Source organism: Hyperolius riggenbachi, chromosome 8 (assembly GCF_040937935.1).
Source record: "Hyperolius riggenbachi isolate aHypRig1 chromosome 8, aHypRig1.pri, whole genome shotgun sequence".
Lineage (NCBI taxonomy): Eukaryota > Metazoa > Chordata > Amphibia > Anura > Hyperoliidae > Hyperolius > Hyperolius riggenbachi.
In genome coordinates this window covers 258,958,898-259,247,255 of record NC_090653.1, presented here as the reverse complement: position 1 = coordinate 259,247,255, position 288,358 = coordinate 258,958,898, and the positions used below count along the sequence as shown (strand labels likewise).

The 288,358-nt window shown below is 46.5% G+C and overlaps 5 protein-coding genes across 12 annotated transcripts in view; 3 read left to right on the top strand and 2 right to left on the bottom strand.

Annotated features, from left to right (window-relative positions):
* Window positions 1-7,626, bottom strand: part of TUBB4B (tubulin beta 4B class IVb) — a 10,461-nt gene extending 2,835 nt beyond the window's left edge. Inside the window, exons 1-3 of the mRNA XM_068248712.1 lie at window positions 7,493-7,626; window positions 3,647-3,755; window positions 3,447-3,557 (exon numbers count right to left, since the gene is read on the bottom strand). Coding sequence (XP_068104813.1) covers window positions 3,447-3,557; window positions 3,647-3,755; window positions 7,493-7,549 — 277 coding nt within the window. The 5' untranslated portion in view covers window positions 7,550-7,626. The remainder of the gene's footprint in view (window positions 1-3,446; window positions 3,558-3,646; window positions 3,756-7,492) is intronic.
* Window positions 7,627-133,436: 125,810 nt separating this feature from the next.
* On the bottom strand, window positions 133,437-180,204 carry C8H9orf43 (chromosome 8 C9orf43 homolog). 5 transcript variants are annotated; one of them, XM_068248701.1, is made up of 14 exons: window positions 180,112-180,204; window positions 173,415-173,524; window positions 168,765-168,974; window positions 163,640-163,790; window positions 162,427-162,526; window positions 157,577-157,677; window positions 156,132-156,219; window positions 151,504-151,616; window positions 149,834-150,038; window positions 142,474-142,585; window positions 138,060-138,194; window positions 136,477-136,589; window positions 134,229-134,340; window positions 133,437-133,677 (listed from the first exon to the last, which is right to left on the bottom strand). In XM_068248701.1, exons 1-14 carry the CDS (start codon window positions 180,153-180,155, stop codon window positions 133,481-133,483), a joined length of 1,791 nt encoding a protein of 596 aa, XP_068104802.1. In that variant the 5' UTR covers window positions 180,156-180,204; the 3' UTR covers window positions 133,437-133,480. The 5 variants fall into 5 exon arrangements, with proteins under 5 accessions (XP_068104802.1, XP_068104805.1, XP_068104806.1 ...); XM_068248704.1 differs by lacking the exon at window positions 180,112-180,204 and adding an exon at window positions 179,676-180,092; XM_068248705.1 differs by lacking the exon at window positions 180,112-180,204 and adding an exon at window positions 179,676-180,092 and having other exon boundaries at window positions 173,432-173,524.
* Window positions 155,116-261,843, top strand: ALAD (aminolevulinate dehydratase). 2 transcript variants are annotated; one of them, XM_068248708.1, is made up of 12 exons: window positions 155,116-155,122; window positions 229,441-229,569; window positions 229,648-229,698; window positions 239,369-239,465; window positions 240,153-240,288; window positions 240,398-240,481; window positions 245,960-246,048; window positions 247,749-247,804; window positions 254,667-254,754; window positions 257,368-257,454; window positions 259,341-259,470; window positions 260,833-261,843. In XM_068248708.1, the coding sequence occupies exons 2-12, from the start codon at window positions 229,457-229,459 to the stop codon at window positions 260,892-260,894; spliced, it is 993 nt and encodes a 330-aa protein (XP_068104809.1). In that variant the 5' UTR covers window positions 155,116-155,122; window positions 229,441-229,456; the 3' UTR covers window positions 260,895-261,843. The 2 variants fall into 2 exon arrangements, with proteins under 2 accessions (XP_068104809.1, XP_068104808.1); XM_068248707.1 differs by lacking the exon at window positions 155,116-155,122 and adding an exon at window positions 210,857-210,955.
* Window positions 180,251-193,870, top strand: POLE3 (DNA polymerase epsilon 3, accessory subunit). Of its 2 annotated transcripts, none has more exons than XM_068248710.1 (5): window positions 180,251-180,388; window positions 183,091-183,171; window positions 187,882-187,967; window positions 190,120-190,238; window positions 193,035-193,870. In XM_068248710.1, the coding sequence occupies exons 2-5, from the start codon at window positions 183,106-183,108 to the stop codon at window positions 193,217-193,219; spliced, it is 456 nt and encodes a 151-aa protein (XP_068104811.1). In that variant the 5' UTR covers window positions 180,251-180,388; window positions 183,091-183,105; the 3' UTR covers window positions 193,220-193,870. The 2 variants fall into 2 exon arrangements, with proteins under 2 accessions (XP_068104811.1, XP_068104812.1); XM_068248711.1 differs by lacking the exon at window positions 180,251-180,388 and adding an exon at window positions 180,397-181,278.
* An 11,761-nt stretch (window positions 261,844-273,604) lies between the features above and the next one.
* Window positions 273,605-283,832, top strand: HDHD3 (haloacid dehalogenase like hydrolase domain containing 3). 2 transcript variants are annotated; one of them, XM_068249865.1, is made up of 2 exons: window positions 273,605-273,871; window positions 282,149-283,832. In XM_068249865.1, exons 1-2 carry the CDS (start codon window positions 273,826-273,828, stop codon window positions 282,874-282,876), a joined length of 774 nt encoding a protein of 257 aa, XP_068105966.1. In that variant the 5' UTR covers window positions 273,605-273,825; the 3' UTR covers window positions 282,877-283,832. The 2 variants fall into 2 exon arrangements, with proteins under 2 accessions (XP_068105966.1, XP_068105967.1); XM_068249866.1 differs by lacking the exon at window positions 273,605-273,871 and adding an exon at window positions 277,795-277,874.
* The last annotated feature ends 4,526 nt before the right edge of the window (window positions 283,833-288,358 follow it).

Genomic DNA, 288,358 nt, shown 5'->3' with positions numbered 1-288,358 from the left:
TAATTTGCATATTACAATTTTGTTGATTAAAAGTATGTAACATGAAATTCGTCTCTTAACTGCCAACGCTTAGGAATTTTACAAGACAACTGAAGTGAGAAGGATATGTAGACTACTATATTTATTCCCTTTAGACTAAAACTAGTCCTTGGTAAGAGTACTTGTAAAAGGTACAAACCAGAACAAAGAACATCTATCAGGCCCTAGGCAATGTAAGTCTGGGTACATGTAAGAATGATGTGCAGGTACTCTGCAGGGGAATGAGGAGATTGTAAACAGACAACACCTCTGTGTTCAATGTGCACAGCATTCTCAGTGGATTCCCTGCAGCTCTGTGGGGAGTGCATATGTAGAGTATAGTACTACTGTGTAACAAAGTAAACCTGAGACAGATGAAATTAAAGTTTTATACATACCTGGTGCTTCCTCCAGCCGCCTTCAGGATAATCAGTCCCTCGTTATCCTCCTCCGCCACCTGGATCTTCTGCTATGAGTCCTGGTACTTGAGCCAGTCGGGCGTAGCGCGTATGCACACACTCCGCCACCAGGAGCATACTACACCTGTGCAGCACTATTGCGCAGGTGCAGAATGTTCCTGGCTGTGGGAGCGGCATGCGGCCGGACAGCGCTGACTGGCTGAAGTACCAGGACTCATAGCAGAAGATCCGGGTGGTGGAGGACAGCGAGGGACTGATTAGCCTGAAGGGGGCTGGAGGAAGCCCCAGGTATGTATAAAACTACTTTTCATCCGTCTCAGTTACCCTTTAATTTGTAGTCACCAAACCAAATTTTAACATCTCAAATTATTTGATTTCATCAGCAAAGGGAGTGCATACATTTGCATAAATCAGCATCAATGCAGAATTATTTCCATCTCGTTGACCATCTCTATTAGTGACACGGCTACACATCAGGCTTTATTCTTACAGCATAGATGTGTGTGTGTGTGTGTGTGTGTGTGTGTGTGTGTGTGTGTGTGTGTGTGTGTGTGTGTGTGTGTGTGTGTGTGTGTGTGTGTGTGTGTGTGTGTGTGTGTGTGTGTGTGTGTGTGTGTGTGTGTGTGTGTGTGTGTGTGTGTGTGTGTGTGTGTGTGTGTGTGTGTGTGTGTGTGTGTGTGTGTGTGTGTGTGTGTGTGTGTGTGTGTGTGTGTGTATGAGATTCCTGTGTACACATCATATATACAGTCACAATCAGATGTGTATATCTGACCTTAAAAACACAGGGACTGCTTTATTGAAGCAGCACAAGTAACTAATTTTGATTGGTTTATTTCATTTTTGTGGACTAAGCACAGCTATTACTGTATATATACATTATTTTTAATGACTATTATCTGAGAAATAGAACATTTTATCATATTTTCTATTTTAATTACAGTTACAAATTCATTAGGAGTCGGTGCATTTTTTCCCGACTCCGAGCACCCAAAATTGCCCGACTCCGACTCCACAGCCCTGGTAATAGTGCAGGGAGGAGAGGGGATGCCAAAGGGGGCATGCAGGGAAGACAGATGCAGCAGGAGCGCAGAGAAGGGGAGGACATAGCACACTACAGGATGGGGCTGAGGACAGCTTCTGGCCCCCCTTCCTGCACCCTAGCAGCTGCCAGAATTAATTGGCCAATCAGAGGTGTGGGAGGGGAAACAGACAGATACTTCAGCCAATCAAGGCTAAATTAGTATGCGATGCAACTTCTGCGTCTGTACCAGATGAGAGCCAGAGGGCATGAGGAATAAAAAAAAAACTAAAAAAAAAAAAACTAGTTAGAGACTCTGAAGCGAGAATAAATCTCGCTTCAGAGCTCATAGTTAGCAGGGGCATGTGTGCCCCTGCTAAACCGCCACTACAGCGCCGCTAAACGGGGGTCCCTTCACCCCCAAACCCTCCACTGCGACACTTGGTCGCAGACTTGGTCGTTCCTGGAGGCAGGGCTAACTGCTGCAGCCCTGCCTCCAGTCGCGTCTGTCAGCGGCGCATCGCCGTCTCTCCCCCGCCCCTCTCAGTGAAGGAAGACTGAGAGGGGCGGGGAGAGGCAGAGATACGCGCTGACAGATGCACGTTGGGCAGGGCTGCGGCGGTTAGCCCTGCCCTAACCAGGAAGCGTTCCCCGCATTACGGAGAGGATTTGGGGGTGAAGGGACCCCCGTTAAGCCACGGGATAGCGGCGGTTTAGCAGGGGCACACATGCCCCTGCTATCTATGAGGTCTGAAGCAAGATTTATTCTCGCTTCAGACTAATTACGTTATTTTCACTGGAGTTCCTATTAAGTATGCGTTGAGGGAAAAAGTCTGGATGCTGCAGTCTACTTCCATTAGTCATTTCAGCTCTTGCAGAGATTGGAAGCAAATATTTGTGCATTGCCATTTATAACTGAGGGGCTGATCTGGAACATTGCCGACTTGTGACCATTTACATTAGGGAATGACATGGCCTATTCGCATTGTAAGCTGCAGCACCAACAAAAGCTGCAGAGATAAAAGTGAAGTGGAAGCTCAGGAACATGAGCCAAGTCTACAGCACACATTTCCTCTCATCAGTAAATGCAGAGTAGTGGCTATACAAACTGGAGGCGATATGCAAGTATTCTAAAAAAAAAGGAGCTAAAAACCAGTAAAGAAAGTGTTCTTTTCAGGATCCCATTTTAAAATATTTTGAACTACAGTAGAATCTTGTTCTAGTAAACCAATCTATCAATCCTCTGGATACAGTAAACTCAGGCCTCAGCAAATGTGTCTGTATAAATATACAACGTACGAAAAATTCTGATATAGTAAACTGCTCATCCTGGTCCCTTGGAGTTTATTATAGAGGGATTGTACTGTATAGCAGTCGTATTCCATAGCATGCAGTCGGAGCAGTTTGTATTGCCAAGTCCTGGGAATGGCTGTAAAGTAAAGCGCTGCAGAAGATTTGTCAGCACTAGGGATGATCAATGAGATGAATATTTCAGAGGTCATGCACATTTTTATGCATATCTATGCACATTGAAAGTGGACCAATCAAGTCCCACCAAGGTTAAATGGATTAGTCTATTTTTTCAAGTTGCATGTATTTGCATAAAAAAAATTTACCTAATCCTGCATGAAATTGGGAAATATTTGCATATGATTGATTGTCCCTAGTCAGCACTATACACATGCTAATACTAACAATGGCACATTCATAAAAACACAGAAAACCACCACTTATAAATATCAGCATGTAATTACACATTACCATGACAATGCTGGCATTTACAAGGGCTCAAGCATCTCAAGTCTTACTAGATGCGGTAAAAGCCATTATAAACAAGGCCAAAGGCTTTTCATTATTTTATATTTCTAATGAGTGCTTCCCACCTATGCAAATTAAGGTCACACTGCCTACCACTGACCTTGTTGCTCTGCAGGTCTCAAATACTATTGGCACCCCACCCAACATTAGTAAAATCTATAAGCTCCAATTACCAAAAACAAAGTTGTCTGGTCTGAAGATTTGTCCGAAAGGGCCGGACCGCACAGAGTCCATTGTGCCGGGCTCCAAATCCACCAGGACCGCCCGAGGGACATATTTGCCACCTGAAAGTAGAAGGACAATGTAAGCCATGTCCAAGGCAACAAACAGTACTGATTACTGACCTACTACTACTAGGAAGTGTACTACTGACCTGTTGCTTCATTGTAATACACGTTTATCCTTTCCAGCTGGAGGTCACTGTCACCGTGGTAGGTACCAGTCGGGTCAATGCCATGCTCATCACTGATCACTTCCCAGAACTAGGAAAAAAAAGATGAATACATTAATGCAAAACTCCCACAGTAACAGACACCATTATCCTAGGTTTTATTTTGAATCCTAAAAACCCAAGATCACTTTATGAACAACTGTACTTAAAACCAATCTGCAAATAGATGGGTCCTCTCCGGTATACCCAGGAGGTGGAAGGTAGAGGGGCTGGGCTCCTGATAACAGGAGGGATAATAGTCCAAGACTGATGTTGAAGCTCCTTCCCAACGAAGAACCCCCATCACCCATCTCAGAGTTAGAGGTAGAAAGGAGATACCACACACAAAAAAAAAAAAAAAAAAAAAGCAGATTGGCTGTCTTGCTGAACCTCTCTACCTTTGATACTTTTAGCCATAGACCCCCAAACAAACATGCAGACCAGAGGTTTCTGACTGAAGTCAGAAAAAAAGCCGCTCAGAGACTGCATGTACAGCGCTGCGATTGGCAGTAGCGCTGTACTGGGGACAGCAGTGTGACACTGGGGAGTGATCGGCTGTCATAGGCTGAAGCCTATGACAGCTGCTCACCCTGATTGGCTGGCAGAGGGAGGGAGCAGGGGAATATAAATAAAAGAAACATTAAAAATTAAACACACAGGAGAAAAGGGGGGGGGGGATCCCTTGTGTGCTGTGCGGCCTTGCAGCTTTGCCTTAAAGCTGCAGTGGCCAACAATAAAGAGGCCAGGTCTTTAGGGGGGGGGGGGGGTTAACACTGCAGTTCTCAAATGGTTAACACACTGGGCTCTATAAGTGTACCTGTATCGTATTTGAAATGAAACAGATACTTCCTTAAGGTGGGAGAAGGCTCTGGGTCATAGAGCCTTCCTTCCCACTCCTCTGTCCCCTTGTTCCAGTGCTGGTTCCCCCGTTAGTCTGACCAATGGATTGGAAACTGCCCTTTGCCCACTCGAGACTTCGCAATCCTGAGTGCTCCCGAAGACGGGTGGCTCCATAGTGCACATGTGCAAGCAAGCTCTTTCGCATGTGCACTACAAAGCCGCCCATTTTTGGCAGCACTCACGGTGGGGGATACAAATGTGGCGACAGCGCTGCAACGAGTGGATCAGGAGAGGAACAGGAATGCTCTAGGACCAAGAGCCTCCCCTCTATCAGTTTTTACTTTAAATATACTTCAGGTTTGCTTTGACAACCCTCCCAGAGGCACAGCTAGGGTTTTCAGCACCCGGGGACAAAGAAAGTTTTGTGCCCCCCCCTGGACAAAATGGGCATGGCAACACATCAAAATGACAACAAGTGGTTTTACTACTGTATATAGTTGCACCACCAGTTGCAAGGTGCAATATCACCACCATTGATTAGTGTACGCCAGCTGAGGTGGTCTGTACAGCCAGACAGCTGAAACACTACCTGGGTCATTCACCTTCATAACAAAACAAAACAAAAAAGTCACAAAACAGACTTGCATGGGATTTGGGAGATTATGAACACCTTGAATTCACTACACTGGCTCAGTGCAGGGCAATCAGCTACTTACTAACAGGTTCTGTTTTGGGAGGCGGTTTTATAAGTTGTGTGTAATTCTAATGTGTTACATAGTGACAAGCAGATAAATTACTTCCTTGGACAACCTTGTTAGCTTCACTATGGTTTTAAAATACTTACAGTAAATTATAAATGTTACTGTACATTTTGTACAGGTAGACAACTATGTATGAACACTAAAGCAGCCCATACACTCAGCCGATTTTCTGGCCGACCGATAGATTGCAAATCGGTTGGCCAATCGACCGATCGATGGCCGATTTCGATGGATTTCCATCGAACTTGCAGGGTGGAAAATAATAGGTCGATCTGAAGAGATTGCTTATCAGTTTGCATTGGCCTTAATGGAAATCTGATGGCAAAAAAATGCCATCAGATCGAATTTCAATAGATTTCAAACTGAAATCTGTTGGAATTCTATCCTGGTAAAAAATGTTCTAAAAACGCATCAGATAGACCATCAGATGCATTTCTTATCTATCTGCTGCCAATCTGACGAGTGTATGGGCACCTTTACTCATCTGTAAGAAAGGGGGGGCTGTCTATACTGCCATACCCAAAATAGCACTTGGTTCTGATACAAGGTTCAGACAAACAGTGAGCAGCTTTGCCCCATCACCAGCCTTTCCCCAAGCTTGCGATACCCAAACACTGCCATCTGCATCATTAAAACAGAGGCATTTTCAGCAGCAGGTATTGAAGAAACACACAAGCTAATTGCAAATAAAAAATTTCATATGCAGCACAGTACATTAGACCTGTTGGAAATCACCAATACGACCCATCTGACAGGAAGTTGCATGGTGCGCAGGCGGCATTAGAAAGCAGCATTCAATTCCCATCACATAGGAAATTGAATTGTGTGCACCCAGCATTGCAGTCACACCAAAAAGTGACAGGTCTGACTTTTTTTTAAAATACAAAAGTACAATGAAAGCCTCGTGAGTGATGAACTAGCAGAGGGACAGCAGATCAAACTTTTCACTAAGGGGTAGCCTTTAAAGAGGAACTCCAGTGAAAATGTACAAAAAAAAAGTGCTTCATTTTTTCAATAATTATGTATAAATAATTTAGTCAGTGTTTGCCCATTGTAAAATCTTTCCTCTCCCTGATTTACATGCTGGCAGGTGATGCCAGTGGAAGGAGATGTTGCTTGCTTTTTTTTGGGCAGTTGGACCCAGCTGTTATTTCCCACAATACAACGAGGTTCACAGACAGGAAACTGCCAGGACCATGGTCCTAACATCACACTGTGAGCGGGGTATCACCACAATATCAAGCCATACAGACCCCCTGATATATTAGAGAAAAGGAATAGATTTCTCATGTAAAAAGAGGGTATCAGCTACTGATTGGGATTTAAGCTGGCCACAAACGGTCCAATTTCTAGCAAAAACAAACAAAAAAAAACAAAAAACCAAGTGATCAGAAATTCTGATCAGACGAAAAAAATCGTTCACTACACCATCAACTAACCAATCATTGCTTCCTATCACAACCACCAAGAAAATCCAAATTTTCATTCAACAAAAATTCATTCGGGCAACATTTTTTTCACTCATTCATAATCAATTGTGTCCACCAATGAAGATTATTTACAACCAATCCAATCAGAATTTCTGATCGCTCAAACAATTTTTCACTAGAAATTGGACCGTTAGTGGCCAGCTTAAAGGGAACCTTAACTGGCGAGGAAAAATAAATTCACTTACCTGGGGGCTTTCCCAAGCCTCCTGCAGCTGTCCGGTGCCCGCGCCGGTCCTTCGGTGCCCTCCAGTCTCCCTCCGCCACTAAGTTTCGTTTTCGGACAACTGCCAGTCGTCCTCGGGCCACTTCCGCATTCCTAGTCGTAAACTGCAGTAAAGCGCGTCCGCATGACGCGTTTGGCGTCATGCACATGACACGTTTGGCGTCATGCGGACACGCTTTACTGCAGTTTACGACAAGGAATGCGGAAGAGGCCCAAGGACAACTGGCAGTCGTCCAAAAACAAAACTTAGCGGCGGAGGGAGACCGGAGGGCACCGAAGGACCGGCGCGGGCACCGGACGGCTGCAGGAGGCTTGGGAAAGCCCCCAGGTAAGTGATTTTTTTTTTCCCCCGCCGGTTAAGGTTCCCTTTAAGTTCAATTCTGTTCTCTCTCATCTCCCATTTCTAGTGTATGCCTATAGGATGGGGACATGCAGAGATCGAACGACCAGCTCTGAAGACAGCCTGAAGTCTCACCTTGGCCCCGATCTGGTTGCCGCACTGTCCAGCCTGCAGATGTACGATTTCTCTCATGTTGCCGGATTAGGTGTCTCTGTACGGCTTCTGTTACACACCAGCCTTCTGCCTGCGAGAAAAACTGTCCCAACCGCCGTGCTCCACCGCTTATATAGAAGCCGAAGCCAATAGCAACGGATGGCTCGCTCCTATTGGTCAGCAGGGAGGAGGCGGGTGGAAAGGCAGAGCCGCTATTGTTCCAATGACCTGCCTGTCAAACGTACGCAGTTGCCGATTGGCTGCCTGTCCCCAGGCAGGACCGCGAGAGGACTGGTTCCTTTCAAATGATTGACTGCTCTCCTGATTGGCCTCTGACAGGGGCGGGATTCCTCATAGCGTCCGAGTAACCGCCGCAGCGTTCGCCAGGCGCCAAGTCAACCGAAGGCCGCAGCTATTCACAGACGTTTTTACGCTGCTGTCAGAGCGCAAAGCTGTAGCAGCCAGGAGAAGTTACGTTAAGGTCGGTTGTCAAGGCGCATTCCAGAGCTATACACAGACGTCTTTGCGCTAGTAGCGGAGAGCATTGATATGTAATACGCGCGGGGCTACGCTGAGGCCGGTTGGCTGGTATGCCTATCTATGACCTATGACTATTCACAGACATGTTTACGTTAGTGACTGGACGCAGTGATGTACTAGAGATTCGAGGCTACGTAGAGGGCGCTAGTCGGGGTCCTCTGGCCTTTCCCTCAGAGCTATACACAGACGTCTTTACGCTAGTAACTGTGCGCAGTGATATACAAGACACAGGGTTACGCCAGGCCTAGCCATGTTGTGTGTATCCTGGTTACGTTCTGTTATAACCCATAAACAAGCTGTGGCCATGGTTTCCTCTGCTCTGGTTATAGGCCATAGCCTTTCCAATAAAGATTTGTGGTACATTAACCATTTTTAGGTCATTCAATTATAAATATGTACATTTTTCTATTTCAACCCTGTTATTAGTATTATTTCCATAGCTCCCAACTGTCCCTCTTTCGGAGGGACAGTCCCTCTTTCCTCCTCGTTTGTCCCTCTTTCAGGACTTTGGCTATCCTTCATAAAGGTGCAGTTGGTAGTGCGGGAAAACACCGTTCTTCTCCGCAACCGGTACTTAAGACTTCTGGGTGGTCATTCATAAAGAAGTTGCCTGTTGCGGTAGAAGTGCGGAGGTTTTCTGGAGGAAGCTGGCGGCAGCGTGGCGGAAGACATGCGAAAAGATAAAAGCTGCCCGATTCCCTCCGTGCGCTCCTCTGTCTGATGCTGCTTGGGAGGTCCGTCCCATTAATTTACACGTAATCCGCCCGCCTAGCGCTACTTTTGAGCAAGCGGTATTTTCCTTCTGCATACCGCTTGCTCTAATCTTTATGAATGGACGTGTTTGTAACTTTTTCTAGATAAATCTAGAAAAACTCCGCACAAGGCGGAAATGTATCGCTCTGTCAGCTTTTCATGCGGAAAGAGCCTTTATGAATGGGGATTTTGCAGAGTGTTCGGTAAAGTCACCGGTATTAAGCATTTCCGCATGCGGAAATGCTTTATGAATGATAGCCTTTGTCCCTCCTTCTATGTAAATATATATATTTCTCTACTAAAAATGTGTTTGGTTGACTCTGAACTTTATTCCCATCCTTTAAATTGATATATTTCTAATTTTAAAATGTTAATATGAAGGAAAATAAACCAGGATAAAAAGGACCAGTGTCGTTAGAGTTATAAAACAACACATTTTTCTTATGAAATCTTTATGGTCCTCATGACTAGGGGTGTGGCAGGGGCGTGGCTGAAGGGTCCCTCTTTCTCATCTCAAAAAATTGGGAGGTATGTATTTCTACTACTATCTACTAATTTATATAAGGCTGGCGTTTTTTCTGTGGCACCTTATTCACACTATGTGCATTGTATAATGTAAGTTAGAATCGCACAGCAATACACTGCAATGAGCCCATTCACATCGGATCATTGACAACCCGCACATTACACAGGAATGTTGATGAGGTACCGTGTGCTGCCACTAATTTTGAAATCTGTTGCATGCATATCGCAACTGATACAATGGAAACCGAGGCCCACTACGAGCAGTGGATTTCTGAATCGTGAAGTACCACAATTTTAAATGCGATTCCTGGAGCGATTGCGCTGTGGCACTGCAGCCATTGAATGAGATCACTCCGGGATCGCTCCAAAAATGCTGCATACAGCGCTCTGTAATCACTCCGCGATTGCGAGGAGGCAGTGGAACCACTCTCATAAGGTTTCACAGTTGCATCGCTTTGCCAATCTCCGCCGCCAGTGATTCAGTGAAAGCACTGGTGGGCCTCCGGCCCTAACACTGGGACCACATTTGTGTCCGCCAAAACCATTGGTGGTGTTTTCTGAACGGCTCTCTGCATTTGGTGATTTTTTTTATGAACACCTCACCCACCATAGACTATCAACAGCTGCCAACAGTCTATGAGAATCACACGGGGGGGGGGGGGGGGGGTTTGTGGTACAAATCTAGTTAAAGAGCCCAGTCAAATAGTGCCAACCACTTAACATGCCCATACATCTATCGACTTGGCGGCCAATCAACCATCGATAGAAATCGGTGCACATGCCCAATCAATGATGCGATCAATTTCGTCCGAGCATGTGGAGCGGACATGCTGCAAGATGTCGGGCCGACGTGGTCAATCAGGTGCGCGACGGTAACGCTGAGCAATATCAGGTCGAGCAACAAACGTAACAAAACCCCCAACATTGTCCCCCTAATGTTCAATGTGCCCCCCGCCCCAGAGCCCAGTGCAGTATACATTACCTGTCTGTGTACACGGTTGGCTCCATCCTCCGTCCATACATGCGCCCCACGTTGTTGCCGGGGTAACGTGGGTGCGAGTGTGATGTCACACCAACAGATAGTTATACAATAAATATTTTCAAAAAGTTAGGAAGCTACCTATACACTTTTCAGTCTTGCCCTAGAAAATAACAACGCACAGCTTTACATAATAGAAATAATAACACAATGTAATTCCTAAAAATAACTCATTGCTGACATATTGCAGCATATGTCTATTTTCTGCATTCCTGCTTCTATGTTTTCCACCTCAGACATTTCTGTAGACATCACAGCCAGCTAGTAATCCCCTTGCCAGCTCTCTGCGGCCTTCACATTTTTGTTAGGATTACTATGGTTACCCCCTGAAGAGAATGAAGCCTTTCAGGGCACATTGTATACAATAATACAGTTATTTTCATACCCCTGACCATGAAATGCTGATGATCAGTATGACATTCCCCGCCCCCTACATGTTATTGAGATGCATTCATTCTGGATACCTTGATATTGTTGCATTGGTTATTATTGCATCCTTTAGTTGCAGTTCATGAAAGAATTTCATACAACAAGATTAAATTATCTTTATTTTACACAGGGCTGTGGAGTCGGTCCAAAAATCCTCCGACTCCTCAGTTTAGGATTCCACCGACTCCTCGACTCCGATTCCTCTAATTTGCATATTACAATTTTGTTGATTAAAAGTATGTGACATGAAATTCGTCTCTTAGCTACCAACGCTTAGGAATTTTACAAGACAACTGAAGTGAGAAGGATATGTAGACTACTATATTTATTCCCTTTAGACTAAAGCTAGTCCTTGGTAAGAGTACTTGTAAAAGGTACAAACCGGAACAAAGAACATCTATCAGGCCCTAGGCGATGTAAGTGTGGGTACATGTAAGAATGATGTGCAGGTACTCTGCAGGGGAATGAGGAGATTGTAAACAGACAACACCTCTGTGTTCAATGTGCACAGCATTCTCAGTGGATTCCCTGCAGCTCTGTGGGGAGTGCATATGTAGAGTATAGTACTACTGTGTAACAAAGTAAACCTGAGACAGATGAAATTAAAGTTTTATACATACCTGGGGCTTCCTCCAGCCGCCTTCAGGATAATCAGTCCCTCGTTGTCCTCCTCCACCACCTGGATCTTCTGCTATGAGTCCAGGTACTTGAGCCAGTCGGGCGTAGTGCGCATGCACACACTCCGCCGCCAGGAGCATACTACACCTGTGCAGCACTATTGCGCAGGTGCAGAATGTTCCTGGCTGTGGGAGCGGCATGCGGCCGGACAGCGCTGACTGGCTGAATTACCAGGACTCCTAGCAGAAGATCCGGGTGGTGGAGGACAGCGAGGGACTGATTAGCCTGAAGGGAGCTGGAGGAAGCCCCAGGTATGTATAAAACTTTACTTTTCATCCGTCTCAGTTACCCTTTAATTTGTAGTCACCAAACCAAATTTTAACAACATATCAAATTATTTGATTTCATCAGCAAAGGGAGTGCATACATTTGCATAAATCAGCATCAATGCAGAATTATTTCCATCTCGTTGACCATCTCTATTAGTGACACAGCTACACATCAGGCTTTATTCTTACAGCATAGATGTTATTTAGTATATATAAGAGATTCCTGTGTACACATCATATATACAGTCACAATCAGATATGTATATCTGACCTTAAAAATACGGGGACTGCTTTATTGAAGCAGCACAAGTAACTAATTTTGATTGGTTTATTTCATTTTTGTGGACTGAGCACAGCTATTACTGTATATATACATTATTTTTAATGACTTTTATCTGAGAAAAAGAACATTTTATCATATGTTTTATTTTAATTACAGTTACAAATTCATTAGGAGTCGGAGTCGGTGCATTTTTTCCCGACTCCGACTCCAGGCACCCAAAATTGCACGACTCCAACTCCACAGCCCTGGTATATATAAGAGATTCCTGTGTACACATCATATATACAGTCACAATCAGATATGTATATCTGACCTTAAAAATATGGGGACTGCTTTATTGAAGCAGCACAAGTAACTAATTTTGATTGGTTTATTTCATTCTTGTGGACTAAGCACAGCTATTACTGTATATATACATTATTTTTAATGACTAATATCTGAGAAATAGAACATTTTATCATATTTTCTATTTTAATTACAGTTACAAATTCATTAGGAGTCGGAGTCGGTGCATTTTTTTCCGACTCCGACTCCAGGCACCCAAAATTGCCCGACTCTCCGACTCCGACTCCACAGCCCTGTTTTTTACCATGCTCTTTTTCTCCCACTACATCAGAAATCGCAAACGCAATTATGTTGTGACACCCTTCCGAACGCACGTTAATCGCGTCGTAATGCGTGCACAATTGCAATTTTAAATGTACAAGGGCTCTAAGTAGGGTATAAGGTTGGGAACACACCTTGGGCTCGATTCACAAAGCGGTGCTAACCCAGTTAGAGACTTTAGACATGATAACCATTGCACCACGCTGGTGAAAAGCTAGTTTAGGCGTGATAAGTTTAGGCATGATAAGTTTAGATCGCGTGCAAAGTCCCTTACGCAAAGCAGCGCCATTAAACTCTATGCGAAGTAAGTGCACCAGACGTTGCTAGTGCAAAACTTTTGATCAGCTGTGCACTGCGGTGCTAACCCAGTTGGTGCTATAGTTATCACGCCTAAACTTATCACGCCTAAACTTATCACACCTAAATTTATCACACCTAAACTTATCACACCTAAACTGAGTTTAGGCGTGATAAAGGGCTTTTCACCAGCGTGCTAACTGTTAGCACCACTTTGTGAATCAGGCCCCATGAGTTGTTTTGGCAGATAGATGGCTCAAAAGATAATTTCCGGCAGGTCCGATCTGATTCCGATTGTTTTTCTGATGGATTTTCTCATAGAAGTGAATGGAAATGGATCAGAAAAAGGATCGGAAAATCTATTGGCCAGTAAATCTGCCGAAAAAACTCATCGTGTATTCCCAGCATAGTATTTTCTCCAGCCAGATAAATGCATAAAAAAGGCATAGTAACCTCCATAAGAAAGCATTTATTCCTACGTACTTGTGGTTGTTTATTACAAATTATTTGCATACTTCTGCTAGTAGAAAGGGCTTATCAGATGCCTTTAGTGTGATATTGGCACAGGTCTGCATTATTTGACACCAAGCAGTTATTTTGTTAAACAAACCCCGTTAGCAACAAAACAATTGGTTTGTGTCTGGCTGGTCAGTGGTCACTACTGAACTCCTCTCCTAGCAACAGTGTGTGTTCCCATCTGCCAAGGCCTATTAAGTAGCATTGAATAGCACTTTGTCAGTAGGCAACAGTATTCAAAGCAGCAGCGTTCCAGCAGCTTCCATCCACTGCCAGCAAGGCTCGCAGGACGGATAGGCCGTGCATAGACTTCAAGAGGACCTGTAGTGAAAATAACACCTTGAATAAAATTGCTTATTTTTTTTTTATTACAATATTAATTTTTACATTACAGGTAGTCCCCGGTTTACGAACGCTCGACCCGCCGATACGAACGCCCGCCGACCCACCGCGATGACGTCAAGCCGCCGGGGACTACCTCTTCTGCGCCGTTTTTAATGCAGAGTAAGCACAGTGGAAGGTAGATAGGGGACATCTCATCTGATCCTCGGCGGTAGAAGGTGCCATCGTGCTGCCCAGAAGCTGCGCGGCCCGTCCTCTTGCTCCGTCCACTGTCCTCCCGGCGGCTTCACATGCGTCGCATAATGACGCAATCAGGAAAAGCCCCCTAGTGACGGCGCCTCCTGATGCGTCATTATGCGACGCATTTGAAGCCGCCGAGAGGACAGTGGACGGAGCGAGAGGACGGGCCGTGCAGCTTCCGGGCAGCACGATGGCACCTTCTACCGCCAAAGATCAGGTGAGATGTCCTCTATCTACCTACCGCTGCGCTTACTCTGCAATAAAAACCGGGGGCAAAGGTGGCTGTCCCGACTTAAGGACAGATTCAGGTTAAGAACGAGCCGACAGTCCCTATCTCGTTCGTTAACCGAGGACTACCTGTATTTAGTCAGTGTTTTACCATTGTAAAATCTTTTCTCTCCCTGATGTACATTCTGAAATTTATCACTGGTGGGGACATCTTTTAGTCCTGTTAGGTGCATTGCTGCGAAATGTTCGTTTACTGAGAGTTTCAAAGCCAGGGCAAAATATGGCTGGTCTCCCAGAATGCTTTGGGAGTAGAAGTCTGCATAGCTAAACAGCCTAGGCTGTGACATCACTGGTAGGGTGGGGCTACATAAATACATACATGAATATATAGATATAGGAAGTGTTCCTGATGCTGAAACCAGTCTAATTACTGTAAAAGTGGGTATCATGCATAATTAATTGGATTCTACTATATGTCACTACAGGGGCTCTTCTGACTCCTATTTAATAAGTCTCAATATTAAAAAAAAACTATAATAAGAATAACAGTGTTAGCAAAGATTTGTGTTTTGTAGCTGATTGTGAGCCTTATCACCATACTAGTGCTAGAGAGCATCGGAAATGGAAATTGATGTTACCACATGCAACTGGAAAGTTGGGGTATGATTCATAAAATCGTGCTAAGTGTTAGCACGCCAGTGAAAAGCCGATTAGCACGTGCAAACTGCTCTGCATGCGCTAATAAGCGCATAAGAATTTACACGCGTAAAGTTACGTTTTACGTGCAGCGCTTCGTGTGCAAAATCAGCCGCTTTGTGTGCTAAGTAGCGTGATAGCACGCAAAGTCACGGCTTATCACGCTAACGGAGCGTAGCGCAAAACACCATACGTGCGTACCGTGTAACGGTGTACGCGCGCTAAAATAGCACGCGAACAGCAACAGCTTTGCACCTGCTAACTAATTTGCACCCTAGTTTGCACGTGCACAGCCTTAACACGTGCTAACTGAGTTAGCACTGGTTAGTGAATCAAGCCCTTAGTGTGGTAATAGTTATGTCTGGTAACTACAGTGGGTTGCAAAAGTATTCGGCCCCCTTGAAGTCTTCCACATTTTTTCACATTACTGCCACAAACATGAATCAATTTTATTGGAATTCCACATGAAAGACCAACACAAAGTGGTGTACACGTGAGAAGTAGAACGAAAATCATACATGATTCCAAACATTTTTTACAAATAAATAACTGTAAAGTGGTGTGTGCATAATTATTCGACCCCCTTTGATCTGAGTGCAGTCAGTTGCCTATAGACATTGCCTGATGAGTGCTAATGACTAAATAGAGTGCACCTGTGTGTAATCTAATGTCAGTACAAATACAACTGCAAAACCAATAACTCTAGGTAAGGGGCTGAGGTCAATTGGGACAAAGGTAATTATACAATTTCGTATAACAAAGATAATCCTCATGCACTATGCCAACATAAATGTATTTGAAAAAACAAGAAAGAGAATTGGCTCTTTGGTGCATGAAGATGTAAAAAATACACTTTATTAAACAATCTAGTAAACATAATAAGTGAATACAACTGCTCTGTGACGGCCTCAGAGGTTGTCTAAGAGAATATTGGGAGCAACAACACTGTGAAGTCCAAAGAACACACAAGACAGGTCAGGGATCAAGTTATTGAGAAATTTAAAGCAGGCTTAGGCTACAAAAAGATTTCTAAAGCCTTGAACGTTTGACGGAGCACTGTTCAAGCGATCATTCAGAAATGGAAGGAGTATGGCACAACTGTAAACCTACCAAGGCAAGGCCTTCCACCTAAACTTACAGGCCGAACAAGGAGAGCACTGATCAGAAATGCAGTCTAGAGGCCCATGGTGACTCTGGATGAGCTGCAGAGATCTACAGCTCAGGTGGGAGACTCTGTCCATAGGACAACTATTAGTCATGCACTGTACAAAGTTGGCCTTTTTGGAAGAGTGGCAAGAAGAAAGGCGTTGTTAACAGAAAGCAAAAGAAGTCCCGTTTGCAGTTTGCCACAAGCCATGTGGGGGACACAGCAACCATGTGGAAGAAGGTGCTCTGGTCAGATGAAACCAAAATGGAACTTTTTGGCCAAAATGCAAAACGCTATGGGCCTGATTCACAAAGCGGTGCTAACAGTAAGCACGCTGGTGAAAAGCCCTTTATCACGCCTAAACTCAGTTTAGGCATGATAAGTTTAGGTGTGATAAGTTTAGGCATGATAAGTTTAGGCGTGATAAGTTTAAGCACCAACTGGGTTAGCACCGCAGTGCACAGCTGATCAAAAGTTTTGCGCTAGCAAAGTCTGGTGCACTTCGCATAGAGTTTAATGGGGCTGCTTTGCGTGTGGGTCTTTGCGCGCGATCTAAACTTATCACGCCTAAACTTATCACGCCTAAACTGGCTTTTCACCAGCGTGGTGCAATGGTTATCATGTCTAAAGTCTCTAACTGGGTTAGCGCCGTTTTGTGAATCAAGCCCCATGTGTGGTGGAAAACTAACACTGCACATCACTCTCAACACACCATCTCCACTGTCAAATATGGTGGTGGAAGCATCATGCTCGGGGGTGCTTCTCTTCAGCAGGGACAGGGAAGCTGGTCAGAGTTGATGGGAAGATGGATGGAGCCAAATACAGGGCAAACTTAGAAGAAAACCTCTTGGAGACTGCAAAAGACTTGAGACTGGGGCGGAGGTTCACCTTGCAGCAGGACAACGACCCTAAACATAAAGCCAGGGCAACAATGGAATGGTTTAAAACAAAACATATCCATGTGTTAGAATGGCCCAGTCAAAGTCCAGATCTAAATCCAATCGAGAATCTGTGGCAAGATCTGAAAACTGCTGTTCACAAACGCTGTCCATCTAATCTGACTGAGCTGGAGCTGTTTTGCAAAGAAGAATGGGCAAGGATTTCAGTCTCTAGATGTGCAAAGCTGGTAGAGACATACCCTAAAAGACTGGCAGCTATAATTGCAGTAAAAGGTGGTTCTACAAAGTATTGACTCAAGGGGCTGAATAATTACGCACACTCCACTTTGCAGTTATTTATTTGTAAAAAAATGTTTGGAATCATGTATGATTTCCGTTCCACTTCTCATGTGTACACCACTTTGTATTGGTCTTTCACGTGGAATTCCAATAAAATTGATGCATGTTTGTGGCAGTAATGTGACAAAACGTGGAAAACTTCAAGGGGGCCGAATACTTTTGCAACCCACTGTATATTTGTTTCCCATTATTTGTTTGTACTATGTACAGCGCTACGGAAGATGTTGGCGCTATATAAATAAAACATAATAATAATAATAAAAAAGCGTGGCCCGAGGTGAGGGAGGGGGAGTAGGGCCACCCTCCCCGCAGCTGTGTGTGTCTACTGCTCCCCACTCCTAATCTGCACCCCAGTCGACAGTCCTGGCTATTGCAGGGTTAACCAGAGGGGACAGTGTAAGCCCCATCCGGAACACGGGCCCAATAGCAATTGCGACCGCTGCAACCACAGGCCCTATGCCAGCCGTCATGCCACTGCCACACTTCCAGTCATGGACCCACCACACGCCTAGTCATGCATACACAGAAGAATTAATGAGCAAAAGATGGAGTTTTATCATTCGAATAACACTGGTCCTCTATCCTCCCCAGTTTTCATCCAAATAAACATTTTACAAACAAGAAATACTGTATACCAATTTAGAGGAAGGGAATAAAGTTGGGCGGCCCAAGACTGCGTGGTGTCTCAACTTCTACTATAGGTGGGGGGATTCATGCAGGCTGCTCTGTAATGGGAGGGGTCTATAACATCCACACTTGACCCGGGCTAGACACGACCCCCCCCCCCGACCACAGGAATGTGAATATTGAAGCCCCTATCAAAGTTTTGATGGGGGGGGGGGGGGGGGTCTGTTGTATGATTTGCAGTTTTGCTGCTGATTGGCTCAGGTTTTTATGTGGGAGATGGAAGTTGTAGTTGAACTTTCTTGGGGATCTCCAAGGCTGATGGACGGATAATTGCATACCGGAGGCTAGTACAGGTTTCTGTACACATAGAGACACAACATACACTCCAAGGTGTGCATACAATATTTACCTGCTATGGAAACGGCACATTCACCATTACAGTTTATCAATTAAACAAAGGGAACGCAGACTGCTATGGCTGCAGATCCTTTCCTCTGCCTGAGATTAGGTGACATCTGATGGCATCACTTCTTGGGCAGATCTCTATAGGGCTTTAAAGTGGACCTGAACTCTTGCACAGGACAGAAGGAAAACATAGAGAAATGCACCCTGTATGTATTTAGAGAGTTCAGCCTGTCTAATACCCCCTCGTCTGTGACTAATCACCACTGTAATTTGAACTCTCAGCTGTGTCAGCTGACAGCCATGGCAGATAAGCTCATTTGTAAACACAGAATGTTACCCCTATGTCAGCTTCATTGAAAGCAGGAGGTAGACACACTGCAGATGTATTGCAGGATTTGTATCAGCTGTAACAAAGACATGTTTTTCTTTCAGGGTATTATGCTGTTCTGTATCTTTTTAGAGCAAAGAGGAAAGTCTGAATTCAGGTCCGCTTTCACATATATTTTATTGGCCTGTTGGTTTTAGCTGCTTCAGTTTCATATAGCAGCAAAGCTTCACCAAAAGCAGTCATCGGGATCATCCACCCAAAAAAATAACTATGGCTCGTGTCAGCGGTTGGAGGGGTCAAGGCAGGTTTGGGTTACCAGAAGAGAGTGTCATACACTATGAGAAATTGCTTGGCAGATTTGATCGCTGCGATTGGATCTGCCAAACATGATTGCCCCTAACATGCTGCATGATTGTAATTTTAATCAATTTGCAGCAAAAATTTTCAAAAATTACCAATCGAACAGGACGGTTCTTTGCTGGTCGAGGACTTGGGGTGGGAGTGCAGCTTTATCCATGTGGAGGGGGGGGTGAACTAGACCCATCCCTCATGGTAATATTGCTCTAGAATTCTGAAGTCAGGAGAAATAATACCTGGTCTCCCACAATGCTCTGGAAAAGTTCCACATAGCTAAACAGCCTAGGCTAAGCATCACTGGGAGGGCGGGGCTATATACCAATATACAGCAATATATACGGTAGATATAGGAAGCGTTTCTAAAGCTGAAACCAGGAAAACTACTGTCAGGCCTCATTCACACCTAAAATTGAAAACGCAAGCATTTTGCGTTTTTGTGCGATTCCCCCCCTCTCGGCGCTCCACTGCACACTGCGTTTCTGGTAAAAGCGCTTTTCCAGAGCGGTTTTGTCATTCACTCCCTGACGCAAGTCAGGAAGTGAACTCTGACCCGGAGAAGAATAAATACAATGTATTTATTTAAAAAAAAAAACGTGAATGCAATCGCCGCATAAAGCTGTTTTGTGAGCGTTTAGCGCTCTTCCTATACTTTCCACTATAACAAAAACGCCCCAAAAATGGTCCAGGCGCCGCTTTGCTGAGCGCACAGCGCACGAACCGCGCTGATATGAACCTTTTCATAGAGATTTATTGCACAAGTATTTTCTGGGCGATTTAAAAAATCTCCTGCGCTTGAAAAAAGGCTGAAAACGCCCCTAGTGTGAACGGGCCCTCAAAATGAGTATCCTGAATAATTGACTGCATTCTGCTATATGTCATTACAGGGCCTCTTTACTGCATTCTGCTATATGTCACTACAGGGCCTCTTTAAGATTAGGTGCTGAATTTAAGAGCATGCACGGGCCTGGAGCAGTGCGGAACTGCAGCGTGGGCACTGATAGACTTCTAGTGGCTGGAAGAAATCCCAGCTGAGTAACGTTTATTTTTATCTTCTCATCTCGTGTATCCTTTAAATTGGTGATTTAAATATATTTCACAAACAGAAAACAAAGAATATCCTGCAGCGTTGTCTATTGTTTAGACAGAGTTGTGTATTTACCTTTTGTATTTAATTTTGCCTCTTGAATCTCACAACAGAAATGTTTTTGCTTAGATTTGAACACCATTTATTCAGTTAGATAATGTATATTCTCCGACGAGACTCCTGCACACATTGCAGGAATGCAGAGCGCAGGGGTACAAGCTATGGCGTGTCAGCTATAATGCTGATAATACACGCTTTATTACTGTGCTGCGGGGTACTGTCTGTACTTATAAACCACCCTCAGGCCTACACAGATGAACTCCTAATCTGATGGGGGGGGGGGGAGGGTTAGATATGGATTCAGAAATATGTTTGTGGAATGGATTTATGTGAATGGATGATAGATGATGTTGGGGGGAAGGAAGGTGCCTATGTTGCCAATGGGTGGATCTATACAGTATGTGCTCGAGTATAACCATTTCTGATATAGTAAAGCGCTTTTCCCGGTCCCTTGGAGTTTACTATAAAGGCACTCAACTGTATTGGACATTGTCTGACATAGGACAATTGGCTGCCGCTAGATGGCGCTGTTGCCGGATAAAAGCATCATCCTGATCACCGATGGCACCGCCCCCGCCATCGCGCCATGTAATATAAATATTACACGGGCGCAGTTGGGCTGATCACTAGGGGTGCCGCTGTTGGGTCTAGTCCATCACTTTGATCCTCTACAGCACCACACAGCTCCGCATAATCATGAAATGACTCTAGCGCACAAAAGGGCAGAGCTACAGCATAGAGCCAGTGCTGGCTCAGTCATCTCCTTGCTTATTCCCCATTAGTCATTTCCTTGCTCTAGTGCGAGTGCGCAACTGCAAATCCAGATCACCCGTTCTCTTTTTCCAGCACACTGGGAAAAAAATTAAGGGTGATATGGGTGATTGGGAAAAAGCATTAGAAAGGGTTAAAGGAAAGTAAAAGTGTTATACATACCTGGATACCCCATCTGCAAAGAGCACTCCCACGCTGCCGTCCTTAGCAGGGCCGGATTTGTACTTTTTACCGCCCAAGACCACTATCACCAGCTGTCCCCTGATGAACAGCTAACGCGCACACACGGAACAGCTAACGCGCGCGCGCCCACACACACACACTCACACACACACTTTTATTGATTCCAGTAATCAATGTATTTAAATATGCTTATTAACGATGCAATTTTTTTGATTGATCAACCTTTCCGATTGATTGGGTTGAACAGTGTTGGTGGTGCCAATTGACTACAAACGACCATCTGTCAATTGTTTTATCGGTCTGTTTTGTGGATCAATTATATCTGCAAAGATTGGAATGGTTAATCATTTTTATTCCATTTATGGGCCAAATCGATGCTTTCTGCTGATAGGTTGGAGCTGGTGAAGGGCGGAGTTGGAATCGAAAAGCGATGAGTGACAGCTCAGGTCACAGGCAGTAAGCTGCCCCCGTTTGCTGCCCCTTCACTCCCTGAGTTCCAGACACTTGCCTGACTGATGCAGTTCATATGTTTGACAGCTGACTGCATGAGTGTGCCAGCCTGCAGCCCGCCCCTTGCTTCCTGGTGCCCTAGGCCATGGCCTATGTGGCCTTGCCTGAAATCCGACCATGGTCCTTAATCTTCTCCAGCTCCGGGACCGGCCCTGTAACCTTCTCCAGTCGCAGCCAGTCTGCACAAGAGAAGAGCGCACTCTACGTATCTCTCCGACGGCTGCTGGAGAGAAACGTAAAGAGCGCACTTCCCTTGCGTCAGACTGGCGACTGGAGAAGGTTACGGGACCGGTACCAGCGCAGGAGAAGACTAAGGACGGCGGCGTGGGAGCGATCTGTGCAGATGGGGCTGGAGGAAGCCCCAAGTAAGTATAACACTTTTATTTTTACTCAGCTCTGGTACACTTTAATTGGCCTCCCCCTGAATAGCCCCATGAATATGGTAGAGATTAGATTGTGAGCTCCTCCTCTGAGGACAGTCAGTGAGAAGACTATATAGTATACTCTGCAGCGCTGCAGAAGATGATAGCGCTGTTTACTATATAATAATATTATTATTGGCCAGCCTGAATACTTGCAACACACTATTCTGGCAGTTTGACTGTGCTACTGAAGGTTACTGAGTGCTTTAAAAATAAAATCTTGAGAATCCCTCATGAGGAGATCCTGTTGGTAAGAGGACAGAGGCAGAGCCTTACCTCCTGTGAGTGACGGCTACATGGAGAAATATAGACTACAATGCATTTTTCTCTGGGACAAATGTACCTCTGATATGGAAATGTACCCATTTAGTTTACATTTTACAGTTTTATTGTAATTCTGTTTTTTTAACCCCACAGCGAGCAAACAGAGAAAAGGAACACAGACTACTTCTATGTAGGATTGGGATTGTACAAAGACGTTTATCTCATCGTGTTCGTGTTACATGTTCCTTCAGGGTCCCTGTAAATCAGGGGTGCCCAAACATTTTGGACCAAGGGCCATTCCACTGTTTTTAAGATATCTAGGGGGTGAACTAGCGAAATTAAACACATTTTCGTCTTATTGCCCACGAGAGGTATAAATAAAAGGTCAAATAAAACATTTCCACAGGAAATAAACCATATACCATGTGTGTTGTCAGCTTGTCCCCTTCAGTGTGCAGTGGCAGGTTTTAATGAGTGGCTGCTGCTGACATAGTCATACCTCCCAACTTTTTGAGATGAGAAAGAGGGACACTTAAGCCACACCCCTAATCACACCACCGTCACACCCTAGTCCTGCATACCATAAAGATTTCATGAGAAATATATGTTGTTCTATAATTCAAATCACTCTGGTCCTTTCTATCCTGGTGCATTTTCCTTCATATTAACATTTTAAAATTAGTAATATATCAATTCAAAGGATGGGAATAAAGTTTAGAGCCAAACACATTTTTTAATAGAGAAATATATATATTTACATTGAAATAGGGACAAAGTCCTGAAGGAGGGACAAATGAGGAGGAAAGGGAGACAGGGCTCCCAAAGAGGGACAATTGGGACCTATGACATAGTGGTGGCTAGTGCTGGAATAAGTGGCTACCCATCACTCATCTAGTCCAGGCCCGTGGCTCTGTTCTTCTTCCCCCTCTGCTGTTCCTCCTCCTTGATGGGGGCTTCTGTGGCCATTTTCCGGAATACCATAATAATCACTATAGAACTACAAAAATGGCTGATATATTTTCCAGTGTATACAGGGAGTGCAGAATTATTAGGCAAATGAGTATTTTGACCACATCATCCTCTTTATGCATGTTGTCTTACTCCAAGCTGTATAGGCTCGAAAGCCTACTACCAATTAAGCATATTAGGCGATGTGCATCTCTGTAATGAGAAGGGGTGTGGTCTAATGACATCAACACCCTATATCAGGTGTGCATAATTATTAGGCAACTTCCTTTCCTTTGGCAAAATGGGTCAAAAGAAGGACTTGACAGGCTCAGAAAAGTCAAAAATAGTGAGATATCTTGCAAAGGGATGCAGCACTCTTAAAATTGCAAAGCTTCTGAAGTGTGATCATCGAACAATCAAGCGTTTCATTCAAAATAGTCAACAGGGTCACAAGAAGCGTGTGGAAAAACCAAGGCGCAAAATAACTGCCCATGAACTGAGAAAAGTCAAGCGTGCAGCTGCCAAGATGCCACTCAGAGACATGGCCAAGGTAAGAAAGGCTGAAAGATGACCACCACTGAACAAGACACACAAGCTGAAACGTCAAGACTGGGCCAAGAAATATCTCAAGACTGTTTTTTCTAAGGTTTTATGGACTGATGAAATGAGAGTGAGTCTTGATGGGCCAGATGGATGGGGCGTGGCTGGATTGGTAGAGGGCAGAGAGCTCCAGTCCGACTCAGACGCCAGCAAGGTGGAGGTGGAGTACTGGTTTGGGCTGGTATCATCAAGGATGAGCTTGTGGGGCCTTTTTGGGTTGAGGATGGAGTCAAGCTCAACTCTCAGTCCTACTGCCAGTTTCTGGAAGACACCTTCTTCAAGCAGTGGTACAGGAAGAAGTCTGCAGCCTTCAAGAAAAACATGATTTTCATGCAGGACAATTCTCCATCACACACGTCCAAGTACTCCACAGCGTGGCTGGCAAGAAAGGGTATAAAAGAAGAAAAACTAATGACATGGCCTCCTTGTTCACCTGATCTGAACCCCATTGAGAACCTGTGGTCCAGCATAAAATGTGAGATTTACAAGGAGGGAAAACAGTACACCTCTCTGAACAGTGTCTGGGAGGCTGTGGTTGCTGCTGCACGCAATGTTGATGGTGAACAGATCAAAACACTGACAGAATCCATGGATGGCAGGCTTTTGAGTGTCCTTGCAAAGAAAGGTGGCTATATTGGTCACTGATGTGTTTTTGTTTTGTTTTTGAATGTCAGAAATGTATATTTGTGAATGTTGAGATGTTATATTGGTTTCACTGGTAAAAATAAATAATTGAAATGGGTATATATTTGTTTTTTGTTAAGTTGCCTAATAATTATGCACAGTAATAGTCACCTGCACACACAGATGTCCCCCTAAAATAGCCAAAACTAAAAACAAACTAAAAACTACTTTCAAAAATATTCAGCTTTGATATTAATGAGTTTTTTGGGTTCATTGAGAACATGGTTGTTGTTCAATAATAAAATTATTCCTCAAAAATAACACTTGCCTAATAATTCTGCACTCCCTGTACTGTGAATACAATCCAGCAGCCATTTCTTTGTAGTCCTATAGTAATTTCTATGTGACTACAGGAGAGGTGGAGGCAGAGCATACCTCCCAACTTTTTGAGATAAAAAATAGGGATACTTAAAGTGGAACTGTAGATACTTTTTAAAAACACTGTTTCACTTAGCTGGGGCATCTGCAAGCCCCCAGCAGCCGTCCTGTCCCGCGCCGCTCATCCACGAGTCTCCGTTCTCCCGCCACCGCTCCATTCCTCCATTCCTCGACTAAGTCGAGGCCTGTGCAGTCCTGCCAAGCGTATCTTTTCTTCGCATTCCCCTTTGCAATAGCAGGGAACGTGAAGAAAGGATACGCCAGTGGCCCGGCGGCGAAACCGAAAGTAGCTGGCGGCGGGAGAGTGGAGGATCGTGGAGGACCGGCGCAGGACAGGACGACTGCTGGGGGCTTGCAGAAGCCTCATGTAAGTGAAACAGTGTGTTGAAAAAGTATTTACAGTTCTGCTTTAAGCCTCACCTCTAATCACGCCCCTGCCACACCCCGAATCACGCCCCTGCCACACCCCTAGTCACGCATACCAATAAAGATTTCATAAGAAGCACGGTGGCGTAGAGGTTAGCTCACTCGCCTTGCAGCGCTGGGTCCCCGGTTCGAATCCCAGCCAGGGCACTATCTGCAAAGAGTTTGTATGTTCTCTCCGTGTCTGCGTGGGTTTCCTCCGGGCACTCCGGTTTCCTCCCACATTCCAAAAACATACAGATAAGTTAATTGGCTCCCTCTAAAAAAAAAAATTGGCCCTAGACTACAGTACTTACACTACATAATATTGACATATGGCAATGGTAGGGATTAGATTGTGAGTTCCTTTGAGGGACAGTTAGTGACAAGATATATATATACACTGTACAGCGCTGCGTAATATGTCGGCGCTATATAAATACTAAATAATAATAATAAAAATAATAATAAGAAGAAGAATATGTTTTATAATTAAATCCAGATTAGTGCTTTCTATGCTGGTTCATCTTCCTTCATATTATTGCATGAAAATAATAAATATATCAATTTAAAGGATGTGTGAATAAAGTTTAGAGTCAATCAAACACATTTTCAGTAAAAAAAATACATATATTTACTCAGATCTGTACATCAGTCCTGAAAGAGGGACAAATGAGGAGGAAAGAGGGACAGAGGGACAGGGCTCCCAAAGAGGGACAGTTGGGAGCTATGGGCAGAGTGGTGACACAGGTTGGCTCTAAAAATAGATGCAAGTGGCACCACTGCAGGGACCATGACCCGCATGCAATTAACCACTTAAGGACCGCCCCCAGCCGATGGGCGGCGGCAAAGACCGGGCCTAAACGACCGCAATACGCCCATCGGCGGGGGCAGCTGCGGGCTTGGTTATGCGGCGATCGCGTCATTCGTGATGCGATCAGCCGCCGGTGACTGGCTCCGCCCCCCTCGTGCTGTAACCCGCCGGCTGTTCGGAAGCGACGGCGGGTTACTAGCACCCGGATCGCCGCTCACAATGCGTATAATAGGCTTTGTAATGTATACAAAGCCTATTATACAGGCTGCCTCCTGCCCTGGTGGTCCCAGTGTCCGAGGGACCACCAGGGCAGGCTGCAGCCACCCTAGTCTGCACCCAAGCACACTGATTTCCCCCCCCCTGCCCCCTGATCGCCCACAGCACCCCTCAGACCCCCCCTGCCCACCCCCCAGACCACTGTTAGCACCCAATCACCCCCCTAATCACACATCAATCACTCCCTGTCACTTTCTGTCAACGCTATTTTTTTTTTAACCCTAAACTTCCCCCTGCTCCCTCCTGATCACCCCCCCCACCCCTCAGATTCTCCCCAGACCCCCCCTGTGTACTGTATGCTTCTATCCCCCCCTGTAATAACAAATCAGCCCCTAACCTGCCCCTTGCGGGCAATCTGATCACCCACCCACATCAATAGATCGCCCGCAGATCTGACATCAGATCACCTCCCAAGTACAGTGTTTACATCTGTCCTCTCCTCTAAACACCCACTAATTACCCATCAATCACCCCCTATCACCACCTGTCACTGTTACCCATCAGATTAGACCCCTATCTGCCCCTAGGGCACCCAATTACCCGCCCACACCCTCAGAACGCCCTTAGATCCCAGCCCTGATCACCTCGCCAGTGCATTGCTTGCATCTATTTCCCCCCTCTAATCACACCTTGAGACACCCATCAATCACCTCCTGTCACCCCCTAGCACACCTACCCATCAGATCAGGCCCTAATTTGCCCCGTGTGGGCTCTTGATCACTCGGCCAAACCCTCAGATCCCCCTCAGACCCCCTTCCGATCACCTCCCCAGTGCATTGATTGCATCTATTTTCCCCTCTAACCACCCCCTGAGACACCCATCAATCACCTTCTGTCACCCCCCGAGCACTCCTATCCATCAGATCAGGCCCAATACAACCTGTCATCTAAGAGGCCACCCTGCTTATGACCGGTTCCACAAAATTTGCCCCCTCATAGACCACCTGTCATCAAAATTTGCAGATGCTTATACCCCTGAACAGTCATTTTGAGAAATTTGGTTTCCAGACTACTCACGGTTTTGGGCCCGTAAAATGCCAGGGCAGTATAGGAACCCCACAAGTGACCCCATTTTAGAAAAAAGACACCCCAAGATATTCTGTTAGGTGTATGACGAGTTCATAGAAGATTTTATTTTTTGTCAAAAGTTAGCGGAAATTGATTTTTATTGTTTTTTTCACAAAGTGTCATTTTTCACTAACTTGTGACAAAAAATAAAATCTCCTATGAACTCACCATACACCTAACGGAATACCTTGGGGTGTCTTCTTTCTAAAATGGGGTCACTTGTGGGGTTCCTATACTGCCCTGGCATTTTAGGGGCACTAAACCGTGAGGAGTAGTCTAGAAAACAAATGCCTCAAAATGACCTGTGAATAGGACGTTGGGCCCCTTAGCGCACCTAGGCTGCAAAAAAGTGTCACACATGTGGTATCGCCGTACTCAGGAGAAGTAGTATAATGTGTTTTGTGGTGTATTTTTACACATACCCATGCTGAGTGGGAGAAATCTCTCTGTAAATGGACAATTGTGTGTAAAAAAAAATCAAAAATGTGTCATTTACAGAGATATTTCTCCCACCCAGCATGGTTATATGTAAAAATACACCACAAAACACATTATACTCCTTCTCCTGAGTACGGCGATACCACATGTGTGACACTTTTTTGCAGCCTAACTGTGCTAAGGGGCCCAAAGTCCAATGAGTACCTTTAGGATTTCACAGGTCATTTTGAGACATTTGGGTTCAAGACTACTCCTCACGGTTTAGGGCCCCTAAAATGCCAGGGCAGTATAGGAACCCCAGAAATGACCCCACCAACGGTATTCCGTTAGGAGTATGGTGAATTCATAGAAGATTTAATTTTTTGTCACAAGTTAGCGGAAAATGACACTTTGTGAAAAAAAACAATTAAAATCAATTTCCGCTAACTTGTGACAAAAAATAAAATCTTCTATGAACTCACCATACTCCTAACGGAATACCTTGGGGTGTCTTCTTTCTAAAATGGGGTCATTTGTGGGGTTCCTATACTGCCCTGGCATTTTATGGGCCCTAAGCCGCGAGGAGTAGTCTTGAAACCAAATGTCGCAAAATGACCTGTGAAATCCTAAAGGTACTCATTGGACTTTGGGCCCCTTAGCGCAGTTAGGGTGCAAAAAAGTGCCACACATGTGGTATCGCCGTACTCAGGAGAAGTAGTATAATGTGTTTTGGGGTGTATTTTTACACATACCCATGCTGAGTGGGAGAAATATCTCTGTAAATAGACAATTGTGTGTAAAAAAATAAATCAAAAAATTGTCATTTACGGAGATATTTCTCCCACCCAGCATGGGTATGTGTAAAAATACACCCCAAAACACATTATACTACGTCTCCTGAGTACGACAATACCACATGTGTGGCACTTTTTTGCAGCCTAACTGCGCTAAGGGGTCCCAAGTCCAATGAGCACCTTTAGGCTTTACAGGGGTGCTTACAATTAGGCACCCCCCAAAATGCCAGGACAGTGAACACACCCCACAAATGACCCTATTTTGGAAAGTAGACACTTCAAGGTATTCAGAGTGGAGCATATTAAGTCCGTGGCAGATTTCATTTTTTTTTTGTCGCAAGTTAGAAGAAATGGAAACTTTTTTTTTTCTTTGTCACAAAGTGTCATTTTCTGCTAACTTGTGACAAAAAATAAAATCTTCTATGAACTCACCATGCCTCTCACTGAGTACTTTGGGATGTCTTCTTTCCAAAATGGGGTCATTTGGGGGGTATTTATACTATCCTGGAATTCTAGCCCCTCATGAAACATGACAAGTGCTCAGAAAAGTCAGAGATGCTTTAAAATGGGAAAATTCACTTTTGGCACCATAGTTTGTAAACGCTACAACTTTTACCCAATCCAATAAATATACACTTAATGTTTTTTTTTTATCAAAGACATGTAGCAGAATAACTTTTGCGCTCAAATGTACAGGAAATTTTACTTTATTTGAAAAATGTCAGCACAGAAAGTTAAAAAAGTCATTTTTTGACAAAATTCATGTCTTTTTTGATGAATATAATAAAAACTAAAACTCGCAGCAGCAATCAAATAGCACCAAAAGAAAGCTGTATTAGTGACAAGAAAAGGAGGTAAAATTCATTTAGGTGGTAGGTTGTATGACCGAGCAATAAACCGTGAAAGCTGCAGTGGTCTGAATGGAGAAAAAGGCTCTGGTCCTTAAGGGGCGAAAAGACTGTGGTCCTCAAGTGGTTAAAGTCTCACAAGAGCTTTGAGGGCCACTGAAAAAGGCTTGAGGGGCCCTAGCTGGCCCTCGGGCCGGACATTGGACACTCCTGCTTTAAATCATAGCATCAGATGGAATTGTGATTGTGGCCTATCCTTTAATATCTGGATATTTGGCCCTGGCTCTACTATCTGAGCCTATGAGTGTCAATATTTGTTGTGGAGTAACGACTGTAGTCACACCTGCAAGCCATTCACACTCAGTACAGGGACTGTTTGCAAACAAACACAATTGTCCAGCAACGTAATTACACAACTTGACAATGCTTGCGTTACCTCCTCGGCCAGCCCATCACTCATAGATACGGAGCCACACAGGCCGCCAGCTTCTGAAATGCTTTATCAGGTCATGACTTACAGTAACAAGGAAACAGGTAGATTAGGCTTAAAGGACATCCGAGGTGAAAATAAACTAATGAGAAAAACAATTGTATCTTCTCCTGAAAATGACTTTTTTAGATATCCCACAGTTTTATTTTATATTTAAATCTAGTTTTTACTGTTTAATTGCCTCTGCTCAATGACACCTTCATTGAAGTGTGCTAGAGCTAAAATTCTATGAATTATTGACCCTTTTTATCTCTTTCTTGCTCTCAGAAGCGATTTACTGACAGGAAAGTGTTTTATGGCTGTAATTACTTATCAGTGAGGGTCATACTGTAGTCTGACCCGGTCCCGACCCGGATAGAAACTGTCACTTGCATACCTGATGTTTAACTCTTTCAGGCAGAGAAAGAAAAGAAGGAACATGTGAGGCTTGGTGGTGTATTCTCCACAGTCAGCATGCAACGCATGAGCTGACGTGGAGGAGGTACACACACTAGCACAAGGAAACAGGCTATCCCTAGTATAGTGGAGGGGAGGACTGACTCCAATAGGAGATTGTGACGCACAGAGCCGGTGCAGATCCGACAGCCACAAACAATGCTTTCGCTATAACGTCTCAGCGCAAAGTAGCGCTGAGCGCACAAACCAGAACTGAGGAGATCAGGACAAGTAGACAGAATGAACGCTTGCTTAACCACCCTGGCGTTCTGATTAAATCGCCAGGGTGGCTGCGGGAGGGTTTTTTTTAAATAAAAAAAAAACTATTTCATGCAGCCAACTGAAAGTTGGCTGCATGAAAGCCCACTAGAGGGCGCTCCGGAGGCGATCTTCCGATCGCCTCCGGCGCCCAGAATAAACAAGGAAGGCCGCAATGAGCGGCCTTCCTTGTTTTGCTTATATCGTCGCCATAGCGACGAGCGGAGTGACGTCATCGACGTCAGCCGACGTCCTGACGTCAGCCGCCTCCGATCCAGCCCTTAGCGCTGGCCGGAACTTTTTGTTCCGGCTGCGCAGGGCTCAGGCGGCTAGGGGGGCCCTCTTTCGCCGCTGCTCGCGGCGAATCGCCGCAGAGCGGCGGCGATCAGGCAGCACACGCGGCTGGCAAAGTGCCGGCTGCGTGTGCTGCTTTTTATTTCATCAAAATCGGCCCAGCAGGGCCTGAGCGGCAGCCGCTGGCGGTGTTGGACGAGCTGAGCTCGTCCAGACCGCTCAGCTGGTTAACTAGCCACTACTTAGTGACAGCAAGCGTCCACAATAACACAGACTGGAATGAGGCAGCCAATGCGATGCGGCGATGGCGTGCCTCACAAAGACAGGACAGGATAGTCAGGAAATAGCAGGATTAAGATAGATGAACGTAACACAGATAAATATACAATAAGTATGTTTTCCTAGCGTATTACAATTACAGCTATCAATGAAACTATTTGTAACGTCTGACTAACATATGTATATATCGGCAATGAACCGATATATGACATAAGCAGAAACGCTGACTAGGACTGGAGTAATACAGGGGACAGGACTCAGAAGGATTCGCTATCTCTTCGCAGAGATGAACGCAATCCACAAACGGTAACAGGACAGGATTCAGAAGGATTCGTTATCTCTTCGCAGAGATGAACGCAATCCACAAACAGTAACAGAACAGGATTCAGAAGGATTCGTTATCTCTTCGCAGAGATGAACGCAATCCACAAACGGTAACAGGACAGGATACAGAAGGATTCGTTATCTCCTCGCAGAGATGAACGCAATCCACGAACAGGAGCAGGATACTAGCTCAGCACGGGTGCTCACGGTACGCGCAAACTACCAAAACGTGCTGGAAAGCTGACTAACTGCACACAGGATATAAACAGTTCGTGTACGTATACATCAGCGACACTGATGTATCAACGTAACACGAATACAAGGAAAATAATAAACGTGCTGGTATGCATATATATGGGCAATGAACCAATGTATGATGCAAAACCAGCAAAGTATCTTTTAGAACAAGAAACACGATCGGGGGCTGAAGCGACAGCAAGACAAGCTTAAACTGAAGCTATGAAAACCCAAGGAAACCCTGCAGGAAGCAGATCTTTATACTGAGGTCATCCAATGGGAGCAGACATGCAGATTCCCACACAGGTGAATGATAATCAGTCACAAGCTGACAGCAGGGAAAGGCAGACAAAGCTATGCAGCTTGCATGTAAAGAGATGAGAACTACCTGAGCTGCAGCACTACTACTTCCAGCAATGCCTGCTGCAGCAGCGATCATTACAGTACCCCCGCCCTTAAAAGCGGATTCCAGACGCTTTTCAAAACTGAAATTCCCAACAAAACAGTCTGACTGATAATTCATGATGACCGGGACAGCCCGGCAAGACCGAATTCCAGAATCAGTCCCCACAAGACTGGACCCATCAGAACCAGAACCTACAGAACCATGCCCATCAGTACTACAAGCCCCAGTGTGACACCCATCAGAACCATGATTTCCAGAAGAAAGCCCTCCGAAACTCCCTGAGCGAAACCCACCGCCTTCCAGGAACCGTTCAAAAACGCCAAAGCCTTTGCAATGCCCACCGGGACTGTCTTTACCAACACAAAACCCACTGTTGAACCAGTCCAAGGCACCAGGAAAAGTTTTCTCAGAGACCTCCCAGAACACCTTGAAGCTCCAAAGAGATCCCCATAGGTCAGAACGCCCCTTAGGCTCACATGGAGAACTATCAAGAACCCCTATGGAACCTAGGGCAATTCCCGAGTCAGGGCCACAAGGACAAACATCAATATCAGGGCTTTCAGGGACCAGAACCATCTCTGGGCATGCAGGCAGACTGGCAACATCAGAACATGTTCCTACTAAGGAAGCATCAGAGCACGCTAACACCTTAGACACACTTGGGCATTCTGGCACACAAAGAACATCTGGGCACACTGGCACAAGAGAAACCTCTGGGCATGTCAAGGAACTGTGAGCCTCAGGGTCAGCCAAGACAGGACCAAAACCAGGACTGGCCAAAAAAAAATCATCATGACTAGACTTCGCAACTACTGGACTTTTACACGAGAATGCAGGATCAGACTTAGATGTCGCTGATTCCAGCAAAGTCAGTAACAAATCAGATTCAGGGACACTAACAAGACAGGACAAATCTTCTGATGTATGCACTGAACCAGATAGGGACTCCACAACTACCTCTGGACTGGACTGAGACTCATCTAATACACTGGATTGGAGCTCATGAGGCGCTGCAGAACAAGTCAGTATTGCAGCAGCCCCCACCGGACTAGGCAAAACTGAGGAATTCCCTGGACAGGAAGGGGACTCTGGAACCTCTGCCACAGCGGCCAGAGAACCAGAATCTTTCAGGATACAGGGCTGGGTTTCAGGAACACTCATCAGACCGGACTGAAATTCTGAGATTTCTATTATTTTGACCAGAGAATCAGAATTATCCATGTTACAGGGCAAGACTTCTGAAACATTCAGAGGACAGGGCTGGAGTTCCTCGGCTGTTACAACACTGGAGAGGGACTCAACAACATTGGTTAAATCAGACTGTGTACAGGGCAAGGTATCTAACACACTTGCTGACGAGGACAATATTTCAATGGCTTCTGCTTTGCTGGGCAGAAATTCATCAAGTTTTATTAGAGCAGACTGTAATTCCAAAACAGCTGCTAGACAAGTGAATATTACTGCAACACCAACTGAGGTAAGCAGTGCCTCAGACTCCTCTGCTAGAGGGTCTGAAGTATCCAAAGTACTGGGTGAAGCATAAGACTCTGCGACCACAGCTTCACTGGACAGGATCACTGAACAGTCCATATTGCAGGGCAAAACCATGGAAGCACCTGCTGGACAGCATAATGATTCTGTGACCTGAGTTTCATTGGAGAGATCTACTGCACAATTCATGGTACAGGGCAAATTTATTGGAACATTTTCTGAACAAGGTAATAATTCTGCAATTTCAGGTTCACATAGCAGATGCTCTGAGCTATTCACGAAACTAGAGCGAGGTGTAGAAACAGATAGATGAACGTAACACAGATAAATATACAATAAGTATGTTTTCCTAGCGTATTACAATTACAGCTATCAATGAAACTATTTGTAACGTCTGACTAACATATGTATATATCGGCAATGAACCGATATATGACATAAGCAGGAACGCTGACTAGGACTGGAGTAATACAGGGGACAGGACTCAGAAGGATTCGCTATCTCTTCGCAGAGATGAACGCAATCCACAAACGGTAACAGGACAGGATTCAGAAGGATTCGTTATCTCTTCGCAGAGATGAACGCAATCCACAAACAGTAACAGAACAGGATTCAGAAGGATTCGTTATCTCTTCGCAGAGATGAACGCAATCCACAAACGGTAACAGGACAGGATACAGAAGGATTCGTTATCTCCTCGCAGAGATGAACGCAATCCACGAACAGGACCAGGAGCAGGATACTAGCTCAGCACGGGTGCTCACGGTACGCGCAAACTACCAAAACGTGCTGGAAAGCTGACTAACTGCACACAGGATATAAACAGTTCGTGTACGTATACATCAGCGACACTGATGTATCAACGTAACACGAATACAAGGAAAATAATAAACGTGCTGGTATGCATATATATGGGCAATGAACCAATGTATGATGCAAAACCAGCAAAGTATCTTTTAGAACAAGAAACACGATCGGGGGCTGAAGCGACAGCAAGACAAGCTTAAACTGAAGCTATGAAAACCCAAGGAAACCCTGCAGGAAGCAGATCTTTATACTGAGGTCATCCAATGGGAGCAGACATGCAGATTCCCACACAGGTGAATGATAATCAGTCACAAGCTGACAGCAGGGAAAGGCAGACAAATGTGATGATCGCTGCTGCAGCAGCTGTTGCTGGAAGTAGTAGTGCTGCAGCTCAGGCAGTTCTGATCTATTTCCATGCAAACTGCATAGCTTTGTCTGTCTTTCCCTGCTGTCAGCTTGTGACTGATTATCATTCACCTGTGTGGGAATCTGCATGTCTGCTCCCATTGGATGACCTCAGTATAAAGATCTGCTTCCTGCAGGGTTTCCTTGGGTTTTCATAGCTTCAGTGTAAGCCAGTCTTGCTGTCGCTTCAGCCCCGATCGTGTTTCTTGTTCTAAAGATACTTTGCTGGTTTTGCATCATATATTGGTTCATTGCCCATATATATGCATACCAGCACGTTTATTATTTTCCTTGTATTTGTGTTACGTTGATACATCAGTGTCGCTGATGTATACGTACACGAACTGTTTATATCCTGTGTGCAGTTAGTCAGCTTTCCAGCACGTTTTGGTAGGTTGCGCGTACCGTGACCACCCGTGCTGAGGTAGTTACCCTGCTCCTGGTTACCGTTTGTGGATTGCGTTCATCTCTGCGAAGAGATAACGAATCCTTCTGAATCCTGTTCTGTTACTGTTTGTGGATTGCGTTCATCTCTGCGAAGAGATAACGAATCCTTCTGAATCCTGTTCTGTTACTGTTTGTGGATTGCGTTCATCTCTGCGAAGAGATAACGAATCCTTCTGAATCCTGTCCTGTTACCGTTTGTGGATTGCGTTCATCTCTGCGAAGAGATAGCGAATCCTTCTGAGTCCTGTCCCCTGTATTACTCCAGTCTTAGTCAGCGTTCCTGCTTATGTCGTATATCGGTTCATTGCCGATATATACATATGTTAGTCAGACGTTACAAATAGTTTCATTGATAGCTGTAATTGTAATACGCTAGGAAAACATACTTATTGTATATTTATCTGTGTTACGTTCATCTATCTTAATCCTGCTATTTTATGACTATCCTGTCCTGTCTTTGTGAGGCACGCCATCGCCGCAGCGCATTGGCTGCCTCATTCCAGTCTGTCTGGTTTTGGACGCTTGCTGTCGCTAAGTAGCCGCTAGCTAGCAAGCGTTCATTCTGTCTACCTGTCCTGATCTCCTCAGTTCTGGTTTATGCGCTCAGCGCTACTTTGCGCTGAGACGTTATAACGAAAGCATTGTTTGTGGCTGTCAGATCTGCACCGGCTCTGTGCGCCACAATCTCCTGTTGGAGTCAGTCCTCCCCTCCACTATACTAGGGATAGCCTGTTTCCTGGTGCTAGTGTGTGTACCTCCTCCACGCCAGCTCATGCGTTGCATGCTGACTGTGGAGAATACACCACCAAGCCTTACAACAAAGCTATGCAGCTTGCATGTAAAGAGATGAGAACTGCCTGAGCTGCAGCACTACTACTTCCAGCAATGCCTGCTGCAGCAGTGATCATTACAGAACACAGCCTAGTTATTAGTGTGCTAGGCACTGTACATACCCATGTCTGTCTCATCATGTCGCATGTGACATGTCACCTCGGGTATCCTTTAACTACAAATCATAGGGTCTCCAGCAAAACTTTGATGGGGCTCTCACAATGGTCGCCTCCCCCTGGTGACTCTCATGGCCTTGGGGCCCATCTTACAAGGGTCATAAAATAAGCGTGGCCATCACGACCTTCCCACCCATAACAAGTGTAGCCACAAAACCACCTGATCTGGAGTATAAGAGAAAGGGAAAGTTGGTAGTTGGGGCCCTTCCACACTTCTGCGCCCCCCCCCCCCCACCACCCGCAGTCGCAGGGGCTGCTCCACTCTAGTTACACCCCTGGATTAACCCTTTCCAAAACTATTTTGCAGTCACCCATGCCAGACCCTTGTACGCCCTCCAGGCCCTAGGCATTTGGCTAGCGTTCCGTATGATTGGTTCAGCACTCAGGAGCTTCACCTTCTCAGATTTCCTCAGAGGCGCAGAATTAATAGCGTATTGTCATCACATTATAAGAAGACATTTTTGCCTGATTTAATCCATGTATTTTATATTTAAGTTTCCTCTTCGCCCTGCGCACAGACCCCCAAAATAAATCTGACCAGAGCTTGTTGTATTTCTTATGGTGCTGCGCAAGTATAGCCACGCCTGTGCAGTAAGCCGGGGCTGCTACTGCACGTGTGACTCTGTGCAGCACAGCCACACAGTGCATGAAGAGGAGAGAGGTCATCATCTTCAGAAGGGTCTTGGGCAGCCTCAGTGGTTTCCAGCAGAACAGTAGGAGGAACTCCCCCATCCCACCTCCAATCCACATTGACGGGTCTGAAGCCCAAAGAGTGTCCAATGTCTGCCTCCTGAGCACAAACATCTCTGAGGACCTGAGCTGGAAGGCCAACACCACCTCTACCCAGAAGAAAGCTCAGCAAAGGCTATTCTTCCTCCACCAACTAAAGAAATTGAGTATGGCTCAGGAACTTCTGAGGTCCTACTACTCCGCCACCATTGAATCTGTCCTCTGGTCTTCCATCTTGGTCTGGTTCGCCGGCTCCTCTTCTAGCAGTAGCAACAGATGCAAGATCCAGAGGGTCATCAGATCAGCGGAGAGAATCATCAGGAAACCCCTTCCTCCACTGGACCTCCTCCACGACACCAGACTGTGGTCTAGACTCTAGAGCAATGAAGATAGCCACTGACCCATCCCACCCGGGCTTCCACTTCGACTCCCATCAGGCCGGAGGTTCTGGGCCATTGCCACCCGGACCTCTAGGCATAAAACTATTTTTTTCTATCTGCCATCAGACTTCTGAACTCCCTCCACCGCCCCGCTCCCCATCCAACGAACACCACCCCCTCCCCCATAGGCTATTTTCAGTCTGCATTGTCTTCCTGGTACTCTTAGTATGGTCATCTGAGGAACTTTCTGCTGTGTCTGTGTACTGTCTCACCTCCTACTTTAAGTTTTGTATATTATTGCCAGGGGTGTCGCTAGCCTTATTTTCGGGGACCCGTGCCCCCAACATGTCTGGGGTGCCTCCAATCTATTTCTAGGGGTGCCCCGCTGTCTCTCCCCCCCCCCGCCCATTGCCAGACAGCCAGCAGCGTCAGATCTCGATCAGCTAGCGACCACTAGTGAAGGGCGTTTGGACCTAGAGAACACCGCACTGATATTCGGAAGTTACATCACTTCCGCATATACAGCGTGGGGCGCCCGCTCTAACTGGTCGGGTCGCCCGCTGATTGAGGTCTGACGTTGCTGCTGGCTGTCAGGTGAGGGGGGCGCCTGTCACTCACTACCTAACTGTGGGTCCCTGTCACTACCTAACCTGGGGGGTGCCTGTCACTCACTACCTAACCTGTGGTTCCCTGTCACTCAATGCCTAACCTGGGGGTCCCTGTCACTCACTACCTAACCTGGGGGTCCCTGTCACTCACTACCTAACCTGGGGGGCGTCTGCTACTACCTAAACTGGGGGGCTCTTGTCTCTACCTAAACTGGGGGCTCCTGTCACTACATACACTGGGGGGTCCCTGTCACTACCTGAACTGGGGGGCACCTGTCACTACATACACTGGGGGCTCCTGTCACTAAATGAGCTGGGGGCTCCTGTCACTACCTGAACTGGGGGGCTCCTGACACTACCTAAACTGGGGGACTCCTGGTGCTACCTTAACTAGGGGGCACCTGTCACTACCTAAACTATCTAGGCCAGGCAGCCCAGCATCACCACCAGCCAACCAGCCCAGAATCACTGTCACAGCATCACCATCAGTCAGACCAGCATTTACTTCAACCAGCCAAGCACAGCCCAGCATTATCGCCAGCCAGATCACAGCATCACCGCCAGCCAACCCAGCCGCAGCATCACCGCCAGCCAACCCAGCCACAGCATCACTGCCAGGCCTTTCAGCCCACACATCATCCCCAATCCAGCCAAAAACAGTATTGCCAGGCACAGCAGCCAGTAGAGGAGAATTCAGAAGCCAGGTGAGAGGTGTCTACCATATTAAGGGGGCATTCTGCCTATTTATGTGAAATGCTGTCTATTTATGTGCCTCATGACTGCTGAATTTGTCTAGTTGGGGGCCTCAAGATTGCTGAATTTGTCTTGTTGGGGGCCTCATGATTTGTTGGGGGCCTCATGATTGCTGAATTTGTCTTGTTGGGGGCCTCACAATTGCTGAATTTGTCATGTTGGGGGCCTCATGACTGCTGAATTTGTCTTGATGGGGGCCTCATGATTGCTGAATTTGTCTTGATGGGGGCCTCATGATTGCTGAATTTGTCTTGATGGGGGCCTCATGATTGCTGAATTTGTCTTGTTGGGAGTCACATGATTGCTAACTGCGAGACTATGGGAAAAGCTGAATCATCATCATATGAGACAATAGCATTAAAACTTTTTTAGCTTTTTAAAACAGAAAATAAAACTGGGAGGTTCTAAAAAAAATGAATACATTTTTTCAGGTGTAGGATGGATGAAATTGTTTATCTTCACAGTTTATTTTCAACCTGGATTTTCCATAATGTTCATGTATGAGTTAAAACGTTTGTACAGTATTTAGTTTAAATTGCTGTTGCCACTTTGTGATAGATAAGTGACTTTTGGGTTGCAGTTTGGGCACTCGGCCTCCAAAAGGTTTGCCACCACTGTCCTAATCTAAAGGTGCGTACACACGCACTACGGCCACCAACGACGGGTCCTTCAGACTCTCCCACTGGGCGGACTTTCAGGCGACAGTAGCACGTGTGTACGCACTGTCGGCGGACTGATAAGGCTGTTTCTGAGTGATCCGCTGAGCTTATATGTACAGTATAAGCTGTTCTCTAGTGCCTGCACTGTGTGCTGATCTACCTCTAGTGTGTACTGTGCCTTTACTGATTGTAAACCAGCTGTATTGTATGCTGATCCCTGCTACTTTCAGTATGTACAGTATTAGCTGTAAAGCCTGGTACACACATACAATTTTGATTAGCCACTTTTAGCTCTGTTCATCAAATTCATTGTCTGTTGGCCCACTTACTGCACGGGGGTGGTAAAGATGGTCAGTGATTGACAAATCAAAATTGTATGTGTGTATATATCTTTGATCTATGCCTATACTGATTGTAAATTATCTAAATAAAGGACAGGGGGCTCCATCCAATATTTCCATGGGCAGGCCTGTTATCTGTAGCTTACACCGCTGCTAAGTTCATGTACATTTGGCTCCACCCATGGCCCCACCCACTCACTGCATGGTCACGCCCATTTTTGCCGCACTGCACATATCCCCCACCTAGTGCCCACAGGTGCCTCCGATCTCCAAGGACCCTAGGAACGCCCCTGATTATCGCTGTATGTGCCATAACCAATTCCAAGTACAACCGTACTAGGCAGATAGATCTGATTCTGAGGAGAGGCTTCCCTGATCTTTTAGGTAAGTATCTCATTTTTTCACCTTATTAGCTCCCCATCCGCTTTAGGATCAATTTCAAAATTCTGTGCTTGGTCTACAAATCGGTGCACAAGACCTGCTCTACCTACATCTCCAATCTTGTCCACAGGCACATACCGGAACACTACTCCGGTCCTCCAATGACCTGCGCCTGGTAGCACCACGCATATCTCATTCCCATGCAGAATTGCAGGACTTCACTAGGGCTGCCCCCACTCTCTGGAACTCGCTTTCACCAGCCATCAGACTCACCCCCACCTTTAATACCTGCAAACAAGTCCTCCAGACTCACCTTTTCATGCTCGCGTACCCCCCTACATCAGCATCATAATAAGTTCTGCTGGTCCGCCTCTCAACAGACACACCTATTGTCTCCACCCTCACCCTTTAGATTGTAAGCCTCTGGCAGGGCCCTCCTCCCTAGTGTTTTCAGCTTGATTATGCAATCTTACTGTCTGACACCCCTCTTGTGGACTAGAACAGTCTCTATTTTGACCAAGGACACTGAACTACTGTTATCAAATCATTTGCATGATCTTGTTTTGTTGTGAGTTCTTTGTATGTCCAACCTTGTATGTTAGCCCATTTATCTATTGTGCAGCGTTGCGTAATATGTTGGCGCTTTATAAATACAATAAATAATAATAATAATCAGGGTTGTTTCGGGAGCAAAATTCTGGGAAGCAGAATGGCGTAAGGGGTTAAATGAAGGGTTATCCTATTGGCCTATAAATAGAGTGACCCAGCACATTGTATCTGAACCTGCGGAGGGTCCGGGTCACACATCATCACATTCAGTGTCGCGCTCACAGGCATCCAATACCCGGTGGATACAATGTTTGCAAACAACCAGCGGCTGTGTCCTCATCTCCAGGAGGGCCCAGTGTCAGCAGTGACTGAGGAGATCGCGTAACACAATGCATTGTGTCAGCACGGGAACATGAGCCATGCTGTCACATTGTGCTACAGACACAATTCAGGTTCCATTTACAGATTAGCTCTGACTACCTCGGGCCAAAAGTCTCCTGGCCTTCTAAGCCAGGTAGATAAAATGGATTAAACTTGGCCGAGGTGGCCATTAAGGACCATCTAATTAGAGAATCTGGTGTGTGTACCGTATTCCCCCAACGTCGCCTAAAGATCTGGTCAGGGATAGCGCTTTCATAGGGATGAACTGGGCAATACACCAGGGTCATGGAGTCAGCTGCCAGGGTCCCATGTCCTCCCTCCCCCACGAGGTACAGTGGTCCCCAGGGACCTTGCAGAGAATTCGGCAGCAGAGTGGCTTACCTGTCCAGCCAGCCTCCTCAGAAAAGTATTAATAGTCTCCTGGCTTTTTTAAGCCCCTCTTTCCCACTCCCATAAATACATGCCAGATGTGCCCCCCTTTCCCCTCCCCCGAACCAGTACATTTACGGTAGCCTCCCCTCACCTGTGTCAGTAAGTCTTTTCATATTCGATCCGTTCGCACTCTGCAGAGGGAGTTAGGCATTAAACGGTCTGCAAAAAGTTAATTTCAGTTTTCATCTATGTGAGATGCACACCTGTGACATGTTTTATTATTAGTGCTGATGTGTTCGGGGTCTTTGAACTTAGAATTTTTCAAAACAAAACCCGCATGCAGACAGTGGCAAGATGTGTTAACTCACTTTTGACGTCGCCTCTGGCCGCTGCCCTCTACATCTCATTTCACGTCATGCCAATACTTCCACCTTCTGGCTTTGATGGAGGAAGTATCAGTGAGCTGGAACGCAGTGACCAGAGGCGGTGACAAGGGTTAGCTAACACCCTCTGCCGCTGTCTGCCTGCGGGTTCTAGTTGAAAGAATTTAGAACAAGGTTCCGAATTTGAAGAACCTGGACACCTCAACACTATTTATTTATTCCAGATGATAAGATTAAAGAGGAACTTTGGTGAAAAGGGGAAAAAAAGAAATCGATACATTGCAATGTGAGAAGTTAAAAAATAGAAAAGAGAACAGGAAATGATTGAAATTCACTATGTAACCCATTCATAATGTTTGAGCCATTAACCACACCCCCTAACAATGCAATGTGTGTTTCTTTTTTATAGATATACATACTGACAGAGGGAGATACTGGTTTATTGGCAGTTGGAAACCGCTGTTATTTCCTACAACACAACGAGGTTCACAGACAGGAAACTGTCAGGACCGTGGTCCTGACATCACACTGTGGGAGGGGTTTCACCACAATATCAGCCATACAGACCCCTCTGATGATCTATTGGATAAAAGGTAAAGATTTCTTGTGGGAAAGGGGGTTTCAGCTACTGATTGGAATGGAGAGTTCAATCATTGGTTTCAGTTCTTAAAGGGACTCTGAGTGCAGGCTAAAATAGCAATTTGAACTTACCTTGGGCTTCCTCCAGCGTGATCAGCATGATGACGCGTAGCGTGCACGGCGGGGGTGTGCACGGGCAACATCAGGCCGAAGTTGCCAGTTAACGGAGCTGCTAGCGGGACCGGGAGAGGAGCCAGCAGGACGCTGGGCAACCTCACGGGCAAGGCAAGTCCAAATTGCGATTTTAGCCTGAGCTCAGGGTCCCTTTAAGTACGACCCCTTTATGCCGTGCTGAAGCTGTATGGCTGTAATGATCGCTGCTGCAGCAGCTATTACTGGAAGTAGTAGTGCTGCAGCTCAGGCAGTTCTGATCTATTTCCATGCAAGTTGCATAGCTTTGTCTGTCTTTCCCTGCTGTCAGCTTGTGACTGATTATCATTCACCTGTGTGGGAATCTGCATGTCTGCTCCCATTGGATGACCTCAGTATAAAGATCTGCTTCCTGCAGGGTTTCCTTGGGTTTTCATAGCTTCAGCTTAAGCCTGCCTTGCTGTCGCTTTAGCCCCCGATCGTGTTTCTTGTTATAAGATACTTGGCTGGTCTTTGCATCATATATTGGTTCATTGCCAATATATATGCATACCAGCACGTTTATTATTTTCCTTGTATTTGTGTTACGTAGATATATTAGTGTTGCTGATATATACGTACACGAACTGTTTATTTCCTGTGTTCAGTTAGTCAGTTTTCCAGCACGTTTTGGTAGTTTGCGCGTACCGTGAACACCCGTGCTGAGCTAGTTATCCTGTTCCTGGTCCTGTTTGTGGATTGCGTTCATCTCTGCGAAGAGATAACGAATCCTTCTGAATCCTGTTCTGTTCCTGTTTGTGGATTGCGTTCATCTCTGCGAAGAGATAACGAATCCTTCTGAATCCTGTTCTGTTACTGTTTGTGGATTGCGTTCATCTCTGCGAAGAGATAGCGAATCCTTCTGAGTCCTGTTCCCTGTATTACTCCAGTCCTAGTCAGCGTTCCTGCTTATGTCATATATCGGTTCATTGCCGATATATACATATGTTAGTCAGACGTTACAAATAGTTTCATTGATAGCTGTAATTGTAATACGCTAGGAAAACATACTTATTGTATATTTATCTGTGTTACGTTCATCTATCTTAATCCTGCTATTTTCTGACTATCCTGTCCTGTCTTTGTGAGGCACGCCATCGCCGCATCGCATTGGCTGCCTCATTCCAGTCTGTCTGGTTTTGGACGCTTGCTGTCGCTAAGTAGCCGCTAGCTAGCAAGCGTTCATTCTGTCTACCTGTCCTGATCTCCTCAGTTCTGGTTTATGCGCTCAGCGCTACTTTGCGCTGAGACGTTATAACGAAAGCATTGTTTGTGGCTGTCAGATCTGCACCGGCTCTGTGCGCCACAATCTCCTATTGCAGTCAGTCCTCCCCTCCACTATACTAGGGATAGCCTGTTTCCTGGTGCTAGTGTGTGTACCTCCTCCACGCCAGCTCATGCGTTGCATGCTGACTGTGGAGAATACACCACCAAGCCTTACATTATGAAAACCCCATTACCAATCCCCATTGTGGGGGGGATTCCCAGAAAGTATGACACTGTTAATTATGGTTCCTGTTCCTTTAAGAAATTTGAAGAACTTAGCTCTGAAACAGAAAATGAGTTTTTCTCTGAATGTGCCAGGTTCCTGACCAATCCTGATCTCCAAGCGACTCCTGTTTCAACCTGGGCACTCCAACTAAGTTATATTTTGTTTAAAGGGGAATTATTCCAGTGGGCATTTGATGTTCTCAATCATTCCGATTTGAAAGATAGACCGCTGGAATTTCTAGCGTTTGTGATCCATAACTGGTTGCGCATAGATCCATTGCCTTTTCCTCTTAATGAACTCCTGGCAGCAGGCCAATCAGCTGCTCCTTCAATTGCTTGCAAGAATGAGCAGCAAGCAGAAAGTGTTACTGATAATTTTCCTGCAGCCTTGAATAAATCACCAAAAACCGCAAGGTCAAAGGCAAAACGCAAACGTTCTAAGAAACGTGTCCAATCTGCAGAATCGTTATCCTTAGCGACTGAGACCTATAATGAGATTCTGCCATTAACAGATAATGAAATGCAATTGTCTTTCAGGGGAGTTAAATGGACTTATGAAACTACTAATGAACTTTCCTCCCTGGCTAGGGAAAATAAAGATTTTTGTTTAAAAGAATTATCTGAGTATGATTATGATGAGATATTACAGAGTATTGAACAAATCAACTTATTTGTGAACCAAGGGAAGTTTGCATACACTACAGTTCAACACTTGCTACAGGTATTGGAGATTCTTAAGAATAAGGAATCTGCCAATCACCTGCTAATTAACCCTATACATGTGCCTGCCACAATCATATCTGCAGACTGTGATCAGCCTAAATGTTTCGCTGTTAAGTATGCATGGGATCCTCCATTCGAGAGGGGAGAGATGGAAGCCCTGGTCTGTGAATGGAAGAATGATTCAAGTTCATTTTGTCAATTTTACAGTGCAAAAAGTGAAATGGTATTGAACGCATGCATTAAGTCAGCCTATAACCTAATAGAGGCTGGTGTGTGTAGGTATGACTGTGTGGCTCCCTTGATTGATGTGTGGGAACTGATTTTGGATGATTTTTATGTGACTCCGAATTCGCAAATTTGGCGTTCTGACCCGCCTGCTTCAGCACCTTTGGCTGATTCAGCAGGTGATTCGGAGCTCTTTTTGTGTGAAATTGAAGTTCCTGCAATTCCACCCTGTACCATGGATAACTCAGTGTTACTTCCCAGTAAAACAGAAGCCACTGATACATTCTTAACCTTGCCCTGCGCAAATTTCTCAGCAGAGAATCCAGAGGTCCTGCTGACTTCCGAGTCCAGCCTAGCCAGTACTCATGACTCTTTGTTTAGTGAAACAGACACCAGAAAAATCTTGCCTGTCTCTGCAAACACTTCTGCAGAAATTACCTGTGTTAATAAAGTTCAACTCCTGTCTGATCCAGCAGATACCAATAGATGCACTACATCAGTTTCCGAGTCCCAGCAATCCTGTCTAGTAAACTCAGAACCCCAGCATCTGAATTTTCCAATTTTCCAAATGAATGGTGATTCAGATGCGCAAACATTGTGTCTTGATCTTCCTGTTTCTACACCTCGCTCTAGTTTTGTGAATAGCTCAGAGCATCTGCTATGTGAACCTGAAATCGCAGAATTATTACCTTGTTCAGAAAATTTTCCAATAAATTTGCCCTGTACCATGAATTGTGCAGTAGATCTCTCCAATGAAACTCAGGTCACAGAATCATTATGCTGTCCAGCAGGTGCTTCCATGGTTTTGCCCTGCAATATGGACTGTTCAGTGATCCTGTCCAGTGAAGCTGTGGTCGCAGAGTCTTATGCTTCACCCAGTACTTTGGATACTTTAAACCCTCTAGCAGAGGAGGCTGAAGCACTGCTTACCTCAGTTGGTGTTGCAGTAATATTCACTTGTCTAGCAGCTGTTTTGGAATTACAGTCTGCTCTAATAAAACTTGATGAATTTCTGCCCAGCAAAGCAGAAGCCATTGAAATATTGTCCTCGTCAGCAATTGTGTCAGATACCTTGCCCTGTACACAGTCTGATTTAATCAATGTTGAGTCCCTCTCCAGTGTTGTAACAGCCGAGGAACTCCAGCCCTGTCCTCTGAATGTTTCAGAAGTCTTGCCCTGTAACATGGATAATTCTGATTCTCTGGTCAAAATAATAGAAATCTCAGAATTTCAGTCCGGTCTGATGTTTGTTCCTGAAACCCAGCCCTGTATCCTGAAAGATTCTGGTTCTCTGGCCGCTGTGGCAGAGGTTCCAGAGTCCCCTTCCTGTCCAGGGAATTCCTCAGTTTTGCCTAGTCCAGTGGTGGCTGCTGCAATGCTGACTTGTTCTGCAGCGCCTCATGAGCTCCAATCCAGTGTATTAGATGAGTCTCTGTCCAGTCCAGAGGTAGTTGTGGAGTCCCTATCTGGTTCAGTGCATACATCAGAAGATTTGTCCTGTCTTGTTAGTGCCCCTGAATCTGATTTGTTACTGACGTTGCTGGAATCAGCGACATCTAAGTCTGATCCTGCATTCTCGTGTAAAAATCCAGTAGTTGCGAAGTCTAGTCATGATGATTTTTTTTTGGTCAGTCCTGGTTTTGGTCCTGTCTTGGCTGACCCTGAGGCTCACAGTTCCTTGACATGCCCAGAGGTTTCTCTTGTGCCAGTGTGCCCAGATGTTCTTTGTGTGCCAGAATGCCCAAGTGTGTTTAAGGTGTTAGCGTGCTCTGATGCTTCCTTAGTGGGAACATGTTCTGATGTTGCCAGTCTGCCTGCATGCCCAGAGATGGTTCTGGTCCCTGAAAGCCCTGATATTGATGTTTGTCCTTGTGGCCCTGACTCGGGAATTGCCCTAGGTTCCATAGGGGTTCTTGATAGTTCTCCATGTGAGCCTAAAGGGCATTCTGACCTATGGGGATCTCTTTGGAGCTTCAAGGTGTTCTGGGAGGTCTCTGAGAAAACTTGTCCTGGTGCCTTGGACTGGTTCAACAGTGGGTTTTGTGTTGGTAAAGACAGTACCGGTGGGCATTGCAAAGGCTTTGGCGTTTCTGAACGGTTCCTGGAAGGCGGTGGGTATCGCTCAGGGAGTTTCGGAGGGCTTTCTTCTGGAAATCATGGTTCTGATGGGTGTCACACTGGGGCTTGTAGTACTGATGGGCATGGTTCTGTAGGTTCTGGTTCTGATGGGTCCAGTCTTGTGGGGACTGATTCTGGAATTCGGTCTTGCCGGGCTGTCCCGGTCATCATGAATTATCAGTCAGACTGTTTTGTTGGGAATTTCAGTTTTGAAAAGCGTCTGGAATCCGCTTTTAAAGGCGGGGGTACTGTAATGATCGCTGCTGCAGCAGCTATTACTGGAAGTAGTAGTGCTGCAGCTCAGGCAGTTCTGATCTATTTCCATGCAAGTTGCATAGCTTTGTCTGTCTTTCCCTGCTGTCAGCTTGTGACTGATTATCATTCACCTGTGTGGGAATCTGCATGTCTGCTCCCATTGGATGACCTCAGTATAAAGATCTGCTTCCTGCAGGGTTTCCTTGGGTTTTCATAGCTTCAGCTTAAGCCTGCCTTGCTGTCGCTTTAGCCCCCGATCGTGTTTCTTGTTATAAGATACTTTGCTGGTCTTTGCATCATATATTGGTTCATTGCCAATATATATGCATACCAGCACGTTTATTATTTTCCTTGTATTTGTGTTACGTTGATATATCAGTGTTGCTGATATATACGTACACGAACTGTTTATTTCCTGTGTTCAGTTAGTCAGTTTTCCAGCACGTTTTGGTAGTTTGCGCGTACCGTGAACACCCGTGCTGAGCTAGTTATCCTGTTCCTGGTCCTGTTTGTGGATTGCGTTCATCTCTGCAAAGAGATAACGAATCCTTCTGAATCCTGTTCTGTTCCTGTTTGTGGATTGCGTTCATCTCTGCGAAGAGATAACGAATCCTTCTGAATCCTGTTCTGTTACTGTTTGTGGATTGCGTTCATCTCTGCGAAGAGATAGCGAATCCTTCTGAGTCCTGTTCCCTGTATTACTCCAGTCCTAGTCAGCGTTCCTGCTTATGTCATATATCGGTTCATTGCCGATATATACATATGTTAGTCAGACGTTACAAATAGTTTCATTGATAGCTGTAATTGTAATACGCTAGGAAAACATACTTATTGTATATTTATCTGTGTTACGTTCATCTATCTTAATCCTGCTATTTTCTGACTATCCTGTCCTGTCTTTGTGAGGCACGCCATCGCCGCATCGCATTGGCTGCCTCATTCCAGTCTGTCTGGTTTTGGACGCTTGCTGTCGCTAAGTAGCCGCTAGCTAGCAAGCGTTCATTCTGTCTACCTGTCCTGATCTCCTCAGTTCTGGTTTATGCGCTCAGCGCTACTTTGCGCTGAGACGTTATAACGAAAACATTGTTTGTGGCTGTCAGATCTGCACCGGCTCTGTGCGCCACAATCTCCTATTGGAGTCAGTCCTCCCCTCCACTATACTAGGGATAGCCTGTTTCCTGGTGCTAGTGTGTGTACCTCCTCCACGCCAGCTCATGCGTTGCATGCTGACTGTGGAGAATACACCACCAAGCCTTACAATGGCACTCTTTAGGCTACAGTGTTATTCAGGAACGCGAGGAAGAGCCCGTATGCCTGAGCTGAATGTATCGGCCAGGAGCGTGTCTCAGAGAAGTGCCTTTGTTCCCTGTAATCAAGGCCTTGAGTGTATTATAGCGGCTCATGTGTGCAGAGGGGGCAGATGGGCCTCACTCTGCCTCCTGCTCTGCTTCTGGTCTGACATCTTGTTTTTCTTACTCACTATTTTCCATAGGTAATAGCTGCAGAACCGAATATAATAACACACAGTGCTTTTGCACATACCTGCAGCATCGTTGGAATGACAGGGGCCGAACAATTAGGTAGGTCACACATGGGCCTGTGGCAATCTCCACTAGTTAGGTGTGTGAGGAAAACTAGAATTAGTAATGGTTATGCGCATATAGCAGAACGCAATGGACGTTAAGGTAAGTGCCTGTTTTTAATCTTGGGAGGTGTGTGCGGGCGGCTCTTCCCGGCGCTGGCCACGCTGGGGAGATCGCCTGCACCCCCCAGCCTCCACCTCCGGGGTGCCGCTGTGTGGGTTCCAGGCGGTGAGAGTGCCTGGGACCCCCGCAGCCCCCCGGTTGTATGGGGGCAATGGGAAGCCTCCTCGTGGCGCCCCTGGATAGTGCTATACAGCATGAACTAATTCCCGCAGGGCGATTGTTTTGCGGTTTTTGGTTTTTGACCCTGCATATTTAGGCATGCGAAAGCAAATGCTTATTTGCATGAGCAATGTCTCGTGATTAGCCAATAGGCCAAATTTGCAAAGCCAGATTTGTCAGGTTCACTTGGTTGATGCACACATGTTCTCTCTCTGTGGTAAGTTAGAAAACTAGAATTAGGCCTGTCAGGAGGTTTCCTCAACATCCAGCTCAAGATTCCCTCTCTGAGGTGAGCTGGATGTTGATTGGTTGAGTGAGCTCTGCATTGCAGGGGAACGGTGGGAGGCTCTGATTGGTCGGCAGGGCAGGTAGATATGCTTAGCCAGGTGTTGCTATGCTCTGTGGAAGATTAGGCTGACCAATCAGGGAGAGGTTAAGTGTATAAAAAAGAGGTCCGTTCCACATGTAGCTGCCTGTCACCCCTGTCGTCGTGGTCAAGTTTATTTGGAGAATTTCGAGTGCAAGTATTGGGGTCGTATTTCTTGGTGATAAAAAAGAGCATATCTGAACTGTGGTAGTTAGATATGAATAAAGAGTGGTTATACAATGTTCTTTTTTTATTAAAGTTGGTTTATCAACCTCAATTTATTTATTTCACTTTATCATATTTATAGTTACCAAATAAAATTGGCCACGGCCTTTAAAATGCCAGCTCTGGAGTCTTATTTGTTTGTCATTTATGTTTAGTTCAAGTTAAATGGGGTTGGGGGTGTATTGTCTACGGGCCCATGATTTGAGGGAAAAACTGCCAGCCAGAAATGTTGTCATTGCCACAGGCCCGCTTCCAGACTTTCTGCTGCCTGAAGCCAAATTTAGAGGATGCGCCACGCCCTTCTCCCACCCAGATAGCAGTGACCTATCAGATGTCACTGCTACTGATCGAGTGCAGGGATTGGTCCAATGTCAGTGCTGTGGTCCCGCCCGCAAGACCATCGGGACCAGTTAGCAATAGGAGCAATGGGCAGGTGTGATTGGCCGGTCTGGTGCGAGCACCCCTGCCTGATTGGACATGTGCCAAACTTTACCCTCTGACTGGCCATGGTGATCTCTCGCAGCTGATGGGGTATTACTGTAGCATGCCTCGATAAGAGGCAACACCTCACCTGCCTATGATGTCATAGGGAACAGCGGCAGGTGGCACCTGTTGAATGAGGACAGAGATGCGCGGATGAGGAGGGTAGTGTGTGTGCCAGGAAGGGGGACGGGTGAGCAGAGAGGAGGCAGGTGCCAGGTGGCCCAAGCTGTTTGTCCAAATACCGCCCCCTAGATTTTGCCGCCTGAATCACGTGATTCAGGAGGCTTCATGGTAGGTCCGCCCCTAAATTGCCTATTTTATTCCTACAATTCTTCAGGTTCACAATAAAGGCCAAATTGGACGATTTTCCATAACGGACATCTCAATGGATCCTATCGATGGGATTTGGTAAAACTTACTTTATGCTTGGTGCAGAGGAACTTTAACCCAGGATTGTACTTCATCACAATCAGTAGCGGATACCCCTTTTATCACGTGAAATCTCACCTTTTCTCATATAGATCATCAGGGACACCTGTGTGACTGATATTGTGGTAAAACCCCTCCCACAGTGTGATGTCAAGGCCATGGCCCTGACAGTTTCCTGTCTGTGAGCCTCATTGCATTGTGGGAAATAACTGCCAAGCCAGCAATATTTCCCTCTGTACAAAGAACTCTCAGTAAACGAACTAAAGATGTCGCCACTAGTGTTGGGCGAACAGTGTTCGCCACTGTTCGGGTTCGCCCGGATTTCGGGCTGTTCGAGTTCGACTTCGGGCTTCGCCGGACACCTCGTGGTGTTCGGCCATGTGTTCGGCCATGCGGTAGAACGTATGTTCGGCCTGACAGCGCATGGCCGAACGTTCCCCAAACATTTGGTTCACGCTGTGATTGGCCGAGCGGGTCATGTGGTTCGGGCACGAACACGCGGCTCGCGCTGCGATTGGCCGAGCGGGTCACGTGGTTCGGGTAAATAAATACCCGAACCGCGTCATTTCTCCGCCACTTGCGTTTGGGTTTAGCTTTGGGTAGGCAGGCAGGTTAGACTCTCTCTCACCAGCTAGGCTAGCCAGACCCCCCAGCCTCCTATACTATATTTGCCACTGCACTGTAGTGCCAGTCAGCTCAGCGTGCGTTTACTGCTGGGATCAGTAGTACTTCCGTCCATCACCAGTATATAGCATAGTATATAGCATTGTCTTCTATTGCCACTGTACTGCCGGTCAGCGTGTACTGCTGGGATCAGTAGTACATCCGTCCATCACCAGTGTATAACATAGTATATAGCACTGTCTTCTATTGCCACTGTACTGCTGGGATCAGTAGTACTTCCGTCCATCACCAGTGTATAACAGTATATATCATTGTCTTCTATTGCCACTGTACTGCCAGTCAGCTTGTACTGCTGGGATCAGTAGTACTTCCGTCCATCACCAGTGTATAATATAGTATATAGCATTGTCTTCTATTGCCACTGTACTGCTGGGATCAGTAGTACGTCCGTCCATCACTAGTGTATAACATAGTATATAGCATTGTCTTCTATTGCCACTGTACTGCTGGGATCAGTAGTACTTCCATCCATCACCAGTTTATAACATACTATATAGCATTGTCTATTGCCACTGTACTGCCAGTCAGTGTGCGTGTACTGCTGGGATCAGTACAACCATAATGAAGAAATCCAGTGAAAGAGGGAGGGGCAAGGGAAGAGGTGTTTCCCCTGACGGTTCACGTAGAGGCCACAGTGGAGCACCTAAAGGTGGCCACTAATGGTCCAATTTCTAGGGAAAAATCGTTAGAGCGATCAGAAATTCTGATTGGACGAAAAATCGTTCACTACACCATCAACTAATCAATCATTGCTTCCTATCTATCATGACCACCAAGAAAAGCCAAATTTTGGTTAGACGAAAATTGATTCGGGCGACATTTTTTTCACTCGTTCATAATTGATTGTGTTCACCAATGGAGATTATTTACAACCAATCCGATCAGAATTTCTGATCGCTCGAACGATTTTTCGCTAGAAATTGGACCGTTAGTGGCCAGCTTTAGAAAACCCACTCAATACCACCCATGTGTGCCAGAGAAACAACCCTCACTGATCCACAAGAGCAGGAACGGATAATGAATTGGATGACCTCTCAAGTGTCCAGCAGCGGGTTAAGCAGCAGCAGCACCAGCACATCCTTGTTGTCACGCACGAGGTCCTCTGCCAGTTACAAGGAGCCAGTGGGCACAACGGTGACACAACCAGCAGCTACACCATGCACACAATGGCCGAATAACCAGTCCGAACAATTATTTCCGGACACAATGGCCTCTTCGGAGGAGCTATTCCCACTCCTACCCCCACAAACAATGGAACAGCCAGAAATGTTGTGCCCCGATTCACAACTATTGTGCGAGGTAAATGCACCACGCACTGAAATGCAAGGCGAGGACGAAGACACCCAAATCCCTGAGCAATGTGCGCAGGAATTTGAATTGCAGGAGGTCCACCAAGAACATCTTGAAGACATGGGAGTGAGGTGCGCAGAGGGTGTTCTGGGGAGCTCTAGTCCACTGCACACACACAGTCACAGATCAGGAGATGGAAGAGGAGGTTTTGGACGATGTGGACACAGACCCGGATTATCGAGTACAACCTCGCTGTCGGGATAGCAGCAGTACAGATGAGTCTGCTGCAGAACCCACTGCTGCAAGAGTTCGCCGTGTGCCACAAAGTAGGCAGGGGCGGGGTATTTCGGACACAACAGGCATAGCCGTAGAAGTGAGACGCCAAAGAGGCACGAAAGAAACTCGCCAGCAAAGCAGGAGCTCAAAAGTATGGGCTTTCTTCGACGACTGCAGGGAGGATGTTACCATGGTGATTTGCAAGGTGTGCAGGACCCGACTGAGCAGGGGGAAAAATATCAACAACCTCTCCACCACCAGCATGCGCCGCCACATGGTAGCCAAACATAGCACACTGTGGTCAAACACGCAAGGCCAGGGTAGCGGCTAGCTTCCAGCCCCCAGCAACACTGCCTCCGTTATCACCAGACCCTCCTCAGCAGCAGCCCAGCCATTACGTGGTACACAAACATCCGTAGTAGACGACGATGTCAGTTTCCGCAACAGTCCTCCCTTTTTACGGAACCTCTTATCTGTATTACATTTATGACTGCATGGCGGCAAAATGCATTGCTATCCGCACGCTTCTTGTCCTCATGCAAGGCCTGGGTTGTTGTGTCTCAAAGCGTGGCCTTCTCCTCCTGCGCCTCCTCCTGTTCCATCACGTGTGCTGCTGCTGGGTTAGCGTTTCCGGTCCCTTTTTACGGAACCTCTTATCTGTATTACATTTATGACTGCATGGCGGCAAAATGCATTGCTATCCGCACGCTTCTTGTCCTCATGCAAGGCCTGGGTTGTTGTGTCTCAAAGCGTGGCCTTCTCCTCCTGCACCTCCTCCTGTTCCATCACGTGTGCTGCTGCTGGGTTAGCGTTGCCGGTCCCTTTTTACGGAACCTCTTATCTGTATTACATTTATGACTGCATGGCGGCAAAATGCATTGCTATCCGCACGCTTCTTGTCCTCATGCAAGGCCTGGGTTGTTGTGTCTCAAAGCATGGCCTTCTCCTCCTGCGCCGCCCTCCTCCTGTTCCATCACGTGTGCTGCTGCTGGGTTAGCGTTACCGGTCCCTTTTCCTGGAACCTCTTATCTGTATTACATTTATGACTGCATGGCGACAAAAAGCATGTTACCTGTGCAAAGAAAAATTACATTTTCCGCATTTAAAAGACAGTTTTACCTTTGAAACTTTACAATCAATTTTCTCAAAAACTATAAGCTCTTTTTCAAATATTTTTTTTCCTCTTGTACCCACTCCCAAGGTGCACATACCCTGCAAATTTGGGGTATGTAGCATGTAAGGAAGCTTTACAAAGCACGAAAGTTCGGGTCCCCATTGACTTCCATTATGTTTGGAGTTCGGCGCGAACACCCGAACATCGCGGCCATGTTCGGCGAACGTTTGCGAACCCGAACATCCAGGTGTTCGCCCAACACTAGTCGCCACCTGTGATAAATTTTAGCATGTAAATAAGAGAGAAAAGATTTTACAATGAATATTGAAAAATAAATAGGATATATCTTTAAATACATTATTTTCACTGCAGTTCCTCTTTAAGAAAAACGTGACAACCAGAGAATGGAGTTGATCACTGCTCTCCAGCTCCGATGTCTGATGTGGTCCGACAAGAACCGTCACGGCTACTGCTAGGGGTGCAGTTATTGGAAATAATTCATCATGGCATCAACCCCATTCAGACTAAGGGCCTGTTCACACTGAACCATATGAAAAACCGATCCCGTAAAAAGCAATCTGTTTTCCGTTTAGGGCTCTTTCCCACTAAGACGTTGCGTTAGATGCGACGTTAAGGTCGCATAACGTGCCCCTAACACAACGCATGTGAGCTTTAAAGTTGGACGTTATATAGAGCCGCGTTATGCGTCTGTGATGCGCACTTTTTGAGGCATACTATCAGACGGAAACGGCGCATGCGGCAAAAGATTGTGGAGACCACGTGATCGGAACACTCCGCATCACATGGTCCTGCCAGCCAATCGTAGCACAAAGCGGCCGCTCCAGGAAGTAAACACCATAGTGCAGTGAATATTAATTAGCCATGTGGCAAAAAAAACAGACATTACTGAGCATGTGCAAACAGTCTAACGCAGCAACATAAGAGTATAACACACAGCATGCTGCACTTTCATTTACCGTGCTGCGTTATACTCCAACACAACGTGGGCACTGTGAACAGCCCATTGATTTTTCAGTGCTGTGAGTTGGGCTGCGTTACAGGCTGCTCTGTAACGTCCCACTGTGAAAGCAGCCTTAAAGCAGGGCCGGGCCGAGGCATAGGCTGGAGAGGCTCCAGCCTCAGGGCGCAGTGTAGGAGGGGGCGCACAATTCATTCAGCTGTCATTCCTAATTGTGTTTGAAGCAGAAAGAAATAAGAAAAGGGGATACATAGCAGTGACTGCAAGCCAGATAACTAGATATTAAGGTGTTGGGGAGGTTGTGGACCCTGTGGCCCTCTTAGTGTAATAGCAATCAGTGTGTGACAGCTGGGGTGGGAGGGATGGAGGGGCGCACTTTGGTGTCTCAGCCTTGGGTGCTGGAGGACCTTGTCCCGGCTCTGCCTTAAAGTGTACCTGAGATGACTAATATGGGGGTATTTATACTTACCTGGGGATTCCACCAGCCCCATGAGTTGCGTGGGCTCTCTCGACGCCCTCTCCGGTAACTCTGTTGTGTTGTATCTATATCTTTAAAGCAATATCTGCACTCCATAATATAATATGAGGGTGTGCAAATACAGGCCAATAAAATTAGTAACCAACAAAGAAAAGCAACCCGTATATAAACACTGCACCGCCATGTAGAAATATACAAATGATAATTTATTTATTGAATAGCAGCAAAAACACGAATAAGATCAATTAAAAACTGGACAATGTTGTTTAAACACAAGATAATGTCAAAACAGGATTCAAAAAACGTCACCCACACCCAACAATGAATGATTGACCTGCGCTACCTATGTACTCTGCTTGGGGTTCAAATGAGCCCTAAGCATGAGATGGAGACCCGGGTCTGGATTGTGATAACTAAAGCCTGATCATCATGAGGTGCAATGCACACAGAAAAAGTGAAGTATAGACCGTAGTGATAAGGAAGCAAAGAACATATGCTCACAATAAGATCAGTGCTGATAAAGTGCATAAATCTGAAGTATGACAGGCATACAAATAGATAGGTCACAGTAGGTAAATGCTAAACCGGTAAGCGTCTCCAAGTGTGAGGGAGTGAGGTAGCGACAGATCCAGGTGCTGGGGGCGTGCAGGAACGCTCCACACGTGGCCTGGTCCTTGTGACCACTTCGTCAGAAGCTAAGGATTATGGGAAGTTTCCTCTATTATATACGAGCAAGAAGCGATGGGATAGGTTGGGCCTGAAAGGGGAGGGTATATGCGTGTCCAGGATCTAAGGGCGCATGCAAATATGCGCTTCCTGTATAGTGGCACGCATAAGTCCCCGTGAGGATGACCAGCAGCGTGAAGGAGTGGAAGTGCTTAATAGTCAGCGCGGAAAACCACGCTGGGACGCATATCGGCATCCGGGTCCTCATTAGAGAGTGGAAGTGCGTCACCGCTGGTAATACAACCACGTCGGGACGCATTGCATTATGAATACGGTGACCCAATTGGTCCCAAATACTGCAATTCAAATACATATATCTAATTCATAAAAATGAGAGCATGATTCATCAGGAAAATACAATTTAAACAATGCACACATAAGGAAACAAATTAGTTGAGTTGTAATTACTCCCCTACACACTAATCACGCCGCGCTTCCCTTTGGCACCTGCGCAGTACTACTGCATTTAAGAATTTAGGGACTATGCTGGGCATACACTGATGCATTTATGTGCCGGATCGAGCCGCTGGCTCGATTCCGGCGCGTCCCCGCGGGTGCCCGGATCGATTCCCGCTCATCCCCGTGGGCGCTTCTTATCTTCTGCTCGTTTTTTCCCATTGTCCGCCCACGGGTATCGAGCGCAGAATCGATCCGGCGGGGTATCGGACACGTCGGAAATTATCAATCGAGCCATCAGCGGCTCGATTGATAAAAAAAAAAGTACCGTGTATGTCCAGCAATAGAAACAAAAGAACAAAACTGAGCCAAACAATAATGCCAAATAATGCCATGGATGATTTAGATAAACTAACCACAGTAAGAGAAAGCCATCCATCTAGCAATAATTTAATACTCATAACAAATAAAGTCCATGTAGTATAAACAATTTTATTAGGGACATATCCCTTCTAAAAACAATTAAAACATAACAAGGGGTGTGGCTAGATAGCAAAATGACACATACAATAATGGTTATAAATAACACATACAAAATCAGTGCAAATAATTACATGATGGGTATAATGGAGGTATAAATAGTGATAACTGCTGCTATAGACTACACTGATCTAGCTAAACTGCTAATGCCTGGTCTAGTAAGAAAGCTGAAAAACAGCACCTATTGACAGAAAGCTAGAAAAAGGAAAGATCAATACCACCAAAGACACCACCATAGATATGCTAGCCAACACCCCTCTGACACACAATTTTTTCACCTTTGATTCCAAATACTATCTACAGGTAAGGGGCATTGCGATGGGGGCCAAATGTGCCCCCTCCATCGCCAACCTCTACCTTGGATGGTGGGAAAGAGAGATCGTCTGGGCAGAGAGATATAGCCGATACCACCCATATATATTAGGGTGGTACAGATTTATCGACGATCTCTTAATACTTTGGCAAGGATCACACGATCTCTGTGTAGAATTCCTTACAGGACTTACGAGGCCAAATTAGTCAAAAAAGTTAATTACCTGTATAATCTTTTACTGCACGGAGGACGCCGTATTATCAGCTGGCCGGATCAGCTGGTTGGTACACGGTACAGAAACGTACTGTGTACCGTGTATCCCCAGCACCAGATTTTTCTGTTACATTTTCTGTTAGAATGTATAATTAGATTATTTTCTGTAGAGACTGGTCATTCTCTCTGGTGCATTGTCTTCTGGTCATCTCCTGCTGAGTAGAACAATGATGCCTAATTGCTCGGCAGATAGATGGTAAGATAGATACATTTCCAACATGTTGAATTTAGAGAATCTAATGCCGGGCATACACGGCTCGACTGCAGGCTTATGAGCCGCTGATGGCTTAATTGATAATATCCGACAGGTCCGATGACCTGCTGGATAGATTCCCCGCTCGATCGGGATTCGATCCGCACGGACGAGCCAGGACATGGCGGGAGTCGATCCGGCGGCTAATCGGCTGCCGGATCGACCCGTGTATGCCCAGCATAAAAGAAAAATCGAACAGAAAATTGTATGGTGTAATCCCAGCATAAGTTGTTTGAAGACGTCTGTGATTTCCCTCCATCAGTGGTGTACCTAGGGAATTTACACCCAGTGCTGATTATCTTACAGACACTGCAATCCGGGGTGGAGCTACAGTACGTGAGCTAGAGACGGCAACGCGTGGCCTGGTCCACGTGACCACTTCGTCAGGAGCTAAGGATCATGGGAAGTTTCCTCTATATATGACCCGCCCCCCATGCTCATGGATGGGTTGACCCCTCCTGAACCCACTACAGTAGCACAGGCAAATCACACATGTACCCCTGTTCCCAGGCACGTGCAGAGGGGGGTGCTCTGGGTGCCCAGGCACCCCCCTTTTTAAAACCTTCAAAAAAGGCCCCTCTTGCTGCGCAAAATAAGCCACGTCCCCGACCGTGATAAGCCACGGGAAGCTCCGCCCCACCTGGGACACTTTCAAACGAAGAGGCCCAGGCAGGAATCCTAGTGTGGCATATTGAATTCTGTCTCCACCTAGGACCATACTGACCTCTACCTCCCCAGCACCCATAGTGACCTCTCCCTCCACCTAGTACCCACAGTGACCACTCCCTTCCCTAGCACCCACAGTGACCTCTCCATCCACCTAGCACCCACAGTGACTTCTCCCTCCACCTATGACCCATACTGACCTCTCCCTCCCTCAGCACCCACAGTGACCTCTCCCTCCCCAGCTCTAGCAGTGATCCTGCCTACCCCAGCACCCACACTGACCTATGCCTCCCCCAGCACCCACAGTGATCTTTCCCTCCCCCAGCGACTACCCTCCTGTCCCCTGCAGCACCCACAGGGACCTCCCATCCCAAAAGCAGCACCTACAGTGACCTCTCCCATTGCCAGCACCCACGGTGGCCTCTCCCAACACCCAGCATCCACTCCCTCCTCCAGTAACCACACTGACTTCTCCCTGCACCCACAGTGACCTCCCCTTCCTCCAGCACCCATACTGATCTCTTCCTTCCACAGCGCCCACACTGACCTCTACCTCCCTTAGCAGCAACTATGCCATTCATAGCAGCACCCATAGTGACCTCCTCTTCCTCCAGCACCCACAATGACCTCTACCTCCCCCAAGACCCACAGTGACCTCCCCCAAAGGACCCACAGTGACCTCCCTTTCCTCCAGCACCCATACTGACCTCTACCTTCCACAGCACCCACAGTTATTTCTCCCTCCCCCAGCACCCACAGTGGCCTACCCTTCCCCCAGCACCCACAGTGGCTTACCCTTCCCCCAGCAACCAAACTGACCTCTACCTCCCATGGCAGCAACTATGCCATTCATAGCAGTACCCACAGTGATCTCCCACCCCCTCACCAATATTCAGCACCCACATTACACTCAACCAGTAACCCCCACTATAGCAAGCACCCAGTACTTGCACCAAGCACCCTGCACCCAATACTCACATCCGGCCTCAATATGGCACTTAGTACTTACATCAAAGAGCCACATGACACCCTGTATCTGCACCCCTTCACCCTATAGCTGGCACCCAATACTCACACCTACATGGCACAGTACTTGCACCCAGCCCCAACATGGCACTCACTACTTACACCTGCACACTGCCTTCACATGGCACCCACTATCTGCACTCACATAACTAGTACTACGGTAGCACCCAAAGTACCTGCACTCAGAACCCACATAACACACAATGCAAACCCATAGCTAGCACCCAGTGCAGGCATGGCACCAAATATTTGCACCTATGTGATACCCAGCACCTGCGCCCAACACCCACATGCTTCATCTGCAGTAGTTCCAGTTGCACTAAGCCTCCACTTAGTGCCCAGTACAAACACCAAGCACTCACATATGACATCCAGTACTTGCACCCAGAACTCACAAGGGATTGAGTAACTGCAATCAATTCCTACATGATGGTTGATACACACCCATACAGCCAGAATCCACATGACACCCTGTGCCAGCACCCAGTACCCACATGGCACCCAGCATCTGCCTTTAGCACCCACATGATAACAAATACCCCACTAGCCATCACCCATATTTCACCATATACTCACTCCCAGTACCCACTTGGCACTCAGTATTTGCACCTAAGACCCACATACCCCCATAATCAACACCCACATGGCACAGTACTCACACATCACCAAGTTCCAAAGCCATTATATGCACCTAGTACCAGTCCATGACCAGTACCCAAATAGCACCTAGTACCCATCCTTGGTCGAACCCATATAAGACTCAGTACTCTCCCATGGCACACAACCAGACCACACATGGCACTCCCTACTCACTCATGTACAACACTCACATGTCTCCCTGTACCAATTAGCACTCACATGGCACCCACTATTGTTTATCACCATCTGCTACTCATTCAGCACCCAATACTGCATAGCACCCACTGTAAATAAACACCCAATACAAACTGGACCTTGGTACCCAAAGCAGCTTGACACAGACTGTACTTTGGCATCTCGGCACCCACTGCAACTTAGCACAAAGTGAACCTTTGCATCTTACCATCTACTGCATCTTGGCACCCACTGCATCTTGGCACTTACTGCAGTTTTGCATCTACTAATGCTTAGCAACCACTGCATATTGGTAACCACTTCTTCTTTGCCTGAAAAGAAGCTTGGGTGCTGATCAAGAGGGACAGAGGTCCCAGTAATGAAAGGTGAGTCTGTGCCTCCACTGTGCTCACTCTAACCCACCTATCACTGCTGATTTGAGGGTGGTGTCACCAAAAGAGTTGGTTGAAAGGAGACACAAAGCCTGCCTGATGCTGCTATAAAGGTGTGAGTGTGTGTGTTTGGAAGGGGGGGGGGGGGGGGGGGTTAAGACTAGAGATGAGCGTAATGACCTAATTACGATTTTGCGAAATTTCGCGTAATTAGTGTAATTACGATTATGGCCGTAAGTACATAATCGTAATGAAGAAGGATTTCGCGAAATTTCGCGTAAGCGTAATTTTCGCATTACAGTCGTATCATGCCATAATTTCGCATTAAACGCTACCGTAATTTCGCGTTAAACCGTAACGCTCCGTATAATATAAAAAAGCCGCCGACTTTAAGGGTTAATAGCAAAGCCCCCTTAAATGCTAAGAGCCTCAAATTTGGAGAATATATTAAGGAGATCAGGAGGAATAAGAGGAAAAATTTTTTTTTCAAAAAGACCTTATAGTTTTTGAGAAAATCGATGTTAAAGTTTCAAAGGAAAAATGTAAACATTTAAAAACCCGCCGACTTTAACGGTTAATAGCAAAGCCTGCTTAAAGTTTAGGAACACCAAATTCCCAGGGTATATTAAGGGAATCAGTGGGAATAAGAGGAAAATTTTTTTTTTCAAAAAGACCTTATAGTTTTTGAGAAAATCGATTTTTAAGTTTCAAGGGCGAAAATGTCTTTTAAATGCGGAAAATGTCAGTTTTTTTTGCACAGGTAACAATAGTGTATTATTTTCATAGATTCCCCCAAGTGGGAAGAGTTTTACTTACTTCGTTCTGAGTGTGGGAAATATAAAAAAAAAACGACGTGGGGTCCCCCCTCCCAGACCTCTTTAACCCCTTGTCCCCCATGCAGGCTGGGATAGCCAGAATGCGGAGCACCGGCCGCGTGGGGCTCCGCACCCTGACTATACCAGCCCGCATGGTCCATGGATTGGGGGGTCTCGGAAGGGGAGGGGCAGCCAAGCTTTCCCCTCCCCCTCCGAGCCCTTGTCCAATCCAAGGACAAGGGGCTCTTCTCCACCTCCGATGGGCGGTGGAGGTGGAGGCCGCGATTTCCTGGGTGGGGGGTTCATGGTGGAATCTGGGAGTCCCCTTTAAAAAGGGGTCCCCCAGATGCCCACCCCCCTCCCAGGAGAAATGAGTATAGAGGTACTTGTAGTACCCCTTACCCATTTCCTTTAAGAGTTAAAAGTAAATAAACACACAAACACATAGAAAAAGTATTTTAATTGAACAAAAAACATAACCACGAAAAAAGTCCTTTAATATTCTTAATTAACCATTAATACTTACCTGTCCCTTTAAATAAATGATCCCACGCAATATCCTCGGAAATGTTCTATCAGTTACAATGTAACAAAGTTATTATGTAACAACTTTGTTACATTGTAACTACGCCGCACCCGACGCCACTCGCCGCTCAGCCGCCGCATACGCGTCCGTGCAGGACGCTAAGTCCCCGCAGCTCCCGCTGTCCACCCCGCCCACATCTGTCACCCACATGTCACCCACATGTGGGTGACATGTGGGTGACATGTGGGAGAGGCGGGGAGGGCAGCGGAGCCGGCGGGGACTTAGCGTCCTGCACGGACCCGACAGAGCTCTGAGCTATATAGCTCAGAGCTCTGAGAAGCATCTTTGTATTTGGGCTCCAAGGAGCCCCATTGGTCCTTAGCAGACCAATGGGGTTCCTTCAAATCAGAAGGAACCCCATTGGTCTGCTAAGGACCAATGGGGCTCCTTGGAGCCCAAATACAAAGATGCTTTTGAGAGCTCTGAGCTATATAGCTCAGAGCTCTGTCGGGTCCTGCAGCGCAGACGCGGTGGCGGCGGCGGCGGTGAGTGACGTCGGGTGCGGCGTAGTTACAATGTAACAAAGTTGTTATATTGTAATAACTTTGTTACATTGTAACTGATAGAACATTTCCGAGGATATTGCGTGGGATCATTTATTTAAAGGGACAGGTAAGTATTAATGGTTAATTAAGAATATTAAAGGACTTTTTTCGTGGTTATGTTTTTTGTTCAATTAAAATACTTTTTCTATGTGTTTGTGTGTTTATTTACTTTTAACTCTTAAAGGAAATGGGTAAGGGGTACTACAAGTACCTCTATACTCATTTCTCCTGGGAGGGGGGTGGGCATCTGGGGGACCCCTTTTTAAAGGGGACTCCCAGATTCCACCATGAACCCCCCACCCAGGAAATCGCGGCCTCCACCTCCACCGCCCATCGGAGGTGGAGAAGAGCCCCTTGTCCTTGGATTGGACAAGGGCTCGGAGGGGGAGGGGAAAGCTTGGCTGCCCCTCCCCTTCCGAGACCCCCCAATCCATGGACCATGCGGGCTGGTATAGTCAGGGTGCGGAGCCCCACGCGGCCGGTGCTCCGCATTCTGGCTATCCCAGCCTGCATGGGGGACAAGGGGTTAAAGAGGTCTGGGAGGGGGGACCCCACGTCGTTTTTTTTTTATATTTCCCACACTCAGAACGAAGTAAGTAAAACTCTTCCCACTTGGGGGAATCTATGAAAATAATACACTATTGTTACCTGTGCAAAAAAAACTGACATTTTCCGCATTTAAAAGACATTTTTGCCCTTGAAACTTAAAAATCGATTTTCTCAAAAACTATAAGGTCTTTTTGAAAAAAATTTTTTTCCTCTTATTCCCACTGATCCCCTTAATATACCCTAGGAATTTGGTGTTCCTAAACTTTAAGCAGGCTTTGCTATTAACCGTTAAAATCGGCGGGTTTTTAAATGTATACATTTTTACTTTGAAACTTTAACATCGATTTTCTCAAAAACTATAAGGTGTTTTTGAAAAAAAAAATTTTCCTCTTATTCCTCCTGATCTCCTTAATATATTCTCCAAATTTGAGGCTCTTAGCATTTAAGGGGGCTTTGCTATTAACCCTTAAAGTCGGCGGCTTTTTTATATTATACGGAGCGTTACGGTTTAACGCGAAATTACGGTAGCGTTTAATGCGAAATTACGGCATGAACGAAACGCTAAATTTCGCGTTGAAAATTACGCTTACGGTATTTTCAATTACGATTTTAATGGCAATTTCGCTACGCTAATTTCGCATCGTAATCGCAAATTTCGCATGCGTAATTATAGTAATGCGAAATTACGAAAATTTCAGCTCAACTCTAGTTAAGACTGCCTTATGCTTTCTGGAGAGAGATTATTACATACACAATTTAGCAAGATTTATCGATGTCAAATTTGAGCTTCACCCCCTTGAGGATCCTCTGAACGGCCCTGCCCCTTCCTGCAGCATCCACACTGACCTCTATTTTTCCTCGAATTCACCCCTTCCCCTCATAGCTGGCACCTAGTACTCACACTCACATGACACCAAGTATCTGCACCCAGGCCTAAAATTGCACCCAGTACTCACACCTGCACACAGCTTTCACATGGCTCCCACTATCTGCACCAAGCACCTACTTAACCCGTACCCGCACCCAAAGTAGCTGCATTCAAAACCCATGTGATGCCCAAAGCCCACCCATAGCCAGCACCCAGTACAGGCATGGCGCCAAGTATTCGCACCCATGTCACACCCAGTACCTGCACCCAGCACCCACATGACATCCAGTACATGCACCCAGATCTTACATGGCACTAAGTACTTGCAATCAACACCCGCATGACACTCGATACCCAACCATAGCCAGAACCCACATGACACTCAGTACTTACACCCAGAACCCACATGGCACCCAGCATCTGCATTCAGCACCCACATGACAACCAATACCCCCCCTAGGCAGAAACGAGGAGGGGGGGGGGTATGCAGGGTAAGGCGTTTGGCAGGCCCCTTTTTTAAATTTGAGCACCCCCCCACTTAAGGATCCTCTGCACGGCCCTGCCTGTTCTCCCACAAAGCAGATGAAAAATTAAGTGCTGGAGGCGTGGGTGATATGCACTTTGGAATAGAATGAGTTAAGCAGCAAGCCATGAACTGTTGCCATGGTTTCCTGCAAGTTTCCTAAAACAAAAATTCTAGTAGTGCAGACTGAGGTTGGAAGATATTATTTAGTGGCCTTCAATCACAAAACAACTTGTAAAGTGATGTTACATACTCGCACCTATTTTTGTTCTAAAGCAGAGTCACCCTTTAAATTGGAAGGGTAGGTGTCAGGGGAGAGTTGATAAACTAATCAGGAGGTGTTCTGCTGCTGATCTGCACAGACATAGAAGGTTGTGTAGGCAGAACACAGCCACATTCCAGGACAAGTGCTCCTGTGTCTGGGCAGGAGGTGATGATCAGGCCCCCTGCAGAGCCTCCTGGTGATACTGTGTGAACACTTGTCCTTCTATAGAGAACACAGGAATGTCACCACAGGGGAATAGTCTGTCTGACACACACTGAGGCCTGTGTGCGTGACACACTCTGAGACCTTTGTGTGTGTGTCACACACACTGACGGCGTGTGTGTGTGTGTGCGCGCGTGTGCGTCAGACACACTGAGGCGTGTGTGTGTGTGTGAGAGAGACACACTCTAAGATGTGTGTGTCAGATACACTGAGGTGTGTGTGTCTATCTGACACACTGAGGCGTGTGTGTGTGTGTGCGTGCTTGCGTGCGTGTGTCAAACACACTGAGTCCTGTGTGTTCGTCTATCTGAAACTGAGACCTGTAAGTGTATCTGCCTCTGCGTGTGTCTATCTGACACATTGAGGCGTGTGTGTGTGTGTCAGACACACTGAGACCTGTGTGTGTGTGTCTATCTGACACACTGAGGCCTGTGTGTGTGTGTCTATCTGACACACTGAGGCCTGTGTGTGTGTGTCTATCTGAAACACTGAGGCCTGTATGTGTGAGTGTGTGTGTACTTGTGTATGTCTATCTGACACACTGAGGCCTGTATGTGTGTGTCTGTGTGTGTGTGCGTCAGACACGCTGAAGCCTGTGTGTGTGTGTATCTAACACACTGAGGCCTGTATGTGTGAGTGTGTGTGTATCAGACACACTGAGGCCTGTGTGTGTGTATATCTGACACACTGAGTAGAGTGACCAGACGCCCCGGATTGCCCGGGACGCGTCCCGGATTCGGGGTCCGCTATCCCAGGCTGCATGAGGTCCCGGGAAACGTCCCGCTTTCAGGAGCGGGACGTCCCGGCATCGGGACTCTGGCCACTCTATCCTCATGAACTGGCAGCGGCGTCTATAGACGCCTTGCCAGTTCATTGCCCGCAGCCCTGCTCCAGCCTCCTTCTTCCGGTGTCTGTTCCGACGCCGGCAGGCGAGCAGGGCTATGGCAAGATGGCTGCCGAAGCCCTGTACTGGAGACTATTTGTGTCTCCAGTACAGGGCTTCGGGCGCCATCTTGCCGTAGCCCTGTCAGCGCGGGAGACAAGCAGGAGCCAGGAGGAAGGTGGTCCCGGGAGCAGCACGGCAGAGGCCAGAGACTTCTGCCAGGTGAGTAAATGCTTTCTTTTCCAGGTGAAATGTTTGCCCGCATTGCGTTTCTTTTCTGGTGAAATGTTTGCCCGCATTGCGTTTTTTTTTCCAGGTGAAATGTTTGCCCGCATTGCGTTTCTTTTTCCAGGTGAAATGTTTGCCCGCATTGCGTTTCTTTTTTGATGAAATGTTTGTCCGCATTGCGTTTATTTTCTGGTGAAATGTTTGCTTGCATTGCGTTTCTTTTCTGGTGAAATGTTTGCCCGCATTGCGTTTCTTTTCTGGTGAAATGTTTGCCCGCATTGCATTAATTTTCTGGTGAAATGTTTGCCCGCATTGCGTTTATTTTGTACTGACATGTTTGCCCGCATTGCGTTTATTTTGTACTGACATGTTTGCCTGTATTGCGTTTATTTTGTACTGACATGTTTGCCCACATTGCGTTGATTTTGTACTGACATGTTTGCCCGCATTGCGTTTATTTTCTGGTGAAATGTTTGCCCGCATTGCGTTTATTTTCTGGTGAAATGTTTGCCCGCATTGCGTTTATTTTGTACTGACATGTTGCCCGCATTGCGTTTATTTTGTACTGACATGTTTGCCCGCATTGCGTTTATTTTGTACTGACATGTTTGTCCGCATTGCGTTTATTTTGTACTGACATGTTGCCCGCATTGCATTTATTTTATACTGACATATTGCCCGCATTGCGTTTATTTTGTGCTGACATGTTGCCCATTGCGGTTATTTTCTGGTGTCCGGGGTAACTGTTACTGCATTTATTATTTAATGGTCATAGATGGCTATGTTTGCTGCTTTGTGGTTACGGTATACTATTAGCATCACACAGTTTCTGCACACCCATGATGCAAAGTCTCGTTTGTCCACATCATGGTGTAAACACTGCTTTCTTATGCCTCGCTGTTACATCATTACGCGCGGACCGCCCCCCTCCCCCCACGCCCCCATATCCCCCCCCCTTCCCCCCCCCCCCGTCCCAGGTTGGACTCACAAAACTCTGGTCACTCTAACACTGAGGCGTGTGTCAGACACTCTGAGGCCCGTGTGTGTGTGTGTGTCTATCTGACACACTGAGGCCTGTATGTGTGCGAGTGAAGTGCTTGTGTGTGTCTATCTGACACACTGAGGCCTGTATGTGTGTGAGTGAAGTGTGTGTGTGTGTGTCTGTCTATCTGACACACTGAGGCCTGTATGTGTGCGAGTGAAGAGGAACTTGGCATCGTCAGGCGGCAGACCTCACCTAGCTCTCACATTGCTGAAGGGCACATAGTTTTGTGTGTAGGAAATGCTTGTTACATAGCACCATGACTGACTACTGAGATCAGCTCTCCGGAGAACAGAAGACAAACACTGACATTCCGGAATACGTACAGGGAAAGACACGGTCACCACCAATCACAAACCGGCACTAATGCCATCTACAATAACCATACAAAGCACAGGGCACCCTCAAAAATCAAACCTCAACCAAACTTCCCATAATTTCATCTCACCTCTGCAATGTTTAAAGCTATGCACATCACACATGCGATAATTGTCGCCAATCAGGGACCAGGTAACGATGCCTCGAGTGACAATTCAGGAAACAATGCTGTACAGACACATCCTTAGCCTAGAGGCTAGAAATGTGTTCTATTGCTATGGAGGGGGGTGGAAGGACAACGATCAGCGCATGATGGAGCGACTTCTACACAAAACAATTGACGGAGCGGCTGTACACAGAGAATGATTGGCAGCTGAAACGGTTGTTATCGGCTATCTTAGCTGAAGGTTATCGAATCTGTGTATGTAGCTTTACTTATACTAAAGCAGACATGTCGAAAGTCTGGCCCGCGGGCCAAAATGTGGCCCACTGACCATTTTCTGGTGGTCCCCAAAACTCTCTACACTTGTTTATTCCATCCGGCCCACAGGTCATAGCTGTGGTTCCGCCTACAGGAATAAAACAGGGCCTAACATTAAAGCAGGCCCTACATGGGTCTGTGGCAATCCTGTAAATTAAAAGTCAGTCACAGTATACTGTAATGCAGGTATCTTTTGCCATAGGCAGTGAAGTGAATTTCCCTCTGTGAGGTATACTCTTCCCTGATTGGTCAAAATTTGGTGCAGGATAGAAAAAAAGGTTAGTGGTGATGTCAAGGAAGGTTAGGATACTGTGATTGGCTAGGTATAGGGTTAGGTCATCTCTCCTCAGGTGTTGCTAGGGTCAAACAGGTCTACCCTGACAAATCAGGTGAGAGTTGGGCCTATATAAGAAGGGTCCCGTCCAGCTATCTAGCTGCCTGTCACCTCCGTGGCTATAAGTGAGCTCCCCCCCCCCCCCCCATACCTCTTTTGTTCAAAGACCTCGTGGTCAATCTTTACTCATTTTATGGCATGCCTGGAGGCATGGTCAGAGGTAATTGGGGTCTTGAGTTGTTTTCTGACTAAACATATCCGGACTGTGGTATAGAGTTGGGCCGAACCTCCAATTTTAGGTTCGCGAACCGGGTTCGCGAAATTCCGCGGAACGTTCGGTTCGCGGAAAAGTTCGCGAACCGCAATAGACTTCAATGGGGAGGCGAACTTTGGAAAAAAAAATTCTGCTGGCCACAAAAGTGATGGAAAAGATGTTTCAAGGGGTCTAACACCTGGAGGGGGGCATGGCGGAGTGGGATACACGCCAAAAGTCCCCGGGAAAAATCTGGATTTGACGCACAGCAGCGTTTTAAGGGCAGAAATCACATTGAATGCTAAATGACTGGCCTAAAGTGCTTTAAAACATCTTGCATGTGTATACATCAATCAGGTAGTGTAATTAAGGTACTGCTTCACACTGACACACCAAACTCACCGTGTAACGCACCGCAAACAGCTGTTTGTGTAGTGACGGCCGTGCTGGACTGGTGCGCACCATGGCGAGAGTGCAGTGGCGGGTTCACTGAACAGGAATACAGTGGCGGGTTCACTGAACAGAACAGGTATGCAGTGGCGGGTTCACAGAACAGATATGCAGTGGCAGGTTCACTGAACACAACAGGTATGCAGTGGCGGGTTCACTGAACAGGTATACAGTGGCGGGTCCACTGAACAAAACAGGTATGCAGTGGCAGGTTCACTGAACACAACAGGTATGCAGTGGCGGGTTCACTGAACACAACAGGTATGCAGTGGCGGGTTCACTGAACAGGTATACAGTGGCGGGTCCACTGAACAGAACAGGTATGCAGTGGCAGGTTCACTGAACACAACAGGTATGCAGTGGCGGGTTCACTGAACACAACAGGTATGCAGTGGTGGGTTCACAGAACAGGTATGCAGTGGTGGGTTCACAGAACAGGTATGCAGTGGTGGGTTCACAGAACAGGTATGCAGTGGTGGGTTCACAGAACAGGTATGCAGTGGTAGGTTCACAGAATAGGTATGCAGTGGCAGGTTCACTGAACAGGTATGCAGTGGTGGGTTCACTGAACAGGTATGCAGTGGTGGGTTCGCTGAACAGGTATGCAGTGGTGGGTTCGCTGAACAGGTATGCAGTGGTGGGTTCGCTGAACAGGTATGCAGTGGTGGGTTCACTGAACAGGTATGCAGTGGTGGGTTCACAGTACAGGTATGCAGTGGTGGGTTCACAGAACAGGTATGCAGTGGCAGGTTCACTGAACAGGTATGCAGTGGGCTCACTGAACAGAACAGGTATGCAGCCAGGAACAAGCTAAGCCTAACTAATCTTTCCCTATGAGAGACAGTCTGCAGCAGCTCGCCCTACTCTCACTAATGCAGGCACACGAGTGACCGTAATGGCCGCCGCTGCCTGCCTTATATAAGGGGGGTGGGGCTCCAGGGGCTAGTGTAGCCTAATTGGCTACACTGGGCCTGCTGACTGTGATGTAGAGGGTCAAAGTGGACCCTCCATGGTGCATTATGGGGCGAACCGAACTTCCGCAAACGTTCGCCTGCGGGACGCGAACGCGAACCACGGAAGTTCGCATGGAACCGTTCGCAGGCGAACCGTTCGGCCCAACTCTACTGTGGTAGTCGGATATGCACCTGATTTACACTAAGTTATACTTGTTGTTTAATAAAGTTGATTTAATTAGACCCAATTACTTATTTATTAAAGTTTCATTTAAATATGAATAAAGATGGCCACGGCCTTTAAATGCCAGCTCGAAGTGTCCAGTGTCCTTTATTTATTTTAGAGTTTATCTATTAGGTGGGATATTGTAACGATTGTGTAATTCTTTCCGTGGTCAGCGGACAGGATGCGCGCTGACACTGCGGAAATCCTCCACAAGCGTATAATCTGAGGGAACCCAGCAATGGTGCTATGCACCTGTAGAGGGGAATTCCTGCCGGCAGATGGAGCTGTGGAGTGCAGAGGAACAGATCCTCTGCACAGCCACAGATGTCAGTTAGGAATTGTACGAGGGGAAGCAATGCAGGGCAAGATAGCCCTTAAAGAGAGAGATCACAGAGACAGGGTGTATGTGTGTCCACCAATCTAGTCGCCCTCCAGTGACGATGAACACACAACCGTGAAGACCAGGTGGGAAAGCAATTGCAAGGGATGGCGATTGCTAACAGCGACAAAAGACTGAAGTACAGAGAAGGACTGTATGTATGTCCACCAATCTAGTCGCCAACCAGCGACGGTGAACACACAACAGTGGAAACCAAGTGAGAACGCAATCGCAAGAGATGTGATTGCCAATGAGAATGAGCACAGGGACAGAATGTATGTGTGTGCACAAGTATGAACGCAATCGCGAGAGAGGCGATCGCCAGAAGTGACACAAGACCGAGCAAGACAGAGCATGAGGGTAGCAAAGGCACAGCAAACAACAATGAGAAGATAACGAAAATAACAAACGCTAGCTAAACGCGAACACCGCACTCATTCGCAACAGCGAACGCGTTTACGGCGCAGTCTCCGCACGAAACAGTGCTTGTCTCTGTTGTGCTTTTCATGCGGAGACCGCGCCAGCCTAACTAGCCACAAGTAACACAAATGAACAAATAACAGAAACGCTTGCTAAACGGCTGCCTTATTGCAGACAACCGCAAGACAGACAGACAGACGAATGGAAAACAGAAATAGGTCAGATAAGATCCACCGCTCTTCCGCCAGAGCGAGTGCGATCCGGGTTCAGGGATAGGACAGGAAGGATCCACTGCTCTTTCCGCCAGAGCGAGTGTGAACCAAGTACAGAAACAGAGCTGGCAGGATCCACTGCTCTTTTCCACCAAAGCAAGTGTGATCCAAGTACAGAAACAGAACTAGCAGGATTAACTGCTCTTCTCCACCAGAGCAAGTGTGATCCGAGTACAGGAATAGGCCTAGCAGGATCCACTGCTCTTTCTGCCAGAGCGAGTGCGATCCACACGGCAAGACAGGCAGAAGGAGTAACCAGTAGCAACCGCAGCTACGGTAAAACTCCAAGACATAGACTAGAGAGATCCACTGCAACTACCGCTAGGGCAAGTGCGATCCAGGTAATGGACCAAACGATTCACCATCGCCAACCTATGGCGACAGTGCAATCGCAAGGACAAGACAGGCAATACAGATAATACAACCTGACTGCACTAGAAGGATTGCCTAGTGCAGTCCCCAGGAATACTCTAAAATATTCTTTAGCAAACAGTAGCAAGGCTGACACTCCAGGAGTGTATTAACAAACCATCATGACCATCAAAGGATTGTGGGGTCACATGGTATTTATGCTGCAAGCCTTCAAAGGAGGCGGCTAGGCAATGTGCATGACAAATGTATGCAAATTCCTCAGCAGCAGAGCATGTCTGAAACTTGCAAAGTGAAGACAGGTCTCTCTTCCAGAGACCTGCAGCCCACAGACTTGAGGAATGGTCAAACAGATGTCTGCCTGTGCAGCCAGCTGAGCGGATAATTACAGATATATACAGTGTTGCCTACAGTCCCATACAGGAGAGCGGCAGGGGAGGCACAAATAATTACAATCACAAGATCTTTGAGGGCCGCCAGAAAAGGTTCGGCAGGCCACGTTTGACGTTGGACACCCCTGATATAGATGGACCCTGAACTGTAACGGTGGGCTGTAGGAGGATCTTGGAGGCCTCTGGACAACCCAGAGACTTCCCATTACTTATTAAACTTTTTGTTTACGAGTTGAATCAGGTATCCTTTAACTCTCCATTATGTTTTTGGCATGGGGGTCGGGGGGTGAACTGGCGCTGTAGGCACCTTGCTTGTCTATTGTTGAAAAACCAGAACATTGTGTTATATAAGGATTTTGAAACATACAGTTGTTAATGTAAACCAATGTATGAGGTTCATATAGAACAAATGTGTCAGGCCTCTGACATTAGACACTGCGCAGCCCCCATTAGCACAGTGATAATAGAGTCATCATACATATTATGACACTGTCGCATACCAGCCATCAGCAGCAATGTAATGAGCTTGACGCTTGGCTGGAGTCAGGTCTCTGGAGAATCTAACAACTTGTTCTGATAATTACTGCACTGCACATTACTGTAACTCACTCCACTGCTTAAAGAGAACCTAAAGTGAAGTGAGAAAAAAGAGAGTATCACTAACCTGGGGCTTCTACCAGCCCCCTGCAGGACTCTCTGTACACCTGCATGGAAAGGAAAACAGGATAGCAATGCAAACAACCTGCTCCTCCCCTCTCCGGCATACATTTAAAAAGGGCACTGGGAAATTTGGTGGCAGGGTAAAGCCGAAAAACAGCTCACCCTGCTATTGAAAATTTCCCAGCAGCGTTTATTACTATTACCCCTCCAGGCCGCCATGGACTTGGGGGTAAGATGTAATTCAGCTGGCAGCTATTGCAGGTGGCCGAATTGCAGGGGGTTTTTTCCCCGTAATTTTGTCTTTTGCCAGCGCCCAAAATTACCCTCTAGGCACCGCTATAGCCGTAATTCATATTACAGCCTATGGCAGCTCCCCAATGACCGGCCCCCTTCTTGCCTGTCTCACCCTCTCTGTTCCTGAGAGTTGCTACTGTATTTAAAGTGGATCCGAGGTGAACTTTTCTCCTTTCCTATTGTTTATAGAGCATTCCTCAAGCCAAATACTTTTTTGTTTTTGTTTTAATACTCTAATTCCCTATAAACTACACAGGCCACGCCCACAGGTTTTCAGAGAGCCTTGGCAGTAGCAAGGGCTCATGGGAGCTCAGTCTGGGCAGGAGGAGGTGTTACTAGCTCTTGATTTCAGAGGCAGAGGGGAGGAGGGGGATTAGGTTTTTTTCACAGACTGAGTGCTCAAGAAGATACAAATAAGCCTGCCTCTGTGTAATGTTTACAAACAACATGGCTGCTGTCATTGTATCACAGTGAGGCCTGGAACCCACTGAAATCAGCAAACGCAAAACGCAACCGCTAGCGTTTTGTCTGAGCGGTTTGCAAGCGGATTCATGCGCATTTTTGGTCGTGTTTTGCAACATTGTATTTTTTTGCCCAGCGGGTGCGTAGCGTTTTGCGTTTTTATCCTGATTGGTCCTGTGAATTATTTTTAATTTTGTTACAGTGTGCTGCACCGCAAAACGCTAGCAAAACCGCTCAGTTTAGGTTTTGCTGAGCGTTTCTGCTAGCGTTTCAATACTTTACATTGAAGCGCTAACGCTCCCAAAATGCTGCAGGTCTTGCATTTGCGTTTCTGGGAAACGCAAACGCTCCTGTGGAAGTTGCCCCATCCATTAACATTAGCCCAGCATTTTAGCAAACTGCTAGCGTATCGCAGTGCTGCCAAAACGCTGCCAAAAGCGCTCCTGTGGGTTCCAGCCCGAAGAAATAATCATTTTCTATTAAAGCTGTTTGCAGCTAGATTTGCTGTGTAAACTATCTAAACTTTAGATAAGATATATAGACAAGTTACTTGTTATAGTTAGTTTTTCATCTCGGATCCGCTTTAAGAACTTGCAGGAAACTTACAACAGGGCACAATTTTTCCAGACACCTGACATAAATCAGACATGTCATAATAGCAATGCTATTAAAGAAAACCCGAGGTGAAAATAAATCGATTAGATAAACAATTGTAACTATCCTCCTATTCCCAAAAATGACTTTAAAAAAACAGAAAAAAAAACACAGTTTCAGTCTCTGTGTATCAGCTAAAAAAGTAGCATTGTCTCAATTTATATAGTCCTTCTCACAGTCTGAGAGTGCTAAACAACAATATATGAACAATTTGCTTTTTTTATCTATCCCCTGCACTCAGAAGATGTTCTCTGAAAGGAAAAAGTTTTATGGCTGTAATTCCTTATCAGTGAGGATTATGTCCGACTTGATAATGACTTGAGAGAAACTGTCACTTGCAAACCCGATTTTAAACTCTTTCAGGCAGAAAAAGATAAAGGAATACAGTATAGGTTTTTGTGTGTGTGTGTGTGTGCTTGGCACTTTACATACACGTCTATCTCATCACGTCACCTCCGGGCACCCTTTAAGAACATATGTAACATTCCGTGTACAGTGACACCGTCCACGGCACTGCACTGAGTAATTTGGACAAGCCTTATCATTATTATGTATTTATATAGCACTGCCATCTTCTGCAGCACATTACAGAGTACATAGTCCTGTCACTGACTGTCCTCAGAGAAGCTCAGTCTAATCCTACTATAGTCATAGTCTAATGTCTCCACCATATTATTATTATGTATTTATATAGCACTGCCATCTTCTGCAGCACATTACAGAGTACATAGTCATGTCACTGACTGTACTCAGAGAAGCTCACAATCTAATCCCACCATAGACATAGTCTAATGTCTCCACCATATTATTATTATATATTTTTATAGCACTGACATCTTCCGCAGCACATTACAGAGTACATAGTCCTGTCACTGACTGTCCTCAGAGGAGCTCACAATCTAATCCTACCATAGTCATAGTCTAATGTCCTACCATATTATTATTATGTATTTATATAGCACTGACATTTTCTGCAGCACAGTACAGAGTACATAGTCATGTCACTGACTGTCCTCAGAGGAGCTCACAATCTAATCCTACCATAGACATAGTCTAATCTGTCTCCACCATATTATTATTATGTATTTATATAGCACTGGCATCTTCTGCAGCAAGCTTCGCTCAGGACTGTGTTGCTGAGCGGGATTTGTGTTGTTTTTGTAGAGGGTGAGATTAGCAGTCGCTGCACACTCACCCCTCCCTTGGCTTTGAATGAAGCCTTTGAATGAGGAATGTAACTCCACCGGTAGTAGTGAGTGGGCAGATCCCTCCATACCTATGATTACTATGTGTGTATTATATTCCTCCCCTCCCTCCCTCCTTCCAAGACCTGGCAAACAGCTCCGGCCAGTCACTGCCAAGAAACTGTAGTTTGAAAATGCCCGGGATTTTTTTTCCCACTTTTTTTTGTTGTATCAAGTCTGAAAGAGTAACCTGTCTGTAGTATGAAATGTGCATATATTAGACAGGGTGGTGATTCTACAACTCAGGGACAAGGGATCCTCTCAACAACGGATTCTCTTTATCTGAGTGTGTCTCTCAATAACTGTCTGAACAAACATTGAGGCCTTGTTTACATTGCGTTCGGCTCGCGTGTCCATCCGCGTCGTTTGGGGTTTTTTTGAGGCGTCTTTTTTTTTCTGATTCCCGGCGCTTGAGTAGGCGATTTGTTTTTGTGCTTATCGGTTTTCTAAGCGTTTTTTCCAAGTGGTTTTGTAATTTACTCCCTGACGCAAGTCAGGAAGTGAACTCTTTGACCCGGAAAAGAATAAATACAATGGGCTTGATTCACAAAAGAGTGCTAACTGTTAGCATGGCTGTTTTCGCGCAAATTTTCGCATTTGCACGTGATCGCACATTTTTTACATTAAACGGCTTCAAGCGCAAACGCGATTTTTTTGTGCAAAAATGATAACGATTTTGCGCAAAAATTCGCATTTGCGCGCGAAACCGTTTAATTGCGCGCAAAAACTTTAAATGGCAAGTGAAAGTTCGCGATCGAGCGCAAACTTGAAAATTTGCACGAAAACTGCGGTGCTAAAAGTTAGCACTCTTTTGTGAATTAAGCCCGATGTATTTATTCTTAACAACGCGAGCGCAATCGCCTTAATGCGCGTTTTGTACGCGTTCACCTTTTTTTCCTATACCTTCCATTGAGGCGGAACCGCCCCAAAAATGGAACAAGCACTGCTTTCCTAGCCGCACTGCACACGACCCGCGCCGATAGGAACCTTCTCATAGACATGCATTGGCCACACGGTCGGGGGTTGTTTTGAAAAACCGAAGGTGGGTGAAAAAAAGCCGAAAACGCCTGCAGTGTGGACGAGCCCTAAAGCACACCTGAAGTGAGAGGGATATGGAGGCTGCCATAGGGCCATATGTCACCTGATGTATGTCCAGATCAGTGTCGTCTCCGGCTCATAGGCGTGGCAATCACCCCTGCGACCCCCACCATTGCAGGGGGGCCCAGAGCCTTTGGGAGCCCCCCCCCCCCTCATTCCCCTCCCCAACTGCCAGCCTGTTAACAAAAAAATCTTCCTGTTCACTCACAAAAATAACCATGTGCAGGAGCCTGCGTAATTTTTTCACTGCAGAACACTCCCTGCTGCCATTTGCCAGCTCCTGATTACGTGACAAGCATGGGGTTTGGGGACCAAGGGGGTTCCATGCTATCATTTTTGCAGGGGGCCCTATTAAGTCTAGTTACGCTGCTGCTCCAGCTTAACACTTCTGTGGGACACAAAGGGGACACAATGGCTGGCTAGTGGGGCGCATTTGAGTGATCAAAATCGATGTTTGTAAGACGAGCTTTAGAAATGTTTTGCCTGGTGATAAAATTAAAGGACTTCCGAGGCCAAAGAGATGAAAAATACACAATACCTTTTATATATATGGATCCACGGAGGACGTCCAGCGCGTCCTCCTCACCGTAGCGCCGTCATTGCTGCCTTTTCCTATCACCCCCGGCTCGGCCCGACCCCACTGAACGGGTCGCATAGGGTGCCACTACTAAGATGGCCGCCGCCTTGAGCCGCGGCTGCGCAGTACGCTTTGCCCTTAGTGCGACTGCGCAGCCTTCAGCCCGCCTCCCGCAGCGTACGGATTCCGCAATGCTGCCCCAGCGTATGTCGGGCGCGCTCACATCACTGCGAGCAGTGCATGTGAGGACGCGCCCCCTTCACAGTACAGTATACGGAGACACGCTGGGGGAGCGAGCATTGCATTATACTATTGCTAGCGTGGAGAAAGTAAGTTATTAGCCTTGTCAAAGTTTGATTTGTGGGGTCTGATTTTTATTTTACTTCCATAAAAATGCCTAAAATCATGTTTTTATTTTAAAAATGTAAAGGCAAAAATTTGAGAATATTTTTAAAGGGCCCATACCCAATTCACTGTAATCATACTGATAGCTGCCTTTCTATATATACATACACATATGTGTGTATATATATATATATATATATATATATATATATATATATATATATATATATATATACACACATACATACATATATATACATATATATATATACATATACATATATATACATATATACATATATATATATATATATATATATATATATATATATATATATATATATATATATATATATATATATATATATATATATACACACATATGTGTATGTATATATAGAAAGGCAGCTATCAGTATGATTACAGTGAATTGGGTATGGGCCCTTTAAAAATATTCTCAAATTTTTGCCTTTACATTTTTAAAATAAAAACATGATTTTAGGCATTTTTATGGAAGTAAAATAAAAATCAGACCCCACAAATCAAACTTTGACAAGGCTAATAACTTACTTTCTCCACGCTAGCAATAGTATAATGCAATGCTCGCTCCCCCAGCGTGTCTCCGTATACTGTACTGTGAAGGGGGCGCGTCCTCACATGCACTGCTCGCAGTGATGTGAGCGCGCCCGACATACGCTGGGGCAGCATTGCGGAATCCGTACGCTGCGGGAGGCGGGCTGAAGGCTGCGCAGTCGCACTAAGGGCAAAGCGTACTGCGCAGCCGCGGCTCAAGGCGGCGGCCATCTTAGTAGTGGCACCCTATGCGACCCGTTCAGTGGGGTCGGGCCGAGCCGGGGGTGATAGGAAAAGGCAGCAATGACGGCGCTACGGTGAGGAGGACGCGCTGGACGTCCTCCGTGGATCCATATATATAAAAGGTATTGTGTATTTTTCATCTCTTTGGCCTCGGAAGTCCTTTAAGGCTAACTAGTTCATTAATGATAGGAACCAAATGTAAATATCACAAACAGGACTCAGAGGATTTTGAGCAGAGCAGATTGTCCAAATGATGGTGCTATTATGGAAGAAATGTTACCTACATCGGTACTTCGCTAGTTGTCTGGCATGCTTAAATCCTTACTTGCTAGCATGCTGCTCCTGTGTGGACAGATCACAGACAAATCATTCCAGCCCCAGCCTACTGTATGCCTGATGACTCTACAAGCAAGGGGAGGGGGGAAGAGGCAGGGGGGAGAGAAGCACTGTGCGTATAATTCCTTATCTTAGTATCTAAGCATTGCTGGAGATAAGAGCTTGTATTTTACAGATGGGAAGTTTTGAATCAGGATAATACCATTTATTGGCTATTCCTTTTGACTGACAATGTTAGAACATACAATCAGAAGGAAGTAGAGAGATGTTTTTGCAAATATGTGTCATCCAGTTACATTCATTACAAGGGACCTTGCAAGAATTGTGAGGTATTTATGGCAAATAGATAAGACCCTTGCCTACATAGACTCAGACTGACATGGAGAGCTTTTTACAGATCCTATCCTGTTCAGTGTATGCTCCAGGAGCATGGGAACAGTTACCTGTATGTTACTGAGCAGGGGGGCACTCAAGGGCAAGATCCCTCTCTGATCAAATGCAGCTCACTCCCTTCCCGGAGTGCCTCCCTCTCTCCTTCCCTATGTAGAGTCCTGATGAGTTTGTAAATGAGAGGTTACTCATCCTGTTTTCAGAATTTGCACTGATGAGATCTCCCCAGTGGCGTAGCTAAGGAGTTGTGTGCCCCGATGCAAGTTTTACAATGGGGCCCCCCAAGCACTCTATACATAAAAATTGATACGGCGCACCAAAACCTGCCAATGGCAACTACAGTGTCAGAGGTGCAAGAGGGGGATGGGGAGCAGTTTGTTAAGGATTACCACTATTCAAAGTATCAATAGAAGTGATTATTATGAGCACAGGACCAATAGAGAGCTAATACTGTAGTTGAGGGAGGGCCCTTCGAGGCCCCCTCTGGCCCAAGGGCCCCCAATGCGGTCGCAACCTCTGCAACCCCAATTGCTACGCCCCTGGATCTCCCTTTAGACAGGGGTACTGAGATTCCTCGAGCTACCTAATACTCGGGGGCACCAATAACTACTTAATATTGACTTAATATTGAGGGTTCTTTATGCTACCTAATACTAAGAGGTACCTGTAACTACCTATGACAGGCAAGGGAAGTAAGAGAGAAGTGACAGTTGGGCCAGCCAGCACACTTGTGGTGCAGTTTGGCCGGGGTTTGTAGACTCATGGAGGGTGAAATCTAAGGTTCCAGACTTCCAGGACATTTGTGCCTATAGGCTCCTGTGAGGTAAATCCGGGTCTGGGAACAGGCTCTGCTATCCTAATACCGCTGTACTCCTGTCTACTGACTTCACATGTAGCAAGAACAATACAAAGGTAGATTTTACATATGCAAAAAGGAGAAACATCATCCGTTCCGCTTTTCCTTGTTTCAGACAATCGTGTGTTGTAAAACTATTGATGGTTCCAGCTGGGGTGTGAATACATGGATAGCAGAGAGGCTCCTCAGCCAGTGGGGTCGGTAAAGATTGCCCTGAATCGGTTTCACCACTCTTTAGCCGGTATCTTCAGCGCTGGAACTTTGTCTGCCTAATACCGTGTTTCCCCGAAAATAAGACAGTGTCTCGTATTAATTATTTCACCAAAACATGTGCTAGGATATATTTTCAGGGGATGTCTTATTTTTCCATGAGCAACAAACTGCATTTATTATTTAACAACAACAAAAATTCAGCAGTTATTGAAATATAGTCACATCATCACATTTTGGAACATCATGACTATCCTTTGTCTCATAATGTTGGAGTAGAACTTCTTTTTGGAGTATATTGGGCTTATATATGTTACAGCCAGAACCAGAAGTGGCCGTCACACTGCGGCTAGTACCCAGAATGAATTGATCCCTGGCGGCTCAGTTGTGCTGTTACTGCTCTGGCTCCTCCCCTTGGCTGCCTCCTATTGACATCTGACAGCCGGGAACATGCGCAATGCAGCCAGAGTTGTTCGTTGCGGCAGGGAAGCAGTGCGGGAAGGCTGCAGACATTGCGTCTGCCAGCACCCGCTCTGCAGGAATGAACGGCAGGAATTCATGTCACGACCAACGGCTCTGGGGGAATGAGTTTCCCCCGGCTGACAGATGTCATTAGGAGGTGGCCAAGGGGAGGAGCCAGAGCAGTAACAGCATTAACTGAGCCGCCAGGAATCAATTCGTTCCGGGTATTGGCTGCAATGTGACGGCCACTTCTAGATTTGACCGGCCAGATCCCAAAGTGGTCAGACTTCAGGTTCTGGTTGTAACATATATAAGGCTTGCGTGATGTAGCTCCATTGCATACATGAAAAAAGGGCTCGGGGGATTGCCGCTAGTAAAACATCCCTGTAATTACTAATCTACTGCTGGATTCCAATAGTAAGATATCAGTAATCTTTACCAATATTTTAACACGGCTAGACCTAGCCTTCTCACACCTTCTCACACAGAACCCTCCCTCTACGGATGCCTAACCCTCCCCCACCCCTCAACTACCCAGATAAACCAAACTTTTTCCACTATCCGAACTCGGATATCTGTATAAATCCGAATAGCACTATCCGAGTTGACTCGGATATCTATCTGAAATCCGGTCGAATACTTAGGTCAGATATCCGAGTCCAGATAGTGTAACCATGGAGATGACGCCAATGACGTCATTGAGCCAAGCAGAGGGCTCCCAGCCTAAGCCTGTATATTAAGGAGGGGTGCCATGATGTCATGATGAGAAATCTCGTCCTTGCTTGTGACTGCTCACTGAGAGACATGCTCCAGTGCTGCTGGCTTAGCAAGTGCTGTATACAGTGATAAACCTAACGTTTTGAGTGCTAAACACCTTCACTACACTATTGTTCTATTGATTTTTAGTTAGCTAGCTTGTGTAATTGTTTGATTTCATGATGGGGATGTCAGCTCTGACTCTGAGGAGGAGGATGCGTCGGTGGGTTTGGCACGGAGGATCAGCATTGCAGACAGTGGCAGAAGCAGCAATGGTTGTGGAATGCAGGACCCACAGCCTGCTGCTTCATCTTCTACCACTACCACCAGCCGCACCACTCAACCCCCAACCGCCACAGGGAGAAAAGCAGCAGCATCCCCATTCAGGCCGCATGACCGCTGTCTGGAACCTAGGCCTGATGTTAATTGACAGCCATTTTTTTTTGTATTTTTTTGTATTTTAACTCCCCACATACGACGAGTGTGATCTGGCCCTTACAGGCAGCTTCAGATAAGATTTTTACTGCAGGGAAGTTTAGAGGGTAATTAGTTTTGCTCGGTTTCAGGCCTCATTCCCATTGAATTATGCTCCCGTGTCCGTCCGCGATGGTCTTTTTTTCCCTCTCCCGGCGCTTGGGTGGGCGATGCAGTTTTGTTAAAAGCGCTTTTCTAAGCGCTTTTCCTGAGCGTTTTTTTCATTCACTCCCTGACGCAAGTCAGGAAATGAACTCTGTGACCCGGACAAGAATAAATACAATGTATTTAATCTTACAAACGCTCACGCAATCACTGCACAAGGCGATTTTGTGAGCCTTTTGTGTTTTCTTATACCTTCCATTGAGGCAAAATCGCCCCAAAAATGGCCCATGCAGCACTTATCTGAGCGGATCGGAAACGAACCGCTCAGATGTGAACTCTGTCATAGAGAATCATTGCACAAGCGCTTTCAGGGCGATTTTGAAAATCGCCAGCGCTTAAAAAAAATATCAAAAACGCCCCTAGTGTGAACGAGCCCTCATAGTTTAAAATACCATGTGGTTTGTAAATTGCAAATATGATAGAATGATGAAACTCTATATGTATAAAAAAAAAAAGCTATATACCTAAAAATAAAAACAAAAGACTCTTTTCTTTGCTACGAATGTTCTATTGATTATCCAAACTACACATACAATTCATTATATCATAAGTTTTTTTTCACTTCAGGTTCCCTTTAAATAACAGAGATACTGTGAGAGGGACTCTGGCTGCTGAATGTCACATGACAGCGATCGCTCCGCAGTGTGTATGATCTCCCAGGAGGCTCCAGTGCGGACGTCCCTTTGGAAGTACAGTAGATTTCTGCTGACCCAGATTAGCTGAGCGGAGTTGGTGCAGCAGCAGTGTGGGTGCTGCAGAGGGACACACCCTGCCAATCCCTGCCAGCCTGGGAAATGTGTGACCTCAGCTCTCTGGCAGCCAGCCCAGACTACACACAGCTCAATGCAGGTCTGCAGGAAACCTGACTGGCCCCCACTGCTGAGTGTCTATCCAGAGCTATGCAGCCTGCAGCCACTGGGGGAGCTGTCTGGCCATGCTGAGACTTGCAGTTCCCCAGGCAGCAATGCCTGCCTATCCAGAGCTATGCAGCCTGCAGCCACCGGGGGTGCTGCCTGCCATGCTGAGACTTGCAGTTCCCCAGGCAGCAATGCCTGCCTATCCAGAGCTATGCAGCCTGCAGCCACTGGGGGTGCTGCCTGGCCATGCTGAGACTTGCAGTTCCCCAGGAAGCCATGCCTTCCTATCCAGAGCTATGCAGCCTGCAGCCACTGGGGGAGCTGCCTTGCCATGCTGAGACTTGCAGTTCCCCAGACAGCCATGCCTGCTGCCTATCCAGAGCTATGCAGCCTGCAGCCACTGGGGGTGCTGCCTGCCATGCTGAGACTTGCAGTTCCCCAGACAGCCATGCCTGCCTATCCAGAGCTCTGCAGCCACCGGGGGAGCTGCCTGGCCATGCTGAGACTTGCAGTTCCCCAGGCACCAGTGTAATTTGATCTCGCAGCTGTGTCAGCTGACTGTCACAGCAGAGCAGCTAATATGTAAACACAGGATGTTAGCCCTATGCCTGCTTCCATGAAAGCAGGAAGTAGACACACTGCAGATTTATTGCAGGATTTGTGGCATCTGTAACAAAGAAATGTTTTTCTTTCTAGGTTATTATGCTGTTGCTTACCCTTTAGAGCATAGGACGTTCGGAGTTCAGGTCCGATTTATGTAAGTGAGAAAGTGCTTGGCGATTAGTAGGCAGGTCGGGCATGAGAGATTCGCCGGTGGTGCATGGCTGTGCTGACTCTTCAGGAATACAGCAAAGATTTGGGGGGTCCGGAGGAACTTGAGAGGAGTTCAGCAAAGAATATTTTACCAGTGGGCCAGTGAAAGCCAGAACAGAGCACAACAGAAATATGGAGGTTGGCATTTTTATTTCCATTTAAACAATACCAGTTGCCTGGCTCTCCTGCTGATCCTCTGCCTCTAATACTTTTAGCCATAGACCCAGAACAAGCATGCAGATCAGATGCATCTGAATGGATTAGCTGCCTGCTTGTTTCTGGTGTTAATCAGACATTACTGCAGCCAAAAAGACCAGTGGGGCTGCCAGGCAACTGGTATTGTTTAAAAGGAAATAAATATGGCAGCCACCATATCCCTCTCACTTCAGGTTCCCTTTAAGGTCAGGCTGACAAAAGATATACAGTATTAGGGATAGATGACGAGATGGTAGGATAAGGGGATAGGGTAAGGGTCATTTAGCCATTGATGTTAAGCCTTGGATACACATACAAGGACTGTCACGCATACAACTTGAAATTTGGACTGGGAGCAACTGGAGTCCTTAAAGAAGCAGGGACAGCCATACTATCCCAGGGGGAAAAAACACATATATAAGTAGATAAATACTTCTAGTTACATAACATATGTATTGCACTGTCCATGTTTTGATATCAGCAAATTTTATATAGTAAATAAAGAGAAAACTGTTCCAGGCATTTTCCATCTTCGCTGTCTCTGAAGCCAATCCTGATGTACTTTCCTCCCTTACTTTTTTTCCCCCTCCCCCTAAAATGGTGAATGTAGCCCTCCTGCCCACTGAGCTCTGTATTGTACTAAAACTGCACTGTCATATCTAGCTTGCTTAGTAAACACATGTGAGCACAGCATTATTCGTATTTCAGCAGCTTCTGCAGAGGATTGAGGTGTATTTCCCTTCTCAGCCTCCTGTCACACTGAACTGCCCTCAGCCACTCAGTGAGGAGAAGGAATGTGGGAGCGGAGATAACAAGCTTCTCTCTCCTCGGCAATGTACCAGAATAGAGCCAGGCTGACTGACATAAGATTCATTACAGCAGAAACATTTTTATTATATTGTAATGCTTGCAATGCATGGTCAGAATGCAGACTACATAATACACACAGAGCAGTGGGTAAATAGAATTTGATTTTACGGCTGACCATCCGACTTTAAGGAGAGTTACGCAGCCTGTCGGAGTGTCCTTATAAATTATGCCACTACAGTCCATATTTTGCAATGGTGTCAGAGTGAGTTTGTGTGCTCCCTTACGTAAGAACCCTAGTTGCTCCCAATCCAAATTTCAAGTAGCATGTATGAACTGTCTGCTTGCATGCTTGTCTACTTTCGTTTGATCTGCGGCCCCGGTGTGCACTCCTCCTGATCGCACTCCCACGGACGGGAGCGCTCTGCGCAGGCGTAGTACAAAAAAACCTCTACTGCACAGAACCCTCCCGGCGATGGGAACGTGATCGAGGATACGCACGGCCGCGCATACGCAGTGCCCCGTCCACTCGCCAGAGGGTCACTGCAGAGAACTGGAGGAACACTTAGTGACAGCACAGGCACAGAGTGGCTGAAGGGGGCTAGTAGATGCCCCTAGTAAGTTAAACTTGTTTTTTTTTATTATTACAGTTAAGGTTTCCTTTAAAGAACAATTGCAATGAAGTAGATATGAAGGCTACCATATTTATTTCCTTTTAAGTTATACAAGTTGCCTGGCTATCCTGCTGCTCCCCTGTCTCTGATAGTTTTAGCCATAGCCCCTGAACAAACATGCAACAGATGAGGTTTTTCTGACATTATTGTCAGATCTGGCAAGATTAGCTCCATGCTTGTTTCTGGTGTGATTCAGACACTACTGCAGCCAAATAGATCAGCAGGGCTGCCAGGCAACTGTTGTTATTTAAGAGGAAATACATATGGCAGCCTACATATTCTTCTCACTTCAGTTGTTCTTTAAACACCAATATAATTAAATGAGAGCTAAGACAAGAAATACAAATACATTCCATTGCTAATCAAAGCCTTGTTTTAAAACATTTTAACCACAATGAAATATACACTCTTTGAAATGACCATATTGCAAATTAATCACTTGCCTACAAGAGGTTACATTTCATATTTTCCTGCAATTGACATCACCCTTCCTTCTACCATATTCCTAAAAGAATGCCAGTCATTGTCATGTGACTTGGTGACATCACTGTGATTCAGGCCACCTCATTGGCTGTTCATTACATCATTAGAACTGGGTGATTCATCCTCTGATGATTAATAATAAGGATGAGGGAAACAGGTTTTTGCTATGAGGCAAAAAAGGGGGGGCGGCCTGACTGAAGATCATGTGACGCTGTGTGTTTTGTGTGACCGCATAACAAGTCAAATAACAGACACTTACACAAGGTTAAATTAATTCCAGCCTTCTTTAAAGGCAGATTCCTGTTTTACTTGTAAAATTGCAATAAACTTAGTCCTGCACTGCTCAAGTCATTTTGTGTTTTAAAAGTTATTACAAAAATATCTTTCTATTTTAGTGGGTATAAGTTTCCAAAACTGCAACTATGGCAACAAAGGACTGTTTGGAGTACAGATGGATGTAACTTGGATTACAGCAGAGGACATTACAGTAATAAATACCCTTTTTTGTCTTTTTATTTTTTTATAACAGGCTATTTTACCCACAGTTGGGGGTGGCTTAGTGAGGGCAGCTGATTACTGTGGGCTTAGTGCGGGTGGTGCATTTGTGGGTGGTGGCTTAGTGTGGGTGGCGCAGTTGTGGGTGGTGGGTTAGTGTGGGTGGCACAGTTGTGGGTGGTGGCTTAGTGTGGGAGGCACAGTTGTGGGTGGTGGCTTAGTGTGGGTGGTGGCTTAGTGTGGGTGGTGGTGCATTTGTGGGTGGTGGCTTAGTGTAGGTGGTGCAGTTGTGGGTGGTGGCTTAGTGTGGGTGGTGCAGTTGTGGGTGGTGGCTTAGTGTAGGTGGTGCAGTTGTGGGTGTTGGCTTAGTGTGGGTGGCGCAGTTGTGGGTGGTGGCTTAGTGAGGGCAGCAGCTTACTGAGGCTTAAGGTGGCCACACACCATACAATTTTTAATTATCTGTTCAATTTAAGAATTGCAATCAATTTTTCTGACTGATTGTAACATTTCAAAAATATGACCAATGTACCACACACACATGCTCAATTTTTCCCCAATTATGATAAAAATGATTGGAAACTCTGAGAAAATTGCATGAGTGTGTATATTAATAAATTGACAATCTAACACACACCATACAATGTTTAGAAAAATTGAAGAGAAATTTCCAGTATTCCGGATTGATAAAAATCAAAAGAAACGTGAAATCCGATCGGATTTTTCAGTCGAATGAAAAAAAGCTTTTGATTTTTTCGGGGGGTCCGATCATATTTATTGAATTGCCGTAAAATTGGATCATTTTATTGTATCGTGTGTGGCCACCTTTAGTGTGGGTGGTACAGTTGTGGGTGGTGGCTTAGTGAGGGCAGCACTTTACTGAGGGCTTATTGTGGGTGGTGCAGTTGGGGGTGGCACAGTTGTAGGTGGTGCTTACTGAGGGCTTAGTGTGGGTGGCGCAGTTGTGGGAGGTGGCTTAGTGTGGGTGGCGCAGTTGTGGGTGGTGGCTTAGTGTGGGTGGTGCAGTTGTGGGTGGTGGCTTAGTGTGGGTGATGCAGTTGTGGGTGGTGGCTTAGTGCGGGTGGTGCAGTTGTGGGTGGTGGCTTCTGGTGGGTGATACAGTTGTAGGTGGTGGCTTAGTGTGGGTGATGCAGTTGTGGGTGGTGGCTTAGTGTGGGTGGTGCAGTTGTGGGTGGTGGCTTAGTGTGGGTGATGCAGTTGTGGGTGGTGGCTTAGTGCGGGTGGTGCAGTTGTGGGTGGTGGCTTCTGGTGGGTGATACAGTTGTAGGTGGTGGCTTAGTGTGGGTGATGCAGTTGTGGGTGGTGGCTTAGTTTTGGTGGCACAGTTGTGGTCGGTGGCTTAGTGGGGGCGGCAGCTTAATGCAGGCTTAGTTTGGGTGGTGCAGTTGTGGGTTGTGGCTTAGTGTGGGTGGTACAGTTTTGGGTGGTGGCTTAGTTAAGGCAGCACTTTACTGAGGGCTTAGTGTGGGTGGTGCAGTTGTGGTCGGTGGCTTAGTGAGGGCGGCAGCTTACTGCGGGCTTAGTGTGTGTGATGCAGCTGTGGGTGGTGGCTTAGTTTGGGTGGTGCAGATGTGGGTGGTGGCTTAGTGTGGCTTAGTGTGGGTGGATCAGTTGTGTGTGGTGGCTTAGTGTGGGTGATGCAGTTGTGGGTGGTGGCTTAGTGTGGCTTAGTGTGGGTGGATCAGTTGTGGGTGGTGGCTTAGTGTGGGTGATGCAGTTGTGGGTGGTGGCTTAATGTGGGTGGTGCAGTTGTGTGTGGTGGCTTAGTGTACGTGATGCAGTTGTGGGTGGTGGCTTAATGTGGGTGGTACAGTTGTGGGTGGTGGCTTAGTGTGGGTGATGCAGTTGTGGGTGGAGACTTAGTGTGGATGAGGCAGTTGTGGGTGGTGGCTTAGTGTGGGTGGTACAGTTGTGGGTGGTGGCTTAGTGTGGCTTAGTGTGGGTGGATCAGTTGTGTGTGGTGGCTTAGTGTGGGTGGTGCAGTTGTGGGTGGTGGCTTAATGTGGGTGGTGCAGTTGTGTGTGGTGGCTTAGTGTACGTGATGCAGTTGTGGGTGGTGGCTTAATGTGGGTGGTACAGTTGTGGGTGGTGGCTTAGTGTGGGTGATGCAGTTGTGGGTGGAGACTTAGTGTGGATGAGGCAGTTGTGGGTGGTGGCTTAGTGTGGGTGGTACAGTTGTGGGTGGTGGCTTAGTGTGGGTGGCACAGTTGTGGGTGGTGGCTTAGTGTGGGTGATGCAGTTGTGGGTGGTGGCTTAGTTTTGGTGGCACCGTTGTAGTCGGTGGCTTAGTGAGGGCGGCAGCTTACTGCAGGCTTAGTGTGGGTGGTGCAGTTGTGGGTGGTGGCTTAGTGCAGCGGTTGTGGTATTTTGGCTGCACACGCGATTCTTTTGAGAATCGGGGGTTACTTGGTGGGTATCCCTTACTAAAAGGGGCATCCATATTCCAATATAACTCCTCCCCATCCATACTATAAGCAACACCCCCTCCAGGGCCCTATAGCTGGACATAAGTCCTTTGCCCTATACCTTGGGCAAGAGTGCTTGGTGGAAAGGTGAATGTATACAGCTCATAGATAGCAGATTTGCTTTCGTTATCTTATAAAAGGGGGGGGGGGGGCTTTATCTGAATGCATTTGGAGATAAAAATACTGGTCACATTTCACAGTTCATCAGCAACAGTCATCCCCTATATAGGCTGGGCCTCTGTTCCCTTTGACATCACGTCACCAGTTCAACCCCGCAACACTACCTTGCAAATTTAAAAAAATATATGGATTGTTATAAACTTACATGACTTCCAGTCTGCCGCACGTCGCCGCATATGTAGTTGGTGGGGATGCGCTAACGTCTGGGTTTGCAGCAAATATGTTGGCGTAGCGTTGGGCTGCAGTAAAACAGGCCAACGCCCTGCACCAGTGTAAAAGGGGCCTCAGGCACTCAGGGCCTAAATTGTGTGGAGATTTGAATGTTAAAGATAGCCACTAACGGTCCAATTTCTAGCGAAAAATCGTTTGAGCGATCAGAAATACTGCTTAGAAGTGAAATATTGTAATACATCGTTCACTACACCATCAACGAACCAATCTTTGCTTCCTATCTATCACAACCAACAAGAAAATCCAAATTTTGGTTCAACGAAAATTCATTCGGGCAACTTTTCACTCGTTCATAATCTATTGTGTCCACCAATGGAGATTATTTACAAACAATCCGATCAGAATTTCTGATCATTCAAACGATTTTTCGCTAGAAATTGGACCGTTAGTGGCCACTTTTAGCATGCCAATTTTGAAGAGGATTCTCCATTTTGTGGGTAACCAGTGTAGTGAGCAAAGGATTGGTGTTATGTGGGCAGCATGGTGGCATAGTGGTTAGCGCTCTCGCCTTGCAGTGCTGGGTTCCCGGTTCGAATCCCAGCCAGGTCAACATCTGCAAGGAGATTGTATGATCTCACCGTGTGGTGTGGGTTTCCTCCAGGTACTCAGATTTCCTCCCACATCCCAAAAACATACAGATAAGTTAAGTGGCTTCCCCCTAAAAATTGGCCCTAGACTACGATACATACATTACATGATACATACATAGACATATGACTATGGTAGGGTCTAAATTGTGAGCCCCTCTGATGGACAGTTAGTGACAAGACCATGTACTCTCGGTACAGCGCTGTGTAATATGTTGGTGCTATATAAATACTTAAATAAATAAAATAAAATGTGGGGTTGGCGGGGTTGGCTTAGCATATTACATAACTTTTATTGTGATACTTTTAAAAAATACACATGTTCCAAATACAAAAAAAGAATGATACATGGCGAACCCGCCAATTATACGTTATGCCACAAATTTCTGCTGGATATTTAAGTATAATTGGTGGTTTGTGGCTGGACTTTATGTGAGGAACCTCCTCTGAAATTTTCACAGCTTGTATTCAGAACAGTTTAATTTGTTTTTGCATTAGGACAGGGGCGTAACTAGAAATCACAGCCCCCCCTGCGAAACTTTGGATGGGGCCCCCTCTCCCCCCTCACTTTCTGCGCCGGTAAACTGAGAGCAAATGTTATTGAGTTGGCTAGTGCACACTTCAATGTGTTTTCCCCATGCAGATAAAATCAGACAGCAGTGAAGCACTGCACACATTTTCTCTATCAATTGCATTTGCTTCTGTGATAAAACGTGCATGTTTCCACACATACAGACACACATGGGGCTTGATCCACAAAGCGGTGCTAACTGTTAGCACGCTTGTGAAAAGCCCCTCGTTAAAAAGTGCTTGTGCGCAAAGTCCCGCACAGCGCAGTGCGCGCGAAACGTCGCATCGCGGTGCGACAAAAACGGCCCACCCGATGCCCCTATAAGGGCACATTGGATGCAACCTTAACATCATCGGGTGCGCCATTTTCGTCGCACCGCGATACAACGTTTCGCGCACACTGCGCTGTGCATGCGCAAAGCTTTGCGCGTGGGACTTTGCGCACAATCTGATTTTCAAAACAGTGCTAACTTAGTTAGCACCCTACTTAATACGCCCAAAGTCTTTAGGCGTGCTAACTAGGTTAGCACTGCTTTGTGAATCAAGCCCATGATGTGCAGAAAACGCATACAGAAAACAGACGAGTGTGCTCCCAGTCTCAGCTTATTACACTCACTCTGTCCATCTCTGAAGGAGCAGAACAGGCTCTGCAGCCTTCTCCAGCATCACTAAAGTACACAGCTGTAATGATCGCTGCTGCAGCAGCTATTCCTGGAAGTAGTAGTGCTGCAGCTCAGGCAGTTCTGATCTATTTCCATGCAAGCTGCATAGCTTTGTCTGTCTTTCCCTGCTGTCAGCTTGTGACTGATTATCATTCACCTGTGTGGAAATCTGCATGTCTGCTCCCATTGGATGACCTCAGTATAAAGATCTGCTTCCTGCAGGGTTTCCTTGGGTTTTCATAGCTTCAGTTTAAGCCCGTCTTGCTGTCGCTTCAGCCCCCGATCGTGTTTCTTGTTCTAAAGATACTTTGCTGGTTTTGCATCATATATTGGTTCATTGCCAATATATATGCATACCAGCACGTTTATTATTTTCCTTGTATTCGTGTTACGTTGATACATCAGTGTCGCTGATATATACGTACACGAACTGTTTATTTCCTGTGTTCAGTTAGTCAGTTTTCCAGCACGTTTTGGTAGTTTGCGCGTACCGTGAACACCCGTGCTGAGCTAGTTATCCTGTTCCTGGTCCTGTTTGTGGATTGCGTTCATCTCTGCGAAGAGATAACGAATCCTTCTGAATCCTGTTCTGTTACTGTTTGTGGATTGCGTTCATCTCTGCGAAGAGATAGCGAATCCTTCTGAGTCCTGTTCCCTGTATTACTCCAGTCCTAGTCAGCGTTCCTGCTTATGTCATATATCGGTTCATTGCCGATATATACATATGTTAGTCAGACCTTACAAATAGTTTCATTGATAGCTGTAATTGTAATACGCTAGGAAAACATACTTATTGTATATTTATCTGTGTTACGTTCATCTATCTTGATCCTGCTATTTCCTGACTATCCTGTCCTGTCTTTGTGAAGCACGCCATCGCCGCAACGCATTGGCTGCCTCATTCAAGTCTGTCTGGTTTTGGACGCTTGCTGTCGCTAAGTAGCCTCTAGCTAACAAGCGTTCATTCTGTCTACCTGTCCTGATCTCCTCAGTTCTGGTTTATGCGCTCAGCGCTACTTTGCGCTGAGACGTTATAACGAAAGCATTGTTTGTGGCTGTCAGATCTGCACCGGCTCTGTGCGCCACAATCTCCTATTGGAGTCAGTCCTCCCCTCCACTATACTAGGGATAGCCTGTTTCTTTGTGCTAGTGTGTGTACCTCCTCCACGTCAGCTCATGCGTTGCATGCTGACTGTGGAGAATACACCACCAAGCCTTACATTATGAAAACCCCATTACCAATCCCCATTGTGGGGGGGGGGATTCCCAGAAAGTATGACACAGTTAATTATGGTTCCTGTTCCTTTAAGAAATTTGAAGAACTTAACCCTGAAACAGAAAATGAGTTTTTCTCTGAATGTGCCAGGTTCCTGGCCAATCCCGATCTCCAAGCGACTCCTGTTTCAACCTGGGCACTCCAGCTAGTTTATATTTTGTTTAAAGGGCAATTGCTTCAGTGGGCATGTGATGTTCTCAATCATTCCGATTTGAATGAGAGACCGCTGGAATTTCTAGCGTTTGTGATCCATAACTGGTTGCGCATAGATCCATTGCCTTTTCCTCTAAATGAACTCCTGGCAGCAGGCCAATCAGCTGCTCCTTCAATTGTTTGCAAAAATGATCAGCAAGCAGAGAGTGTTCCTGATAATTTTCCTGCAGCCTTGAATAAATCACCAAAAACAGCAGGGTCTAAGGCAAAACGCAAACGTTCTAAGAAACGTGTCCGATCTGCAGAGTCGTTATCCTTAGCGACTGAGACCTATAATGAGATTCTGCCATTAACAGATAATGAAATGCAATTGTCTTTCAGGGGAGTTAAATGGACTTATGAAACTACTAATGAACTTTCATCACTGGCTAGGGAAAATAAAGATTTTTGTTTAAAAGAATTATCTGAGTATGATTATGAGGAGATATTACAGAGTATTGAACAAATCAACTTATTTGTGAAGCAAGGAAAGTTTGCATACACTACAGTTCAACACTTGCTACAGGTATTGGAGATTCTTAAAGGACTTCCGAGGCCAAAATCCGGCCCCCAAATGTAAAAAAAGTTATCTACCTGTATGACTTTCTAAGGCACGGAGGACGCCGTCCGCGCCCTCCGTGCCGTTCCGCCGGGTCCCCGCCTCTCAATACGACCCCGAATGGCTCCCGACCCCACGGCCAGGGTCGGGCTCTGCTGCCTGTATAAAGATGGCCGCCGACCCTGGCCGCGGCTGCGCACTCCGCATGGCCGCTACTGCGGCTGCGCAGCACTAGGGCCAACCCCCCGATCCACGCTACAGGAAACAGCCTGTTGCGTGGATCGGGGGGTTGGCCCTAGTGCTGCGCAGCCGCAGTAGCGGCCATGCGGAGTGCGCAGCCGTGGCCAGGGTCGGCGGCCATCTTTATACAGGCAGCAGAGCCCGACCCTGGCCGTGGGGTCGGGAGCCATTCGGGGTCGTATTGAGAGGCGGGGACCCGGCGGAACGGCACGGAGGGCGCGGACGGCGTCCTCCGTGCCTTAGAAAGTCATACAGGTAGATAACTTTTTTTACATTTGGGGGCCGGATTTTGGCCTCGCAAGTCCTTTAAGAATAAGGAATCTGCCAATCACCTGATAATTAACCCAATATATGTCCCTGCCACAATCATATCTGCAAACTGTGATCTGCCTGTTAAGTATGCTTGGAATCCTCCATTTGAGAAAGGAGAGATGGAAGCTCTGGTCAATGAATGGAAGAATGATTCAAGTTCATTTTGTCAATTTTACAGTGCAAAAAGTGAATTAGTATTGAATGCATGCATTAAGTCTGCCTATAACCTAATAAAAACTGGTGTGTGTGGGTATGACTTTGTGGCTCCATTGATCGATGTGTGGAAAATGATTTTGGATGATTTTTATGCAATTCAATCAGTCCCTGCCATGTCTTGTGAATGTTCCTGTAACTCCACCCTGTACCATGGATAACTCAGTGTTACTTCCCAGTAAAACAGAAGCCACTGATACTTTCTTAACTTTGCCCTGCACAAATTTCTCAGCAGAGAATCCAGAGGTCCTGCTGACTTCTGAGTCCAGCCTAGCCAGTACTCATGAGTCTTTGTTCAGTGAAACAGACACCAGAAAAATCTTGCCTGTCTCTGCAAACACTTCTGTAGAAATTACCCGTGTTAATAAAGTTCAACTCCTGTCTGATCCAGCAGATGCCAATAGATGCACTACATCAGTTTCCGAGTCCCAGCAATCCTGTCCAGAAACCTCAGAACCCCAGCATCTGAATTTTCCAATTTTACAATTGAATGGTGATTCAGATGCGCAAACATTGTGTCTTGATCTTCCTGTTTCTACACCTCGCTCTAGTTTCGTGAATAGCTCAGAGCATCTGCTCTGTGAACCTGAAATCGCAGAATTATTACCTTGTTCAGAAAATGTTCCAATAAATTTGCCCTGTACCATGAATTGTGCAGTAGATCTCTCCAATGAAACTCAGGTCACAGAATCATTATGCTGTCCAGCAGGTGCTTCCATGGTTTTGCCCTGCAATATGGACTGTTCAGTGATCCTGTTCAGTGAAGCTGTGGTCGCAGAGTCTTATGCTTCACCCAGTACTTTGGATATTTCAAACCCTCTAGCAGAGGAGTCTGAGGCACTGCTTACCTCAGTTGGTATTGCAGTAATATTCACTTGTCTAGCAGCTGTTTTGGAATTACAGTCTGCTCTAATAAAACTTGATGAATTTCTGCCCAGCAAAGCAGAAGCCATTGAAATATTGTCCTCGTCAGCAAGTGTGTTAGATACCTTGCCCTGTACACAGTCTGATTTAACCAATGTTGTTGAGTCCCTCTCCAGTGTTGTAACAGCCAAGGAACTCCAGCCCTGTCCTCTGAATGTTTCAGAAGTCTTGCCCTGTAACATGGATAATTCTGATTCTCTGGTCAAAATAATAGAAATCTCAGAATCTCAGTCCGGTCTGATGAGTGTTCCTGAAACCCAGCCCTGTATCCTGAAAGATTCTGGTTCTCTGGCCGCTGTGGCAGAGGTTCCAGAGTCCCCTTCCTGTCCAGGGAATTCCTCAGTTTTGCCTAGTCCAGTGGGGGCTGCTGCAATACTGACTTGTTCTGCAGTGCCTCATAAGCTCCAATCCAGTGTATTAAATGAGTCTCTGTCCAGTCCAGAGGTAGTTGTGGAGTCCCTATCTGGTTCAGTGCATACATCAGAAGATTTGTCCTGTCTTGTTAGTGCCCCTGAATCTGATTTGTTACTGACTTTGCTGGAATCAGCGACATCTAAGTCTGATCCAGCATTCTCGTGTAAAAGTCCAGTAGTTGCGAAGTTTAGTCATGATGATTTTTTTTTGGCCAGTCCCGGTTTTGGTCCTGTCTTGGCTGACCCTGAGGCTCATAAGTTCCTTGACATGCCCAGAGGTTTCTCTTGTGCCGGTGTGCCCAGATGTTCTTTGTGTGCCAGAATGCCCAAGTGTGTCTAAGGTGTTAGCGTGCTCTGATGCTTCCTTAGTGGGAACACGTTCTGATGTTGCCAGTCTGCCTGCATGCCCAGAGATGGTTCTGGTCCCTGAAAGCCCTGATATTGATGTTTGTCCTTGTGGCCCTGACTCGGGAATTGCCCTAGGTTCCATAGGGGTTCTTGATAGTTCTCCATGTGAGCCTAAGGGGCATTCTGACCTATGGGGATCTCTTTGGAGCTTCAAGGTGTTCTGGGAGGTCTCTGAGAAAACTTGTCCTGGTGCCTTGGACTGGTTCAACAGTGGGTTTTGTGTTGGTAAAGACAGTACCGGTGGGCATTGCAATGGCTTTGGCGTTTCTGAACGGTTCCTGGAAGGCGGTGGGTATCGCTCAGGGAATTTCGGAGGGCTTTCTTCTGGAAATCATGGTTCTGATGGGTGTCACACTGGGGCTTGTAGTACTGCTGATGGGCATGGTTCTGTAGGTTCTGGTTCTGATGGGTCCAGTCTTGTGGGGACTGATTCTGGAATTCGGTCTTGCCGGGCTGTCCCGGTCATCATGAATTATCAGTCAGACTGTTTTGTTGGGAATTTCAGTTTTGAAAAGCATCTGGAATCCGCTTTTAAGGGCGGGGGTACTGTAATGATCGCTGCTGCAGCAGCTATTCCTGGAAGTAGTAGTGCTGCAGCTCAGGCAGTTCTGATCTATTTCCATGCAAGCTGCATAGCTTTGTCTGTCTTTCCCTGCTGTCAGCTTGTGACTGATTATCATTCACCTGTGTGGAAATCTGCATGTCTGCTCCCATTGGATGACCTCAGTATAAAGATCTGCTTCCTGCAGGGTTTCCTTGGGTTTTCATAGCTTCAGTTTAAGCCCGTCTTGCTGTCGCTTCAGCCCCCGATCGTGTTTCTTGTTCTAAAGATACTTTGCTGGTTTTGCATCATATATTGGTTCATTGCCAATATATATGCATACCAGCACGTTTATTATTTTCCTTGTATTCGTGTTACGTTGATACATCAGTGTTGCTGATATATATACGTACACGAACTGTTTATTTCCTGTGTTCAGTTAGTCAGTTTTCCAGCACGTTTTGGTAGTTTGCGCGTACCGTGAACACCCGTGCTGAGCTAGTTATCCTGTTCCTGGTCCTGTTTGTGGATTGCGTTCATCTCTGCGAAGAGATAACGAATCCTTCTGAATCCTGTTCTGTTACTGTTTGTGGATTGCGTTCATCTCTGCGAAGAGATAGCGAATCCTTCTGAGTCCTGTTCCCTGTATTACTCCAGTCCTAGTCAGCGTTCCTGCTTATGTCATATATCGGTTCATTGCCGATATATACATATGTTAGTCAGACCTTACAAATAGTTTCATTGATAGCTGTAATTGTAATACGCTAGGAAAACATACTTATTGTATATTTATCTGTGTTACGTTCATCTATCTTGATCCTGCTATTTCCTGACTATCCTGTCCTGTCTTTGTGAGGCACGCCATCGCCGCAACGCATTGGCTGCCTCATTCCAGTCTGTCTGGTTTTGGACGCTTGCTGTCGCTAAGTAGCCGCTAGCTAGCAAGCGTTCATTCTGTCTACCTGTCCTGATCTCCTCAGTTCTGGTTTATGCGCTCAGCGCTACTTTGCGCTGAGACGTTATAACGAAAGCATTGTTTGTGGCTGTCAGATCTGCACCGGCTCTGTGCGCCACAATCTCCTATTGGAGTCAGTCCTCCCCTCCACTATACTAGGGATAGCCTGTTTCTTTGTGCTAGTGTGTGTACCTCCTCCACGTCAGCTCATGCGTTGCATGCTGACTGTGGAGAATACACCACCAAGCCTTACAACAGCACTTAGGGAGGAGTAGAGAGGTTGGGGACTGGACACTGTACACAAGATCCTACTAAACACTGATAAAGGACCGTCTACAAATCTTTGTCTACAAAACTTTGTATGATTCCTTATCAGTGGCTGAGCAGATGCAGTCAGTAGAACAATTGTGCAGAGAGCAGAAAGATTTTTATCTCCCCTCAGTTATCAGTCTTAGTTATCAGTCTTTTAGGACAGGGAAAAGAAACTTCTCCGCCCCACAGGCTGAGGCTTCTGGTCCTCCCTGCAGTTGCATCCCTTGCAGGGTCTATTGTTACGCCCCTGCATTAGAAACATAAGGGCCCATATGCAATTAACTTCTCTCTGAGTTTTCTCATAGGCGATCAGTTTTAATCTTGTATTTAAAATATTTTTCCAGCACTCTGCAATTGAAAAAGGACCAAAACGTAGGTAAAAATTACTGTCAAAATTATGTTGGGTAGTTTCTTGTTTGCTGGTTGTTTAAAGGGCATTTTATTGACAATGGCCTCAATTCACTAAGCTTATCTCCTGTCTTTAATAACATTTCTAGAGTTGTTACCATGGTGATAAGGCATGTAGTATTCAGGAAACATTTTACCTCAGGCAAACCCACTCTTCTGTCTTTGGCCTCAATTCAGTAAGATCATGCTAGAGATAATAAGGCAAGAGAAAACTTACCTCCACACGTGAGAGAGTTATCTTACCTCTTCATTCCTTAAAGAGACTCCGTAACAAAATTTGCATCCTGTTTTTTATCATCCTACAAGTTCCAAAAGCTATTCTAATGTGTTCTGGCTAACTGCAGCACTTTATACTATCACTGTTTCTGTAATAAATCAATGTATCTTTCCCCTGTCAGACTTGTCAGCCTGTGTCTGGAAGGCTGCCAAGTTCTTCAGTGTTGTGGTTCTGCTATGAACTCACCCTTCCAGGCCCCTCTCTGCACACTGCCTGTGTGTTATTTAGATTAGGGCAGCTTCTCTCTTATCTTTTACAAGCTGGATAAATCGTCCTCTGAGCTGGCTGGGCTTTCACATACTGAGGAATTACAGACAAGGGCAAAGCTGTTTGCAGGAAGAAAAGAGCAGCCTGAAACTTCAGTGCATGGGGGAAAGAAACACACAAATGATCTCTTGAGATTCAAAAGGAATGCTGTATACAGCCTGCTTGTGTATGGATGTATTTTTCTATGTGTGGACATACTGTACATCAACCTACTTCCTGTTTTGGTGGCCATTTTGTTTGTTTACAAACAAACTTTTTAAAACTGTTTTTAACCACTTTTAATGCGGTGAGGAGCGGCGAAATTGTGTCAGAGGGTAATAGGAGATGTCCCCTAACGCACTGGTATGTTTACTTTTGAGCGATTTTAACAATACAGATTCTCTTTAAGTTACCTCTCCTGTAGTTAATTTACCTCCTCTGTAGTTAATTTACCTCCTCTGTAGTTATTTTCACATGCAGCTAATTAACAGCTTGTCTTTAACTCTGGAGTTATTTTAAGGATTGGAGAGTTAATTTAAAGACAGAAGAGTTAACTTTAGGCTTGCCTGAGGTAAAATGTTTCCTGAATACTACATGCCTTATCACCATGGTAACAACTCTAGAAGAGTTATTAAAGACAGGAGAACAAAAATTTGCTTTCCTAAAACAGAAAGAATTTGCGATAATTCAGGTTGGAGTGAGCTCGAGATGTCTCCCAGAGCACCACTGCTGAATATATGCAAATTAACCATTGTACCCTTAGAAGCTAAACACACCTCCAGAACCGCTGGATTGCAATGATGTGTCAGCTTGTTAAATTGTACAGAGCCATAATAATCCAACATGCATACAGACTGTTTCGGATTGTTTGATCCTCATCAGTGCATGGCATGGATTAATTTGGCTCTATGGAGTAGGGCTTGTAAACCGAGAGGTACAGACTAACCAGCAAGCTCATGGTGACCCAGAACTCATTGGAGTGTGTAAGGGACTACAATGGTCCTAAAAGCCCCCTTACTAAGATGTTAAGAAAAACAAAAAGACAGGAGATAAGTTTAGTGAATTGAGGCCAATAAAGGTGGCCATACACTGGTGGTCGATGTGCCATTAGATCGACCAGCTGACAGATCCCTATCTGATCAAAGAGGGATCGTATGGCTGCCTTTACTGCAAACAGATTGTGAATCGATTTCAGCCTGAAACCGATTCACCATCTGCTGAGCTGCTCCTGCCGCCTGTCCCCCCCGTATACATTACCTGATGCTGGCTCCCGGGCATCTTCTCCGCATTGCACGGCTCTGTTCCGGCTCCATCCCGGCGCTTCCTGTGTTACTCCGTGACCAGGAAGTTCAAATAGAGCGCCCTCTATTTGAACTTCCTGGTCACTGCAGTGACACAGGAAGCGCCGGGATGGATGGAGCCGGAACAGAGCCGTGCAGCGCGGAGAAGACGCCCGGGAGCCAGCCTCAGGTAATGTATACTTGATCGGATCGGCCGCCGCTAGCGACGCGCACTTTACCCGCGGGCGATCGAGGGTAATTTCCCGCACGGCGCGATCGACGGACCGATCCGATTTCGGGAGGAAATCGGATCGGCGGCTGCGTTTACCGCGAACGATTGGCAGCAGATTCGATCCCAGGATCAAATCTGCTGTCGAAACGGCCGCGAATCGAGCCAGTGTATGGCCTGCTTAACTCTTCAATCCTTAAAATAACTCCAGAGTTAAAGACAGGCTGTTTATTAACTGTGTGCGAAAATAACTACAGAGGAGGTAAATTAACTACAGAGGAGGTAAATTAACTACAGAGGAGATAAATGGAGAGATAAGATAACTCTCTAACTGTGTGGAGGTAAGTTTTCTCTTGCCTTATTATCTCCAGCATGATCTTAGTGAATTGAGGCCATTTTGTGAAAATATCACCTAGGAGAAACCTTAGGAGAAAATGTGAATTGCATATGGGCCAAGGTGTCAATTGAAACGTTACACATTATGGAGAATCTATGATTTATTATATTTGATATTATTGATACTGCAGCCATCCAATGTCCACTTTCTCCTCCCCCCTTACTAATCAGCACTATGCCTGCTGTGTTCTTTTTCTAGTTTGTTTTAATACTTTGTATTTTGCTTTTATTTTAGGCGCCAAGAGGAACTTTATGCCCCATTTCCATTTGATGCTGCTCCTTCCCCACCTTGTTGTCCAGAACGCCACATCGAACCCAGATCACCTGCACCTAATAGAAATGTAGCATATATATATATATATATATATATATATATATATATATATATATATATATATATATATATATACACTGTTTTTACCGTTTTAATGCGTTAAATGTTACGCATTGCACCCGTAACGTGTAAAAATGTAGTTGTTGATGTCCGCAATAGCTTCCTGCACCAGCGGGAATGCGTAAAAAGGTACGCATGGCGGCCGGCCGACCCCCAGTCTGCAAAAACGAAACTAGCTGGCAGCGGGGGGACCAGAGGAGCCATGAGTGACTGTGAGGGCACAGGATGGCTGCAGGGGGCTGGTACATGCCCCAGGTAAGTAAAACTCATGTTTTTTATTAGAGTTAAGGTTCCCTGATGTCGGCATTCTTACTGGTGGCAAGGTGAATCACTGTGAAATGTTTTTTCCCTCTGTGACGTGAGCAGGAACGTCAACGTGCTCTTGGGCAGAAGGCTGCGTGACATCATAGCCTAGGCTAAACCTCACTGGGAGGGTGGGGCTATATAGCAATAAAGAGCAATATGTAGCTATACGAATGGTTTCTGACACTGGGATAGTTAAGGTAAAAATGGGTATTCTGAATAATTTATTACATTCTACTTTATGTCATTGCAGTTCCTCAGTTTTAAAGGGATAATTTACTTACTAGGTTTTCATAAAATGTATTCAAAAGGAGCATTGATCAATAATGCAATAGGATTTTGCTTCTACTCCTACACACAACTTTATCTACTGCTTCTGCCGACATTGCAGAATGATACAGCGGCAGTTTAGGTGTTGAGTACAATGAGACTGATGAGTACACAGTCAACTTAACCGGTTTTACACTTGAGATGTGCGTTTGCGGTGTGATGCCCCCGCCGCATCGCACCACAACACACAAAATCACAAATGTAAGACCCTGCAGCAGAGTACGCAGACATGGTCATATGCATAGTGCCACATGCTTCTGGCTGCCCCTCGCCCAGTGATTATCGTAAGAGAACAGAGGCGCCAGCAGGATAAAAGGTAATAAAAATGTTAAAATTTGCTGGGAGGCAGTAGTGGACTTACCTCTGGAAAGCAGACTCAAAATATTGTCTGAATTAAAAAAATACATTTATTATTGGTACCCCAAAAGATGCAGCGCGTTTCGCAGGCACAGCCCGCATCATCAGGCAATAAGATAGGTGACAAACAGTAGCTCGTCAGTAGCACGAATAGCGCCTCTGTCAACCGCCTAACTGCCGCCTAACTCAGAGGCGCTATATGTGCTACTGACGAGCTACTGTTTGTCCCCTATTTTATTGCCTGATGATGTGGGCTGTGCCTGCGAAACGCGTTGCATCTTTTGGGGTGCCAATAATAAATGTATTTTTTTAATTCAGACAATATTTTGAGTCTGCTTTCCAGAGGTAAGTCCACCACTGCCTCCCAGCAAATTTTAACATTTTTATTACCTTTTATCCTGCTGGCGCCTCTGTTCTCTTACGATAATACTGTGTCCACCCCTGGTGGAGGGGTGACCTACCCCTACTTTTCTGATCTACAGAGAGTGACATCTTAATCCTGAGTGAGGACAGGTCTAATCTCCTCACCTGCATCTACAGTGGTTGCCTAAGAGGTAACCCATGCTTGTGAGTATATTCATCTCACACTTACATTTATCCACGGTTTCCAATACATACTACACTATATTGGGCTCTCAGTGTTTCTTATTTACCTCGCCCAGTGATGCACTTCCTGCTGGACAGGAAGTACGTCACTGGGATTCTCGGGAAGTACGTCACTGGGGTTCCCTAGCGGATGCGCGCAGTAACACTGACTTACATTACTGCCGCCGCCATGAAAGTCCGGCGGTAACGTGCTGTTGCCCCTGTGTCGGCCCAGGGATTTTAGGCACTTCTGCGTTAAGTGTGCTAGGCCCCATTGCAGGTTTTCAGTGCAAGTGTAAAAAGAGCCTCAAGCTAAATAACACTGGTACACACTTGTAGTCTTATTGTCTAATTCTTGATTGTCCAATCCTGGGGGCCTGGGGAACCTATTGGCCACCAGGCAGCAAAGAGTCTGTCACCCACAAGGGGTGGTGGCCCTTGCATGCTGCTCTGGTGAAGACCCATAGTCACTTTGACTCCGCACCCTGGTAGAGCCCGTTCCTACCAACAGTGCAGAGGTCAACTTGGGGTAATTTCCCAACAACTGTGTAATCTTTGCCACAAGGCTTAGTAATAAGGCCATGGAAGGATGGCATGTATCTGCTCACCTGGAGCCAAGGCTCACTAGAGCTTCAGTCTGACATGCACAAGAAGCGATGTCTTTTCAGCGGGCACGGTTTTCCTAGCTCTGTGCCTTCACAGGCAGGGAGAATGCCACAGTGATGCCAGCATGTTACAATGACTGATATCTAAGAATCCAGCGAGTTGACCCTTTAAGCGAACTGGTCCCATGTGGTTGGTGTAGAAGAGCAGAGTTGGCCTGCGCTCAGATGGTGTCATCTCCTGTGAGCAGAACCGCAGCAGGTGGGAATGTGAGCTTCCAGTGTCTGTTACATCTCAGACACTGCCTGCCTGTTACATCCCTGTGTAATTATAGAATCTCTCTGCAGCCTTTTGTAAGACATTCGGCAACATGACACATGAGCCCCCCCAGCAGCAGCAGCCGTGTCCACTACAATCCCCTACTACCGCCGTACAACAGTGTCATGTGTAACACAGAACCCTCAAGGACCAATTTATGCTTTTTCCTCCCCTAAATTTTTTGTAACCCTCCGTGTTCTGCGCCCCTCCCCCCAAAATCCAGATCAGTGTTCATTTTTCCTCTCTGCTGCCACAGCTTACTGTCCCTCCCAGAGCAAACATCACCTAGACAACAGGCTGTGTAAACTTTTCAAAGGAAGGGAGACTCAATTATCTTCTGGTCATCATAGTGACTTTATCTTGTCCAAAACAGGAAGCTCTATTATTTGCATGCTGAGATAAGCTTGCTACTGTAGCTAAAAAAGAAAACGCTTCCCACAATCCCATTGGCACTGCACAGTTCATGCATTAAGAGCCTATTTCCACTTTTGGAAACGGGCGCGGCTCCCATGCTGCTGCAAAGCCACAGCCGAATTGTCTTAGTTGTGTCATGCACAACTATAGGGATTCAGATGCAGCCTGTTGAAAAATGCCACTGGTGCTATTTTTTGGGCTGCACACAATTTTGGATGCAGCCAATTGATTCAATAGTGTCCGATTCTGCATCCCAAATCATGTGTGGAAAATGGCCGCTGTTCACAAGCAGAAATTGGCCTTTAGGCAAAGGCACACCCGACCAGGTAAAAAGAAAAAATTGTGGCGACATATCCGGACCTATTTTTGAAAAAGGAGGGGGTCTGGGGTTAACATACTGTATTTTTGGGGGACATTATTTGTTGGCAATTTTCTATTTTTGGATGTTACAACCCGCCCCTCTAGGTGATGCACTGCATGCCGCTCTCCAGCTTTCAGACCCTTTGGCCTTCACAACAGGAAGTTCAGTCGATGTAGAAATTTGACAAGAGAAAAGTAGCAAAATGGTGGGAGGAATAAGTTGTGGAGTTGCGTTAGGAGCCAATGCAGAGATTTGCAGAGAGCTGTGGATGAGGAGTGGTGGGAGGGGCCAGGGTGGAGATTCACAGAGTTGTTGCCGATGAGGAGTGGTGGGAGGAGCTATTGAGATTTGTAGAGAAAAACAATTAATGAGGAGCGGTCGAAGAAACCAGTGTAGCAGCAGGTGGGGACTGGTGGGAGGAGCCAGGGTTAAGATTTGCAGACAGCAGCTGGAGATGAGAAGTGGTGGGAGGAGTCAGTGTGGAGATTTGCAAAGGGAAGCAGTAGGTAAGGAGCTAGTGTGGAGACTTGCAGAGAGATGAAGATAAGGACCGGTTGGAAAAGCCGCTGTGGAGATTCGCAGAGAGGAAGAGCAGTGGGAGAAGCCACTGTGGAGATTTCTAGAGAGAAGTAGCAGATGAGGAGCAGTGGGGGAAGCCACTGTGGAAATTTCCAGAGAGGAGCAGCAGATGAGGAGCGGTGGGAGGAACCACTGTGGAGATGTGCAGACAGGAGCAGCAGATGAGGAGTAGTTGTAGGAGCAGGGCCAGATTTAGGCCAAGGCCGCTAGGCCATGGCCTAGGGCACCACAGGAGCAAGGGCACCAAAGCTGCAGGCTAAACTGGGGCAGCATTTGCAAGCTTGCAAATTCTGCCATGCAGGGAGATCAGGGGAGCGTCTGAACGCAGTACTCTGCTGCTAGCCACCTGGCAGCAGCCACCTTGTTCTCTGTGCACGTTTGCATTGTGGCCAGGGGCTATGGACTTGGGCAGCATTGGAGAAGGAGAGGAAAAGGAAGCTTCTGCACTGGAGATGAGTGGAGAAATGAGTGACAGATGGCTGCTGTGGTATGAAGGGGAGCTGGCTACCTATACTGAAAGGGGTGGGGGGGATTAAGGGAGTCATCTGGCTACATATACTGGAGAGAAAGGGGGGAGGGGTCATCTGGCTACCTATACTGGAGGGGCTCATCATGCTACCTATACTGGAGGGAAGGGGGGAGGGGTCATCTGGCTACATATACTGAAAGGGGGTGGCTGGTGACAGTGGCCTTGGGCGGTAAAGAGTACAAATCGAGCCTTGTGTAGGAGCCACTGTGGAGATTTGCGGAGAGGAGCGGCAGATGATAAGTGGTAGGAGGAGCCACTGTGGAAATTTGCAAAGAGGAGCAGCAGATGGGTAGTAGTGGGAGGAGCCACTGTGGATATCTGCAGAGAGGAGTAGCAGATGATAAGAGATAGGAGAAGCCACTGTGGAGATTTGCAGATAAAAGCAGCAGATGGAGAGTGGTGGGAGGAGTCAGTGTAGAGATTTGTAGGGAGGAGCAGCAGATGAATAGAGAGAGGGTTGGAAAATGCAATCATAGTCGATAGAGGTGAGGGTGGAACACCAGATAAGAGGTTGTTACACAACAGGGGTCAGTATGTTTGATTCAGCTTTTCAGAGATTGCACCAGTAAATCATACATTCTAGGTGGATCTGCCCTTGAAGCTGTAGGAATCAGACGAATATGGAGTAAAAGACGACCAGCGTTATCCGAAGAGCGAGATTGCATGCTAGCTGGTCATTACGGCAGATACAGTTATTAATTATCCATTATATCAATCAAGCACCAGCTATCCTGTTACATGCTCATCCTCTTGTTACCTAATTACAATTTAATTGTTTGCATCTGGTGGGTGGCAGGTAAGAGAAGCCGGGGCATCTGCTGGTGTAATCCTGCCTACAGGCTTACTGGCAGAAATATGGACTCCTGCTGGAAGATGGCCGTTGGCATGAGCCAGACCAGGGGCAAACCCAGGATTTTCAAGGGTGATACAGTACAGTATAATAATATTGTAGGACATCATCCTGGGTACACATAATGCAATTTCCTGTCCAACTGACAGGATCTGTTATTTCCTAAATTATTTCCTACATTCCTGAATTATTCCCTAAATGTCCGTTCTGCTCCTGATCGACAACGGGATCGATCAGGAGCAGTTTGGATACAGATAATAATGAGGACAGCCGTCATTGGTAATAAAGGGGAAAGTGAAGCATTCACATAGCAGGGCACAGGGCTGTGCTCATACTTGACTATGTTAAGTTTCCCAGAGCTGCTCCATGCTCTGTACACACGTTGCTAATCAGGGGCGTTTCTAGGGTCCTTGGAGATCAGGGCCCCTGTGGGCACCAGGCGGGGAGGTATATGCGGCAAAAAATGGGCGTGGCCATGAGGTGAGTGGGCGTGGCCATGGGTGTGGCCAAATGTACATGAACTTAGCAGCGGTGTAAGCTACAGATAACGGGCCTGCCCATCGAAATATTGGATGGAGCCCCCTGTCCTTTATTTGGATAATTTACAATCAGTATAGGCATAGATCAAAGATGTATATGCACATACAATTTTGATTGGTCAATCACTGACCCCCAATTTTACCACCCCCGTGCAGTAAGTGGGCCAACAGACAATTATTTTTATGAACAGAGCTAAAATTGGCTAATCAAAATTGTATGTGTGTACCAGGCTTTACAGCTAATACTGTACATACTGAAAGTAGCAGGGATCAGCATACAATATAGCTGGTTTACAATCAGTAAAGGCACAGAGTAACACCTTACACTGTACACACTGGAGGTAAATCAGCACACAGTGCAGGCACTAGAGAACAGCGTATACTGTACATACTGTAGGCAGCAGAATTCAGCACACTGCAGCTAGCGTCCCAAAAATATGACGATCACGTTGTGTGGCGTGCTTATCGCGCCGCACCAAAAAATGGGTGGGCCATGGACCAGAATATAGGTGTGGTAACGGCCGGGTGGAGACAAATTTACATGAACCTAGCAATGGTGGGACATTAGATTATGACAGTGGTGGCAAACCTTTTGGAGGCCGAGTGCCCAAACTGCAACCCAAAAGTCACTTATCTATCGCAAAGTGGCAACAGCAATTTAAACTAAATACTGTACAAACGTTTTAACTCATACATGAACATTATGGAAAATCCAAGTTAAAAATAAACTGTGAAGATAAACAATTTCATCCATCCTACTCCTAAAAAATGTATTCAATTTTTTAGAACCTCCCAGTTTTATTTTCTGTTTTAAAAAGCTAAAAAAGTAGGTTTAATACTATTGTTTCATATGATAAGGATTCAGCTTTTCCCATAGTCTCGCAGTTAGCAATCATGTGACCCCCAACAAGACAAATTCAGCAATCATGAGGCCCCCAACAAATCATGAGGCCCCCAACAAGACAAATTCAGCAATCATGAGGCCTCCAACAAATCATGAGGCCCCCAACTAGACAAATTCAGCAATTATGAGGCCCCCAACAAGAAAAATTCAGCAATTATGAGGCCCCCAACAAGACAAATTCAGCAGTCATGAGGCACATAAATAGACAGCATTTCACATAAATAGGCAGAATGCCCCCTAATATGGTAGCCGCCCAAGTTAGGAAGTGACAGGGACCCCCAGGTTAGCTAGTGAGTGACAGGCGCCTCCAGTTAGGTAGTGAGTGACAGGGACCCCGATAGTGAGTGACAGGGAGCCCCTTTAGGTAGTGAGTGAGTGCCAGGGAGCCCCTTTAGGCAGTGAGTGAGTGCCAGGGAGCCCCTTCAGGCAGTGAGTGAGTGCCAGGGAGCCCCTTCAGGCAGTGAGTGAGTGCCAGGGAGCCCCTTCAGGCAGTGAGTGAGTGCCAGAGAGCCCCTTCAGGCAGTGAGTGAGTGCCAGGGAGCCCCTTCAGGCAGTTAGTGCCAGGGAGCCCCTTCAGGCAGTGAGTGAGTGACAGGGAGCCCCTTCAGGCAGTGAGTGAGTGACAGGGAGCCCCTTTAGGCAGTGAGTGAGTGACAGGAAGCCCCTTTAGGCAGTGAGTGAGTGACAGGAAGCCCCTTTAGGCAGTGAGTGAGTGAGTGACAGTGAGCCCCTTTAGGCAGTGAGTGAGTGCCAGGGAGCCCCTTTAGGTAGTGAGTGAGTGAGTGACAGGGAGCCCCTTTAGGCAGTGAGTGAGTGCCAGGGAGCCCCTTTAGGGAGTGAGTACCAGAGAGCCCCTTTAGGCAGTGAGTGAGTGCCAGGGAGCCCCTTTAGGCAGTGAGTGAGTGCCAGGGAGCACCTTTAGGGAGTGAGTGCCAGGGAGCCCCTTTAGGCAGTGAGTGCCAGGGAGCCCCTTTAGGGAGTGAGTGACAGGGAGCCCCTTTAGGCAGGGAGTGACAGGGAGCCCCTTTAGGGAGTGAGTGACAGGGAGCCCCTTTAGGGAGTGAGTGAGTGCCAGGGAGCCCCTTTAGGGAGTGAGTGAGTGCCAGGGAGCCCCTTTAGGTAGTGAGTGAGTGACAGGGAGCCCCTTTAGGCAGTGAGTGAGTGACAGGGAGCCCCTTTAGGCAGTTAGTGAGTGACAGGAAGCCCCTTTAGGCAGTGAGTGAGTGCCAGGGATCCCCTTTAGGGAGTGAGTGAGTGCCAGGGAGCCCCTTTAGGGAGTGAGTGAGTGACAGGGAGCCCCTTTAGGGAGTGAGTGACAGGGAGCCCCTTTAGGGAGTGAGTGAGTGACAGGGAGGCCCTTTAGGGAGTGAGTGCCAGGGAGCCCCTTTAGGAAGTGAGTGAGTGACAGGGAGCCCCTTTAGGAAGTGAGTGAGTGACAGAGAGGCCCTTTAGTAGTGAGTGAGTGACAGTGAGGCCCTTTAGGCAGTGAGTGAGTGACAGGGAGCCCCTTTAGGGAGTTAGTGAGTGCCAGGGAGCCCCTTTAGGCAGTGAATGAGTGCCAGGGAGCCCCTTTAGGCAGTGAGTGAGTGCCAGGGAGCCCCTTTAGGCAGTGAGTGAGTGCCAGGGAGCCCCTTTAGGGAGTGAGTGCCAGGGAGCCCCTTTAGGCAGTGAGTGCCAGGGAGCCCCTTTAGGCAGTGAGTGCCAGGGAGCCCCTTTAGGGAGTGAGTGACAGGGAGCCCCTTTAGGGAGTGAGTGACAGGGAGCACCTTTAGGCAGTGAGTGAGTGACAGGGAGCCCCTTTAGGGAGTGAGTGAGTGACAGGGAGCCCCTTTAGGCAGTGAGTGAGTGACAGGAAGCCCCTTTAGGCAGTGAGCGAGTGCCAGGGAGCCCCTTTAGGCAGTGAGTGAGTGCCAGGGAGCCCCTTTAGGGAGTGAGTGCCAGGGAGCCCCTTTAGGCAGTGAGTGAGTGCCAGGGAGCCCCTTTAGGCAGTGAGTGAGTGACAGGAAGCCACTTTAGGCAGTGAGTGAGTGAGTGACAGGGAGCCCCTTTAGGCAGTGAGTGAGTGACAGGGAGCCCCTGTAGGCAGTGAGTGAGTGACAGGAAGCCCCTTTAGGCAGTGAGTGAGTGCCAGGGAGCCCCTTTAGGGAGTGAGTGAGTGCCAGGAAGCCCCTTTAGGCAGTGAGTGAGTGCCAGGGAGCCCCTTTAGGCAGTGAGCGAGTGCCAGGGAGCCCCTTTAGGCAGTGAGTGAGTGACAGGGAGCCCTTTAGGTAGTGAGTGAGTGACAGGGAGCCCCTTTAGGCAGTGAGTGAGTGACAGTGAGCCCCTTTAGGCAGTGAGTGAGTGCCAGGGAGCCCCTTTAGGCAGTGAGTGAGTGACAGGGAGCCCTTTAGTAGTGAGTGAGTGACAGTGAGGCCCTTTAGGCAGTGAGTGAGTGACAGGGAGCCCCTTTAGGGAGTTAGTGAGTGCCAGGGAGCCCCTTTAGGCAGTGAATGAGTGCCAGGGAGCCCCTTTAGGCAGTGAGTGAGTGCCAGGGAGCCCCTTTAGGCAGTGAGTGAGTGCCAGGGAGCCCCTTTAGGGAGTGAGTGCCAGGGAGCCCCTTTAGGCAGTGAGTGCCAGGGAGCCCCTTTAGGCAGTGAGTGCCAGGGAGCCCCTTTAGGGAGTGAGTGACAGGGAGCCCCTTTAGGGAGTGAGTGACAGGGAGCACCTTTAGGCAGTGAGTGAGTGACAGGGAGCCCCTTTAGGAAGTGAGTGAGTGACAGGGAGCCCCTTTAGGCAGTGAGTGAGTGACAGGAAGCCCCTTTAGGCAGTGAGCGAGTGCCAGGGAGCCCCTTTAGGCAGTGAGTGAGTGCCAGGGAGCCCCTTTAGGGAGTGAGTGCCAGGGAGCCCCTTTAGGCAGTGAGTGAGTGCCAGGAAGCCCCTTTAGGCAGTGAGTGAGTGACAGGAAGCCACTTTAGGCAGTGAGTGAGTGACAGGGAGCCCCTGTAGGCAGTGAGTGAGTGACAGGAAGCCCCTTTAGGCAGTGAGTGAGTGCCAGGGAGCCCCTTTAGGGAGTGAGTGAGTGCCAGGAAGCCCCTTTAGGCAGTGAGTGAGTGCCAGGGAGCCCCTTTAGGGAGTGAGCGAGTGCCAGGGAGCCCCTTTAGGCAGTGAGTGAGTGACAGGGAGCCCTTTAGGTAGTGAGTGAGTGACAGGGAGCCCCTTTAGGCAGTGAGTGAGTGACAGTGAGCCCCTTTAGGCAGTGAGTGAGTGACAGGGAGCCCCTTTAGGCAGTGAGTGAGTGCCAGGGAGCCGCTTTAGGCAGTGAGTGAGTGCCAGGGAGCCCCTTTAGGCAGTGAGTGAGTGCCAGGGAGCCCCTTTAGGTAGTGAGTGAGTGACAGGGAGCCCCTTTAGGCAGTGAGTGAGTGACAGGGAGCCCCTTTAGGGAGTGAGTGAGTGCCAGGGAGCCCCTTTAGGCAGTGAGTGAGTGACAGGGAGGCCCTTTAGGTAGTGAGTGAGTGCCAGGGAGCCCCTTCAGGCAGTGAGTGAGTGCCAGGGAGCCCCTTCAGGCAGTGAGTGAGTGCCAGGGAGCCCCTTCAGGCAGTGAGTGAGTGCCAGGGAGCCCCTTCAGGCAGTGAGTGAGTGCCAGGGAGCCCCTTCAGGCAGTGAGTGAGTGCCAGGGAGCCCCTTCAGGCAGTGAGTGAGTGCCAGGGAGCCCCTTCAGGCAGTGAGTGAGTGACAGGGAGGCCCTTCAGGCAGTGAGTGAGTGACAGGGAGCCCCTTCAGGCAGTGAGTGAGTGACAGGGAGCCCCTTTAGGCAGTGAGTGAGTGCCAGGGAGCCCCTTTAGGCAGTGAGTGAGTGCCAGGGAGGCCCTTTAGGCAGTGAGTGAGTGCCAGTGAGGCCTCTTTAGGGAGTGAGTGCCAGGGAGCTCCTTTAGGCAGTGAGTGAGTGCCAGGGAGCCCCTTTAGGGAGTGAGCGAGTGCCAGGGAGCCCCTTTAGGCAGTGAGTGAGTGACAGGGAGCCCTTTAGGTAGTGAGTGAGTGACAGGGAGCCCCTTTAGGCAGTGAGTGAGTGACAGTGAGCCCCTTTAGGCAGTGAGTGAGTGACAGGGAGCCCCTTTAGGCAGTGAGTGAGTGCCAGGGAGCCGCTTTAGGCAGTGAGTGAGTGCCAGGGAGCCCCTTTAGGCAGTGAGTGAGTGCCAGGGAGCCCCTTTAGGTAGTGAGTGAGTGACAGGGAGCCCCTTTAGGCAGTGAGTGAGTGACAGGGAGCCCCTTTAGGGAGTGAGTGAGTGCCAGGGAGCCCCTTTAGGCAGTGAGTGAGTGACAGGGAGGCCCTTTAGGTAGTGAGTGAGTGCCAGGGAGCCCCTGCAGGCAGTGAGTGAGTGCCAGGGAGCCCCTTCAGGCAGTGAGTGAGTGCCAGGGAGCCCCTTCAGGCAGTGAGTGAGTGCCAGGGAGCCCCTTCAGGCAGTGAGTGAGTGCCAGGGAGCCCCTTCAGGCAGTGAGTGAGTGCCAGGGAGCCCCTTCAGGCAGTGAGTGAGTGACAGGGAGCCCCTTCAGGCAGTGAGTGAGTGACAGGGAGCCCTTTAGGCAGTGAGTGAGTGACAGGGAGCCCCTTTAGGCAGTGAGTGAGTGACAGGGAGACCCTTTAGGCAGTGAGTGAGTGACAGGGAGCCCCTTTAGGCAGTGAGTGAGTGACAGTGAGCCCCTTTAGGCAGTGAGTGAGTGCCAGGGAGCCCCTTTAGGCAGTGAGTGAGTGCCAGGGAGCCCCTTTAGGTAGTGAGTGAGTGACAGGGAGCCCCTTTAGGCAGTGAGTGAGTGCCAGGGAGCCCCTTTAGGGAGTGAGTTGCAGGGAGCCCCTTTAGGCAGTGAGTGAGTGCCAGGGAGCCCCTTTAGGCAGTGAGTGAGTGCCAGGGAGGCCCTTTAGGCAGTGAGTGAGTGCCAGTGAGGCCTCTTTAGGGAGTGAGTGCCAGGGAGCTCCTTTAGGGAGTGAGTGACAGGGAGCCCCTTTAGGGAGTGAGTGACAGGTGGGTGCAGGGCAAAGTCGGTAGCCTAACGGCCGTTTCGCACGGCGGTGCTTCTTCCAAGGCTGATTGGTGGATCAGCCTCGGAAGAAGCACCGCCGTGCGAAACGGCTGTTAGGCTACCGTTTTTGCCCTGCACCCACCACCGCCACCTTTTGATATGGTAGGACATCCTCCTCTTGCAACTGTTTGAATGCACAAGATGTTTGCACATGACGATTTTTCTACAGATGATGTTTTGTACCTACTTTTTGAATGTCATAATTTTTGTAATAACAATGGTGATTTTATTCACAATCTGAAACACCATTAAAACAGCAATCACTGCAGTGCCTGATTCAATTGCTTTTCTTTTCTGATGCTGATCCTATGTGTATGTTTCGCTAATCAGTCATGAGCACGCAGTAACTGTTACATTATCAAAGTGGCTTTTAGAACATCTGTCCATCCTCATTTCCAGTGACACGGCGACAGGCGTTGTAGTGTCGGCAACCTTTCACTCCTTGATCTGAAGTTCCTAGTATGCTGACAGAGGAATCCAATTGGTCGTAACTCAGTTTTTCCTCCAGGCAGAGCTGATCGGTTCTCTCCTTCTGGGTCGGGTTGAGAAGGTTAGAATAGTCAGCACAATTAACAGGCCAGCAGCATTGTCAACAGTGGTGTCATTCGTACTCAGGGCCGCAATCAGAATTTTCTGTGCCCCATACTGGACAAACCTATGAGGCCTCCTCATAACCCCTACACACCGAATCACAATCCGAAAGGTAGATTCTAGTAGCAGGCAGGTAGAACTCATGTGACTCCCCTGCAAAAGTGACCCCCTGCCCCCTCTTTGTCTACAAAACTTTGTATTTGTTATCAGTGGCTGAGCAAATGCAGTCATTAAAACAATTGTGCAGACAGCAGAAAACTTTTTCTACACTACAGGACCCAGCACTTGGGGAGGGGTAGAAAGCCTGGGGGTAGGGCAGCACAAATCTTTGTCTGAAAAACTTTGTACGATTCCTTATCATGGCCGAGCAGATGCAGTCATTAGAACAATTGTGCAGAAAGTTTTTTGTCTCCTTGCCCTTAGTTGTCAGTCTCTCAGGACAGGGCCCCCTGTGGCTTCTGGGCCCCCTTGCACCTGCATCCCTTGCAGGGTCTACTGTTACGCCCCTGTACACAGACATGCCACACTGATTTGCAGGTCTGCAATTGAAAAGATGTAGTGAGTGCATTATCACAGCTGGGGCTACTGACGGCCGCCCTGCACGTAGCTCCAAGAGGAAACCATCCAGGGAGCCTAAGGTGACAGACATATGGAGGCTGGCATATGTATTTCCTTTTAAACAATGCTTAATACTGGATGAATTTGCACACTGGAGGATCTCTGCTTAAGGGGCTAGAGAAGCATACATCACAACTGTTATTTTTTTGACCAATCTAACAGAAGTCAAAATACCGAGGTTGGACCTATTGTAAGTGCACTGGGTGGCCTGGTGATGGAGGTGTGAACCTCTGTACCACTACTTCACACATGTCAAACTCCGGCCCATGGCCCAAATCTGGCCTGCAGAGCCATCAAATTTGACCCCCAAGTGGTTACCCCTCTTTGCATTATGTTTGGCCCATTCTAGGCCACCAGGGAAGCTATATTGGAGGTAAAACCCTAGACCACCAGGGAAGCCATATGAGGAAGGGCGGTGCACTTGACACCAGGGAAGTGCAGGGGGGGAGGGGTCACTAGACAACAGGAAAATGTATAGGGGAGGGCTGACCACAAAATGCAATCAGATTCGCAGAAGATTTCCCAACAAAATGCAATGAGATTGGCAACAGATTTCCCCACAAATGGAATCAGATTGGCAGCATATTTCTCTACAAATGCAATGAGATTTGCAGCATATTTCCCCACAATTGCAATCAAATTGGAAGCATATTTCCCCACAAAATGCAATCAGATTGGCAGCATATTTCCCCACAAATGCAATTAGATTAGCAGCAGATTTCCCCACAAACGCAATGAGATTGGCAGCAGATTTCCCCACAAACGCAATGAGATTGGCATCAGATTTCCCCACAAATGCTATGAGATTGACAGCACATTTCCCTACAAATGCAATCTTATTGGCAGCAGATTTCCCCACAAATGCAATGAGATTGGCAGCAGATTTCCCCACAAATGCAATCCGATTGGCAGCAGATTTCCCCACAAATGCAATCCGATTGGCAGCAGATTTCCCCACAAATGCAATCCGATTGGCAGCAGATTTCCCCACAAATGCAATGATATTGGCAACAGATTTTCCCACAAATGCAATGAGATTGGCAGCAGATTTCCCCACAAATGCTATGAGATTGGCAGCACATTTCCCCACAAATGCAATCTTATTGGCAGCACATTTCCCCACAAATGCAATCTTATTGGCAGCCGATTTCCTCACAAATGCAATCTTATTGGTAGCACGTTTCCCCACAAATGCAATCTTATTGGCAGCAGATTTCCCCACAAATGTAATCTTATTGGCAGCACATTTCCCCACAAATGTAATCTTATTGGCAGCCGACTTCCTCACAAATGCAATCTTATTGGCAGCACATTTCCCCACAAATGCAATCTTATTGGCAGCAGATTTCCCCACAAATGTAATCTTATTGGCAGCAGATTTCCCCACAAATGTAATCTTATTGGCAGCAGATTTCCCCACAAATGCCATGAGATTGGCAGCACATTTCCCCACAAATGCAATGAGATTGGCAGCAGATTTCCCCACAAATGCCATGAGATTGGCAGCACATTTCCCCACAAATGCAATGAGATTGGCAGCAGATTTCCCCACAAATGCAATGAGATTGGCATCATGTTCAATCCCCACAAATGCAATGAGATTGGCAGCATGTTCAATCCCCACAAATGCAATAAGATTGGCAGCATATTTCCCCACAAAATGCTCTTTCCCCCATGCTGCGTGCGGCTGCCTAAATATACCTCCCTCGTTCTCACCTGCGGTGCAGCTGCCACCGCTAACACACCTCAGATCGGTGGTGAGCAGGAAATAGGCGTCAGCCACACCAGCCGCGCGCCGGTGAATTCAAATGCAGGAAGTGACATCATCGGTCACATCCAGCATTTAAAGTCCACCGTGCGGCTGCTATGTGCCGGTCTGGCTGGTTCCCATCTCCTGCAGCCCCTGGTCTCAGTCCTAGTATAATGGACAATGGGGACATGGCTTTGCATGCAGTATGGGGGGGAGGAGGGGTAGTGCTTTAATGTTCAATAAGTACAGGACTTTCTAGGGGGCAGGGGCAGGGTGTTGTAAGAGGTGGGTGGAGTCAAGGAAGCTTGGACAAATCCTAAGTGGCTACAAAGGGCTTGATTCATTAACCACTTCACCTCCAAGGGTTTTTCCCCTTAAAGAGATACTTAATCCTTTCCTAAAAAATCAGTTTTACTCACCTGGGGCTTCTACCAGCCCCCAACAGTTGTCCCGTGCCCTCGCAGATCACTCACAGATCCTCCAGTCCCACGCTGCCAGCTAGTTTCACTTTGCCGACAGGCCTGGTCACGCCCCCCCCCCTTCTTTGCATTCCCGTCCGCAATACCGTCCTGCGCAGGACGCTATTGTGGACGGGAACACAAAGGAGACTCGTGGCCAGGCCTGCACAGATGCAGTGAGCCTGTCTGCCGAAAACAAATGGTTTCAAAATTAACAGTAATATACCCTCTTGACATACCCTGTAGGTGTAATTTTACTATTTGGCCACAAGATGTCCTCAAGCATTACTTCCTATTGCATCTCTATAGTACGCTAAACCACGAGACGGAAAAAAAACCTGACATTTTGCATGATAATTCTGCACATTTTGTCAGCTTTTTCTATGAATTACATTAGCTGCTGTGAAAATAAAAACACGCGCAGAAACTTAGAGACAAGTGTGACCCCTGTCTTACTGTGTGTGAAGGAGCGCAGGCTATGCACGCCTTACATAGCAGCGCTCACTGCTATGTAAGGAGCGTGTCTTCCTTAGTTACGCACTTTGCTTACATAGCAACGCGCGTAACTTTGAATGCAGGCAATCCTGTGAAGTATCGCAACCGCAATACTTCACTAGCGGCCGCTACTATGTTCATAGTGAAGTATCGCGGTTGTGATACTTCACAGGACTGCCCACATTTAAGGTTAAGCATGTTGCTATGTAAGCAAAGTGCGTAACTAAGTGAAGGCACGCTCCTTACATAGCAGTGAGCGCTGCTATGTAAGGCTTGTATAGCGTGCACTCCTTCACATAGCTGCGCTGCTTTAGCAGCCATTAAGCTGCACTGCTTTAGCAGCACAGCTTACTGAATCAAGTCCAAAGATTATTACTTTTCGATCTTTTAGAAAAAAAATATTATTTTTGAACTTTGGCTTCACAGTAGTGTTGGGCGAACAGTGTTCGCCACTGTTCGGGTTCTGCAGAACATCACCCTGTTCGGGTGATGTTCGAGTTCGGCCGAACACCTGATGGTGCTCGGCCAAACCGTTCGGCCGCATGGCCGAACTAAGAGCGCATGGCCGAACGTTCCCCGAACGTTCGGCTAGCGCTGTGATTGGCCGAACGGGTCACGTGGTTTGGACCCGAACGCGCTCTGATTGGCCGAACGGTCACGTGGTTCGGGTAAATAAATACCCGAACCACGTCATATCTCCGCCATTTCTCTGTGGGTTTAGCTTTGGGTAAGCAGGCAGGGTAGTTCGCTCTCCAGCCACGCTAGCCAGGGTCCCCCCCAGTCATTGTGTGTCGCTGCTGGGAACAGTAGTACACCGCTCGCTCAGCCACACTATATATAGCATTGTTTACTGCCACTGTGTACCTCGCTCAGCCACACTATATATAGCATTGTTTACTGCCACTCTGTGTACACCGCTCAGCCAGACTATATAGCATTGTGTGTACTGCCACTGTGTACCTCGCTCAGCCACGCTATATATAGCATTGTGTTTACTGCCACTCTGTGTACACCGCTCAGCCAGACTATATAGCATTGTGTGTACTGCCACTCTGTGTACACCGCTCAGCCAGACTATATAGCATTGTGTGTACTGCCACTCTGTGTACACGGCTCAGCCAGACTATATAGCATTGTGTGTACTGCCACTCTGTGTACACCGCTCAGCCAGACTATATAGCATTGTGTGTACTGCCACTCTGTGTACACCGCTCAGCCAGACTATATAGCATTGTGTGTACTGCCACTCTGTGTACACCGCTCAGCCAGACTATATAGCATTGTGTGTACTGCCACTCTGTGTACACCGCTCAGCCAGACTATATAGCATTGTGTTTACTGCCACTCTGTGTACACCGCTCAGCCACACTATATAGCATTGTTTACTGCCACTCTGTGTACACCGCTCAGCCACACTATATAGCATTGTTTACTGCCACTCTGTGTACACCGCTCAGCCACACTATATAGCATTGTTTACTGCCACTCTGTGTACACCGCTCAGCCACACTATATAGCATTGTGTGTACTGCCACTCTGTGTACACTGCTCAGCCAGACTATATAGCATTGTTTACTGCCACTCTGTGTACACGGCTCAGCCACACTATATAGCATTGTTTACTGCCACTCTGTGTACACGGCTCAGGCACACTATATAGCATTGTTTACTGCCACTCTGTGTACACCGCTCAGCCAAACTATATAGCATTGTTTACTGCCACTCTGTGTACACGGCTCAGCCAGACTATATAGCATTGTTTACTGCCACTCTGTGTACACGGCTCAGCCACACTATATAGCATTGTTTACTGCCACTCTGTGTACACCGCTCAGCCAGACTATATAGCATTGTGTGTACTGCCACTCTGTGTACACCGCTCAGCCAGACTATATAGCATTGTTTACTGCCACTCTGTGTACACGGCTCAGCCACACTATATAGCATTGTTTACTGCCACTCTGTGTACACCGCTCAGCCAGACTATATAGCATTGTGTGTACTGCCACTCTGTGTACACCGCTCAGCCAGACTATATAGCATTGTTTACTGCCACTCTGTGTACACCGCTCAGCCACACTATATAGCATTGTTTACTGCCACTCTGTGTACACCGCTCAGCCACACTATATAGCATTGTTTACTGCCACTCTGTGTACACCGCTCAGCCACACTATATAGCATTGTGTGTACTGCCACTCTGTGTACACGGCTCAGCCAGACTATATAGCATTGTGTGTACTGCCACTCTGTGTACACTGCTCAGCCAGACTATATAGCATTGTTTACTGCCACTCTGTGTACACGGCTCAGCCACACTATATAGCATTGTTTACTGCCACTCTGTGTACACCGCTCAGCCAGACTATATAGCATTGTGTGTACTGCCACTCTGTGTACACCGCTCAGCCAGACTATATAGCATTGTTTACTGCCACTCTGTGTACACGGCTCAGCCAGACTATATAGCATTGTTTACTGCCACTCTGTGTACACGGCTCAGGCACACTATATAGCATTGTTTACTGCCACTCTGTGTACACCGCTCAGCCAAACTATATAGCATTGTTTACTGCCACTCTGTGTACACGGCTCAGCCAGACTATATAGCATTGTTTACTGCCACTCTGTGTACACGGCTCAGCCACACTATATAGCATTGTTTACTGCCACTCTGTGTACACCGCTCAGCCAGACTATATAGCATTGTGTGTACTGCCACTCTGTGTACACCGCTCAGCCAGACTATATAGCATTGTTTACTGCCACTCTGTGTACACGGCTCAGCCACACTATATAGCATTGTTTACTGCCACTCTGTGTACACGGCTCAGCCAGACTATATAGCATTGTTTACTGCCACTCTGTGTACACGGCTCAGCCACACTATATAGCATTGTTTACTGCCACTCTGTGTACACCGCTCAGCCAGACTATATAGCATTGTGTGTACTGCCACTCTGTGTACACCGCTCAGCCAGACTATATAGCATTGTGTTTACTGCCACTCTGTGTACACCGCTCAGCCACATTATATAGCATTGCGTACTCTGCCAGTCAGTGTGTATATTGCTGGGATCAGTAATACTCCACTCACCGCCAACCACTATATGAGCTCACCATGAGTTCCTCAGAGACCTCCGCTGTGAGCAGCACTCCCAACAACAGAAACAGCCATCGCCCCACGCAAGCTATAACATCCACCCCAGCAGCCAGTGGTCAGCAGCAGCCCTCCCCGGAGGAGAACGTTGTGTCCGTCGCCAGAGCGATTAATGAGGGCTGCCATTGAGGAGATGATGGGGCCTGATGTGGAGGAGGAGGTCTGGCTCAGGCCAGCATCCCAAGTTAATGTTGAGGACGATGAGGGGTCTGTGTCTGGGGATGTTGGGGTGGCAGAGGTGGTGGGTGGGTCAGACTCAGGAGAAGAGTTGTATGATGAGGATGATGATCGGGACCATCTGTATGTGCCTCAGAGTCCGACCCCGGAAAACATGTTGTATCGTGTGTTTAGGTACTAAAATCTGCGTTCCCAGTAGTGTTGGGCGAACAGTGTTCGCCACTGTTCGGGTTCTGCAGAACATCACCCCGTTCGGGGTGACTATATAGCAGACTATATAGCATTGTGTTTACTGCCACTCTGTGTACACGGCTCAGCCACACTATATAGCATTGTGTTTACTGCCACTCTGTGTCTGCTGGGAACAGTAGTACACCGCTCACCCACCACTGAATAGCATTGTGCTCTGTGTCGCTGCTGGCAATAGTGGTACACCGCTCACCCACCACTGTATAGCATTTCTGTACTGCCACTGTACTGCTGCCAGTCAGCGTGTACTTTAAGGATAAGTGAAATGAGGAAGAAATCCGGTGAAAGAGGGAGGGGCAAGGGAAGAGGTGTTTCCCCTGATGGTTCACGTACAGGCCACAGGGGAGCACCCAAGAAAACCCACTCAATACCGCCCATGTTGTCCAGGACAACCACCCTCACAGATCCAAAAGAACAGGACCAGATAATTACTTGGATGACCTCTCAAGCGTCCAGCAGTGGGTTAAGCAGCACCAGCACATCATGCACAAGGTCCGAGTCCTCAGCCAGTTACAAGGAGCCAGTGGGCACAAAGCTGACACAACCGGCAGCGACACCACGCACACAACTGCCAGATAACCAGACGACGTTGGAGTGAGCTGCGCAGAGGTTGTTCTGGGGAGCTCTACTCCACGGCGGCAGCCCCCCACAATGACATATGACGAGTTTGAGGAGATGGAAGAGGAGGGTATGGACAATGTGGACATAGACCCAGATTTTGTTTGTGAACGAGAACATCGCCGTCGTAGCAGCAGCACAGATGAGTCTGTTGAAGAACCCACTGCTGCACGAGTTCGCCTCGTGCCACAAGGTAGGCGGCGCGCAATTTCAGGCACCACAAGCGTGGAAGTTCAAGTGAGAGGCAAAAGAGGCGCAAACAGAAATCGCCAGCAAGGCAGGTGCTCCAAAGTCTGGGCTTTCTTTGAAGACTGCACTGAGGATGTTACCATGGCGATTTGCAAGGAGTGCAAGACCCGCCTGAGCAGGGGGAAAAGTATTACCAACCTCTCCACCACCAGCATGAGCCGCCACATGCTATCCAAACATCCCACTCTGTGGGCAAACGCGGCAGGACAGGGTACCACCAGCAACACTGCCTCCCTTGGGTTCACCAGACTCACCACCAGACCCGCCTCAGCAGCAGCAGTAGCCCAGCCATTGCGTGGTTCACAACATTCACAAACATCAGACGACACTGACACTGTCACTTTCCGGAGTAGTGCTCTTGAGGTCTCCCAGTGTTCATCAAACACAACAACCAACAGCCCTTCGGTGTGCAGCCCTACGGTTCAGTTGTCTGTCTCGGAGATGTTTGAGCGCAAGAGGAAATTGCCAGCAAATGACCTCCGGGCCGTGGCAGTAACAGCCAGCATAGCCAAGCTTCTGGCCTGCGAAATGCTGCCATATCGAGTGGTGGAGACAAACAGCTTCAAGGGCATGATGTCAGTGGCCATCCCACGTTACGTGGTTCCCAGCCGCTACCACTTTGCGCGCTCTGCAGTGCCTGAGTTGCATGAGCACGTGGTCAGCAAAATAACCCGAAGCTTGAAGAATGCCGTTGCCTGCAAGGTTCACCTCACCACTGACACCTGGACGAGTGCGTTCGGCCAGGGTCGATACATCTCCCTTACCGCGCACTGGGTGAACCTTGTGGAGCCTGGCAGCGATTCCTCACCTGCTAAGGCGCGGGTGTTGCCCACGCCGCAAACAGCTGCACCGCCGTCCCTCCCACTGGATAACAACAGCAGCACCTACCTCTCTGACTCCTTCTCCTCCAACGCATCTCAAAGCTGTACCTCATCCGGAAACGCTAACCTAGCACCAGCAGCAGTAGGATCGTGGAAGCAGTGCAGCACAGCTGTTGGCATGCGTCAGCAAGCGTTGCTGAAGCTGATCTGCCTTGGGGATAAGCAGCACACAGGGGAGGAAATTTGGAGGGGAATAAAGGAACAGACGGATTTGTGGCTGGCACCGCTGGACCTGAAACCGGGCATGAAGCTAGACACCTGGCACGAACTGGCAATGTACGCAATAGAGGTGCTGGCTTGCCCGGCAGCCAGCGTTATGTCGGAACGCTGTTTCAGTGCTGCCGGAGGCATCGTCACAGATCGGCGTATCCGCCTCTCCACAGAAAATGCAGACCGTCTGACTCAAATTAAAATGAATCAATCCTGGATTGGAAACGACTACGCAACACTCCAGGACCCCAACCAAGTAACATGACCAATGAACATCTGGGATGGTTTAGCGTTTCCGGTCCCTGTTTATTGAACCTCTCATCTGTATTACATTTATGACTGCATGGCGGCAAAAAGCATTGCTGCTATATCCGCACGCTTTTTGTCCTCATGCAAGGCCTGTGTTGTTGTGTCTCAAAAAGCATGGTCTTCTCCTCCTGCGCCTGCTCCTGTTCCATCACGTGTGCTGCTGCTGCTGGGTTAGCGTTGCCGGTCCCTGTTTATGGAACCTCTTATCTTTATTACATTTATGACTGCATGGCGGTACAAAGCATGCTATCCGCACGCTTCTTGTCCTCATGCAAGGCCTGGGTTGTTGTGTCTCAAAAAGCGTGGCCTTCTCCTCCTGCGCCTCCTCCTGTTCCATCACGTGTGCCGCTGCTGCTGCTGCTGGGTTAGCGTTGCCGGTCCCTGTTTATGGAACCTCTCATCTTTATTACATTTATGACTGCATGGCGGTACAAAGCATGCTATCCGCACGCTTCTTGTCCTCATGCAAGGCCTGGGTTGTTGTGTCTCAAAAAGCGTGGCCTTCTCCTCCTGCGCCTCCACCTGTTCCATCACGTCTGCTGCTGCTGGGTTAGCGTTGCCGGTGACGGTCCCTGTTTATGGAACCTCTTATCTTTATTACATTTATGACTGCATGGCGGTAAAAATGCATGCTATCCGCACGCTTCTTGTCCTCATGCAAGGCCTGGGTTGTTGTGTCTCACAAAGCGTGGCCTTCTCCTCCTGCGCCTCCTCCTGCTCCATCACGTCTGCTGCTGCTGGGTTAGCGTTGCCGCGTGGTCCGTTTATTGAACCACTTATCTTTATTACATTTATGACTGCATGGTGGTAAAAAGCATGCTATCCGCACGCTTCTTGTCCTCATGCAAGGCCTGGGTTGTTGTGTCTCAAAGCGTGGCCTTCTCCTCCTGCGCCTCCTCCTGCTCCATCACGTGTGCTGCTGCTGGGTTAGCGTTACCGGTCCCTGTTTATTGAACCTCTCATCTTTATTACATTTATGACTGCATGGCGGTAAAAAGCATGCTATCCGCACGCTTCTTGTCCTCATGCAAGGCCTGGGATGTTGTGTCTCAAAAAGCGTGGCCTTCTCCTCCTGCGCCTCCTCCTGTTCCATCACGTGTGCTGCTGCTGCTGCTGCTGCTGGGTTAGCGTTACCGGTCCCTGTTTATTGAACCTCTCATCTTTATTACATTTATGACTGCATGGCGGTAAAAAGCATGCTATCCGCACGCTTCTTGTCCTCATGCAAGGCCTGGGATGTTGTGTCTTAAAAAGCATGGCCTTCTCCTCCTGCGCCTGCTCCTGTTCCATCACGTGTTCTGCTGCTTGTGCTGGGTTAGCGTTACCGGTCCCTTTTCCTGGAACCTCTTATCTTTATTACATTTATGACTGCATGGCGGCAAAAAGCATGTTACCTGTGCAAAGAAAACAGACATTTTCCACATTTAAAAGACAGTTTTCCCTTTGAAACTTTACAATCAATTTTCTCAAAAACTATAAGCTCTTTTTCAAATATTTTTTTTCCTCTTGTACCCACTCCCAAGGTGCACATACCCTGCTAATTTGGGGTATGTAGCATGTAAGGAAGCTTTACAAAGCACAAAAGTTCGGGTCCCCATTGACTTCCATTATGTTCGGAGTTCGGGTCGAACACCCGAACATCGCGAACCCGAACATCTAGGTGTTCGCCCAACACTACTTCACAGCAGCACCGTTTCTCCCAGGGACGCTTGCACAGCTATGTGCCCGATAAATAGCAGCCATTCTTTGCATCACTTTGCAGCATTTTTTCACAAGTGCCTGAGACCTCTGTAGAGTACTGTGTGAAAGAAGACATTCCTGCCGTGTTTTCACCCGATGCTGAGTGACAATAGCCGGGGATGAGGTCACACTGGCAGGACCGCATTCTCCAGACCACTTCTCCCGCTTCCTCTCACATGGGCCAGTTCATGGAGCTAGAGCATGTGAGGTCTTCAGCAGCTTCTACAGTCATTGCCTGGGATTAGAGTTCTAATTAATGCAACTTTGCAAAACCATTGCAGGAAAAACACATAGCGAGTGCCTAGCCATCCCTCCATGCTGTTTCCCTGCCAGTTATTCTGTCCTGGGTCCTGCCACTCCAGTCCACAGTCACCATGATCCCTGTCATGTCAGTTGAGTCCGCAGTCTGTCATCCTTGTCCCCGCCACTCTGCTGTTTGTCACCCTCTCCCTGCCAGGCCAGTCCCTAGTATGTCATCCTGATCCTTCCAGGCCAGTCCCCAGTATGTCATCCTGATCCTTCTAGTCCAGTCTCCAGTCTGTCATCCTTGTCCCCGCCAGTCTGCAGTTTGTCATCCTGGTCCCTATCAGTCCAGTCTCCAGTGCGTCACCCGGCTCGCGATCTTCCGGAGGGGAGAGCGCAGGCCAGGCTTGTAGCGGAACTACGGCGTGGAAACTAACAGACTTATAGGGGCTGGAGGAAGCCCCTGGTGAGTTAAATGTTTTGTTTTTTTCGCAGATGTTTCATTTAAGGTATGCAATGCATATACAGTAGTGTGAATGAAGCCTTACACACACCCCCATACCCCACAAAAAAAGTAATGACTGTGTATAGAGGATATCATAATCATAGGAGGATACAGAGGAGCTTTCCTCTCACTCGTTCCATTAAGTGTAGGTTCACACTTATTTTAAAAACAGAGCCACGGATACCAATGTTAAAAATAGCAGCAGTGTATTATTACAACACTCACAGGAAAGCAGCAAAGAACAGGATATATAGCAATTTGTAGACAATAATTTCAAAACTTTATTTAAAATAGTTTTTGAACTAATTTTTGTAATGATAATAGTCTATTGAAAGCTCTGTACACACGCTAGACCAGTGATGGCTAACCTTGGCACTCCAGCTGTGGTGGAACTACAAGTCCCATGAGGCATTGCTGACAGCTCTAAGCATAACTCGGGGAGGCAGAGGCATGATGGGATTTGTAGTTTTGTCATAGCTGGAGTGCCAAGGTTAGCCATCACTGCGCTAAAACAACGAAGAACGACTTGACACCCGAGTGTTAGAAAAAAGGGGCATAGAGATGTGAAGACACTGACAAACCACGATTATCATTTATATAGATCGATAAACCCTGCCAGATCCGCTTGGATTATAGTTGGTAGAAAATACATATATCAGAAGATGATGAAGGATTGTTTGCACTGACACATTGGTGCGAGGCTACCTACGTAGTTACTGTTTCCTCCATTTTGAGGTTCTGTTCCATTGGTACACAGTTGTTGCATAAAATGCACTATGTCGCCATCACTTTGTTCACTCATTGCATTGTCGATTGTGGTGTTACTCTACTGCAGGGGTCAGGAACCTTTTTGGCTGAGAGAGTCATAAACGCCACATATTTTAAAATGTAATTCCGTGAGAGCCATACAATATGTTTCAAATTGGGACAGTAGGACTCACGCCTGTGTTGCCATGGTGATGTGTATACAGTTGATCCGCCGGGCAGCGGCAGTGTCAGGCACGTCTTCAGCTTCTCTTGGGTTTCAGCAACATCAGCAATTTCCACGAGAGCCAGAGAGGAGAAATACCAACTAACAGCTTGTACAATTGGCTCGCTGACTTGGGGGTTGATTCACTTTGTAGGATGAGATCCCAGCACAGAGCAACTGCCATTCACTAATTGCCTTTGAAACTAAAAAAACAAATGAGAATCTCCCACGAGGAGATGAGCTAGTCGGCAATGTCAGATTTCCACTACTTACTGTAAGTAACAGCAACCTAGGAGACAGGTAATTTATGGCTCATTTCACTCTGGAAGAAACTTACTTCTTATTTGTATGTGTTTACACGCAAATTACATTACGATTTTTGCGATAGTGGTCCCTTAAGCCTGCCCACAAGGGGACCAATACTGGACATAACATTCAACAAAAGTCCAACCCCTAACATCTAAATAACTTCCATGGACTTCAATCCATCCATAGAACTGTAACAGCATAATTAGCCTTCTGTATAGCAGCTGATCTATGAAATGATATATCTTCTATGTTATATCCAGAAACAAGTAAACTGGCCAACGGATCAATAGCAGCAAATGGGAAATCACTTCCTTGTATAATCATTAATGAAACCCTGACAGGCCCAGAGACACAGTTCCAGAGATGACTATTGATATGATTCGGTCTTAAGTGCTCTGCTGCCACCTTGTGCTGAAGGGCTGTAATGACACGTTTACTGTTCGGTAGTTAGGGGCTTGCACAATGCAAACAATGTTTCTGTTGTGAACTGTCTGTCACTACAACAGTCATAATTGAACCACAAGTCACCCTGTAGTTGGTAGGTATGATACAGTATTTGGAAACATAAGAAAAAACAGAAGCTGAAATAAAACAACTGGGCTGGTTGCTGACACCAGGTCAACAAAAACTGGGGTCACGGGCAGTGGGTGCCAAATCAAAGTAAACCTAAATCTTAAAAAAAAACCTTTCACACTTACCTTAGTAGGGTGGAGCTTTTCGATGCTCTAGAGCAGTGTTTTTCAACATTTTATTGGTATGTACCCCTTAAAACCCCGTACTCACCAAGTACCCCATAGCATAGTAAACATTATCACAAGTACCGCTTGACAAATATATATTTCATCGTAGTACATGATTATTGGTTCTACACAATTTCCAAGGATTTACTACTGCTTTTAATTAGCTAAAACATGAATTTGGTCTTGTTTAAATAAGATTTATCATTTTCTAAAACTCTAAATTTGTTATTCTTGATTAAGTTATTAAACCTGAGTACCCCCTGGAACCATCAGAAGTACCTGCTCGGGTACGCGTACCACACATTAAGAACCTAGGCTCTTGACCACAGGTGTCAAATTAAAGGTCCACGGGCCGGATACCGCCCTCCTTACCATTTTATGTGGCCCTCAAGAGCCTCAAATGTTCATCATTGTAAGCAGAGACAGGGTTTCTGGATGAAACATTGTCAGTTTGAGCTGGGGAGGATGTGTGTGTGTGTGTGTGTGTGTGTGTGGAGGGGGGGGGTTCAGCAGCAACCCACAAGACCCCCAGTGATTAGCATGGGGCCCCCTCCTGGCACCCTTTCACTCCTGACACCCTCTCCCCACATTGCAGAGTAGCGCAGGGCAGCAGTGTAGCATTTACCTTCTCCCGCGATGCGTCGGGTCTTTTCTGCTATGTTCATCCACACACTCTGTGCTTCCATTCCCTCAGCTTTTGATCACATGACGGACATTCGGAGCCAGAGGTATGCATGGCTGTCAGGAGTCCTGAAACACCACTGGAGCAGGTAAATATTAAACTGTTCCACTGTGCTACTCTGCAGAAGGGGGAGGAGCAGGCCAACCCATGGTTGCTATAGTGATGCCTTGGTTATGGTTTCTCTGTAAAGTTGAACGCTGTAACAAGGGGCCCAGCGGTGGAACGAGGGGGCGCAGAGAGGGCGGGGAAGGCTCTAAGAGATCCATAGCCTTCCCTCTTCTTAGGTGAGTATATAACTTTTCTTTTCCGTGACTACAGAAGTATCCTTTAAATGGATGGTCATCTGAGATGGAGTGCTGCTTGAGATGAGTGGCTGGATAGTGTACTAATTAAGGTCACAACCTTTGATGTTAGTGATGAAGTGGTTAAACCCTGGTCTTCTAAGGGTGATTTTAGCAATTTTAACTTTTCAGCACTCCTCCCTTTCATTCGCCAATAACTTTATCACTACTTATCACAACAAAATGGTCTCTATCTTGTTTTTCCCGCCACCAATTAGGCTTTCTTTGGATGGTACATTTTGCTAAGATTGATTTTATTCTAAATGCATTTTAATGGGAATAATAAGAAACAAATTGAATAAATTCATTATTTCAAATTTTTCCGGACATTATAGTTTTAAAATAAAATGTTCTACTGTGGATAAAACCCCCACATTTTATTTGCCCATGTGTCCTGGTTATTGCAACATTTATAATATTTCCCTAGAACAATGTATGGCGACAATATTTTATTTGGAAATAAAGGTGCATTTTCTCTCTTTTGCATCCATCAGTAATTACAAGCCCATATATGCAAAAATAACAGGAATATACCCTCAAGACATACACATTATAAAAGTTCAGTCCCTAAAGTAACTATTTCTTTTTTTGTCATTTTTTAATATGCAATTTTTTTTGTGTAACTATGGGAGAGTGGTGGAGGTAAGGGTTAATTTTAATGGTATATGTATGTGTATTTATTTTAAAAAAAATGTATGTAGGCATAATTTTACTATTTGGCCACAAGATGTCCCCACACATTTTCTTCCTGCGCGTACTGGAAATAATGTGTGTACGTGTAACTGTTTGTTTTTTTTTACAATGAACGCAGGCATCTCATTCATGTCGGTGATCACTGACATGGGGACCAAGATCAATGAATGGAAACTGCGTTCCCATTCACTGATCTGCCTACTAACGGGCAGGAAAGAGCAAGCGGGAGTGCGCAGTGGTGACCGCGGTGGGATACGTATATCTGCGCCCCTGAGGCTAAGATAACGTTTTTAGGGGCGTAGATATATTGTCATAAAAGCAATAAGTGGTTAAATCCTGGCTGTTCTATTCAGTAAAGAGTCTTTGTGCAAGACTCCCTAACACGCCAGGGTCGCTTACTAAAAGATCCATCTTTTACCAAGGGGACACTTGACGGTACACGATGGGCACCACCGATAATTTAAATGATCGTGGTACTTTGCGTGGGAGTCAGCTAAACGTACCCACGATTGCGAAATCGCGGATTTGATCGCTCATTGAGGAAAAAGAGAGAGGGTGCTATATAAATGTTAGTATCACATCTCATGGTCCCACCTGTTACCTCAGGAAAATAACTATTATTACAAAAGAAACCTAATTCTATGACATCATCTTATTTTTAGTCCGAAGTGCTAGTTTCTCTGAGCCTATTTAAGCAATAAGCCTGATTAGTTACACATCTACAGGGATCCACTGGGATCCCCACATGGGATAGCATGAGTGATCCAGCAACATGGGTTTGTTTCTGCTCTTAAACCCCCAAGGATGGACATGGTATTTTTATATGCATTTAAAAGAACATCATTTTACTTAAAAAAAAAAAAAAGTTTTTGTGAAATAAGCTGCAGTTCAGAGTTCCTCAACTCATCCTCAGAATCCTTTCGCTGCCTGCTCACTCCCATCCAGTCTGAAACTCTCATCCCCTTTTAGTGACATGGACATGCAGAGGGGACAGTGACAACTCTCTTACCTGAAGCCACGCCTTATAACCAATCAGGTCTATCAGTCTCAATTACGTAGGATAGAGGCGCTCAAGCTGGGCAAACCCCAGCCGTTGGCAATTTACCGCCATTGACCTGAAGAAGTGGACGTGTTGTCCTTCTGTTTTTGTGCAAATAAAATGTACGCCTATACGTATACACCTGTTGTGCATTTTCAGAGGGAGGTGGGCCAACATTACCTCTCCTTATAAGCAGTATTTTTATGCATTTTGGGCACCTCCACCCAGTAGTTTATCAAGTAAGAAGGCGTGGCTTCAGTCTAGGTAGGGAGGTGGAGCTAAAAGGTAGCTGGAGATTACTGGGAGATGACAACTGGTACAATTCCAAACTGTGGAAATTTGCATAAAATTAGCATTTAGTAGATTCTCATTGGCTATCCCTATTTAAAATCTAGAGGCAGACAATTATTAAAAAACTCAGCCCAGGTTTGCTGTATGACCTGTGCTGTCACCACTAGGGGTCCTCGGCTTGCTGTATGACCTGTGCTGTCACCACTAGGGGTCCTCGGCTTGCTGTATGACCTGTGTTGTCATCACTAGGGGTCCTTGGCTTGCTGTATGACCTGTGCTGTCACCACTAGGGGTCCTCAGCTTGCTGTATGACCTGTGCTGTCACCACTAGGGGTCCTCGGCTTGCTGTATGACCTGTGATGTCACCACTAGGGATCCTCAGCTTGCTGTATGACCTGTGATGTCACCACTGGAGGTCCTCAGCTTGCTGTATGACCTGTGATGTCACCACTAGAGGTCCTCAGCTTGCTGTATGACCTGTGATGTCACTACTAAAGGTCTTTAGCTTGCTGTATGACCTGGGATGTCACCACTAAAGGTCCTCAGCTTGCTGTATGACCTGTGCTGTCACCACTAGGGATCCTCAGCTTTCTGTATGACCTGTGATGTCACCACTAAAGGTCCTCAGCTTGCTGTATGACCTGTGCTGTCACCACTAGGGGTCCTCGGCTTGCTGTATGACCTGTGCTGTCACCACTAGGGATCCTCAGCTTGCTGTATGACCTGTGCTGTCATCACTAGGGGTCCTCAGCTTGCTGTATGACCTGTGATGTCACCACTAGAGGTCCTCAGCTTGCTGTATGACCTGGGATGTCACCACTAAAGGTCCTCAACTTGCTGTATGAACTGTGATGTCACCACTAGGGATCCTCAGCTTGCTGTATGACCTGGGATGTCACCACTAGAGGTCCTCAGCTTGCTGTATGACCTGTGATGTCACCACTAGAGGTCCTCAGCTTGCTGAATGACCTGTGATGTCACCACTAGGGGTCCTCGGCTTGCTGTATGAACTGTGATGTCACCACTAAAGGTCCTCAGCTTGCTGTATGACCTGTGATGTCACCACTAGAGGTCCTCAGCTTGCTGAATGACCTGTGATGTCACTACTAGGGGTCCTCGGCTTGCTGTATGAACTGTGATGTCACCACTAAAGGTCCTCAGCTTGCTGTATGACCTGTGCTGTCACCACTAGGGCCCCTCAGCTTGCTGTATGACCTGTGCTGTCACCACTAGGGGTCCTCAGCTTGCTGATTGATCTGTGCTGTCACCACTAGGGGTCCTCAGTTTGCTGTATGACCTGTGCTGTCACCACTAGGGGTCTTCTACTTGCTGTATGACCTGTGCTGTCACCACTAGGGGTCCTCAGCTTGTTGTATGACCTGTGCTGTCACCACTAGGGGCTCTCAGCTTGCTGTATGACCTGTGCTGTCACCACTAGGGGTCCTCGGCCTGCTGTATGACCTGTGCTGTCACCACTAGGGATCCTCAGCTTGCTGATTTATCTGTGCTGTCACCACTAGGGGTCCTCAGCTTGCTGATTGACCTGTGATGTCACCACTAGAGGTCCTCAGCTTGCTGAATGACCTGTGATGTCACTACTAGGGGTCCTCGGCTTGCTGTATGAACTGTGATGTCACCACTAAAGGTCCTCAGCTTGCTGTATGACCTGTGCTGTCACCACTAGGGCCCCTCAGCTTGCTGTATGACCTGTGCTGTCACCACTAGGGGTCCTCAGCTTGCTGATTGATCTGTGCTGTCACCACTAGGGGTCCTCAGTTTGCTGTATGACCTGTGCTGTCACCACTAGGGGTCTTCTACTTGCTGTATGACCTGTGCTGTCACCACTAGGGGTCCTCAGCTTGTTGTATGACCTGTGCTGTCACCACTAGGGGCTCTCAGCTTGCTGTATGACCTGTGCTGTCACCACTAGGGGTCCTCGGCCTGCTGTATGACCTGTGCTGTCACCACTAGGGATCCTCAGCTTGCTGATTTATCTGTGCTGTCACCACTAGGGGTCCTCAGCTTGCTGATTGACCTGTGCTGTCACCACTAGGGGTCCTCAGCTTGCTGTATGACCCGTGCTGTCACCACTAGGCGTCCTCAGCTTGTTGTATGACCTGTGCTGTCACCACTAGGGATCCTCAGCTTGCTGATTTATCTGTGCTGTCACCACTAGGGGTCCTCAGCTTGCTGTATGACCTGTGCTGTCACCACTAGGGGTCCTCAGCTTGTTGTATGACCTGTGCTGTCACCACTAGGGGTCCTCAGCTTGTTGTATGACCTGTGCTGTCACCACTAGGGGCCCTCAGCTTGCTGTATGACCTGTGCTGTCACCATTAGGGGCCCTCAGCTTGCTGTATGACCTGTGCTGTCACCACTAGGGGCCCTCAGCTTGCTGTATGACCTGTGCTGTCACCACTAGGGGCCCTCAGCCTGCTGTATGACCTGTGCTGTCACCATTAGGGGCCCTCAGCTTGCTGATTTATCTGTGCTGTCACCACTAGGGGTCCTCAGCTTGCTGTATGACCTGTGCTGTCACCACTAGGCGTCCTCGACTTGCTGTATGACCTGTGATGTCACCACTAGGGGTCCTCGGCTTGCTGTATGAACTGTGATGTCACCACTAAAGGTCCTCAGCTTGCTGTATGACCTGTGCTGTCACCACTAGGGGTCCTCAGCTTGCTGTATGACCTGTGCTGTCACCACTAGGGATCCTCAGCTTGCTGATTGATCTGTGCTGTCACCACTAGGGGCCCTCAGCTTGCTGTATGACCTGTGCTGTCACCACTAGGGGCCCTCAGCCTGCTGTATGACCTGTGCTGTCACCACTAGGGGTCCTCAGCTTGCTGTATGACCTGTGCTGTCACCACTAGAGGTCCTCAGCTTGCTGTATGACCTGTGATGTCACCACTAGGGGTCCTCGGCTTGCTGTATGAACTGTGGCTGAAGGTGTAATGGTTAAGGGCTCTGCCTCTGACACAGGAGACCAGGGTTCGAATCTCGGCTCTGCCTGTTCAGTAAGCCAGCACTAATTCAGTAGGAGACCTTTGGCAAGTCTCCCTTACACTGCTACTGGCGCTTTGAGTCCGCAAGGAGAAAAGCGCAATATAAATGTTATTTGTCTTGTCTTGTCTTGTGATGTCACCACTAAAGGTCAGCTTGCTGTATGACCTGTGTTGTCACCACTAGGGATCCCCAGCTTGCTGTATGACCTGTGATATCACCACTAGGGGTCCTCGGCTTGCTGTATGATCTTTGCAGTCACCACTAGGGGTTCTCAGCCTGCTGTATGACCTGTGCTGTCACCACTAGGGGTCCTCAGCTTGCTGTATGACCTGTGATGTCACCACTAGGGGCCTCAGCTTGCTGTGTGACCTGTGATGTCACCACTAGGGGTCCTCGGCTTGCTGTATGATCTTTGCAGTCACCACTAGGGGTTCTCAGCTGTAAACTGGAGAGACTTTTAATAAATCAGACATAATAAGTGGCTTCTACAGTCCAGACATGCTGCTCCCTTGCATTGGGGAGGGAGGGGGAGGATTGGGCTGTGGGGATATGGTTCTCTGTTCAGTGGAGTCCTCCTGCTCTTCAGTCACTTCTGGGCTACGGACGATGGCTTCAGCTTGTTCAGGGAATGCATCCTCCACCCGAGGCTCCTCCTCCCTGGGAAGGTGCTCGTTCCTCTGGTCTGTAGACAGACAAAGCAGAGCATGTAGCTGTGCCGAGGCTAAAGGTGGCCACACACCATACAATAAAATGATCCAATTTTATGGCAATTCGATAAAAATGATTGGTTGTCCTGATGAATTGAAAGCTTTTTTTCATTTACATGGTGGAAGAACCCGCGCAGGTGAATAGCACCTCACCAAAGCCCCTTTCACATTACCCTGAAGCAGGCAGCGCACTGACAGGGTAATGTCCATAGCCCCGCCTACCGCTCAGTGATGTACTTCCTGCTGCCCATGCAGTGTGGTCTGCGCATGCGCGTCGTTGTGCACCGCGCTCCACCGTTTACTGTGTCGGCGTACATACATACGTACAGTAGGCACGGATCATGCGGTAATGCACGGATGACTTTGCGACGGGATTGCGGCAAATTAACTACTTTCTTTACACTGCGTTGCCTCACGTATGAAAGTCTCCATTGACTTTCATTGACTTAGCGGCCTCTTGGGGTGAAAATGCTTACCGCAGCGCCATAGTGTAAAAGGGCCCTCGATATAAATAAATCTGACTCACCTGGAGAAGGGAAGCTTCCCTTGTTTCCAGTCTGTCCTTTAGGATCAGCTTCTTCGGCCGCTCCTCCTGGGGAGTCTTGTTTACTTATCTTCCTGGAGTCCAGATCAGTGGGCTGCAGGCAGAAATGGAAGTATAAGGAATTCAGCTGCAGTGTGTTACCATAGCAGCCCAATATCTGGAATCGGGCGTAACTAGAAATCACTGGGCCCCCTGCAAAACTTTGGAAGCCCCCCGCCCCTTGCCTTATGCACAGGTAAAGTGAGAACCAATGTTATTCAACTGGCTAGTGTACACTTGAATGTGTGTTCCACATGCAGATAAAAACAAAAGGCAGCACGGTGGCGTAGTGGTTAGCTCTCTCGCCTTGCAGCGCTGGGTCCCTGGTTCGAATCCCAGCCAGGGCACTATCTGCAAAGAGTTTGTATGTTCTCTCCGTGCCTGCGTGGGTTTCCTCCGGGCACTCCGGTTTCCTCCCACATTCCAAAAACATACGGATAAGTTAATTGGCTTCCCCTAAAAAAAAAAAAAAATTGGCCCTAGACTACTACAGTACTTACACTACATAATATAGACATATGGCAATGGTAGGGATTAGATTGTAAGCTCCTTTGAGGGACAGTTAGTGACAAGATATATATATACACTGTACAGCGCTGCGTAATATGTCGGCGCTATATAAATACTAAATAATAATAATAATAAAACAAAATAAATCAATTACATTAGCTTCTGTGATAAAATGTGAATGTTTTCACTCATACAGACACACATGGTGTACAGAAAACACATACAGAATACCGACAGACGAGTGTGCTCCCAGCCGCAGCTTATTATACTCACTCTGTCCATCTCTGATGGAGCAGAACTGGCTCTGCAGACTTCTCCAGTATCACTACAGTACACAGCACTTGGGGAGGGAGCGGATCGGCTGGCGGCAGGACGTTGTACACAAGAGTCTGCTGCACACTGAATAGGGACTGTCTACAAATCTTTGTCTGTAAACTTTGTATGATTCGTTATCTGTGGCTGAGCAGATGCAGTCATTAGAACAATTGTGCAGAGAGCAGAAAGCTTTTTCTCCCCATGCCCTTAGTTGTCAGTCTCTCAGGACAGGGAAACGGAAAAGAAACTTCTGCCCCACAGGGCCCCCTGATGCTTCTGGGCTCTCCTGCGGCTGCATCCCTTGCAGGGTCTATTGTTTCGCTCCTGTCTGGAATATCTGTCATCCCAAAGCCTGTCAATGATCCATGATCCCTTATGGTGAGGCTCATTTTTAAAAAAAATTGTAATAACAGGTTTCCACATGGACAAGTGTGCTCCCAGCAAGGAGGACAGAGAGGAATGCAGCAAGCAATCAAGCGGTTGTTTAAATAACAGTTCTGGCTTTTCGGGACGTTCGCGTATACACCGGGGTAGATCCTGTTGTCTTGTTGTAGATGCTACATGGAGCATCAGTTTTCAGCGTCGCACATGTGCGGAAGCGTATTTTAGAAATACGCTTCTGCACATGTCATCCATTGCCCAACAGGAAGTGAGCATCACTTCCTGTAGGACGAATGCCAGACAGAGATTACCGCGTACTAACGCGGTAATCCCTGAAGACCTGTTTTTGGCAGGGCGGTGCACGTGCCGCTGCCGCCAAACTGCAGTATGAAGCCGGACTTGTGGAGTTGGTACAAAAATCATCCGACTCTGACTCCTCAGTTTATGAAACCTCCGACTCCAGGTGCCCAAAACTGCTCCAACTCCACCTCCTTGGTGTACACTATGCCTGTGACATTTTGTCAAATAAAACATTTCCACCAGAAATAACCCATATATTGTGTGCAGTTAGCAAAGTGGCGTCTGCTAATCAGTGGCTGTTACTGCTACAGTGGTGGCTGATAACCTACAGGTGAACAAAGGAGGAGGCAGAGCAGCCACTGCAGCCGACACCGCAGCTATGGCCTGCGCACCGCATGGAGCTTTAGTGGCCACCAGAAATAGCTGGGAGGGCCGGGAGGGCTTTGGACATGCCTGCCCCTAGGGGCCCAAACCGCTGTGCAATATTAAAAACGCCGCAAAACGATGCCAAAGGATGTCAAATGCTTTTCTGCGCGATAGCAAAAAAGTATTTGGCATCAGCTAAACAAGCCACCGCCGCCTTTGCAGGCAGAAGCCCATGTGAACCAACCCCTAGTGATCTACAGGCCAGGAGACCCTCACCCTAATATAAGCCCCCCGACAATGGATGAACATTTCTACTTACAGTATTAGTGGGTTCCACTTCCACCGAGGAGCTCTCTGAAAATCCAGCCAATGAGGGGGAGCTTCTGCTGCCTGCGGAGTCGACAGATCTCTCTGTAGCACAAACCACGGAGCCTGCAGAGGACAAAGACAACGTCCCATATCACGCTGCACAATGACCAACATCCCAGCTGATGGCAATCCACAGTCATCAGTCATACATGGAATCATACATCCAGGCCCATCCGCCCATGATGCCAAGTGAGGCGACTTCCTCAGGCAGCAGCATTCTGGGGCAGCACCAGGCAGAAACAGGAAGTGAAAAGAGTGCCTGGCCAACCTATACTGGGGGCAGGGCCGGATTTAGGCTAAGGCCACCTAGGCCATGGCCTAGGGCACCAAAGAAGCAGGGGCACCAAAACAGCAGGCTAAACAAATGCTGCAATGCAGGGAGATCAGGCGAGTGCCTGACCGCAGTACTCTGCTGCTAGCCACCTGTGCTGCAGCCACCTTGCTCTCTGTGCACGCTTGCATTGTGGCCAGCGGCTATGGACTTGGGGAAGAGGAAGCTTCTGCACTGGAGACGAGTGGAGAAATGAGTGACACTGATGGCTACTGCGGTGTGAAGGCGAGCTGGCTGTCTATACTAAAAAGGTGGGGGTGTGGAAAAAGGAGGGATTAAGGGAGTCATCTGGCTACCTACACTGGAGGGAAAGGGGGAGGGGTCATCTGGCTACATATACTAGAGGGAAGGGGGGAGGAGTCATCTGGCTACCTATACTAGAAAGAAGGGGGAGGGGTCATCTCGCTACCTATACTGAAGGGGGGCGGCTGGTGACAGTGGCCTAGGGCGGTATTTTTGTGCCGATATCGGGGGCACCTATACCTGGCTTCCTACCTATAGTGAGGGTGTTTTTTTGGGGCTCACCGCAGCCATCACATGCCGTGCAAATTATCAGGTGCCATGCGATCATTCCAATTCTGGGGGGGTGCATCCTCAATAGTCTACAACCGGCCCTGCATGCTTCACAGAGCCAGTGGAGGAGAACATCACAGTGACAAATAACACTTATTGTATTGTGCAGGGGTGTCATTAAAAGTCATGGAACCTCCTTGTGAAATCTCGATGCTGTTCCACATCCCCAAATGGTCCCCTGTATCCGGCACCGGCTTGCCTGATGCCGAATACATGTGATTGCCAATTGCTTGAGCAACCGGACGAAAAAACACAAACACTCCCCCCCCAGCCCCACCGGGCAGCTGAAAATTCTTACCGAGCCTCCAGGCGCCTCCTTCTACCCTTCCTGTAGCTGCTAGCGGCTTTCCGATTTACTCTGTGTACGGCTCCCGGGGTGTCGCCTGACCTGCATCGGGACAGGTAAGACTCCGGGAGCCTTACATGGACGCCGGAAAGCCAAAGGGAGCTGCAGGAAGGTTAGAGGGGGGTGCCTGGAGGCTCCGTATTTTCAGCTGCACGGTGGGGGTGGGTTGTGTTTTTTTGGCCTGATGCTTAAGCAACTGGCAAGCACACATACCCGGCATCAGGCAAGCCCCACCTATGTGATCAGATCCACATACACTATAGACAGTAATATGTACGGTCACCTCCTGGTGAGTCTGAGACTTGCTGTCTGTAGTAGCTGAGTGCAGAATCCGGGTCGTATGGGAAGAGCCCCAGGTTCCCAGGCAGCACTGAAGGCCTCAGAGGGCGGGACTTGTGAGCTTTACCCGACTTATAATCTGCAGAAAGAACAATAAATATGAAGGAAAGTTAAAAAATAATCAAAAAATGCTATATATAAATATAAGCACCAACTTGTTAGGTAATAAATTACCTAGGGGTAACAATTAAACCACACGGGGCAAGAGATTTCTGCCCCATTAGGCATACAGTCCGAGAGGAGAGGGAATACTGGATATAGTAGGAAAGAAGAGGAACTATCTTCGATCCAGTCTTCTCCTGTACCAGACTTCTCTTGAGCCATAGTTCTCTGGTGTCAGACTTCTACAGTGCTATACTTGTCTAGTGCCAGATTTTCTCAGTGACATATTTCTCCAGTGCTGGGCTTCTAGATTCCATACTTAACCAGTGCTATACATCTAGGTGCCTTTGTTCCCCAGTGCCATAGTTCTAGGTGACAGATTTCTAAGTACTATTGTTTTCTGATGACATAGTTCTAGGTGCCACGCTTCTCTGGTGCTATACTCCTTGGTGCCAGGCTGCTCTAGTGCCAGATTTCTCTGGTGTCAGATTTACTCAGTGACGTATTTCTCAAGTGCTGAACTTCTAGGTGCCAAACTTCTCCAGTGCTATACTTCTAGGTGCCAGACTGCTCCGATGCCAGATCATATATGTAAGAAGTTGGTGGAACAGAGGATATTGTAGGAGAGGACCTGCCCCATTTGGCCTACAATATAAACCCCCATACACACACTACATTAAAGTCACCTGAGACAACGATACTGACTGCCTCAGCCGATGATCAGGCGTGTGTGTCCCTGCAAGTGATCCGCCAGGCAATGGCTTGGATTGCTTGCGCCGCTCACTGCATTGACGTCAGTGTTGCCATCCTTTCACGTTATTTTTTACTGACAAATACCTAAAAATTTACTGACAAAAGTTTTTTTTACTGACAAAATAAAAGTGGGCGTGGTCACGCAACAGAATGTGGGCGTGGTCATGGGTGGGGCCAAATATACATGATTTTAGCATTGCTGTAAAAGGTCTGCCAGGGAAGCTTGAGCTCTGCCATAGTGTTTTCCCCCTTCCCCCAAAATACATGTAATCTTACAGCATTTCACCAAAAATCCACGTAATCTGGCAGAGGTTCTTCCAAAATACAGACAATATGGCAGTGGTTCCTAAAAAATAGATGTAATCTGGCAGCAGCGATTCCCCCAACATACACATAATCTGGCAGCAGTTCCCCAAAATACATTTAATCTGACAGCAGTGGTTCCCCAAAAATAGGAAGCCCCAGGTCTATAGGTGTCCCCAGAATAGGTGGCCAGGGGTATAGATGTCCCCAGAACAGGTAGCCAGGGGGAGAGATGTCCCCAGAACAGGATGCCAGGGGTATATGTGCCCAGTATATGTAGGCAGGGGTACAGGGCTGGTTCTAGACTGGCACATATGAGGGGGCAGTCAAATGGGTAGGGGCTACATGTTCGAGGAAATCGCGGCGACGAGAGTGGGCATGGCAAGTAAATGCACATAATGAGAGACAGCCTTTCACCAGTAAATGCACGTAATGAGAGACAGCTTTTCACCAGTAAATGCACGTAATGAGAGACAGCTTTTCACCAGTAAATGCACGTAATAAGAGACAGCTTTTCACCAGTAAATGCACATAATAAGAGACAGCTTTTCACCAGTAAATGCACATAATAAGAGACAGCTTTTCACCAGTAAATGCACATAATAAGAGACAGCTTTTCACCAGTAAATGCACATAAGGCAGCTTTTCACCAGTAAATACACATAATAAGAGACAGCTTTTCACCAGTAAATGCACATAAGAGACAGCTTTTCACCAGTAAATGCACATAATGGCAAACAGCCAGCATCCTCAGTATATGTAGCCAGGGATATATGTGCCCAGTATATGTAGCCAGAGGTACAGTATATGTCCCCAGTATATGTAGGCAGGGGTATATGTGCCCAGTATATGTAGCCAGAGGTATATGTCCCCAGTATATGTAGCCAGGGGTATATGTGCCCAGTATATGTAGGCAGGGGTATATGTCCCCAGTATATGTAGCCAGAGGTATATGTCCACAGTATATGTAGGCAGGGGTATATGTGCCCAGTATATGTAGCCAGAGGTACAGTATATGTCCCCAGTATATGTAGGCAGGGGTATATGTGCCCAGTATATGTAGCCAGAGGTATATGTCCCCAGTATATGTAGCCAGGGGTATATGTGCCCAGTATATGTAGGCAGGGGTATATGTCCCCAGTATATGTAGCCAGAGGTATATGTCCACAGTATATGTAGGCAGGGGTATATGTGCCCAGTATATGTAGGCAGGGGTATATGTGCCCAGTATATGTAGGCAGGGGTATATGTGCCCAGTATATGTAGTCGGGTATATGTCCCCAGTATATGTAGGCAGGGTATATGTGCCCAGTATATGTAGCCACAGATATATGTCCCAGTATATGTAGTCAGGGTTATATGTGCCCAGTATATGTAGCCAGGGGTATATGTGCCCAGTATATGTAGCCAGGGGTATATGTGCCCAGTATATGTAGGCAGGGTATATGTGCCCAGTATATGTAGCCACAGGTATATGTCCCAGTATATGTAGTCAGGGTTATATGTGCCCATTATATGTAGCCAGGTGTATATGTGCCCAGTATATGTAGGCAGGGTATATGTGCCCAGTATATGTAGGCAGGGTATATGTGCCCAGTATATGTAGCCACAGGTATATGTCCCAGTATATGTAGTCAGGGTTATATGTGCACAGTATATGTAGCCAGGGGTATAGGCGCCCAGTATATGTAGGCAGGGTATATGTGCCCAGTATATGTAGGCAGGGTATTTGTGCCCAGTATATGTAGCCACAGGTATATGTCCCAGTATATGTAGTCAGGGTTATATGTGCCCAGTATATGTAGGCAGAGGTATATGTGCCCACAATAGGAAGCTAGGTGACCCCCCCCCCCCAGCAGGAGGGGAGAAGCGCAGTGGAGGGAGAGCTGTAGCATCAGCGATGGAGAAGGGGGGCAATCTCACCCCCTTCACTCACCTTAGTGCTCTCCCTCGCCCACTTTCCCCTGCTGAACTAAGTGCTGAGTGGCTGGCAGGCGGCAGCGAGCGGAACTTACCTGCGTCTCGTCGCCGGCGCGGGATGATTTGCCGCTACTCTGGTCTGGTCCAGACCAGAGCAGCAGAACTTCCGGCACTTGGAGCGAGACGGAAGGTAAGTCCCGCCCACTGCCAAACGCCACTCAGCACGATCAGGAGGGGACAGTCAGCGAGGGAGGGAGAGCACTAAGGTGAGGGAAGGGGGAGGGGAGATTGCCCCCCTTCTCCACCGCTGCCCACAGCTCTTCCTCCACTGCGCTGCTGTCCTCCTGCAACAGGGCAGGACAGGACGCTGCTGAATTCCTTACGGAATTCACGGGCAGTTTATTTTGTATCAAAATTTACGGGCTGCCCGTAAATTTACGGGCGGTTGGCAACACTGATTGACGTCCCATCGGAACCTTTGTTCCGTGACATCATAACCACGCCACTCCTTTGGCTCCATAGCAACAGAACATGTCTTTAGCTGTACAGCTGACTTTGGGTCTGTACATCCTTGGCCCAGCGATGTTGCACAAAGGATGGGGTGACATAAAACTAGACTGATTTCAGGTGAAGTAGCTGCTTGTAGCCATCTCGAGAGAAAAGCCACTGTGTGTAAAGTGTCCCCGAAAAGTCACATAAATATCAGACAAGCGTCAACATGTGAGCGCATTGTTCCCCTCCTTACCCTGCCTACTGCAAGCTGTTGCCCTAGGGGTTGGGCCCATGTAAATGCAGCTGAAGAATGAAGAGAACACAGGATACAGCAGAAGATCTGTCTCTATCAGGCTCCTGATGAGGGGTGGCTCCGTAGTGCGCATGTTCAGTATGGAGCCGCCTGCCTTTGGGAGCACCCGGGCTCCCAAAGACTTCCGAAACCTCAGGAGATTTGAACGGGGGAGACTGCGCTGGAACAAGAGGACCGTAAGAAGAACGGCAAAAGCTCTATAGGACCCAGAGCCTTCCCCATCCTTTGGTAAATATCTGTTTTTTTATTGTAAAATTGTTTCATGTTTGCGTTTTGTATGACTCTTCTCAGCTATTTTCTAGTTCCTTTCCACTCACTAGGTGCTGAAAGGCCATGTTGTACATGAGATGAGGAAGTATCTCCTGCGAGAAAACTCTGGAGTAAAGTTTATGGAATCGGGGTCCCCCGGGTATCCCACACATCACACAAAATACTTCTGTGTCTTGCCACCAGTTGTCAGGTGGGCTGCATTTACCTGGAGGCTTTATCCTATGGCTCGGTCCAGCAAGGCCGATATATTTCTTCCACAGGTAGAACTGGTTCCTGATGCTGTTCAAGTCAATCTGCTCATCTTCCGCAGCTTCAGACTGTAGAAATACAAAGCATGATGGGTAAGGAACTGACATGAGTGGAATTTCAAGGAAAGCTGTACTTACAAGACAAGACAAATAACATTTATATCACGCTTTTCTCCTGGTTGACTCAAAGCGCCAGAGCTGCAGCCACTAGGGCACGCTCTATAGTTAGTAGCAGTCTTAGGGAGACTTGCCCAAGGTCTCCTCACTGAATAGATGCTGGCTTACTGAACAGGAAGACTGGATCCCTGGTCTCCTGTGTCAGAGGCAGAGCCCTTAATCATTACACCATCCAGCCACTGGATACTTATACAGTATAATCTTGTTATAGTAAACTCTGATATAGTAAACATTCAGGTATAGTAAACTGAATGCCCAGGTCCTGGCCAAGCGCCATTTTAAGTATATGGGAGTAACACCTGGTAAAGTAAACCGAGATATAATAGAACTTCTGTTATAGTAAACCTGTTTTTTTTTGGCCCCTGCGATATTCTGTATCGTGCTGTAGTGGAAAGTGTATCCTGCTGTAGTGGAAAGTGTATCCTGCTGTAGTGGAAAGTGTATCCTGCTGTAGTGGAAAGTGTATCACGCTGTAGTGGAAAGTGTATCCTGCTGTAGTGGAAAGTGTATCGTGCTGTAGTGGAAAGTGTATCCTGCTGTAGTTGAAAGTGTATCCTGCTATAGTGGAAAGTGTATCCTGCTGTAGTGGAAAGTGTATCGTGCTGTAGTGGAAAGTGTATCCTGCTGTAGTGGAAAGTGTATCCTGCTGTAGTGGAAAGTGTATCGTGCTGTAGTGGAAAGTGTATCCTGCTATAGTGGAAAGTGTATCGTGCTGTAGTGGAAAGTGTATCCTGCTGTAGTGGAAAGTGTATCCTGCTGAAGTGGAAAGTGTATCCTGCTGTAGTGGAAAGTGTATCCTGCTGTAGTGGAAAGTGTATCGTGCTGTAGTGGAAAGTGTATCCTGCTGTAGTGGAAAGTGTATCGTGCTGTAGTGGAAAGTGTATCGTGCTGTAGTGGAAAGTGTATCCTGCTGTAGTGGAAAGTGTATCCTGCTGTAGTGGAAAGTGTATCCTGCTGTAGTGGAAAGTGTATCCTGCTATAGTGGAAAGTGTATCCTGCTGTAGTGGAAAGTGTATCCTGCTGTAGTGGAAAGTGTATCCTGCTGTAGTGGAAAGTGGGTGGGCCCATGCATCACATGTCAGTCAGGGACCCATGAGCCATGGTCAGCTGGCAGCCACTTGTAGGCTGCTCACTATCTGCACACTACTCTGGGCCTGCATGGATTATCTCAAAAGCACCAGCCAGTGAGACCTGTGCTTCCTGTGTAATGCTGGGCATAGATGGTTCGTTTTATATTATCAATCAAGCCGCTGATGGCTGGATTGATAATATTCAACCTGTCCGATCACCGCGGCGTGTCGGTACCGCGCTCGATCCCCACGGGCGGACAATGGTAGAAACGAAACGCTGATAAGGAAGCGCCCGCAGGGACGAGCGGGGACCAATCCACGCGGACGAGCGCTGACTCAATACCGGCGCATAAATGAACCGTCTATGCCCAGCATAATGCTAGGTACACACCATACAATTTTCTGTTACATTTTCTGTTAAGCTGGCCATACACTGGCCCGATTTGCGCCCGTTTCGATAGCAGATTCGATCACTGGGATCCAATCTGCTGGCAATCATTCACGCTAAACGCACCCACCGATCCGAAATCGGATCGGTCCGTCGATCGCGCCGTGCAGGAAATTACCGTCGATCGCCCGCGGGTAGGGAGCGCGTCGTTAGCGGCGGCCGATCCGATCAAGTATACATTACCTGACGCTGGCTCCCTGGCATCTTCTCCGCGCTGCACGGCTCTGTTCCTGCTTCCATCCCAGCGTACATCAACTTCCTGTGTCACTGCAGTGACCAGGAAGTTCATATAGAGGGCGCTCTATTTGAACTTCCTGGTCACAAAGTGACACAGTGTACGCTGGGATGCTGTGCGGGATGCTGGGATGCGGTGCAGCGCGGAGAAGAGGACCCGGAACCAGCTTCAGGTAATGTATACGGGGGGGAGGGGGGGGGGACAGGCTGCAGGAGCAGCTCGACAGATTGTGATCGGTTTCAGCCTGAAACCGATTCACAATCTGTTTGCAGTAAAGGCAGCCATACGATCCCTCTCTGATCAGATTCGATCAGATAGGGATCTGTCAGTTGGTCGATCTAATGGCAAATCGACCAGTGTATGGCTACCTTTAGATTTCCAGTAAATAAAAAAAAAATCCTGCTGCACCAAATGGAGGGATATAATCAAAGAAGACCTTTATTTGTAATCCAACATCAGAGTTGCAAGGAAAAGCTCACGTGTATCGGAGCAACGGCTCCTTAATCATAGCATTGAAGCTATGATTAAGGAGCCGTTGCTCCGATACACGTGAGCTTTTCCTTGCAACTCTGATGTTGGATTACAAATAAAGGTCTTCTTTGATTATATCCCTCCATTTGGTGCAGCAGGATTTTTTTTTAATTTACTGCACATTTTGGCTTGAATTTCCCTGCTCCCATATGTGTCATATACGTGAGTGTAGCAGCCTGTTCACTAACCCTACCTTTAGATTTACCTGCCAGATGAGATAGATAATTTCCAACATGTTGGAAATGATCTATCTAACCATCTGTCTGCCGAGCAATTAAGCATTGTTCTACTCAGCAGGAGATAACCAGAAGACAATGCACCAGAGATAATGACCAGTCTCTACCAGTACTTTACAGAAAATAATCTAAAGCCCCATCTACACCATACAATTTTTAGTCTGATTCAATTAATTGATTTAAATCAATCCGACATGTCTGATTGGGATTCGATTCGATCCAATTTACCATTGCAAAACAATGGCAAATTCAAACGAATCCAGATCGGACATGTCGTATTGAATCAAATTGGATTAATAAATCGAATCAGACAAAAAATTGTATGGTGTAGATGGGGCTTAACAGGAAATCTAACAGAAAAATCTAACAGAAAATTGTATGGTGTGTACTAGGCATAAGCTGCTGCCTTACAGACGCCTGATTGTCGGCTGAGGCAGTTGTTATATGGACAAGAACTCTTGCACAGGACTGAAGAAATACATGGAGGATACATAGAGTGTGTATTTAGAGAGCTTAGCCTGTGTAATTCCCCCTCATTCGTGTCTAATCACAAGTTGTAATCTGATCTCTCCCGTGTCACATGACTGCCATGGCAGAGGTGGCAGATAAGGCCATTTGAAAGCACAGGAGGTTAACAATATGGCTGCTTCCATGAATCAGAAAGTAGAGAGACACTGCAGATTTATTGCAGGATTTGTATCAGCTGAAACAAAGATATGTTTTTAGTTTAAAGGTTATTATGTTGTTGTGTATCTTTTAGAGCAGAGAGACGTTCTGAGATCAGGTGCGCTTTAAAGGGATACTGTAGGGGGTTCGGGGGAAAATGAGTTGAACTTACCCGGGGCTTCTAATGGTCCCCCACAGACATCCTGTGCCCGCGCAGCCACTCACTGATGCTCCGGCCCCGCCTCCTGTTCACTTCTGGAATTTCAGACTTTAAAGTCTGAAAACCACTGCGCCTGCGTTGCCGTGTCCTCGCTCCCGCTGATGTCACCAGGAGCGTACTGCGCAGGCCCAATATGGTCTGTGCCTGCGTCGTGCGCTCCTGGTGACAACAGCGGGAGCGAGGACACGGCAACGCAGGCGCAGTGGTTTTCAGACTTTAAAGTCTGAAATTCCAGAAGTGAACCGGAGGCGGGGCAGGAGCATCGGTGAGTGGCTGCGCGGGCACAGGATGTCTGTGGGGGACCATTAGAAGCCCCGGGTAAGTTCAATTCATTTTCCCCCAACCCCCCTACAGTATTCCTTTAAGTCCGGCGTGTGACACTGAAGAGGAGGCGCCTGGAGATGGCAGCCTCGGCAGCTTGCTCTGTCTTTCTATGTTTGTTTTATGTATTTTTGTTTTTCAACATTGCCTTGTGCAACCCAACCCGGATAACCTTCACCAGTGAACAACTACTGAGCATTCGGAACTTAGCTAAATATAATCTACCCCTGGATATTTCATCTACTCTTGATCTTCTGGGGATTCTGACCAGTGGAGCTACAGTGCTGAACCAGGCAGTGAGGCTTAGAAGAAGAGGCAAGCGCTCCGGGATCCAGACTCGCTTTCGACGCAGAGGACTGCGCTCTCCACTACCTGGAATCATACTCTCTAACGTCAGGTCCATATGCAACAAACTAGATGAGCTTCAACTACTGATCAGAACAAAGAAGGACTTTTATCTCTCTGCGGCTATTTGCTTCACAGAGACTTGGCTATCTGAGCTTATTCCTGACAACGCTCTGCCGATTAATGGATTTACACTCTACAGATCTGACCGGGACCCACTTACTTTTGGCAAAACCAAAGGTGAAGGACTCTGTTTCTATATTAATGATAGGTGGAGCACGGATGTTACAGTTATTAAGAGGACATGCTCGGCTGGGCTGGAAACACTCTTTATAAACTGCAGACCCTACTATTCACCCCGTGAGTTTTCTTCATTTATTTTGGCTGCTGTGTACATCCCTCCACAAACACGTATGCAGCCTGCGCTCCAAGATCTCGCAGATCAAATCACCGAGGTGGAAAGGGAGTAGCCAGATTCTTTTTTTATCATACTAGGGGATTTCAACAGTGCTAATCTTTCCAAAGAACTCCCCAAATACAGGCAACACGTCACAAGCGCAACTAGAGAAGGTAAGACACTTGATCACTGTTACACTACGACTAAGGACTCGTATCACTCTGTCAGCAGGGCAGCTTTGGGGAACTCTGATCATGCTGTTATACAGCTTATCCCAACATACATATAAAGACTAAAAACTGCCAAACCTGTAGTGACCACAGTTAAGAAATGGACTAGTGAAGCTGTAGAAAAACTGCAGAGCTGCTTTGATTTAACTGACTGGAATTTATTTAAAGAATCCTCCAGTGACCTAAATGAATACACTGACGCTGTGACATCATATATTACCTTTTGTGAAGAGTCCTGCATCCCCACAAAAAAGTGCACCAGGTACAATAACGATAAACCCTGGTTCACATCACATCTTAGGAAGCTGCGCCTCGATAAAGTAAGGGCATATCGTACAGGCGATAAAGTCCTCTACAAAGCTGCGAAATACAAACTGCAGAGCGCCATTACCGCCGCAAAAAAAGATTATTCTCAAAAACTTGAGGAAAATTTTTCTAACGCCGACTCATCCACAATATGGAAATCTCTACATGAAATTACCAGCTACAGGGAGAAATCTCCTCCCCCCTCACTACATAACCTGCAGCTTGCAGATGAACTGAATACATTTTATTGCAGGTTTGACACTACCAAAAAAAGCCAAACACAACAAGTCAATTTGCATCTCTGCCACAGGCAAACTGAACACTCTTCCTGCCAGCCAACGTCTCCACCCCCTGCGGTGCCTCAGCAACTACACAACACAGGAGGTCAGACACAATCTATTGACCTGTCCCCAGATGTGCATGCTCTAACAATATGCCAATCAGATGTAAATGGACTCTTTCAAAAACAAAACACCAGGAAAGCAATGGGACCAGACGCTGTGTCTGCGAAATGCTTGAATCTCTGTGCCGACCAATTAGCGCCTGTATTTACAGACATATTCAAAGCATCTCTAGAACTCTCAATTGTTCCTGCCTGTTTTAAAAGCGCAACTATTGTACCAATTCAAAAAAAAAAAAAACCTACATGTTTAAATGATTACAGGCCTGTTGCCCTGACATCACTGGTCATGAAAGCATTTGAAAAACTGATAATGACTTATCTGAAATCCATCACAGATCCCCTGCTGGACTCTTTGCAATTTGCCTACAGGCCTAACAGATCCGCAGACGATGCCGTGAACATGTGTATGCATTATGTACTACAGCATTTAGATATCCCAGGAACCTACACCAGGATTTTATTTATAGATTTCAGCTCTGCATTTAATACCATAATTCCATCACTGCTGCACAGCAAGCTCTCCCAGCTACACACACCTGAATCCCTCTGCAAATGGATAACCGACTTCTTAACCGACAGAAGACAGCGTGTTAGACTTGGTAAACTCACATCAAGCTCTCTGACAGTCAGTACTGGTGCACCCCAGGGCTGTGTGCTTTCCCCACTGCTGTACTCACTTTACACCAATGACTGCATCTCCACAGATCCATCTGTTAAGGTTCTGAAGTTTGCAGACGACAAAACAGTTGTTGGTCTCATTCAAAACGGGGATGAGTCTGCATACAGGCATGTGGTGGGACAGCTTTCCTCCTGGTGCAGCAGCAACAACTTGGAACTAAATGCTCTCAAAACCATGGAGATGATAATAGACTTTAGGAGATCTCCCCCCCAGCACCTCCCCTTAACCATAAATGGATCCACAATAACCCAAGTAGAGTCATTCAAGTTTCTTGGGTCCACGATCTCAAACGACTTAAAATGGGACAACAACACCGCCACTATTGTCAAGAAAGCACAACAGAGAATGTACCATCTGCGGCAGCTGAAAAAGTTTGGCCTACCTCAAAATCTAATGGTGCAGTTCTACACTGCAATCATCGAATCCACCATAACATCATCCATGACTGTATGGTTCAGCTCCTGCTCAGCATTAGAAAAGGGGAGGCTGCAGCGCATCATCCGATCAGCGGAAAGGATAATTGGCTGTAGCTTATCTTCCCTGCAGGATCTTTACACTAGCAGGTGCAGAAAGAGAGCACCAAAATTGCCTCTGACCCCTCTCACCCAGCTCACTCCATCTTCCAGCGCATGCCTTCAGGAGTAAGATTCCGGTCAATCGCTACCAAAACCTCTAGACACAGGAACAGTTTTTTTTCTCAAGCGGTAGCCATACTTAATGCTGAACCACGTTAGAGCTGCTAGGACTGAAAGTAATCAGCACAGAACTAAACATGAACAATTCTCACATTGCTTACTGCCACTATACTTATAATGTCCTTAACTTGTAATATTCACACTGTCTGTCCTTGTATTGTTTTTGTTTGTGTTTGTTAAGCAACTGCCAAGACAAATTCCTTGTAGGTGCAAACTTACTTGGCGAAAAAAATAAATTGATTCTGTATGGTAGGCCTTAGCCGGGGACCAGATAATTACTTTATTTCCTCCACTGTATTTTTACAGCAGGGGTCACAGACTGGCCTGCAGTGTATAGTCTGTGTATAGCACCGCTCACCTGCTTATCCAGCCTGTATACAGGACCGCTCTGTGACGTGGGAGGAGCTGGCTGGTGTCTCTCCCTCTTGTCATGCAGGACGGCACGCCGGTTCTCTAGCAACGCACCGTCCACACCCGGATCCGGCCGTGATTCAGAATCAGAGAGGTAATACTCGCTGAATCTCCTGCTGTGTCTCATCTCCTCTGTATTCTCTTTTACCGAGCTGAAAATAAGCAGAATGCAGTGCTTACAGAATCAGAATCACCTTTCTTCGCCAAGTACACCGAATGGCATACCCGGGATTGTTTATGGTAATGGAAATGGCATACGGACAGACTTAGTGTTGACAACATGAGAATGTACAATGACACAGGTATGAGAAGCATCCATGCAGAGCAAGGGGGACGAGCAGAACTCTAAACAGCTAGGATGTGGGGTGAATCCTTTGTAGGCGGGTTTGGAGGTATGGAGTTAGAGTCTGGGGAAGTAATTGCTGTCCAAGGGGCTAGATTGCTGCACTCACACTGACCTGGCAGGGGGGGGGGGGGGGTCTGGAGTTCAGTAGGAGGACTGCCTGGGGGAAGAAGGCTCCCCTGCCCCTGGAGGGGATGGGGAGGCGGCCTGATGGGAGGAGCTCAAAGAAGTGACTACTTGGGTTGTGTGTGATCTTGGCGGCCCTTGTCCTCATTCTGGTAGAGTGGAGGTCTAGAGGTGGCAGGGGCGATCCTTTGATCTTCTCTGCAGCGCCAATTACTGTATGTAGTTTATATTTGTCGCTAGCGGTTGCCCCCGCATACCAGACGATGAGGGAGGAGCAGAGGCTAGACTCAATGGTAGTGGTACAGAAGAGGATGAGCAGCTCGCTTGGGATTCTGAATTTTTTCAGTTGGCACAAGAAGAATATCCTCTGCTGTGAACCTCTCCAAACAGAAACAAACACTCAAGCGATGAGATATCTATCATGGACGATAAAGGTGGCCATGTATGGGTTGTACAGCCACGTCTGCACAGTAATCCAGGGCTGCTCCATGCTACTGCGCAGGCGTGCTCACGGAGGGGTAGCACGGTCATGCTCATGCATGAAGAGGCGCGCAGACACAAACTTCTAGAGCAAGGGTACCCAAACTTTTTCGGTCAAGTGCCAGGCAGGCCAACATACTTCAGACTGCCGGAGGTCGGGTCATACATAAAATGATGTTGAAAAACATTACATTGAATCTAGGTATTGATTTCCTCCAATCATGCCCGGAGGAGAACTCCCAGCAGCAGCCATTCAGTCATGCGGCATCCGAATAATGCCTTTGTGCACCAGACGGTGAAGCATACCCAGGTGACAACCTGCCGTCCAGTTGGACAGCAGTGTCGCCTGATGTACAATTGGATTGGGAAGCCAGCGAATGACTGATCATGGCTTCTACAGTATGTGGATGGATGGGGCAAGCACTGCTATTCTATATGCGGGCCGCCAATATTTAAAGGTGCAGTGGGCCGCATCTATAAGTCATACATGTGTTTGGGGGTCAGTGAAAAAGCCTTCGAGGGGGCCGCATTCGGCCCACAGGCCGTAGTTTGGACAAGGGAAGCTTTATGTAAGCCTAAGATAAGCATTATTGGGATTCTTAAGTGAAAGGAACACTGAAATTGTAGACAGTAATGGCAGGGACAATGAGAACAATGCTATATCCTACCTTGCTGTCATCCGTCTCCTGCCATGGCTCTGAGACACTGAGGAGGAGCTGAGGAGCGTTAGGTTATGGGGACATCCTCCCGTGGGGGGCTTATTCGCTCTTCTGACTTTCGTCTATGCAAAGAGGAACACATCATTATCATTTATTTCATATTCATATTTATATTTAACTAAAATTCAACTGCAACTCAGGCAACTTGGGTCCTAATATTCTCGCAAAGCAATTGTTTTTATCTGTATAGCAATCTGATTACCATATTCATTAGACTATGAAGCTAGGTACACACCATGAGTTTTCTTCGTTCGATTTTCCGTTCCATCGATTTTCAATTTGTTTTTCCGCTCGATTGTCTTATCTTTTCTTATCAATTTCCATTCACTTCTATGAGAAATCGACCAGAAAAACGATTGAAAATAATATGGGACATGACGGAAATTATCTATCGAACCATCTATCTGACACAACATTTTATGGCGAGTACCTAGCATTAGATGCTCCTGTCCATAAGATGCACCCAGGTTTAGAGGACAAAAACCAGGGGAAAAATATATATACACCTGGTACATCCATGTTTATGTTTTCCCCCCAATTATTATGCCCCCCTTGTACCTCATGTTCCCCTTGTACTTCTAGTGTCCCCCTTGTACTTTTTGTGTCCCCTTGTACCTCATGTTCCCCTTGTACTTCTTGCGTCCCCTTGCACCCCTTGTGTTCCCCTTGTACCTCGTGTCCCCCTTTTACTTCTTGTGTCCCCCTTCTACCTCTTGTGTCCCCCTTGTACCTCTTGTGTCCCCTTGTACCTCTTGTGTCCCCTTGTACCTCATGTTCCCCTTGTACTTCGTGTCCCCTTGCACCCCTTGTGTTCCCCTTGTACCTCATGTTCCCCTTGTACTTTTTGTGTCCCCCTTGTACTTTTTGTGTCCCCCTTGTACCTCGTGTCCCCCTTTAACTTCTTGTGTCCCCCTTGTACCTCTTGTGTCCCCCTTGTACCTCGTGTCCCCCTTTTACTTCTTGTGTCCCCCTTGTACCTCTTGTGTCCCCCTTGTACCTCTTGTGTCCCCCTTGTACCTCTTGTGTCCCCCTTGTACCTCTTGTGTCCCCCTTGTACCTCTTGTGTCCTCTTGTACCTCATGTTCCCCTTGTACTTCTTGTTTCCCCCTTGTACTTCTTGTACCCCTCTTGTGTCCCCTTGTACCTCTTGTGTCCCCTTGTACCTCTTGTGTCCCCTTGTACCTTATGTTCCCCTTGTACTTCTTGTATCCCCCTTGTGTCCCCTTGTACCTCATGTTCCCCTTGTACTTCTTGTGTCCCCCTTGTACTTCTTGTCTCCCCCTTGTGTCCCCTTGTACTTCTTGTGTCCCCCTTGTAGCCCTTGTGTCCCCTTGTACCTCGTGTCCCCCTTGTACTTCATGTCCCCATTGTACTTCTTGTCTCCCCCTTGTGTCCCCCTTGTACTTCGTGTCCCCCTTGTACCTCATGTCCCCCTTGTACTTCTTGTGTCCCCCTTGTACTTCTTCTGTATCCCTTGTACCTCTTGATTCTCCATGTCCTCCTCTGCCTCTTTGTGTCCCCGTATCCTCTCTGTTCCCCGTGTCCTCTTTGTCCCACGTGGCCTCCGCTCCCCCTTGATTGGATCTTTAGGATCCTCGATGACTTCAGCGCAAAGTATCACGATCTCTTGAACTCTCGTTCCCACCCATCGTGTGTCGTCACGTGACATTGCGTATAATCACCGCCAGGAAGATGGATCGAGGAGTGCTCATTGTCGCGGGACGTCGCTGGGATCCATCTTCCTGAGTCATCAGGTGAGTATTCAGCTTTAGCCATTGAGATGTGGTGCCCATTATAAACGGGTAGAACCAACTATGGTGCAGTATGCAGCCACACCTACCTACAGGGCTATAAGGAGAGCCACAACTGGGACCCCCAGCCCATTATATCAGTGTTAGATTTTCCCCGGGCCCTCAGAAAATTAGCTTTAGGCAGCCGTTGTGCCACCCTCCAAGTTATTAGTATCAGGGAGCCTTTGTCCTCCGCCCTCCAGATACTAATGTCAGGTAGTCTTTATAATACCCCACATATTATTATTAGGTAGCTTTTATGCTCCCCCCTTCCCCAATGATCTCCTGGCCACAGCTGCAGAGTAAGCAGCAGTGGTGTGTGTGCCTACCTGTTCTGTCATGTCTCTCCCTCCCCCTGCCCAATCAGCCTGCTAGAGTCTTCTGAGCCCTCTCTGCAGGCCCCTCTTGCTGTTTCTCACAATATATTGATGTCACATGCCAGCAGGTCATGGGAACGGGGGAGGGGAGGGAGGGGCAAGGGGCCATAGAGACCAGACAGGCAGACCATGGGGGGAATGCAGCAGTAGTAAAGGTGAGCTACTTACCTTTCGCTATGCTTACAACTCTGTATAAACACCCCATTGTCACCCACTCTGTTGGGCCCATCTATGTCCTTGGAGCCCTTTCAACTGAGAGGGTTGTTAGACTATACTTACTCACCTGCCTCCTTGACTAACAGCCCAATGGCTATCAGTCGCCAAGGAGGCATGGCTGCCGTAGCTAGCCCCACCCACCCCAGTGATGAGAAACCATGTGACTTGGCATCATACTTACCAAGACATTTTGAGAACAGTAAGCATCTTTAGGGAAGCACTTAAACAGAAACCATCTACAAAGTGAGTGTTATTTAGCTACGAGTTAAGGTGGCCATACATCTAGCAATTTAGCATGTACGATCGACTGTGCAATTCGATCATTTTATAAAATCGAGAGAGAATCGAGTGTGTTCCAGAATTCCCAATCGAGCCGACAGGTTTTGGACTAGTCCATCTGTTCATGGGGGATTCTTAGCAAGGCTCTTATTCTTTATAAAGACATTCACTGAAAAGGATTTATACAATGATGCTGGCCAGCCTCCCTGCTCCCTGTATACTTTGGCAGTTGGACGGAGCAACTGCAATTCACTAAGTGCTTTTGAAAATAAACAAAACCCTGAGAATCCCCTATAAGGAGATGGGCTAGTCGAAAACCTGTCTGTTCTGTCAGATTTATACTACCTACTGTATGTGACAGCAACATAGAACAAAAGTAATGTATGGCTCATTTTACTCTAGAAGAAACAAACTTTTTATTTGTATATGTTTACATGTACTTTTTTTTTTTTTCCGCGATAGTAGTCCTTTAAAGAGACCCTGTAACAAAAAAAAAAAACGCCCCCTGGGTGGTACTCACCTTGGGTCCCAATGAGGCTTCCCCCTCTGCTGTAGCTGCAGGCATTCCAGCGCTGGCTCCCCTGAAGTGTCCGGCAATCCTCCCTCAACAAGCCTGACATAAGCGCTGATATATTTACCTTCCCTGGCTCCAGCGGGGGCGCTGTTGCGGCTCTCAGCACAGAGATAGGTGGAAATAGCCGATCTCCGTCGTGTTTGCTCTACTGTGCAGGTGCTGGAGACTTGTGCCTGCGCAATAGAGAGGCCCGACAGCGATCAGCTATTTCCGCCTATCTCCGAGGCGGAGAACCGATACTGCGCCTGCCCTTGGGCCCCGGGAGGTATATATTTACATCACCGCCATACCGAGATGATTTTCGCAGCCGACGTGGGACCGAGGAGGACAGGGGAAGCCTCAATAGGATCCGGAGGTTTCCCCCACCCGAGGTGAGTATTCCCCCGGGGAGGTTTTTCTCATTACAGGTTTTCTTTAAAGGGACTCCGAGCAGTGCAGAAACTATGGAAAAATACATACCATTTTGAAGCTCTCTTTCTCCTCTTTCCAACGATATATAAACTGCTGCCCTACGCCTTATAGTTTTCGCTATTTTCACGATCGAAATTGCGGCTGCCAGGATTTCGATCGCGAGAATATAGAAAACTAAAAGGCGTAGGGTGGCGGTTTATGTGTCGTTGGAAAGAGGAGAAAGAGAGCTTCAAAATGGTATGCATTTTTCCATAGTTGCTTGTATTACACAGGACGACTTTTCCCCAAAGTCAGCAGCTGAATGGAGCTGCCGACTTTGGGGAAAAGTCGTCCTGTGTAATACAAGCAACTATTTTGATCGTGAAAATAGCGAAAAGTAAAAGGAGTAGGGAGGCGGTTTATATATCGTTGGAAAGAGGAGAAAGAGAGCTTTAAAATAGTATGCATCTTTCCATAGTTTCTGCACTGCTCGGAGTCCCTTTAAGGGGTCTAGCTATGCTTATCACTGTCTAGGTGTCTCAATCAATGATCAGCACTGAGAAAGTCACTCTTTGTAGGGCTGAAGAAATGTCTCTACAACAGAAAAAAGGTGTCCAGTGGATGCAATTTTATTGATTTATTTTGGATGTGCCATCCCCTGGATGTATTTGAACCTTCACAGCAACACTTGTATTTGATTGGTCCATATTGAAGCTGCATTTGTGCAAAACAATTACCATAACATTTGCATCCACTCGGAATTATTGGCAACTCATTGGCCATTCATGAAAATAGACAAATCAAGTCCCACCCAGGTTTACACTGATTGGTCCATTTTCAAGCTGCATATATTTGCATAATCCTGCATGAACTTATTGGTCATCCCTATTGGCCAACCCTACTACTGATCTACACAGTGTCAGTATCAGATCACACCAGGGATTGACTTACCGCATCTGTGTCCCGATTTTCCCGTCTCGCTCCTCCGCACACATCTGCGAACGTCAGCTGTTTAATCTGAACCTTCAGCGGCTTCTCTCTAAAGAGATGAGGGGGAGGTACGTATGTCATGTACTACAACTCATGGGTAATATTTACATGTACATTGGCCTCACATCTATTACAAAATAGTTTCAGAAAATAATTATATTGGTGAACAATAACAAAAATATGCCCCAGAATATCCTCTGATCGATCAGTCATGAGAGGCCAGGAATGCAGGCTGGAGGAGGAAGGGCTCGTTTCCACTGTTGCGGTGCGGATTCGTCTGCGGGTGCGATTTTGCATGCGATTTTGGCGCAATTTCGCATGCGATTCCGCATAGGTAAGGGTATGTGCGAATTTAACCATGTCACTGCCTGTGTAAACTAACATTATACCTATGCGAAATCGCATGCGACTTCGCGGCAAAAACCGCATGCTCAACCCGCATGCGGTTTTCCTTTTAAAAGCATTAGCTGCGATTCGCGTGCATTCAACGCGAAATCTGATGGCTCTGCCGTGCAGATTTCTGCCACACAAAAAAACGCTCCCGCTGCCGCACAAGTGGAAACAGCCCCATCCACTTGCATTGCCTATGCGAATCCGCATGCGGACACCGCATGCAGATTCGCTATAGTGGAAACGAGCCCGAAGCGGCAGGACAGGCAAGGTGTGATAACTGCATTGTGGGAGGAGCTGAAGACACAGGCTGCTATCTGGCTGGGGGGGCATCGATCAGAAAAAACACTACCAAAGCGGCCAGTGTGAACCAGCACTCACTGAGTCTATTCTGTGAGATTTTCTGTGTACATTCTCCATAGAAACATACTATCTCCTGCTTAATTGCGATTTTTTGTTTTTGCATCGTATTTGGAACACAGTGGCCAATTCAACCTTTTTACACATTATAACCTATACATACAATCAAAACGCAAGCCCATAAGCAAAAATACAAATCGCACAAAAACCGCAGATAATCACGTGATGCACGAGTACGTTTTGAAGCTTGCAGCGGAAAAAGGGCCCTTTGCTGGTTAATGCTGTGCCTCATTTTTGGATGCTGAAGGACACCGAAGCACCCAGAGAAAACCCACAGAGATCAAGGTGAAGGTACGAAAGAGGAATCAGGTCCTATAGGTGCACTGCGCCGGTCCTGTAACGTCAGATGACGGCGTGGCTGTAGCAGTAATGCTACAGCCCGCACCCCACGCATGGGTAATTCAGGGATCCGCCGATCGCTGGCACCCAAATTACTTCTCCCTCCAAATCACTACGACTCAAAGGGGGCGGTGATTCAGCGGCAGCAGGCGTCATTCGGCTCGCCCTGCTCGTAGCTGACCGGCGGCCAAACAATACGTACGCAGTCGCATTGTGTACTTGGTGGACGATTACCATGCTTTGCTCACAGTACATACCTGTTCTCCTCTTTCTGGGATTTCTGTGTAGAATTTGGCACCCACATCATCGCCACGTGTTTTCTCGTCACATCTTGTAAGAAGGTGTCTACCTTCCCCACCTGCAAACACAGTGCATTGTGGGTAACTACATTGAACTAGAGTGCCCAGTATAACCTGCCATCCTACAACCTGAGGAATTTGCAGAACAATCTATTAAAATGATTTTTCCCTATGTTTCTGTCATTTACAGTAGGCTGTCGAAATCTGACAGATCTCACAGATTTTGGACTAATCCATCGCCTCAAGGGGCGATTCTCAGGAATTGATTTATTTTCAAATGCACCTCCTGCATGGCAGTGGCATGCTCCAACTGCAAGAATAGCGTGCGCAGAAGGAAACTTTCCAGCACCATTGTATAGATCCTTTCCTGGAAATGTTTTTGAAACAAAATAAGCTAAAACTGCACCCCCCTCCACCCCATGAGGAGATGGATGAGTCCAAATCCTGTCAGATCTATCAGATTTTTACCAGCTACTGTAAGTGACAGTTACATAGGAAATAAAGACATTTAAGTTGCATTTTATTCTGGGACAAATGTACAACTAATACACATGTATTTAAAATGTTACACATTTTCCTGATAGTTATCTTTTAAGCAAGAAGTTTTGAATCAGGATGATACTAGTTATCTTTTAAGAATGACTTTATTAAAATTATAAATGTGAGTTCAAAGTCGCTTTAATAAAAGTTTTAGCATCTCTGACATTGAACTCCGCCTCTTCCCGTTGCCCACAAACCAATGACTGCACTGTTAAGGACAGATAGGATGCTCTGTTTTGTATGAGGATCAAACAATCCGAAACAGTCTGTATGCATGTTGGATTATTATGGCTCTGTGCAAATTAACAAGCTGACACATCATTGCATTTCAGCGGTTCTGGAGGTGTGTTTAGCTTCTAATGGTAACAATGGTTAATTTGCATATATTCAGCAGTGGTGCTCTGGGAGACATCTCGGAGCTCACTCCAACCTGAATTATCGCAAATTCTTTCTGTTTTAACCAGTTCGGCCTATCTGGACGAGCTTCCTCGTCCAGATAGGCACTGCTGCTGCCGCCGGCTGGTGCGCGCGATCGGGCACGCCCCCGTGCGCGCTCCCGCAGCCCGCCGCTAGCCCCCCGATCAGTGAATGGGAATATAATTCCCATTCACCGATCTACTTTCCCCGCAGAAATACCGACGCTTTCTCTCCAGAGAGCGCGGTATTTCTGCCCCCAGGAAACATCTCCCCAGCATTTTAGTTCCTGGATGCGAGATCGTTCGCATCCAGGACTTTTTTCACTGTGGCCATCTTGTGGCCAAATAGTGAACTGCACCAACATACAATTTTAATTAAAAAAAAATATAATTTTACATTTAAAATTAGCAGTTTCCCTCCCACACCCACATACACTTTTTTTTATTAAAAAAATAAAATAAAAAATACAATAAAAAAAAACAAAAACAACATAAATAGTTACCCAAGTTTTTAAATATGCATGTCAAGAGAATATGTTATTATATTATTTAAAATTATAAGCTTATAAATAGTGATGGACGCAAATTGAAAAAATGCACCTTTATTTCTAAATGAAATATCGGCACCATAAATTGTGATAGGGACATCATTTAAACGGTGTAATAACCGGGACAGATGGGCAAATAAAATACATGAGTTTTAATTACGGTAGCGTATATTAATTTCAGACTATAATGACCAAAAACTGAGAAATAATGAATTTTTTTCATTTCTTTCTTAATCTTCCTGTTAAAATAGATTTAGAGAAAAATTATTCTTAGCAAAATGTACTACCCAAAGAAAGCCTAATTAGTGGCGGAAAAAACAAGATATAGATCAATTCATTGTGATAAGTAGCAATAAAGTTATAGGCGAATGAATGGGAGGTGAAGGTTGCTCGGATGCATGAGATTTTGGGACTGCGGTGCTGAACCGGATAAGAAAGCAAACTTTTGTTTTTCTTAGCATCTTAGTAAGGGGGCTTTTAGAACCATTGTAGCCCCTCACACGCTCCAATGAGTTCTGGTTCACCATGAGCTCGCTGGTTAGTCTGTACCTCTCTGTTTTGTAAACTGCATAAAGGGGCGATCAGGGCTGTAAGCCCAAGAAATGAAGGCCTGTGTTTGGTTAGCGGACTTCCTGAGGATGCAAGAAAAGATGGAGGGATTAACCAAAAGTACTATCAAGCATTTAGTGGTATCACAGTGAACGAAAACCCTTCTTTGGTCTACATGTCTGAATTAAAGAAGCACCAAACTCAAAATCTTCCTCTCTGCTCTAAAAGATTAGCTAAGGCATGGTAACTTTCATGGGAAAAACATTTCTTCATTAAATTTTATGGAAACCATAAAAAAGAGCAGGGCAGAGAGCTGCCAAGGCACAGCTCACAGCTATGACTCACAGCTGCTGATAAGACACTCTGATCTAGCTAAACAAGCACAGAGCACAGTCCAAATAATTTATTCAACAACATTATGTGAAATAAAGACTGTGTGATGTGCTAGAGTTTGAGTCAACTTTAGGGCAAGATAATTCAAAAGATAAGTTTGCGAATCAACTCCATGATGAGATCAACATGTGCATGTACAGTCCTGATCCTACATAGAACTACACTAGTTTCCTTTTTCTCACAGTAAGGGATAATACTTCATGACTTCAAATCACAGTTTCTATGCAGTCGGACTGCGGTCAAACTGTAATTCTCACTAATAAGTAGTTGGAAGTTGTAAAACTGTGTGGCTGAAAAAACACTTCTGATTGCAGGGAACATTGCAGGGAACAGTTCCATACTTCAAGATTTGTCTGTATGAGAGCTAAATTTAAAAAAAACCCTGCTGTCATATGTCTGAGATGAAGCATTAAAGTTTAACTGTTGGGCATAAATAGGATGCTCACCGCATTCCGTGGAACTCCGTTTTCTACGATTCCGGTCGGGAATTGGCGATTCCGTTCCATCGCATCGGAACGGAATTGCTATACCGTTCCGACGGAATTCCGGAATTGCTATGCGTAATTCCGTCGGAATGCGGATTTTTTTAAGCCAATCACAAGGAAGACCCTAGAAGAAGCTTAAAGTGGAAAACAACAGGATTTCTGCATGAAAATCGGATTTTCAGCACTAATTAGAGGCTTAACAAAAACCAACCAACAGGATTTCTGCATGAAGATCGGAATTATTTCAGCACCAATTGTAATTGTAATGACTGCCGTGGAACCACCTCTAGGTCCCATAGCCTATGCGACAACTCCTGCTACTCCAAACCAAAATTGTAATGACCGCTGTGGAACGACCTCTAGGTCCCATAGCCTACGCGACAACTCCTGCTGCTCCAAACCAAACTTATAATGACCGCCGTGGAACCACCTCTAGGTCCCATAGCCTTCGCGACAACTCCTGCTGCTCCAAACCAAAATTGTAACGACCGCCGTGGAACCACCTCTAGGTCCCATAGCCTACGCGACAACTCCTGCTGCTCCAAACCATGCTTATAATGACCGCCGCTGAACCATCTCTAGGTCTCATGGCTTACGCAACAACTCCTGCTGATCCAAACCAAACTTATAATGACCTCCGCGGAACCACCTCCAGGTCCCATGGCTGACGCGACAACTCCTGCTGCTCCAAACCAAACTTATAATGACCGCTGTGGAACCACCTCCAGGTCCCATGGCTTACGCGACAACTCCTGCTGATCCAAACCAAACTTATAATGACCGCAGCGGAACCACCTCCAGGTCCCATGGCTTACGCGACAACGCCTGCTGCTCCAAACCAAAACGTATAATGACCGCTGCTGAACCACCTCCAGGTCCTATGACTTACGCAACAACTCCTGCTGCAAAAAAAAAAAAAAAAAAAAAGACCGGTGGAACAGCCACTAGGTCCCATGGCCTACGATTTATCAAAAACGAGGTTTCAATTGAGAAATGTTTCCGTTGGAACGCGGAATTACGCAAAATTCAGTTACGGAATTCAACACGGACGGAATTCCACGGAATCAGAAATTGCAATTTCCGATCATCCCTAGGCATAAAATCAAAAACCAATTCTTTATTTTTATCTGGCAAACAAGTAATAAAGATGCCAACCAGGCAATCCAAAAGTTAAAATCACTATTACTTTTCTTGTTGATAAATGATCATTTCTCAGTTTACCTGACTCTTATTTGGTACACACAATATTTGGTACACAAAAAAGAAGTTGCAGGGCATGCTGGGTTGACCTTTTTCGCTTCTCTACTTCCCCTCAGACTTAACTAATGCAGCCTGATTGGCTGAAGCCGCTTTCCCTTCTGTTTTCCCCTCCCACACCTCTGTTCCTCTCTGATTGGCCAATATTTCTCATGCTGAGACAATGCACTTACTATAGTGAAGGGAAAGCAAAGCAGGCAGCGGAGACTAAGGGATGAAATGACATCAGGATTGGCTTCAAAATAGCCACACTTAATGCTAAGAAGGATTTTCTCTTTTTTTTTACTGTAGAAAAATCACTAAAATCAAAACAAGGACGGTGCAATATATATGTTATGTAAGTAGAGCAAGTATTTATCTACTTATATATGTGTTTTTTTCTGAGATAGTATGGCTGACAGCTCCTCTTTAAAAGGCAGATGTTATGCTTTCAATGAAAAAATAAGACTATAGCATTCCAGGAAAATCCTAATTAGGATTAGGACTATAGATACAATTGTCTGTCTTATTAGTTTGCATTCAGCTATGTTCTAGTATGTTTGGTGTGGTGTTACTGTTTGCCGTGCTGGCATGTAAGGATCTGTGCGTTACCTTCTCGCCCCACCACTGACAGCACTTACTTTCTGAGGTCTTCTGGGAGAGGAGAAGGACGCTGACCTCCTAGCAGCCTCCGTAATCTCTCCGTATGAGTTCAGACCTGGGAAGAGGATTTTATCCATGCTGGGAAACAAACAGAAAATGTTATCATTTCTATCCATAGCAGTGCTGCCCAACTGCACAGCTTCCCTGCACAGCTTCCCTCCACTTTACCCCTTCTCCCCCTGCACAGCTTCCCAGCACTTTACCCCTTCTCCCCCTGCACAGCTTCCAAGAACTTCACCCCTTCTCCCCCTGCACAGCTTCCCAGCACTTTACCCCTTCTCCCCCTGCACAGCTTCCCAGCACTTTACCCCTTCTCCCCCTGCACAGCTTCCCAGCACTTTACCCCTTCACTGACTGCACAGCTTCCCAGCACTTTACCCCTTCACTGACTGCACAGCTTCCCAGCACTTTACCCCTTCACTGACTGCACAGCTTCCCAGCACTTTACCCCTTCTCCCCCTGCACAGCTTCCCAGCACTTTACCCCTTCACTGACTGCACACCTTCCCAGCACTTTACCCCTTCACTGACTGCACAGCTTCCCAGCACTTTACCCCTTCACTGACTGCACAGCTTCCCAGCACTTTACCACTTCACTGCCTGCACAACATCCCAGCACATAAGCCCTTCACTGCCTGCACAGCTTCCCATCACTTTACCCCTTCACTGCCTGCACAACCTCCCAGCACTTTAGCCCTTCACTGCCTGCACAGCTTCCAGCATTTTACCACTACACTGCCTGCACACCATCCCAGCACTTTAGCCCTTTACTGCCTGCACTGCTTCCCAGCACTTAACCACTTCACTGCCTGCACAACATCCCAGCACTTTAGCCCTTCACTGCCTGCACTGCTTCCCAGCACTTAACCACTTCACTGCCTGCACAACATCCCAGCACTTTACCCCTTCACTGCCTGCACACCCATTCATTCTCTGCACATCCTCTTAGAACTTTACTTGTTTTTTGCCTGCAACTGCATTCTGCAGAGTAAACCTGCCAGAATAGCTGCCCAACACGTTACCCACTCTGCCTGCACTTTAACCATTCTCTGCCTGTAATGTATCTAATTGTCACAAATTTGCCAGTTTTGTTCAGATTGTAGTTTACCAATAAAAAAAGACCACAAGGGAATGGTGCAAGAACGCATGCCTTTGATATTCTGAAATAGTGAAATACAGTTCTTATTCTCACCTGTAGGAGGCACTGTTATAGTTATTGTGTACCGATAGGGAAGACGTTCTAACGAGGTCCACTGAGGACACATGTCTGTGTTCAGAGTCCTCTTCATTTGTTGAGGTCCTGCTGATGGGCAGGGTGGTTACAGTCAATACTGGCAGGCCACCTGGGGAGACAGATTCTGACAGCTTTATTTCATAGCTTAAGCTTAGGCAATACAGTGACAGAAAAGGAAGTCCAAACACTTCCCTTTTAGTTATAAACTTGTTTCATAAATTTGTTCTGCACCATCGGCCTGATAAGCTGCTATGATCTTTTATCTACCTGCCCCAAAGGGGCACAGAGGAGGGCACAGGACAACAATAACAGTGCAAGAGGTTGTACCTCTTTAAAGATAGTAACTCTTAAAGAGAACCCGAGGTGGGTTTGAAGAATATTATCTGCATACAGAGGCTGGATCTGCCTATACAGCCCAGCCTCTGTTGCTGTCCCAAACCCCCCTAAGGTCCCCCTGCACTCTGCAATCCCTCATAAATCACAGCCACGCTGCTGACAAACAGCTTGTCAGAGCTGGCTGTGTTTATCTCTATAGTGTCAGTCTGCTGCTCTCCCCGCCTCCTGCAGAACTCCAGTCCCCGCCTGCATTCCTTCCCTCCCTGCTGATTGGAGGGAAGGGACGGGGGCAGGGACCGGAGCTATGCAGGAGGCGGGGGAGCATCTGAGACTGACACTACAGATGTAAACACAGCCTCACAGCACGACTGTGATTTAAGAGGGATTGCAGAGTGCGGGGGGACCTTAGTGGGGTTTGGGATAGCAACAGAGGCTGGGCTGTATAGGCAGATCCAGCCTCTGTATGCAGATAACATTCTTCAAACACACCTCGGGTTCTCTTTAAGGCTAAAAACTCTGAAATCTCAAGCTGAGAGAAAAATAAAGCAGTTGAACTTACCTGGGGCTTTTTGCAGCCCCCCTGCAGTTATCCTGTGCCCATGCAGTCTTTCCCTTTGACCAGCAACAGCGGTGGCCCGCTGAAAGCTGGCCAGCCACGTGCCACCTCGTCCCCTCCCCGCGCACAGCAGTGCTCTGCCCATGTGCAGAATGATCCCGGCAATGGGGACAAGATCAGGGTGCTTGGGGCAGCTTATGCGCAGTAGCCTCTGACTGGCCATGACCAGCCAGCTTTGATGGGGTCGCCGCTGCTGGCTGGAAGGTCGCAAAAAGAAGGAGCGAGCACAGGATCACTGCAGGGGGCTGTAAGAAGCCCCAGGTAAGTTAACCCATTAACGTGGCCATGCACTGGTTAATATAGCCAGATTGATCCCTCTCCGATCATTATTGGTTCAGAGAGGGATCTATCTGCTCAACTTCCTCCAACCTGAATTATCGCAAATACCTTCTGTTTTAACCTGCTGAGCAGTCTGGACGAGCTCAGCTCGTCCAGTACCGCCGGAGGCTGCCGCTCAGGCCCTGCTGGGCCGATTTGACTCAAATAAAAAGAAGCACACGCAGCCGGCACTTTGCCAGCCACGTGTGCTACCTGATCGCCGCTGCAGCGCGGCGATCCGCCGCATGCAGCGGCGAAAGAGGGTCCCCCCAGCCGCCTGAGCCCAGCGTAGCCGGAACAAAAAGTTCCGGCCAGCACTAAGGGCTGGATCGGAGGCGGCTGACGTCAGCTGACGTCCATGACGTCACTCCGCTCGTCGCCATGGCGACGAGGTAAGCGAAACACGGAAGGCGCTCATTGCGGCCTTTCGTGTTACTTCTGGCCGCCGGAGGCGATCAGAAGAACGCATCCGGAGCGCCCTCTAGTGGGCTTTCATGCAGCCAACTTTCAGTTGGCTGCATGAAATAGTTTTTTTTTTTATTAAAAAAAAAACCCTCCCGCAGCCTCCCTGGCGATCTTAATAGAATGCCAGGGAGGTTAAGAAGGTAAACTTTTTTTGCTTTCCATAGCATTTGAGTAAGAGGGCTTTTTGGACCATTGTAGCCCCTTACACACTCCTAGGAGTTCTGGTTCACCATGAGCTTGCTAGGTATTCTGCAACTCTCAATTCCCTCCACACACTACACACAGATTTTCAATCGGTTTCGGCAATGAGGTGCCAGTCCGAAACAGTTTGTATGCATGTTGGATGCTATAGAGCAGGGCTTTGCAACCTTCTCACTAATTGTACCACTTTTATCTCCTGAAAGTTTTCAAGTACCACTAGTGTGCCAGTCAGGGCCGGATTTCGGCCAAGGCCACCTAGGCCATGGCCTAGGGCACCACAGAAGCAAGGGCACCAAAGCAGCAAGCTAAAATGGTGCAGCATTTGCAAGCTAGCAAATGCTACAATGCAGGGAGATCAGGCCTAGCCGCTTGTGCAGCAGCCACCATGCTCTCTGTGTATGTTTGCATTGTGGCCAGCGGCTACAAACTTGGGCAGCATTGGAGACAGAAAGGAAGAGGAAGTTTCTGCACTGGAGACGAGCAGAGAAATGAGTGACACTGATGCCTGCTGCAGTGTGAAGGAGAGCTGGATACCTATACTGAAGGAGGGGGGGGGGGATTGAGGGAGCCATCTGGCTACCTATACTGGAGGCAAAGGGGGAGGGGTCATCTGGCTATCTATACAGGGGGGTCATCAGGCTACCTATACTGGAGGGAGGGGGAGGAGTCATCTCGCTACCTATACTGAAGGGGGGCGGCTGGTGACAGTGGCCTTGGTTGGTAAAGAGTACAAATCCGGCCCTGGTGCCAGTACAATAGGGCTCTAAATTTTCTAATACTAGTGTCCCAATCAGGCGTGGGCGTTTCCACCAGAGCGTAGAGCCGCTACTGCGCAGGCTCGCACCTTGACAAGGAGCTTTTTAGGCGCTCCCAGCGCTGGATTCCTTTTACTGGGGAAGAAGGGGGAGCCCTCTTTAGGATCCAGAGCTTCAATATAGGTAGCTTCCCACTATCACCAGAGAGCTGGGCAGTGACCCGCCACAAAATTCAGCTCCTCCTCGCTTCTTCTTTGCTGTGCTACCCTGTGGAATAGTTGAGATCAGCTGTAACCCGGCCGCGGTGAAGAGACAGCCAGGCAAATGGTGAAGTGACGGCGTGTATACGTCAAATACAGGAAGTGGCCAGTGATGTCTGGTCTCTTCTCCGCTGATCTGAGGTCTGAAGTATGCCACAGGGCAACGCAGCCAGGAGTGAGCGAAAGGGGAGTCTAACTTTGTGGAGGCAGAATGGGACCAGGACAAGTTGCAGACGGGCAATCACGTGGCAGGCAAACCTGGGGCGTACCATTTGGCCAAAAGCAAAGTACCACTGATGGTACGCGTGCCACAGGTTGAAAAGACCTGCTATAGAGGGCGAACACTAGAGGCACTGTGGCATATACTTTGAGTGACCACTAGAGGCCTCATTTGGGATGTCACAGAGGCAACTGTAACTCAGGAGTGAAGACAGGAAGGAGCAACCAGATTGGAACTGCCGCGTGAACAGGTGAAAGTAGCTAGTGACGCAACTCCAGCCCACACGATGGAACGAATCAATCGATTTCAGCCAAAAATCAGTCAATCGGGAATCGTTTGCTGCATTGATTTCTAGCAGATTCAATCAAATGATGGAATTAGCCAGAGGTCAATGGAAAAAAAATCGAAAAGTGAATGGTCACTTTTAAGGCTCGGTCACACTACACTACAAATGCACGAACGCGATTTCACAAATGTATTCCTGAGGCACAGTATAGGTGTCGCAGTGCGTGATAACGCGGATGTCTGTGGTCTTGACAAAATAGAACCTGGTGGGAAAATGTATGCAACATGTGATAAACTGTCCTTGGCTGCATTTTATCGCACCGGGCTGGAACACGGTGTACTGGGTACAGTGACATTAATGTCTATGGACACGTTACCATGCGGATCGCACACAACGTGCCGTGCGGCTGGCAGCAAACCCACATTGGGCTTGATTCACTAAGACAAATAGCATGCGGGGGCGTCCCTGTAAACCATGCAATCCACGATTGTGTCCAACCAAAGCCTCCCACCTGAATGCTAATTTATGCAATTCCTGCTAGATTTGGTACAGCAGGCAAAGGGTGTATGACAGTACACCTGATTGGCTGACTGGCGTCTGCTGGCCAGATAGAGGCAGGACATTTCTCTAGCTGGGAGTCAGCAATTGTTTGTTGCAGTTGGCATTCAGTATAGAGGTGGTGGGGGTGAGTTCCCTGGAGGTGAGAGATCCAGGGCTTGCCCACACTTCCCTCTGGGTATCGCATGGTGGTTTGGGGGCCCCAGCTGGTGAAAGAGACCTGGGGCCCCCGGCTGTCGTGCGGACGAGTGTTTGTGATTTTTTTGAATAGCATGCCTTATCAGAGTTTACACATTTTAACAGTTAACACACCTTATCAGAGTAGCACAGCTTTGATTGGCCCAAGAGGCTGCCTGTCAAGTTTCCTGTCAAGTGACAGGCAGCCTATTGGGCCAATCAACGTGTGGGATAATGTCCTTTAAAGTGATTGGACCAGCAGGGGTTCAGGGCAGGACGAGTGCCATTGCCAATTAGCAGGCATAAGTACGTAGCGCTCGCTATACTACTCTGATAAGAGGTGTTCACTCTGATAAGGTGTGCTAACTCTGATAAGGCATGCCATTTGTGAATAAAGCTTATAGTGTGAATAAGCTCTTACCACTCTTTCCAAAACTGCAATAAAGTTTGTTTTACAATAGATAGGTTTGTAAATAATCTGTCTGGATTATCTCCCCACATTAAAGCGGACCTGAACTCAGAACTTCCTCTCTGCTCTACAAGATACGCAACAGCATACTAACCTTTACAGAAAAACATTTCTTTGTTTCTTTGTTACCGCTGTGTCTATTTTGCAGTGTGTCTACTTCCTGCTTTCATGGAAGCAGACATACTGTTAACATCCTGAGTTTACAAATTAGCTGCTCTGCCGTGGCGTATGAAATTCCTGAGCTGACATAGCTGAGAGATCAAATTACAGGTATGATTAGTCACAGATAAGGGGGATTAGACAGGCTCTCTAAATATACACAGGGTGGTTTTCTCTGCATTTTCCTCCTGTCCTGTGCAAGAGTTCAGGTCCACTTTAAGCCAGTGATTGTCAGATTGGGGCACCTCTCCTCTGGACTGTACCTTGATCCAGTGCCGGGGTCCTGGTGACGGACCTCCGCGGCCGGTAGCGAGGGAGACCCTGCTCTATCCTCCGGAAAGTCACCCAGCACTGCGGATGCTGGCACAGGGACGCACTGCAGAAGGTTTCATCCAGCTCCAAGTTGGCGGCCATATTGTTTTTCATATTTCCAGCAGATGCGGCATTACGACCCGCTCTCCTGTGTGCAGCTCCTAGAATACATACAGTATACAGCATCATGGATCTATACCCATCCATGCAACACAGCAACCCCCGGAAATCCCAAGTGCTCTCTTTCCCTCCAGGCTGCCAAGACTCTCTGTCCACCAGGGGTGCTCCATCTGCCGTTATTTTCTAGAAGTGACTCTTTATCGTCATCACTCGCCTGGACAGTAACCTGTTCGGGCCAGACGAGGAGCGTGGCCCCTGATGTTCCGGAGGGGATGGGGATGGAGGAAGCCTTAGGTAAGTGGATTTTTTATTTTTACGTTGCTTGGACCTTCCCTTTTAAAGGGGAACTGAAGAGAGAGGTATACGGAGGCTGCCATGTTTATTTCCTTTTAATCAATACCAGTTGCCTGGCAGCCCTGCTGGTCTATTTCTCTGCAGTAGTATCTGAACAACACCAGAAACAAGCATGCAGCTAATCTTGTCAGATCTGACTTTAAAGTCAGAAACACCTGATCTGCTGCATGCTTGTTCAGGGGCTATGGCTAATAGTATTAGAGGCAGAGGATCAGCAGGACTGCCAGGCAACTGGTATTGCTTAAAAGGAAATAAACATGGCAGCCTCCCTTTACCTCTCTCTTCAGTTCCCCTTTAAGTCGTTAGTTTAAATTGCGCGCGTATTAAGATTTAATTGGCGCTATTTCAGCGCGATAAGTGTAATGAATCAAGCCCATGCACGTGAAGCCTCTACTGTATCCAGTATCGCGCTGAAACAGCGCCAATTAAATCTTAATACGCGCGTAATTTAAACTGACACGACTTAAAGGGAAGGTCCAAGCAACTTAAAAATAAAAAATCCACTTACCTGGGGCTTCCTCCATCCCTCTGCATCCGTCCTGAGCCCTTGCCGCAGCTCCGGTGGCTCCAGGTCTCCCCCCTCCCCTCCCGGTGCAGATGCCGACCTCGCCAGAACTACTATCGGTATAATGTCAGTGCGACGGCTGGCAGGGGCTGGAGGAAGTGGATTTTTGTATGTTTAAATTGCTTGGATGTATCCTTAATGATATCGCCCGAATGCTACGAGGGCTACTAGCAGCATAGCCTGTGCTCCTTAGCCACGACCGATACTTGTAAATGCTGCACGACGGTGACGTATTGCTACCACGATACTTTAGTAGCGCAGCCAATACCAAGTTACTGAATGTAGTAGCGGCCATGCTAGTGAAGTATCGTGGTCGCGATACATTACTATCGTGTGGAAGTATCGGCCATTGCTAAGGAGGGCAGGCTATGCTGCTAGTAGCCCTCGTAGCATGCGGGCGCTATCATTAAGTCATGTTATTTTAAATTATGCGCATATTAAGATTTAACTCACGCTGTTTCAGTGTAATAAGCGTTATGAAACCAATCCCAATGTGTTATTTTACCCGGGGTTCACTCGGGTTCTCTCCACAGAAAGCTAGCCGTCTGCTGAAATCTGCCTGGAGATAAGTGGTGCGTGGTGATAAAATCATTACCTACTCATTGATCTCATTCCCATCAGAATGGTGAGAATCCTGTAAAAGATTTGTGAATATTTCATGGTGTATGGCTGGTTTAACCGGATTGGGGCCACAGTAAGTTGAATCTGTGCAGCATCTCTGATGCGGCGTAGATTCTACACCATGGCTTAACCATAGTCTTAAACCAGCTCAGAACTTCCACCTATCAGTCAGGAGCCGTTTTCATTGGTTCCTGACCTCCTGACCACTGTGAGCCAATCACAGTGATCGGGAAGTGAAAGAATGAAAGAATGCCTCTGGTCCCTTTAAGGGCCCACCCCAAATGGACTTATGCTGGGATGGACTTATGCTGGGAATACACCATACAATTTTTTTCTGTTATGCTGGGCATACACGGGCCGATTAGCCGCCGGATCGACCCCCGCCGTGTCCCCGCTCGTCCGCGCGGATCGATTCCTGCTCGTCCCCGACGGCGCTTCTTATCACCCACTTGAATCGCCGCTATTGTCCGCCTGCGGGGATCGAGCGCGGAATCGATCCCCGCGGTGATCGGACATGTCGGATATTATCAATCGAGCCATCAGCGGCTCGATTGATAAGGGGGCATCGAGCCGTGTATGCCCAGCATTATTATACGAGCGCGCACGAGCGGGGGTCGATCCGGCGGCTGATCGGTCGCCGGATCGACCCGTGTATGCCCAGCATTAGATTTACCTGCCAGATAGATAAAGTTCAACATGTTGGAAATGTATCTATCTTACCATCTATCTGCCGAGCAATTAGGCATTGTTCTACTCAGCAGGAGATAAACAGAAGACAATGCACCAGAGATAATGACCATTTCTACAGAAAATAATCTAATTATGCATTCTAACAGAAAATCTAATGCCTGGCATACACGGGTCGACCGACGGCTCGATTAGCCGCCGGATCGACCCCAGCCGTGTGCGCGCGGATCGATTCCCGCTCAACCCCGCCGGCGGTCCTTATCAGCCGCTCGATTCCCTGCCATTGTCCGCCGGCGAGAATCGAGCGGGCGCGGGTCGAGCGACATGATCGGGCCAGCTGAATATTATCAGCTGGCCGGATCAGCTGATACAGAAACGTACCGTGTATCCCCAGCATAACAGAAAAATCTAACAGAAGAATCTAAAATTGTATGGTGTATTCCCAGCATAATTTAGGGCTTCCTCTAGCCCCCTGTAGCCTGTGAGGTCCCTCAGCCTTCTCTGGGTCCCCTCTGCGGTCCCGCTGGCAGCTTCAGTAGATGCACGACTTTGGCCAAAGTCGCTCATGCGCGGCCTGTCCGCGCCCCTGGTGTGATCACGCGCACGTTGCCGTATCCTGCGCATGCGCTGTTCTCAAAAGGCTGCAGGGTTCCATATATTACTCTTATGCTCATTGAGCCTGGATTTCATCTCCCGTGTGGTCTGGCCTACATAGGATAGACCACGAGGGCACATGCGCAAATAAATGACACCCTTGAAATCACATCTGGCAAAATCTCCAATCGGTATTGGACTAAGTGACTTGGGGCGCTGCACATAAGAGCCTTTTATGATACCATTGCAGTGCTGGCAATGAAAGCAAACCTGAAGTGAAAATAAAAGTATGATATCATGAATTGTATGTGCAGTACGGATAGTTCATAGAACATTAGCAGCAAAGAAAAGAGTCTCAGATTTATATTTTCAGTTATATAGCTTTTTTTGTTATAACATTGCATCATTCTCTAACATTTGCAGTTTACAAAACACACACTGAATTTTAAATTATGAAACAGAGCAGAGCTAATGCCCCTTTGAACGCCCCTGCAGTAAAATCGTATCTGAAGCTGTTTTTCACTGTTCCTTTTATGTATAAGTGCTTCCGAACACAGCACTGTAGCCAACCAACTTGGACAGAGAGCTCTGAGAAGCTCTTTTGCATAGATAACAACTGAACATTTTTTTTAACTCTTCCTGTACTGGAAACAATATGAGAATCATTTATTTGCTACTAAGGTTGTATTTCTTAGCTGTACTACACACGCATTTCATTATCTGGCCTACCACCCCTCACAAGTGCTCTAAACCCGCAGCTGAACTCTGGTCCGCTACCTCTTGTGTCCCCACCTCTCCCTCTAGATTGTAAGCCTTTGGGCAGGGTCCTCCTCGTTTTGTGTCCTACCTGATCATGCACCTCCATTACTGTGAACCCAAGCTATGCATCTGAGTGAACCTAACTTGCCTAATCTCCATGCTCCCCTCCCCTCCAGTGACTGACTAAGCATTACCTTGTACTCATACTGTGCTGTGTGATCTGGTTTTCTTGTATTCCTGTATTGTCATATTGCTGTATGTCACCCCTAAATATTGTCTGTAACCTAAATTAATGTCCAGCGCTGCGTAATATGTTGGCGCTTTTCTAAATACAATAAATAATAATAATCTCATAAATTTGTTTTCACTTCAGTGTCACATTAAACAGAAACTCCGACCAAGAATTGAACTTTATCCCAATCAGTAGCTGATACCCCCTTTTACATGAGAAATCTATTCCTTTTCAGAAACAGACCATCAGGGGGCGCTGTATGACTAATATTGTGGTGAAACCCCTCCGACAAGAAGCTCTGAGTACCGTGGTACTTCTGGCAGTTTCCTGTCTGTGAACCTTGTTGCATTGTGGGAAATAGCTGTTTACAGCTGTTTCCAACAGCCAAAACAGCATGCAGCAGCTACATCACCTGCCAACAGTAAAAATGTCACCATATGATAAATGTCAGAATATAAATTAGGGATTTAAAATATTTTGCAATGGGCAAACACTAACTAAATCATTTATACATAATTATTGTAAAAATGAAGCACTTTTTTATTACATTATTTTCACTGGAGTTCATCTTTAAGGCAGGGAAAAGTCCCTTTCTTAGGCGGGCCCAGAAATAACTGTCTTCAGGGCTTAGATCTCCCAATGTCCGCTCTGACCAAATGATCGACTTACCCCTCTGACAGACAAACCTCGGCGGTGTTCGGCAGATCAGGGCAAGCTGAGGATCCGCCTCCACCAACGGCCAAAACTGCAGGATACTGCCAGGTAAAATCGCGGACTCCCTGCAAAACGTGTGACATTCCCATTAGTATCATTCTCTTCCTCATCTCTAGAGCAGATCGATGTTAGAGAAATGTAGTAGAGAAATGTAGTTAGAGAAATGGCCAGATAAAAGTAGGAAATTGCCTGAACTGGTAGTGAGCAATTTTGTGTGTTGCAGTTTGCATTCAGTTTAGAGGTGATGCGGGTGAAGTCCCTGGAGGTGAGAGGTCCAGGGCTCGCCCGCATTTCCCTCTAGGTATCACATGGTGGTTTGGGGGCCCCAGTAAGTGAGAGAGACTGGGGCCCACGGCTGTCGTGCGAACCAGTGTTTGTGATTTTAAATTTTTGTTTTGCAGCTTCCAGGATGCGGTTGACAGGTGAGTGGTTAGGGAGGGGACTGTGTGGGAGAGGCCTACACGCGGCAGTCCCTGTAAAAGATGTAATCAATGATTACGTCCAACCGAGCCTCCCACTTGAATGCTAATTTATGCAATCCTGCTAGATCGGTATGGCAGGTAAAGGGTGTATGACCGTACACCTGATTGGCTGACTGGCGCCTGCTGGCCAGATAAAAGTAGGAAATTGCCTGAACTGGTAGTGAGCAATTTTGTGTGTTGCAGTTTGCATTCAGTTGAGGTGATGGGGGTGAAGTCCCTGGAGGTGAGAGAGCCAGGGCTCGCCCACATTTCCCTCTAGGTATCGCATGGTGGTTTGGGGGCCCCAGCAAGTGAGAGAGGCTGGGGCCCCCGGCTGTCGTGCGAACCAGTGTTTGAAATGTAGTATTTGGTCAGTATGGACGTAGTGATAAGAACCTTATCCACAAAGAAGCTTTATCATCAGTCAAGGATAAGTTAATGGGAGATCAACGGGTGTCAAATGAGAAGCTTGTGCTCATTACGTCCATCCTTGAATTCGGCCTCTACCACTCCCTCGGTGACCCTTGTCACTGCTCCCACCCACTGTAGCTAATACTGGCATGTCTGACTTTGAAGAAATACAATTTTTGGGTGCGGGGCCTCCTAGAGGCATCCATGGGTACTGCAGAGTTATTGACAACCTGTTTTTTTGGTTGGACAGGATCTGAGGAGGAGTTGTTTTTTGAGGATTTAAATGGGAAACATCCGATGCTTAAAGTGTACCCGAGGTGATATGTGACATGATGAGATGAACATGTGTATGTACAGTACAGAACATATTAATAACCAGGCTATTCATTGTTTACTTGCTTTTGCTGTCTGAATAGAGTTCATTTTTAGGCATGGAAGTGACAGTTTCTGTCTTGTCGGGAATATAGTAAACATCACTGATAAGCAGATTACAGCCATAAATGTTTTCCTGGCAGCATACAACTTCTGAGGACAGGGGGGAGATAGGACAAGGTCAGTAGTTCATGTATTTTAACTCTGGGACACTTCATAGACTGCTACTGATTAGAGACAGAAAAACACTCAACCTAATTGGGAATGTTTAAATATAAAAAAAACCTGGGATACTTAAAAAGTCATTTTAGGAGTAGGAGGGTAAATATAATTGTTTATCTCATCAGTTTATTTTTACCTCGGCCTCACTTTAAATTCAAAATGGATGATCGCACTGAAGTTTGTCACTTCCCTGATGTGGAGATCAGGATCAGGGATGATGGGTTTGAATTCGATCTTTATCGGAAAGAGACTGATAAAACTGGTTTCCACTTGACCAGTAGTTGCCATGCCAGGCCATTGATTAATGGGCTCCCTAAGAGCCAGTATATAAAACTTAGAGGTATTACATCCAGCACACTTTATTTTAACCCCTTAAAGCGGACCCAAACCAAACATTTTTTTAATTCAGAATATTTAGTTGCACCACTCTGACATACATACACATACAAAGATAAATAAACACTCCTTCAAGCCTGTGAGCATTTCAGTGCATGCTTTTCACCCTCCTCTTTGCATAACTAGGGTTATACAGGTGGCAACCATTCGCAATTCCTCCTTTGCCAGACACCATCTACTCCACCAGTTTGCCGGATTCTGTCCTGGCAATATGAAAGTAAGGGAGGGGTTCCTCTAATAAATGTAAAATATTTTATATTTGTCATCATGCAGCTGAAAAAAGGCTGCTATTTATTATTATAATTTTGAAAATAGATTTTATTTCTGAAATGTTGTATTTTTAATTTGGGTCCACTTTAAGTACCAGCGGTCTCTGCCCCTTAAGGACCAGAGACCGCTGGTACAATAACGACGGAATCCAGACGAATCGCCGCGCATACCCGCCACAATCGCTGTCACCGCCGCACCCCGGAATCCCTCTAACATCCACTCTGCCGTCTCTATGACGGCAGAGTCATGTAAGCTGATCAGGAGCCACTTTCATTGGCTACTGACCGTGTCTATCAATGTAAGCCAATGGGAGCAGCTTACATTGATAGACACGGCTAGGAGCCAATGAAATCGGCTCCTGACTGACTCACATGGCTCTGCCGTCATAGAGACAGACAGAGCCAGTGAGCTGCGGCGAGACACGTCGGGTTTGAGCAGCGAGATCGGCGGGGAGCGACGGAAACGGCTTCGGACGGTGATTGAAATCTACGCCTTGCCAGCCAGGAGCCCACCAAAAAAGGGCATAGATTTCAATCACCACGGTAAGTAGTTAAACAGGCGGGGCTTCTCACTCAGGATTTTGTCAAGAAAGGATATATTCAGAGAAGGTGTGAGGCGCTAGCAGGGATGGAAGGAGAAGCATTGAGAATGTATGGTTTACAAGAGGAAGCAAATGATACTAATGTAAATTTCATAACGGTTACCTGAAATCCAAAAATAATTTGAAAGGTTCCTCCAGGGTGAAAAGGTTAAGAAAGACTGATCTACAGAGGCTTTCGTTTCTTAGGTGAGTATGTGATATTTGCCCTGAGCTTAGGCTTAGGTACACTTTAAGGGTGTCCATCTCTGGCGTTTGTTGCTCAGGATCTAGCGCTTCACTTATTGAGATGAAGGGGAGCATCTATCTCACATTTAGGCCTCGATTCATAAAAGTGCTGTTGAGCGGGGAAAGTCGAGCGGGGAAACACCGCTGTCGGTATTTCCGCCTTCAGGGTGGTAATTCATAAAAATGTAGCTAGATGTGACAGGCGTGCGGAGATATTCCGCTGTAGGCAGGCGTTAGGCTGTCCTACGCATGCGGAAACAGGAGAAGCAGGCGGAATCCCTCCGTGCGGTGTTCTCTCTGCAGCTGCTTGGGAGGTCTGTCCCATTCACTGCAATGTATTCCGCACGCTTCTCGCCACATCAGAGGTAGCGGTAATACCCGTCCGCATACCGCTACCTCTAATCTTTATGAATTGACTACTTGTTACTTTTGCTATGATAATCACCACGCAAGGCGGTGATTTATCACTCTGCTCGCGAATGTCGGCTTTTCATGCGGAAAAAGCCAGCCTTTATGAATACAGATTTTGCTGTGTGGTCGGTAAAGTGTGCCGTTTTCAGCATTTACGAATGCGGGAATGCTTTATGAATCGAGGCCTTAGTCAATTGCTGTGGTCGATCAAGATTTCAGAAGTGCTACACATAGCTAGTTATAGTCTATCTTCCGTATGGGTCAGATGGGACACATGTGCTTGCCGGTTGCTGGAGCAACCGGCCCGAAATAGCACAAAACTCCCCCCGTAATACTTACCGAGGCTCCAGCGACATCTGGCAGTCTCCCTTTATCTCCCTCGGATCGGCTTTCCAGCTTCCCCAGTGTACAGAAGTCGGAGTGTCAGCTGACCCACACCACGTCATGTGATACTCCGACTTCTGTATACAGATGCAGAAGATGCTAGGAGCCTGCAGGGAGATAGAGGAGGACTGCCAGTCATCGCTGGAGCCTTGGTAAGTATTTAAATGCCTTCCAGCACCCACAGGAAGCCCCCAACAGAGGTCCTCTTTATGCCTCAGGCCTGCCGGTTAGTTGAGACTTCCGGTTGCCTGAATTCTGGAAAACGGGGACTTTGCTGTATATACAGTGGCTTGCAAAAGTATTCGGCCCCCTTGAAGTTTTCCACATTTTGTCACATTACTGCCACAAACATGAATCAATTGTATTGGAATTCCACATGAAAGACCAATACAAAGTGGTGTACATGTGAGAAGTGGAACGAAAATCATACACGATTCCAAACATTTTTTACAAATCAATAACTGCAAAGTAGGGTGTGCGTAATTATTCAGCCCCCTTTGGTCTGAGTGCAGTCAGTTGCCCATAGACATTGCCTGATGAGGGCTAATGACTAAATAGAGTGCACCTGTGTGTAATCTAATGTCAGTACAAATACAGCTGCTCTGTGACGACCTCAGAGGTTGTCTAAGAGAATACTGGAAGCAATAACACCATGAAGTCCAAAGAACACATCAGATAGGTCATGGATAAAGTTATTGAGAAATGTAAAGCAGGCGTAGGCTACAAAAAGATTTCCAAAGCCTTGAACATCCCATGGAGCACTGTTCAAGCGATCATTCAGAAATGGAAGGAGTATGGCTCAACTGTAAACCTACCAAGACAAGGCCTCCCACCTAAACTCACAGGCCGAACAAGAAGAGCGCTGATCAGAAACACAGTCAAGAGGCCCATGGTGACTCTGGACGAACTGCAGAGATCTACAGCTCAGGTGGGGGAATCTGTCCATAGGACAACTATTAGTCGTGCACTCAGAGCTGGGACAAGGTCCTCCAGCACCCAAGGACGAGACACCAAAGTGCGCCCCTCCATCCCTCCCACCCCAGCTGTCACACGCTGATTGCTATTAGACTAAGAGGGCCACAGGGTCCACAACCTCCCCAAAACCTTAATATCTAGTTATCTGGCTTGCAGTCACTGCTATGTATCCCCTTTTCTTATTTCTTTCTGCTTCAAACACAATTAGGAATGACAGCTGAATGAATTGTGCGCCCCCTCCTACACTGCGCCCTGAGGCTGGAGCCTCTCCAGCCTATGTCTCGGCCCGGCCCTGCGTGCACTGCACAAAATTGGCCTTTATGGAAGAGTGGCAAAAAGAAAGCCATTGTTAACAGAAAAGCATAGGAAATCCCATTTGCAGTTTGCCACAAGCCATGTAGGGGACACAGCAAACATGTGGAAGAAGGTGCTCTGGTCAGATGAGACCAAAACTGAACTTTTTGGCCAAAATGCAAAACGCTATGTGTGGCGGAAAACTAACACTGCACATCACTCTGAACACACCATCCCCACTGTCAAATATGGCGGTGGCAGTATCATGCTTGGGGGTTCTTCTCTTCAGCAGGGACAGGGAAGCTGGTCAGAATTGATGGAAAGATGGATGGAGCTAAATACAGGGCAATCTTGGAAGAAAACCACTTGGAGTCTGCAAAAGACTTGAGACTGGGGCGGAGATTCACCTTCCAGCAGGACAACGACCCTAAACATAAAGCCAGGGCAACAATGGAATGGTTTAAAACAAAACATATCCATGTATTAGAATGGCCCAGTCAAAGTCCAGATCTAAATCCAATCGAAAATCTGTGGCAAGATCTGAAAACAGCTGTTCACAAACGCTGTCCATCTAATCTGACTGAGCTGGAGCTGTTTCGCAAAGAAGAATGGGCAAGGATTTCAGTCTCTAGATGTGCAAAGCTGGTAGAGACATACCCTAAAAGACTGGCAGCTGTAATTGCAGCAAAAGGTGGTTCTACAAAGTATTGACTCAGGGGGCTGAATAATTATGCACACCCCATTTTGCAGTTATTTATTTGTAAAAAATGTTTGGAATCGCGTATGATTTTCGTTCCACTTCTCACATGTATACCACTTTGTATTGGTCTTTCACGTGGAATTCCAATAAAATTGATTCATGTTTGTGGCAGTAATGTGAAAAACTTCAAGGGGGCCTAATACTTTTGCAAGCCACTGTAGCTTACCTAGCTGGTTGTTTTTAGTGTTCTCTGTCAGATATGAGAGAAATGTGATATGAAAAAAAGAAAATAATATTTCTTCAGGTTTTCACCTTTACTGTTTCTCTGTGATGCCAAAAGTGACATCACTTCTGCCCTATTCTTTTAACCCAGCTCAGTGTTAATTTACTTCTTATTTTACAGATTGCTGCCCCTCCCACAGCAAACATCACCTGGAGATAACAGGTTTACATCACTGTGTACATTCTTCAAAGGGAAGAGGGGGTTCAATTACCTTCTGGCCAGTGTTCTTATCTTATCTGAAATGGGAGGTTTCTGTTATTTGCATTTTGAGATAAGTTTGTAACTTTAGTTATAAAAAAAACTCCCCACAATCATGTTGGCACTGCACAGTTCTGCAAAGGCACACAGATCAGGTAAAATAAACGTTAGGGGACATGTAGATGTTCTCTTCTTTGCTGATGATAAGGTGTGAACATGTCACCATGGGGTAAACTTAGGAGGGAAAGTGAATTGCTTGCGGGCCCCTGTGTGTATGTGTGGGGCAAGGGTGAACAAAGGCAGAGTTTTCATTTCTCCTTTTATTTTCTAAGGGTACAAGACAGCTACAGCCTCCCCATATACTCTGCCTTAGCTGCCCTTCCCCCAGAACCGGGGTCCCCTCGCATCTACCCCGCAATACTCCGCTGTAATCTTCACAGAACACTCACCCAGCACTGGTCCCCATAGCAACATAGCACGCCGTCCCACCCATTCCCGTCACCGTCTCCACGCGGGCGCTGATTGGTTACGCTTCTATGACGTATTAGGCATCTGTCTGCTGGAACGCACAGCACACAGGAGGGAATATGGCGGCAGTGCGGTGGAACGCATGAAGGCCTGCAGGGGGCGGGGACAGGGGCACGTGGTGCTGGGTCGAGGTTCGGGCTGCTGGCGGGAAGTGGGAGCCGGGCTGGAAGGGGATTATCTGCGAAAGACGAGGGAACGGTAGGAAAGGACCCCTAGCAGCTACTCTTACACTGGCAAGCCATGCAGGGGTCATAATAGCTTAAAGGGACACTCTATTGTTGCCACCTCGTTGTCGTAGATCTGTGATATGCATTTATTATGTCATTATACATAAATGATCTAATCATTTCTGCTTCCAGATAGCAAAATATTTCGAATAACTGGCAATAAGCTCAAATGGTACTTGTGTGCAACCATGGCAACAGTACATGGGGGTATGGACTGTGCAGAACTCTCCATCTTCTTGCAAGAGTTAGGCTGGGAGTCTGGGACCACACTTGTAAATTGCGCAGTGCTTATCAGTGGTAATGTGCATGTTCAATTGGAACTCTTGGATCCACCCTGCATAGAATCACAACGTGCGTATGATCCCCATGGGCTGCTAACAGGTTTTAGCAGTTTATGGTGGGGAATGTGCATGTTAAAATTGTCCTGAAAGCTACAGGCGGTTTCCGTGGATACAAGTGTGGTCTCGCTCTAAAGCATCACACGCACAGATAAGTCATTTGAAACATCTGACATATATCGCTGTATCGGACAGTGGGAATAAAACATTTAAACAATAATATTAAACAAGCAACAGCGTGTATTCTGGCTGGTTATACTGGCGGATCAATTCAGATGATTATTGGACAGACATTGTTCTCCCTAGAATTTTTTTGCAGCCGGGTGGCATGAAAAAATTGTCGGGTGGGGCGCAATGGGAGAATGCAGGGCCTGTACAACTCTGCCTACAGCATAAGAGGAGGTGAGCCGATGACAGCCGGGTGCTCACGAAAATTAGCCGGGTGGAGCACCTGGCTAAAAGAGCCTGGGGAGAACACTGGACAGATATCATGCGCTCAGCCAGTGTGTATGATTTCGTTCAGGTGAGGTTGTTCTGGAGCATGTGCGTGCAATCAACCTAATCGTTTATTTCATTGTGTGTGAACAATGTTGTTTAACCTTAGCTATATGATTCTTCCCAGATTTCATTTCTAAAGGTGGTATAATGTTTTTTTTTGGAAAGAATCATGACACTAAGTATTGGCAGCTAAAGAGCCTCCTCTCCTAGTTTTGGTAGCCAGAGAGTGACCCCTGAGTGTAGGCAGTCAGAGTGTACCCCCCTAACTTAGGTAGCTATGGAGTGACTCTCGTACAGGTATCCAGAGTGTGCCCCCTCGTTATTGGTCACATACGGAATATTTATCACATTCTTCTCCTGGTGGACTCCAAGCGCCAGAGTTGCAGCCACTAGGGCACACTCTATAGGCAGTAGCAGTGTTAGGGAGTCTTGCCCAAGGTCTCCTCACAGAATAGGTGCAGGCTTCTGAACAGGAAGAGCCAAGATTAGAACCCTGATCTCCTGTGTCAGAGGCAGAGCCCTTAAAGTAAACCTGAGGTGAAAGATAAATGAAGCCTTGTTCTTCCCCAATCTGGGCTGGTAACTTCAGGAGTTTGGGCTTACTGACCATGTGCGGCCTTACGAGAGGCCAGCACGGTACGCTCCCTGCCATACTGCGCCGACTGGCCAAATTAACCAGGCCAGATTGTGGAGGATCCAGGAGGTGGCGGAGGACGGAAAAGCGTAAAGGGGGCTAGAGGAAGCCCCAGGTATGTATAAACCTTCTTTTTATCCTTCATCTCTTGTACACTTTAACCAGTACACTATCCAGCCAATAAGTGTCCTTATGTATAAATCCACAATGTATAGGTGGACAGAGTGTGCCCCCCATTTTTTTTTGGTAGTCAGTGCTACCCCCGTTATTGGCCATAAGCGAGCCCCCACCCATGCAGGCAGCCAGAGTGTTCTCTTTACCCCCCTTCAGTAAAGGTAGTCGGTGGGTGCCACCCCGCTCCGTTCAGTATTGACCCCCTTCCTGATCATGCCCCCTTCCCCTATGCAGAGACCGCAAGAGCCTGAAGCTTACTCACATTCTGGAATTTGGCCACATCCTGGAAGTCTTCCTCCTGTCCTGCGGGGGACGCAGGGAGATCTGTTGGCCGCCATAAACCGCGGGTCGATTTCAGCACTCTGAAAGCAGATTCTGGTTCTGAAATCTTTCGGCTATCGGCCTTGTGACGCCGCCTCTCCGGCCACTGTCTATCCTAATGAAAATCTACCGACCAATTTTGTAACAAAATTGGTTACATCGTCGAGCGGGCACGCTTCTGGCAGCACCGATATTCATCAGTTTCAATAATAATTATTGAATCGGATGGTTGAATGGCTTCCTTCACAGTCTAGTCTAAGGCCTCAATTCACGGAGCTTTATCAAACACTTTATCAAACGTTTGATAATTTTCCTCATGGGTAAAATCTAATTTTGAATTCACTAAGGTGTTATAGATTTATCTAATGTTTTATCGATGAAATGATCAATAAATCTATAACACCTTAGTGAATTCAAAATTAGATTTTACCCATGAGGAAAATTATCAAACGTTTGATAAAGTGTTTGATAAAGCTCTGTGAATTTAGCCCTAAGTGATCTTTAGTGCTTTAGGGCAATGTGCTACTACAGGCTACTCAGCACAGAGCCCAACAGCCTGTCTATGCAGCAAACGTTACAAAAAAAAACTCCTAAATCGTCCAGGAATGATTGTTTTGGGGGACAGATTTCTCACATGTTTATGTAGGTCTATTCTGATTTAAGGTGTGTAAATACCATCCTGATTCTCCTTTTTCTCTACACCTTTAGTTGTAGTCGGTCAAAATGGCTGAGAGACCGGAAGATCTGAATTTACCCAACGCTGTGGTCACAAGAATCATTAAAGAAGTGGTAAGAAGTCACTCGATATCCCTGGCATTATAAAGGTCACCATACAGTCTTGATTGTACAATCTTTTCTTTTTTTTTTTAAGAAAATTTTTATTGAAAATTTTGATTGTACAATCTTAATCAGATTACATCTATTTAGTGTAAAGGTCCGTACACACGCCGGACTGGAGGCAATGACGGGTCCGTCGTCACCTCCCGCTGGGTGGGCGTTCCAACGACAGTCCGGCGTGTGTACGCACTGTCGGCGGACTGATACGGGTGGATCGCTCACAAGCAGCCGTATCAGTCCGCCGACAGACTGTACACACGCCGGACTGTCGTTGGAACGCCCACCCAGCGGGAGGTGACGACGGACCCGTCGTTGCCTCCAGTCCGGCGTGTGTACGGACCTAAATGCTGAGAATACACGGTTCGATTCTTTTGCTCGATTCTGCGCCCTATCGTTTTGCCCACTCAGATCACTTTTCTTCCGCTCTTTTTTTCTTATCTTTTTTTTTCAATTCTCTTCAATGATGAATCGAGCAGCAAAACGATCGAACGGTGATCGACATGTCGAAATCATCTATCGATCCATCTTAATGGCTCAAAATTGAGCTGTGTATTCCCAGCATAAGGGCAAAAGACTGAGATTACTATGAACACTTTTTTGGGGGAAAAAGCTTAATGTGGCCATACACTGATCAATTTTAGGGCTCTTTTCCACCATGAAATGCGATCGCAATCGTGTTTCATATTCCACCATGCGATTGAGCTACTATACGAAGTATAGTAGAGCTCAATCGCATACAAAACGCGGCAGGACGACAATTGCGCTTTGACCAAAAGCGCATCGCAATCGGATCGCACTAATGGAATTTGCTGCTACAGCTTCCATTAGTTTAATGTACCTTGCGATTTGCGATCAGAGTCAAATCGCAGGGTAGTGGAAAAAGGTTTCGTTGACCAAAAAAAAGTGATTCCTTTATCAAATCGTTTATAAATCAGTTCAGATTTTGTAAGTTCAATCGAAGCAAACCAATCAATATCTGCTAGATAATAAAATTGCTTGACAGAGCAGGATGTAAAAATCCCGTCCATTGTACAAGCATTGAGTGTATTTCAGTTATATATTAAAGTGAACCGAGCACCTTTTTTAGCACTCAGGACATTTCTATAGCACATGAAAAATGCATGCCAACAATCTGTTTCATCATTAAAATAAACTTTCATTTTACCTTGTATTTTACATTCAAAGTAGTTTTATTAGCCTGTTTCAGCAGGCCTGCTGACCGTCCCCAACCGCAGAGACTTCAGGAAGCGAATTGTTTTATTTAGCTAATTACCAAGAGGTAAACAACGCTATTAGACAACAAAGGGGGTGAGTAATTAGGACAGTTTCTTTAAAGACATTGTGTGTGTCAAAGTGTCAAGATAGCATCTCTGACTTCTGTAAATAAGGTCACCATGAGCTTGCTGGTTAGTCTGTACCTCTCGGATTTACAAGCCCTACTCCATAGAGCCAAATTAATCCATGCCATGCACTGATGAGGATCAAACAATCCGAAACAGTCTGTATGCATGTTGGGTTATTATGGCTCTGTACAAATTAACAAGCTGACACATCATTGCATTCCAGCGGTTCTGGAGGTGTGTTTAGCTTCTAAGGGTACAATGGTTAATTTGCATATATTCAGCAGTGGTGCTCTGGGAGACATCTCAAGCTCACTCCAACCTGAATTATCGCAAATTCTTTCTGTTTTAGGAAAGCAAACTTTTGTTTTTCTGTAAATAAGGAATGTGAGAAGGGGAGGGGGGAACATGGCAGCTTCTATGCCAGGAGAGATTCCAGTGAAAGAGAATGTGCTCAGTTCCCTTTAACCTTCCTGGCCGTCCATTACCGCCGGAGGCTGCCGCTCAGGCCCTGCTGGGCCGATTTTCATGCAATAAAAAGCAGCACACGCAGCCGGCACTTTGCCAGCTGCGTGTGCTACCTGATCGCCGCCGCAGCGTGGCGATCCGCCGCGTGCAGCGGTGAAAGAGGGTCCCCCCAGCCGCCTGAGCCCAGCGTAGCCGGAACAAACAGTTCCGGCCAGCGCTAAGGGCTGGATCGGAGGCGGCTGACGTCAGGACGACGGCTAACGTCCATGACGTCACTCCGCTCGTCGCCATGGTGACGAGGTAAGCGAAACAAGGAAGGCTGCTCATTGCAGCCTTCCTTGTTACTTCTGGTCGCCGGAGGCGATCAGAAGAACGCATCCGGAGCGCCCTCTAGTGGACCTTCATGCAGCCAACTTTCAGTTGGCTGCATGAAATATTTTTTTTTTATTAAAAAAAAACCCTCCCGCAGCCGCTCTGGCGATCTTAATAGAACGCCAGGGTGGTTAAAGTGATCTAAGCAGCTCCTGGCTTCAAATTGCTGAAAGGGCTGCCATGTTTCAGGAGTTCAAAACCCCTGCTGCTTTTATGCTGTCTTACCCAGGCTAGGTGTGAAATTCTTCAAGTGCGTCTGTTTTCTATTTGAAGTACAATGGGGAAGGCTCAGGGTTTGTTTGTGGTCAATTAATGCTTCATACACACTTGAGATAAAAGGCAAGATCACAGACCAATTTTACCCCCTTCCATGTAGTATGAGAGCCACACTCTACACAGTCTATTCTATGGAGCTGAACTCCCCATCAGACAGAAATCTTTGCAAGATGCTGCACACAAAGATGCTGTACACACTCAAAAGATCATTATCTGCAAAAGATCTGTTCCTGCAAAAGATCCATTCCTGCAAAATGCATTCATAGTCTATGATATCTGCAGATCCCATACACACTTGGTTTAACAGACAATCATCTGCAGATCAGATCCACCAGGATGGATCTTCAGATCTGCAGATGATTGCCAGATATGCAGATGAAGTCTGTTAAACAAGGTGTGTATGATGATCTGCAGATCTCATAGACTATGAATGCATTTTGCAGGAACAGATCTTTTGCAGATACTGATCTTTTGAGTGTGTACAGCATCTGTGTGTGCAGCATCTGTGTGTGCAGCATCTTTGTGTGCAGCATCTTGCAAAAATTTTATCTGATGGGGAGTTCAGCTCCATAGAATAGACTGTGTAGAGTGTGGCTCTCATACTACATGGAAGGGGGTAAAATCGGTCTGTGATCTTTCATTTTCCAAAGACTTTTATCTCAAGTGTGTATGTAGCATAAGTCTAATAAGGTGATTTCTTATCTGCCTTTCATCATCTGTTGCTCTCCGTCCGCAGGTCCTTTCACGGACGCAAGAAGTGTGTATTTTAACACTTAAATGTAAAAAGATGAGGTAAAATGAAAGGTTTTGTTTTTTTTAATAATAAACCACATTTTAGAATGCATTTTTAATTTGCTATAGAGCTGCACTGGGTGTTAAAAATGATGCTCGGTTCACTTTAATGGATTTCGTGTAACTGAACACTTGCATTGGTGGAGAGGAAGAGAGGGTTGGCATTATGGCTTCGTAAAGAGATCTATTGACATCACAAACATATCAGCTATCAATTAAAATGTGTGGAACATTCACCAAACATTTCTTCATCAACAAACGTATTCTGATTTAAAAAAAAAACAAAAGAGGTCGTAATGTTGAGCCAACTTAGTTTGATCAGTGTCTGGACACCTTTATACTGTGTGGAAATGGTGAGATTGTACGTTCAAGAGACTAAACCTTACTGGGAGGGCTACATATAAATATACAGCAATATATAGATCTAGGAAATGTTTATAATGCTGACACCAGGAAAATCACTGCAGAGGAGTAGCTATGGGTGGGCAAGGGGGACACATGTCCCTGGGCGCAGCACTGTGAGGGCGCTCAGCACAGCCATTGCACCCCCACATGCATGAGATGTGGCTCACTGGCTACCCAAAGTACCCCTGCTCAGGGGCGTAACTGGACATCACTGGGCCCTTTGTATGGGGCCCCCACCCCCCTCGCTTTCTGCACATGAAAACTGAGGACCAATGTGTTTTCCCCATGCAGATAAAATCACTTAGACTTTAAGGGAACCAGAGACGCCAGGAAAAAGTTTTTCTACATACCTGGGGCTTCCTCCAGCCCCATACGCACGGATCGCTCCCACGCCGCCGTCCTCCGCTTCCTGTATCATCCAGTTCCGGGTCCCGTAGTTTCCGTCAGTCGGCGTCAGCACGCGGCCAATTGTCCGCATCACTGGGGCTCCCAGCATACCATTACGCGTGCGTCTCCATACTGCGCCTCTGAATCATTGTAAGAGTGTGTATATTTGTATAAATCAGAATCAACGCAGAATTATTTCCATCTCTATTAGTGACATAGCTACACATCAGGCTTTATTCTTACAGCATAGATGTTATTTAGTATATATAAGAGATTCCTGTGTACACATCATATATACAGTCACAATCGGATATGTATATCTGACTTTAAAAATACGGGGACTGCTTTATTGAAGGAGCACAAGTAACTTATTTTGATTGGTTTATTTCATTTTTGTGGACTAAGCACAGCTATTACTGTATGTATCAATTATTTATGATGACTATTATTTGAGAAATAGAACCTTTTATCATATTTTCTATTTTAATTACAGTTTAAATTCATTAGGAGTCGGAGTCGGTGCATTTTTTTTTTTTCCGACTCCAGGCACCCAAAATTGCTCCGACTCCACGACTCCGACTCCACAGCCCTGGTAACATCACTGTGGTTTATCTTCCTGCAGTTACCGGAGGGCGTTAATGTCTCCAAAGAGGCTCGCAGTGCGATCTCCCGGGCTGCCAGTGTATTCGTGCTGTACGCCACGTCCTGGTGAGTATTTACACTGAGTGGGAACACACCTATTGCGGCCATAGACCCTGAACAAGCCTGCAGATCCGATGTTTAACAGGATTTGCCGCATGGTTTAGCGCAAGGGTAGGGAACCTATGGTTCGGGAGCCATATGTGGCTCTTTTGATGGCTACATCTGGCTCAGTAGGGGTTGACACAATAAGCTACAATGATCAAACAGCGCAGCTTAGTGTGGCAGCGCAAATACAATCTTCAAAATGGGCACGCTACTGCTGTAGCATGCACTACTTACCCTACTCCAAAACGAACGGCTGCTCCAATTGTCCCACTCTGGACCCCGTTAGGTCCAGTGACTTTGTAGGACGAGATCCCTGCAATTTGGCCCAAGAGGCTGCCTGCCAAGTGACAGGCAGGCTATTGGGCCAATCAAAGTTTGGGGATCTTGTCCTACAAAGTGAACCAACCCCCAAGTAAGCTAGCTAATTGTACAAGCTGTTAGTCGGCATTTCTCCTGTCTGGCTCTCTGGGAAATTGCTAAAGTTGCTGAAACCTAAGAGAAGCTGAAGACGTGTCTGACACTTCCGCTGCCTGGCGGATCAACTGTATACACCATGGAAACAGGGACGTGAGCCCTACTGTCCCAGTTTGAAAAATATTGTATGGCTCTCACGGAATTTCATTTTAAAATATGTGGCATTAATGGCTCTCTCAGCCAAAAAGGTTCCTGACCCCTGGTTTAGCGGAAATCAGTTCAAAGGTCCAGGGATCCACAGCTAGCATTATACCTAGTACAAACCTACACGGCCAGTGATATCACAACACTCTTGTCTGGGATAAGAATTACAGCCTATGCCACATCCACTTTCCATCAATAATATGATCAACTGAGGCCCTAATTTTCACATCTTTTTTTCTTCAATCCATTGTGCTTATCGATTATAGAAATGGTGTATAGTCTGTTGAAAGCGGTGCCCAAGGCAGTTACCTTATTTTCAGCATATAAGAAGCTCTGGACTATAAGATGCAGGTTTAGAGGGGGAAAAAAATTATACTAGACCTGGTGCATCTATGGTCCAGGAGCATCGTGTAGCTGTTCTTCCTCAATTATTATGTCACCCTTCTGTCCCCAATGTGTCCTCCTTCTGTCTCCCATGTTGTCCTCCTCTGCTCCCCCTGAATAGATGAAAGCAACGACAGCACAGCTCACCTAATCCCTCGGAGCCCACAGCGATCAGAGATCCCTCCTCTCTCTCACTGCTCCCTTAGTGCCGGCTTCCACTGATTATGTCATTAGCAGAAGCCGGCACTAGGGAAGCAGTGAGAGAGAGGATTCTGATCCCCGCAGGCTTCCATGTGTTGGATAATGCTGGGAATACACTATCACTATCGTTTTTCTGATCGATTTCCATTTACTTCAATGAGAAATTGATCAGAAAAGTGAACCATCTATCCACCAAAAAATCTCGTGTATTCCCAGCATTAGGTGAGCCGTGCTGCCGCTGCTTGAATTTAGTGTGAGACAGCTTTAGATAAGGTTTTACTGCAGGAAAGTTCAAAGGGTCGTTATTTCTGCTTTGTTTTATAGCTGAAAAGACAGTGGCCCATATGCAATTCACTTTTTCACCTGAGTTATCTCCAAGTTGACATTTTCACACCTTGTCATAAAATCCTTTTTAAGCCAGCAGCAAACAAGAAAATACTCAAAATAATTTTGATAATAGCTTTTCTTTACTTTTTGGTACATTTTAGATTACAAAATTCTGAAAAGTTATTTTAAAAAAAAGTTGAAAAATTATCTCCTAGGAGAAAACTCATGTGAAAAAGTTAATTGCATATGGGCCAGTGTGTGGTTTGTAAACTGCAGCTGTGACAGTATGATGCAGTGTTATTAAAAAAAAAAAAAAAAAAAAAGCTTTTGAACTGAAAATTAAAATGAGACTTTTTCTTTTGCTACTGATGTTCTATTCATTATCCATACTACACCTACAAATCATTATATCATATTTTTTTTTTTTTTTTTTTTTTTTTTTTTTTACTATCTTCAGGTTTGCTTTAAGGCATTACCTAAAACTGGATCTACTTACATGCCTATGCATACCAGCTCACAAATGGAGACTACTTAGCCGCTGCCCAAACACTACCACAGCTACAATTATGTTTTGTTTCTCTAGTGCCAACACTTTTGCCGTGAAGCAGAAAAGGAAGACCCTTAACGTGAATGATGTGATGTCCGCAATGGAGGAGATGGAGTTCCAGCGTTTCCTGACCCCCCTGAAGGATGCGCTAGAGGGTGAGCACTCAAATATCGATCATCTCCCCAATTTGGCCTGACATTGCCTAGTCTCTTCATACCCTGCATGGCTTGTCACATGACTGCAGAATGCCAGTAACTGTTTGTTCAGCAGCATTGACATGAAGGTGTTCCTCCCACCCATATGTAAGGAGTGTGACGCTACTACAACAAAGGATGTGAAAATGTTGGGGGGGGGAGATAAAAGCTTAAATAAAGGGAAGTGGTTATGCGCAGCAATAATCAGAACATACAGTGGGTTTTATTCATTTTACTTTTTCGCCTAAGCTTTCTCCTAGGTCATACTTTTTCAATAGAATGCCTTTTCACCACCAGCAAGCAAAGAAATACTCCCGAGAGAGTTCATGCTGAAATTGATTGGGAATTAGCCTGCAGTGTATGATTTTTATTTTTTAATTTATTTTTTATTTATTTTTTTCTAAATGGGAATACACCGTAGATTGTTTAAAGTCAGTACATGTGTACTGTGTAAGGCTTATTTTGGCTTGCTCTAGCTTCTTTCTGCATCTGTCTCTCAAGCAGTAGCCGTTTTACTCCTGTATCCATCCCTGCACACCGGGCTCTGAGAGTGCGCTGTTTTGTGTAATTACTGTTTAAAACATTTGAGGTTTGTAATTAATTGGGCAGGATTCCTACATAGCCTCACAACCTTGTGTGTTAAAGGCAGAATCTCTACCAAAGCTTCTGCTTTGCTTTAAAGTTTTATTCATATTTTAGCCCAGTCATCTCAGCAAATCTAATTCTTCCTCTGGAAGAGCCTACAGAGATAAAATGGAGAATTACACAGGCTGAGATGAGTGGCTGAAAGAGCATGAATACCGTATAACTTTTTCTTCCTTTCAAGCAAGGCAGAAGGCATTGTCTAGAGGTAAAGCATTTACCTTTGACACAGAAGACTGTGAGTTCAAATGTGGAGGAATCCTAATTTAGCTGCCAGATTATTTACAAACCTCTAAAGTTTTCAGCAGTAATAGCACAGTGCACTCTCAAAGCTTTGTGTACAGTGACTGATTCAGTTGTAAAACAGCTGCTGCTTGAGAGAGAGAGACAAAGAAAGTAGCTAGAGCAAACTAAGCGGGAGGGGACAACCTCATCAGTAAGCAGCCTTCTGACGGGAAAGCAGCTGTCATATGGTGAACATTAACACCTCTACAAGACTTGTAAACAGAAAACTTTGCTGAAAAATTAATGTCTTTCTTATTATGTAAATGTTAGCAGAGTTCTCCTAAAGAGACTCTGTAACAAAAAAAACATCCCCTGGGGGGTACTCACCTCGGGAGGGGGAAGCCTTAGGCCCGGTTCACACTTGCGGTTCTCTGCCAAACGGACCGGATCCGGATCGGAACCGTATGGTTCTGATCCGGATCCAATCCGGATCCGGTCAGGTTGCATCAGGTGTTCATCAGGATGCGATCCGGATCCGTTTGACAAAAGATAGTAGAAATAGAATAAAAATGTTGGGGTCTGGGAGGTCAGCAGAAGGTGGACCTGTGGAATCAGGCCCTCCGCTGTTTAGCACTCACCTCCACCTCCGACATACTGCCAACATCTCCAGCACGTTTAAAGTCACTGCTGCTCCACTCCAAAATGCTTGCCCATGTGTCCCCATCCAAAATCGCCGCTTCAATACGCATAGGAAGTGGGGTAGAACATCCGGATTTTTAGCCAGTGTGTTGTGCGCTCTCCGGTTCTCATTGGTTTGTATTGGCTGGATGGTGCAGTCCGGCTCCGCTCCGGATACGGCTGCCGGAGGAGCCGGACCAAAAAATAGCGCATGTTGGGTCTTATGCCGGAGTCCGGATCCGATCCGGACGAAACGGACGCATGTGAACGGACGCATAGGCTTTCATTGCTATGCCGTGCGTCCGTTCTGCATGCGGTCCGGCTCCAGCACGGCGATTCCAGACGGCGACCGCTAATGTGAACCGGGCCTTAGGGTCCCAACGAGACCTCCCCCCCCCATACACACACACACACACACACACACACACACACACACACACACACACACACACACACACACACACACACACACACACACACACACACACACACACACACACACACACACACACACACACACACCTGTAGCTGCAGGCAGTCCAGTGCTGGCTTTACCTACCCTGGCTCCAGCGGGAGCGCTGTTGCGCCTCAGCACGAAGATAGGTGGAGATAGCCGATCTCCGGTAGGTCCGCTCTACTACACAGGTGCAGGAGACTTGCGCCTGCGCAGTAGAGCGGACCGACAGTGATCAGCTATTTCCGCCTATCTCCGAGCGGAAAGCCGATACTGCACCTGCGCTGGAGCCTGCAAGGTAAATATTTACATCCCCGCTGTTTGGGGGGCACAGTGAGACCGCAGTGGGACACTGGAGGACAGGGGAAGCCTCTATCAGATCAGGAGGCTTCTCCTACCTGAGGTGAGTACCCCCCTTCCCCCCCCCAGAGGAACTTTTTTTTTAGTTAGAGATTTTCTTTAAGATTTTTTTTTTTTCACTATAGTGCCCTGTTAATATTGGCCTAATAGTGCAGTGCTTTACTTCGGTTTATTTGCAGCGTGAGTGACCTGCACCACACTTTCACATTCGATAGCAGCAAAAGCAGTGTGGAGCTTTTTTGCTGCAGGATTACACATTCTAACACATGTATACTTTTCTTTATATGTGGGAGAACTGTCTGCCGAAGCATTTTGTGTTTTTGTCTGGAGAATACAGATGATGATACGGCTGTTTTCACTTGGGTCAGACTGTTAGTGCATCTTTACCTCTATTACAGCTTACAGGAAGGAGCAGAAGGACAAGAAAGAAGCCACAGAGCTGAAGAAGAAAGACAAAGACAAGAAAGGGGACGGGGAAGAGGAGAAGGGCCGGGAAGAGGAGAATGAGGAGGAGGAAGAGAAGATAGAGGAGGAGAAGATGGAAGAGGATGAAGTGATTGAAGATGAGGAGGTGGAGAACTGAGTGTCATGTCTCCTGTACAGGACATTTGTGTCACGCTGGTGGCATTTTATTGGAGCGTTTGGTCTCCGTATTTATCTTGCGGTTCTCCGGTGTGGTAGTTTTCCCATCGGGCTGCTCCCAGGGGCACACCTGTGTCTGAGGATTGTTCTATGGTGGGAAGGTGTTATCACCTGAGTGTGTCGTGTAGCAGAACTCCCGGAGAAGCATGTGATCAGTTTGGTCAGGTGGTATGTTTGTGAGGCTCTCATGCTGTCATCACTTCCTGCTTTAGCCTACACAGGAAACAAAAGTGACACATGACCATGACCAGCCAGTCAGAGCCTTCCACATATGTCACCTGATCAGATGGTTCTCCATGAGGTCCTGCTTCATGCGTGCAACCCTAGTCCTCACTGCCAATCTGTACATAGACTTGTAGAGGGAAATATAAAGGAGATGTGCATTGAGGGATCTACTTCTGTCTTCAAGTTTTGGGTTTCATTTTCGAGACTAGTGCAAATAACAGTGGAGCAAAAGAAAATCAGGTGACAAGCGCACCAATGGCCCCATGACCACCAGTATTGCAGTAGACCAGGAGTTCCCGCTCCTCTCCCATCTCATATTCATTTGCTTCCATCGCTAGGCAGTCCTCTCTCCTCTGCACAATTGGGGGGGGGGGGGGGGGGGGGAAGAGGCGCCCTGGGTGTGATAAAAGCATCTAAAAACAGCTTAAAAATGATATATGGTATGAGGTAGCTTACCTCAATGACGAAATCTTTGTAAATGTACAAAAGATTTTCTATTTAGTACAGGCAACGCGTTTTGTGGGTCTGAGCCCGCTTCCTCAGGCCAATAACAATCTATGGTTTTCAGCCATTTGGCACTGTTATTGGCCTGAGGAAGCGGGCTCAGACCTGCAAAACGCATTGCCTGTGCTAAATAAAAAATCTTTTGTGCATTTACAAAGATTTTGTCATAGAGGTAAGCTATCTTATACCATATATCGTTTTTATGCTGTTTTTAGACGCTTTTATCACACCCAGGGCGCCTCTTCCCCCCCCCCCCCCCAGTTGTGCTAAGTATACCCCCGTATTATCTGGTCCGAGGGGTGGCGACAAGCTACCGGTGGTTCCCACCACGGTGGACACCTATTACCTTTTTCTGAAGAGAGCGACCACACCCAGGTCCTGATTAGGACCACCGCAAGGGGAGTCGGGTTTGTTGTCACCACCTGCTTCCTGTGGTCGGTTGCCCCAAGCAATCCTCCGTTGTGAGTAGTATTTCTGTTATTACACTTCAAATTTTGTACCATACATATTGCACTACTGGGCTCCCGTTTCTCCTGTGTCTCTTTTTCAGGGTGCAGAGCCACCCTGACCACCGTTCCCCTCTCTCCTCTGCAGCCACAAGATGCACGTCAGCATGCCTCTGCTTCTACGGCTCTTAGTACATCACATGACTTGCAGCAAGAGCAGCACATAGCGGAGGTATACCGCCACACATTGCATGGCTACGGAGGAGCTGGGCGCAGGTAACGCTTCACTGCACTGCTCTGCAATATGCACGGCAGTTACACCAAAATTCCTCACTTGACTTTGAATTCCCGCCGTGAAAGATGTTTTCTAGACTTGTTAATAAACAGGATGTAGGTTTTTCTACTAACGTTTCCTGAATCTTTGTTTCTCTGGGAGTTTAAAGGGGACCTGAAGTGAGTGGAACATGGAATATTATACTAGTTAACTAGTAGTTGTAGTGGAGTCTCATGCAAGTGAAGGGCATGTGGGAGATGCTTTTAGGTGGAGACCACAGGAAATGGGAAGCGTGTTAGGTGTGAAAAAGCAAACTGAATGAAAGCCACTCCTAAACCACAAATTAGAGGAGACGGAGTTATTGGTATGTCGCTAATATTTGTGATATCTGATAAGGTTCAGAAGGCGTGAAGATAACAAGTTCAGTTTTGCCCGTATTAAGTTTGAGAAAGCAGCAGGACATATGAAGGAGGATACCAGTAAGACAAATATAGTCAAAGTAGTGAGATTTGGAGCAGAAAGGTAGTTTTAAAGTATATCGCAAAAACAAAAAAGTGCCTGTATTGGATACTTACCTTGGGAGAGGGAAGCCTCAGGATCCTAATGAGGCTTCCCCTGTAACCTCAGAGATCCAGCACTGCCTCCCCCAAAATTCCCCTGACAAGCACTGCGCGGCTTTCCGGGGCTCCGGCGGAAATAGCTGAGCCCGATCGTATCCGCTCTACTGCGGAGGTGTGAGTTGCCTGTGCAGTAAAGCGGACTGGATTGGGCTCCGCTATTTCCACCTGACCCCAAACAGACAAGCTGCTACTGCGCCTGTGCTGGATAGCGGTAGGCAAATATTTACCTCCCCTACTGTCGGGGGCTTCAAGTGCCGCAACGGAAGGACATGGGGAAGCCTCGTTGGGATCCACGAGGCTTCCCCCTCCCGAGGTAAGTAGCTGTTTTTGTCATTACAGGTATATGATGAACTAATGAGTGGTGTTAAGCAGTTAAATGTACTCCGTATGCAAATCTCCTTTGAACAGGAAGTGGCTGAGGACAAATCAAAGCAGTTTTTTTTTGGCTTTGATTTGCTTGCAACCATTTCACTTTCCTGTTGAAAAGAGATATGCATATTCAACAAATTGTCTGACTAATGAGCTGGCCTAAACCATAAATGTAGATGAAGAAGATAATGGGACTAAGGGATATACCTTGGGGTACTTCAAGAGATTTGCCCACAGCATTTTCTGTTCAACAATGAGCAAAAAAAAAAAAAACTCTTTGCTCCAAAATGTTGCCACACTGCTTTAAATTCTAAAAAACTCCTTTTTTTTTTTTTTTTTTTTTTTTTAGTGCCTGAAAGGGTTAGTAACACGTGTTTTGGTTGGAGAACAAAGCCAAGCAGTCTACAAATAGCAGTGACAAACTTAGACTGAACTGGTTAGTATATTATAGTGCAGAATAGCAGCTGCCTGTACTACCGTTGCGAAGTGTAATGTGGGGATTGAGTTGTTGTTTTTTTTTTCATGACATTACTGGATTTTGGGTCAAAGGCAAGTTGGATAACTATATACTGTAGGTAATAATGACTTGGAAGACAGGACTTTAATTCTAAGTTATTCCAAACTGTAGTTCTGCGTTAAAGCGGATCCGAGGTGAACTTTTACTCATTGCATAATTGTGTTCCTTTCCTATTGTTTATCGGGCATTCCTCAAGCCAAATACTTCTTTGTTTTTGTTTTAATACTATAATTCCCTATAAACTAAATAAGCCACACCCACAGGTTCAGAGAGCCTTGGCAGTAGCAAAGGCTCATGGGAGCTCAGTCTGGGCAGGAGGAGGTGTTACTAGCCATTGATTTTAGAGGCAGAGGGGAGGAGGGGGGATTAGGCTGATGACTCAAGATGCAGATAAGCCTGCCTCTGTGTAATGTTTACAAACAACATGGCTGCTGTCATTGTATCACAGGAAGACATCCTATTCTATTAAAACTGTTTGCAGCTAGATTTGCTGTGTGAGCTATCTAAACTTTAGATAAGATATATAGACAAGTTACTTGTTATAGTTAGTTTTTCATCTCGGATCCGCTTTAAAGTGAACCTGAGCTGAACCCAAGGCTAAAAAACAGATACCTAAGAAGATGGAAGCCTCCGGATTTTGTAGAGGCTGCCCACATCTCCCTCCCCTGACTCCCACAGTTGCCGTGTGAACACCCCTGAAAAAAAATCAGACAAGAGCTTGTTGGATTACTGATTGTGACTTCAAATGCGGCCTTACTGTGCCTTCGAGTACTGCCGTGGCTGTGCAGTAATCTGAGCCACTTTTTCGCGATTCTGCATAAAGAGCAGGTGCTGCGGTAGTGGCGAGGAGGACACGGGAAGCCTTTTGATGATCCAGAGGCTTCCCGATTCTTAGGTAGGTATTGTTTTTTGACCTTAGGTTCAACTCGGGCTAACTTTAACACGCCTAATGAGCTTGCTTACATTGATCTAGATGGGGAAAGAAGGGACTGAGGTCTGACCCTTGTGGTACTCCAGCAGGGGAAGGACTGTGACAGGAGAGAGTGTGGGAATGAGAAACATTGGAGGCCCTTCCTCAGAGGAAACAGGAGAACCAAGACACCAGGGACCGTTCAGAGCTGTTCGCTGCAGCACTGCCTCCATTAGCTTCAATCCCTGCTGATCGCCGCCTCTCCCCGCCCCTCTCAGTGAATAAAGACTGTGTCAGCGGGGATTGACACAAGTAGAGGCAGAGCTACAGCACAAATCGCTGCCTCTACCAGGGGATTTGGGGGGTTTAACGACATGCAGTGTTTTAGCACTGCTGATATTGCTGAAGATGTCAAATAAAAAGAGTTTTTTTAGAAGGCTTTGGACTCACTTTCAAGGTTATAATCGGGCCCAGATTTACCTCAGGAGCCTATAGGCACAGATGTCCTGACACCCTAAACTCCGCCCTCCATGAAGCTACAGCTGGCCCAGCTGTCACCTCTCTCTTACTTTCCTTGCCCATCATAGCTACAGGTGCCCCTTAGTATTAGGTAGCCAGAAGTAACCTAGAGTAACTAGAGGTTCCCCCAAGTATTAGGTAGCTAGAGGAATCTCAGTATTGAATAGCTAGAGGTGCCCCGACAGAAGAAAGATCAGTGAAATTCCGAGAGCTGGGTAAGTAACCTCATTTACACTCTCATTAGGACTCTGCATAGGGAAGGAGGGGGGCCCTCTGAAGGGGAGTCAGCCGCCTTTCCATCATCAGGTGCCTTAAAGAGAATCTGTATTGTTAAAATCGCACAAAAGTAAACATACCAGTGCGTTAGGGGACATCTCCTATTCCCCTCTGTCACAATTTCGCCGCTCCCCGCCGCATTAAAAGTGGTTAAAAACAGTTTTAAAAAGTTTGTTTATAAACAAACAAAATGGCCACCAAAACAGGAAGTAGGCTGATGTACAGTATGTCCACACATAGAAAATACATCCATACACAAGCAGGCTGTATACAGCCTTCCTTTTGAATCTCAAGAGATAATTTGTGTGTTTCTTTCCCCCTGCATCTCTCATGCACTGAAGTTTCAGGCTGCTCTTTTCTTCCTGCAAACAGCTTTCCCCTTGTCTGTAATTCCTCAGTATGTGAAAGCCCAGCCAGCTCAGAGGACGATTTATCCAGCTTGTAAAAGATAAGAGAGAAGAGAGAAGCTGCTCTAATCTAAATAACACACAGGCAGTGTGCAGAGAGGGGCCAGGAGGGGGGAGATGCATCACAGAACCACAACACTGAAGAACTTGGTAGCCTTCCAGACACAGGCCTGACAAGTCTGACAAGAGAGAGATAAGTTGATTTATTACAGAGACTGTGATAGTACAAAGTGCTGCAGTAAGCCAGAACACATTAGAATAGCTTTTGGAACTTGTAGGATGATAAAAAACAGGATGCAATTTTTGTTACGGAGTCTCTTTAAGGCATGTGCCTACAATGCCTTATGGGACAACCGGCCCTGGTTCTAACACTGTTGCTTATCTTTTAGAGCAGAGAGGAAGCTCGGAGTTCAGGTCAGCTTTAAGGTACAGTACTAGAGAAGTGTAGCTAATGAGCTGTAAATTCACAGATGTCTAATCTGGAGCGACGTTTTGGCTTGGGCACACTGGCACAGCGGAGCCACGCTCTGTTAAGAAACAACTCCCAAAATCTTGGCATTCACAGCAAGCCAACTGGACACAATTGGTTGTGATTTGTTTTCCAGCCCTGGCCCTCTCAGCAGATTCCTGGCATACTTTACATGTGGGGAGAATTATTCCAGCAGAGCGGACGTTATCTCACATACAGTTCCGATGATACAAATCCGATATTCTCCCTGCTAGACCCCAGAGCCTGCTTGCATTGCAAGGGTTTATGTATATGGATAGGGCCACTGTAGTCATTGCAGACCTGGGATCCCCGGCTAAAGTTAAGCCTTGTACAAACTCTTGAGTACACTAGAGGCAATCGCTCTGCAAGGTCTCTGGCGAGAGTCTAGTGTGTGTGTGTAGAGTTTTCCCACTGTCTCATCTTCCATAGCAGATCCCTAAATGACTAGCGTTGTAACGAGTGCATCGCATTCTCTTGTTTCTGCATCGTATTCTCTTGTTTCTGCATCGCAGGACGCCGCTTGCTTGTTTGTATGTCCCTTTCCATTGAATAGTGCACATTGCTCAGCTATATCCAAACAACACTCATTCCCTCTATATCAATTAACGGTCATTCAACAATCATTAACCTCTTCTCCCCACAGGCTATTTTACCCTTACTGCCAAGAGCCATTTCCCTGTCAGCGCTCCTCCCATTCATTTGGCCATAACTTTATCACTGCCTATCACACCTAAATGATCTATATCTTGATTTTTTTCGCCACAAATCAGACTTTTTGTAGGCCATACTTGTTTTTAGTAATTACGTTCTTTGCATTTTATAGGGAAAAACAAGGGAAAAAAATTACAATAGCAAGAGCTTTACAAATCACAAGCGCCTAGAAAAGTGCTGCTAGTGGGTCCCAGGCCTAAGCGGGTTAGAACGTTTGGATTGTCCCCGTTTCAACATTCTAGGGCCCATATACAATTCACTTTTTCCCTGACTTTTCTCCTAGGTGATATTTGTTTTTAAGTCGTCAAAGTACTATTTAAACCATCAGCAAGCAAAAAAAATACTCAGAATAATTTTGATCTTTTTCACCAATTTTTTGGTACTTTTTCGATTGTAAAATGCTTAAAAGTTAGTTAAAAAGTGAATATGAAAATTGCCTCCTAGGAGATATCTCAGGAGAAAAAGTTAAAGGGGTTCTTTGGCATGTCTAATAAAACTAAAACTGACACCTGGGGCTTCTATCAGCCCTCTGCAGCTGTCATGTCCCGCGCCATCCTACGTCTTTTGTTCCCCGCAGCCAGTAACCTGCTAATTACTAAAACTAGAAGAATAGAACTGCTGCTGCGCGGCCGTGTACTGCGCAGTAAGCTCCCAATGACGCGGCCGCGCAGCAGCAGTTCTATTCGTCTAGTTAGACAAATAAATAAAGCTGCAGAGGGCTGATAGAAGCCCCAGGTAAGTGTCAGTTTTAGTTTTATTAGACATTATTTATTTATTGTATTTATAAAGCGCTAACATATTACGCAGCGCTGGACATTAGTTTAGGTTACAGACAATATTTAGGGCTGACATACAGCAATATGGCAATACGGGAATACAAGAAAACCAGATCACACAGCACAGTATGAGTACAAGGTAACGCTTAGTCAGTCACTGGAGGGGAGCATGGAGATTAGGCAAGTTAGGTTCACTCAGATGCATAGCATGGGTTCACAGTAATGGAGGTGCAGTGGCGTTCCTACCTAAGGGCGCAGGGGGGCGGGGCGCACCGGGTACCAGTCAGCCAGGGGGGTGTCGCCACGACCCCCCTACACCTGACTAAGGAGGGGAAGAGCAGCGCTAGGAGGAGGGGTGACAGCAGGGATAGCGGCGGGGAGGGGGAAATATCCCCCCCTCCCTCACCTGGGTCCCCTCCTTCTGCCTCTCTTCTCCCCCCAAAAATGCGGGCAGCGGGCCGGTGGCAGTGGGCAGCGAGCAGGCGAGCGCGGAGTATACTCACGTTACTTCCGCGTATCAGCCTGGAACGCTGCGTCACCGTCACGTGCCTCTTCTGCGCCTCCAATCATTGGAGGCGCAGTAGAGGCACGTGACGGCGACGCAGCGTTCCAGGCTGATACGCGGAAGTAACGTGAGTATACTCCGCGCTCGCCTGCTCGCTGCCCACTGCCACCGGCCCGCTGCCCGCATTTTTGGGGGAGAAGAGAGGCAGAAGGAGGGGACCCAGGTGAGGGAGGGGGGGATATTTCCCCCTCCCCGCCGCTATCCCTGCTGTCACCCCTCCTTCTAGCTACACGGGGGGAGGGGGGGAACTATACTACCTAAACTGGGGGCCACTATACTAGCTGGCAGCTGGGGGCCACTATACTGGAGGCAGCTAAACGGGGGGGGGGGCACAGGGCACTATACTAGCTACACTGGGGGCATCTATGGGGGCCACTATATTACCTATACTGGGGGGGGGGGGGGGCACCATACCAGCTACAATGGAGGCAACTATACTATCTAAACTGTGGGCCACTATACTAGCTATACTGGGGCAACTATGGGGGCCACTATACTAGCTATACTGGAGGGAAGCTCTACGGGGGCCACTATACAAACTACACTGGGGGCAGCAACACTACCTACATTGGGGGCAGCAGCTATGCTGCCTATCCTGGGGGCAACTATACTAGCTATATTGGGGCAACTATACTACCTTCACTGGGGGCAACTGCTAGCTACCTATACTGGGGGCAGTGGCGGGGGGGGGGGGGGGTGTGCTTAGGGTGCTGAAGCACCCCTTAAAATTCTCCAAGCACCCCCCAGCGTGAACTGACTTTCGGCATCTAATAGACGCCGTATCAGTTCACCGCAGCGGCAGAGCAGGGCTATAGTAAAATGTCCGAAGCCCTGCTCTGGAGACTTTGGGAGTTGCTGGCTGCAGAGGATCGTGGGAGCTGCGCACTGGACGGAGGCCGGAACAGGAGCTCTGCTGCAGGTGAGTAAATGTTTTTTTTTTTCTTTTTAATTTATATTAGCAGCCAGGGGTAGCATTTATGTTCTGGCCAGGTCTGCTACACGATTGAAGTGTTTTCTGGACAGGTCTGCCACACGATTGCATGTATTTTCTGGGCAAATCTGCCGACATGATTGAACGTATTCTCTGGGCAAATCTGCCGACATGATTGCATGTATTTTCTGGGCAAATCTGCCGACATGATTGCATGTATTTTCTGGGCAAATCTGCAGACATGATTGAACGTATTCTCTGGGAAAATCTGCCGACATGATTGAACGTATTCTCTGGGAAAATCTGCCGACATGATTGAACGTATTCTCTGGGCAAATCTGCCGACATGATTGAACGTATTCTCTGGGCAAATCTGCCGACATGATTGCATGCATTTTCTGGGCAAATCTGCCGACATGATTGCATGTATTTTCTGGGCAAATCTGCCGACATGATTGCATGTATTTTCTGGGCAAATCTGCCGACATGATTGAACGTATTCTCTGGGAAAATCTGCCGACATGATTGAACGTATTCTCTGGGCAAATCTGCCGACATGATTGAACGTATTCTCTGGGCAAATCTGCCGACATGATTGAACGTATTCTCTGGGCAAATCTGCCGACATGATTGCATGTATTTTCTGGGCAAATCTGCCGACATGATTGAACGTATTCTCTGGGCAAATCTGCAGACATGATTGAACGTATTCTCTGGGCAAATCTGCAGACATGATTGAACGTATTCTCTGGGCAAATCTGCACACATTACGCGTATTTTCACCCGGGTTCACGTCAAATTACAGTTAGCTCCGCCCTCATCCGATCATGGCCACGCCCATTTTTTTTGCCTCCCATTTTTTGCCCCTTCACCTTTTTTTTTTGGGGGGGGGGGGGGGGGGGGGGTGTCTTATAATACCCAGCACCGGGTGTCAAATGCCCTAGGTACGCCACTGTGGAGGTGCATGATCAGGTAGGACACAAAAGGAGGAGGACCCTGCCCAAAGGCTTACAATCTAGACATGCCAAAGAACCTCTTTAACTTTTTCTCCTGAGTTATCTCCTTGGAGATAATTTTCATATTCACTTTTTAACTAACTTTTAAGAATTTTACAATTGAAAAAGTACCCAAAAATTGGTGAAAAAGAACTATCAAAATAATTTTGAGTATTTTCATGCTTGCTGGTGGTTTAAAAGGAATTTTATGACAAGGTGTGAAAATATCACTTAGGAGAAAACTCAGGTGAAAAAGTGAATTGGATATGGGCCCTGGTCTCTTAAAGAGAGTCTGAAGCGAATTTAAATACTTGTTTTTACCTTTTTATTTATGTTAAGGACTATGGCCAGTGCTAAAATGCCACCTTCCCGTGGCAGAATGAGGGCATTACACCCCCAAATCCCGGGGCATTCACTTCACTCGCTTTAAGCTAAATACTCACCACCCGATGGAGGAAGATGAAGCCATCGATTGCCCCCCCCCCCCCTGTCGACGAGTGTTCCAGGATCCATCTCCTGGCCGGCGGGTACACTTGACGTAACATGATGGCGACAAGGGGATCAAGCGATCGGAAAACTTTGCACGGAGTCGTCAAGGATCTTAAAGATTTGATCTGCTCTGATTGTTGTTATCGTGCATCGCTAGACGTTTTGTGTGATCGCACGCCTGTACCCACGTCATGACATCACGGAAATGTACATGCACACACTACATACATTTATACATTTTGGAGGCAGCAGCAGGGCGGACGCTACGGGCTCAGCCAATTCCCTGATGATTTCATGCTGAAGCCAGACGGGAATCGGCCCATAGTGTTTGGGTAGAATCGACCAAGAGACAAATTTATCTCTAATCAGATTCAATTAGAGATAAATTAGTCTCTTGGTCGAATCTGCCCATAATCTTCTGATGTATGGCCACCTTAAGAAAAAAAAATCAGTTTTACTCACCTGCGGCTTCTACCAGTCCCCTGCAGCCATCCCGTGCCCTCGCAGTCACTCTCTGATCCTCCTGTTCCCCGCCGCCAGCTACTTTCATTTTGTCGACAGGCCTGGCCACGCGTAGCATTCTTCGTGCAGGATGCTATTGAGGACGGGAACGCGTAGAAGCAGACGCGTGGCCAAGCCTGCGCAGACGTAGTAAGCCTGTCGGCCGAAAGCAAAAGTAACTGGCAGCGGGGGAAAGGAGGATCCGAGAGTGGCTGTGGGGGCATGGGATGGCTGCAGCGGGCTGGTAGAAGCCCCAGGTGAGTAAAACTGATTAAAGTGAACCTCCGGTCTAAAAATCTCAGCAGAACTGAAAAGGCTTGGTGTTTCTTTAACAGTTTCACAGCATCAGAACTTTGTTTTTCCTACCAAAGCATCATTCTTGGCTGCATTTTTAGCTAAGCTCCACCCATCAAAGAAAAAAAGCCCAGGCTTTTTTTCCCTGATGCTGTGCAGAGCATGATGGGATTTCCTATGTTGTTATTCATGTTGCCTAGCAACTGGAAGAGGTGCTCAGGACACAGGACAGTTGGAACTGTGTCTCATGCTCCCTGTCACCTCCTTTCAACCAAAAGATGGCTGCCCTCATGAAATGACAAACATTTACCTGTTCTTTTAAAACACAGTGGGTAAGAGATTATATTACCTAGCTATTTGAATTAATCATGGAAGAAGGATCCGCAAACCAGACTTGGCTGAGTGAAAAAAATGTCTGTTCTTTATTAAATAATGTCACATGACAAAAGGTAGTGCAATAAAATCACAGGATCGACACACGTGTCGGGCTTACAATCTGCCCTTAGTCATAGTCCATTTGCCTGTTCTTTTAAAACAGAGTGGGTAAGAGATTATATTACCTATCTATTTGAATTAATATAACTACTGTAACTTAATTACAGTATGTTCGTTTAGGCTGAAGTTCCTCTTTATGGATCCCTTTAACAGTTCTAGCAACTGTTGATCTCAGAGGCACTGTACGTTGTGGAAGTTGTACAGTATGTCACCCACAAGAAGTTTAGTGCGCATGTCTGCTATGTAACAGCTCCGTTGATGATGCTTGTGTAGTTGTGTGTGTGATGTTTGCTCTGTAAACATGTAAGAACTCTGTGGCAAAAACTTTCCAATTTTACCTGGTAAATTTGAAGTCTAAAGAGCTTCTTTTAACCACTTGATGACCCACCCTTTACCCCCCCTTAAGGACCAGCGCTGTTTTGAGTGATCTGTGCTGGGTGGGCTCTGCAGCCCCCAGCACAGATCAGGTTGCAGGCAGAGCGATCGCCCCCCTTTTTTCCCCCCTATGGGGATGATGTGCAGGGGGGGTCTGATCTCTCCTGCCTGCCTGGGTGTTGCGGGGGGGGGAGGGGGGCACCTCAAAGCCTCCCTCCGTGGCGAAATCCTCCCCCTCCCTCTCCTACCTGCTGCCCCCCCGGCGATCGAGGCTGCACAGGACGCTATCCGTCCTGTGCAGCCAGTGACGGGACGTCCCCTGTCACATGGCGGCGATCCCCGGCCGCTGATTGGCCGGGGATCGCCGATCTGCCTTACGGCGCTGCTGCGCAGCAGCGCCGTACAATGTAAACAAAGCGGATTATTTCCGCTTCTGTTTACATTTAGCCTGCGAGCCGCCATCGGCGGCCCGCAGGCTATTCACGGAGCCCCCCGCCGTGATTTGACAGGAAGCAGCCGCTCGTGCGAGCGGCTGCTTCCTAATTAATCAGCCTGCAGCTGCCACTTTGCCGACGCACGGTATAAGCGTGCGGTCGGCAAGTGGTTAAGGTGGCCATACATCTCTCGACTTGACAGGCAATCGACCATCCGATTAAATAATCATTATCGAATGGGATGAAAATTGGTGCCACCAAGAGCATGCCCGATCGACGATGCAACAAATTTTGGCCAAAGTTGATCACATGTATCGATCGGACATGTTTCAAGATGGCGGATTGGGTACATGGCGGTAATAGCAAGTGATATCGGGATGAGCGACAAATGCGACAAAACCCCCAGCGCTTATTCCCCTTGAGTATAAATGTGCCCTCGTGTGTGCATTTATACATTACCTGCCTATGCCGCCCACCGTGCAGTGCCCATTGCATGTGAGGCGCAAATGGAAGAGGAAGAACCAGAAGACAGATGTGCACCGACAGATTCGATCAGAGAGAGATTTGTTTCTTGGTCGAATCTGCCCATCATGGCTAACTTAAGAATTCTGTTGAATCTCTCCATTCACTTGGGGTTTAAAGACAGACAATTCAAAATCAAATGATACAAATTGCTGTCTATTTTCCAACTAACCTTTTAAGCGTAGAATATCCGCAGTCCTTCTCCCAGGCAGGGAATTAGCATAGCACGTTTTCTTACATCAGTTATACTAGTCTGGTTTGCAGCAAGTATGTTATTCTCAAACTTGCGAATCCAAGCAGTGAAGTTGCATTGTTGGCTCACCCGGGTGTGCAAGAAAAGCCAGAGGTGGTTGGGATGCCAGAAGAGACATCGCCAATTGGTTGTGTTCAGTAATCATGGATGTAGAAAAACTGGAACTAGATAATGTATAAAGGTCTCTACTACAGCTTCACTTAGGGCCCTCTTCCACTGCGATCACTGCACTGCAGCCGGGTAATTTCATTCGCGATGCGGCGCGGCTCGATACTACCGCTATGGGACTCGGATGCATGCATGCTGCGGGAAACTGCAACATGCCCTCCGCATTGCATTGCACCACAAACTGAAATTCGCATTAATGGAAACTATTCCAGCGTCGGATGCAGTTTAGTGAAAATAGTCCCTTAGACCAGTATCCGATGTGTCGCTCCGCTAGCGGTTGCTCTGCCTCTTCATGTGAACAATAAAATTATAACTTTAATGAAAAACTTTAACCCAGGATTGAACTTTATCCCAATCAGTAGCTGATTCCCCCTTTCCCACGAGAAATCTTGTCCTTTTCTCACATAGATCATCGGGGGAAGGGGGGGAAGTATGGCTGATATTGTGGTTAAACCCCTTCACACTATGACATCACACTGTGGTGTGATGTCATGGCCATGGCCCTGACAGTTTAGTCTGTGAACCTCATTGCATTGAGGGAAATAACAGCTTTTTCCAACTGCCAAGCAAGCAGTATCTCCCTCAGTGCATAGAATTCTCAGTAACGAACATTCCACACAGATCAAGAGAAAGGATTTTATAATGAGCAAACACTGACTAAATAATCTATAAATGAATATTGTAAACAATAAGCCACTTTATTCATTATTGAATTTTCACGAGACTGCCATGTTTATTTCCTTTTAAAGAAAACCTGAACTGAAAATTAAAAGTCAAAATAAGCATACACAAGTCATACTTCTCTCCCGTGTAGTCTACTCATCAATCTCTTTCTCCTCTCCTGCTTCCTGTTTGTCCACTGTGATCAATGCAATTCTCCGTCCTCCATTTTGAAAATGGCTGTTACCCCATAACAGCTTCCTGGTCAGCACACTGTTAAACTGTAACATCGCCCACTTGAGCCATAGGGAAACATGGACACATCAGTTATCCTCTCAGCTGTAACTGACAGCTGCTGATATATAACTGACAGCAACTGATATATTTCAGTTCTGACAAAATGTTGTCAGAACTGGAAGGGATCACTGTACGAAGAAAATTGTGAGCTTCTGAGAGGAACTGATAGCAAGGTAACTATGTAATGTTCATTTGAAGTTACCTCATGTGTTTATTTTAAATTATTTTACTCAGTACAGGTTCTCTTTAAGCAATACCAGTTGCCTGGCAGCCCTGCTGACTCTCTGCCTCTAATACTTTCAGCCATAGCCCCTGAACAAGCATGCAGGAGATCAGAGGTTTCTGACATTATTGTCAGATCTGACCGATTAGCTGCATGCTTGTTTCTGGTGTGATTCAGGCCTTACTGCAGCCAAATAGATCAGCAGGGCTACCAGGCAACTAGTATTGTTTAACAAGAAATAAGCATGGCAGCCTCCATAGTCTTCTCACTTCAGTTGTCCTTTAACCACCCTGGCGTTCTATTAAGATCGCCAGGGCGGCTGCGGGAGGTTTTTTTTTTTAATTAAAAAAAAAACTATTTCATGCAGCCAACTGAAAGTTGGCTGCATGAAAGCCCACTAGAGGGCGCTCCGGATGCGTTCTTCTGATCGCCTCAGGTGACCAGAAGTAACAAGGAAGGCTGCAATGAGCAGCCTTCATTGTTTCGCTTACCTCATCACCATGACGACGCCATGGATGTCAGCCTCCTCCGATCCAGCCCTTAGCGCTGGCCGGAACTGTTTGTTCCGGCTACGCTGGGCTCAGGCGGCTGGGGGGACCCTCTTTCGCCGCTGCACGCGGCGGATCGCCGCCGCGATCAGGTAGCACACGCGGTTGGCAAAGTGCCGGCTGCATGTGCTGCTTTTTATTTCATGTAAATCGGCCCAGCAGGGCCTGAGCGGCAGCCTCCGGCGGTGGCTCGGGCCTTAAACGACAACTGAATTGAAAAGGATATGAAGGCAACGTCGTCCTCCTGGTCCCCTATGGCTAGCAGTGGCGACCCCCGAAACATTAGCCAGTCGCAGCCAGTTGGTGGCTACTGCACATGCATGGCCCCAAGCTGCACACATCCTGATCATGCTCCCGTGGCTGGGAGTGTCCTGCGCATGTGCAGAGCGCTTCTGGTGGTGAGAACACGATCGGTGCGCACAATTTGGGGCCACTAGGGGACCAGGAGGCTGTCGTGGGCACATTACAAGTCCAGGGGGTTGAAAGAAGCCCCAGGGAAGTTAAAATCATTTTTTTGTCTTTGCCTTAAGCTTCCCTTTAAGCTAGAAAGGGAATAAGACTATTTTATGGTGCAATGTAGTCATAATACACGCTTATATAGTATCAAAGGTAGACCAATAAAACAATCATTTCCTGAATCAGAACTACAATCGCCTCATAAGGAGTCTATAAATCTGCCCGTCATGTCATTATCTTGTAAATGGATGACAACAATTGTTTTTCAAGCTCACTTGTAAAGTCATATGCTGATGTATGTTTCACGGAACATAAAAAGTCCACTTTTTCAGAGGTGAATTTACTAGTTTAGGTCAAGCAGTGATCAAGCAGAATGTTAGAGGAGTCAAGGTCAGGTCAGGCAGTGTTCAGGCAATATGATAGAGAAGCCAGGGTCAGGCCAGGCAGTGTTCAGGCAATATCATAGAGAAGCCAGGGTCAGGCCAGGCAGTGTGCAGGCAATATGATAGAGAAGCTAGGGTCAGGCCAGGGAGTGTTCAGGCAATATCATAGAGAAGCCAGGGTCAGGCCAGGCAGGGTACAGGCAATATGATAGAGAAGCTAGGGTCAGGCCAGGGAGTGTTCAGGCAATATGATAGAGAAGCCAGGGTCAGGCCAGGCAGTGTTCAGGCAATATCATAGAGAAGCCAGGGTCAAGTCAGGCAGTGTTCAGGCAATATGATAGAGAAGCCAGGGTCAGGCCAGGCAGTGTTCAGGCAATAGGATAGAAAAGACAGGGTCAGGCCAGGCAGTGTGCAGGCAATATGATAGAGAAGCCAGGGTCAGGCCAGGCAGTGTTCAGGCAATATGATAGAGAAGCCAGGGTCAGGCCAGGCAGTGTTCAGGCAATAGGATAGAGAAGACAGGGTCAGGCCAGGCAGTGTTCAGGCAATAGGATAGAGAAGACAGGGTCAGGCCAGGCGGTGTTCAGGCAATATCATAGAGAAGCCCGGGTCAGGCCAGGCAGTGTTCAGGCAATATCATAGAGAAGCCAGAGTCAGGCCAGGCAGTGTTCAGGCAATATCATAGAGAAGCCAGGGTCAGGCCAGGCAGTGTTCAGGCAATATCATAGAGAAGCCAGGGTCAGGCCAGGCAGTGTTCAGGCAATATCATAGAGAAGCCAGGGTCAGGCCAGGCAGTGTTCAGGCAATATGACAAAGGCAGTGGTGTAGCTAAGGAGCTGTGGGCCCCGATGCAAGTTTTACAATGGGACCCCCCAAGCACTCTATACATAACAATTGATACGGCGCACCAAAACCTGCCAATGACAACTACAGTGTCAGAGGTGCAAGAAGGGGACGGGAAGCAGTTTTTTAATGATTACCACTATTCAAAGTATCTATAGAAGTGATTATTATGAGCACAGGACCAATAGAGAGCTAATACTGAAGTTGAGAGAGGGTCCTTTGGGGCCCCTCTGGCCCATGGGCCCTGATGCGGTCGCTACCTCTGCACCCCCTATTGCTACGCCCCTGCAAAGAAGCCAAGGTCAGGTCAAGCAGTGTTCAGGCAATATGATAGAGAAGCCAAGGTCAGGCCAGGCAGTGTTCAGGCAATATGACAAAGAAGCCAAGGTCAGGTCAGGCGGAGTTCAGGCAATATGCTAGAGAAACAAAGGTCAGGTCAGGCAGAGTTCAGATAATATAATAGAGAAACCAAGGTCAGGTCAGGCAGAGTTCAGGCAATATAATAGATAAGCCGAGGTCATGTCAGGCAGTGTTCAGTGAATATGATAGAGAAGCAAAGGTCAGGTCAGGCAGAGTTCAGGCAATATGATCAGAGAATCCAAGGTCAGATCAGGCAGGATTGTGTTGCATGCTGAGGCAAGTACTAAGCATACGTATTAGTACGCCGTTGGTGAGTTGGGCGCAGGGCGAGCCGAATGACGGTTTAACCAGAAGCACTTGCGATTTGGGAAAAAGGCATTTTTTTCTGTTTTAAAAATAGTACAACAGAGTAACCAAGCAGCTCAGGGTGACCCAAACCACTAGGAAAAAACAGTACATGCACTACTTTAGTTTATTGCACACTGCACGCAGTTTACATTGCCAACCATTACCCGAATTTCAGATGCTTCTGGAAATTGCGCCAGGTCCATAGAGAATACATCTGTATTTTCTATTTATAATGATATATGAGCAATATGGTCACAGTTGTTTTTTTTTTTCTATTTTTTTTTCCAGTTTGGTTTCTCTTGAAGTTGACATACAACTGCAGTTATAGATATTGGCCACTAGATGCCGCCAGATATCAGTGGAGCCAGCGGCAGGGTGGGAGTGGTGAATGGCAATGAGGGGGCCGGTGTAGTGCGGAGTTCCGGGTTACATGTGGGTTTATGAGACCCGTGTGAGCGGCTGCAGAGGGCAGAGATCAGCAGAGGAGGACAGGGTGAGTAGTAGAGGAATACATCGCTGAATGCTGAGCACTGCATGACCCTCACCGTGTGTGCAATGCTGCATGGCTGATGGCTCTGCTCTGTGTATCACAGCCAGCTGCTTTATGCAATGCACTCTCAATATCAGGACTTTCTTACGTGTTTGCAGAATGCGGTCTCTTAGGTATTTGGCAGATAGACGCTCTAGTGCTAGGGTGCTTGCTGGGTTCTGGTGAACTACAAATCCCAGCATTTCTTGGCATTCCACAACCCAAATTACATGGAGGCTGATACCTTCTGCAGCACTTTACAGAGTACATAGTAATGTCTGTGACTGTCCTCAGAGGAGCTCACAGTCTAATCCTGTCTAATGCTCTATGTTATTATTATTACTATCATCAATATTGTACATCTTCTGCAGCACTTTACAGAGTACATAGTCATGTCACCGACTGTCCTCAGAGGGGCTCACAATCTAATCCTACCATAGTCATATTCTTATGTCCTACCATATTATTATTATTATTATTATGTATTTATATAGCACTGACCTCTTCTGCAGCACATTACAGAGTACATATTCATGTCTGACTGTCCTCAGAGGAGCTCACAATATAATCCTACCATCGTCTATTGACCTACTATATTATTATTATTATGTATTTATGGTATATAGCACTGACATCTTCTGCAGCACATTACAGAGTACATAGTCATGTCACTGACTGTCCTCTGAGGAGCTCACAATCTAATCCCTACCATAGTCATATGTCCTACCATCGTATTATTATGTATTTATATAAAAACAAAAATTTGCTTTCCTAAAACAGAAAGAATTTGCGATAATTCAGGTTGGAGTGAGCTCGAGATGTCTCTCAGAGCACCACTGCTGAATATATGCAAATTAACCATTGTACCCTTAGAAGCTAAACACACCTCCAGAACCGCTGGAATGCAATGATGTGTCAGCTTGTTAAATTGTACAGAGCCATAATAATCCAACATGCATACAGACTGTTTCGGATTGTTTGATCCTCATCAGTGCATGGCATGGATTAATTTGGCTCTATGGAGTAGGGCTTGTAAACCGAGAGGTACAGACTAACCAGCAAGCTCATGGTGACCCAGAACTCATTGGAGTGTGTAAGGGACTACAATGGTCCTAAAAGCTCCCTTACTAAGATGTTAAGAAAATCAAAAATTTGCTTTCCTAAAACAGAAAGAATTTGCGATAATTCAGGTTGGAGTGAGCTCAACTCCAACCTGAATTATCGCAAATTCTTTCTGTTTTAGGAAAGCAAATTTTTGTTTTTCTTAACATCTTAGTAAGGGGGCTTTTAGGACCATTGTAGTCCCTTACACACTCCAATGAGTTCTGGGTCACCATGAGCTTGCTGGTTAGTATGTATTTATATAGCAGTGACTTCTTCTGCAGCACATTACAGAATACATAGTCATGTCACTGACTGTCCCCAGAGGAGCTCACAATCTAATCCTGCCATAGTCTAGGCTCTAAAGCCCCGGTCTACACGGGGAGATGTGGTGGCGATCTGGCTGCTCCATTAGCCGCCGGATCACCTCTTCCGCATCCCCGCACGTACCCGCTTGCCGCGCGTGCGTCGTATTCGATCCCCCGCTCTTCCCCGCCCGGCGCCGCTTATCTTCCGCTCAATTCCCTGCCATTGTCCCCTCGTGGGGAACGAGCAGGGAATCGCCGGCTCACAGATCGGACCTGTCGGAACTTATCAATCGAGCCGCATCCGCGGCTCGATTGATAAGGAACATCGCCGCCACATCTCGCCGTGTAGACGGGGCTTAAAGCAGGTTTTGGAGGGAGCCAATCATTTATCAGTATGTTTTGGGGATTGTGCTGCCACATGTTTAATTCATCAATGAACGTTGGTGTACACACCGCTCTACCCACCAATCGCTGTACTGTGCAGGATCAGGTCAGCAAAGCCCACAGTATATGTCAAGGAGGAGGTCCGCAGCAGTTCAGGATTCTAGATGTATGTCTTTATTCAGGACGTATCCAATATAAAATAGACACATGCATCAAATTGCTACTTGATGCATGTGTCTATTTTATATTGGATACGTCCTGAATAAAGACATACATCTAGAATCCTGAACTGGTGCGGACCTCCTCCTTGACATTTAATTCATCAAGATATCAGGTATTGCTCCTTAGCGCTGTGCAAATTTCCTGTTCAGACCCTCTAATTACTGCTCCTGTAGAGTAAAACTTTCACTTAAAGATGAATTCTAACCCCCTTCTCATTATCTGATAACGCTCTTATCTGACAGCACCATGTGTGTCGGTGCACAACCTGCTTTTCTGCAGTGCATTGCAAAATTGTGCATGATGTCCATACACAGGCAGATCTTTATCAGCTGATTGTACCGGTGGCTTAGTGGTGTGAAAGTGTCCTGCTCTGTCGGAGTGTGGTGTGATCTGACAGATATCTGGCAGTTTTTGGCCAGCAAAGCCAGTAGATGGAGGAAAACATTACACACATGCTAGCGTGACCGGCCTGTGCTGTAGATGTCTGATTATCTCTTTCACTTCTCCTTGTGGTTTGTGAACCGCAAACTGCTTTCATTATGTTTTAGAGAATTTCATTACAAGTGAGAAAAGTGATAGTGGCATTTGAATTTTTTTTTTTTTTTTTACTTTTAATTTGTATCTATATAGTGCTCACCTCTTCTGCAGCACTTTACAGAGTACATAGTCATGTCACTGACTGTCCTCAGAGGAGCTCACAATCTAATCCTACTACCATAGTCATAGTCTAATGTCTTATCATATAATTATGTATTTATAGAGCACTGCCCTCTTCTGCAGGACTTTACAGAGTAGTCATGTTACTGACTGTCCTCAGAGGAGCTCACAATCTAATCCTACCATAGCCATAGTCTAATATCCTACCATATTATTATTATTATTATTATTATTATTATTATTATTATTATATATTTGCACCATTAAGGTACCCATACATCAGGCGACTTGGTGGCCGTTCGACCATCCGATGATATTATTATAATCAAATCTGATGAAAATCGGTGCTGCGAAGTGCATGCCCGGCTGACAATGCAACCAATTTCAGTCCGAAATTGGTCACTTAAGTCAATCGTGCATGCTGCAAGATGTTGGCCCGAGTTGCTTGATCGGGTGCCTGGTGGTAACCGCAAGCGATATCGGGAGTAGCGACAACCCCCAGCGCTCTCCCCCCATTTTAAATGTTCCCCAGGTTCTCAGTGCAAGGTATACATTACCTGTCTGCGGCCTCTGCTTGTCCTGCCCTGGCTCCAGGATTCCTCTGTTCTGCAGACACGTATGCCATGACATCACACATGCGCCCACATTACTAGGCAACCACATGGCACGCATGTATGCAGAACGGAGCACTGAGCACCTGGGAGACATTTAACATTAGGGCGGACGGCGTTGGGTTGGTGAGGCGGCCAGATTTGGCGTCACAAGGCTGATTCCAGAGAGGTTTCAGCATGACAGCAGATCTCTCTCTAAACAGATTCGATTAGAGAGAGATTTGTCACTTGGTCGAATCTGCCAATCATCGCTAGATGTGTAATCAAAAGTGAACCAGAGACAAAACACCCTCATGTATTTTACCATATATATCAGTGGGAACATTAGAAAAGAAACCCCTACCCTGCTCTCTGTTACATCCTTCACTGCTCAGCCTGTCTGTTATCAGCCCTGATAAAATCCCCGACTGAGCATTCAGTCTGGCTTTGCTCAGAAGTCATTATAGCTGAGTCTGTCTTCTGTCTTTTCAAGTCCAAGCCTGACCCTTTGTGGCTCTGCTATAATGACTCGGCTATAATGATTCCTGAGCAAAGCCAGACTGAATGCTCAGTCGGGGATTTTATCAGGGCTGATGCTAAACAGTGAAGAAACAGAGAGCAGGGTAGGTGTTCCCACTGATATATATGGTAAAATACATGAGAGTGCTTCGTCTCTGGTTCACTTTAACTTGTGTGATATCTATCTCCCCACTATATCTGCTGGTTTTGTACTGCGTGGTTGTGCACTGCTGCTGTGCTTTTTTTCTTATTGCACATGCGCGTTCCTTGGATTTTTATGGGCCCTGTACTTGCATTTGGTTCGGCAAACTGAGCCGTGTATTTTTTTTCAAAGAAGCTCCAATTGACTTGCAGTAAAACTGCGGCAAAATTGCAGCAGTAGTGATAGGATAGTGGCAATTTAGGGATTTTATTGCAAGTCAATGGGAGCGGTTTTATAAAAAATAAAAAACGTAGCACTGGCAGTTGAAAAGTGCTCTGCATTGTGTCTTAGCCCTAAGGCGTGTACACAAGAGTCCTAAAAGCGCTATGATTCAGGGAAACAGACGCACGTGCGTAAACAGATTCTAAGCATAGGATTCGTATACATTTGCCACTTAAAAGTGGAACGGGAGGGGAGCATGTTCCCAACCTGCATGATTGTTCCAGAGCACACATACACTGTGGATGCTCCCGGTACCTGTGCAAGCCTATGGGAGTGTGCAGTGTCTGTTCTCACTTGCCTGGTTTCCCCTCCATTTCGGATATAGGCTTCAATTCACTAAGCTTTATCAAACACTTTATCGAATGTTTGATAATTTACCTCATGGGTAAAATCTAATTTTGAATTCACTAAAGTGTTCTAGATTTATTGAACATTTTATCAATAAAACATTCGATAAATATATAATATCTAAGTGAATTCAAACTTAGATTTTACCCATGAGGTAAATTATCAAACGTTCGATAAAGTATTTGATAAAGCTTAGTGAATTGAGGCCATAGTTGTCTGTCTAATGTGTCTTCAGCCGCTATTCAGGTCCTCTGAGTGCTGACCGCTGCTGGGCTCGGTGGTCAAGTCCCGGTATATAGCTCAGAACTTGATGAGAAGCATCAGGCTCCCATTGGATTGCAAAAGACCAATGGGAATCCTCCCTAGAATCGGGGATGATTTTCATTGGTTCACCAATGAGTGGACCAATAAGAATCCTGCCTGGTGCTAGGGAGGATTCCCATTGGTGTTTTGCAATCCAACGGGAGCTTGCATCTGCAAGCTGTATACCGGCTAAAGGCGGTAAGTAGTGTAAGTTACTCATCGTACACTACAGTTGTGCACAAAGTATCAGCTCAGGAAACACTGAGAATGCATTGTTGTGCATGCTGGGTAGTGTGAGCAGGGCTGGGAAGTTGGTACAAAAATCATCCGACTCCTCAGTTTATGAAACCTCTGACTCCAACTCCAGGTACCCAAAATCACTCCGACTCCACAGCCTTGAGTGTGGACCTAAGGCGAGTCTACGATCATTCGCACAGATATCACAGATCACACCTACGCACAGATTGATCACACCTACGCACAGATTGATCACACCTACGCACAGATTGATCACACCTACGCACAGATTGATCACACCTACGCACAGATTGATCACACCTACGCACAGATTGATCACACCTACGCACACCCTCACACCTTCCTACCGATTACACACACACTCACTCACACCTTCCCACAGATTACACACACACTCACTCACTCACACCTTTCCACCGATTACACACTCACTCACTCACACCTTCCCACAGATTACACACACACTCACTCACTCACACCTTCCCACAGATTACACACACACTCACTCACTCACACCTTCCCACAGATTACACACACACTCACTCACTCACACCTTCCCACAGATTACACACACACACTCACTCACTCACTCACACCTTCCCACAGATTGCACACACACTCACTCACTCACACCTTCCCACAGATTACACACACACTCACTCACTCACACCTTCCCACAGATTACACACACACTCACTCACTCACACCTTCCCACAGATTACACACACACTCACTCACTCACACCTTCCCACAGATTACACACTCACTCACTCACACCTTCCCACAGATTACACACACACTCACTCACTCACTCACACCTTCCCACAGATTACACACACACTCACTCACTCACACCTTCCCACAGATTACACACACACTCACTCACTCACTCACACCTTCCCACAGATTACACACACTCACTCACTCACACCTTCCCACAGATTACACACACACTCACTCACTCACACCTTCCCACAGATTACACACACACTCACTCACTCACACCTTCCCACAGATTACACACACACTCACTCACTCACACCTTCCCACAGATTACACACACACTCACTCACTCACACCTTCCCACAGATTACACACACACTCACTCACACCTTCCCACAGATTACACACACACTCACTCACTCACACCTTCCCACAGATTACACACACACTCACTCACTCACACCTTCCCACAGATTACACACACACTCACTCACTCACACCTTCCCACAGATTACACACACACTCACTCACACCTTCCCACAGATTACACACACACTCACTCACTCACACCTTCCCACAGATTACACACACACTCACTCACTCACACCTTCCCACAGATTACACACACACTCACTCACTCACACCTTCCCACAGATTACACACACACTCACTCACTCACACCTTCCCACAGATTACACACACACTCACTCACACCTTCCCACAGATTACACACACACTCACTCACTCACTCACTCACACCTTCCCACAGATTACACACACACTCACTCACTCACTCACTCACTCACACCTTCCCACAGATTACACACACACTCACTCATTCACTCACTCACACCTTCCCACAGATTACACACACACTCACTCACTCACTCACTCACACCTTCCCACAGATTACACACACACTCACTCACTCACTCACTCACACCTTCCCACAGATTACACACACACTCACTCACTCACTCACTCACTCACACCTTCCCACAGATTACACACACACTCACTCACTCACACCTTCCCACAGATTACACACACACTCACTCACTCACTCACTCACACCTTCCCACAGATTACACACACACTCACTCACTCACTCACACCTTCCCACAGATTACACACACACTCACTCACTCACTCACACCTTCCCACAGATTACACACACACTCACTCACTCACTCACACCTTCCCACAGATTACACACACACTCACTCACTCACACCTTCCCACAGATTACACACACACTCACTCACTCACTCACACCTTCCCACAGATTACACACACACTCACTCACTCACTCACACCTTCCCACAGATTACACACACACACTCACTCACTCACTCACACCTTCCCACAGATTACACACACACACTCACTCACTCACTCACTCACACCTTCCCACAGATTACACACACACTCACTCACTCACTCACACCTTCCCACAGATTACACACACACTCACTCACTCACACCTTCCCACAGATTACACACACACTCACTCACTCACACCTTCCCACAGATTACACACACACTCACTCACTCACACCTTCCCACAGATTACACACACACTCACTCACTCACTCACACCTTCCCACAGATTACACACACACTCACTCACTCACTCACTCACTCACTCACACCTTCCCACAGATTACACACACACTCACTCACTCACTCACTCACACCTTCCCACAGATTACACACACACTCACTCACTCACTCACTCACACCTTCCCACAGATTACACACACACACACTCACTCACTCACTCACTCACTCACTCACTCACACCTTCCCACAGATTACACACACACACACTCACTCACTCACTCACTCACTCACACCTTCCCACAGATTACACACACACTCACTCACTCACTCACTCACACCTTCCCACAGATTACACACACACTCACTCACTCACTCACAGATTACACACACACTCACTCACTCACTCACTCACACCTTCCCACAGATTACACACACACTCACTCACTCACTCACACCTTCCCACAGATTACACACACACTCACTCACTCACTCACTCACTCACACCTTCCCACAGATTACACACACACTCACTCACTCACTCACACCTTCCCACAGATTACACACACACTCACTCACTCACTCACTCACTCACTCACTCACTCACTCACTCACTCACACCTTCCCACAGATTACACACACACTCACTCACTCACTCACTCACACCTTCCCACAGATTACACACACACTCACTCACTCACTCACTCACACCTTCCCACAGATTACACACACACTCACTCACTCACTCACTCACACCTTCCCACAGATTACACACACACTCACTCACTCACTCACACCTTCCCACAGATTACACACACTCACTCACTCACTCACTCACACCTTCCCACAGATTACACACACACTCACTCACTCACTCACTCACACAGATCACATACACTTGCAGGTTGTGGTACCTTGCAGGATAGCCCTCAATCTTGTGGGAGACACGGTGGAGTTTAAATGCTGTACAGACGCGTTGTTGGGCAATAACCTACCGGTGTTTTGCCTCTGCGAAGAGTGGAGGAGCTACGGCCGCAAAGGGAGCTTCTGTGGGAGGGGTCAGGTTGTGAACAATAGACACTGGATCATTAAAGCACACTTGACAAAGCTGTGTTAAGCCACACACGGACCAGCCTGCAGCCTGATTGTCTGACTGTAGTCTGTTGGACGATAATGGGGCATGTACACGTGCACAAATGACTAGACGAGTGACTAATAACAGGAAGTTTGCCCGATCCAACCGTCGGATCTAATCACTTGACTGTTGGGTGCGTGTGTAGAAGTCGTTTAAATGACTTGTACTTGTTTTATATGCAGGCGTGGAGTGAAAATGAATCTGATCAATGACCGATCAGATCCGTTTCTGTTGTGCTGCTTCCTTTCCGTTTCCCCATTAACACATTAATGTTATACGCTATAGCGGCTGGGAACGCGGAGAATCACTTGCGTTCCTAGCCCGTCGGCGGCTGTCGCCGAACCCGGAAGTAGCTGCTGGCGGGGACAGGAGGATCGGAGCAAGGCTGCGAGGGCACCATACAGCTTCAGGGGGCTGAGGGATGCCCCAGGTAAGTAAAAATCATTTTTTATTTTTGACTTAAGTATCCCTTTAACCACTTGAGGACCCACCCTTTACCCCCCCTTAAGGACCAGCGCTGGTTTGATTGATCTGTGCTGGGTGGGCTCTGCAGCCCCCAGCACAGATCAGGGTGCAGGCAGGGAGATCAGATTGCCCCCCTTTTTTCCCCCCTATGGGGATGATGTGCTGGGGGGGTCTGATCTCTCCTGCCTGCTGTGGGTGGCGGGGGGGGGCACCTCAAAGCCCCCCTCCGCGGCGAAATTCCCCCCTCCCTCTCCTACCTGCTGCCTCCCCCGGTGATCGGGGCTGCACAGGACGGCTATCCGTCCTGTGCAGCCAGTGACAGGACGTCCCCTGTCACATGGCGGCGATCCCCGGCCGCTGATTGGCCGGGGATCGCCGATCTGCCTTACGGCGCTGCTGCGCAGCAGCGCCGTACAAATGTAAACAAAGCGGATTATTTCCGCTTGTGTTTACATCTAGCCTGCGAGCCGCCATCGGCGGCCCGCAGGCTATTCACGGAGCCCCCCGCCGTGATTTGACAGGAAGCAGCCGCTCGTACGAGCGGCTGCTTCCTGATTAATTAGGCTGCAGCTGGCGACGCAGTACTGCGTCGCTGGTCCTGCAGCTGCCACTTTGCCGACGCACGTTATGAGTGTGCGGTCGGCAAGTGGTTAAAGGGGAACTGAAGAGAGAGGTATATGGAGGCTGTCATGTTTATTTCCTTTTAGACAAAACCAGTTGCCTGGCAGCCCTACTGATCCTCTGCCTCTAATACTATTAGCCATAGCCCCTGAACAAGCATGCAGCAGATCAGGTGTTTCAGTGGTTCAGACTTATAAGTCTGATCTGACGAGACTAGCTGCATGCTTGTTTCTGGTTTTAATCAGATACTACTGCAGAGAAATAGACCAGCAGGGCTGCCAGGCAACTGGTATTGATTAAAAGGAAATAAACATGACAGCCTCCATATACCTCTCTCTTCAGTTCACCTTTAAGGACCAGGGCATTTTTACATGGTGGGGAAGGCATCTAGCTAGCCAGGCAGCGGCATCCCCAATATAGAGCAGATAGCTAGGCATGGGTGTCCCCAGTATAGATGGGTGTCCCCCACCATATAGCCAGCAGCAGTTACCTCCCAGGGTCCTGCAATGAGCAGCTCTGCCCGGCATCCCTACTCGCACTGAAGCTAAGTTCCGGGTCCCGGCTTTATGACCTCATCAAGCCGGGACCCGGCATTAGAGTCTGAGCAAGCAGGGATGCCGGGCAGACTGGAGGCATGCGACGATCGCCGGGGGAGCATCAGGAAGGTGAGTCCCAGTGATCTTCTTCTTCCTCCTCCTACCGCCACTGTTAACGCGGATCACTACAATCAGCTGGCAATTGTAATGATCATGTAATCAGGAGCTGATTGCCATGGTTACTGATCTGTGAGGGGTGATGTCAGCTCTCATATGACCGCTTAATCTCCCCTTTCTGTTGTGCGCATCCATCAGAAGTACCCCCTGGGGTACGCGCACCACTGGTTGAGAACCTAGGCTCTATATCCCTCTCACCTCAGGTTCACTCTAAGTCGGGACAGCCAATAATGACCATCTCAACCGATAATCAGACGTTTGTATGGCAGCGCTTGACCACCCCCCCACCCAACCCGCGAGCTATCTGCCCAGCAGATCTACTCCCTCCCAGCGATGCAGATCACATTAATTGTGCCGTTACCCCACCTGCCGCATGATGTCCCTCCGTCGCCCCTTCCCATGCACAGCTGACATGCGTGTGTGCACCCCGGCCCAGCAATATTGCCCAAAACTGATCCCGCGATGGGTGACATCCGTCAAAGATGTTTTATGCACATAAAAAAAATACAATATTATTCATTATCTTATTTTGAGTACAGTTCCTCTGTGAAATCTGTGTCTGGATATGACATTTGAGGTGATTTATCCGACATCAACTGAGAAGTCATAAGTTCTGCCGCCTGACTTGACTATGAGAAGAGATTTGGCTGGAGATGGGCTGTAATCTCCATCCACACCGAGGAAGTGAAGAAAATCCTATAAGCAGACTTGAGACATTCCTCACCTCACAGTGCTGAATGAGTAAAAGCTGCATCACATGACTAATTGTTGCCACTTAATACACTTTATGAACTTATGTAAAATGAGCCATTTATACGATGACAGCTACGGTATAATACACCCTCCTATGTTTAATACATAGAAGCCTAGTCATTGTAAAGGAACTTAGACTCATAATATTATCATTTTGCATTTATATAGCACTGACATCTTCCGCAGCACATTACAGAATACATAGTCCTGCCTGTTACTGTACTCAGAGGAGCTCACAATCTAATCCTACCATAGGCATAGTCTAATGTGCTACCATATTATTATTATGTATTTATAATGCACTGACATCTTCTGCAGCACATCACAGAGTACATAGTCATGTCACTGACTGTCCTCAGAGGAGCTCACAATCTAATCCTACCATAGGCATAGTCTAATGTCCTACCATAATATGTATTTATGTAGCACTGAGATCTTATATCACAGTTGAATCTCCGCCATAGTCATGTTATGTACTGTTGCTATGGAGAAAGGAGGAGGGATGGCAGTATGGCACACCGTGGAGCAGCATCAGGTGGGCAGGGTGCGGGGTAGGACTTTGCGTCTGGGATTATTTAAAGATCCCCCCCCCCCCATGCCTGATCTCCAAAACAGCTCAGGGGACATCTGTACTTGCGCTAGATTCTTGGTTCAAGACAACCACAAACTGCCCTGGCTGAGTTCCATCTTTTGCGTGTACGTGTCTAATGTCCCTATCCTAGTTTACGGCTCGTGTGTTGTGTTTTTTTTTTTTTGGAAGGCGGAAATCCAAAAACTTGCCAGTATGTTTTTGGGATGTGAGCGGAAACCTTAATCTCTGGCGTAAACCCACACACAGGGAGAACATACAAACTGCAGGGAGATGTTCTTCTGTGCTTAAGCGGGGTTGCTTTGTACTATGCCTCTCTGCCACCCTTATGGGTGGGGGAGCTGCTGCTGCTGCAATGCAGGGCTGCCTACCGGACCCCAGGTGGCCCGCCATCTAAAATATGCTCCACCGCGGACCGTGCTGTGTGTTTGCAGCAGAGCGCATGCTCCTTCCAAATCTACTTCATCCCTGCTGGTTGGGTCTGTTTGCCCTTGGCCCTACGGCATGCATGTAGTTATGTAACGTACATTCCATTGGGTCACAGGCACTCCGTTGAGAAGACACAGAAAGGAAAGCGTCGGTGGACAGGTGAGTGTGCACTCTGCTGCCAACACTGGGCACGGGCTTGGAGACGCACGCTGGCGAAAGTGGAAATGGCCCTTAGTTTTCAGTCAGCACCCGGCTGTTTATTCCCAGACATGCCAGAGGGTCTGAAACCTTACTAGCAGCCGCGACCACCTATATTGCATGGTGAACACCACACCCAGATCTCCCATTGCAGCCTCTGCGCAGAGATATTCCTGTCTGGAATTTTCTTTTCATCTGCCTGTGTATTGTCTGACTCTGGGTAGATTTTCTTCTTGCCACAGAAGTTGAATTTCCTACTGTGAACAGTGAGTGGGACAGATGGGCGGAGGGAGAACTACTCAGTAGATTTGTCAGCAGTGGTCATAGTCTGGAGGTCTCAGATAAGAGCATTGCTAACGGCAGCCAAATATGTGAATGAAATTCTCCCGCCACATCGGATCTTTACAAACTTCAGCCAAATGAGTTCTCTGTAAAACTTCAATTTCCCGGCCGTAGAGATCTCACTTGCCAAGAAAGGTTGGACAAAATGGACTTATTTAGCTTGAAAAAATGGTGACTCAGGCCTTGTTCACATTGCATTCTTTTCGCGTGTCTGTCCACGATGTGTGTGTTTTTTGTTTGTTTGTTTTTTTTTTTGTTCCAATTCCCGACGCTTGGGTGGGCAATTTGTTTTTGTGCTTGCCGCTTCATCCCCCCCCCCCCCCCCCCCCCCCCCCCCGAGTGGTTTTGTAATTCACTCCCTGACTTTGAACTCTATGACCCAGAGAAGAATACCTTCCATTGTGGCGGAATTGCCCCGAAAATGGCACACTCACCGGTTTCCTAGCCGCACTGCGCACGACCTGCGCTGATATGAACCTTAATTGACCACGCAGTCGGGGGGCGTTTTAAAAAACCGCAGGAGGGTGAAAATAAGCTGAAAACGCCTGCAGTGTGAACAAGCCCTGAGAGGTGACCTGATTAACATGTATAAATACATCAGAGGGCAATGCAAAAGCTTGGCAGATGAGCTTTTTGTCCCTAGGGTTGTACAATGGACAAGGGGATATGATCTGTGTATGGAGGGGAAAAAGTTTTTTTTTTTTTTTGCCATCTATTTAGGCCTCGTTCATATCACAGAACGCAGGCGCGTTCCGTTCAGAACATAACGCACAGGAACGCACGTCATGTGCGTCTCTGTGCGTTGCGTGGCTGATCCCATTCACTGAAAGTGAATGGGACAGCCGCGCGTTTTGCTAGGAAACGCGTGCAGCATGCGTTCCCGGACAGCATAGGTCCGGAAAGCATGCAGTGTGAACATCAGACAGTGCACTCTATGCGTCGGCCTCCCGCACGCGTTCCCGAAACGCGGACGGGAACGCGTGCAATGTGAACGGGGCCTTAGAAAGGGATCCTTTCCAGTGCGAAGGTTATAATCTGGAATATCCTGTTTCAGGCTGTAGTTATGGCAAACTTTGTATAGTAGAATCCCTTTTATAGTAAACTCCAAGGGACAAGGAAAAGTAATTTACTATATCAGAATTGGTCATACATTGTATATTTATACAGACACATTTGTTGGTACCGGAGGACTGAGTTTACTATATCCTGAGGTTTACTATAACGAGAGTCTACTGTATCTATATATGAAAGAAGGCTTGGATACTTTCCTTGCATTGAAGGGCATCCACTGCTATGATTACTAGGTAATTCCCAGGAGAGTTGATCCAGGGATTTATCTGACAGCCATCCTTCCCTTTTTTTTTATACTATTAGTGGGGATGCAGTGACAGAACCACGCTTGCGCGTCAGGTGATGACGCTGACAAACCGTTCTAATTTTGTTTCATCAGTCCACAGAACACTACCACAAAAGTTTTGGGATAGTGTTCTGTGGACTGATGAAACAAAATTAGAACTGTTTGGGCCCATGGATGAACGCTATGTTTGGAGGAGGAAGAACAAGGCCTATGAAGAAAAGAGCACCTTGCCTACTGTGAAGCATGGCGGGGGTGGGGGGGGGGTCAATCATGCTTTGGGGGTGTCTCCTCTGCAGGTACAGGGAAGCTTCAGCATGTGCAAGGTACCATGAATTCTCTTCAGTACCAGGAGATATTGGATGAAAATGTGGTGCAGTCCATCACAAACCTGAGGCTTGGGAGACGTTGGACCTTTCAACAGGACAATGATCCCAAGCATACCTCCAAGTCCACTAGAGCATGGTTGCAGATTAAAGGCTGGAACATTTTGGAGTGGCCATTGCAGTCACCAGACTTAAATCCGATTGAGAACCTCTGGTGGGACTTAAAGAGAACCCGAGGTGTGTTTAAAGAATGTTATCTGCATACAGAGGCTGGATCTGCCTATAAAGCCCAGCCTCTGTTGCTATCCCAAACCCCCCTAATGTCCCCCTGCACTCTGCAATCCCTCATAAATCACAGCCCCGCTGTGAGGCTGTGTTTACATCTGTAGTGTCAGTCTCAGCTGCTCCCACGCCTCCTGCATAGCTCCGGTCCCTGCCCCCGTCCCTTCCCTCCAATCAGCAGGGAGGGAAGGGATGCAGGCGGGGACTGGAGTTCTGCAGGAGGCGGGGAGAGCAGCAGACTGACACTATAGAGATAAACACAGCCAGCTCTGACAAGCTGTTTGTCAGCAGCATGGCTGTGATTTATGAGGGATTGCAGAGGGCAGGGGGACCTTAGGGGGGTTTGGGATAGCAACAGAGGCTGGGCTGTATAGGCAGATCCAGCCTCTGTATGCAGATAATATTCTTTAAACCCACCTCGGGTTCTCTTTAAAGAAAGCAGTTGCAGTGCACAAGCCTAAGAATGTGACTGAACTGGAGGCTTTTGTCCATGAAGAATGGGCTAAGATACCCGTAGATCGCTGCAAGACACTTGTGTCAAGCTATGCTTCGCGTTTAAAAGATGTTATAACTGGAAAAGGATGTTGTACTAAGTACTAAGAATGAATGTCACTTGGGGGTTGAATAAAACTGATAATGACGTGAGCACAGAAAAGACATTTGTGGTTATTTCATTATAAATGTTATGTTATATTTGTCTGACTTACAAGTGCCTCTTTGATTTATTTGTAAACAAGATGACTGAAATGATCTAAATCAATGTCAAACTGGCCAAAACACTCAATTTCAGTGGATGTTGAATAATTTTGAACACAGCTGTACATTCCCACTGTAATTATATTGGAATCTATCTCTATCTATCTCTTTATCGTATGTCTGACGCTGCTTGTTTTTAATGGATTTAGGCTTCTTGCACACAGGGACGTTACAGGCGCGCGTTAGTGCAGCCTGTAACGCTCCCCCAACGCACAGCAATGTAACACAAGTGGGCTGTTCACACTGCCCACGTTGCGTTACATTGTAACGCAGCAAAGTGGTGCATGCTGTGCGTTCTACGCGGCTAAGCCGCGTTAGACTGTTTGCACATGCTCAGTCATGTTGGGGAGAGCGGCCGGGCACATGGCTAATTAATATTCACTGCACTCAGTGACGTGCAGTGTTTACTTCCTGGAGCGGCCGCTCTGTGCAGCGATTGGCCAGGCGGGACCACGTGATGCCGCATGCGTCCAAGAGTGCGCATCAGGGACGCCAGAGTGAGCTGCACAACGCGGCTTACTCCGACGTCCACACCAGAGAGCACCAGGCATTGCGTTAGGGGCACGTTATGTGCCCTATAACGTCCCCTAAACGCAACGTCCTGGTGTGTGACTAGCCTTATGATTTTTGGATAAGTCCTGAATAAATTGTTACTCTTTTGACTAATTGAATGGTCAGATTGATTGATGATTAATAATAATAATCATAGTTTGTGAACTTGGACGGATGTCTTTTTTTATTTTTTTGTTTGCAACCAAACGAAATATGTACAATTGCCTTTCTTTCTATTTCCATTAATTCGACTCGGCCGCAATCTGACAGTTGTACGGAGCGATTGCGATACATTTGCGATTTCCAAAGGGAAAAAAATCGGGTGGGAAAATATTTTGATTTGCCAAATCGCACAGTGGTGTTTTTGCTATGCTATTATATGAGCTCAAGCAGGCAAAAAAATGCCACAGGCATGACGACTGCGGTCGGGGACAATTATTTCACAAAGGCATTGCACTATTGGAAGCCTCCCCGCATCGTTTCCATTAGCTGAGTGAATTCTTAGTGTTGCCATCCTTTAGCGATGAGAATCCTAGCACAAAACGCTGGTAGTGGAGAACGGCCCTCATATGTTGGTTTTCAAAACAAAAATGTTTTGCTGCTTTGTGACCTTGTGTGTCTAACTGGAGAGTCGTCTGCCAAAGTAATTCAGATTCGCACATTCCTCAGTGTGTGACATGGGATATTACTGTGTGGTCAGCAGGGCAGTGGAGTCAAAAAATCAAATACAAATTCAAAAAAGCTTTATTGGCAAGACCAAATACATTTTAGCATTGCTAAAGCAACACGTTAGCGGTAGCATGGGAGGGGGTGGTTGTGGGATTATCGGCATGGAGAGGGTATAGGTGACAGTATAAGCGGTATATTCCATAGACGGCAGTATAAGGGGTATACAGTCCATAGGGGTGTAATGTGAAGAATATGATGTACAGTATAGGGGGCTGGGGTATATAGTCTTTAGTAGTGAGGAGGGTATAGGGGTCAGTCTAAGGGGGTATACAGTCCATGGGGTATCATGTTTCTGTAAGTAAATGCTCTGTGTCTTGTCTCAGCCTGGTCTGCTGACACAAGGAGATGCATGGATTCATGTGACCCCCATCATCTGTGGCCTCGGCAGAGGTTTTGGTGATCCTGTGGCCATAGCAAGCTCGGCTTTCTGCTGATGGCATTGGAACCCAACATAGGATAGTTGTAAGGAGTGCTTATCTGAGCTACCACAGCCTTTGGCTAGCTTCAAACTTGGGGCGGATGCACACCGGTGTGTTACAGTGTAGCTTGATGGGATACGCTGTGTCCAGTGTGTGCATTCACACTACGCCCTCCGCTGTCGTCACCCCCATCGTTAGAGTTCCCGCCACTACTCTTCTGTCTTCATTCAGGTCTTACACGCGCTCTGCAGGGCTACCGGGACAAGTGGCGGTAGGCTCAGATCCCGACTGAGACGAGGGCTACCATTGGCTAGAGCAATGGTATTCTACCTAGCAACAGGGAGAATTCTCATTGATTCACCACTCGTAAACCAATGATAACCATTAATGGAGATATGTAGAATTCCAAGTGCTCTTTTTGCGCTGCACGGATAGCCCTGGTACTGCCGGGACTCAGATACTGATGCTTCATTGAGCCCAGCAGTGGCATGGAGGACCGAAATACCTGGGGAGAAGACTCAGCTGACAGGTGAGTTTATCCGGAATGGAGGCGGGAAGCAGCCTAGTGGGAATGGACACTGCTTCCAAGTTCCATGAGCATCCACAACGTATGCGGCTACGGAAAAACTGTGCAGGTCGAGAAAGTACATTCTGCTCCCTCCTCCCATACAATTTGCTAGTATGTATGAATCCTATGTTTAAATGACAACTGGAGTAAGAGATACAGAGGCTGCCATATGTATTTCCTTTTAAGCAATACCAGTTGCCTGGCTGCCCTGCTGATCTTCTGCCTCTAATACTTTTAGCCATAGCCCCTGAACAAGCATGCAGCAGATTAGGTGTTTCTGACATTGTCAGATCTGACAAGATTAGCTGCATGCTTGTTTCTGGTGTTATTCGGACACCACTGCAGCCAAATAGATCAGCAGGGCTGCCAGGCAACTGGTATTGTTTAAAAGGAAATAAATATGTCAGCCTCCATATTCTTCTTGCTTCAGTTGTCCTTTAACTTAGGATCTGTTTACTCACACACTTCCGTTCCACTGGATGCGTGACCAGAGCCTTTATGTCAGCTCGAACAAGTCTGGCCATTCTTCCCTGACTTCTCTCATCAACAAGCAGTTTCTCTATGCAGAATTGCATTATTTGTTTATTTTTATGTTTTTCATTTGTACTAAATGCGAGTGGAAAGTAGAGACTGCTGTGTATGAGAATCCCAGGTCAGGTTTGGCCAATTTTATCGCTTCAGTGTAGTGTGAGAGCTTACCTACGCATTCTGTTCATAGGATTCGCAATCTCTTGGCCCCTCCTACTACATGGAAGTGATAAAATTGGCCAATCAAAGTTGGATATGTGTATGCACCCTAATGGTGCAATGTTCTCTTACAGCCGCCAAACGCACAAGATGGAAGCCAGCTCTATATTGCACAGCGGATATTTCCACCCGACCCTGCGGGCCTGGCAGACTTCCGCCACAAACCTCCAGCCCCACAATCTGATGTACCCCATCTTCATCACGTGAGTTGGAGGTCCGTGGGGTAATAATCCATCTCGTTCAATCGTCATTCCTCACCATATTGTATGTTTGTGTTGCAGAGATGATCCCGATGGCGTGGAAGTGATCGCCAGCCTCCCAGGACAAGCGCGGTAAGGAATGTAATGATGTCACAGTGTGGACTGCATGTCCCTGAGCAACCAGATATTCATGCCTCAGCACTGGGGAGGATCAATGAGATGCTAATATTTCCGAGTTCATGCAGGATTATGTAAATTTGTTTGCAAACCTATGCAGCTTGAAAATGGACCAATCGGGCCCCACCAAGGTTTAAATTGATTGGTTTATTTTCAAGCTGCATACTTTTACATACAAACTTACATAATCCTACATGAACTCAGAAATACAGTATTTGTATCTCACTTGAAGGAAAAGGAAGAGACTGCTACACTCACTTATATTGCATGGCTGGGAGCAGGGAAGTCACATGCCAAAGATCCATATGTAACCAAGGAAATCCCGCTGCACCAGATAGTTGGGTGACATAGAAAATCTTTTATTCTTAATCCAACATCAGTGTTACACGAGGGCACCAATCGACTGCCAGGAGCTGGAAGAAGCCCCAGGCGAGTGCAGTGGTGTGCAGTGCGGATCTTCCCTTTATTCATAGCCATCATTTGCTCTGATACGCATGAGCTTTTCTCTGTAACACTGATGTTGGCTTAAGAATAAATTATTTTCTATTTCACCCAACTATCTGGTGCAGCGGGATTTGCTTGGTTACATTTGTATCTCACTGATCATCCCTACTCAGTGGGATGTTGTACATGGCGGCTTACATGCAAATTGTATGCATTTCGGAATTTGGGCAATTGGGAAATGCCAGGAAGTGCATTTTATTAGTCCATTTGCAAGTCGCATACAATTTACACTCTATTTGCCATTACTTGCATCTCACGGCATGTATAGTGCCTGGCTATAGGGAGGATCAAGGAGATGCAAATATTTTTGAGTTCATACAGATTTATGTAAATTTTTGTGCAACTATAAAGCTTGAAAATGAACCAGTCAATTTAAACCTGAGTGGGACTTGATTGGTCCATTTTCAAGCTGCATATATTTGCCTAAAAATGTACATAATTCTGCATTAACTTGCAAATATTTGCAGCTCTCTACCTGGATATGACCTTCTATATTGCCTGCAAAAGTTTCATCTCCGTTTTACATTCTTTAATGATTCTCCATGTCCCGTTTCTTGGAAATGCCTCAGGCAGGGGTCACACTGAAATTGCAAAAAAAAATTCGTTTTGCTGCAATGCGAAAACGCAAGTGATGCTTTTCTATGGGACTGCTGCATTCACTGTAGCCATGTGCAATTCTGTATAGTGTTAAAAAATACAACCAGCACTACTTTTCTGCACAATGCATGCGCTTCCTCATTGAAATTCACTGGCTACTGTTAAAAAAATACCCACCTGCGTTCAATTACAGCCAATCCCACATATTGGCCTCAATTCACTAAGCATGAACGCCTTCCGTAATGCAGAAATCGGCTGATTTTACCGATCATCTTGCCAAATGGCAATTCACTAAACCTATTACCAGACTGAAAAGTAACATTGCCGACTTGTGCGGTAAATGGCTCAAAAGATGTCAAATTGCAATTCGCAAAGATTAAGGGCCCGTTCCCACTTGTGCGGTGGGAATCGACGCGGAAAAAATTCACATGCGAATTCGCATACGGTTTCGCATGGATGACTATGCGAATTTAACCAGTGCCTGTGTACTTTTCCATTGTTTTTATGCAAATTTGCATACCAAAACCGCATGCAAATTTCCCATTAAATACATTGTATGCGAATCGCATAGCAGTATGTGAATTCTGATGGCTCTGCTGTGCAGATTTTTTTTCTGCACTGAAAAACGCTCAGAAATCCTGACAAGTGGAAACCGTCCCATCCACTTGTATTGTCTATGCAAATCTGCATGCAGGAAACGCATGCAGATTTGCTCTAATGGAAACGGGGCCCTTAAGCATTCGGTAAATCTAGTAAAAGTATTTACCTCCAGCTCTGCCTAGCCACTCACAATCTTCATGCGGTAACATTGACAAATGTAGTGGACAGCCAAAAGGGCTCTCACCCCACCCCAGTCATGCTTCTCACCCCATTTGATCCGATACTCTGGAGCAGAGCCAGATTAAGGCTAAATGGGGCCCTAAGCAAAGTAACTGATTTGGGCCCCCCCATCATGTTGTAATAGAATCAGAAGATGCAGCTGCACAGCAACATGCTGCACACACCGGGGCAGCCGAGCTACTGGTTGCTATGGGCAACAGCCCGCTTTCCTCTGTGGGTGCACAATGCAGGGAATAGCAGCGACAAAATGCAGAGTGAGAGATGAATGGCTGTGACATTTGCACTCAGGGGCTGGGGCACCCCTGTGAAGAGGGCGCCAGATATCACAGCAGCAGCACTTTCCTCCTGCATCTCCAGCCTGGCAATAGCAGAAAGCTCTGGACACCGCCAAACCAGAAGCCGTTCCCCAGACAGAATTTCATAACCACCCCCACCACTGAACAACCGATTTCCTCCCAAACTAGACAGCCACCATGCAGCCTCCATCCCAGTGAATATGATAGTTCAGCAGAGAAGGCAGCCACAGCGGGGGAGAATGACAGCACCAGATGACTCACATTCAACTATTGCGATCCAAGCAATAGAGGTCCCGTCATCCGGAGCCCATCTGTCTCCTCTAGAGTACTGTCGCTCGGTTACTACTACTATTACTACTTCCTACTTCCTGTCTGATCTGAGAATCAGGAAGTTCAGAGCGAGCGTCTGCACTATAGAAGAGACAGATGGGTTACAGATGATGCGATCTCTATCGCTTGGATCATGGATAGGTGAGTGAGCGTTTGCCATCTGCTGCTATCATTCTTGCTGCAGCTGTGGTTCTCTGTGGGAAGGGGGGGAGGGGTGGGCAGCGGCAGAGCGCAAGCCTTTAAGCATACCCACAACTAATTAATTACATCCTCACACCTACCAGCATGATGTTTGTAATTATATCCTCCTAGATTCCTTATATTTCATTGCATTGTGCTGAATCGAGCTGCCGACTTTGGAGAAAAGTCGTCCTGTGTAATACAATGTAACTATGGAAAGATGCATATCATTTTGAAGCTCTCTTTCTCCTCTTTCCAATGATAGATAAACTGCCACCCTACACCTTTTAGTTTTCGCGATCAAAATTGCAGTGGCTGCGATTTCGATAGCAAAAATAGCAAACTAAAAGGCATAGGGCGGCGGTTTATATATCATTGGAAAGAGGAGAAAGAGAGCTTCAAAATGATATGCATCTTTCTATAGTTACTGCACTGCTCAGAGTCCCTTTAACCATTATACCATCCAGCCACCGCTGACAGGATGGCAAGGGCTGGTTTATGTGCTGATGGGGCCCCTTTGACTCTGAATGGGGCCCCAAGCGACTGCTTTTGTTGCCTGATCGGTAATCCGGCCCTGCTCTGGAGGACGGGACTTCAGAATGGCAGAGGAGGAGATCTTTTAACAGGCTTTTCTGTATCCCTTTAGATGGGCATATCTATTGGTATGCAGAAGAGCTTCCTCTAGATGGGAATTGAAAGTAAAAAAATATACATACCTGGGGCTTCCTCCAGCCCCCCCTCCAGCATTAGTGCTCCCTTGTCGACTTCAACCGCCACCTGGTTTGTCCACATCTGGGCCTGGTAAGTCATCCAATCGGCTCCCTTGTTGTGCCACTGTCGCCGGAAGCGTTCTGCACCTGCGCAGTAGTACTGTGCAGGCACAGAACACTCCTGGTAGCGGGAGAGTACATGCGCAGTTGGCCTTGGACTGGAGGACTATCTGGGACCAATTGCAGAAGAACCAGTAGGAGGGCAGCAAGGGAGCGATAAGCCTGGAGGGGGCTGGAGGAAGCCCCAGGTTCTTTCAATCCCAATCTCAGATTCTCATGGGGTCTTTTAATCCAGGAATTTTCCAAAGGAAAAAAATAAGTGTTTAAATTGAATTGCGAAAGTGTGCTTTTCCTAAAACAGTAAGTATTTGCGATAATTCAGGTTGGAATGAGCTCCGAGATGTCTCCCAGTGCATCACTGCTGAATATGCAAATCATCCTTTGTTGTCACTGTAAACTAGCTACACCTCCAGATAAGCTGGAATGCAATGTGATAGCTTGTAATTTTGTACAGAGCCATAATAATCCAACATGCATACAGACTGTTTTGGTTTGTTTGATCCTCATCAGTCCATGGCATGGATTAATATGGCTCTATGGGGTAGGACTTGAAACACCAAGAGGTACAGATTACCCAGCAAGCTCATGGTGACTCAGAACTCATTGGAGTGTGTGAGGGGCTACAATGGTCCAAAAAGCCCCCTTACTGAATTGAATTGCTAAAACTTCAAAAACTATCATAACTTGGTGGAATACATTGTGTGGTAATCCATGGTGGAATCTGTAGTGGATCTGGAGGCTGTGAAGGAATCTGGTTGATGTGTTCCGGGAAATCTGTTCTTACGTCAGGGTGGTATCTGCTGACCTTGCACACTGCGAGTGGCCCCTCCCCGCTGTCACCATTGCAGATAAGTGTCTGAGCCTTCAGCTCTGCTGCCTGACTCTGATATCCAACCACAGCCCTGATAATGGCCTCTTCATCTGGAGGTCCCCGCCAAACTCGCTGAGCATGTGCGATCCAGAAAACATGGACTGGAGGCCTTAAAGTGGACCTGAACTCTTGCACTGGTCAAAAGGAAAACAAAAAGAAATGCACCCTATATGTATTAAGAATTCAGCCTAATTTCCCTTCATCTGTGACTAATCACAATTGTAATTTAAACACAGGATGGTACACCTTCTTCCATGAAAGCAGGAAGTAGACACACTGCAGATTTATTGCAGCATTTGTCTCAGCTGTAACAAAGAAATGTTTTCCTGTAAAGAATATGCTGTTGCTTATCTTTTAGGGCAGAGAGGAAGTTCTGAGTTCGGGTCTGCTTTAAAGCTATCTCTTAGATGCTAAAAGTTTGCTGACCTGGGTCGCATCAGAACATAGTACCGGTTACTGAAAGGCTAGTAAATTGGGAATTAGAGTTGCAGTCATGTTGGGCACCCATTGCAAAAACTGCAAAATCTTCTCTTTAATACAGACCACCCTTGAGTTACAAAGTTTCAGAGATACAAAGTTGTCCTTATGTATACAGTAAATGATGCAATACTGTTTATTATATATTTTTGCTGTTAAATGTATTGTATGAACTTTTACAAGTAGTTTAACCCTCCTGGCGGTTAATTTTTTTTTTGCCAAAATGGCAAAAATCCTTTTTTTTTTTTATTTATTTTTTGTGTGTTTCATGTAAAGCTACCAGAGTGGTAGCTACATGAAACACCACTAGAGGGCGCATGTGTCCCTCTAGTGCGATCGTCGCCGGCATCAATAGCAAACGGGAACGCGTATATAACGCGCTCCCCTGTTTGGCTTCTCCTGTCGCCATGGCGACGATCGGAAGTCAGACACCTCCGATCCAGCCCATAGCGCTGCCCGGAACTCATTGGTCCGGGCAGCGCAGGGCTCTGGCGGGGGGGGCCCTCTTGCACCGCTGCGTACGGGCGATCGCCGCAGAGCGGCGGCGATCAAGCTGTACGCGCGGCTAGCAAAGTGCTAGCTGCGCGTACTGCATTTTAAATGGAGCAAATCGCTCCACCAGGGGCTGAGATATCTTCCTGCGCGGCATAGCCCGAGCTCAGCTCGGGCTTACCGCCAGGAAGGTTAAGGCCCCTTTCACACATAGGCACTGCTTTTTGCGTTGCGTTAACCTTTCTTCACTAAGGGTAGCGCAACAGCAAAGAAAGTGTATGGGACCTAGCACACTAACTGTTGTGCCAGAAACTTCTGATTCGCAGCCGAACCACCGCAAAGTTAAGAGCACTTCATAATGTGACTTCTGCGACGCAGCAGCGGAATGCATTGAAGTCTGTGCGCACTGCAGGAATTCACAACTTGTTGGTGGCGGCACACTTGTGTGGAATGGTGCAAATATGACGCGGAAGCCAAGAATCCCAGTGACATGCGTTCTGTCCAGCTGGGGAGGGGGGGGGGGTGTCGGCGCAATGCATATGACCCTGTCTGTGCCCTCTGCTGCAGGGTTATATGAATCTGATTTTTGGTATTGTGATGCAAAGGGGGTGGAGCATTGCACTGCAACACTTGCCACAGAGATAGAACAGGCCTTAAAGGATACCACAACTGACATGTGACATGTTGAGATAGACATGTGTATGTACAGTGCCTAGCACACAAATACCTATGCTGTGTTCCTTTTTTTCTTTCTGTGCCTGAAAGAGTTAAATATCAGGTATGTAAGTGGCTGACTCAGACCTGACTCAGACAGGAAGTGACTACAGTGTGACCCTCCCTGATAAGAAATTCCACCCATAAAATACTTGCCTAGCAGAAAATGGCTTCTGAGAGCAAGAAAGAGATAAAAAGAGGAATTTCTTATCAGTGAGGGTCACACTGTAGTCACTTCCTGTCTGAGTCAGGACTGAGTCAGCCACTTACATACCTGATATTTAACTCTTTCAGAGATAGAAAGAAAAAAAAAAGGAACACAACATAGTTATTTGTGTGCTAGGCACTGTACATACACGTCTATCTCATTATGTCACATTTCAGTTGTGGTATCCTTTAAGCACATTAATAGCACATTGAAAACATCCAAAAACCATTGTTTATACTAGAAGTCCAAATCCAGTATTGTCGGAAAAATAAATCATTTATTCGCGTCTCACATATCCATCACAGGACCCAACTTACAAACTCCCAAAACGAAACGTATTTCTAAGTAGCGGACCGCCTGTATATACAGGACAGACTTAAAGTGCACCTGAACTCACAACTTCCTCTCTGTTCTAAAAAATAAACAGCATAATAACTTTTAAAGAAAAAAACATTTCTTTGTGACAGCCTATAGCGCTCCTTCAGAGATGCTGCAGTGTGGTTAATTCCTGCTTTTCTGGGAGCACAGAAAAAGTCAGAATTGCAGAGTTCCATGCATCTTCCTTACTTCCTGGTGTGGAATGAGAGAGCACTATCTCCTGATGATCCAGGAACAGAACATACAAGCTTCAGTTTGGTGCCTGGGTTGTAGAGAAAACTGGTTCACCATGAGCTTTCTGGGTAATCTGTAACTCTGGTAATATACAGCAAACCTCTCACCAGCCTAGTGCAGAAACCCTTTCAATAGATGCACCTAGTGTACTCGGAGTCACACTGCTGTTGTCCGGATGCTGCCGCGGCTTATGGTCTTGCTATACATAAGCTGCTTCTCAGTGTTGCTGTGAGCGAGGAGACTGCCCTGGAACTAGCAGCAACTTATACATGGGCTGCGTCTATCATATGGGAACTATGATTGGACTGAGTGGGGCTTGCACTCTCTTGCAGGTAGGCACTTATCTGTTTTTAAGTAGCGCTGTTCATTTCTTTGCTATGTAGTAATTTAATTCATTTTTGTTCAACTGCTCCCACTTAGCAGCCTTGCTTTTGGTGTATATGCAGAGCTTCTGTTTGGGTTCAAGGTGCGTTTGTAGTTCCTGGGGGGGCTCAGCGCATCTCTGATTGGAGGCCATTCGGAGGCGGCCTGGTGATGCGCTGATCCACCTTTTGCGCAGTTTTCGATTTTACTTGTTAGCGCACCCAGGCTATGCATATACATAGGTAGGATTTAGTTAGTGTTAGGTCCCCTCCCGTAGAGGGATGACTTCTCCGCAGTGGGAGGGACGAGCACTTAACAAGTTGCATGCAAGCTGTTACAGGAAACCAACATCCTCCAGTGGTAGACGGGTCATGTGTATGCTCAGTGTGTATTTTATCCCACAAGTGGGGCTTGCACTCTCTTGCAGGTAGGCACTAGTCTGTTTTTAAGTAGCGCTGTTCATTTCTTTGCTATGATTGGACTGAGCCTGACCTATTATCTATGCCAGAGGTTCTCAAACTGGGTGCCGCGGCACCATGGTGCGCCTCGGGCACCTTTCAAGGGTGCCTCGACACGCATCCCGATCCTTTATGCAATACCATCAGGTAATGCAACCACACATTGATATTTGTAGTAGGGGTGGATGAACACCCTGTAGAAAAAGTCACAGGAGACAAAAAACGGGAGCCCAGTAGTGCAATATGTCAATGACCACAATAAAAGAAAAAATAAATTAAAAGCACTACTCACAAAGGGAGGTTGCTTGGGGCAACCAACCACAGGAAGCAGGTGGAGACAATAAACCCGACTCCACTCGGGGTGGTCCTAGCCAGAACCGGAAGGATGGTCGCTCTCTTAGTGGAAAAAAGGGGACAGAGTCCACTGTGGGGACTCCACTGGTGGTCTGCCACCTCCCCTCGGACAGGATGTGTTCGGGGGTATACTTAGCACGTAAAAGGGAAAGAGGCGCCCTGATGTAATAAAAGCATCTAAAATCAGCTTAAAATCGAAAAGTGATATGAGGTAGCTTACCTCAATGACGAAACCTCTGTAGTTAATACAAGGGATTTTTATTAGCACAGGCAACGCGTTTCGCGGGTCTCAGCCCGCTTCATCAGGCCAGTAAAAGTGCCTACAATAGCAACAAGAACTCCTCAATATACTTGTACATGTATATCAAACATAATAGTAAAAAATGTTCTACCAAGATCATAAACATTGCATCATATCATATTGATCAAATTTTTAGATGCGTTTTTGTACATACATAATGTTTTTTTATAAATTATTATTATGTAAGAAAGAGTAATACTGGCGATAATCGTTAGCAGTAAAGATACTAATCACAATAAAGGAGGAAAACTTAATGGGCCTGATTCACAAAGCGGCGCAAACCGTCCAGCACGGGCGCGCCAAAACAGCCAGCATGCGAAGCGCCGCCCGCGGACCCCCGCACGCGCAAAACGCTACGTTCGCGTGGTTGCGGGCTTTTACGCGCGCGGTTTGCCGTGATTCGCGGGGGGCCCGCGATCGCGCGGGTCGTAGCGTTTTGCGCGTGCGGGGGTCCGCGGGCGGCGCTTTGCATGCTGGCTGTTTTGGCGCGCCCGTGCTGGACGGTTTGCGCCGCTTTGTGAATCAGGCCCATTAAGTTTTCCTCCTTTATTGCGATTAGTATCTTTACTGCTAACGATTATCGCCAGTATTACTCTTTCTTACATAATAATAATTTATAAAAAAACATTATGTATGTACAAAAACGCATCTAAAAATTTGATCAATATGATATGATGCAATGTTTATGATCTTGGTAGAACATTTTTTACTATTATGTTTGATATACATGTACAAGTATATTGAGGAGTTCTTGTTGCTATTGTAGGCACTTTTACTGGCCTGATGAAGCGGGCTGAGACCCGCGAAACGCGTTGCCTGTGCTAATAAAAATCCCTTGTATTAACTACAGAGGTTTCGTCATTGAGGTAAGCTACCTCATATCACTTTTCGATTTTAAGCTGATTTTAGATGCTTTTATTACATCAGGGCGCCTCTTTCCCTTTTACACACACATTAATATACAATATGGCTGCATTACCTGCTAGTTAACCTTTAGTCCCCGCAACCATGGGTGAAGTTGAACATGAGAGAAATCGCAGTGCCTAATAAACATCACTTGGAGTGGGTCGTCGCCTGATAAGGGTCATAATGGCATTTCTGTAGTTTTTGCCGAGGGGTGCCTTGAACAAATTTCAAAGGCACCAAGGGTGCCTTCACCCAAAAAAGTTTGGTAACCACTGATCTATGCTGTTTACAGGTATGGAGTGAACAAGTTGGAAGGCATGCTGCGCCCTCTTGTGGAAAATGGCTTGAAGAGCGTGCTGATCTTTGGCGTCCCCACCAAAGTTGCAAAGGTATAGAAGCTAAACTCCCCTTAAGCTGGCCACTAATGGTCCAATTTCTAGCGAAAAATCGTTTGAGCGATCAGAAATTCTGATCGGACGAAAAATTGTTCACTACACCATCAACTAACCAATCTTTGCTGCCTATCTATCACGACCACCAAGAAAATCCAAATTTTCATTGACATTTTTTTCACTCGTTCATAATCGATTGTGTCCATCAATGGAGATTATTTACAACCAATCCGATCGGAATTTCTGATCGCTCGAACGATTTTTCGCTAGAAATTGGACTGTTAGTGGCCAGCTTAACAGGAACTGTCACCAATGTCAAAACTTATTAGTGTGATAGGCTCCTCCTCCTACCACTATGATGTCAATAAAGGTTAAATGGTTGGAAATGCCATCATCTTTAGGACACTGGTGGCAGTCATGTGACCACTGCAGCTCCTTGTCGTTTAGTAACCGGTTGTTTGTATGCTTTGCACAGCTCTATTGAGGCACTGATGTGTTGGCTAGTTTTCCTATTGTTGCTGTATTTCCAATGTATGCGAATGAGCTTTCTGGCCTAAAAGGTAGTGAATTGTTTAATTTCTGGACCGCATGTGGTTAAAACTGTCACAGCTGTTGTTGCAGTTGTGTGGGATGGATTAGTAAATTGCTAGGTGAACTATATTGACCAGGCTTTTCTCCGTACAGGATGATCGGGGCTCAGCAGCGGATGCAGATGACACCCCTGCTATCCTGGCTATCCGTAAGATCCGCACTCACTTCCCAGATCTGCTTATAGCCTGTGACGTGTGCCTGTGTCCCTACACCTCCCACGGCCACTGCGGTAAGTGTGCAGCCACTCCTCCCTACTGGAACTGGTAAAATCAGCCAATCAAAATTTTTTTTTTTTCCCCCTCTACCGTAGTTTATTGCAATATTTTGTGTGTTCACAGGTATCCTCCGGGAAGATGGGAGTATCCGGAACGAGGCCAGCTGCCAGCGACTAGCGGAAGTGGCTCTGGCCTACGCCCGCGCAGGTATGAGAACCGAACATATAACCCATAACGCCTAGAGGCGCTCATGCTCTTAACCTTTTCCATGAGCAGTTGATCGGCAGCGAAGAGACTGTTGAACTCTCGCAACTGCTTGCTGCTGCTGCCTGGAAGGCGACTTCCTGCTGCTGCCTGGCAACTGCTCACTGAGCACGCAGTTCAGCTTCCTGTGGAAAAGGGCCCTGAGGCACAGTTTTGTTGAACTGACCCGAGGAAGCAGTTGAGGACCCGTGAAACGTGTTGTCTGTCTAATTTGGTGCTTGAATAAATGTTGTTTTCCAGTCAAACTGGTGTTTTCTCATCCAGAGAGGTAAGCAATTGCCTCTCTTGCTTATTTCTATTTCTTATCTCTTGGAATGGATAATTTGGAATAGATTTTTTGTGCCATACCTGGCGCCTCCAACCCAGTACATTTATATAACCCAAATCGCTGGTTATGTCATCACAAATGCTCAGCTATAAATATACAGAGGAATGTAGATTAAGGTTTAATAACGGAACTGAGTGTGGCCAAACATGATACAATCAAATCAATCGATTATTTTTTTTTCAATCAAGAACTTTTTTTTTTGTTTTTATTTCGATAAAGATCTGATTGGATACACTGGGAAAAGCAGGTTAATTGCTTTAAAAATTGAATGGTGTATGGCAGGTTTGATGAAATAATCTAATAGATAACTATTAAATACAGAAGAAATGACAAAAAAAAAGTCAGTGCCAGTTCAGACGGCCGGCTTCCAGCTTGTCGTCTTGTGGCGTCTCGTTCGGGGGCTTTTCTGCAGCGATCGTCTGCGTCCGTTGCAATCGGCGGAAGACACGGTGGTGAATCGTCCGCAGAAGCCGCAAGGGGTGTCCGGGGTCGCATGAAATGACAGGGAAAATCTGTATCGAACGCCGCATTTGCTTAATTGGTTCACTTGAATGAGAATGTTTAACCACTTAAGGACTGCAGTCATAAAACCCCTTAAGGACCAGAGCCTTTTTTTTCCATTCGGACCACTGCAGCTTTCACGGTTTATTGCTCAGTCATACAACCTACCACCTAAATGAATTTTACCTCCTTTTCTTGTCACTAATACAGCTTTCTTTTGGTGCTATTTGATTGCTGCTGCGAGTTTTACTTTTTATTATATTCATCAAAAAAGACATGAATTTTGTCAAAAAAATGACTTTTTTAACTTTCTGTGCTGACATTTTTCAAATAAAGTAAAATTTCCTATACATTTGAGCGCGAAAATTATTCTGCTACATGTCTTTGATAAAAAAAAAAACCATTCAGTGTATATTTATTGGATTGGGTAAAAGTTATAGCGTTTACAAACTATGGTGCCAAGTGAATTTTCCCATTTTCAAGCATCTCTGACTTTTCTGCGCACCTGTCAGGTTTCATGAGGGGCTAAAATTCCAGGATAGTACAAATACCCCCCAAATGACCCCATTTTGGAAAGAAGACATCCCAAAGTATTTAGTGAGAGGCATGGTGAGTTCATTGAAGATTTTATTTTTTGTCACAAGTTAGCGGAAAATGACACTTTGTGACAGAAAAAAAAAAAAAAAAAAATTCCATTTCTTCTAACTTGCGACAAAAAAAAATGAAATCTGCCACGGACTCACTATGCTCCTCTCTGAATACCTTGAAGTGTCTACTTTCCAAAATGGGGTCATTTGTGGGGTGTGTTCACTGTCCTGGCATTTTGGGGGGTGCCTAATTGTAAGCACCCCTGTAAAGCCTAAAGATGCTCATTGGACTTTGGGCCCCTTAGCGCAGTTAGGCTGCAAAAAAGTGCCACACATGTGGTATTGCCGTACTCAGGAGAAGTAGTATAATGTGTTTTGGGGTGTATTTTTACACATACCCATGCTGGGTGGGAGAAATATCTCCGTAAATGACAATTTTTTTATTTTTTTTTTACACACAATTGTCAATTTATAGAGATATTTCTCCCACTCAGCATGGGTATGTGGAAAAATACATCCCAAAACACATTATACTACTTCTCCTGAGTACGGCGATACCACATGTGTGGCACTTTTTTGCACCCTAACTGCGCTAAGGGGCCCAAAGTCCAATGAGTACCTTTAGGATTTCACAGGTCATTTTGAGAAATTTCGTTTCAAGACTGCTCCTCACGGTTTAGGGCCCCTAAAATGCCAGGACAGTATAGGAATCCCACAAATTACCCCATTTTAGAAAGAAGACACCCCAAGGTATTCCATTAGGAGTATGGTGAGTTCATAGAAGATTTTTTTTTTTTTTTTGTCACAAGTTAGCGGAAATTGATTTTTATTGTTTTTTTTCACAAAGTGTCATTTTCCGCTAACTTGTGACAAAAATAAAATCTTCTATGAACTCACCATACTCCTAATGGAATACCTTGGGGTGTCTTCTTTCTAAAATGGGGTAATTTGTGGGATTCCTATACTGCCCTGGCATTTTAGGGGCCCTAAACCGTGAGGAGTAGTCTTGAAACCAAATGTCGCAAAATGACCTGTGAAATCCTAAAGGTACTCATTGGACTTTGGGCCCCTTAGCGCACTTAGGGTGCAAAAAAGTGCCACACATGTGGTACCGCCGTACTCAGGAGAAGTAGTATAATGTGTTTTGGGGTGTATTTTTACACATACAGATGCTAGGTGGGAGAAATATCTCTGTAAATGACAATTTGATTTTTTTTTTTTTTTACACACAATTGTCCATTTACAGAAAGATTTCTCCCACCCAGCATGGGTATGTATAAAAATACACCCCAAAACACATTATACTACTTCTTCTGAGTACGGCGATACCACATGTGTGACACTTTTTTGCAACCTAGGTGCGCTAAGGGGCCTAACGTCCTATTCACAGGTCATTTTGAGGCATTTGGATTCTAGACTACTCCTCACGGTTTAGGGCCCCTAAAATGCCAGGGCAGTATAGGAACCCCACAAGTGACCCCATTTTAGAAAGAAGACACCCCAAGGTATTCTGTTAGGGGTATGGTGAGTTCATAGAAGATTTTATTTTTTGTCACAAGTTAGTGAAAATGTCACTTTGTGAAAAAAACAATAAAAATCCAATTTCCGCTAACTTTTGACAAAAAATAAAATCTTCTATGAACTCATCATACACCTAACAGAATACCTTGGGGTGTCTTCTTTCTAAAATGGGGTCACTTGTGGGGTTCCTATACTGCCCTGGCATTTTACGGGCCCAAAACTGTGAGTAGTCTGGAAACCAAATTTCTCAAAATGACTGTTCAGGGGTATAAGCATCTGCAAATTTTGATGACAGGTGGTCTATGAGGGGGCACATTTTGTAGAAACGGTCATAAGCAGGGTGGCCTCTTAGATGACAGGATGTATTGGGCCTGATCTGATGGATAGGAGTGCTAGGGGGGTGACAGGAGGTGATTGATGGGTGTCTCAGGGGGCGGTTAGAGGGGAAAATAGATGCAATCAATGCACTGGGGAGGTGATCGGAAGGGGGTCTGAGGGGGATCTGAGGGTTTGGCCGAGTGATCAGGAGCCCACACAGGGCAAATTAGGGCCTGATCTGATGGGTAGGTGTGCTAGGGGGTGACAGGAGGTGATTTATGGGTGTCTCAAGGTGTGATTAGAGGGGGGAAATAGATGCAAGCAATGCACTAGCGAGGTGATCAGGGCTGGGGTCTGAGGGCGTTCTGAGGTGTGGGCGGGTGATTGGGTGCCCGCAAGGGGCAGATTAGGGTCTAATCTGATGGGTAACAGTGACAGGTGGTGATAGGGGGTGATTGATGGGTAATTAGTGGGTGTTTAGAGGAGAGAAGAGATGTAAACACAGCACTTGGGAGGTGATCTGATGTCGGATCTGCGGGCGATCTATTGGTGTGGGTGGGTGATCAGACTGCCCGCAAGGGGCAGGTTAGGGGCTGATTGATGGGTGGCAGTGACAGGGGGTGATTGACAGGTGATCAGTGGGTTATTACAGGGAAGAACGGATGTAAATAATGCACTGGCGAATCGATAAGGGGGGGGGGGTTTGAGGGCAATCTGAGCGTGTGGGCGGGTGATTGGGTGCCCGCAAGGGTCTAATCTGATGGGTAAAAGTGACAGGTGGTGATAGGGGGTGATTGATGGGTGATTGATGGGTAATTAGTGGGTGTTTAGAGGAGAGAATAGATGTAAACAATGGATTTGGGAGGTGATCTGATGTCGGATCTGCGGGCGATCTATTGGTGTGGGTGGGTGATCAGATTGCCCGCAAGGGGCAGGTTAGGGGCTGATTGATGGGTGGCAGTGACAGGGGGTGATTGACGGGTGATCATAGGGGATAGATGCATACAGTACACAGGGGGGGGTGGGGGGTCTAGGGAGAATCTGAGGGGTGGGGGGGGTGATCAGGAGGGAGCAGGGGGCAGTTTAGGGACTAAAAAAAAAAATAGCGTTGACAGATAGTGACAGGGAGTGATTGATGGGCGATTAGGGGGGTGATTGTGTGCAAACGGTGGTCTGGGGGGTGGGCAGGGGGGGGTCTGAGGGGGGGCAGATCAGTGTGTTTGGGTGCAGACTAGGGTGGCTGCAGCCTGCCCTGGTGGTCCCTCGGACACTGGGACCACCAGGGCAGGAGGCAGCCTGTATAATACACTTTGTAAACATTACAAAGCGTATTATACGCTTCCTATCCGGCGATCGTCGGGTTAACAACCCGCCGGCGCTTCCGATTGGCCGGCAGATTGACGTCGCGGGTGGGCGGAGCCTATTGCCGGCGGATGCGCGCGCATCCCAGCGCGCGATCCCCGGCCAGAGAGTGCCCCAGGACCTGACGCCAATCTGCGTTACGTGGTCCTGGGGCTGCCACTTTGCCGCCGCCAGTATGAAGTAGGCGGTCGGCAAGTGGTTAAAGTGTAACTGTCGGGCATAAAATCAAAATTCAATTCTTTATTTTTATCTGGTAAACCAGTAATACGGATGCTAACCAGGCAATCCAAAAAGGTAAAATAACTATTACTTTTATTACTTTTCTTGTTTATAAATTATCATTCCCCAGTTTACCTGACTCTTATTTGGTACGTTGCCGCAGGAAGGTAGTTGCAGGGCATGCTGGGTTGTCCTTTTTTGCTGCTTTAATTAGTTAAGTCTGCTGCTCAGACTTAACTAATGTACAGAAGCAAAAAAAGACAACCCAGCATGCCCTGCAACTTCCTTTGTGCGGCAACGTACCAAATAAGAGTCAGGTAAACTGGGGAATGATCATTTGTATACAAGAAAAGTAAGAGAGATTTTAACTTTTGGTTTATTTTTTTTATCTTTATTTTTTTTTTTTATGCAATTTTAATGAAGGTGAATGGGAGGGGTTTTTTTTTGTTTTTTTTTTGCGCTCAAAGGAGCACTTCTAGTGTGTCTGAGCCCTAACAGGTCATGAATATATACTCCTTGCTGACCTTTTTCAGGATATGTTTTGTTTGCCATTTGTGTATTTTTTGCTGTTTTGTACTGTTGCAGGTTGTCACATCGTGGCTCCATCGGATATGATGGACGGCAGGATCGGAGCAATTAAGAAGGCTTTAATATCCAACGATATGGCGAACAAGGTGAGATCTTCCTGTCGTATGTACAGACGGGCTGAAAATTTGACTGTTGGTGGATTTCTTGATCCACAGAAAGTGGGAAAACCCTGGGGGCGGAACTAAAACTTTGCTCAAAGCAAATTGGCTTCAGAAACTTATGATATTAAAGGAGAACTGTAGTGAGAGGTATATGGAGGCTGCCATATTTATTTCCTTTTAAGCAATACCAGTTGCCTGGCAGCCTTGCTGATCAATTTGGCTGCAGTAGTGTCTGAATCGCACCAGAAAACAAGCCTGCAGCTAATCTTGTCAGATCTGACAATATTGTCATAAACACCGGATCTTCTGCATGCATGTTCAGGGTCTATGGCTGAAAGTATTAGAGGCTGGTGTTAGACATTGGTCTTCAGAACCTGAAAAGTTGCTCTCCAGCCTAGGAGAGATTCTGCTCATGTAAACCAAGAGAACCTGCCTTGTGTGATTTCACATCACGGCTCTGCTCTTCTGTATGTCCAATAGCAAGGCAGAGATCTATAGTAGGCACTAACATTGGATGCCTTTTCATGATTGGTTGTCACTTGCATGATAAACTTAGCATAATTGTATTATTAAAGAGGCCCTTGTAGTGACAGAATGTAGTAAATGATTCAGGGTGCCCACTTTTACTGTAATTTTACTGGTTTCAGCATTGGTAACACTACCCATGTGTATATATTGCTGTATATTGATATGTAGCCCCACCCTATTAGTGATGTCACAGCCTAGGCTGTTTAGCTATGTGGAATTCTCCTCCCAGAGCATTTGGAGAGACCAAGTATATTTTGTACTGGCTTTAAAACTCTCAGTAAACAAACACTCCGAACGGATCACCTGGCAGGACTAAAGATGTCGCCACCTGTGATAAATTTCTGACTGTAAATCGGGGAGAGGAAAGATTTTTATAAAGGGCAAACACTAACTAAATCTCTAGCAATTTTATTTATTTATTGTATTTATATAGCGCCAACATATTACGCAGCGCTTTACATTAGTTATTCATTATATTATTTTCACTACATGTACTTGTACATAAGCTATAAGTTTCTTCTTGTGTGGCAACTCTGTACAGGGAAAAACTTATCATACCCATCTCTGTAGATATTTTTACTTTGTAGGAATCTAGTGTGTGTGTGTGTGTGTGTGTGTGTGTGTGTGTATAAAGGTGCGTACACACATGCGACTATAGTCGTTTGAAACGATCGTTCCCCGATCGTTTCAAACGACGATCGTTTAAAAAAAAGCAGCCAACAACCATTAACGACGGACGAGCTAGATCGTTAAAAACAAACAATCTATCTTGGCGGATTTTTTCCAACGACTATCATTTGCAAAAGTAGTACATCGTTGGAAACGGTCGTTCGTACTAGGCTTGACATGCGCATTTCACTTTCTCCATGGAACTTTTCATTTTTATGCGCAAGCGCAATAGTTGCTTTCTGTGATGTAACGTTCATTCTAACGATCAGTTCGTTACACACTTTTAAAAACTAACTTTACTTAGGTCGTTCTTTCATCAACTAAGAGTTCGTTCGTCGTTCACAACAAACTATCGTTGTCGCATGTGTGTACATAGCTTAAGGCTTTTGTCTTATTATGTATCACAAGACCAAATATTGGTACTTTATAACTGTGGGGAAGGGGGTGTTTGCGGTGAGACTAGTAATGTCCGTTCTCTCTCATCCTAGGTGTCAGTGATGAGTTACAGTGCCAAGTTTGCCTCCTGTTTCTATGGACCCTTCAGGTAAATGTGTCAGCCTCTCCCCAGTCCAATAAACTGTTTATCTTACCTTATATACTCATGTATAAGCCTAATTTTTCAGCACAAAAAATATGCTGAAAAGTTACCTCCTCGGCTTGTATGTGAGTCAGTGGAGCAGAAGGGATGGTGGAGCAGGTTGTGTTACTGGCAGAGGAGTGCAATGATCATCACAAGTGATCCTGCTCTTGCCAGCTGGCTCCCTGCTGTGTCCATGGCCCCCCCCCCCAATCCCCCGCAACATAGAGTGCACTGCTCTAGACTACCTGTGTCCCCTGGCTTGTGGAGTAGTGTGCAAGCAATGTGTCAGCAGTGCAATGATCGGGGATTCTTCCTGTGTGGCAACCTGTGTCTCATATCTATGATGCCAGCTAGTGGTGTCTTGAGACACAGCTGTATCATCCCTGTTGCACATCTGGCTATAGGGAGAGGGAATAACTTGTACTGGGGGAACATCTGGCTACTCGGTAAGGGGCTATATTGGGGAGGGGGCTTATACGCGAGTCAGTCACTTTTTTTTTTTTCCTGGTTTCTGAGGGGAAAGTGGGTACCTCGGATCAATAAAAACGACTACTTGCATTACGTTTGAATGCATTTTATGGTGTTTATTCCAAAGATACTGAAACTTTTGCACTTAAGTACTATATATGCACATACTGTGTATATGTGTTCTGATGCAATTTTTTTCTTTTTCTTTTTTCTTCTCCTGAGTTTTCTCCTAGGAGAATTTTCATCTCATTTTAAAAATAACTTTTCAGCATTTTACAATTGAAAAAGTACCATCAAAATTTAGAGTGGGGATGGTCGGAAATGCCTATTTACGATTTACGCCAATGCCAATTTCTGAATTTTCCGCATTCTGAGGAGTATTTTGTCAATGGTTTTTGCATGAGAGAATGCAAAAAAAAAAAAAAAAAAAAAAAAAAAAAAAAATCGGAAAAAAAAACAGTAAACCAGTCTTGTGATTGATCAAAAATTACTGCAGTAAACCGATTTTTGTGGAATAATTATGCATCCTCTGATTGGTCCAGTGCTTCCGAGTTCTGTGATTGGGCTAAAATTACCGAGTTGCAGTAAATCAGATTTCCACAGAATAACACTTTCCGATCGGAAATGCAGAAATCTCAATTCTCCGGAATCCAAATGAGCATCCCAAATCTTGACTCTTGTCCTGCTGGCTGGTGGTATAAAATCCATTTTATGACAAGGGCCTCGATTCATAAAGCATTTCCGCATGAGGAAATGCTGAAAACGGCTCACTTTACCGACCACACAGCCAAATCTGTATTCATAAAGGCTTTTTCCGCATGAAAAGCCGACATTCACGAGCAGAGTGATAAATCACCGCCTTGCGCAGTGATTATCATAGCAAAAGTAACAAGTAGTCAATTCATAAAAATTAGAGGTAGCGGTATGCGGACGGGTATTACCGCTACCTCTGATGTGGCGAGAAGCGTGCGGAATACAGTGCAGTGAATGGGACAGACCTCCCAAGCAGCTGCAGAGAGAACACCGCACGGAGGGATTCCGCCTGCTTCTCCTGTTTCCGTATGTCTCCCGACAGCCTAACGCCTGCCTACAGCGGAATATCTCCGCACGCCTGTCACATCTAGCTACATTTTTATGAATTACCACCCTGAAGGCGGAAATACCGACAGCGGTGTTTCCCCGCTCGACTTTCCCCGCTCGCAGGCACTTTTATGAATCGAGGCCAAGGTGTGAAAATCTGACCGAGGAGAAAAGTCAGGAGAAAAAGTGAATTGCATATGGGCCCAGGTTACCAGAATAACATTCATTTTGCAGTCAGGAAGCATCCCTGGGATTGTCTCTTCCATGGTTAAAGGACACCCGAGGCGAAAATAAAACTACCGTAATGAAATAAATGATTGTATCTATCCTCCTCCTCCTAAAAGTGACTTTTTTTTTTTTTTTTTTTTTACATTCCACAGTTTTATTTTATATTTAAATCTTCTATTTAAGTATAGTAGTAGCAGTAGGGTATTGTACCGTGTTAGCCATAAGTAACAGGATGTAAACCTGACGAAGGCTGCAAGGCCGAAAGCTTGTTTATTCTTATTAATTTGTAGTTAGCCAATAAATGGTATCATCCTGATTTAAAACTTCTTGCTTTTTAAGTATGTACTGTGAGGGTCACACTGTAGTCAGGACTGAGTCAGCCACTTACATACCTGATATTTAACTCTTTCAGGCAGAGAAAGGGAAAAAAAAGAACACAGCATAGTTATTTGTGTGCTTGGCACTGTACATACACATGTCTATCTCACCATGTCACATGTCACCTCGGGTATCCTTTAATAATCTGTGTTTTTGTAAAGTAAGCGACATTGTGGACTTTATCTCCAGCCATGTTGTTGTGCTGTGGGCAATTTATAGATCTCCCTGTGGGAAAATCAATAGTTCCTTTTTCCTCTCTGCCAAGTTTGTTTTTAAAAGGCGATTCAGCTCTTCACAACCTTGGGACAGCACTCTGCATGTGATTTTTAGTATAGCCAGTTGCCCAACTCTTTCTTTTGTGTTTTATCTGAGTTGCTGATCAGGAACAGGCGTGCAGCCAGTATTAGTTGGATCCCCTGAATCAGTGACCCAAAACGGGTCTCCAGATCAAAGTATCAAAGTCAGAGGCCCAGGAAGGTAACATTTTCATAAATGGAGTCCAAAAATACCACCATCCATCCATGTTTAGTTCTATTCCCCATTGAAAGCCCTTTTCTTGCTTACACACAGTTGTCTGGATCTATACAGTGTCCTTTTTGAAGCAATACAAATCATCCGTCATAATGCCAATATGATTTCAGAAAGCACCGACCTACTATTAAATCGAATCAAATGGAAATCTGTGCCGCAACAAGCATGCGTGATCGAGGATGTGTCGATTGAGCAATCTGGAAAATCTCGGTCTGATGTGTTTGAGCCGGTGCACTTCCATAACTCCCTGGGCTGTGGAGTTGGTACAAAAATTATCCGACTCCTCAGTTTATGAAACTGACTCTGACTCCAGGTACCCAAAATGGCTCCGACTCCTCCTCCCTGGTGTTCTGTATTGCGACAGACCCCTGTCCGCTGTCCAGTCCATATCTCCCTGATCCTTCTTTCACAGTCCTCTGGTGGATACATAGCTTAAGAGGAAGCGTGTAGGAGCCTAGGAGGAGTCTCTTGGAGGAGACCAGGAATAGCTACACAGTTGAGGCACCTGGAGCAGGTGAGATTAGTGTCTGGCCACCCAGGAGGGGGGGGGGGGGGAATATTAACATTTGGGAGGCGGCTTCAGAGAGATTTCATGCTTAAACCGATTGGGAATCAGCCTATGGTGGGCAGCCAGCAGATCTCTCTTTTGTCCAAGAGAGAACTGCCTCTTAAGTCTCATACTAAAGTCGGCCGGGTGTGTGTTTGACAACCCACAAGCGATCCACCCAGCGGATCTGCTCACCTGACGGACGGCCAAATACATTGAACACGCCGCTCCCTCGCCTGCCTTGTGACATCACGCACATGCACGCTGTCATCCCTTCGCCCCCCAACATAGCAACAGTATCCGTCATCCACGACACAGCTGACGCGCGTCTGTATGGGCCGGTCCAGCAAAGTCACCCAAGGGGATTGGGTGCCAATCCCCGACAGGTGACCTACATCATAAGTGTGTATGAACCTTTCAGTTGATCCGTATACACATCGCTTACAACTTTTTTTTTTTTTTTTTTTTTTTTTTTTAGCTCCCAAACGTCAAACCACTGTACTATTTTATTTTTTCCTACTCAAAACATTTTTTTTTTCAGCCTCACAGAAGTTTTATGACCTGTTATTACTTAACAGTACTGCTGCAAAGAGAGTGTAATTTGCAGCCCTGGATTATTAACCCTTTACGGGCCTTCCACACTGGGCGGTGCTGTATCTTTACCGCCACCCACCGCAGGGCAATGAAAGGCTATGGGCCCTTTCATGCCAACGCGGTGCGGCCTGCTACGATGGAAGTGACTTTTCGCTGCATCCCTGATGCTAGGGCAAATCTACCTTACCGTGCGGTGATGTGCGTCAGACCGGAAGTTATGTAAGTCTATGGCAGCGCAGGTTTTTCAAAGTGCCCACCACAGTTTTTTGCATGCGTGGAAGCGTATTTAATAATACACTTCCACGCACCTGATCACTGTGGCCACAGGAAGTGAGCGTTACTTCCTGCCAAAGCTGCCAGACTGGGATTACCACATACCAACGTGGTGTTCCCCGAAGGTGGTGGTGCGGGCAATCCTAGCGTCAATCTGCAGTGTGCAACTGGCCTTACAGTGAGGAAAAAAGGAGCACTGACTAGTTCTACGTATAATGCAGCAAAGAGAGAATGAGGAGTCTGTACCCAAGCTGGATTTGTCGGAGGTCTGTGGGAAACACGTGTGTGGATTGGCATCTGGTTGATAAGAACTAAATGTCACCGGCATTAAAGCCAAACCGAACTGAGCACCAAACTGCTTGAAAATCACTGGTCACCTATAATTCATCCACAGCAGGGGCATTGCTAGGATCCTAGGCGATGCGGGGCACTAGGGGGTAAGAACCTGCGGCGCGCGCGCAGCTGCAAAAAATGGGCATGGCCAGGCATGTAGTGGGTGGGACCAAATTACATAAAATTAACAGCAGTGTGATCTAACGATAATGGGTCGGAGAGAGGCAAAAAAACTAAAAAGATGGGGCACCGAGTGGGACACATAGTGATATGTACACACACATACACAGAGTGGGACACACAGAGATGTGTACACACACACACACACACACACACACACACACTGTACTCACACAGTACTCACACATACACACATATAGTCACTACATACACACACACACACACACACACACACGTACTGAAAGAGGAGACAGGGAGAGAGAGGGGCAGAGAGGAGAGAGAGGGAAGAGAGAGAGAGCAGACAGAGACAAATGGGGCAGAGAGAGGGGAGGAAAAAGACACAGAGAGAGAGAGTGGACAGAGAGGAGGAGAGAGTCCTCTAGTGTTTACCTTTGTTTGAAGTTGTAGAGTGTTCACCACATGTTGCCCTACACTCTCTGCAACACTAGACTGTCAGCATTGGAATGCCTATATGGAGTCATGCTGTGCTGGAACCTTATTCATATGCTAATCATCCCTCTGCAGCAGTGCCCTGGACAGGAGCTGTGATCTTTCTGACACAGGCTCATGTTCAGAGCTGCATTCCGACATCACTGCACTTTCACAATCAGTACTTCAGGCATGATTGTGAAAGTGCAGTGATGTCCTAATGCAGCTCTGAATGTGTGCCCGCCTGTCAAAGAACACATCTCCCGGGCATTGCTGTGGAGAGATGATTAGAAGTAACAACAAGGAGAAATAATTAAATGTGGAGATCCCCTTCCATTTTTAATAGTGAGTTCTCTGTGGGAGGCTGAGAAGTCCAGCAGCAGCAGTGGTGAGCTGGAACAGAGCCGGTGAGCGGCAGCTCACTCACAGGCAGGAGTCATGTGACAGCAGCAGAGAGGAGAAAATAAGAGAAAAGGCTTCACAAAAATGGCGGTGATTTATACATTATAGCCCTGCCGGTGTTCGGGCAGTAGTCGGGCACTTTGGGGAGTGGAGATTGGGAGTACCACAGCAACAGATCCCGGTGAGTGCCTCGGTTCTACCCCCCTAGCGACGCCACTGATCCACAGAATATACAGACAAGGCATGCTAATAGGCAGCCTGATGGCCATTTCGCGGGCAGTACCTGTTTCGTCAAAGGCCAACATTTATTTTCGGTTCTGTTTGGCTTTACTCCCGTCGGCATCTAGTTCGAAGTAGCACTGGAACGGTACATACACCTGTTTAACTCATGTTATTGGTCACTTCAGGTATCCTTTAAAGTGAGATTGTCACCATAAATTTCTAATTTCAACAGCAACTGGTCTGAGTGTGTTAAATGATAAAGATGCTAATCCTGCATTCAAAACTCTTTCTGCTGTTATGGTTTGGAGTTATCATATATCTTAGGAGCACTGGCCCTTTAATTGCCATTGCCATCGGCTGGTAAAACAGTTGCATGCTGGGGGGGTCTTTTTATTTATAATATTACTCCTCTTCCCTTTATTTCCCCCTCCTTCTAATTACATAAGATAGTGCACTTCCTAGTATAGACCTCAGTGGAAGTGTCTGAAGACTCTGGGAGGAGGGCGGGTAACGAATACACAATTAGCAAGAGGAGAAAAAAGAGTGAGGGAGGAAATTGTCAGGATTGGCATCATTCTAAGGTAACCAAGATGGAAACTGTCTAGGATTCTCTGCTTTTCCTTTATGAAATTCACAGGAATCCTAACGTGGACAGTGCCATACATTTGTTATGCAAGTAGAACGTGTGTGTTTTTTTTATTATTTTTTTTTTTAATTTCTAGGTTAGCATGGTTGTCACTTTGTTCTTTGAAGTGTACCTCCAGGTACAAACTGAGATACTTGCCTAAACAGAGGGAAGCCTCAGGATTCTATTGTGACTTCCCTCAGTGCTCTGATATTTCCCCCCACCCCCAGCTGAGCGCAGCCTCCCTTTTCCATCAGCTTGGCCGTGCAGTAGCCACACAAGGATTGTTGTGCATGAGAAATAAGCGTGCTACTGCGCATGTGCGGCCGTGCTTGTAACAGGAGAGGAGCGCAGCCGCGATGAGGAGGGAGGCTGCACTGAGTTGGGGGGGGGGGGCATCAGAGCAGAGAGGGAAGCCTCAATAGGATCCTGAGGCCTCCCTCTCTTTACGCAGTTATCTCTTTTTGAATCAGAGCTTTGGCTCATGTTCCTGTTAAGCAAACAATCAATATAACAATTGATTTTTTCCATTACAGAGATGCAGCAAAATCCAAACCAGCCTTTGGCGACCGTAAGTGTTACCAGCTACCCCCTGGAGCGAGAGGGCTGGCCCACAGGGCGGTGGTAAGGAGAAAATTGTAATATTATCAATGGAATTGTATTATTGTTGCTGTTTAATACCTGAAGAACTATACGCACAGATATTTTCTGTTCAGACTGGAGAGCTAGATGGAGCCTCTTCGTAGCAGGGAGACGACACTTTGTTTTGGCACAGCAGTTAAAGGGATACTGTAGGGGGGTCGGGGGAAAATGAGCTGAACTTACCCGGGGCTTCTCATGGTCCCCCGCAGACATTCTGTGCCTGCGCAGTCACTCACCGATGCTTCGGCCCCCGCCTCCGGTTCACTTCTGGAATTTCAGACTTTAAAGTCTGAAAACCTCTGCGCCTGCGTTGCCATGTCCTCGATCCCGCTGATGTCACCAGGAGCATACTGCGCACACACAGACCTTACTGGGCTTGTGTTATACGCTCCTGGTGACATCAGCGGGATCGAGGACATGGCAACACAGGCGCAGTGGTTTTCAGACTTTAAAGTCTGAAATTCTAGAGGCGGGGCCGGAGCATCGGTGAGCGGCTGCGCGGGCACAGGATGTCTGCGGGGGATCATTAGAAGCCCCGGGTAAGTTCAACTCATTTTCCCCCGACCCCCCCCCCCCCCCCCCCCCCCCCCCCTACAGTATCCCTTTAAGTGCCTGAGGCTTAGTCTCGGACACGCCCCTTGTAGGCTTCTACAGCTGAGCAGAGAATAGTGATGTCCTCATATTGCTCCTCCTCCAAACCTGCTGCTGCTGCATCCCTAGAGTGAAGAAAAAAGATGACTTTTGTCTCCCCAAAATAATTCACATTTATCATTTTTTATAGTAGGGTGTTATCCCTCATAATATTTAGTGCATGCATGAAAGTAACCAGTAGCAATAACCAGGAAAAACTCGACTGGCCATATATACCAGTGTTTCCCCTAAAACAAGACACAGAACATTTATTTTGCGCTTTTCCCCTGGCGGATTTAAAGCGCCAGAGCTGCAGCCACTAGGACACACTCTATAGACAGTAGCAGTATTAGGGAGACTTGCCCAAGGTCTCCTACTGAATAGGTGCTGGCTTACTGAACAGGCAGAGCGAGATTTGAACCCTGGTCTCCTGTGTCAGAGGCAGAGCCCTTAACCATTACACTAACCAGCCACCAGCCAAGACTGTGTCTTATATTAATTTGTGCTCCAAAAGATGTGCAAGGACTTATTTCCAGGGAATTTCTTATATTTCTATGATAGTAGTAAAAATGTTTCTGTACCGTGTTAGCCAAACAATATATGTAGGTAGAAAAAAACAAAGTCTTGTAAAAGTAATACCTTTTAATGGCTAACTGATAAAGTTAAATAATGCAAGCTTTCTGGGATCTAGTCCCCTTCTTCAGGCATATTTCTAGATGTTAGCTGTAGTAAAACACTGATGCAGGGAAGTTGTACAACTGCCATCTTCATGCAGCTTGCATTATTTAACTTTATCAGTTAGCCATTAAAAGGTATTACTTTTACAAGACTTTGTTTTTTTCTACCTACATATTATATTTCTATGAACACCATGTACTGATCAGACACCTGCCCTGTCCTCCCTGTACATAGCTGATAACCTTGCTGTGTCCTTGGATGACAGGACTGGTGCCCAATGGGCACTGCACCGATGTGTCCCCCTGCTGGCTGCCTCCCCCTTCTGTGTATTACACTGTACTGGAGCTACTCTTCCGCAGCCCTATTGTGTCCATCCTTTTTGCCGTGCTGACCCTTGTCCTCCAATATCCCACAGCTCCATCCTACTCGGTGAGTGCAGTGATTGGCCCAATAACTAAGCCATGGTCCCACCTGCGAGACCATCGGCTCCAACAAGTTGCCTGTACTTCAGCCTCATGGGCTGAAATTGCGCTGGGGACACAGGCAGGGAGCTGTAGGACATGGGAGGACGCAGGGACAGCGTGACAAAGCGCATGGACACGGGGACACCAGGAGGACATGGGGCTAGGGAAAACACAGCAGAGGACAGGATACAGTAACACACAGTATTGTAATACCTTAAAAGTTGCCATACTTTTTCCTTACAGTAACTGAAGCTAGGGCTTACTTTCGGGGTAGGGTTTATATATCGAACATGCTCAAAATTTCAGCAAGGGCTTATTTTTAGGGGATATATACTTAAGTGCACTTCCATTTCTTTGTGGTTTGTGTGGTAAGTTCAGCTTGTATGTGGGTACATAAGACCCGGTACACACAGTGTCAGGGGGCAGCAGCGGCTTGTTCAGCCGATGCCAAATGCTTTTCTGCTACAGAGAATAAAAGCATTTGGCAATCTTCGGCGCTTCCTGTCATTCATTCGTGTCGCATTTTGCCCTCGCAGAGGGACGCGGAACTGCCGCCGATCCTAGATGCTGCAGGTGTCGGTTAGGAAGAGACAACTGGGTCTACCGCAGCGTTTCTTGCAAACGGCGGGAAATGTCAATACTATTGTTAGAAACAACCGCTTCCAGTCATATGAATGAAAGCAGAACTTGAGCGTTGCTTTCACTGTCCGCTGAAAATGACGCGGTTGCCGCCCTCAAGCATCCGTCTGACCAGCCATAAAGCTGTTTTGTTCTGTGAAGTTGCAGCAGATGCTTCAGACAGTGATGTGTGATGTCTGTGCAGGATCGTGATGTACGGGAAGGGGCCGACATGCTGATGGTGAAGCCAGGAATGCCGTATCTGGATCTGGTGAGAGAGGTGAAGGATAAGGTATGTGCCGAGACATTAGGACCACAGTGCTAAACCCCCCCTAAAGACCAGGCTGTTTTTTTTATTAATTGGCCACTGCAGCTTTAAGGCCAAGCTGCAGGGCCATGCAACAGAGCACACAAGCTCTCTGTTGGGGGGGTCTGATCACTCCACTTTTGTTTTTATAAATATTTATTTTATTTATTTTTGAATAAATTGCTTTTTTTTAATTTTTATTCCCCTGCTCCCTCCCTCCCCCCGCCAGCCAATCAGCATATGACCGCTTATCACTCCCCAGCCTCAGGAGGGGACAGCCATGTCACACGGCTGTCCCCAGTACAGCGCTGCTGCAGATCGCAGCGCTGTACATGTAAATAGATGGCAATCACGCCGTCTAACAGTCTTCCAAGACTGAAGAGGGGGCGGAGCTCCACCCCCTGAGCAGGAGATGCACGCTTGAGCCCTGTCTTTTGATGGTGCCCAAACTACTCACTGAGCTCCGCTATAGCCGTAATCCCTATTACGGCCTATGGTGGTGCTGGCTGCGCCCAAATCTCCTGTGCTGTTTTAAACGCGCTCGCCTCATAATCATAGTTATGGTCTCAAATGTCCTACCATATCATTGTTATGCATTTATAAAGCTCTGACATCTTCTGCAGCACATTACAGAGTACATGGTGATGTCACTGACTGTCCTCAGAGGTGCTCACAATCTAATCCCCACCACAGTTGTAGTTGGGAGTTGTAGTACCACCTGTCCCTACTACAGGCATAAATCCAAATTTTGTGGGGAAAGTCCTATTTATTTCTCATTATGTTTGTGGCATATGTGGAGAAACCAGAATACCTAGTGGAATATCTGCCAAATAACCTGATGTGCATTTTGTTTCCATAGTCCACTTTTTCAGGAGTCTTTTTCAGTTTAAAGAGAACCAGAGATGAAGCAACCTCATGTATTTTACCTTATAAATCAGTGGGAACATGACAGTAAACACCTAATCTGCTCTTTGTTACATTGTTCTCTGTTTAATTTGCCTGTTATCACCTCTAAGATAAGAATCCCGACTAAGCAGTCGGTCTGGCTTTGCTACAGAATAATTATAGCTGAGACTGTGTTCTTTGCTGTCTTCAAGTCCAAGCCTGCCCCCTGCTGGCTTTGCTCAGGAATCATTATAGCTGAGTCATTATAGCAAAGCCAGACTCAATGCTCAGTCCGGGATTCTTATCTCAGCTAGATAACAGACACTTTTAGCAGTGAGGATGGAACAGAGAGCATGGTAAATGTTTTCTCTAATGTTCCCACTGATTTCTATGGTAAAATACACAAGGGTGCTTCGTCTCTGGTTCACTTTAAATGATCATTGACAGCCAGTGCTTGGAATAAAACACAAATTGACCATTTATAATCAGTATGAAAACCACAATACTGAATTGAGGGATTAATGTAAAGTTAGCAAGAAATGTGAATTAGCTAGCATTGATTATCTTGTTAGAAAGGCACCTGGTAAGGCCTCGCTCACATCAATTAGTGCAGATGGCTGTGGGATCGGAACCTAACGCACACAATCGCACGCCATCTGCGCTGCGCTGTGCTGCTGATCCCATTCATTACAGTGAATGGGTAAGGGCTGCGATGCTCTCAAAATGCATGCAGTAGTGCGATGGCGCATATGATGGGAACGGTAGAAGTTCTGTCTAATCACTTGTGCCGTTCTTGTGTGTCACACACTATACGTGCTGCCAAAATACACACTGCAGTGCATATAGTGGGAATGAGGCCTAAGGGTTGCCATGGTAATATGAGAGACTCCATATTGAGTAACAGGTCTGCCTCTGGGCCTTTGATTACCTCAGACTTTTACCTCATGCTGCCAAGCGAGTCTCTGAGCGCCTCCTTTATATTGCAGCATCCGGACCTCCCGCTCGCGGTGTACCATGTCTCAGGGGAATACGCCATGCTGTGGCATGGGGCGAAAGCTGGAGCCTTTGACCTCAAGGTGGCAGTATTGGAGGCCATGACTGGATTCCGCAGAGCAGGTGAGGGCAGACGCAACACCACATTCTTCTGATTCATGGGTTTATTAAAGAGGAGCTGTCAGCCATACTATCTCAGAAAAAAAAAATACACATAAGTAGATAACTACTTGCTCTACTTGCATGGCATACTGTATGTATTGCACTGTCCATGTTTTGATTTTAGTGATTTTTTCTACAGTAAAAGAGAAGATCCTTCTTAGCATTTACCATTTTAAGTGTGGCTATTTTGAAGCCAACCCTGATGTAATTTCCTCCCTTACTCTCCTCTGCCTGATTGTGTATGCATTCCCCGCCCTCCACTATAGAAAGTACATTGTCTCAGCATGAGAAATATTGGCCAATCAGAGAGGAACAGAGGCGTGGGAGGGGAAAACAGGAGGGAAAGAGGCTTCAGCCAATCAGGCTGCATTAGTTGCGCCTGAGGGGAAGTAGAGAAGCAAAAAAAGGACAACCCAGCATGCCCTGCAACTTCCTTTTTGTGTACCAAATTTTGTGTGTACCAAATAAGTCAGGTATGGAGAATGATCATTTATCAACAAGAAAAGTAATAGTGATAACTTTTGGATTGCCTGGTTAGCATCCTCATTACTTGTTTACCAGATAATTTTTTTTTTTTTTTTATGCCTGATGGTTACACTTTAAAGTAATGCCGGATTTATATTTTTTCCCACCCCTAGGCCAAGGATTTTGTGCCCCTCCCATGCCAGGTGTAACATCATGTACAGCAGCCACTCTTTCATAAACAGCTCCCTTGGGCATCAGTTTCCCTTGTCATGTGTTGCTCCCCATTTTCAGCTTCCTCTTTCATATGTAGCAGCCCCTTTTTCATGTCTAGGTGCCACCCTTGGGCTGCTGCCGCCCAATGCCCGGGCCTTTGTGGCCTTTCCAGAAAACCGGCCGCCTGTAGTGACATATAGTAGAATGCAGTGAATTATTTGGCACACCCTCAGTAATTTTCCTAGTTTCCGCATCAGAAACACCACCTACATCTATATATTGGTAAGTAGCCCCTCCCAGCGATGCTTAGCCTAGGTTGTTTAGCTATGCGGAAATCTCCTCCCAGAGCATTCTCAGAGACCAGGCATTATTTCCGCTGGCTTTGGAACTCTCCGTAAAGGAACATTCCACAGAGCTGCACCTGACAGGACTAAAGATGTCGCCACCTGTGAAACCATGTCAGAGTGTAAATCAGGGAGAGGAAAGATTTTACAACAGGCAAACACTGACTAAATCATTAAAATAAATATTAAATAAAAATTGCTATTTTTAATTTTTTTGCATTTTCACTACAGTTCCTCTTTAGCAATCTCTACTTGGACCAGAGTTCTTTTGACACTTTCTCACTCTCTTGTTGCCCTGCAGGTGCAGAAATCATCATCACATACTACGCTCCCCAGCTCCTGCAATGGATAACTGAGATGTAATGTGACATGTGCTTCCTCCTGTCACCTCCGGGGGGCGATATACCCACCGCGTGTGGCCTCTGACGACGGCCTCTATCACTGTGCTGCTGCAGTGCCTGTGTATTCTCTCTAGCATAGAGGACTCTGGCATTACAAGAAATAGTCATGTGAAACACAAATCACTGCGAGATAGACATTTGAAAACATTTGTTGACAGTATACTTTTACTTAAAGGACACCTGAAGTGAGAGGAATATGAAGGCTGCCATATTTATTAACAGCACACATTGCCTGGCTGTCCTGCTGACCCTCTGTCTTTAATACTTTTAGCTATAGACCCTGAACAAGCATGCAGCAGATCAGATATTTGACTGAAGTCTGGCTGGATTAGCTGCATGCTTGTTTCAGGTGTGTGATTCAGACACTACTGATGCCAGAATGATCAGCAAGACTGCCAGGGAGCTGGTGGTTTTTTGTTTTTTTTTTGTTTTTTTAAGGAAATAAATATGGCAGCTTCCATATCCCTCTTAGCTCAAATGTCATCCCCTGGTCTCCTATCATTACTAGGTAACTATTTGTGTTCCCAGCTCCACCCACTCACACTCTCCCTCGGAGGGGCGGGGCCCACCGTAGACGAGGCAGTAAAGAGATCTCATATCATTGGTAAGTTACGATCTGTGTTCACAGCTGCACCCACTCTCCGTCAGAGGGGAGGGGCCCACTATAAACCCAATAGAAGGACCCAAACCTACAGTGTGGATATATTCAGAACAGAGTTCCCTAGATATACAGGTGTGTGATCCAGACTGACAGACTCCTCGTAGCTCAACTGTTTATTTTAGATGGACAAATCCTTTAAACACTATATATCTGAAGTAACTTAATATTTTATTTAGAGATTTCAGCTTTTAGTGAAAATAATTATTTGCTTTTTAAAACTGTGTAATAAAATATAGACTTTTATGCCCGACTTCCTGTTTCATCCGTGTGTGGTGTTATATCTTCTGTTTTTATTTTCCCTCATACAGCAAAGTCCCTGTTATCTGGGACTCTGGCAACTGGAAGTCTCCACTAACCGGCATGCCTGAGGGGATAACTGGGACTGTTGTGTTTTTGGAGGCATTCAAATACTTACCTAGCCTCAAGTAACGTCTGGCAGCCTTTCTGCAGCTCCTAGCAGCTTTCTGGCACAGATGTGGGTCAGATGACACGCCGGCTTGTGTGCATGGAGGACACCAGAAAGCCACTAGGAATTAAAGAGGAAAAAAAAAAAAAAAAAAAAACAAGAAAAACCTAGGTTACCTGATCTGGGGGCGGGGCGGATCAGGTAGCTGCAATCCCTGCCGCTCCTGTGGGCTGCACTGCCCCCCAACGCCTCAGGTTCTCTTTAAGCACATGGAACTGTGTTCCTCCTGAGCTTCTCTGCCACATCCTACATAACATTGTACAGGTGTAGCATGCCCCTCGTATTGCTGGACCCAGCTGCAGCATATGCCTGTGTCATAGGGCGGCCATCTTGCTTTTTGGTGATTCTGGAAATGTAAGCTAAATGTATACAGCTCGCAACAATGTGCTAGTAAAATACATTTATTGCATTAACCCACTGTATCCATTCATAATAAGTTAAAATGACTCGGAAATTAATATGGCAGCCTCCATATCCCTCTCACTTCAATTTTAAACAATGCACATTGCCTGGCTGTCCTGCTGATCCTCTGCCTCTATTACTTGTAGTCATAGACCCTGAACAAGCATGCAGCATATCCGGTGTTTCTGACTAAAGTCTGACTGGATTAGCAGCATGCTTGTTTCAGGTGTGTGATTCAGACACTACTGCAGTCGAATAGATCAGCAGGGCTGCCATGCAACTGGTATTGTTTCAAAGGAAATAAATATGGCATTCTCTTCACGCTTCTCACTTCAGGTGTTGTTTAATAACTTCTAAGTGAGCGCTCTACTGCCACAACCACACTTGCACCCATCCATCCCTGGTCCTGTGACTGTTGGGTAGCACAAGAGGAGGTGACATGAATTCAACAATCTCAAAATACAGTACTAGTTCCTCTAGGCATGAAGTATGATTCTCTATGGATGACAACTGCGATTCAGAAGAACGGTCGTAGAGTGTGTGTTGTGGAGTCCAGGTGGTGCTAATAAAAATGTTACTAATTTACATTACTTAAACGTTACTATATACTTACCTGGCACCTGCTCGAACTTTCCCTTCCCAATGCCTAACACTATCCCACCCTCCTAGTGTCTAACACTAACTTCCCCTCCTAGTGTCTAACAGTATCCCATACTCCTAATAATGCCAAACACTATCCCACCCTCCGTGTCTAAGTCTAACCCCCCATCCTGGTGCCTAACACTAACCTCCCCTCCCAATGCCCAACACTAACCTCCACTAATAACATTAATCTCCCCCCTAATGCCTAACACCCCCCCCTTCTTAATGCCGACCACTAACCTCCCTTCCTAATGCCCAACACTAACCTCCCCTCCTAATGCCCAACACTAACCCCCTGCTAATGGCCAACACTAACCCCCCCCCCCCCCAATGCCCAACACTAACCTCCCCTCCCAATGCCCAACACTAACCTCTCCTCCCAATGCCCAACACTAACCTCTCCTCCCAATGCCCAACACTAACCCCCCCCCCCTCCTAATGCCCAACACTACCCCCCCCTCCTAATGCCCAACACTAACCTCCCCTCCTAATGCCCAACACTAACCCCCCCTCCTAATGCCCAACACTACCCCCCCCCCCCCCTCCTAATGTCTAAAAGAAACCGTGCACCCTAACTAAAAAGTACTGTCAAACTTGCTCTAAGTATTTTCTTGCTTGCCGCAGGCTTAATAGGAATTTTATTTATAAGATGGGAAAAGCTCTCCTAGGAGAAAAGGTAATTGCGTATGGGCCCCCAGTGTTTTATGCCCATCTGCCCCCTAAGATCTAGTGATGTATTTTCTGGTTTCTCTTGTTGAAAAGGCAGATAAGGAAAAACACTAATGCAGAGAAGATGGAGAAATGCGTAAGCCTTATAATGCATGATTTTCCTGCATAGACAGGTGTGTTCCCAGCCTGAGTATATCAGGTATGTTGGAGAACCAAGGCTTCTGTTAGGATATGTGAGAAGGGTGGGGTAAGCATCCCCGCCTTGCTTGTATCATTCTGCCAGTGAGCTTGTTGGTTCAGATTCTGGTGCCAAACGCAGCCTGCCCGAGGCTGGTGCCTAAACAATGCTATGAATATATTATACGGCTGCAGAAAAAACAAGGGGACGGATTTTTCTCTAAATTATTGGAAATCATGAGAAGTCCTACAAACCTGGCCTGAATATATTAAAGGGAACCCAAGGTGAGAGGCATATGGAGGCTGACATGTTTATTTCCTTCTAAATAATGCAGATTGACTGGCTGTCCTGCTGAACCTCTGCCTCTAATGCTCATAGCCATAGACCCCGAACAAGCATGCAGATAAGATCGTTCTGATTGAAGTCTGATTTGGTTTAACTGCATGCTCGTTTCAGGTCTGTGACTTAGACCCTACTGACCAGAAAGATCAGTGGGCCTGGTGATTGTCTAAGGGCTGGTGCACACCAGAGCGTTTCTGAAGCTTTTTTTTTAAAACGCTTGCAGGGGAAAAACGCTTGGCTAATGAAAGTGAATGGGACGGTGCACACCAGAGCGGCTCGTTTTTTCCACAAACGCAAACTCTGGGGCTGCAGCATTTTTTAGATTTCTGAGGCGTTTCTGCCTCAATGTAAAGTATAGGAAAGTGGAAAACCGCTCTGAAAACGCTAGATCAGAGCAGTTTGCCAGGCGGTTTTGTTACAGAAGCTGTTCAGTGACAGCTTTACTGTAACAATATTTGTAATCTGCTACACAAAAACGCTCCAAAAACCGCTAGGCATGTTTAGAAAATGTCTCTAAACATGCCTAGAATCACTCTGAATTCTGCTTCAAAAACCTCTAGCATTTTGCAGACCTGCTAGAGGTTTTTGGTGTGCACTGGGCAGTGATGGCTAACCTTGGCACTGTGGTGGAACCACAAGTCCCATGAGGCATTGCAATGCTCTGACAGCTCTAAGCATAACTCGGGGAGGCAGAGGCATGATGGGATGTGTAGTCTTGTCACAGCTGGAGTTCCAAGGTTAGCCATCACTGGTGTAAGGCAATTGGTATTGTTTAACCACTTGCCGACCGCACGCTTATACCGTGCGTCGGCAAAGTGGCAGCTGCAGGACCAGCGACGCAGTACTGCGTCGCCAGCTGCAGGCTGATTAATCAGGAAGCAGCCGCTTCCTGTCAAATCACGGCGGGGGGGGGGGGGGGGGCTCCGTGAATAGCCTGCGGGCCGCCGATGGCGGCTCGCAGGCTAAATGTAAACACAAGCGGAAATAATCCGCTTTGTTTAAATTTGTACGGCGCTGCTGCGCAGCAGCGCCGTAAGGCAGATCGGCGATCCCCGGCCAATCAGCGGCCGGGGATCGCCGCCATGTGACAGGGGACGTCCTGTCACTGGCTGCACAGGACGGATAGCGTCCTGTGCAGCCCGGATCGCCGGGGAGGGGACAGGTAGGAGAGGGAGGGGGGAATTTTGCCGCGGAGGGGGGCTTTGAGGTGCCCGCCCCCCCGCCAGCCACACGCAGGCAGAAGAGATCAGACCCCCCCCCTGCACATCATCCCCATAGGGGGGAAAAAAGGGGGGCAATCTGATCTCTCTGCCTGCACCCTGATCTGTGCTGGGGGCTGTAGAGCCCACCCAGCACAGATCACTAATAACCACGCTGGTCCTTAAGGGGGGGTAAAGGGTGGGTCATCAAGTGGTTAAAAGGAAATACAGTGGAGGAAATTATTATTTGACCCCTCACTGATTTTGTAAGTTTGTCCAATGACAAAGAAATGAAAAGTCTCAGAACAGAATCATTTCAATGGTAGGTTTATTTTAACAGTGGCAGATAGCACATCAAAAGGAAAATCAAAAAAATCACCTTAAATAAAAGATAGCAACTGATTTGCATTTCATTGAGTGAAATATGTTTTTGAACCCCTACCAACCATTAAGAGTTCTGGCTCCCACAGAGTGGTTAGACACTTCTACTCAATTAGTCACCCTCATTAAGGACACCTTGCTTAACTAGTCACCTGTATAAAAGACACCTGTCCACAGAATCAATCAATCAAGCAGACTCCAAACTCTCCAACATGGGAAAGACCAAAGAGCTGTCCAAGGATGTCAGAGACAAAATTGTAGACCTGCACAAGGCTGGAATGGGCTACAAAACCATTAGCAAGAAGCTGGGAGAGAAGGTGACAACTGTTGGTGCGATTGTTCGAAAATGGAAGGAGCACAAAATGACCATCAATCGACCTTGCTCTGGGGCTCCACGCAAGATCTCACCTCGTGGGGTGTCAATGGTTCTGAGAAAGGTGAAAAAGCATCCTAGAACTACATGGGAGGAGTTAGTGAATGACCTCAAATTAGCAGGGACCACAGTCACCAAGAAAACCATTGGAAACACATTACACCGCAATGGATTAAAATCCTGCAGGGCTCGCAAGGCCCCCCTGCTCAAGAAGGCACATGTGCAGGCCCGTCTGAAGTTTGCCAATGAACACCTGAATTATTCTGTGAGTGACTGGGAGAAGGTGCTGTGGTCTGATGAGACCAAAATAGAACTCTGGTATTACCTCAACTCGCTGTGTTTGGAGGAAGAAAAATGCTGCCTATGACCCCCAAAACACCGTCCCCACCGTCAAGCATGGGGGTGGAAACATTTTGCTTTGGGGGTGTTTTTCTGCTAAGGGCACAGGACAACTTAATCGCATTAACGGGAAAATGGACGGAGCCATGTATCGTGAAATCCTGAATGACAACCTCCTTCCCTCTGCCAGGAAACTGAAAATGGGTCAAGGATGGGTGTTCCAGCAGGACAATGACCCAAAACATACAGCAAAGGCAACAAAGGAGTGGCTCAAGAAGAAGCACATTAAAGGGGATCTGAGATGAAAAAGTAACTATAAGAAGTAACTTATCTATATATGTTACCTAAAGTTTAGATGGTTTACACAGCAAATCTAGCTGCAAACAGTTTTAATAGAATATGATTATTCCTGTGATACAATGACAGCAGCCATGTTGTTTGTAAACATTACACAGAGGCAGGCTTATCTGTATCTTGAGCCATCAGCCTAATCCCCTCTCCTCCTCCCCTCTGCCTCTGAAATCAATGGCTAGTAACACCTCCCCCTCCTCCTGCTCAGACTGAGCTCCCATGAGCCCTTGCTACTGCCTTGGCTCTCTGAAAACCTGTGGGTGTGGCTTTTTTAGTTTATAGGGAATTAGAGTATTAAAACAAAGCCAAAAAAGTATTTGGCTTGAGGAATGCCCTATAAACAATAGGAAAGGAACATAATTATGCAATGTGTAAAAGTTCACCTCGGATCCACTTTAAGGTCATGGAGTGGCCTAGTCAGTCTCCGGACCTTAATCCAATAGAAAACCTATGGAGGGAGCTCAAGCTCAGAGTTGCACAGAGACAGCCTCGAAACCTTAGGGATTTAGAGATGATCTGCAAAGAGGAGTGGACCAACATTCCTATTTCCTCCTAAAATGTGTGCAAACTTGGTCATCAATTACAAGAAACGTTTGACCTCTGTGCTTGCAAACAAGGGTTTTTCCACTAAGTATTAAGTCTTTTATTGTTAGAGGGTTCAAAAACTTATTTCACTCAATGAAATGCAAATCAGTTGCCATCTTTTATTTAAGGTTATTTTTTCGATTTTCCTTTTGATGTGCTATCTGCCACTGTTAAAATAAACCTACCATTGAAATGATACTGTTCTGAGACTTTTCATTTCTTTGTCATTGGACAAACTTACAAAATCAGTGAGGGGTCAAATAATTATTTCCTCCACTGTACATATGGCAGCTTCCATATGCCATGAGCTTAGTTAAAGGACAACTGAAGTGAGAGAGATATGGAGGCTGCCGTATTTATTTCCTTTTAAACAATACCAGTTCCCTGGCAGCCCTGCTAATCTATTTGGCTGCAGTAATGTCTGAATAACACCTGAAAAGAGCATGCAGCTAATCTTGTCAGATATGACAATGTCAGAAACACCTGATCTGCATATGCTTGTTCAGGGTCTATGGCTAAAAGTATTAGAGGCAGAGGATCAGCAGGACAGCCAGGCAAATGGTATTGCTTAAAAGGAAATACATTTTGCAGCTTCCATATCCCTCTTGCCTCAGTTGCAATTTAAATCATTGCTGTCTGGATTCCCTCACATGATGTATTTGTACTACAAGCTGGTTTTACCTGTTCCTACTGTACTTACTGTATTTAATCTGTTCTGCCTGGCATACAAGTCCATCCATCATATCCCCCTTTCATACATATTAGACCTCGGGCGGGGATACTCCCAACCCACTCCCTACGCTCCTCCAACACTTTACAGATGTCCACCCCTCCCATAACTTGCAAGGCTTCAGGACTTCTCTAGAGCAGCCCTTACTTCATGGAACTCACTTCCCCCATCAGGCTCACCCCAAACTTCACCTCATTCAAGTAGGCCTTGAAGTGTACCTGAGACATTTCATTTAGCAGCTTTTATACTTACCTGGGACTCACTCCAGCCCCATGCAGGCCATGGGCTCCATTGCTAGGGGAGCACGGCAGGGAAATATATCTTGGGGGAGTGTTTCCAGAAAGGTTATTGCGGTCGTGAATGTTTACTATGCATGCGCAAGTTTACAAACCACGTATGCCCAGTAAAAGGAAGCTTTAATATCGCGACTCCTGCGCAAACTGCCTCGATCGTTTGAACTCATTTGTGCCCGTTGTGTGCTGCCGCATGTCTCCGTAGGTAGGATGATGGATTGGGGAACGCTCGTCCATCGGGTGGCGTTGCTGTGCGTTCCCCGATCCATCTCCAGGTCAGTGTGGGCCTTTATATTGTAAGCCTTTGGCAGGGTCCCGCCCCAGTGTATTTTTGATCTTGTGAACCCACCAATGACACTCTTCCAATGGGCTAATTCGGACTTGAATTGCTGGGTCTCTGTAAAATCGCATGTTCATTTATCTTATACACTGTTTGCCTGTATAACCCTGTGCTACCTTTCTATCTGACACCCCAATGTTAAAGTGAACCTTAACTGTATATATATACAGTTAAGGTTCACTTTAACATTGGAGTTGAACTCACCTGGGGCTTCTGCTAGTCATTCTGATGTGCGGCCCTGGTCTGCGTGCCTCCTAATCGCACATGCCCAGTACAAAATAATCTCTACTGCACATACGCAGAATGCCCGTCGACTGGAGCGTTATTGAGCACGCACGCAGTTGCAGCCACGCCCGTGCATGCGCAGTGGCCCGTCAACTTGGCAGTCGGCTGGCCAGAAGAGGGTCACTGCGGGGGACTGGGACACTTAGTGACAGTGCGGGCACAGGGTGGCTGCAGGGGTCTGGTAGAAGCCCCAGGTAAGTTGAACCCGGTTTTTTTTTTACAGTTAAAGTTCCCTTTAACATTGTATGTATCCCTATTTATTGTCCAGCGCTTTGTAATATTTTGGTGTTTCATAAATACAATAAATAATCATTTAGAAAATCGATTTGTGGTTTGTGGCAATGACAGATCGATCTCTGATTAGATGTCAGAGAGGGATCTATCTTGTGAGCACGTCAGGAGAAAGTCTGCCAGTGTACCTCTGCCACACAGATTGGTATTTCCAGAGACTAACCTACATGTGTTGGTAGCCACATTAGAGTGTAAGCTCTTAGGCAGCCAGAGTCAGATGTGGACAGCTTTATAGACTCTGTCAATGCCTTGCTTTCACTATGAATGAATCCATGCTGTCAGTGTTGCTGTGATACAGGAAGAGACCCTGGAGGGCGAAGGCCCCCTCCTTTCCTCTTCTTATTCTCTTCTCACCCTTCCGGCATTACAACTACTCTCTTCTCAGGAAGGAAGCTGGTTGTTGTGTATGAACGGTTTCCCAAGCTTCACCCTCATAGCTGAGATAAACAACAGATATAAATAGTGATTTCTGTCAGTCAGTGTCACCAGGGGTGTAGCTGTAGCCATAGCAACTGCTAGGAGGCTCTAGAGCAGGATAAGATGTTCACTAACCTGTATTTTATTTTTCTATGTTCCTCCACCTTCTGACCATACATCTCTATGCCCATGTGCTGCATGCCCTGACAGTTGCCAAGACCATAGCTCCCAACTGTCCCTCTTTTGGAGGGACAGTCCCTCTTTGGGAGCCCTGTCCCTCTTTCTATGTAAATGTATATATTCCTCTACTAAAAATGTGTTTGACTCTAAACTGTATTCCCATCCTTTAAGATGTATTACTAATTTTAAAATGTTAATATGAAGGAAAATGAACCAGGATAGAAAGGACCAGTGTGGTTTGAATTATAAAACATATTTGTCTTATGAAATCTTTATGGTATGCATGACTAGGTGGTGTGACGGGGGTGTGATCAGGGGTGTGACTTAAGTGTACCTCTTTCTCATCTCAAAAAGTTGGGAGGTATGGCCAAGACAACCCATGTCCCTGGGGTAGGTGAAATAACCACTGCTCACATCTACCTGGGTATGAGTGCCCCATCAAAAGTTTGCTATAAGGCCCTTTGTATTCTAGCTGTGACATTGATGTCAGCAGGCTTCTGTACGGGCGTGTCCCAAGTCCTCTCTGGTGCTCCAGGATCTCTCCTCCCCTACTCCCACTGATTGCTACCTACACACTGCAGTTTGCTTAATATCAGTATAGGTACAGAGTAACAGCTTATACTGTACACACTGGAGATAGCAGAGATCAGCACACACTGCAGCTGGTTAACTATCAGTACAGGCCCAAAGTAGCAGCTTATATTGTACATACAGCAAGGTGGCTTGCAGTGCTGGGACCCTGGTTTGTATCCCAGCCAGGGCACTATCTGCAAGGAGTTTGTATGTTCTCCCCATGTCTACATGGGTTAGTGATGTTTGCGTAAATTTTCGCAATTACACCTATGCGTAATTACGATTTGTATATTTAATTGATTCCGTATAGTCATTTGTAACCTATGCAAAATTTTGTCCCACCACTAGCATGGGTTTCCTCCAGACGCGACGGTTTCCTCCCACATCCCCAAAGCATACAGATAAGTTAATTGGCTTTGCCATTAAATTGGCCCTAGACTGTGATACATACACTACAAGATACATACATAGACATGACCATGGTAGGGATTAGATTGTGAGAGACAGTTAAGTGACAAGAAAATATACTCTGTACAGCATTGCGGAAGATGTCAATGTTATATAAATACTTAATAATAATCCTACACACTGGAGATATAAGAGATCAGCACACACTGCAGCTAGTTTACTATCAGTACAGGCACAGTCACAGCTTACACTGTACATACTGGAGGCAGCAGAGATCAGCACGCATAGCAGCTAGTTTGCTATCAGTACAGGCACAGTCACAGCTTACACTGTACATACTGGAGGCAGCAGAGATCAGCACGCATAGCAGCTAGTTTGCTATCAGTACAGGCACAGTCACAGCTTACACTGTACATACTGGAGGTAGCAGAGATCAGCACACACAGCAGCTAGTTTACTATCAGTACAGGCACAGTCACAGCTTATACTGTACATACTGGAGGTAGCAGAGATCAGCACACACAGCAGCTAGTTTACTATCAGTACAGGCACAGAGTAACAGTTTATACTGTACATACTGGAGGCAGCAGAGATCAGCACACACTGCAGCTAGTTTACTATCAGTACAGGCACAGAGTAACAGCTTATACTGTACATACTGGAGGTAGCAGAGATCAGCACACACAGCAGCTAGTTTACTATCAGTACAGGCACAGAGTAACAGTTTATACTGTACATACTGGAGGCAGCAGAGATCAGCACACACTGCAGCTAGTTTACTATCAGTACAGTCACAGCTTACACTGTACGTACTGGAGGTAGCAGAGATCAGCACACACAGCAGCTAGTTTACTATCAGTACAGTCACAGCTTACACTGTACGTACTGGAGGTAGCAGAGATCAGCACACACAGCAGCTAGTTTACTATCAGTACAGTCACAGCTTACACTGTACATAATGAAGGCAGCAGAGATCAGCACACACTGCAGCTAGTTTACTATCAGTACAGGCACAGTCACAGCTTATACTGTGCACACTGCAGTTGCTAGGAGCTGCTTGTAGATCAGCAGCTTCAGCTTACTGCACAGGTGCGGCCCTACTCATGCAGGCACAGTACAGCCACGCTCAATCGCTCATACATGGTGGGGAGTGAGAACATAACAAGCTCTTGTCGGATACGTTGAGAGGATGCTTGGGTGGCCACGGTAGGGTGAGGAGGAGATGGGAGCCTCAGAACTATACTTTGTATGGGAGCGCAGTAAAATCACATAGCACTCGCACCAACATGCGATTTTCCCTGTGATCCGCAAATTTCCTCCTCGTCTTTTCTCAATGCAAATCGATAACACAAAACGCACCACAACCACGCCATACACCCGATGGATCACACCGAAATTGCCGGGGTGGAGATTGTAAGAAACGTAATCGTTTTGTAGCGATTTCATTTCCTATTGGAAAAGAGAGTTCAAAACGGTGTAATGAAAGATATTGCAACCTATAATATTTTGCAACTTCAATGGACTGTGCATGCCCCGCCTTCTTTCACATTTCCTGACTGTCATTATTTGCAACTGCCGGTGTTTAGTTCCCTCCAGGGGGGTCATTAGTTGCTCACCAGGGGGTTCTTTATTCCCTCCAGGGGGGGTTATTATTAGTTGTCCAGTAGAGGACAAACACAGTGAATCCAGCGCAGGAGACTCGGGCGCACAGGGAGTAACTTCGGCGCCGTCAGAAGATGAGCTGAAGTTACTTTCAAAACACAATAATTCGGCTTCCAGAATGATTTAATTCCCCCACCATCCATGGCAGCCTGGAGGGGGAATAGTATTTAACACGGCTGGGACTTGTGCAGAAGCAGGATCAGCCATATACCGGCTGTATCCTGCGCCCAAGTCTCCTGCGCCGATACCTCTTCTACTCCTAGAGGAGGGTTCTGGGTGAGAATAGGGTAAGGTTGGGTTACATTTTCTGATAAAAATACATTAAAATCAATGCTTAGGTTCAGGGACGTAACAATAGCCCCTGCAAGGGATGCAGCCGCAGGGGGGCCCTTAGGGGAGAAGCCTGAGGGGGGCCCTGACTCTAGGGCCCTCCGGGGCTATTCTTAGGGGAAGGAGGGGGTGCAGTGCAGGAAGGGGGAGCAACAGGCACAAACAGCAGTGGGGAGGGGAGCCCGACTCCCCCTCCCCTCGGGCTACCATCAGTGCACCCCCCTCCAGCAATGACTGGGGTCTGGGGAGGCCCATCCAAAGTTTTGCAGGGGGGGGGGCAGTGATTTCTAGTTACGCCCCTGGTTAGGTTGCACTTTCTGAAAGCTATAAGGATAAATTATTGCAACTGGTTGCAAAATATTATAAAGTTGCAAAAAAAGTTCAGCAGCTTTAGGTTCCTTGTTTGAATGAATGAAGCCGGGGTGAGATACAATCACATTGCTATGAACAGCTTCTCATGAGGGGACTTTGAATTTTAGACTGCAATCACCTCAAACGACCACCAGGTGGAGCTGTGACCTCAGAGATAGGACAGAGCGCTATGAGCTGCATTGTGCTTCCCGCTGGGACAGACAAATTCTGCAATACAATAAAATAGACACTGCTGGGCCTGCGATTGTCCTGAATATCTGAGCACGGACAGCTCATTATATTCATAGAACAGCCAGAAATACTGAGAGCTCCAGTACAACAAGCATTATACAATGCCAACAGCACGTGATGATGATAAGCTGGCTCTATGGGGAAAGTCGGAACCTTCCTCTAAGCTCTCGTTTCCCCTTCAGCGGGGAAGATTATGTTAAGTGGACCCATAGGTTTTACATTACTGCAGCCTATTTCCGGTAAGTGGTCGGTCGGGACTCGGTAGAGGGGCAGCAAGGTCATGTGACCAATAAGGGTCTCTCTGTTGTGGGGCTTTAGCTTTACACACAAAACAACTATAGACAGAGATTCAGAATTGGCTGCAGCAGCAGCTTCCTCCTAAATATCCCATAGCAACCAGCCAGTGTTCTCCATCCTCTATCAGAAATCTGATTGGTTGTTATTCTACATGCAGGTTCTGACTGTTCTGGATGCAGCAGGTTTCTTCCTAGGTATCCCATAGCGACCAGCCTGAGTTCTCCATCTCTTATCTATCAAAAATCTAATTGGTTGATATTAGGCTTTTTCCTAAGTATCATTATTATTTATTGTATTTATAAAGTGCCAACATTTTTCGCAGCGCTGCACAATAGATAAATGCGTTAACATACAAGGTTGGACATACAGGAAACTCACAACAAAACAAGATCATGCAAATGATTTGATAGCAGTACAGTGTCATAGGTAAAAATAGAGACTGTTCTAGTCCACAAGAGGGGTGATTGTCAGTAAGATTGCATAATCAAACTGGAACCACTAGGGACTAGGGCCCTGCCAGAGGCTTACAATCTAAAGGATGGGGGTGGAGACAATAGGTGTCTCGCTTTATTTGGAACACTATACTAATAATGGGTAAGGGTCTCCCTTTATTAGGAACACTGTACTAACACTGAGTAGGGCTTCCCTTTATTAGGACCACTATACTAATACTAGGTAGGGCCTCCCTTTATTAGGACCACTATACTAATACTGGGTAGGGCCCCCTTTATTAGGAACACTATACTAATACTGGGTAGGGTCTATCTTTATTAGGAACACTATACTAATACTGGGTAGGGCCCCCTTTATTAGGAACACTATACTAATACTAGGTAGGGCCTCCCTTTATTAGGACCACTATACTAATACTGGGTAGGGCCTCCCTTTATTAGGAACACTACACTAATACTGGGCAGGGCCTCTCTTTATTAGGAACACTATACTAATACTGGGTAGGACCTCCCTTTATTAAGTGCACTATACTAATACTGGGCAGGGTCTCCCTTTATTAGGAGCACTACTAATACTGGGTAGGGCCTCCCTTTATTAGGAACACTACACTAATACTGGGTAGGGCCTCCCTTTATTAGGAGCACTATACTAATACTGGGCAGGGTCTCCCTTTATTAGGAGCACTATACTAATACTGGGTAGGGCCTACCTTTATTAGGAACACTATACTAATACTGGGTAGGGCCTCCCTTTATTAGGAACACTACACTAATACTGGGCAGGGTAGGAGCACTATACTAATACTGGGTAGGGCCCCCCTTTATTAGGAACACTATACTAATACTGGGTGGGGCCTCCCTTTATTAGGAGCACTATACTAATACTGGGCAGGGTCTCCCTTTATTAGGAACACTATACTAATACTGGGTGGGGCCTATCTTTATTAGGAACACTATACTAATACTGGGCAGGGTCTCCCTTTATTAGGAGCACTATACTAATACTGGGTGGGGCCTCCCTTTATTAGAAACACTGTACTAATACTGGGTAGGACCTCCCTTTATTAGGAACACTATACTAATACTGGGTGCCACCTCCCTTTATTAGGAGCACTATACTAATACTGGGTGGGGCCTCCCTTTATTAGGAACACTATACTAATACTGAGTGGGGCCTCCCTTTATTAGGAGCACTATACTAATACTGGGTAGGACCTCCCTTTATTAGGAACACTATACTAATACTGGGTAGGGCCCCCCTTTATTAGGAACACTATACTAATACTGGGTGGGGCCTCCCTTTATTAGGAACACTATACTAATACTGGGCAGGGTCTCCCTTTATTAGGAGCACTATACTAATACTGGGTGGGGCCTCCCTTTATTAGGAACACTATACTAATACTGGGCAGGGTCTCCCTTTATTAGGAGCACTATACTAATACTGGGTAGGGCCTCCCTTTATTAGGAACACTATAATAATACTGGGTGGGGCCTCCCTTTATTAGGAACACTATACTAATACTGGGTGCCACCTCCCTTTATTAGGAGCACTATACTCATACTGGGTGGGGCCTCCCTTTATTAGGAACACTATACTAATACTGGGTGGGGCCCCTCTTTATTAGGAGCACTATACTAATACTGGGCAGGGCCTCCCTTTATTAGGAACACTATACTAATACTGGGTAGGACCTCCCTTTATTAGGAGCAGTATACTAATACTGGGTAGTGCCTCCCTTTATTAGGAACACTATACTAATACTGGGTAGGGCCTCCCTTTATTAGGAGCACTATACTAATACTGGGCAGGGCCCCCCTTTATTAGGAGCACTATACTAATACTGGGTAGGGTCTCCCTTTATTAGGAGCACTATACTAATACTGGGTAGGGTCTCCCTTTATTAGGAGCACTATACTAATACTGGGCAGGGCCTCCCTTTATTAGGAGCACTATACTAATACTGGGTAGATCCTCCCTTTATTAGGAACACTATACTAATACTGGGTAGAGCCTCCCTTTATTAGGAACACTATACTAATACTGGGTAGGGCCCCCCTTTATTAGGAACACTATACTAATAGTGATTAGGGCTTCCCTCCTTTGAAATTTGCTCCATGCTAATCATGGTGGTGATTCATGAAGCTGTGCTGCTATAGCAGCGCGAGCTGCATGACCGCACTGCAAGCTAAATCCTGGGCTGCATGCTACGCTCACTCTTGCATCGTAGCGTGCCTCCCATAGTTACATGTGCTGCTTACATAGCAACCCACGTTTTGCATCTGCATTTGCATCATAGTGGGAACTGGCCCTAACACAGTTTCGGCAGTTTTGTCAGCTGCATGCTTTCACAATGAATCTCTCATTCTACCACTCCCCAAACCACCCCCAGCCTGGATTCGTGTTGCTGTCACCAAATTCCGACCCCGCCAGCCTCAGTTTTCTGTTCTTGTCTGACAGGAGGGGCCCGGAAGTGATGCATCATGTTGTAGGTTCTGAGATGCTTTCCTGCTCCCCACACATGTAAAGAGTAATCATATTTCATAATGTAGCCTATCTGTCATCTCAAACCTGACTGGCCACTCTCCCTTCTGTCATCAACAAGGCGTTTCCATGTACAGAACCGACGCTCTCAGGAGAACTTCCCATTTGCAAACCATTCTGAGTAAACCCTGGAGACTGTTGTGTGAGAATCCCAGGAGATCAGCAATTACAGAAAAACTCAAACCAGCCTCACTGGCACCAGCATGCGTTCCACAAATAAAATCAAAATGTTCCCATTGTGCCATTTATTGTGAACCCTAACTGAATTCCTTGCTCTGTATCTGCATGATTCCCTACCCTGCATTTCTGCCACACGATTGGCCGATCAGATAAACAGGCGTTTTTAAGAAGGTGCTCAGTACACTGTATACCAAGCTTTCTCAACCAGGGTTCCTTGAGGACTCTGCAGGGGTTCCTTGGCATTTTACCCCATCGTGGGGGAAGTATAATAGAGCACACTATAATAGGTGGTACTGTAACAAGAAGCACTAAATTGGGGGGTCAGCAGACAGTATAATGAGTGGCAGTGTAATAGGAGATAGTGAAATTAGCAGCCTACATTATAAATTTCATTTTAAAATCAGCTGACAGAAAGCGGTGCCAGTTTTTAATCCCTGGCATTCCTCAGGTCTGACTAAGCGACCCATCCTTCCAAATGACCTCGGCAAAACTGTTTAGAATACAAACAGGATTTGGGGGAAGCAGTTTAGGCTTGCACCTGAAACTGTAACCATTCTACTTGGATGAAGAAGTAATCCTGGCATTCTACAGATTCGGCCTCAGACAATATGCTGGATCCTGCCATCTATTTGTACACCCTGTTGTGGATTTCACAGATGGTAGCTACCTGAGCAGTCTGTGTAGCCTGGAGGGTTGCCAGACGTAAACTGGTTGGAGAGCCAATCAAATATGTAAAGCTGGCCGTACACTGGTCGTTGTGGCCAACAGGTAAGGTGCCTATTAATGGTTCAATCTCGATTCCTTTAAAGCGGACCTGAACTCAGAACTTCCTCTCTGCGCTAAAAGATAAGCAACAGCATAATAATCTTTAAAGAAAAGCATTTCTTTGTTACAGCTGATACAAATCCTGCTCTAAATCTGCAGTGTGTCTACTTCCTGCATTCATAGAAGCAGACATAGGGTTAACATAACATAAGGTTAAAGTAGACCTGATCTCAGAACTCCTCTCTGCTCTAAAAGATACACAACAGCATTATAACCTGTACAGAAAAACATTTATTAGTTACAGCTGATACAAATCCTAAAATAAATCTGCACAGTTTCTACTTCCTGATTCATGGAAGCCGACATATTGTTTACAGCCTGTGCTTTCAAATGGGCTTATCTGCCATCCCTGCCATACGCAGTCATGTGACACAGGAGAGATCAAATTACAACCAGTGATTAGACACAAATGAGAGGGAATTACACAGGCTAAACATACAGGGTGCATTTGTTAGGTTTTCCTTGTGTCCTATGCAAGTTCAGGTCCACTTTAACATCCTGTGTTTACAAATTACCTGCGCTGCCATGGCAGAGGAGATTTCTGAGCTGACACAGCTGACTGATCAAATTACAGTGATGATTAGTCACAGATGAGGGGGAATTAGAGAGGCTAGACTCTAAATACACACGGGGGATTTCTCTCCGTTTTCCTTCTGTGCAAGAGTTCAGGTCCACATTGACCTGATCCTTTAAGTGATTGTTTCGGAAAACGATAGCTCGGCCGCAGGATTGTATCATTAATGGGCACCTTTTATATCCCTCTCAGATCATTATCTGATCAGACCAAGATCTATCTTAAAGAGGAACTCCAGTGAAAATTATGTAATTAAAAAAACGCTTCATTTTTACAATAATTCTGTATAAATGATTTAGTCAGTGTTTGCCCATTGTAAAAACTTTCCTCTTCCTGATTCACATTCTGACATTTATCACATGGTGACATTTTTACTGCTGGCAGGTGATGTAGCTGCTGCATGCTTTTTTGGCAGTTGGAAACAGCTGTAAACAGCTATTTCCCACAATGCAACGAGGTTCACAGACAGGAAACTGCCAGAAGTACCACGGTCCTCAGAGATTCTTGTGGGAGGGGTTTCACCATATCAGTCATACAGCGCCCCATGATGGTCTGTTTATGAAAAGGAATAGATTTATCATGTAAAAGGGGCTATCAGCTACTGATTGGGATAAAGTTCAATTCTTGGTCAGAGTTTCTCTTTAAGGTATGTACACACGTCTGATATTTCTGAACGACTTGTCGTTCAAATCGGTCGTTTGAACGACAGTTTGGCGTGTGTACGAATGATCGTTAGACTGATAGCAACAGTTTTGACTGATCTGCTTGGCGGATCCATGGACTAACTGTCGATCAAGCGACCGTTAGGTCCGCAAACGACTTGTTGATTGAAAGTCTATTAGTTTGACACTAATAGACTTACAAACAACAAGTCGTTTGATCAGTCATTTGATCTAGTCCATTGTTCTATTAAGTATATTAACCAGTCAAACGACATGTAAATTAGCTGTAATTAGCATTTCAAATGGTTTGTCGTCTGTGTGTACAAGGAGTCTGAACGACTTTTTGTTCGAATCCCTCCACACACTGTACACAGATCTTCAATAGATTTTAGCATGAAATCAATTGAAAAACTTGCGTTCACTGCCTGCCTGCCAGGTCTCCTCGTGTTTGTCACTCAAACATAAATGGCAAGTGCTCAAATGGTAATAATGATGCACAGTCTCCAATCTCGACCGGTTTCGGCCTTCTACCATCATTAGACCCCTAACCATGTCAGGTAGCCGAAACCGGTCCTGATGGAGACTGAGCACTATTAATACTGTTTCAGCACTGCATTTGTACATCCGTTGGGTCCTTGTCACGAGGCAGAGGCGGCCTTTGGGGAGGGCAAGTGGGGCGGTCGCCCCAGGCCCCGCACCTGAAGAGAGCCCCGCATGTCATGGCCGTCATGCCATGCTCATTTTGGTGGTAGTGAAGGAAAGGTCTACAGAGGTCTAGCTGTTTGTGTTCTGAGCAGTGTGTCATTTACAAATACTCAGATCTTCCTATTTTGTTTTATGCACCTTATATTTTGTGCCGACCTCCCTTTTTATTGCTTAGGTTTTCGCCTTCAGCATGCTTTACTGTACTATGCTGTTTGCATTTTTGTAATCAATTTCTGCTCTGACATGAAGCTTGCCAAATGTCAGATTAAGGTAACGTGCAAAAGCCTCAGCCTGAGGGCCCCAGGGAGCCATTTCTGAGCGGCCTGGGAGAAGAGCCAGATGGACGCCGTGGGACTCCCGACCTACACTGGGCTGCAGAAAGCCCCAGGTGAGTACCGATTTCGCTTTTATTCTGAGCTCGGAGTCCCTTTAGGCTGCTTTCACAGTGGGACGTTACAGGCGCACGTTAGAGCAGCCTGTAACGCACCCCAACGCACAGCAATGAAAAATCAATGGGCTGTTCACAGTGCCCACGTTGCGTTACATTGTAACGCAGCACATCCGTTGAGAGTGCTGCATGCTGTGCGTTATGCGTGGCTAAGCCGTGTTAGACTGTGCGCACATGCTCAGTAGTGTTGGGGAGGAGTGGAGAGCGGCCAGGCACATGGCTAATTAATATTCACTGCACGGTGTGATGTGCAGTGTTTACTTCCTGAAACGGCCGCTCTGTGCGGCGACTGGCCGGGCGGGACTACGTGAGTACACGTCACGGCATCACGGACGCCAGAGTGAGCTGCACAACGCGGCTCTGTGCCCCATAACGTCCCCTAAACGCAACGTCCTGGTGTGTAAGTAGCTTTAAAGGTGGACAAGCCCGTGAGTGTGGTGGTACGGTATACGGCCTACACTTATGGCTCTAGGCCCCGCATATGACACTCACACCGCGTACTCTAAAGGCCGCCTCTGCATAGGGGCCTGCGATGTACTATATTTGGGAGACATTTGTTCATTTGTGTCATATTAAAAGTGTTGTTAGAGTGTGAAACCCTACTGACTCCACCCTTAGTTTGATGTGGTGATGGTCACCAGTTTGTGTTACTTCTGAGCACTTGGTGACTGCAGGTCTACTGGATATTGTTGGACACAAGGATCAAGATTTACTTGTCTTAAGCCCCATCTTCACCATACAATTTTTTGTATTCGATTCAATTCATTGATACGATTCAGTCCGACATGTCTGATCGAGATTCGATTAAATTTGCCATTGCAAAACAACGGCAAATTGAATCGAATCAAATAAAAAAAATTGTATAGTGTAGATGGGGCTTTATATTTAGCTTGTGACTTTCTTTGAAGATAAACGTGTGTGTGTGTGTGTGTGCGCGTGTGCGTGTGTGTGTGCGTGCGTGCGTGCGTGCGTGCGCGTGTGTGTGCAACAAGACTTCTCTGACTGCAACCATTCAAAGAGACTCTTTTTCTCGTACTTTAAAGTGCACCTGAACTCTTGCACAGGACAGATGGAAGACACAGAGAAATGCACCCTGTATATATTTAGAGTTTAGCTTGTCTGATTCCCCCTCATCTGTGTCTACTCACAGTGTAATTTGATCCCTCAGCTGTGTCCGCTGACTGCCACAGAGCGCCTTATTTGTAAACACAGGATGTTAACAAGAAGTCTGCCTCCATGAGAGCAGGAAGCAGATTTATTTCAGGATTTCTATCAGCTGTAACAAAGAAATGTTCTGTTGCATATATCTTTTAGAGCAGAGAGGAAGTTCTGAGTTCAAGTCCCTTAAAGGGGTTCTTTCGCGAAAAAAGTAGGCAGTTCAAAAATGTGACAGATGACAGGTTTTGGGCCAGTCCATCTTTTTAAGGGGGATTCTCAGGGCTTTCTTTGTTTTCAACAGCATTTCCTGAACAGCAGTTTAACTGCCAAAATAGCAAGATACCAGCAGGCCTCTCTAATCACTTGCACACTATTATGTCAGTTAGATTTTGCAACTGTTGTTCAGGAAATGCTGTTGAAAACAAAGAAAGCCCTGAGAACCCCCCTTAAAAAGATGGACTGGCCCAAAACCTGTCATCTGTCACATTTTTTTAACTGCCTACTTTTTTCGCAAAAGAACCCCTTTAAGACTTCTGTTTGACTTGCATTTGTACTCTTTGTACACTTCTTACTGCTTTATTGCACAACAACATGTGACATATTGCACTAAATTAAAGTATAATAATAGTAAAATAATAAAAATGTAACAGAACTCCTCTCTTGGCTCCAGGATACAAGATGAAGCTCAGGCTTCTTACCTGGGATGTGAAGGACACATTGCTTCGCCTACGTATCCCCGTTGGGCAGCAATATCAGCTTGAAGCCAAGAGCCAAGGCCTCCAGGTTGACCCATCTGCTTTGGACACTTCCTTTCGACAAGTTTATCGAAACCATTGGCGGCTATTCCCAAACTATGGCCTTTCTCAGGGCTTGACCTCCCATCGGTGGTGGGTGGACGTGGTCTCGCAGACCTTTCAGCTTGCCGGTGTCAAGGACGAGAAGACTGTGGAATCCCTGGCTGAAAAGCTGTACCATGATTTTTGCACGGCCAAGAACTGGGAGGTGTTACCTGGTGCCAGAGAAGCTCTTCAGGGCTGCAGGGAATTAGGCCTGAAGATGGCCGTTGTTTCCAACTTTGACCGTAGGTTGGAGGACATCTTAATAAGCTGCAGCTTAGACAGGCATTTTGAGTTTGTTCTGACCTCTGAGTCTGCCGGTTGTGCCAAACCTGATCTAGCAATCTTCCGTAAAGCTTTAAACCTCGCCGACGTGGCACCTCACCTTGCGGCTCATGTCGGTGATGACTATGACAAGGACTACAGGGCTCCAAGAGAACTGGGCATGTTCAGCTTTCTGTTCCACCCTGAGAGTGGCCACCTTAATGAACAGATCCCACCGGACCATGTAATTCACTCGCTACATCAACTGCCTCCCAGGATCCAAAGCATGATGAAGTAATATGAGGACAACCAAGAGATCCAACACTCTTCTATGTGAATACTTTAACAGTGTTCCCCAACCCTGTCCTCAAGGCCCACCAACAGTGCATGTTTTGTAGAAATCCTCAGAGGTAGTTAATCAGCCCTGCTGAAACACTAATTACGTCACCTGTGCATGTTTGTGGTTTTCTGCAAAACATTCAATGTTGGTGAGGCTTGAGGACAGGGTTGGGGAACTCTACTTTAGAACATAGACTTACACAACGAATGCATCTATCGTTTATATTATACTCATAAAGGCTGTCTTTGGCTATCATTCATAAAGCATTTCCACATGTGGTAATGCTGAAAACAGCTGACTTTACCGACCACTTAGCAAAATGTCAATTCGTAAAAGCAGTTTCCGCATGAAAAGCTCAAATTACCGAGCAATGAGGTAAATTACCGCCTTGTGCGGTGATTATCTTAACACGTCACTAAATGTCAATTCATAAAGATTAGAGCAGGCGGTGTTGGGACGGAGAATACCGCTCCCTTGGAAGAGGCGATAAGCATGCGGATAAAAGCTAAGTTAATGGAGACAGACCTCCCAGGCAGCAGCGGTGAGAGCAGAACAAACAACATTTTTACATCAGAAAGCCTGCATGTGTAACATTTCTTGAAGTTCTTGTAAGCTGTGGCAATTAAATTGTTTAGAAAGACTATTAGACAGATTCAGAGCAGATTCAGGGCAAACAGAGGCAGTTTAAAAAAAATGCACATCTAAAGGGAAGGCGGGGCTGCCTCTTTTATTGTAACACTGTCTCTGCAGGAGGAAATGTAACAACTCAGGCAGCTTCTCATGTTACTGCACCAGCTTAGTTCGGGAAAATACCGAACTTCTATCGCAAGTGTAAACCTTTTTATTAATAAGGCCACATACACACATCAGACCATAGTCTTTGGAAAAGGCAAGATCACAGACCAATTTTACCCCCTTCCATGTAGTATGAGAGCCATACTCTACACAGTCTATTCTATGGAGCTGAACTCCCCATCAGACAGAAATCTTTGCAAGATGCTGCACACACAGATGCTGTACAGACACAAAAGATCAGTATCTGCAAAAGATCTGTTCCTGCAAAAGATCCATTCCTGCAAAATGCATTCATAGTCTATGATATCTGCAGATCCTCATACACACCTTGTTTAACTGACATTTATCTGTATATCTGACAATCATCTGCAGATCTGAAGATCCATCCTGGTGGATCTGATCTGCAGATGAATGTCTGTTAAACAAGGTGTGTATGATGATCTGCAGATATCATAGACTATGAATGCATTTTGCAGGAACGGATCTTTTGCAGGAACAGATCTTTTGCAGATACTGATCTGTTGCATGTGTACAGCATCTGTGTGTGCAGCATCTTGCAAAGATTTCTGTCTGATGTGGAGTTCAGCTCCATAGAATAGACTGTGTAGAGTATGGCTCTCATACTACATGGAAGGTGGTAAAATTGGTCTAAGATCTTTCATTTTATCTTTCAAGTGTGTACACACCATAATGCTTCATACACACTTGAGATAAAAGTCTTTGGAAAATGAAAGATCACAGACCAATTTTACCCCCTTTCATGTAGTATGAGAGCCATACTCTACACAGTCTATTCTATGGAGCTGCACTCCCCAACAAATAAAATCTTTGCAGGATGCTGCACACAAAGATGCCCGTACACACTCAAAAGATCATTATCTGCAAAAGATCTGTTCCTGCAAAATATCCATTCCATGCAAAATGCATTATAGTCTATGAGATCTGCAGATCATCATACACACTTGGTTTAACAGACAATCATCTGCAGATCATCTGCAGATCAGATTCAACAGGGTGGATTTTCAGATCTGCAGATGATTGCCAGATATGCAGATGAAGTCTGTTAAACCAAGTGTGTATGATGATCTGCAGATCTCATAGACTATAATGCATTTTGCATGGAATGGATCTTTTGCAGGAACAGATCTTTTGCAGATAATGATCTTTTGAGTGTGTACGAGCATCTTTGTGTGCAGCATCTTGCAAAGATTTTATCTGATGGGGAGTGCAGCTCCATAGAATAGACTGTGTAGAGTAGGGCTCTCATACTACATGGAATGGGGTAAAATTGGTCTGTGATCTTTCATTTTCCAAAGACTGTTATCTCAAGTGTGTATGAAGCATAAGTAACAGTCAACTTATCCTATATGGAGGAGGCAGGCATACAAATCGGTGCGTGGCCGACAGCTGTTTCGCACCGCTGTGGCCGATGCTTTGCTGATGAAGCACCGGCACTGATTTGTATGCCTGCCTCTACCACATAGGATAAGTTGCCTGTCACTTAGGGATCGTTTCCACTATTGCGGTGCGGAATCGACTGGATTCCACCGCTGATGAAATCGCATGCGGATGCGATTCCCCATGCGTTTTTGCCGCAAATTCACATGCGAATTCGCATAGGTGAGGGTATATGCGATTTTAACCATGTCACTGCCTGTGTGAATTTACATTGGTACCTATGCGAATTCGCGGCAAAAAACGCATGGGGAAAATGCATGCGATTTCCCTATTAAATACATTGCATGCGATTCGCATGCATTCCACTCGCAGGCAAATTCTGCGGCTCTTTTGTGCGTTTTTTCACCGCTGAAAAAAACGCACCTCAACAACGCTACAGTGGAAACAGGCCCATCCACTTGCATTACATGTGCGAATCCGCATGCGTTGGACACATGCGGATTCGCGATAGTGGAAACGAGCCCTTACTCATTTGCTACACCAGTTTTAACTAGTTTGAATAAATGTATGTTTTAGCAGTAGATGTGCACTTTCACTTTCCTCTCTATCATTGAGAAAATGAATGTGAATAAAGTTTTACCAGGCGCTTGGAGGGGATCAGCTATTACAACGAGCAGCGTGTAGTACTGAGGGGTCCCTTAAAACCGCATAAACAGCCAGAAAATACAAAAAATGTCTACACGCGCTTAAAGTTCAAATCTAATTTTTCTTTTTATTGGATAAAACTCCTCAATAAAAAACTCAATTACATATACCAAATATTGCACTTTAAATAGTCACTCATTCAACCTGCACCACTCTTTCATTCACATACTAGAAGGGCCCTTCTAAAAAAAAGTCCGATGAACTCTTTAAAAATCAAAGTCAAATTGGTCCAAAAAAATTAAAAGTGAAAAAAGATCAAAAAGATATCATATAATGTATGGAGAACAAAAATTTTGCTTTCTCATGTAAAAGATATTTGCTCAGTGTTGTCCTGGAGTATTTCCCCTATGAAGTGTCCTATGTACATCAAGTTTCCATCACCGCATAGGTTTGTTCTTCATTCAATATGGGTTACTCGTCCTAGTTCAATCTGTAAAAACAGAGGTGCCACACTCAGTTTGGTCCGCTGATGTCCTCAGGTATTTGCAAGGTACCCTCAATGGCTCTCTCCGCCGTTGCAAGACCGAGACCGTCTGTTGTCAGACTACTCACGTTAGCGCTGGTCTCCAAGTGCCCGCCTACGTCACTTCCGTGTGGTAGACACAGTTGTCCGCTCGCCGCACTTCCAGCCGCTTCTCACTCGTATTGGATATGTTCGGGTGACGTCACCACCATAGAGTCCGCTGGAGCTTAATGCACAGGATACCGCTGCGCACTTCTGCGGATAATCCAAGTTCCAGCAAGCTCCTTAATCTTAGAGAGTGTATATATTTTAAAAGTCTAAAACCTCAATGCATTTCAGCCACTTAGCGGTGGCCTTCCTCAGGAGGATTTTGTAAGTCTGAGGTCCCGATTCTCCCTGCTTCTTAAATATCAACTCGCAGATCGTCCAACCCCCTTATTCATGGGGTCATAGGTCATAGTGGGCTGAGCAATTTTCTCCGATATTATCCCTATTATAAAAAATAAAATAAAATGAAAATAATTGTAAAAAATAAAATAAGAACAAGCTAAAAACTCTGCTAGAGAGTGATCTGTATATAGACAAATTGCGTGCAAATTCGTCATACAAAATTAGGCGAAAAAGTGCCAGATCATCATTCCACTCACCCTTAAGCTTACATCCATATACACACATATCTACCCCAACCTCAGACATTAATGAGAAAATGAATGTGTTGTCAATTATCTGAATCTCAACTCTGAGGGCCCTTTCACACTGGCGCGGTGCGTTGTGGCAAATTGCCGCACTGCTACTGCATCCTAATGAAACCCTATGGGGAAGTTCATACTTCACGCGTTGCGGTATGCTGCGCCGGAAGTGCACGATTTAACTCTGGCGCCTACCTACGTTACCATGCGGCAATCTGCGTCGGCCCGGGAGTCATGTTAGTCTATGCCGACTCACTGCATGCATGCTCGGAAGCGTATTTTTACAACACGCTTCCGTGCACTTCGACATACCCGAAACAGGAAGTGACTGCGCGTCACTTCCTGTTTGGACGGATGCCAGACAGGGAACACCGTGTACTAACGCGGTGTTCCTTGAAGGCCTGTTTTTGGGGGTGCGCTGCAATGGGCGCGAGGCACTGCTAACACCAATATGCAGTGTGAAACCAGCCTGAAATGTATCTAATAAGCAAGTTCTACCTTTCTGATCCTTCGTTTTGTCCCGTTGTTTAAAGTACTTATATTTAAATGTGATTACCATCAGTAACGCTGTGATCAATAAATTCAGTACACCTGCATTATTGGTTGTAATCCTGATGTATTAAATCTTGATTATGAATTCACTTTGGGATTCCCGATCATTGCTGTGCTTCTGGTGAGTAGGGATGGTCAATGGATGCAAATAATTTCGAGTTGATGCAGCATTAAGCAAATTTGTGCAGCTTCAACATGAACCAATCAAATCCTACTGAGGTAAAATTCGATTGGCCCATTTTCAAGCTGCATAAAATTATTTGCGTCTCATTGACCATCCCTACTGGTGATGACTGCAGGGATCATTCAAGTGAGTATGAATATTTTTTGAAAAATAACTAACTTCCCCCGCCCCTTCCCAAAGACTGAGGCCTCTTTTCCAGGAACTGTTGAGCTGTGTGCTCAGCAAGCAGTTACCAGGCAGCAGCAAGCAGTTACCAGGCAGCAGCAAGCAGTTACCAGGCAGCAACAAGCAGTTGTGAGAGTTTGAGAGGCATTTCACTGCCGGTAAACAGTTCGTGGAAAAGAGGCCTTACTATTCCTTAGCAAAAACTCGGTATACAGAGGCGCCAGCGTAGAGTAGGCCCGTTTCTAGGGCCGTGCAGGGCGTGCCGCCGCCCGGGGCGATGTTGGGAGGGGGGCGCTATAATGGAGGGGGGAGCCGGAGCCGCGGGGAGGGCAGCCCGACCTCTCCCTCCCTCTCCCGGGCCGCCCTCCGTGCTCCCCCCTCAGATGCAGAGTCAGTGAGCAGGCAGGAAGCGCTGTTTACAACTCACCTGCTTGGCTCCAAGCGCTGCTCTCTTGCCGCCGGTCTTTTCCTCTCTGTATACATGCTGAC

Bases quoted from the DNA above. Each gene is read 5' to 3' on its own strand.
- C8H9orf43 (XM_068248701.1), bottom strand. From the start codon at position 180,155: ATGGGTGGGACGGCGTGCTATGTTGCTATGGGGACCAGTGCTGG. The intron at 162,527-163,639 runs GTGAGAATAAGA...TTTGTTTCCCAG, and splicing joins TATAACAGTGCCTCCTACAG to CATGGATAAAATCCTCTTCC. The intron at 157,678-162,426 runs GTAAGTGCTGTC...CTGTGTTTGCAG, and splicing joins CTCCCAGAAGACCTCAGAAA to GTGGGGAAGGTAGACACCTT.
- ALAD (XM_068248708.1), top strand. From the start codon at position 229,457: ATGGAAGCCAGCTCTATATTGCACAGCGGATATTTCCACCCGACCCTG. The intron at 240,289-240,397 runs GTAAGTGTGCAG...GTGTGTTCACAG, and splicing joins CACCTCCCACGGCCACTGCG to GTATCCTCCGGGAAGATGGG. The intron at 246,049-247,748 runs GTGAGATCTTCC...CTCTCATCCTAG, and splicing joins CCAACGATATGGCGAACAAG to GTGTCAGTGATGAGTTACAG.
- POLE3 (XM_068248710.1), top strand. From the start codon at position 183,106: ATGGCTGAGAGACCGGAAGATCTGAATTTACCCAACGCTGTGGTCACA. The intron at 183,172-187,881 runs GTAAGAAGTCAC...ATCTTCCTGCAG, and splicing joins CAAGAATCATTAAAGAAGTG to TTACCGGAGGGCGTTAATGT. The intron at 190,239-193,034 runs GTGAGCACTCAA...CCTCTATTACAG, and splicing joins CCTGAAGGATGCGCTAGAGG to CTTACAGGAAGGAGCAGAAG.
- HDHD3 (XM_068249865.1), top strand. From the start codon at position 273,826: ATGTTAAGTGGACCCATAGGTTTTACATTACTGCAGCCTATTTCCG. The intron at 273,872-282,148 runs GTAAGTGGTCGG...TCTTGGCTCCAG, and splicing joins ATTACTGCAGCCTATTTCCG to GATACAAGATGAAGCTCAGG.